Genomic DNA, 288,358 nt, shown 5'->3' on the forward strand with positions numbered 1-288,358 from the left:
AATGGTGATAGGAATTTTGAAAATAGTGATGGACAGTGGAGAAATAATAACCAGTCCCCCCCCCCCCCCCCACACACACACACACATGTGAAAGATAATGATAATAGAGGTGATGCGTTAAACTGAAACCCTCTCGGTTGGCGGAAACATTGGTGAACAGTCATTTTTGGCAGTAAACAGAAACATAAAACGTATACAACCTAATCATTTAAAATTCAGAGAGTTAACACCTATTTGATTATTTTCTGAGTACAAAAGTAATGCAGGAGGATTTTTTTCTGTTTGCAATGAAAAACAAGTTTTTAGATTATATGAAAAAGGTAAGGGAATGGAATTTTACAAAATGTACAAGTATATAAAATTTTGTTGAAAACCCTAAGTAACCATTAAACATGGAAGTGTAAAAGGTTCTATAGTTGCAGGAGTAATGAGATTAGTACACAGTGTATACACAATTTTTGGTAAATTTTTGAGGAAGTATATGATATATATAGCTATTAGTAGAAGAGTACACCTGAGATATTTTGTGTCATGCATTAGTTTTCAAAGTGATTGTATGATGTAACAAGTGAAAGTACAGTTGCCTTGTGAAGCGTATCTGAAAGTAATGAAATGATTGTAAGGAGTGTTACCTCTCTGACCCATAAGTTGAAGTAATATGATTGTATACAGTAATGAGTTGTGCAAGCAATGCAATGATTACATACAGTAAAGTAATAAAACATGTAAATAGTGTATGTCTGTTTCTATTGTTAGAGGAAAAGCTATACCAGTTGTGAAGTCTGCTACTACATGACGATATTTTGTGAGGTTGATCTACAGTGTAATATGAAGAAGGTGATTTTTCTTAGGTCGTTATTATTATGGCATATTCAGTGGAGTAATGAGGTGATATTATGAGGATATGAGGTGAAGTTATTACATTGATGCAATGAAGAGATATTTGATGTATTTAATTAAGTGTTGATGTATTACTGATGAAATGAGGAGAATGATGTGAGGTAGGGACTGGTTAGGGAACCTGTCTTTTCTTACTGTGGAGAAAGTTTATGAAAGACACTCATAGTCAGCAAGGTTTGTAATGCAAGTCGTTTTTTATTTGAAGTAACAGATGCCAATAAATACTCAGTTATATTTAGGCAGAAAGGTTGATTCTATGTGAAGTGTGACGTCTTTTGTAATTAGGCTACATGTCAGTAATCTGTACACTGAAAAGTGACTAAGCATCTTGTTGGTATTTAACATGAAGAACATGACACTTGCAAATAGGAAGTAAACTGAAGAATGTTTTTAGTGAATTAACAACTGCACCTATATGCCACTACATACTTGTACACTGTTGAAAAGTAGTGAGAAGTGAAAACTGTTTATTTCTGAAACTTATGAAATTTTTATACTTACACTAAACCATATAAGGTAAGTCAGGATGACACACCTGAGTACTTGATGGTTGATGTATTTAGTACTCAAAAGGCTATATGAATTGAACTACTTACTGTATCAGACTATACACTTGAGACATATAGCTGTTTCGTTACTGTTTCTGAAAATCGGATGAGAGGTGGGGGTTATTTTGTTACTTTTCTGAAAACATGATAAGATATGTACTAAGTTTTGAAACATTTTACTCTATATGTGAGACTTTATATTGAACTTGTCTTGTGCTTGATGTGCACCAAGTGTTACAACCATTGGGTGACTCATTGAAATATGTAATAATCAACATTTATCTGTACAGAAATTCTAATTTTTAAGTGTTTCAATACAACCATATCCCACACAATGACTTTTAAATATCTTAGTGCTCATTTTTTACTTGATGATTTGTTATTTATGTAACCAACTATGAGTATGGGGGTGATTCTTGAATGATACTAACAGGTACAAGACTACTTTGCCATTGAATACTATACCCATACCCCATAAATACTGCATAATATTTTATCATTTTTATAAATACCTTGAAGATACTGTCTGACAACTAGTAATATATGTATACTATTCTTTGTCTTTGAACTACTTGTAAACAGTGCAGAAGTCACCATGCAATTTTACATAGATGTCTATGACACAGTATTCTGAAACAAACAAATCCTATATTCACCGAAGTATGTAAAAGGTATCAGGAGAGTTATTGAAATTTGTGGGCACTTGCTTCCCACAATTTGATACATAATATCATCGGTGTACAGTATATAATTTTGTGTATTACATAAGTGGACATTTTCCAACTCTATCTAGCTTTAAGTGAATTTTCTACAGGAAATGGTATGTAAATTTCAGACAACCCCATGATCTGAGGAGGACATTTTCTTTTTTGTGCTTTAAGTGTTAGTTACATGCCGTTTTCTATGGACACTCACCATAGTGCTTATAAATATAAGTTATTTCACTGATGTTGTATAGTATCCTCAGCCATGAGTTGAACCAAATTGATAGTGAACTTATTTGTATGTTTAAACACACTACATGGTATTCCCAATTGAAGTTGTGCCATGTTAGCACACCGGACTTATATTTAAACTACTATTCTACAGTTATGATGAAAGTAACGGAAAAGACTATTTTCAAAATAGTACTAACTTTTCAAAAATTGAGTAAGTTTAGAACTTTAGGAAGTCAAGTGTACAAGAGAACAAATCAGTTATCTTATTATTTTCTGCATCCAAGTTAAAATTTACTGATTGTTGAGTGTTAGTTTTAGTCTTGCTACCCCTAATGCATTAATATTTGCTTTACAGTTTTGTCTTAGTATAAGTGTTTTCTTTAATATTGCTACTTAGTATTTGTACAAAATTCAACAGCTTAATGACATCTGAGAAAATCTAAAAAATTTTTGTGAAAAGTAACCCTTCTCAAATTTGTTTTAGATGAGATAGTATTTGCTTTTGCCTAAGGGTTTGCTGATATTACTTTCATTTAACTTCAAATCAATAAAAAAGTAATTTTGATGTTTCTCTCTCTCTCTCTTTTTTTTAAAATTCGGATTCTGAGAGCCTCGTTTATCTTGTAATTTTCTCGTGAAATATTTCATATATGTGATTAGGGAACGTTGGTTTCTGAAGCTGTTACATTGCAAAATGTAGGAAATACCCTGGGAGCTGTGTCCACTCATAAAAAAAAAATCATCAAGACCATCAGCAGTATAAAGAACCATCAGACACCACCCTCCAATTCAGCGTACACCAGACACCTCTTTTTACCAGCCTTCAACTATTCAGACCACAGAAACCTATGATTTCATAAACACTTGTGTTACTGCATGTTCTACTTTTCGAATCTGTAAACATCATGCACACCTGCGAGACTTTCTCTCACAGTGGAATAAGCCGTATGGACCATGTATATTCTCAAATTTATGACCTTATCCTTCCTTTGATCTTATTTGTAATGTTTTAAACTCTGACTGTATAGTAGTATATGTCGTGCTAGCATAATTAGCCCCTGGGGTAAAAATCATAAAATTATTGTACTGCAAAAAGACGAATTTTTGTTTATGTGAATATATGTTATCGTAATTGTTCTATTGTACTGCTGAGTGAACTTCATTTCCTGTAAATTATTTTTGATTTAATGTTCTACATTTCTGTCTTAGTATCACTATATCTTTACTGATGTACTTTGGAACAATGTTAACTGGGCGCCAGTTGGTTGTATGTTGTCTGGTGGGAAGAAAGGAAGGAGAAATGTAAAGTTTTCTGGAGTTGCATACAAATGGAATGTATTTCTCTGAGTGAATATTGTAATGGATGGCAGCAAGGTATCTAGAATTATTAAAATATGAAAATTATGTGCGAATCAATATGTTATTTCAAAAAACACGTCAACCTATAGGTTTGCCAGACTTACAAGAGAACCTGGCTTCCAGACAGAAGAAATTCAGAAATTCAAGCAATGGATTTAAAGAGGACCCTCCCAAAAAAAAGAGGGATGAGTATTTTTTCTTTATAACTACCACTAGACCTGTCCAACAATATTTAATTACTCCATGAACAATTATTACAATAAATGTTATCCAATGTGCATAACAAAGGAGGTAATTAAAGTTTCTTACATCAACACCACCTTCTGCCTATTCATATTAACTCTGTGATATTCATCATCGTTAGATTTATGCATGACACAGTGCCCTTGATGAATTTCATGACGTTGTGAAATTAAATAGATATGCTTCGTTTGCCAAGCAGCTTGTAACGCCGGAAATGCATATCCTCCTATTTCCATCTATTGTACTATAAATTTTTTTCCTTTATTTGTTACCTGAAGATACGACATTTCTGTGTCTTTATATATTGTAATTGTTTTACTATTTATGCATTTATGTCGATGTATAATTGGTTTGTTTTGTAAATATTATTTGTATTTTTTACGCTGGGTCTGGCCTAGGGAAAACTATGCTATCGAACGACTACATCGATAGGTCGTGTGGAGAACCAAAGTGTTTAGGATCTTTGGTAGTGTTAACTCTGCTGCATGGAGCATGGGCAGAGAGAGTCTGGCTGGAGTAGGGCGGTGGAGCAGTTGTGTTGTGTGACGCTCCCGCGAGTTGCCGCGCTTTCCGGGTTTGGCAGCATGTAATTGCGCTTGACTTGCTATGATAGTTTCTGACACAGTGTTACGGACGGGAAGCATTAGCTGGCGCACATCAAGAGCCCGTTTCGCCTGGTAACTGTGTCGAGAAGAAGGCGCGCCAACATCCAGCTTCTGCAACAGGGACGGCCGACAATGAGTGACTGTCGCCACCTCCTCGATCGACGACTTCAAACCTTCAATCAACCAGCAAGGAAGACTGGAAGCACATAAAGTTTTAGAACTGTATGGCAGACCTCAGCTTTTAAAATTGTTCCATTTGCCTCTTTCAATTAGAGCAACGTAGCATGAACCTTTGTTGCTCATTGTTCCAATTGCATTACCAAGCAGGGTCCCTTCCTTTTCCGGAATGAACCCAAGTGTCGTTGAAATTCAAACACCAGCATTAAAGTAATATCATTCGATTTCACTACTTTAGTTTCAAAGTTCAGTTAAGGTATTCATAGCTGGCTACAATATTTAGATTACACATGCACAAATTAAGAGTGCGAGTTTTGTTACCATATTTTAGCTTACCTGTGACAGCAGCTCAGCTTGGTACATACTAAATTTTACTATTGTTAATTGTTCAGAATCATTTAATTCAGGTTCAAAGTTAAATCTCTTATTACTAAATCGTGTAGATTCAAGTAGCTTTTGAAATGATCGTTGAGGTAGCCCAAGACTAACCTTATTTTACTGAATTTTGTAGTGCTTCAGAAACAAGCTCACTATTAATTTCAGTCACTAAATTAACTTTCAGTTTTCTGGTTTTATTAATTCTTCTGCTAAATTAAGTCAGAGTGTAGCGAAATTTATTACTTCTGAACAAATATTCAGTTTTCACACATGTGTCAACCTTCAGTTGCCACACTTTTAGTGCTAATTATATGTGCAATAACCTTTCTTTTTCAGTTATTATAGTAGTTGCCCATAGGACTGGCAACCGTAATTTTCCCCAAATCTCAAATATCTAATTAACGCCAGTTAACTGTTAATGTAATGACCGCACATTTACTTTCTTTATTAACTGTACCCCTTTTCAAAATTAATTTCCACCAGTTTCATTTGCATTTTTCCTTTCATTTAGATGTAACCCTTTCCTCCCTCTTTACCGACAGATTAACTTCGGTGACGATTGCTTTTCCCAAATTTCCATTAGGTACACGTGGTTTAATTTTTCACTGTCATTAAGGTCGATAAGTGAGGGGGAGGTTACAAGCTTCACCTTTAGCAAGTGAATGTCTTACACAGGAATAGATATACATAGAAGAAGTGCCCCATTTCTAAGTTGCTTCACTGATTTAAAGGTTCCTGCTAAACACGGAAAGGCTTTTTGAAAGCAAAAAGATGAGACCATTTCTAGTCACTTCAGCATATTTGAACGCCATGAAAACAATCTTTGATACACACAAGCTCTGCTACAGTTCTCTCATTTATTAAGTGTGGTCATTCCTGCAGGGCTGTTCTTCAAAGATTTCGGTTGGTGTTCACTCACACAAGAGCACTGATTGCCTGGGTAAGTGTTACACAACTAGGGTGCATTAGATGCCTCAGGCGTTGCCCACTAATGACAGTTTTGCCTCAACAGCCACTTACCACACAGGAACATGCCACACCTTCATGATGAGAATTCGTTATAGAGGTTTGTACCCTCTTCACAATCTGAGGAGTTAAGCCAAGATCTTCGTTCCCTGTGTCATATGTTTCCCTGATGCATGCACAGAGCTTACACTTAAAAAGGACTAGAGGAACCTACCACTCAGCTTGTGAAATATAGCCAGTAGTGATAGGTAAATTTTGGTATCCCTTTTTCCTTCCTTTCTTTTGCTTTCGTAGACTAAGTATTCATATCTTTGGTAATGTATTTTTTGTTTGTTTATTTTATCTGCATTTGGAATATTAACTGTGATGTGAACAACTGCAGTGCAAATCGCAGACATGAAAGCACAGATAGTGATATCAAAAGTGCAGTGGAGCAGTGACATACAGTGAGAGAGAGTCAGTGTGTGTGTTTATGTGGTAACATGGTAAGACAGTTGGATTCCTTAGTTTAGCATAGCAAAATGACACAGAAAAATTGTTCAGGAACAAAGTAAAAACTTATATTTTAATAACACATAACACATTTTACACATGGGATATGCCACTCAAACACTATAGAATACCATTTCATGGAGGTCCAATGCAAATGGCACACTGTATCCTATGCACAACTGTACACACTTGACAAATAATTTGTTCACGTATCTCCAACACTACCCCTTAAACAAATATTTTTCTCATACTGAACACTACACATCATAGGTTGGAACATAATGTTTCACCAACGTCTGAAACTTATCTTTGTTGAGAAGCTTGGTTAGGAAATCAGATAACATTTCTTCTGTGTATAGATAATTGACATTATATTTCCCTGCACCAAGTGATCTCTTATAAAGTGATGCTTTATGTCAGTATGTATCCGTCATTGCAAAACCTGCTTATAGCATTTGAGGCAAATGCAATGTCTGGTCTGGAAGTCTGTTCTAACTACAGTAGACTTCCTACAGCTTTGAAATATATTTCCCTTTTTTTTCCCTTGGAGTAGAAATCGGCTTACAGTTTTCCATGCTGAAATTTTCTAAGATTTTTCTTGTATAAAGAGACTGATCAATTCATAATTCTTCTCTGTTGGTACTTCTTAGAATCTTCATGCCTTAGAATTGATTAACTTTTCATGAGTTGTTTCTTAAAAAGGTCCATTTTATTTTCACTATCGGTCAAAACAATCATCTATCCATACAGCCATGATTGTAATTTCTCCCTTGCCTTTTATAATATATACTTGGATCTGTTTTCAACTGTGGCATTCCCAGTTTTATCAAAGTTTTATGTAAACATTTATTCCAGCAATGGCCACCCTGCTTTAATCCGTACGCGTCTTTCTTCAAACACCAACTTTTCCTTTTCCCTTGATAAGGTTTTTTAACTTCATCAGGTGAAATCACATTTATTTCCTCTTCCAGCTTTCCATTCAGATATGCTTTTTTCACATCCAATTGATGAATTAATAGGTCTTCTCTTACTGCAAGAGCTAAAAGGTATTTTAATGATGAATATTTAATCACTGCTGAGAAAGTCTTATTATAATGTTTTCCTTCTTTCTGACAATATCCCTTAACTAACTACCAGGCTTTGAATTTTGGTACTGTTTATCAAAAATTGGTTGTAATTATTTTCCAATAGCCTCTTTCCAACCCTAAGCATTGGTACTTGCGAAGGCTTCATTGACTGTGATGGGTTCATTGTTGACAATTTGGGCAACACATATTTCATACTCTGAAAATCTTTTTGGTTTTGCTATAGGTATAGAATACCTTAAACTGACTTCTTATATTAAATCTTCTTCCTCAGTCTCAGTCTTAGGAGCATATCAATTTGCTCTTTACCTTCATCTTCCTTGGCTTCAGTTTCCATCTCTTTTTCAGCACTAATCACATCTTATATTTGGTTGAATTACTGTATTATTTTTACTATTTTCCTTTATTTTATGTTTAGATTCCTCTAAAAATATTACATCTCTAATACTTATTATCTTCTCATTCACAGGATTTCAAACTCCGTATCTATTTGAATCCTTACAGTAGCCAACAAAAATATATTTCTAAGATTTTACATCCCATTTACCTTTTATTGGTGATTGCACTCAATTGTTTCTTAAACTGTCTGTTTACTTATTGTGATCCATTGTCTGATCTAATACTTTTAATTTTCTTTCCAATTTGTTTTTCAGCCATTTCACAATAAACAACAAATACATCATTCACTTGATCTTTGGTTTTTATAAAATAAACATGAATGTATCTAGAAAAATCGTCCATGATGGAGAGCTATACAGCAGCCTCGACAAACATTGGATGCTGCCATGCATGAAACATCATCACACGCTACAACCTGCAGCTAGAAGAACACACTGATCCCATGAAGAAGACCATCGGTTTCCAGAAAGGTGTGATGATGCCATCTGGACAGCATGTCAAACTTAATGATAAGTATTGCTGTTACTGGGGTGGGTGGGGGTGGGTGGGGGGGGAATTGTGTAGTGGCTCCCACTATATACGTCACACAGTACAGTGGCACAGACTGTACAAGAGTCCTATGGTTCTGTGTTGCATTGTGTTTATTCTTTGTTTTTGATTATATGGTTATTTCTTGTTTTGTCTCGTTGATACAGAATTTCACCCAACCTGCATACTACTGTGAAATCAATTTATATGTGGAAATAAATCTTTACAGAAGTTAACCACATACAAATGGTGCTACTCGACATGATCAAGCATAACAGCACTTACATGATGTGTTAGACGTCCTATGCCATATCAAAACTACAACTGTTACTCCCACACCAACTGCATCAGTTTTACATTCAGCACAAATATGATTTCCTTGCCAGTGTCTAAAAAGTCAGCATCAAGTAATGGAGAAGTGCTATGATCAAACTACTGCCCTTTTGCAATATAATTCCTTGCTCTGTTTTGGCAATTAGAGAGCCAATTCATCTCAGCACCAGTTATGGCGGATGAAACAAAATATAGTTAACATGGTAGTTGCGTCAGTGGAAGATATTGCCACAAAAGTTCAAGACATTCTTGCTACACCTCCGGAAACCAAATTATATGCTGCATAAAGAATGTATTGATTGTGCGACTGTCCCAGTCTGAAGCTAAACATTTGGAAAAGCTTTTACAAACAGAGAGATCAGGCAACAGAACTCCATCGTAGCTGCTTCATTACCTGTGTACTCTTACAAGTAATACTGTCAGTTATGATGGTTAGCCCAACTACAGTCGGATGCACAGAAGATTTTAACGGAATGTCCCAGAGATTCTAATGCATTAGCCAAACAGCAGTGGAAATGTATGAGACGTCAAGAGTTGTGACGTCGTCACTGCAGTCTCAACTAGCTGAGCTTACAATACAAATGACTGTGCTACAAAAAGCACATAAAAGTCAGTGCACACATTGATGATCAAGAAGTCAGAATTGTTTACCAGTGACACACAATGTATGTTGGTACCACAGAAAATTTGGTGAAGATGCACTGAAGCGTATACCACCATGTAAAGTGAATTGTGATGCCATTACAGTAGCAGTTAAATGTTCACTAGCAACACACAACGTTTGTTTATTATGGACCACAACACAGAAGTGCAGTACCTGATGGACACTGAAGCAGAAATATCAGTGTATCTTGTGACCAATTTACCACATCACAGTTTGGACAATGCTTGCCTGTATGCTGCTATGATACAAAGATTATGACATATGGACACTTCACTTTATTACTATACCTCCTCAACATCGGGCTGTGTCATACCTTTTAGTGGCAGTTCACTGTGGCTATTATATCACCCCATATGAGAAGCAGACTTCCTGAAATTTTACAATCTGGTACCGGACCTATGTTGTCAGTGATTAAGTGATGCAAAAACAAACATGACTACACAAGGTAAGGTGAACTTTACTGGGGACACAAAATATACACGACTACTAAAATATTTCCCCAGATTATGAGGCAGACATTACCGTTAGCACCTGTCAAGCACTCAAAGGTTCATCATACTCTCACTACCTCAGGGCCACCAATGTATGTATGCCCTCAATGTTTAGCACTGCATAAATTACAAATTATCAAACAAGTGTTTCATAGCATGTCAGCTCCCGGTATTTGTTACTCTTCAAGTAGCAGCTGGGCAGCCCCTCTTCACATGGTATCCAGAGAGAAGACCAATTGGCGCTCCTGCAGTGTTTACCAGCGATTGAATGCAAGAAGCATTCCAGACAGATATCCCATGCTGCATATAGAAGATTTATCTGCCAGGATGCAAAGAAAAACAATTTTTTCAACAAGGGATTTGGTCAGAGCATACTACCGGAATCTGGTTGCTCCTGAAGATGTTCCTAAGACAGCTGTCACCATGCTGTTTGGCTTATTTGAGTTCGTTCAGACTCTGTAATGCACCACAGGCTTTTTAGCAATTCACTGATGAGATAATGCATGAACAAAAATTTTGTTATGTAAATGTGGACAATGTGCTCATTATAACTGCATCTGAAGAGAAACTTATACAGCATTTGGCAAAGTTGTTTGAACGTTTCCATGCACAATAGTGAACCCATCAAAATGTATTTTTGGCACTTAGGAAGTAGAGTTTCTTGGCTACACAATGGATGCATGTGGCATCCGAACACCGCTAGGCAAGTTGAAAGCCATATGAGCATACCCACAGCCAATTACAATTCGGCAGTTGTGGTGTTATCTTGATGAATAAATTTCTACCAGCAGTTTGTGTTGCATCATGAACCATTGAATGAACTCTTGAAGGGTGCTCAAAGGCCAATCACAGATTGCAATGGACACATGAGGAAGACTCCACTTTCAATGCTATCAAAACAACAACAATGAATGCAGCTCTATTAGCACACCTGTAGCAAATGCGCCATTAGCATTAATGGTCATCACTTCCGCTAATGTGGTATTAGCAGTGTTGCAGCAGAGGATAAACCAGTGCTGGCAGCTGCTTGCATTCTTTAGCCAAAAGCTGCCACTTTCAAAACAGAAGTGGCTGATGTATGATCCCGAGCTGTATGCAGCCTATGCTGCAGCGAAAAAATTCAAGCATTCTTTGGAACATCTGCACTGAAAAACGAAATCAGCACTTCAACATCATGCAACATGCAAGTGGACAGAAACTCCACCGATTGTTTTACTAAGACTGTGAACAGCCTTCAAGCCTAACCTCCAAGCCACTGGTACAGTGTACAGCCAATCATTACATCTGCCCGGAGAGTTCATCCATGACAAGGGAGATGAAACCATAGCAGCATCACACTTCGCTACCAAGTTGCAATCCCACATAAACCAGTTTCATCCAGTACAGCCTCGGAAACAAACTGCATGCTGCACATTTGTCTTTGTGGATTTAGACGTGTTCGCATGTGCTATTACATAATGACACAGTATACAGACCACTTCAATCCTCTTATGAAGATCCATAAACAGTAATTAGTTTAAATGATAACAATTTCAAGATTGACATCGATGAATTATCTACCATGGTGCTCTTGAATGTATCAAATCAGCATCTCAAGATTCACAGCCAACAGAAAAAGAACTGACACTGAGGAAAATGAAAAAGGGGGAGGCAGCAACTAAAGATCCTCCCAACTGGCAAGCTACAGAGGAGCCTCGACAAATATCGGATGCTGTGACACAGGAAACATAAGCAGTTGCTACAAGCCCACAGCTAAAAGAAAACACTGATCCTAAAGAGAAATCCTCGGGTTTCAAGAAGGACATGATGACGCAATCTGTATGGTGTGTCAGATTTAATAAGTATTGTTGACACTGTAGTGTCGCGTGGGGGGTTGAATATGATAGAGGGGGGCACAGGGTGGGGGAAGAGGGGGAGGGGATTGTGGAATGACTGCCACTATATAAAATTTATGGTACATTGTTGTAGACTGTACGAGAGTTCCAATGTTATGTACTGCATTATATTAATTCTTTGTTTTTGACTATTTTGTTATTCCTTGTTTTGTCTCATGGACACTAAATGTCACACAAACTGCATACTTCTGTACAATTAATTTATATGTGAAAATAAATCTTTCCATGAGTTAACCATAAATTTATTCCCCATAGGTCCACAGAGATCTTATAAATCAGTTGCAAAACTTTTGTGCATCTGCTTGGACTCGATTTAAATGGCAGTCTGGCCTTTTTCCCTTGCAAACACACCTCACATTGCACCTTATTCTTTCCATAATTTTCCACCCCAGTTGTCATATTCTTCAACAAGGGCACACTTTTTCTATTCAAATATCCAAGTCTCCTGTGCCACAAGAAAACTTTTGCAGCACAAACAGGGTGATTTCCTGTTTCAGCAATATCTTGAACTGTATTTAATTTGTACATACCTCTACATTAGTAGCTGTCACTACAGTATCACCAAAAGAGTAAATTACTTTGGCTCCCTCTATATCAAGGATGACCTTGTTACCCTTCCTTACTATTTCACTTGCTGACAGTGCAGCAAAATTACAAGGAAATATTGTTTAGGGATCAAATAAAGCTTGTATTTTATTAACACATAACACCCTTTAGATTCAGGCTACAGACCACATTCGTTGGCAATCAAAAACCATAGAATACCATTTCATGGAGGTCTAATGCACTTGGCACAATGTATCCTATGCACGGTTATAAACGATGGAAAAATACAGTGTCCACACATTTCCAACACAGAGGTGCGTTGTTGATTTGAGATGCAAAAACTTTTGTTGATTTCAGCTGCAAAAACTTTTGTTGATTTCAGCTGCAAAAACTTGCAGTGACAATGAATTGTGGAACTTTATGACTGACAACAGTGCGTAATGAAAGTTAAAGTGATCTTTACGAACAGAATGATTGTATACTTTGTGTATTACTAAGTCAACTGTGACTCAACCAGTACTGGCAATGCTTTAGGCATTATAGCTACTACTACCAACATGTAACTGAAGCTTTTTACATTTAACCACATTGTGCAAGCCAAGGCTCCATAAAACCATATATTGTATTTGTCTTCTAAATGATCAGCTGAGTGTTTGAAGCCGTAACTGTTGCTGAGAAAATAATTACAATTGTGCATTGGGTGCAAGAACGGTTTTACTGACTAAATTTGCAATTGTAGTAGTCATATGCAAACAAGACAAACAGTTGTATTGTGGTCGGAAATTATCACAAACAGTGTATAAGGTACTGAAATGGGAAATAGGTGTGTTTAACAAGCAATAAACGTGTACATGCTAAACCTGTGGCCTCACCAACAGCTGCATTTCTTCAGCCACTAGCCTGTTGAATGCGACTGCAGGTGACTTTGCAACATAACCAGAAGAGACCTGTGGAAATAAAACAAATAGAATTACTGTAATAACTTCATCTGCAACATCACAAGCCGCTGATGTCATCTCAAGATGCTGCCACACCTCCTCAACAACAAACAGATAAGCTGCATTGCTGTGCACTCTCCCCAGTTGAAGACTAACAGTATTCAGCAGTTCAAATTGTAAATTGTTTGTTTCATTTTTTCTTTTACCTAAATAAAATTGCTGGAAACAAACTATTAACTTTCAATGTAGCTTTATTGACCCACCATTAGTTGCAAGTATTTTTCTTTTACTTACACTCTCTTTTTCTTTTAAATTAATGCAGCTGCAGTTGCATATTTTTTGTGTGCCTTCTGAGGGGATGTGTTATAAATGCATGTGCAGTGTTAATTTCAAAGTGAGTTTGCATACTTTTAATGTCTGATGTGGTTGTGCATAAAACACAGTGTCCACCATTAGTTTCTGGGTACCAACCAATAGAATTAAAGCTGCTTGTTTGCTATCAGTCTAAGCTTTGTGGCAAGGGCAAACTGAATGTGACAGCTGTTACATTTACATTGTACTTACAAGGGAACCTCCCCATCGCACCCCCCCTCAGATTTAGTTATAAGTTGGCACAGTGGATAGGCCTTGAAAAACTGAACACAGATCGAGAAAACAGGAAGAAGTTGTGTGGAACTATGAAAAAAATAAGCAAAAAATATATAGTCCATGTGCAAGATAGGCAACGTCTAGGACAACCTGCATTCAGGAGCGCCGTGGTTAGCGTGAGCAACTGCGGAATGAGAGGTTCCTGGTTTAAATCTTCCCAAGAGTGAAAATTTTTCTTTCTTTATTTTCGCAAAGTTGTGATCTGTCCGTTCGTTCATTGATGTCTCTGTTCACTGTAATAAGTTTAGTGTCTGTGTTTTGCGACCACACCGCAAACCCGTGCGATTAGTAGCCGAAAGGACGTGCCTGTCCAATGGAAACCGAAAACATTTGATTGCAAGGTCATAGGTCAACCAATTCCTCCACAGGAAAACACGTCTGATATATTCTATATGACACTGGTGATGGCATGTGCTTCACATGACAGGAATATGTTGTCGATCCACCTAACTTGTACACTTGGTGAATGGGTAAAAAGATTCTTCTACCTTGCCCAATTTAGGTTTTCTTGTGGATGTGATAATCACTTCCAAAAAAGTGTGAAAACATAAGAGTTTGTCACATAAACTGCAACAAATGAATGCAACAGTTTCACAGTCGCACAGTTTTGTCTGTGCTCTGTCAAAACATGTTTTTAACGTTTTCAAATTTTTCCGTGTGTAAACCGTCAAATCCTGCATATGTCCAAGCAAATCTGAACATGTCCTGGAATTTTGGAGAGCGAAGATGATTATATGTGAGTGCCTGAACTTTGATAATTGTCTGAAAATAAAAATTAAAATTTTCTCCCGAGGGAAGACTTGAACCAACGACCTATCGCTCCGCAGCTGCACACGTTAACCACGGGACCACGGCGCTCATGTGTTTACACCTGCCTGGATGTTGCCTATCTTACACATGGACTACTCAGTTTGTATATTTTGCTTATTTTTTCATAGTTCCATACAACTTCTTCCTGTTTTCTCGATTGATGTGTGTTCAGTTTTTCAAGGCCTATCCGCTGTGCCAACTTATAACTAATTCTGAGGGGGGTGCGATGGGGCGGTTCCCTTGTTAGAATCATGTTACACACTTTCACAAGCAATCACTTTGTTGTTGATGATTACAGGGTAAATGAACAGATGTTTAGTCTAATCTTTCAGTGCTTACAGGATTAGTAACAGAATTTTATGTGATTTACATACTTTGTGACTATGCTGAATCACATTCTCCACATCTACACAAGTGGGAAGAAAAACAAGTTCTTCTGGGGGGTTAATCAGTTGTTAACACAGTTAGGTTATTGCAAACAAAATCTCATATAAATACACAGTCTGTAATCTTGCGACGTACACCACTGTGAACTGTTTACCCCACCAGCTCAGAAATCCTATGACGGCAAACCTATATACTGCTAAAAGTAGTGTTCCCTGAGCTACACACCATTTGACAGGACCAAGAGGCATCTGCCACTTGAGTGTGCCACAGACGTGGTGAGCATTATTCCTCATATGTGAAGTGCCACAAGTAAGGCACAGAGAACCAGCAACTGATTTTGATACCCAGCAAGCAAAAGCTAATCATCAATGTGCAGGGATGCGATTGTCCTAGATGTGCTCAATGGAATTACGAGGGGGTACCCAAGAAAAAACCCGGGGTAACTTTGCTGTGGGTGGAGCTTGTGTTGCATGCATTTCTGCCACTAGGCGTATATAGCGTAACCATTGCCAGTTCAGTGCTGCCTGTGTTGTCAACCTGGCTTGTTCTGTCCATCTGCAGTGATTGTTTTTGCTAGAGCTGTTTTATTCTTCTTTCATTTTTTACGGTGGCAAGTTTAAGTGAACAAGGTGCAGCTGTGAAATTTTGTTTTCTACTCAGTAAAAATGCTGCTGAAACTGTTTTAATGTTGAAAACAGCTTACCAAGATTGTGTGTTGGGAAAAACTCAAAGTGTATGACTGGTTTCTTTGATTTACAAACAGCAACATGTCAATTGATGACAAACCTCATTCTGGACATCCATCAACTGCCCAAATCGACAAAAACATTGAAAAAATTCGAGAGCTTCTGCTCACAGACCACTGACAGACAACTGATCAACTGTCAGTGATTAGTGAGATATCTTGGAGCTTGGCTCAGGAAATTGTAATGGAACATTTGGGAATGAAAAGCATTGCTGAAAAATTTGTTCCTCCAGTTCTGACTGACAATAAAAAGGAGCATCAAGTCGAAAAATGTCGTGCTTTGAAACAACAGTTTGAAACTGATCTAGATTTCCTGTCACAGGTCATTACTGGTGATGAGTCATGGTGCTATGGTTACAACCCAGAAAAAAAAAACAACAGTCAAAAGCCAGTGGAAGACATCATCATCACTCTGTCCAACAAAGTTTCAAGTCAAATCAACATCAAAACAGTGCTGATTTGCTTTTTTGATGCCAAGGGCTTAGTTCATCAGAGTTTGATCCTCTAGGTCAGACTGTTAAACAAACCTTTTGTTTGGAATCTTTAAGAAGATTGTGCAACAGTGTTTGTGAAAAAGACCCTATTTGTGGCAGACAGGAGACTGGTTCTTCCACTATGACAACACACCTGCACACACGGACATATCTGTTGGACAGTTTCTGGCTGAAAATGGCATGTTGCCACTGTCCCACACACCTTACTCGCCTGACCTGGCTTCATGCGACTTTTTCTTATTTGCTTGCATGAAAAGCAGCTTGAAAGGACATCGATGTGACAAAACTGAAGGAGTCAAGGGAAAAAAACGAGAGAGCAGCTGTCAACCATTTCTAAAGATTACTATAAAAATGTTTTGAACAGTGGAAGCACTGGTGGGACAAATGTATTAGTTGTAATGGAGAGTATTTTGTAGGGGATAAGGTTGTTTTGTAAACAGTTTGAATATGTACAGCTTTTAAAAAATAACTCTGTGTTTTCTTGGGTACCCCCTCCTACATTCTGGCAAGATTTGTGGGCACTCTGTTGTTCAAATATTCTACTTCTTGAAGTAAAGATCATTTGCATATTGTTTGTATGTACAGGCATTATTATATTTGTCCTTTATCTTTCCTCCTTGTTCTTGTGCAAGTTTTATAATATGAATATTCAAAACAGCATTCTTGTGCCTCTGAGTAGGTGTGGACCCATGTTTGTAGATGAACTTAAAGAGCTTTTTATATCTTTTATGTGAGATACTGCCTCAAAGTTCTTCTGAACCTCCTCGTTGGTCACATGTGTCCAATACCTCAAAAACAGCATGGACTAATACTCACAACTTAGATCACATTGGGACACATTTTTGACAGAGATTGACTGCAGATTCATATGGGTTCACACATTCTGTTTTTCGAGAATCCAGTTCATGTACTACTGATCAACGGCATACTTTACATGGACCAGCTTCCACTTAGTTTTTCACTGCTCTCTTTCCATTTGTTGAATTGCTCATTAGGAGAAGTTATTAGCAAAATGTTTTCTCCTTCCAATTGTTGCTCAAAAATTTGTTACGCAACGACATGGACACAACTGTTCAGTAACTCTGAGTGGAAAACTAATGATACATTTATTATTAAGAGTTCAGTGGCACAGGCATAGGAATGCTGTAACATCTGAATTATACTATAGGCCTTTGAACTGCAATCATCATCATCATCGTCATCATCATCATCATCATCATTATTTGCAATCAGGACTCTACAATGACTGCATTTCCACTTTTTTCATCTTTATGCAGCTTTTTCTTTATAACGAACAGAATCCTGATATGATGCAACAAAGTTTTATGCTTTTTATAATAATGTTTTATTTCTTTAAAACTTTTCCGACAAATCATTAAATACACAATTAAAAATATAACAATTTGTACAAATATATTTGCTCTTCAGGCATGTTTCTTACAGTAATAATAACAAACTTAAATATAGTGTTCTGTTTAATTCATTCTTATATTTTGAAATTACATAAATGCTATTACTTGTTTACATACATGTTGTTCAACAATTACTTCCAGAAGATGTGCTCCTTGATTTTATATGCTCTGCGTATGTTCAAAATTTTGATTGCTAACTCTTTACTCAATGTAGTAAATATATTATAATGACTCTATCATTATAGAAATGAGACAAAACTGCATTAAACTTTTTAGTCAAATTTTTGAGTGGAGTGAAAACAAAATTCCCTAGAAATTACACATTATATTTTTTTTCGAAGTTTCAGAGCCCAATGAAGAGTCGGAAATGGACAAATGGGCCATCAAATAGACCAGTGCGAAGTCTAATTCCACATTTCGCAAAAAAAAAAAAAAAAAAAAAGGTCTCTTCAAGGCCTAGCTATTTTGCATATAACAAGTTACACTGTGTACAAACCATGGAATTATTTCTTTCATTTGAAGAAATACAATAAATATAAAAGTATAATGCAAACTAAACTCATCTGCTCTCTGTTCATCTGTACACTCTTAATAATAACAATAAAAATAGAAAACCAACAGATTTTTTAAAAATATTATATTCCATGCTTTCAGAACAAAACATGGGAAACAAATTGGAAAAAAATATAAATGGCCAAATGTTTTGTGAAATGAATGTCTAAAAATAAGAAGTAAAACAGATCAGCAAAATATTTGACATGCCTCATTTGTTGTACTTCATTTGAAGTCTCATTCAAAGGCATGTTACATGTTTCTCTAAACTGTTTTACGTCTTACTTTTAGGCAAATCATTTCACAAATATTTTGACTGCATTAATACTATGAATGAGGTAGGTGTACATTATATGAAGAATTAGGTATACACTCTTGGGATCAAATACAGTCAATCTTGATGTTGCGTTATTCCCACACAATTTAAAAACAATATTTCATATCCACATCTTGCAGAACTCTGGCAAATGAAGAATCATGAAAGCACCATCAACAAGAAGTGTACAAATATTACAAAACATAAGAGTATGATAACGATAAATTGTGAATGTCAAGGTTCCTTTAAAAATATAAAGGAAGGAAAAGCAGAAAAAATTTACATGAAATTCTCGGGAACTCTATTCTAATGTGTACATCGGCATAAAATAGGACTGACAGCGAGATCTGAAGAAGTTTAAGAAAAATATGTTCTGATTTTCTATTGATTTGTTTAGTCCATGTAAGACATCCATTACGAATGATCTGTGAAAATGGTAATGACAAGGTATAAAAAATACACGACAGTCTACAAAATTACTTATAAAATCTTCAGATGGTATTTTCATTACAGATGTAAAAAAAAAGATTATTGTCACCCATATATTTACTTCATGCCTGAAAAAATACAGTAAGAAATATTACAGTACTCGGCAAATAACCAAACAGTTATTTTACCCACTTTCCTCTAAAAAATAGAATATCACAGATATATGATAAACAAGGACAGTGATACTGTCCATTAAATGCTTAGCCTAGGAATGTGAGAGCAAATATTAAAAAAAGAACCATGAATAAACTGTTCCATTCAGCAGTGGGCTGATTATTGAAATCAAATGAACCTGTGAATAAACAAAAAATGTGAACATAACCAAGATATGAACCCAATGGATCCATGATAATTAAGTTATGCTTACTGAGGGCAGAGACTGGGTCTGAAGTTTTATTCAACACATGCACTTAGGCTGTGCTAAGGCTTTGCAGAAATTGAAAGCAAAATGAAACCGATTCACAGAAAATGTATGGGTTAGAAACAACCAGACAACTGTTCAATTTGCAGTACGCCTCTTCAAAATAATGTGGCAATTTTGAACTTATAAAAAAGTCTACACAAGCACACAACATTGCTTTGTACAATACATTCATTAGACATCTTTCTTCTCTCTCCTTTCTCTTTGAACCTTCAATGTATCAGAACTAGACTCTTAACAACTTTGAGACAAAAATATAAATACTTTATCTACTGTCACAACAGGCTTTAAATATATCTATTCAACCAACATAACTTTTTAAGACAGTCTTAGTCATCAGTGTTCAACATGTTTCCAATGAAATATTTATGCAGTATGTCATTGACTTTTGATCCTATATAAAAGCTATGTAACAATACGCTTCATCAGAAAGAAAGTTAAGAACTTGCATAAACCAGTGCGAAATGTTTACTGCTAGACGTTAAAAACAGGTTCACAGATTATCAAAACAACACTTATTAGTACCATAAGTCAGAAACATCTAAATAAATATTTTAATGAAACTAATCAATTTTTGAAAATAAAATTTAAATGGAGAGAGAAAAAAATCTATTCACCAACTGGCAACAGGAGAAAACAAATATAAAGGTTAAGTAAATGTGAAGACTTTCAGAGCAAGTGGCTACTACTTCTCGCAGAAGGTTGAAGGGGAAGGGATGAAAGGAAAAGACTGTTGAGGTTTAGAAAACAGAGAAAGTTCAGAAAAATCATCCCAAACTCCAGGTCAAAGGAGACTTACTGGGCAGGATGAGAAGGAAAGATTGATTATTGAGGACTGCACCAAATGAGATTTGGAAAAGAGAGCCTAAAGGCGAAGATAGGGTAATAAGCAAGACACAGATTACCGGCAAGGAGTTAATAAGAGCAGAATACTAAGTGCTATGTATGTGGTGGAGGTGGAGGATGGGGAAAAACAGTCAGGTCAGAAAATAAAGGATATAGAAAACTAAAAGGGATGAAGAAAGAAATAGTTACTGAGAAGAAATGCTGAGACTGAAGAAATTGACATAAATTAAGCACAGGTAGGTGGCAAGACCCAAGGACACAGCGGAACATCAGTTCCCACCTGTGGAGTTCTGAGGAGCTGGTGCCTGGGGGCAGAATCCAGATGGCACATGTGTTGAAACAGGCACCGAGGTCATGACTGTCACGTTCTAGATCATGCTATGCAATAGGATATTGCGTGTTGCCAATACACGTCCTCTAAGTCCATTCATCGTAACTGAATAACTTGGTGGTAGTTATACCCATGTAAATGGCCGAACAGTGTTTTTGTAACAGCCAGTACATGACATGTCTCAGGCTGCTATAGGTGATGGTAGGAGGGCGCATAAGGCAAGTCTTACAGTGGAAACAATCATATGGGTAGGAGCCATAGGGCAGGGAAATGGGTTCAGAAGGAGCATGGGTCTGGCCAAGAAGAATTCTTAACATCCAGAATGTTCCACAATCCTTTCTTGTGCCCCTATAACATGATCCTAACCTGTACTCTGCAGGATTCCAGGCTCTTTGTTCCCTGGAAACGACAACTCCATCATTATCCTCCTAGTAACTGATGGGAGTACCGTATTTACTCGAATCTAAGCCGCACTTTTTTTCCGGTTTTTGTAATCCAAAAAACCGCCTGCGGCTTAGAATCGAGTGCAAAGCAAGCAGAAGTTATGAAAAATGTTGATAGGTGCCGCCACAACTAACTTCTGCCGTCGAATATATGTAGCGCTACACAAGCATGCTTTGTGGGCACAAAGATAAATACTGGCGCCAAAACCTCTGCATCAGTAAATAAATTAAAAAAAAGGTAGAAGACGAGCTTTTTTTTTCTCCGCCCCGAGTTTCGAATACTGCATTTTCATACATTATCCAACGAAGTAAATACAAATTCCGTAATGTTCATCTTCGAATGTAGCAGAATTTCAATGGCAAGACTGTTAGGGATGTTTGTCAATATGGCCAACTCTACGTTCTGAGTTTTTTCCTACCTGTGAGAAGAGATGGTTGCTAATAGGAACCTGATGAAATGTGAATCGCATGCAGTATTCTCTTCACCATAAGAATAATACGAATATAAACATTTTGCCATGTATTCTTTCGTGTTTGTTGCTATCTCATTTAAATCCTGTCTGCGTAATAAACAACGAAACTAGAGTGAGACAACAGCAAACGCGGAAGAATATACGTATCGTGTCATGTTTATATTCGTATTATTCTTATGCCTAATAGTGATACAGTCAGAAATGAAGCACGGTAACTGACTAGATTTTAAATGTAAGATGACTAATTTCTGTGCAGAATTTGATGTACTAAAGAAGCGGCCGCAAAGATTTTCAAACGGAGGAAAATTTTCGCAAAACTCTCGTTCAGAACATGTTCTACCATACGCATGTTGTATCATACGCATTTGGTTCGTGTTGATCATTATCAAAGAAAGCAGCAGTGTAAGTAACAACAAATAGCAGTCTCTTGCCATTGTTTCGCTAATGAGACGATTCCTCTTTTTTTTTAAGCGGCGGTAGCGCGCACAAAAGCAAGTCATGCCGCGAGCGGCGACAGGCCGTAAACACGCACTATCAAAATGCGACAAACAATGCATGACACAGTACAGTAATGCATTTTCAGCTTAGAGTGACGTAAACACCTATAACAAAGAAAACGGCACTTATCAGATCAAAGCAAAATAAGCAATCGATTCAAACCAGACGAAGCACGTGAAAAAGGAAGGGTACCCGTATAAATACGGACGGAGCGCCTGACGCTTAGCAATGGCTACCTGGTAAAGCTTAACTGCTAAGCTTACGACTCGAACCAAACTACTGTAGCTGTATCGTCCTTCATTCGACCTAAATTGTGTCTCATATTACAATGGACCAACTTTGTTTCGATTTGGAGGTGCGGCCTAAAACTTTTCTCTTCCGTTGAATTTCGAGTCTCAAATTTCAGGTGCGGCTTAGATTCGGGAATTTTTTTTTTCCTTTATTTCGAGTCTCATTTTTCAGGTGCGGCTTAGATTCGAGTGCGGCTTAGATTCGAGTAAATACGGTATGTAAGCAAGAATGTACACCAGCTGTCTGATAGCTCTATATACGGCTTCTGCCATTAAGATTCCACCCCTGTGATACAGACAGCCCTACAATCTCTTCTTAAAACCTCATGCCCCACACAAAGACCAGCACCTCAATCCATAGACCTTCTTACCCCACCCAAAGCATGCCCCCCCCCCCCCCCCCCACACTTTTTACCTTTCTCTTAAGACCCACAAACCCAATCACCCTGGCTATTTCACAGTTGCTGGCTTCAAAGCACCCATCAAATGTATATCTGCCTTACAGGGTGCCCATATGACAGTTTATGGAGGGGGCCAGACCTGGAGTATTTTTACCATTTTGCAAGACGAATGGCAACCTATAAGTAGCCATAAAAGAAGTTCCAGTTCCAAACCTGCTAAAAACTCACACAATACCTACTTTTAAATTATTTTCTTGAAAGGAAAACATCTGACTATGCTATGTACTTTCCTTTCTCTGAGAGCTAGTGGTGGAGGGGGCAGCAGCCTGCCCCCTTACCCGCCGAGTATGGGTGCCCTTGTCTATCTTAGTTGAACGACACCTGCAAATACTTTCCTCCTATATTAAAAACATCAACCATTTCCTAGATCATCTAAAATCTGTCTGTCCCAATCCCATCATACACCTTGCCACCACCACTGATGTCGCCTCACTCTATACCAACATCCCCCATATACATGTTCTGTCTACTGCTGAAAACTTCCTCAGTCTGTGCCCAACTGATTCCAAACCTATGAAATCCTTCCTGCTCACCTTAATCAATTAGGTACTTATCAACTACTATTTCATCTTTGAGGGGCAAACAAACAAACAGATCAGGAATACAGCCATGGGAGCCTGGATAGCTCCTTCCTATGCCAGCTTTTTCATGGGTCAGTTGGTGGGGGCTTTCCTGGGCTCCATAATCCTTCATCCCCTGGTTTGGTTTGTATGAAATGAGGACGTCTTTGCCATATGGACTCACAATGAGGCTGACCTGTTGAAATTTGTAAATCTCTAAATACATTTTCCCAGTTACATTTCATATGGTCCTATTCCAAATCCTATGCCGTGTGATGTTGACCTTATCCTCACCAAGGGTCAGCTACACACTTCTGCTCACATGAAAACTACAAACAAACAACAGCACTTGCATTCTGCAATTGCCATCCCCCACACCAGGATGTAATTACTCCAACAGGCTAGTTCAAAAGCAGATTTCCCAGGCCATTACATACAATCATGGTACGCTCATCTCTGCAGAAACAACTTAGGAATACATCTCTTCTTGTCCCTCAGTATCTCAATCAACTATTTTGAGAATGCTATGCCCTGAAATGAGATCCATTCCATCCAACATTTCCCTCTCAACACCTAGAATAGCTTTTTGGTGCCCCCCCCCCCCCCCCCTCCTTAAAAAAAAGTCTATGCAATATCCTTGTCACACCCTATGCTCTTTCTGCACCCATTTCCCTATCCTATGGCTCCTATTCCTGAGACCATCCCCACTGTAAGACTTGCCCTATGCTCCCTCCTGCCACCACCAATACCAGTCCTATAGCTGGCAAAATATATACTATCAAATTAAGAGCCACCTGTGCAGCAACACACTGTGTACCAGCTATTACATAAACACTGTTCAGCAATTTAGATTGGTATGACTACCACCAAGTTATCAGTTTGGATGACTGGACATACACAGAGGGTGTATACTGCCAACACACAATATCCTGTTTCAGGGTATGCTCTACAACATGACAGTCATGACCTCATTGCCTGTTTCACCACATGTGCCATCCCGATTCTTCCCCCAACATCAATTTCTCAGAACTCCACAGGTGGGAACTCACATTACAACATGTTTTTGGTTCTTGTCACCCATCCAGCCTTAATTTATACGAGGGCTATTCCGAAAGTAAGGTCCGATAGGTCGCGAAATGGAAACCACGGTAAAAATCAAAAATGTTTTATTTGCAACAGTTAGATACACCTTGCAGCTACTTATCTCCATAGTCGCCGACTCGACTTAGACGTGTATCGTAGCGTTGTACCAACTTTCCCATACCCTCGCTATAGAAGGCAGCCGCCAGTGCTCTCCGCCAATTCTCTACGCTGGCCTACGGCTCGTTGTCTTGTGCCAAAATGTTGTCTTCATAACCAGCGGTTCATGTGACCAGAGCTGAAACTCAGAGGGAGACAATTACGGGCTGTATTGTGGGTACTCTCACATTTCCATTTGAAAACGATGCAGGAGCATCTTCATTGCCCCTGCAGAATGCGGCTGAGAATTGTCTTGAAGACGAAACAGCACGACAGTTATGTAATGTTAGCTGCATAGCTTCAGGGGAAATTTCTCACCAGGCCCCCGTACTTGGCGGCAGACACTATTTTCTAGACATCTTTACGCACTCACTGCGAGCTCAGAAATGAGAAGAGCGACGTGATGCTAACTGGGGTTATACTAGAGACACTACCCAACACATCTGTGCAAAGCTTTATCGGATTTTCATAGTCGTTTCCATTTCGTGACCGATCGGACCTTACTTTCGGAATAGCCCTCGTATTAATTTCTTTGGTCTCAGCATTTCTTCTCAGTAACTATTCCTTTCTTCATCCCTTGTATTTTTTGCTATTTTTTTTATTTTCTGATCTGTTTATTTTCTCCCATCCTCCACCTCTATCACGTACAATGCAGTCAGCTTTCCTTAACTCTTTGTCAATAATCTCTGTCTATCTTACACCTTTAAGCTTTCAGGTTTTCAAATCTCTTCTGCTGCAGTCGCCAACAATCAATCTTTTCGTCTCATCTGACCTGATAAGTCTCCCCCGAATCGGGGTTCAGGGTAACTTTTCAAAACTCTGTCAATTTTCTAAACCTCACCTGTCCTTTCCTTTCATCCCTTCTTCTTCCGCTCAACCCTTCTGCCAGAAGGAGCCAGTGGCAAGCAGAGTTTTTTATCAGTCCAATTACTTTAAATAAATATTTTAGTATTAGAGGAAAACTTAAGCTCTCATACTGTTGGCACTTTCTCCTAATCAATCACTTAATGATTAACATTTTAACTCTGATTTGTCATACCATTTATCACTATTTTTCTGATTAACATAAATATAATGCTTAGAAATTAAATTTATTTTAGGAAATGTAGTACTTCACCAGTAGCATATTCCCCTTCTTTGCCTTGTTATGCATGATTATACCTTACTCCCTGAGCCTCAAAAGTAAATTATCCACTGTCACAACCCTTTATAATCTTTATAAAATTTAGCTGTTTGCTTCACAGGATTGGGTTGTAGCCATAATAGAATTATACACAATACCATTCCCAAAATATCACAAATTGACACACATTACATATTACTAACAGAGGTCTCTCAAGCTACAAAAGATGTATAAGAGAGAAAATAGAGGCATCATGAAAACATGATGTGTAATCAGTGTTCTTTCTTTTTCTTATGAACACAGTATTCGATAGATATGCCCACAAGGTACAGCACTGCAGCAATGAGATGCCCAATGAAATATATGGATTTCCAATAGTGTAAGGTCTTGTCCAAACGAAGCAGTAGGAATGCAGTTGTCATGTATCCAAATTCTTGCATCTTGAAGAACCACAGGATAATGTCCCACACTTTTGCCTCCTACATATGAAAAACATAATATCCATTAAATATGATAACAAGAAAGGCAAGGGGGAGGCAAAGAGAGAGAGAGAGAGAGAGAGAGAGAGAGAGAGAGAGAGAGAGAAAGAATAGAGAGAAATTAGAACAGGAAGAAGATTTATTAGGTACACAGCAGCTCACAGACACGTGTGTAAGAGTGTGTGAAGAAGAACTTTGTTCAAAACCATAGCCAGTTATAATCTTTTTCTATGTTCCTGCTTGTTGTTCAATATTTTTTGGTGTGTAATGATTTACATACACATTTATAAACATTATAAAGAAAACCCCAAGGTAGGTTTTGTAATCAACTTATGACTGTGTTGATTCTGTTTTAGCATGTTTTCCATCTGAATACCATCAGCTTTCTTCATACATGGAGATTCAGTTCAAAGTGTGAACACTGATGTGTCAATTACATAAGTTTTTTCACAGTAAGAGTTCCTTGTCTTTAGCAATGTACTGACAAACATAAAGTAAAAAGATAAGAAGTAAAAACTAAAGGGAATTGTTGGACCAATGGTGACTGCTAATGCTGCATTTGTATTTGCTGAGAGTACATGTTACAAAAACATCATCTTCATTTCCTTTACATAGGAACAGATGATTATAGGACCAAAGACTAATTTGGGCTGCCCCCCTCCCCTCAGTTTTCCACTGGGTCAAGGAAAAATAAATTTTGAGATAGGATGCTGCAGATGATACACACTACAGAACTATCATTTCTATGATGCAAAGGTTAAAAATTTGTGCATATAAATTACATTAGAAATGTCATCTCATATCATGTCACAGTTTGTATAATCGAGTGTAGGGTGAAACAATTATGTTCATCAGAATTATTTTGCTACTGAGGCTTACAAAAGAAATCTACATGTCAGCGACAATTGCAAATATTGTAGGTGGTTAAGGAGAACTTTGTATCATTAATTATCACAAGCAACCACATCTCATCATAAGTGTACTTGTGTAAAGACAACCAAACCACTGCAGGAAGGGCAGCTTAATGTCATCATTGAAGAATTGTGTTCCATTACCAGTACATGCAGTGCCAGGGAGGAGGCTACCACCAAACTGTCAAAGGACCTGGCCTAACAATGAACAACATTGGCAAGTGATAGCCATTCTGCACCAATTTTCAGTGCTTTCAAATTTGGAGTGAAGAAAAGACGGACCAAGTGGCCCACGGTAAAACACCATATCAACAGTTGGTATTATCCACCAATTACTCAGTGTTCATATTGAGTGCCAGCTATTGAACGATGGATAACCCAGGTGAAAGTGGAGAAGATGCTCCAAGATGATGTCAATAAACCTTCAGTGAGTCCTTGCTCCTCTCCTGTGGTCCTTGTGAAGGAGGAGGACGGCTCATGCTGTTTCTGTGTCAACTACTGACAAATGAACAAAATCACAAAGAAAGATGTTTATCCAATTCTGCACACTGATGACATCTACATACAGTATCAACATCTGGACTCATTCTTGCATTAGCCCTTGTGCTAGCTTCCTTGAGTTTATGTGTCACTTCAATTACTGTGTTCCTAGTATATGATGACTGCCTGGACATGGACTGCTCCCAAGATTAATGAAGTGAACTTAAGTGCAGAATGGGCCTATCGTCAGGGCTAGCATATTCACACATGTTGTTGCTGTTTTGTCAACAAGTATACTTCTGTAATAAAATCTATATGTGTACTCACAATTGGTGTCCTGTCTGAGGGTTCCTCATTCTTGCATTAGCCCTTGTGCTAGCTTCCTTGAGTTTATGTGTCACTTCAATTACTGTGTTCCTAGTATATGATGACTGCCTGGACATGGACTGCTCCCAAGATTAATGGAGTGAACTTAAGTGCAGAATGGGCCTATCGTCAGGGCTAGCATATTCACACATGTTGTTGCTGTTTTGTCAACAAGTATACTTCTGTAATAAAATCTATATGTGTACTCACAATTGGTGTCCTGTCTGAGGGTTCCTCTCCCACAGCAGCAGAACCACAGCACACAAAAGAATGTATGTTTGACAATCTGCTTTTAAACCTTAAATGGATAATGTGTCTTTGCTATCTGGGTAACATTGTCATTTTTTTGAAGACATCTGAAGAACACATAAGCTAAGTGTCAACTTTATGGAAGTGTGTTCAGAGTGTAGACCTCCACCTGAATTTGAATAAGTGCATATTTACAAAAAACATACACAAACACAAGGGTGTGGAGTGGCTTTTGAAGACTCTTTTGGCAGAACACAGCAGTTTGGATGAAATCTCAGTCATCACTGTATTAAATGACATTGCTGTGGAATATAAGGAAGATTCAGCACTGCTGAAAACTGCAGTAGCCTGGAAGAAATGAAGAATTCCAGGTAATAAACATAGCATTGTATAAGAGCAAAAATGATCCAGTGAAGTGGAAATGATTGTTTGTCACCCCTTCTTATCTACAACCAGGTATCCTGAAATATTTCTATGATATTCCAACATTTTGTCACCTGAGATTTGTGAAGACTCTTGACAGAAACAGATGCAGCTGTCATTGGCAGGTCTCCACTGAACTGTTAGACATCATTTGAATCACTGTAAGAAATGCCAATGACAGAAGCATATGCCACTATCACCTCTGGTGCATCTGGTACCAACCCCACTTGCAGCAGCACCACTCCATCGAACTGGAATTGACCTCTTGGGAGGTTCCCAAAGAACTGATGGATGAGAGTCTGCACTGACTGCCTCAACTGCAACACTGTCACCAAAGCTGTACCGACTGCCAAAGTTCTGGAAATTCCAAAGTTCCTTGTAGAAGACATCTTTCTGGAGCTCAGAGCACTCCATGTAATGATCTCTGATTGCGGAAAAGTTTCCTGTTGAAAGTAGCACCACAGGTAATTTCACACTGTGACATCACCTCAGGATGATAGCTATCTACCATCTGCACCATTCCATTAAATAGGAACTTACCTCTTGATGGGGTCCAAAAGAATCAATGGATGATAGTATATACTCATTACCTCAACTGCTACATTGTCACCAAAGCCGTGCCAATTGCTGAAGCTCCAGAAACTGTGAAATTCTGTGTAGAAGAGGTAATTCTGAAGCACAGAACACCCAGTGTAATGACTTGTGATTGAGGAAAAGTTGTTTCCAGTCGAGAGTAGCATCACAGGTAATATCACATTGCAACATCACCCGCAGCATGACAACTGTCTACCACCTGCAGATGAATGGCCTCACAGAACACTTTAATGAGATGTTGGCAGATATGCTCTTGATGTATATTGATGTCAAACAGAGAGACAGAGAGATTGGGGTACAATACTGCTTGTTGTGACATTTGCATACAATACAGCAAAGCAAGAAACCACAGGCTTCACATCATTCTGTCTGCTACACGGTTGTGAGGCTGAAATGACAATGGACACACTGTTCCTGTTTCACCCAGAAGATGACTACGTGAAACACCTCATCACTAGGGACAAAGAAGCAAGGCAGCTGGCTGTCATTTGGACCCTGGTTACCAGTGTGAAAGAAAGACTGAGACCACCACCATAATGTCAAGCACTGGCCTGTGAGATATAGCCTGGAGGACTGGATATGGATTTGTATGCCCGTGTGAAAAGTGGGACTATAAAAAATGTTACTAAAGAGCTACCTTGGAGTGTGTTGTATCCTTTCTCACTTGCTGGACATTACATTATTAGGTTGAGCAATGTAACACTTCATCAAGTAGACAAAAAGCATGGAGACGTCTTCCATGTCCTCTGTACAAAGCACTACTACAGTCCTGAAGTGCAGATTGATGATGGCAGGTTTAAAGAAACTGAAGACATCTTTCAACAACCAAAGCTTTGATGGAAGATGCTATGTCTTATGCTCTTCATAATGAGCAGGATGTAACAACATGACCAGGATACGCAAATTCACCAGCACTGCCATGCACAGGATTACTGAAGAGACCTTAATCCAGGGTATTGTAGTTGGCTACAATGAGGACTTCTAAAACAGTGTGTTATTGTTTCTCCAGGGGAAAGAGCAATGCCACAAGTTAGGCTGCTAGCAGTATGGCATAGTGGTTAGCATCACAGGCTGGTGTGTTGAGAGTCACTAGTTCAAAACTGACCACCAGCAATTGTTGTTGTTGTTGTGGTCTTCAGTCCAGAGATTGGTTTGATGCAGCTCTCCATGCTACTCTATCGTGTGCAAGCTTCTTCATCTCCCAGTACCTACTGCAACCTACATCCTTCTGAATCTGCTTAGTGTATTCATCTCTTGGTCTCCCTCTACGATTTTTACCCTCCACGCTGCCATCCAATACTGCATTTGTGATCCCTTGATGCCTCAGAACATGTCCTACCAACTGATCCCTTCTTCTAGTCAAGTTGTGCCACAAACTCCTCCCCAATCCTATTCAGTACCTCCTCATTCGTTATGTGATCTACCCATCTCATCTTCAGTATTCTTCTGTAACACCACATTTCGAAAGCTTCTGTTCTCTTCTTGTCTAAACTATTTATCGTCCATGTTTCACTTCCATATATGGCTACACTCCATACAAATACTTTCAGAAACGACTTCCTGACACTTAAATCTATACTTGATGTTAACAAATTTCTCTTCTTCAGAAACGCTTTCCTTGCCATTTCCAGTCTACATTTTATATCCTCTCTACTTCGACCATCATCAGTTATTTTGCTCCCCAAATAGCAAAACTCATTTACTGCTTTAAGCATCTCATTTCCTGATCTAATTCCCTCAGCATCACATGACTTAATTCTACTACATTCCATTATTGTCGTTTTGCTTTTGTCGATGTTCAGCTTATATCCTCCTTTTAAGACGCTGTCCATTCTGTTCAGCTGCTCTTCCAGGTCCTTTGCTGTCTCTGACAGAATTACAATGTCATCGGCAAACCCCAAAGTTTTTATTTCTTCTCCGTGGATTTTAATTCCTACTCCAAATTTTTCTTTTGTTTCCTTTACTGCTTTCTCAATATACAGATTGAATAACATTGGCGATGGGCTACAACCCTGTCTCACTCCCTTCCCAACCACTGCTTCCCTTTTATGCCCCTTGACTCTTATAATTGCCATCTGGTTTCTGTACAAACTGTGAATTATTTGTTATTTAGGTATTTATCATTTCTGGAGGGTTCTTGAAATATCTTACATCTGCAATGTTTGTACATTCTGGGATATTAAATGTTGGTATAAAAAGGAGCATTCTGGAATTTTCAATGCTGTATAAATAGCAGCACTTTCCATCTGGGAATTAAGTTCTGTTCTGGCTGTACATCAGTGTCAGTAACAAACATACTTTCAGTGCCAAGTGTTGTACTTCATATGATCTTGACTTCAGATTTGGACTTGATTGTGGTTCTGACATAACAATATCTTCAAATGAATATTAAATGAATATCAGCAAATTGTGATATGAGGGGTGTTTTTTTAAGCAAGTACCATTTTGAATAAAAAATAAAACAAGTAGACTTCTTAGCAATTTTATCTATTTTTCTACATAATTCCCATGAATATTAAGGCACTTATTGTATCACACAGCCAGCTGTTGAATTCCATCCTCATACAAATCTGCAGCCTGAGCATAACTTTTGATAATTTAAAAATTCTGTAACAACTGCATAAAGCACACATGTTCACACTTGAGGAAACCCATCACATAACATTGAAACACGAAAGTGTCTGTTCTCTCTCACTTTTTCACCAACTTTCTGCACTAAAAGCTCTCACCCATTTCTATACCATCCCATTCCTCATAATGTTTTCTCCACACACTACACTGATTTGACGATGAATTTCAGTCACTTTTATGCCTTTAACACTAATAAAGTTAATCACAGCATGCATTTCACAGTCAGCATAAAACTAATTTGTTATTATTTTAGAGATGTACGGAAATATGTGACGTTGCATCTCTGACAATAATAGAATTCTGATTGAGAACAAAAAGAAACAGAAGTTAACTAGTCTTCCTACAAATCACAAAGAAATCAATTCTCAAGAATCTGACTGCAAGTTTTAAAGTATTTGATAATAACTTCTGACAACTGTTCTACAATGCTCCTGTGCACAATGGACAACTTACCTTGTCTTGCCACTGCAACTGTGTGATCAGCAACAGGCTAAAAAATATTTCAAAAGCAATACTGTGATCCATGCAGCGTGCTATGCATGGTCATAATGGTTGTGACAAATACTGCCATATTTTTTTGTAGAGAAATTGAATAATCAGGAGGGTTTTGTTCAACTAGCCTTATATGGGATACAAAAAAACTGGAAGAACCAATAAAGACTTTAATTTACTATACTCTCAAAATAAATTATATAAAGACTGAATAACTTTACACAGACCTTAATTATTCCACAATGTCTATACTCAATAAATACAACTCTGGCCACAACAAAGATACGAATATACTATCTATGTATGCATACACAAATCATATGAAATCCCTCCAGTGTGCAAGGAAGCAACAACTACATGCAAAAAAATGGAAAATTACCAAAAATCCTCAACTAATACCAGTCTCCTGCAGCATTAATAGCACAATCACAGCACGCTGCAACCTCTCCTGTCACATGGCTTCTCTCCACCGCAGACTGCGGCCGATCACTCCCAACTCCTCTCAGTAACTGTTCCCTTGGTACTGCTCACAATAATAATATCTCAGACTCAGAGTTTGTGTATGCACATTACAGCAGAATCATGGTCAACTTTACAAAGAAGTATTAGCGTCCAACTTTCAGGTGGGATACTCAATCAGAGGAGGCATTTCAAATACAAACAAACATAAACAAATCAAGTGACTCTGTAATGGCATCGGTGGCTAGCCAATGAAGTGTGGTACACAGCACACATGTACTAAATGCCAACCATGGCACTTCTGCAGAAGAATTTTGAAACAGTACTTACTTTATGCAAATTCATTATGAATGGAAGAGATAGATATAATCTTTGAATTGATACCATTCCCTTGTTTGTATCTGTGCAAATGTGCCAGATTAACTAGACAAAAATTATGCTTGAATACAGTAATGAAAGTGTCCAACATTGTTATTCTGCAAAAAAAAAAAAAAAAAAAAAAAAAAAAAAAAAAAAAAAAAAAAAAAAAAAAAAAACTGTTTTAGGAAAGGTGTGTTTGTAGAATATATATCTTATAAATTGCAGGATGGAAATAAGAACTGGAATGACCTGTCCTGTTTCACAACAGAAAAATTATCTTACAATAGCCAGAGAACAACACAGTGACAACATTATGACAAATTACAGGTCATGACTACTTTGCTGAGCACTCACACAAATTATATTTAGTTCCCAAAAGAGAAATGTGTAATAATGAAAACATCATTATGAATTGCGTAACTTGTTAGTTTGTGAAAAAAACACAACAGCATAAAAAATGAACGTAGCGTTGGGATGCCCTAAAACGGAATCTCATTAAGTATCACCATTGATATCCATCACTTAACTGTCCAATAACATGACAAATGATGAAGAAAATTATTTTGAAGACAAGCATTGTTTAACATGAGTAGTACAGACAATCTGAGACTAATATCTCGTGAAAGATTTTTAATCCACGACGGCTGGAGTATGTCAATTGTGAATAGTAATTATTTACTTTCCTCTGTTTTTTTTTCTCTTTTTCTGGTTATGTGAAGCTTGATCTTTACTAGCAGGCTCAGAAGTAAGGATCAAAAGTAGGAGAGACTAGGAGAGGAAATACAGAGAGATACCAATAACATAAAAGTAAGAAATCTAAACATTTATAGAATTCAAACTGTATTAGAATCGTAGTACTCACATTTCCTTTAGCATCTTTCTGGAAAAGTCGAACATACAGGTCTTCAACAGGCAAGTAGAATGGAACTGTGCACATGCACAAATAGTAGCCTGCATGGACGCCATGCCAGTAGGCCGACACAGACATAGTTATCAGAGTCCTGAAAACAGTATCGGATGCACTTAAAACAAAGGCCTGTACTAACTTTAGCTTTACGGTCTCCCTAACCTTCCTTTTTTTGCTATAAGTCCTCTCTATTACAATATGAGAAATGCCCCCCCCCCCTCACTACACACACACACACACACACACACACACACACACACACACACTCTCTCTCTCTCTCTCTCTCTCTCTCTCTCTCTCTCTCCACAATACAGTGAAACTGTGTTGCTGAGACCATAGAGGTGTGTATATTGTACAACATATTTCCATCCATTGCTTCAACAAAGAAAATGTGTATAGTGGTCAAAACACAATTTTTTTACAAAATGCAAACACAGAAAGAAGCAGACACTTATGTGGCAGTAAACTGAATCAGAGTTTTTAAATGCTGCATCATTAAAGGAAATGGGCATCATGTGTTCAGGCAGCTGTTTTGTAACAGATTACACTGGCTGCATTCTCCATACTTTTTATAATGTGTAGCATGTCTGTTTCACAAAACTAGCTGTGATTAATGTGTTGCAGGATACCTGCTATATCTTGATTTACAGAAACCAAATCAGTCAACTGTTCACCACACACTGCATGGTATTCGTCAAACTACTTGGAAGGACGATACTGCAGAATCCAGTTTTTAAGATCTGTTTCCTCCCCCCACGAACCACAGACCTTGCCGTTGGTGGGGAGGCTTGCGTGCCTCAGCGATACAGATAGCCGTACCGTAGGTGCAACCATAACGGAGGGGTATCTGTTGAGAGGCCAGACAAACGTGTGGTTCCTGAGGAGGGGCAGCAGCCATTTCAGTAGTTGCAGGAGCAACAGTCTGGATGATTGACTGATCTGGCCTTGTAACACTAACCAAAACGGTCATGCTGTGCTGGTACTGCGAATGGCTGAAAGCAAGGGGAAACTACGGCCGTAATTTTTCCCGAGGGCATGCAGCTTTACTGTATGAATAAATGATGATGTCGTCCTCTTGGGTAAAATATTCCGGAGGTAAAATAGTCCCCCATTCAGATCTCCGCGTGGGGACTACTCAGGAGGACGTCGTTATCAGGAAAAAGAAAACTGGCATTCTACGGATCGGAACATGGAATGTCAGATCCCTTAATCGGGCAGGTAGGTTAGAAAATTTAAAAAGGGAAATGGATGGGTTAAAGTTGGATATAGTGGGAATTAGTGAAGTTCGGTGGCAGGAGGAACAAGACTTTTGGTCAGGTGAATACAGGGTTATAAATACAAAATAAAATCGGGATAATGCAGGAGTAGGTTTAATAATGAATAAAACAATAGGAATGCGGGTAAGCTACTACAAACAGCACACCGAACACATTGTTGTGGCCAAGATAGACACGAAGCCTACGCCTACGACAGTAGTACAAGTCTATATGACAACTAGCTCTGCAGATGATGAAGAAATTGAAGAAATGTATGATGAAATAAAAGAAATTATTCAGATAGTGAAGGAAGACAAAAATTTAATAGTCATGGGTGACTGGAATTCGGTAGTAGGAAAAGGGAGAGAAGGAAACGTGGTAGGTGAATATGGATTGGGGGTAAGTAATGAAAGAGGAAGCCGCCTGGTAGAATTTTGCGCAGAGCATAACTTAATCATAACTAACACTTGGTTCAAGAATCATCAAAGAAGGTTGTATACATGGAAGAACCCTGGAGATACTAAAAGGTATCAGATAGATTATATAATGGTAAGACAGAGATTTAGGAACCAGGTTTTAAATTGTAAGACATTTCCAGGGGCAGATGTGGACTCTGACCACAATCTATTGGTTATGAACTGTATATTAAAACTGAAGAAACTGCAAAAAGGTGGAATTTAAGGAGATGGGACCTGGATAAACTGACTAAACCAGAGGTTGTACAGAGTTTCAGGGAGAGCATAAGGGAACAATTGACAGGAATGGGGGAAAGAAATACAGTAGAAGAAGAATGGGTAGCTTTGAGGGATGAAGTAGTGAAGGCAGCAGAGGATCAAGTAGGTAAAAAGACGAGGGCTAATAGAAATCCTTGGGTGACAGAATAAATATTGAATTTAATGGACGAAAGGAGAAAATATAAAAATGCAGTAAATGAAGCAGGCAAAAAGGAATACAAACGTCTCAAAAATGAGATCGACCGGAAGTGCGAAATGGCTAAGCAGGCATGGCTAGAGGACAAATGTAAGGATATAGAGGCTTATCTCACTAGAGGTAAGAGCCCGCATCTCGTGGTCGTGCGGTAGCATTCTCGCTTCCCACGCCCGGGTTCCCGGGTTCGATTCCCGGCGGGGTCAGGGATTTTCTCTGCCTCGTGATGGCTGGGTGTTGTGTGCTGTCCTTAGGTTAGTTAGGTTTAAGTAGTTCTAAGTTCTAGGGGACTTATGACCACAGCAGTTGAGTCCCATAGTGCTCAGAGCCATTTGAACCATTTTTGAACTGGAGGTAAGAGAGATACTGCCTACAGGAAAATTAAAGAGACCTTTGGAGAAAAGAGAACGACTTGTATGAATATCAAGAGCTCAGATGGAAACCCAGTTCTAAGCAAAGAAGGGAAAGCAGAAAGGTGGAAAGAGTATATAGAGGGTCTATACAAGGGCGAAGTACTTGAGGACAATATTATGGAAATGGAAGAGGATGTAGATGAAGATGAAATGGGAGATATGATACTGCGTGAAGAGTTTGACAGAGCACTGAAACACCTGAGCTGAAACAAGGCCCCAGGAGTAGACAACATTCCATTAGAACTACTGACAGCATTGGGGGAGCCAGCCTGACAAAACTCTACCATATGGTGAGCAAAATGTATGAGACAGGCGAAATACCCTCAGACTTCAAGAAGAATATAATAATTCCAATCCCAAAGAAAGCAGGCATTGACAGATGTGAAAATTACCGAACTATCAGCTAATAAGTCACAGCTGCAAAATACTAACATGAATTATTTACAGACAAATGGAAAAACTGTTAGAAGCCGACCTCGGGGAAGATCAGTTTGGCTTCTGTAGAAATATGGGGACACGTGAGGCAATACTGACCCTACGACTTATTTTAGAAGCTAGATTAAGAAAAGGCAAACCTACGTTTCTAGCATTTGTAGACTTAGAGAAAGCTTTTGATAATGTTAACTGGAATACTCTCTTTCAAATTCTGAGGGTGGCAGGTGTAAAATACAGGGAGCGAAAGGCTATTTACAATTTGTACAGAAACCAGATGGCAGTCATACGAGTCGAGGGACATGAAAGGGAAGCAGTGGTTGGGAAGGGAGTGAGACAGGGTTGTAGCCTCTCCCCGATGTTATTCAATCTGTATATTGAGCAAGCAGTACAGGAAACAAAAGAAAAATTCGGAGTAGGTATTAAAATCCATTGAGAAGAAATAAAAACTTTGAGGTTCGCCGATGACATTGTAATTCTGTCAGAGACAGCAAAGGACTTGGAAGAGCAACTGAACGGAATGGACATTGTCTTGAAAGGAGGATATAAGATGAACATCAACAAAAGCAAAACGAGAGTAATGGAATGTAGTCAAATTAAGTCGGGTGATGCTGAGGGAATTAGATCAGCAAATGAGACACTTAAAGCAGTAACGGAGTTTTGCTATTTGGGGAGCAAAATAACTGATGATGGTCAAAGTAAAGAGGATATAAAATGTAGACTGGCAATGGCAAGGAAAGCGTTTCTGAAGAAGAGAAATTTGTTAACATCAGGTATAGATTTAAGTGTCAGGAAGTCGTTTCTGAAAGTATATGTATGGAGTGTAGCCATGTATGGAAGTGGAACATGGACGATAAATAGTTTGGACGAGAAGAGAATAGAAGCTTTCGAAATGTGGTGCTACAGAAGAATGCTGAAGATTAGATGGGTAGATCACATAACGAATGAGGAGGTACTGAATAGGATTGGGGAGGAGTTTGTGGCACAACTTGACTAGAAGAAGGGATCGGTTGGTAGGACATGTTCTGAGGCATCAAGGGATCACAAATTTAGTATTGGAGGGCAGCGTGGAGGGTAAAAATCCTAGAGGGAGACCAAGAGATGAATACACTAAGCAGATTCAGAAGGATGTAGGTTGCAGTACGTACTGGGAGATGAAGCTTGCACAGGATAGAGTAGCGTGGAGAGCTGCATCAAACCAGTCTCAGGACTGAAGACCACAACAACAACAACAAGATCTGTTTTCAAATTTTGTTCATCATGTGATAAACATTGTACTCAAAAAACTTTTTTATGTATTGCAACATGTAATATTGGATGTGGCTGTTTCCAGGATCTTCATAATTGCTGGAAACGAAATGTCCTAAACAGGATTTTCAGACTGGTGGTAACAGATTCGCTCAGGGCTATCATAATCTTCGACCATTTCAAAGGCAATATATTCAGGTTTTTTTCCTAAAGAAATCCTCTGTCAGTACTGTGGCGGCATTTTGACACACAGCTGTGTAGCACTTCTGAATGCTCACAACTCATTGCAGCCATCTGCTAAGGCAGAGAGTTTCAACCCTCAAGCAGTACGTCTAATCACGGCTGTCAATCTTGCCATGTGACCGGACACTTCACTGCTACGGTTGCTGGCTACCAGTGCCAAACGACAGTGTGGCTTCTGCTGGATTAGATTCACCACTCTTTGTCTGTCCCTCGTAGTGTCCATTTTGGTTGCTGCCCTGTGCCCGTGTTGTGAGGAACTGGCCATGAGGAGATGCACCTGATACTGGTATTTTTGTGACACTGCAAGTCACCCACACTGTGCTGTCTTTATGCCTGGAACACAATCACTGAGGATATTGTGTTTTCGTGTCGCACTCCTGTGCAGACTATAAATTTCGCTTCATGTGTCTATGTGTGGATATCATGCAGTGAACACTGGGATGAGATAACAATTTCTCCAACTCAGCTGTTTCTACCATGTCACACCTGGCGAGTGCATTCGCATCTTGAGTGAGTGACTAATTTACATATTTGAACCTGAGGCCTTCTGTGTTACTCCAGCCACAGGCAGACCTGTCCTTATGTTTTGTAATTTTGCATGTTACTTAGTTCAAGAAGGAAAGGAACCTTCCTACACCGTGATATTTGTTTCATTAAAGTAAGGAATCTTCCTACACTGGTGACCCAACACTGAACTCAGTCAAATTAATTTTCTATTCTGGCATGATTTTGGCCATCTTGCCCTGTTAGGCACATGCTTTGACTTCTGCACGTGTGCACCCATCAACTTCTATTTTCATGCTACGGATGCTTGTGTGCTTTGCACCATGATCTCATTCCTTTACATATTTTTCGCCACCTCTTATGCAACATGGCAACCATGGCTGCCACCAGTGGCCCAACCAATACCCCAGCACACATAACTGCCATGTCACATGCATAGTGGAATTGAAACACTGCAACACTGACCTACGCGCACAGCTTGTGGTTACATGGGCACTGGTGGCCCAGCCCTCAATAGACTCCATGCAGCCCCCTGTAATGGCCCTGATTCCCGCCACCTCCAATGCTGCTGCTCCTCCAAGCCTCAAAGCACTGTTGTCCGACCCAGTGCACACTGCCACTTCTCTGTCCAGCACATCTGCCATGCTTCATTCCTCGGGACCTGCACCTATAGTTTTCTTCAGCAGACACTATCTCCTCTGACTCAGGCATCACCCAGGATGCCACAAAGTTTACCATGGTGATCAGCCAGCACAAGCCAATGTACAGAATGGAAGTCAATGGTCTCTGATAGTTTTCTTTATAGCACCAGGCTGGCTCACCTCCCAGCCCCAGTACTGACAGCAGTGGCGTAGCATGTTGACCTCTCTTTCACCAATGACATCAGCCATGCCAACAGGGTTCATGAGACACTGGTCTCCCTGCCCACAACCACCACCACCACCAAGTGCCAACCTCACCCCCACCTGGCGCAGCCAGCTGGCAATCATTTTGCCATCCACCCTGTCACATGCTCGCCCTCACCACTCGACGCACCGCGAATGATGTCACCAGCTCAGTGCATCCCTGCCCGCCCACAGCACAGTGCTCAGCAGCCAGGAGTATATCACATGCTTGTTCATGTTGGCACGAGTGCCAACACGGCAACACTGCAAGCAACCTTGGCCCAACTTGTCTCTGACTGCTGCAGTCCACACAGCCCTAGCTACCAGCACAAAGACCGTACCAACACAGCAGCCTCAGCCACCCTACTGATGCCTCTCGTGACAGGGCTGGCTTCTGCTGGTATCACAAGCACTTCAACCTGGATGCCATGAAGTGCAGAGAACTTTGCTCTTAGCACCCAAATGCCAACAATTGTCAGGTTAGGTGTGCCCAGCTGCTGCTCGGTCTCCCAGTGCCTGTTCTTTTGTGAGCTCATTCTGCCACACCACTCCTCATAGATACTGGATACGAGTCACCCATTTTCCCATGGCAGCTCGTACGGAACACTGGCACCACCTCAGCCATTCTCCAGATGGCAGTGATTAATTCCACCATTGCTACATAACGGCATTCATCATCACATCTTCAGTTTTGGATTGCAATGGGACCTCCCTGGGCTTTCACCATTGATGACGTCACTGAGTCAATCATTGAAAAAAAGCTGCTGTTTTCTTTGTATATTAAACAAAATCCATCTATTTGCTTTTTTCATTCAGCGGCTTTCCTGATAATTTTACTAGGTTAAAATTATTCTGAGTAAACAAAAGCAGTGTACTGGAGTTAACAACAGTAATTAACTAATGTGATATTTATTTTCAAGCAATGGAAACTCCAGGTATGAATATCAACACAGCAGGAAAAGACAGATTGCTACTTACCGTAAAGATAACATGCTAAGTTGCAGACAGGCACAATTAAAAGACACTTACACATAAGCTTTTGGTCACACCCTTTGGCAGAAAAAGAGAAACACATGCCATTCATTCACACAAGCAAGCACACCTCACGTACAAGTGACCGCCGACACTGGCAGCTTGGGCCAAAATGCAACTATCACATGCAGTGCAAGCAGCAATCTGGAGGGGGCGGGGAAGGGGGAAGCGAAGAGAAAGGAGAAGATATAGCAGTGTATGGATGGGGGAAGTGAGTAGTGCTGTCTGGCGGAGTGTGCAGGGACTAGAATGTCAACAGGTGTAGTGTCAGGAGGTTTTGGAGCAGGGAGGTGGGGTAAGTGGAGCAAAAAACAGAGAGGAGCAGGGAAAGATGGGCTGGTGTGTTGGCAGAGGGTGGCAAAGAAATGGGATGCAGGACGAGAATGGGGAAGAGCTGATAGGACAGAGAGAGTGGAAACTGTTGGGTGGAAGGTGTGGGGACGGTATCTGACCATAAGTTGAGGCTGGGATGATTATGGGAGTGGAGAAGGTGTTGTAAGGATAACTCCCGCCAGTGCAGTTCAGAGAAGCTTGTGATGGCGGGGCAGATCCACAAAGCTCAGGCAGTGAAGCAGTCACTGAAATCAAGATTGTTATGTTCAGTTGCATGTGCTACAGGTTGGTCTATTTTGCTCTCGACCACTGTTTGGCGGTTTCCATTCATCCTGGTGGAAAGCTGGTTGGTAGACATACTAATATAAAAATCTGTGCAATGACTGCAGCAGAGCTGGGAAATGACATGGCTGCTACCCCTGATGGGGTAGGATAAAGTTGTGACAGGACTGGAATAGGAAGTGCTGAGTGGATGTATTGGGCAGGTCTTGCACCTGTGTCTTCCGCAGGGATATGATCCTTGTTGCAAGGGATTTGGATTGAGAGTGGCGTGGGGATGGACAAGGGTGTTGTGGAGGTTGGTGGGTGACAAAACACCTCTTTAGGAGGTGTGGGAGGGATCTCAGGTAGGATGCCCCTCATTTCGGAGCATGATGATAGGTAATCAAAGCCCTGGTGAAGGATGCGTTTCACTTGTTCTAGTCTGGGGTGGCATTGGGTGATGAAGGGAGCACTCCTCTGTAGCTGGTTCTTGTGGGTGGTGGGAGGATTGGGAGGTCTGGGGGTTGTGCCTGTCTGTGAAGACTTTGGCAGGACCCTCAGCATTAGGGGAAACGGTGCTCTTGTCACTGCAGATATGCCCTCCCCATGTGGTCAGGTTGTATGGGATGGATTTTTTAGCGTGAAATGGATGACAGCTGGGAAAATGCAGGTACTGTCTGTGGTAGGTGAGATTAATGAGGACAGAGGTATGGATGGAGTCATCAGAGAGGAGGAGGTCACTGTCTAGGAAAGTGGCATGCTGAGTTGAGGATATCAGGTGAAGCAGATGGGAGAGAAGGTGTTGAGGTTGTGATGGGACGAAGATCGTGTGTCTTGGCCCTGAGTTCAGACCATGAAGATGATATCAATAAACCAGAACTAGGCTAGAGCTTTGCCGTTTTTGGAGGCTAGGAATGTCTCCTCTTAGATGCACCATAAATGGGTTGGCACAGGAGGGCATCATGCAGATGCCCATGGCTGTACCATGAATTTTTTTTTGTATACATTCCCTTCAAAGGAGAAGTAGTTGTGGGGTAGGATGAAGTTAGTAAGGCATATGAGGACTGAATTAGTGGTTTTGGAGTCTAAAGGAAGTTGGGAAAGATGGTGTTCAATAGCAGTAGGACCATGAGAGTGAGGGATGTTGATGTACAGGGAGGTGAAGGTAACAGTGACGATTGGGGATCCACGGTGGTGATGGCAAGTAGTTGGTATCTTTGAGGTGGGAGGCTAGGTTACAGGCAATTGATTGGAGGTGTTGCTCAATAAGGTCTGAGATTCTTTCAGTGGAGGCACTATCATCAGCCACAATGGTGCATCCAGGATTGTTTGGTTTGTGGATTTTGGAGAACATGTAGAAGGTGTGTGTGTGGGGTGTCATAGGGGTGACAAGGGAAATGGATTTACAGGAGAGGTTCTGGAAAGAGCCTAAGGATATAAGCATGGATTGGAGGTTGTGTTGGACTTCTGGGGTAGGATTGCTCTGGTGGAGTTTATAGGTGGAGTAGTTAGATAATTGGCTGAGGCCTTCCACCAGGTAATCACTGCAATTCATAACAACAGTGGTGGAACTTTTGTCTCCAGGTAGGAAGATTAGGTCTGGATTAGTTTTGATGTCATGTATGGCTATTCTTTCTTCTGCTGGAAGACTGGTGTTCGCAGGAGGGGGCCTGGAGAAGGGTGTTGATGCTACGTTGGAGGTAAGGAATTTGTGGAAGGTGACTAACTGGTGGTTAAGTGGGAGGGTGGGGGAGGATCACAGTTGGATGCTGGTATGAACTGGGAGAGGCAGGATTCAGTGTTGGAATTAAGTTGACTTTGGTTGGAACGATAGGCCACAAGGAAGTGTTTCTATTGGAGGGATCAGGAAAAGGAGAGTAGGTCTTTGACAAGTCCAGCATGGTTAATTTTCAGCTTAGGGCTAAAGGTGAGGCCTTTGGATAGAACTGAAACTTCTGTGGAGACGAGGGATTTTGTAGGAATGTTAACAACAGTGTTATGAGAATGTTGTGGAGAGTTGGTAGGGAGTTTTAGGGGATGTGGCAAGTAAAGGAAATGGGGAAAAATGGGTCTTGATGGTTGTGAGAGGAATTGGATAAGAGAAAAGATATGTAAAAAATACTTCAAGACATGCAAAAACACATACAGGTTCGCAAAAATATGCACAGAGACATAAAAATACACACAAATGAATGAAATCACATAAAAATATGCACAAATACATTACAAATGTGCAGAAACTTGGGAGAAGAGGCACTGATGAGGTACAGGAGCATGCGTGTGTTTCAATAAAGAGAGAGTGAGGACAGGAGTATGGGTTAAGTTGTTGATTGAAGTTCATGGGGCTTGGCAGGTGTGGAAAATAAAATGCTAAAGCATGTCAGGATGAGGTATGAAGCAGGATCAATAGGAATAAATGTAATTACAACCATTGGAGGAAAGAATCTAGGGCATCAGTTGCCGCATCAGCAATCCGAACAGTCATGAAGCCTGTTTTGTGTGTGGATGACTGTTGACAGAGTATGGTTCGAAAGTAGATGAGGTTTTGAGGGCGGTGAAAAAACACAAGAAAGAACAAAAAGAACAGGCTCTGAGAAGAGTGATGCAATAGAGGATAATAAGAAAGGAAAACATCACAAGATTGCAGGATGGCAGAAAAGCTGTTCAGCAAAATCAAACAATGGAAACTCCAGGCAGGAATATCAACAATGTAGGATAAGATATATTCCTACTTACCGCAAAGACAAACACAATTAAAAGACACTTACATATAAACTTTCAGTCATAGCCTTTGTCAGAAAGAAAGAAACACACACCATTTATGCAAACATAACCACCAACATTGGCAGCTCAGGTAAGAATGCAACTACCACGTGGAGTGGAAACAGCAATTTGGAGGGAGTGAGGAAGGGCAAGGGGGAGGGAAGAGAGGGATGTTGTCTGGCAGAGTGCGCGAGGACTAGAATGCCAACAGGTGCAGTGTCAAGAGGTTGTGGGGCAGGGAGGAGGAGAAAATGGAGTGAAAAAGGAGAGGAGTGGGGAAATATGGCTGAATATGTTGGCAGTGGAAGGCTAAGTAGAGTGGTGGATGAGAATGGGGAGGAGGTGGTAGGACAGAAGAGGTGGAAATTGTTGGGTGGAGGTATGGGAACAGTATATCACCATAGGTTGAGGCCAAGATAATTGCGGGAGCAGAGAATGTGTTAAAAGGATAATTCCCATCTGCGTAGTTCATAAAAGTTGGTAGTGGAGGGGAGTATCCAGGGGGCTTAGGCAGTAAAACAGCCATTGAAATCAAGTACATTATGTTCAGCTGCACGGTATGCCACAGAGTGGTCTACTTTGATCTCGGCCACAGTTTGGCAGTGGTCTTTCATCCTGGAGGGCAGCTGGTTGGTGGTCATACTAATACAAAAGGCTGTGCAAGAAAGCAGCAGAGCTGGTAAATGGCATGGCAGCTTTCACAGGTGGCCCAGGCCCTGATGGGGTAGCATAAATCTGTGACATAACTGGAATATGAAGTGCTGGATGAGTGAATAAACCTGTGATAGGACTGGAATAGGAAGTGCTGAGTGGGTGGATTTGGCAGGTCTTGCACCTGGGTCTTCCACAAAGATACGATCCTTGTGGCAAGGGGTTGGGATTGGAAGTGGTATAGACGTGGACTAGGATGTTGTGGAGGTTGAGTGAGTGACAAAACACCCTTTCAGGAGGAATGGGAAGGATGTCGGGTAGGATGTTGCCCATTTCAGGGCATGATAACAGATAATCAAAGTCCTGAGAGAGGATGTGGTTCAGTAGTTCCAGTCTGGGGTGGTACTGGAAGACAAAGAGGGCACACCCAAACTTCATTGTTTCACAACCTCAACACTTTCTCTAGCATCTGCTTCACCTGGTTCTCCTCAACCCAGCATGCCACCTTCCTAGATGTTGGCCTCCTCCTCTGTGATGGCTCCATCCACACCTCTGCCCACGCTAAATCCACCAGCCACCAACAGTACCTGCATTTTGGCAGCTGTTATCCCTTCAGACCACAAAAATCCCTTCTATACAGCTTGGCCACAGAGGACCGTATGTGCAGTGACAAGAACTCTCTTGCCCATTATGCTGAGGGTCTCACCAAGGCCTTCACAGGCAGGTACTACCCCTAGACCTAGTCCAAAAACAGATCTCCCTTCCCCTCTCACTCCCAATCTTCCCACCATTTGCAAGAACCAGCCACAAAGGAATGCTCCTTTCATCATCTAATGCCACCCCAGACTAGAATAACTGAAACGCATCCTTCACCAGGGCTTTGATTACCTATCACATTGCCCTGAAATCAGGGATATCCTATCCGAGATCTTTCCCACCCCTCCAGAGTGGTGTTCCACAGCCCACCCAACCTCCACAACATCCTAGTCCATCCCTATGCCACTCCCAATGCCAACCTCTTACCACAAGGATTATATCCCTACAGAAATCCTAGGTGCTAGACCTGCCCAATCCACTCACCCAGCACTTCCTATTCCAGTCCTATCACAGCTTTATCCTACCCCATCAGGGGAGGGACCACTTTTAAAAGCAGCCATGTCATTTACCAGCTCTTCTGCAATTATTGCACAGCTATTTATACTGATATGACTTTGAACCAGCTATCCACCAGGATGAACAGCAACCACCAATCTGTGGCCTAGAGCAAAGTAGATAACCCTGTGGCACATCATGCAGCGGGACAAAACATACTTGGTTTCAGTGGCTGCTTCCCTACCCGAGCCATCTGTATCCTCCCTTCCATCACCAGCTTTTCTGAACTGCACTTACGGGAGTTATCTCTGCTCCCCATTCTTGTCTCCCACCCTCTGCCAACATACTCACCCATCTTTCCCCATACCTCTCCTTTGTCACTATATTTTCCCCACCTCCATGCCCGACAACCTCTTGACGCTGTGCCCGTTGGCATCCTGGTCCTTGCACATTCAGCTAGACAGCGCTCCTCTCTTCCCTCATCCTTAAACTTCTATCCCCCCCTCTGCCTTTGCCTTCCCACTCTCTGCCTCCTCCAGACTGCTGCTTTCACCCCACATGATAGCTGCATTCTGGCCCGAGCTGCTGGTGATGGCACTGATGTGTGCCTGAGGTGTGCTTGCTTGTGCGAATGAATGAAGATATTCATTTTGAGTTACTTCTCATTATATTGTTGCTAAACTGAGAGCAAAGAATATATTTTAATAAGACAAAATAATTTATATAGTAGAGCGTTGTTTCTAGCAATACAAACAGACCTACTTGTTATCATTATGTGATGCATTCGCAAACACAACCGATAACTTGATCAGACATGCCCATGCAAAACTTAGGGTTAGCACTTACTTCTACCAACACCTTCAATTCTAACAGTTGCGTCATTTTGATAATGTGTACAATGAATCATTTCACATCCCTGAAGATTCTCCTGCATGGTGGGATTGACAGAACACAACAAATAAATGAATGAACGAAATGATGTGTACAGAGTTTCTGGGGTAGACCATGTACCTCATTGTCATTTTTTGTTAAGCCAATTTGCCAGCAGCATCTAAGCAGTGTGACTGACTCTCAGCTACAAACTGTGAACTAGAGTTATTTATTTCATCTCTAGCAAAAAGTATCATTGCCATTAGTGGTGATTTCAAAACAATAAATATTTAAGTACTGGAACTAATTAATAAAAGCTCTTTTTCCAAGTTTCTTCACTCACTATACATTTATACATTTAGTTACTGCTAATTATGGAGTAACTAACTAGGTAATGAAAAAAATGTACACATTAATAAGTGACCTTTGCTTTGAGGATTATAGTTTCTGCATTTCTCACAATACACTGAGCTGAAAAAGTCATGGGATACCTCCTAATATTGTGTCAGGCCTCCTTCTGTCCAGTACAGTGCAGCAACTCAACGTGACATGGACTCAACAAATCTTTGCAAGTCTCTGCAAAAATAAAGAGCCATGCTGCCTCTATAGCTGTTCATAATCGCAGAAGTGTTGCCGGAGCAAGATTTTGTGCACAAACTAACCTCTCAATTATGTTTCATAAAATATGTTCAGTGGGATTCATGTCAGGCAATCTGGGTGGCCAAATCATGTGCTCAAATTGTCCGGAATGATCTTCAAACTGGATACCACAGCACATCATCATTCATAAAAATTCCATCATTGTATGGGAACATGATGTCTTAATGGCTTGCAAATGGTCTACAAGTAGCCAAACATAACCATTTCTAGTCAATGATTGGTACAATTGGACCAGAGGACCCAGTCCATTTTATGTAAACACAGCCCACACCATTATGGAGCCACCACCAGCTTGCAGAGTGCCTTGATGACAATTTGTGTCCATGGTTTTATGACTCAGTTTCCCTGTCATCTAGGTCCAACCGATATGGTCATGAGCCCAGAAGAAGTTCTGCAGGTCATGTCATGCTCTTAGCAAAGGCACTTGTGTCAATCATTTGCTGCCATAGCCCATTAATGCCAGATTTTACCTCACTGTCCTAACAGATACATTTGTCATACGTACCATACTGATTTTTATGGTTATTACACACAGTGTTGCTATTCTGTTAGCACTGACAACTTTACCAAACTCCACTGCTCTCAGTCATTAAGTGAAGTACATTGGACATTGGGTTATCTGTGGTGAGAGGCAATGCCTGAAATTTGATATTCTCGATACACTCTTGACGCTGTGGATCTCGGAATATTGAATTCCCAGAATATTGAATTCCCTAATGATTTCTGAAATGGAATGTCCCATGCATCAAGCTTTAAGTACCATTCTACATCCAAAGTCTGTTAATTCCCATTGTGTGGTGATAATACCATCAGAAACATTTTACATCTATCTGCATCTATGTGGATACTCTGCTAATCACACTGAAGTGCCTGGCAGAGGGTTCATCGAATCACCTTCACAATAATTCTCTATTATTCGTCTTGAACAGCGCATTGAAAAAACAAACATATGTATTTTTCCATGTGATGAGAAGATTCAGCCACAATGAAAAACACCTTTGTTTTAATGATGTCCATCCCACATCCCATATCATGTCAGTGACAAGGTCTCTCTCCTACTTTGTGATAATACAAAATGTGCTGCTCTTCTTTGAACTTTCTCAATGTATTCCATTAATACTATGTACTGCGCAGCAGTACTCCAAAAGACGACGGACAGATGGGCAGTCTCTTTAGTAGATCTATTAAATTTTTTAAGTGTTCTGGTGATAAAATGCAGTCTTTGGTTTGCCTTCCCCACAAAATTTTCTGTGTGTTCTTTCCAATTTAAGTTGTTCGTAATTGTAATTCCTAGGTACTTAGTTGCACTTACAGTCTTTATATTTGACTGATTTACTGTGTAAATGAAGTTTAATGGATTCGTTTTAGCACTCATGTGGATGACTCCACACCTTCAATTATTTAGGGCCAATTGCCAATTTTCAAAGCAAACAGGTATCTTTTCTAAATCATTTCGCAATTTGTTTTATCTTCTGATGACTTTATTAGATGATAAATGACAGCATCATCTGCAAAAATTGAAGACAGCTGCTCAGATTGTCTCCTAAATTGCTTATGCAGATAAGGAACAGCAGAGGGCGCATAGTACTACTTCGGGGAATGCCAGCAATCATTTCATTTTTACTCAATGACTTCCTGTCAATTACTACAAACTGTGACTTCTCTGACCGGAAATCACAAATCCAGTCACATAGCTGAGACAATATTCCATAAGCATGCAATTTCACTAAAAGTCGCTTTTGTGGCCTTCTGGAAATCTAGAAATACAGAATCAATTTGAAATCCTTTTTTAACAGCACTCAGTTCTTCATGTGAGTAAAGAGCTAGATGTGTTTCACAAGAATGATGTTTTCTAAATCTGTGTTGACTGAGTATCAATAGACCATTCATATTTTTCAAACACAATGTATGTTCCAAAATACTGCTGCATATCAGTGTTAATGATATGGGCCTGTAACTTACAGGATTACTCTTACTACCTTTCTTGACTATTGATGTGACCTGTGCAGCTTTCCAGTCTTTGGGTATAGCTCTTTCATCAAGCAAATGGCTTTATATGATTGGTAAGTATGGAGCTATTGCATCAGCACATTCTGAAAGGAACCTAATTGGTATACAGTCTGGACAAGAACACTTGCTTTTATTAAGTGATTATAGTTGCTTCACTTCTCGGAGGATATAAATTTCTAAGTTACTCATGTTGGCAGCTGTCCTTGATTTGAACTCTGGAGTATTTACTTCATCTTCTTTGGTGAAGGAATTTCAGAGGGCTGTATTTAGTAATTCTGCTTTGCAGCACTGTCATCGGTAGTATTTCCATTGCTATTGTGCAGAGAAGGTGTTGACTGTGTCTTGCTACTAGCATACTTTATGTACAACCAGAGTCTCTTTGGATTTTCTGCCAGATTTTGAGACAAAGCTTCATTGTGGAAACTATTATAAACATCTCGCATTGAAGTCTGTGCTAATTTTGAGCTTCTGTAAAAGATCGCCAATCTTGGAGATTTTGTGGTTGTTTAAATTTGGCAAGTGTTTTTTTGTTGTTTCTGCAACAGTGTTATGATCTGTTTTGTGTACCAAGTGGGATCAGCTCCATCATTTGTTAATTTATTTGGTATAAATCTTTCAATTGCTGTTGATACTACTACTTTGAATTCAAGCCACATCTGGTCTACACTTAACTGTTAGTTTGGAAGGAGTGGAGATCGTCTCTCAGTAAGATGCCAAGTGTATTTTTATCTGCTTTTTCGAATAGGTATATATTTTTTGTTTCTTTTTGGAGGATTCGGGGGTTACAATATTCAGTCTTGCTATGACAACTCTGTGTTCACTAATTCCTGTATCTGTTTTGATACTCATTACTAGCTCAGGATTACTTGTTGATACGAGATCAAGTGTGTTTTCACAACTGTTTACTATTTGCATGGGATCATGAACTAACTGCTCAAAATAATTCTCAGACAAAGTGTTAAACACAATTTTATGTGATGTTTTATGCATACCTCCTTATTTAAAGATGTATTTTTGTCAGCATACCGAAAGTAAATTAAAGCCACCACCAATTATAATTGCATGAAATGTGTTTGAAATTAAACTCAAGTTTTCTGTGAACCATTCAGCAATCGTGTCATCTGAGTTGGGAGGTCAATAAAAGGATCCAGTTGTTATTTTATTATGATTGCCAAGAAAATCTCTGCCCATATTAACTCACAGGAACTGTCTACTTCAATTTTGTACAAGAAAACCTATTTCTAACAGTAACAAACATGCTACTGCCAACTGTGTTTAGCCTAATCTTTCTGAAGACCATTAGGTTCTTCACAAAAATTTCATCTGAAATCCATACCTCTAATGATTTGAGCATCAGTACTTTCTATTAGTGCTTGGAGCTCTGATACTTTCCCAATACAGCTAGAACAATTTACAACCCTTATACTGATGGTTCCTGGATCTATATTCTTCCTGTGTTTGACCTTCACCCTTTGACACTGAAGCCCTTTTTGTGTGTCCCTGAGACCCTCTTACCTAAAAAACCACCCAGTCCAAGCCACACAGCCCCTGCTACCCGTGTAGTCACCTCCTGCATGTAGTGGACTCCTAACCCATTCAGTGGCACCCGAAACCCAGACAACCTATGGTGCAAGGCTCTAAATCTGCAGCCTATACATTTGCACCCTTTGAAACTGAAACCCTTTTTGTGCTTCCCTGAGACTCTCTTACCTAAAAAACCACCCAGTCCATGCTACCCGTGTAGCCACCTCCTGCACGTAGTGGACTCCTAACCCATTCAGCGGCACCCAAAACCCAGACAACCTATGGTGCAAGGCTCTAAATCTGCAGCCTATACATTTGCACCTTTTGAAACTGAAGCCCTTTTTGTGTTTCCCTGAGACCCTCTTACCTAAAAAAACCACCCAGTCCATGCCACACAGCCCCTGCTACCCATGTAGCCACCTCCTGCATGTAGTGGACTCCTAACCCATTCAGCGGCACTCAAAACCCAGACAACCTATGGTGCAAGTCTCCGAATCTGCAGCCTATACATTTGCAGAAAAGTCTGAGCCTATGATTCAGATCCTCCACTCAGCTCTGTACCACAGATCCACAATTGGTCCTGTTGACTATGCTGCAAATGGCGAGCTCTGCTTTCATCACACAAGCCATACTGTTAACTGCTCGAAACCAGAGAGAATCTCTTCTGATCCAAAGTGGCATACATCACTGGTATTGACATGAGCCACCACCTGCAGTTGGCTGCACCCTATGCTCTTAATGGCAACCGGAAAGACCCATTCCATGTCTGGAATGACTCCACCCAGTATGCACATGGAGTGAACATTGGCTTTTTTTCCCTCTAGGCAGACATGTCCCCAAGGGGCCCCTTAATGCGCCTAACTTGGTGCTCCCAACTACCAATAATTCCATCGTCTGTGATTGCAAAAATCTTGCAGGATGAGAGATTTTTTCTGAAACATGACAAGTGACTGCATCTGGCTGAGGGACAGAGTCAGACATAGACAGCACCTGGGACCTCTTTTTCAGACTACCCAGGGAGGCCTTAAGTGTGGCCCCAAGGGTACTCTTTCACTGCCAGCCACACCCTGAGCTGACCTCACACTCAACCAGGGTGAGAGATCGAACTCAGTGTGAGCAGTAACTGGACTAGCTGCAGGTGTGGACCGACCTGTGGACTCGGACTTGCTGGATGTCCATTGGATCACCATGGCCAGTCCACAACATTGATGCCTATCCATTGCAGCTTCAAGCTGTGTAACCAGAGCTGTCACAGCCTGGAGCTGAGAGCAAGGTGTCACCAACTTGGTTCAAATCCGCACACAGTAAACACAGTCCCTATCCATACTAAAGACCGTGGAAAACTACACTACACAGACAAACAATGACAATCAACACACGCTGCAGAAATTTGCTACAGACATGGAGGAAACCACAAGAACTGCATCTAACAAATTAGATTAACATGCAGAGATTCAGAAAATGAGCTACCAAAGCACTGAAGTGAGACCAAATAATTCACTACTGATTAGGAACTTGTAATATGTCACAAAATCGGTTTACTTTCTGATGCAAACAAAAGCGCAAGAACTGTATCTATAAAACATTAAATAAACACGTAGAAACTCGAGAAACTAAACTACCAAAGCACACAGATGAAACAATACAATTTGCTCCTAGGCAGGAACTTGTAAAATGCCACAAAATCAGTTATTTCCCTGTTGCTGCTTGTGTCTCAGCCGACGGCTGCACCTGAGAACAAATGAAAATTCCGCCGATGCACTGCCCTTTTATACCTTGTGTATGCTGCCATCTATATATGTGCATATCACTATCCTGTAACTTTTGTCAACTTTTGTCACATCTATGTACATGTGACTTCCTTGATAGCTGTCATAGAATGGACATTTGTCAATAGTGATTTAAATATGCAGCTGCCTGTGTGTGATGTTAATCTGCAATTCAGTGCTTTGTTTTATATATTCTATTTTGTATCAATATAGTTTGGCACTTCTAATGCAATCTGTGGCTAGTTCAGCTTCAACAGTCACATATGATGTTTTATGGTAGATATTAGCAACAAATGAAACTTACCGCAGCTTTTTAAATGGTAGTCTTTTGTAGACATAGACAGCCAACCAATACTGTACACAAGAATTCCAGTGCTTCATTGCAGCACGAGTAGTTGGAACAAAGTCACTTAAGAAAGGATCAACATTATGGACTGTTTCAAAATCATAGGATTCTCTCTTTCCATTTCCAGAGTTAACATACCTGCAAAAGATGAGAGCGTTAATATATACAATGTGTTCAAACTACCATACTGAGACATGAATTAAAATTTCCTAAGGACTGTGGTTTTGTAGTCAACAACTTGTTGTCATTCAGTGAGAAAACAGAATAGAAGTTGTTATATTTGTTACTTTTGATATGTACTACATCCTTGAGGATCTCCTCACTATGAATCCTCTGAATCTGTGATTCTCCTTACAACTTTAAAGTAGCAATAATCACTGATGGCATAAAATGTATTCAGCAAAGAGGAGAGTTACTGAAAAGGTTACAGAAATCTTTTAAACAAACAAAAACAGTGACAACTGAACTTGGATTCATTACTGAATGACAAAAATCACAACGAGGTGTGCATACAGGATGTTTCAGCACAGCAGTTACAAACATTCAGGAGAGATTGTGTACACCCAGATGATGGAAAATCACACAGCAATTCCTTCCTGGCATGGTAGTGATAACACAAAACACAATAAAGGAAGGACACGAAAATGGTGAGAAAACATGTTTATTATGCTTACTACAGCAGAAACCAAGAAATAAGAACAAAAACCGACAACAACTATCATCAAAGAAGGTATTCAAAATTATGACCCTGGTTCATCATTCAAGACTCACAGCTCCAGAGCGTTCCCTTTCATAAGAAGGTCAGATCATTGGCGAATAAAATGGTGGCAGAGAAATGCATATCTGTTGCGCACATCTGTAAATACTGCTGTGCAAAGGGCCACTTGTGGAGCAAAATCATCTTTGTCCAGCAAGTGGATGTGATACGAGTGCATGGAGTTGTCATGCAGGATCCGCCAGACATGGCTGTGGGAAATCCCAACATGATTGGTGGTAGCCCGTGTACTGGGCCCAGGGTTGTTCTACACTGGCCCCAGAACAGTCTCCTCATTAGCTACTGTTGTTACTGTTCACTCATATAGTTTTCTCCCCTCACTCAAAGATGTCCTTTTCGACAACACCCTGTGTAACCGTGTGAAGAATGTGTGGCAGGGAGTTTTCCTTGTGCATAAAACCTTGAGCATAAAACCACTATGTGCTTTGCCCAGTGCAACCAGCATCCCCATATGCCAGATGCCTATCAGTGGAGCTCTTAAGTCATGTAACATGCCGTCCTACTTCCAATTTGTTGGCAGGCGAAAATGAAGCTCCACAGCGAGCATGGCCTCAACAATCGCACACATTCTGCATCATCTGATGTTGTGGTGTACCTTTTCTCATGTACAACAAGCTGCCCCAACAGTTTAGCTGTACTAACAAGGGGAGGCCGCCAATTGTGAAATTCATATTCGATTCATGCTGCGCATAATAAAAGCTCATGACCAGAGGTGTAATGTGGCAAAGCACCAAGATGCACTTTTCAGCCGTTGTTGAGAAAATCAACAGTTAAAAGAAACCATTGCGGTGAAATACTCGCTACGATTAATTATTTTCTACAGCATCGTGGCGCAGCGGTAAGTGCTCGGGTTTGTAATCCGAAGGTCCCGGATCGAATCTCGGCCCATGCAATTTTTTTTATTGTTAGTTTTTTGTAATATATATACAAGTAAAAGAATAAAAAGTAGTGCTAGTCCTGAAAAGGCAGCCAATGAAATATTTGGAAAAATCAACATGTGTTTCAAAGCAAATGGATTATCATATATATATATAAAAACAAAGATGATGTGACTTACCAAACGAAAGCGCTGGCACGTCGATAGACACACAAACAAACACAAACATACACACAAAATTCAAGCTTTCGCAGCAAACTGTTGCCTCATCAGGAAAGAGGGAAGGAGAGGGAAAGACGAAAGGATGTGGGTTTTACGGGAGAGGGTAAGGAGTCATTCCAATCCCGGGAGCGGAAAGACTTACCTTAGGGGGAAAAAAGGACGGGTATACACTCGCACACACACACATATCCATCCACACATATACAGACACAAGCAGACATATTTAAAGACATATTTAAATATGTCAAACAAAGATGATGTGACTTACCAAACGAAAGCGCTGGCAGGTCGATAGACACACAAACAAACTGTTGCCTCATCAGGAAAGAGGGAAGGAGAGGGAAAGACGAAAGGATGTGGGTTTTAAGGGAGAGGGTAAGGAGTCATTCCAATCCTGGGAGCGGAAAGACTTACCTTAGGGGGAAAAAGGACAGGTATACACTCGCACACACATGCATATCCATCCGCACATACACAGACACAAGCAGACATTGTCTGCTTGTGTCTGTGTCTGTGTATGTGTGGATGGATATGTGTGTGTGTGTGCGAGTGTATACCCGTCCTTTTTTCCCCCTAAGGTAAGTCTTTCCGCTCCCGGGATTGGAATGACTCCTTACCCTCTCCCTTAAAACCCACATCCTTTCGTCTTTCCCTCTCCTTCCCTCTTTCCTGACGAAGCAACCATTGGTTGCAAAAGCTAGAATTTTGTGTGTATGTTTGTGTTTGTTTGTGTGTCTATCGACCTGCCACCGCTTTCGTTTGGTAAGTCACATCATCTTTGTTTTTAGATATATTTTTTCCATGTGGAATGTGTGTGTCTGTGTGTGTGTGTGTGTGTATGTGTGTGTATGTATACACATTTGAATTACAAAAAACAAATACTAAAAAAAAGGTTGCATGGCGTGAGATTCGATCCGGCGACCTTCAGATTACGAACCCGAGCGCTTACCGCTGCGCCACGACGCTGTAGAAAACTATTAATCGTACAGAGTATTTCACCGCAATGATTTCTTTTAACTGTCGATTTTCTCGACAACGGCTGAGAAGTGCATCTTGGTGCTTTGCCACATTACACCTCTGGCCATGAGCTTTTATTATGTGCAGTATGAATCGAATCTGAATTTCACAATTGGCGGCCTCCCCTTGTAAGCTTAATAAACATGTTTTCTCACTGTGTTTGTATCCTTCCTTTCTTGTGTTTTGTGGTGCCACTACCACATCAGGAAAGAATTTTCGACCATTCATTGCTATGTGATTTTCCATCATCTAAGTGTACTCTATCTCTCCTGAATGTTTGTAACCACAGTGCTGAAAGGCCCTGTATATTGTAGACACAGTGTATCATTAGGTTCTATTTTGAATCCACTGTTGTTTCTGATGCATATAAATGATCTTCCATTTGCACTGTGAGAAGGTGAAGATTCTGTCCTTTTTGAATGTGATACAAGTATAAGAATAAAAAGTAGTGCTAGTCCTGAAAAGGCAGCCAACGAAGTATTTGGAAAAATCAACATGTGGTTCCAAGCAAATGGATTACCATTAAATTTTGACAACAAATACAAATAATTTAGTGCTTCCCATAAAAATCTAGAAGCTATTAAAATAATCTACTCAATCAATGAAATACAATAAGTAGTAAGTGTTATGTTTCTGGGACTACAGATAGATTGAACCCATAATTGGAAAAAATGACAGCCTAGAGTTAAAGAAAGCATGTCAGTTCAGTAACATTTGCAACAAGCATGATTGCTACACATATGATTAAAAAAGAAAATCAGTGGATCTCCATTCACTGACAAGTTATGGAATAAATTTTTGGAGAAACTATACACAGCGATAATATTTTCAGCAAACAGAATTTTGTTGTAAGAATTATATCTGGTGGATTCCTTGAATGTCCTAAAGAGAACCTTTCAGAACTTGGTATTTTGGTAAGTGAAACGTTTTTTGTCTTCACGAAATATAGTGTAATCCACGAATATAACACTAAAGACCAAAAATAGCCTCTATGAGGACCTCAAAACGATTAATTTGGAATAGAAAAGAGTAAGATACATGGGTATACATGTCTTCAAAACCCTGGCAGCATATATTAAATGTCTTGTGAGAAATGTCTTGGAATTCAAGAATGAATTTTCTGTATGACAGTTCCTTCTGCTCCAGTGAAGACTCTCTTAGAATTTATGTATTTTATTACAATATAATTAATTTTATCCCTGCAATACAACAACATTTCATTATGTTACAATCAGACAATGGAAACTCCAGGCTGGATGTCAGAGCTGCTGGAGTTGGTAGTCATGCATGCACAAGATACGCTTGCTTGTGTGAATGAATGGTGTGCTATTTCTCTACCTTTTTCTGATGGAAGCTGTGGCCGAAAGTTTATATGTAAGTGTCTTTTAATTGTGCCTGTCTGCAACTTAACGTGTCAGTTTTATGGTAAATAGCAATCTACTTTTTCCTTCACTGTTATTTCACTATGTTAAGTTGTTTAATTGTACTGCACTTAAATAAAATTTATGCTTTTCTCCATATCTCAGAGGTCCCTCTTTGTAGCTTCCATGAAATAGCTGATGCAATCTGATGTGCCTTTCCACCCTACTATTTTTAATAAAGTATTTTATTTGATGAAATCTCAAATATTTTCATTTTTTCCCTCCTCTTAATCTTAACAATGATGCTGTGCTCTACTTTTTGTGTGCCGTTATTCTCGACGAGGTCCTTAATTGATTTTCATTATATGGGCTGTAGCGAAGCGGGGGTCAAGCTGGGGCCTGGTGCCAAAATTGAGGTGCTTGCCAACACCTGCTGGCTCTGCATTTACACGATGCCAGCAGCACTACATCTATGGCCCAGACACTGGATCTTGAGTACAATTGGTCTTTTGAGACACTTTGGTGGTGCTGTGCAGGCCACATACATGACCTAATCTGCAACAACATCTGCTTGTCATGTAAAAAACTGGGCTGTCAGGCCATGCTGGGTGCACTGCAATACCTGGGCTTCGAATTGGGATCTCTTGCGTGCTGGTTGCTGCTGCGTGGCTGCCAATATTCTTCCACCAGATGTGACTTTTCATGCTTTCCCGATGGATCTGTTGCAAATACGCTTCTCGGGTTTGCCACCGGATAGTATTGTGTAAATCGCACAATATTTCTTCGATGCAACTGCTTGACATCATCAGGTGGTGGTAGCTGCTGCTGTCACTGCTGCAAGGTGCGACTGATGATAATCGCGCGGCGGCGGCGGAATTTGTCATGACAGGAGCAGGCAATACGCGTGCACAGGAAGACGCTCATAGTTGGAGGAAGCGGCGCTCCTGGTGCCCCCTACTGGGAGCTGCAGAAAGGCCATCCGCACGTGCGCTATGGGCAACCAATACACAAGAAAGGAAACAAGACCTGCCGCTCAAATTACCCCGCCGAATGTAAACTATAAAATCTTCTCTAGTATTATCTACAAAAGGTTAGCACCATATGCAGAAGAGATTCTGGTGGAGTATCAGTGTGGATTTCGACGTAATGAGTCAACAATAGACCATATGAAACTTCCTGGTCAATAGACCATATATTTGTTTTGACGCAAATACATGAAAAGGCATACGAGTATAACATTGAGCTTCATAACTTCTATGTAGACTTCAAGCAGGTCTTTGAAAGTCTTGATAGAGCACAAATGATAATGATTTGCTGCTCCTTGGTATACCATCGAAGTACGTCTCACTTATTCAAGCAACATTGGCCGTTTCCAAGACTGCAATGTGAGTGGATGGAGAACTGAGCAAGTGGTTTCGTATTAGTAAAGGAGTCAGACAGGAGGGCACACACTCTACAATACTTTTCAACCTGACTCTCAAAGCAGCCATGCGGAAGCTTCAGATACCTGGTTACATGGGCACAATGTCGACTCAGATATGAGCATATGCTGATGATGTAGCAATTATTAGTACAAGGAGGGTATCAATAGAGAGGACAATATGTGAGCTGAAAGAAGCCACAGAACCTAGAGGCCTTTCTATAAATGAAACAAACACTAAGTACATGAATGTCACCAGGAAGGAAAATAATAACTTGGATAGGCTTTCAAAAGGCGGTTTCAATTTTGAACATGTGCAGAACTTTGAATATTTGGCCTCTAATATTAACAGAACAAATTCCATGTCAACTGGAATAAAACTGTGCATCCTAAGTGGTAATAAACGCTTCCAAACATTTAAGAAATTGTTGGCCTCTAGGTTATTAAAGAGCATGAAAATTAAACTATATAATGTCATGACCAGGCCAGTTGTAACCTACAGATGCGAAGCATGGATGCTAATGAGTGTTGATGAGCAGCAGCTCAGGACATTTGAATGTAGAGTGCTGTGCAAGATCTATGTGGCAGTTCAAGATAACAATGGTTTCTGGAGATCTAGAACAAATGCTGAGCTGGACCACCTCATACAAGGAGCTGACATCATAAGAATTATAAAAAGTAGAAGAGTAGCCTGGCTTGGACATGTTCTCAGGAAGGATATTGGAAGAACAACTAATAAGGTTTTTGAATGGAGGCCGACCATAAAAAGACAGAGAGGAAGGCCACGAAAATGGTGGATAGATGATGTGGAATAAGATATAAAATCTCTGAGTCCTCCGAGGATGGTGGAGAACCACGCCAGACAGGGCAGAATGGAGCAAAATTGTTGATGAGGCTAAAACCCACACAGGGTTGTCATGCCACGAGAAGAAGAAGGCTGAAGTTTGAGACTCTTCTGGAAGAATCAGTGTGCAAAGAAGTGGGATACTGGAATAATGAGATGTGTTTGAAGTTCTCCGAGACTACAGGTACTGCAATAATGAATACCACAGTAAACAGTCCAGATGAAGAGGAATGGACATCTCTAAAATGGACAATCACAGAAGATGGACAGACAGACACAGGTACAAGCAAGGTAATTGTGAAGAAACCTTGGGTAACAGGAGAACTTTGACTGATCAGCAAAGGAAGTAAGTACAAAAATGTTCAGAGAAATTCAAGAATACAGAAGTACAAGGCATTTAGGAATGAAATAAATGGCAAGAGCAGGGAAGGCAAGTTGAAATGGCTGCAGGAAAAAAGTGAGGAAATTGAGTAAGAAATCATTGTCAGAAGGAGTGACCCAGCATATAGAAAAATCAAAACAAGTTTCAGTGAAATTAAAAGGAAGGGCATTAACGTCAAGAGTGAAACAAGAATTCCACTGTTAAGTACAGATGAGATAGATAGATAGATAGATAGATAGAGAGATAGAGAGAGAGAGAGAGAGAGAGAGAGAGAGAGTGTGTGTGTGTGCAGACAGGTGAAAAGAATACAATGACGGCCTCTACGAGGTGCAAGTGCTTGTCTGATGCTGTGATTGAGGAAGATTCTGGAAGTCCTTTGATCAAACAAGACAGGAGGAATAGATTGGAGTTCCTAAAATCATTGAGGGAAGTGGCAACCAAATGCCTGTTCAAGTATGTGTGTAGACTCTATGAGCCTGGAGAAAGACTACTAGACTGCCAGAAAAATATCTTCCACACAATACTGAAGATAGCAAAGGCAGATCAGTGAAAGACCTACTACACAATCAGCTTAACAGCTCATACATCCAAGCTGGTGGCAAGAATAATATACAGAGTGATTATAATTAAAGTTCAACTTTCAAACCACTGTAGAAATAACACCAGTGGCCAGAATGATGTCAAACTGCAACGGAGTATTAGCAGAGAAGGGAGAAAACATATGGCAGAAGAAAAATAAATACTTACAAAATATAGCAATAGACAGCACTGTAAGCATCATAATTTAATAGTGGTTGACTATAAATGACAAATGAATCATACAACAATGTCTAAGGTGAAGGTTTGATGTTAAACAAACTGTACTACTCAGTGTGCATGGGTGTACAGGCATGATACTGTTAAGTTACATAAGCCCATCCACCACGGCAAGATCATATAACATCGGATGAGAAAAATTGGTTTTTAATTGTCGTGAGGCCAAAAACTGCATAAAAAGCATCAATCACATTGGTTTTTAATTGTCCTGAGGCCAAAAATCTTCCACAGCTAATCATCGTCCCCTTCCATGCGAGCAAGAAATTCTAAAGCAAAGTTCTTTCTTGCAGGCAGGTCAACAGGAAGCAACTTGTGCACAAGGGTAATTTTGAATGGCTAGCAAAGAAGGATGTTTAGTAGGATTTTACGCACCGTGCTCCCAGATATGTCCAATTTTCGGGCAATTCTCCAGGCACTACACGTTTGTACACCAACACTTGTCTCCTCCTGCATTGCTGTGGCCACTGCTTCCTCTGACGTCGAATCAATTTGTTTCCTCCCTCTACCAGGTTGCGCACCAAAAGGGCTCATCTTTTTGAATTTCCGAATCATTTTCTCCAGACCCATGAAGTCTGCACAGTCATCATTCTTGCAATACAGCTTTAGAAGCAGAGCTTGATCCTGCATTGAGACAGTCATGGTGAATGTCACAGATGCGAAAGGAGGAAAACCATGTATCCGGCATGTTTATACCAACTTTAATGGGTCGTGCACATGACAGATGTTTTCATTTACATATTCTGGTACATAAAGCACCATCTATTGATCAAATTTCACCCTAATTTTTTTTTTTTTTGCTTCTGCCATATGTTTTACCCCTTCTTCGATAATATTCCATTGCAATTTGATGTCATTCTGACCAGTGGTGTTATTTCTACAGTGTTTTGAAAGTTTAATAACTTTAATTATAATCACCCTGTATATATGTGACATAAGTAATGTTGGAGATATAAGAAGAATATATTGTGTGTGTGTGTGGGGGGGGGGGGGGGGGGGCGGAGTGCATGCATAGCAAAGTGTACTACACAGAGGGTAACAGGCCTCTTTGTCAGTGGTCTGCATACTCTGTGCTGTTGTCTTGGCAACATACTTGTATGCGCTAACTCTACATAATCATGAATGTTAAAACAGAACTTGCCTTATTCTTGTAATTCTTTGTTCAGAATTGCTTATTTTGCTGTGCTAGTTCAGACAGTTTATGGGCCCAGAGTAGGCATTTGAAATAAGTGTTCTAATATACAGAAAAAAAAGAATCATCAAAATAGTCTTGAACAAAAAGGTGTGTAGTGAAAGTTATCAGGATGAGGAAGCTGCACAGCAATTTGTGTAATTCAGTATTATCCATATTACTAATGAAGTAGGTATTAAAATCCAGGGAGAAGAAATAAAAACTTTGAGGTTCGCCGATGACATTGTAATTCTGTCAGAGACAGCAAAGGACTTGGAAGAGCAACTGAACGGAATAGACATTGTCTTGAAAGGAGGATATAAGATGAACATCAACAAAAGCAAAACGAGAGTAATGGAATGTAGTCGAATTATGTCGGGTGATGCTGAGGGAATTAGATCAGGAAATGAGACACTTAAAGCAGTAACGGAGTTTTGCTATTTGGGGAGCAAAATAACTGATGATGGTCAAAGTAAAGAGGATATAAAATGTAGACTGGCAATGACAAGGAAAGCGTTTCTGAAGAAGAGAAATTTGTTAACATCAGGTATAGATTTAAGTGTCAGGAAGTCGTTTCTGAAAGTATATGTATGGAGTGTAGCCATGTATGGAAGTGGAACATGGACGATAAATAGTTTGGACGAGAAGAGAATAGAAGCTTTCGAAATGTGGTGCTACAGAAGAATGCTGAAGATTAGATGGGTAGATCACATAACGAATGAGGAGGTACTGAATAGGATTGGGGAGGAGTTTGTGGCACAACTTGACTAGAAGAAGGGATCGGTTGGTAGGACATGTTCTGAGGCATCAAGGGATCACAAATTTAGTATTGGAGGGCAGCGTGGAGGGTAAAAATCCTAGAGGGAGACCAAGAGATGAATACACTAAGCAGATTCAGAAGGATGTAGGTTGCAGTAGGTACTGGGAGATGAAAGAGCTTGCACAGGATAGATTGGCATGGAGAGCTGCATCAAACCAGTCTCAGGACTGAAGACAACAACAACAACAACAACAACAACAACAACTAATGAAGGTAACTGTGCAAATGAGGGCAGCATAAATAGCACAAATAGAGTGAGTTGTGGGTCACAAGAACTATACTATATGGAAATCTGCTGTGGAAGTAATCTTACTCGGGGCATAATGAATTCTACAGTGAAACCCACTGAGCAAAATTATGCACGTAAGGAACTGAAGACAAGATCAAAGTTGATATTATTGATTGATCCAGAGAACTATACACACACAGAGAAAATAATCTTTTGCAAACCGTATTCTTTCCAACGAGAGTGCAAGGGAACAGTAGAACAACCATAGACAACATTTTTATTCATTCCTCATTACTAGAAGGGCATTCTGTTAGCAAAAAGGTGAATGGCCTTTCAGATCATGATGCACAAATTTTAACTGTAAAATATTTTTTGTGCTGCAACACGTTATATATAGTTATCAACTGTTTAGGAAAGCTGATCCAGTTGCTGTAGAGACTTTTATAAACCTTATCAAGGAACAAGAGTGGTTCAGGAGCATCAGTGTGTATTCTTAGAGGTGAAACAGCTCTTTATGATGTTAGTAATAAAACACATTTAGCTATATGTACAGTGGATGGTTACAAGTTAAAATGTCAACTTGCTGGGAAAGTTGATCTTAATATAATTGTAAACACAGAATCAAAGTGATTATGGCACATGATGTCTACTATGTAAAAGACATTTAACAATTTGTTATTTTTGAGTGAAATAGTGGAGAAGGGCAACAGAGTCATCTTCAACAGAAATGAAGGAAAAATAGTTAACCAATATGGAGAAATTATAGCAACAGTAATTGATAAAACACAGATTAAGATGTAAACCATTCTGTGTACTCTGCAAAGGGTATCTTACAGCATAAAAGATTTGGGCACCAAAACAGAAAGCCCCAGAAGTCTTGAAGATAATACGTATGGATATTCACCGAGTGATAGGGTGGGAGTCTATAGGAGGAAGCCATAAGTTTCTTACCTCAAGATATAATCATGTTTATTCTTTAAGTTCTAAAGATCACATGAGTGGTATTTTTGAGAACTTTCACTAATATGATAATGAGATGTGTATGCCAATCAAAAATTCACTGAACTTGTGAAGGAAGTAGGAATAAGATAGAAACCACCATCAGGTAGAGTCCATCATATGTGTTTCAGAGAGGGCAAAACGTATTGTTGATATTGTTGAAAAGGCAAGAAGTATGTTAACTGATTCTGTGTTACCTCACTGCTTTTGGGCAAAGGCATTGTCGACAGGTGTGTACTTGATCAATCGATCACCTACGACAGCAGTAAAAAATAGAGCCCTCTAGGAAGTACAAACAGAGAAGAAGGTGCATATAAGCACCCTAAAAGTTTTTGGATTTGAGGCTATAGTGTAGATTTTGATGAAGGAAAATGGGACCCAAACTCCAAGAAACACATTTTTGTACGCTACAGTGAAGGTTCAAAGGGTTAACGATTCATAAATCTTATAAATAAGATAATACCAGTAAAGACATGTATTCCTTGAGAATTACAAAAATGAAATGAAAGAGAATCATTAAGGGCAAACAGTCACTTCATTTATGTCACAGGAAAAGAAACAGAAACTGAAAAAGAGGAGGCAGAAGAATAAGAAGATGGTAAGGAATATAATAGATTTGTCCTATGAAGGTTTAGAAGATGAAAAACAGGAAGAAAATATTTTAAGACTTCTTCTCATGGAACTTAAACAAAAAATACCTTTGCTCTGAAATGCATGTATCCCAATATGTTAATGGTGAACCCACAACAATTCAAGAGGCTATAAGTGGTCTGAATTCTCAACAATGAAGACAAGCTGTGGAAAGATATTTAGAATCATTTTCTCAAAATGAAACTTTCGAATGGGTTAAAATGCTAGAAAGGAAAAAAGCCGTTCAAGTCATGATACATAAAAACATAAAAAAAATCCTGAGAGAGCTTCACCAACATGAAAACCAAGACTTGCAGTCAAGGGACATTCACAAAAAGAAGGGGCAGACTACACAGAAATGTTTTCACTAGTGGTAAAATATAAAGATTAGATTAGATTCAGTTTTCGTTCCATATACCCAAAAAATGAGATGATTCTTGTGGGTGTGGAACACGTCAGAAAGTATAACGTAAAAACAGAAAACTTTTGAATATTATACCTGATCATTTGTCAGGAGATTGTCGAACTGGGTGAATACAATGTGGTAAACTGGAACAGCTAATATTTACAGAATTAATGCGCTGTCAGAATGAAACATTGTTATGCACTATTAATAAATTTATCATACACAAAATACCTAATCTTGACTGTTCTAACCAAGTGCTGTCAAAACTGAAATCTAACAGACATTTTCACTTAAGCTGGCTTAACAGCCTCTATTAAGATACTCATCTATAGAGTAGAAGGAGTTGCCCAACGAAAAGTCTTTCAAACTCTATTTAAACAGTGCTTTATCTGAAACCAAGTTTTTAATGGTTGGTGGCAATTTATTGAAAATGTGTGTTCCTAAATATTGGATCCCTTTTTGGACCAACATCTTTATGTAAATTGTTCTTATTCCTAGTATTGAGCTATTGGTTTGAAATACACATAAATTACTTGCAACAAATTTTATTAAGGAATAAATATACTGAGAAGTAGTGGTTAGAATGAGAAGTTCCTTGAACAAGTTTCTACATGATGTTTTTGAATTTACACCACAAATGATTCTTATCACATGCTCACTGCAAATACAGACCAGTTTAGGCACTTAAGCAATTCTGTGGTATGCCATTCCCAACTGAATTTATTATCGCGTTGCAATCCAGGAATTTAACACTGTCAACCTCTTCAATCTGCACGCCTTCATAAGTTATACACATGCTGGAAGGAAATCTCTTACAGGTTCTGAACTGCATATAGTGGGTCTTCTCAAAGTTTAATCACAGTGAATTAGCTTTAAACCATTTATTAATGTCAGTTAAAATTTGATTAGTAGCTATTTCTAAATCTGTACTTGACTTGCTACTTATTGCAATGTTTGTATCATCTACAAACAAAACAAACTTAGCATCTGGCAATGTAACAGATGAGAGGTCATTAATGTACACAAGAAAAAGCAATGGACCCAAGATGGAACCTTGGGGAACACCACATGTAATTAATTCCCAGTCAGATGAAGACTGACTGCTTACTGCACGAGTATTTCACAATGACACCCTTTGTTTCCAGTTACATATATAAGACTCAAACCATTTCACAGCATTGCCGGCGACACCATAATATTCTAATTTACTTAAGAGAATGCCATGGTTCACACAGTCAAAGGCTTTTGACAGGTCACAGAAAATGCCAGTAGCCTCTAATTTATTATCTAATGAATTGAGTACATTCTCACTGTAAGTGTAAACAGCTTTCCCTATATCAGAACCCTTAAGGAATCGTAACTGTGACTACACTGAACTTAATAGACCTCTCTGAAAATGTTCTGCATACTCCATGTTCTTGTCTGGGCAACATACTCTTATGCACTAATTCTATGTAAGTATGAATGTTAAAATATAGTTTGCTTTATTCCTGCAACTTTGTGTTCAGCACTACTTTACTCACTGTGCTATATCCAAAACAGAAGAATGGGAAAGAAAACTGAGGATCTGTTAAATGACGATCAGTTTGGCTTTTGGGATGGTAAGGGCACCAGAGAGGCAATTCCACTGTTGCGATTAATGATGGATGCACGACTTACAAAAGATGAAGACACGTTCCTAGGATTTGACAATCCAGAAAAAGCATTTCACAATGTAAAATGATGCAGGTTGTTTAAAAAAAATTGGTGTAATAAGCTATAGGGAATGATTAGAAATCTCCGCTACTATGTAAAGACAAGTCAGTGTTTAAAGTTGTAATCCAAAATTTTGAAACATTCTTGAGCGATTTAGTTCATATTTTTACACGTTACTCTAATAAAGGCTCAGAGGAACATATATGTTATTTATTTTTATAACATATATGGTACATAAATATACATGTACCATATAAAGGAGAAATGTTGGTAGCAAAAAAAAATCAAAAAATTCATGACTGATTTACTTCAAATTTTTCCATGATATTGTAATAAATGTTTGGACAGGCATAGGCTATATACTTTTTTAATATTTATGGTAGACAAACATATAAATAAAATCTATATTACTATATAAAGACATATCATTCTTTAAGGTTGTTACTGAAAATCTTGAAAAGGTCTTGACCAATTTACTTCAAATTTTTACACAGAACTCTAAAAATGTTGGATGGAAATAGGCTACATATTTTTCAATATATTATTCTTTACTATCAAAATACTGCTATGGAATCTGAATTGTCTGAAACTTTGTAATCCTACCTATTTTCAGATTAAAACCAGGTAAAATACTATCATTAAAACAACTATCCTCACAGATCCAGCAACAGGAGAGGTCTCTTATACTCTGTATACCAACAATCCCAACTGATTTACCCATTCATTTTAAGCGCATTTCATTACCATAACTTTAAGTGGATTTCATTCCCATCAAGAATTCACTGAAATAACAATAAAGATGGCTCAAGATCAGAAAGGAGGGGGCAATAGATGGACAGAGTGAGGGGGAGGAAATGGACATAGAGAGGAGGAAGGAGGGAATGGACAGAGAGGGGAGGGTGAGGAGGTGGAGAGGAACAGTGGGGGGTGGGGTGGGGGGAAAGGAGATTGTTAGAGAGAGAGAGGGAGGTGGTGATGGATAGAGAGAGGAGGGCAGGGAGGAGGAGGTGATGGACAGAGAGAGGTGGTGGGGGGTGGAGGAGGAGGAGGAGAGGAGACTGACAAAGAGAGTGGGGAGGGGGAAATGGATACAGAGAGAGGGAAAGGAAAGTACAGAGTATATCTAATTCCCATATGTAAATAGCAACTGCAAAGCATTGCTGGTTTGCTAGTATACAATATGTACAAGTACCAAGAGGAAACACTAAGAATAGTAAAAGAGAGCTGCTTGGACTAAAAAAGATGAGATGGGGATGTAGTGTTTCATTTGTATTGTTCAATCTAAGCATTGAGAAAGCAATGATGGAAATAAAAGAAAGATTCAAGAGAGAGATAAGTTCAGGTTGAAATGATGACATTGCTATCCTGTGTAAAAGTGGAAACCTACAGGATGTGCTGAATGGAATGGACAGTCTAACTGAACAGTTTAATGAGTACAGCTAATGGATTACGAGTAAATCAAAGAAAGATAAAAGTATGAGGAGTAGCAGAAATGAAATTAGTGATAAACTAAACATCAAAATTGGGGACAAAAAAGTACATGAAGTTAAGGAATTCTGCTACCTTGGAAGCAAAATAAAACATGATAGATGAAGCAAGGAGAACATAATAAGAAAATTACCAAAGGCAAAGAGGGCATTCCTGTTTGTCATTATCAGCATTAAGCTGAGGAGGAAATTTCTGAGAATGATGTTGCAGAGCTCAGCAGTGTATGGTAGTGAATCATGGACTAAAGCTAGAAAAGAAGGGAACTGAAGTGCTTGAGATATGGTGCTAGAATGCTGAAAATTATATGGACTGATAAGATAAGGAATTTAGGAGGTTCTGTGCAGAATTGGCAAAGAAAGGAACATATGGAAGACACTGACAAGAAGAAGGGGTAGGATGGTAAGCCATCATGAAGCAACTTCCACGGCATAACAGGGAGCTGTAGAGGGTAGGGGAAGAGCTGTAGAGGAAGGCAGAGATTGGAATACATCCAACAAATAATTGAAGCTGTAGAGTACAAGTGTTCTTCTAAGATGAAGAGGTTGCCACAAGAGATGAATTTATGGTGAACAGCATCAAACCAGGCACAAGATTGCTAATGTAAAAAATAATATATGGATGGTCACATTTTCCCGAGTCTGGAAGAACTGCATACCTGAAAAGGGTGGATATAGGGTTGCAGCACATCATCTCTAAAGCTCTTTATACTGACAGTATTCCTCCATGCAACATGATGACTCTCCATACCATGGTACCACCACCAAATTGGTCATCTTCCATAATGACGGTTGTATCAACTACTCCTTTCCTTCTAGATAAGTGAGCAACCAGATAGATTCTGAAAACTGCAATTCACCTGTGAAGAGCATGTACCACGATTTATTCATTTTTCATTCTTAATTCTGCTGGTTCCATGTGTGGGTGAGGCATACTCTGAAAGATATTTCTCTGGAAGATAATCTGTACTGAGCCTCTGATACATATTTTTCTTGAAATTGCAGTTCCCAGTGCTACTGTATGCTCTGTATATGACTGTCATACAAACATAAACCAAGTACTGGAAAAGTGTTTTCATCACAGCATGCATTTGTTTTGTCCAGCTTCTGCAAATTTATAAATACTTTGGTGTCCTCTTTATGTGTGCTCTATAATCTTTTTCTAAATTATACAGAAATTTGATTTTTGGTAATATTTACCTTTAACCCTAATTTATTATTCCTTAAGATGGCATGGCTAAGTATCAGACTGGTAGCCCAAAGGCTCTGTGCTCAATTCCCAGTTAGTACTGGAATCTTTTTCTGCTACTCACTACACATCTCTGTACAAACAAAACACGCAGAGTTGTTGCTTGATTAAAAATTCATATAAAACTGCAAATTTCCAGTAACTGCCTGTTACTGCACCTACCTTTAAAAAATATGCAACAAATGGTTTGTGTTAGTTTCATTGTTCATTATGATTTTTAGTTCCAAAATTAATGTGATGTTCCTACTATTCAGATATAAACTAAGATATCCTTTTCATTATCAACTTATTTAGCTTTGGGCATAAAACATCAAACTACATTGCACAATAATACACTACACAACAAATCTGCGTCAAGTGCAACCAATATAATGCCGTGTCGTATGTTCTCCACTACTCAATAGCTGCACTATATGATGAGAATGATTGATTATCTTAATATTTACTGGATAGATAGTTGCCAATAACATCACCTATGTGCAAAGAAGTATAACAAATGTACTCACAATTAAACATGTGTATATGGTATTTTACTCACACATCTGTGTATGTTTTTGTTGGTCCATGACCTCTTCGAGATTCAGCTGAAGCAGGATAGGCCCCAAATCCAGCCATAGTACAGACACATTCAGACAGTACCATGCCAGTGTACAGTCTCATGCGAAATATGAAAAACGTAGGAGTCAGGTACCATATACGGTAGAGAATAGATCTCTCATTGTAAAATTCTTCTGACTCCATGTACTAAACAACAGAAAAATATGTCCTTTAAATTAAAAATAGAAAAATTAAACCAAAATTGCACTGAAAATAGGCACAGAAAATCATATTGAACAACACAATGTATAATGTTTATGACAAAGGAAGAATTAAATTTTAAATTTATATTGAATATTGATATGTAAAATTACAGTCATATCTAAGTTACAATGACTAACACACACACACACACACACACACACACACACACACACACACACACACATATATATATATATATATATATATATATATATATATATATATATATATAAAAGAAAGATGATGAGACTTACCAAACAAAAGTGCTGGCAGGTCGATAGACACACAAACAAACACAAATATACACACAAAATTTAAGCTTTCGCAACAAACTGTTGCCTCATCAGGAAAGAGGGAAGGAGAGGGAAAGACGAAAGGATGTGGGTTTTAAGGGAGAGGGTAAGGAGTCATTCCAATCCCGGGAGCGGAAAGACTTACCTTAGGGGGAAAAAGGACAGGTATACACTCGCACACACACACATATCCATCCACACATACAGACACAAGCAGACATATTAGGTCTTTAAATATGTCTGCTTGTGTCTGTATGTGTGGATGGATATGTGTGTGTGTGCGAGTGTATACCTGTCCTTTTTTCCCCCTAAGGTAAGTCTTTCCGCTCCCGGGATTGGAATGACTCCTTACCCTCTCCCTTAAAACCCACATCCTTTCGTCTTTCCCTCTCCTTCCCTCTTTCCTGATGAGGCAACAGTTTGTTGCGAAAGCTTGAATTTTGTGTGTATATTTGTGTTTGTTTGTGTGTCTATCGACCTGCCAGCGCTTTTGTTTGGTAAGTCTCATCATCTTTCTTTTTAGATATATTTTTTCCACGTGGAATGTTTCCCTCTTATGGCAATAGGTCACATAACAATGTAGCTTTGCTCATATGAATATAGTGTAAAATGTATTAATTCCTTTCCACATACTAGGAATAAGAAAATCATGTAAGCATGAATGATTCTGCCGTGTCTGATATAATTGAAAGGCATATTAACTACATTCCTGTGGCAAAAAAATTAATGACAAGAACTCTTCAAAGCTCTACATCTGCCATCAGACATGGCAGAATCATGTGAGTAATACCAGTTGAGAATAAAAGTCTTCCTGATCAATGTTTATCTTCAATTGCTACGTGACTATTTTTTAATGTGTAACATTACATTTGAGTCAAAGCATCGGCTCTGTGAGCTTACTTCAATAGTTCATATATTTCTGTAAATGTTTCCCAAATTTTACCTAAATTTGAATAGAATTATGTTGACCATCCATTATATTCTGAACTAACACATCAAGTTCCATTGTAAATGTTGTATTAGAATGCTGTTTGCCTCAACTGATTTCATGAACCAGGGAAAATCTAGATCTGGAAGGTCAGGTGGGGATCTGAACCTAACTTGTCTTGAATGTGAGAGCCTTAACCACTGTGCCACTTTGCATCATCCCAATGAATCCAGTGCTGTAAAAATGAAACTGTTCAGGTTACCTAAAGTAGATATTACAATGCTTAATACTCCTTTAGAGCGTAATGCTATATTTATCTGGCCACCTCTACCCATTTGTCACCTCGCCAAATTTTGCCACTTGGGTACTGGGTTGACACCTTTGAAATTTTGTATTACTCTCAGCTATGGCTTTAGCTGTCCATTTACTGGCAATCATAGAGAGCAGCTTGGAGGACAGTAGCCCATCCAAACTGTTGGAACTTTTTCAGAGAAGTTAAGATCCATACTGTGTCCCAATAATAGCTAATAAACAACACAACATGCTTGGGCAGGAATTTGAAGCTAATTACGATGTGGGAACACCTGTTAAGTAAAGACAGCAATACAACACAATATTTTTCTCATTGATTTCTCAGCATGGAAAGCACTGTACCTTCGGTTGGGAAGAAATTTTTTTTATTCGATGACACAAAGGAAGCTTTTGCAACTTAGGGATTATCAACAGTCGAGGTACTGAATGGAACTGGAGAGACAAGACATTTGTGGCAAAACTAGACTAAAAGGGATTGGTTGACAGAACACATTCTGAGACAACTGCAATTTAATACTGCTCTGCAGTTTAGTAGTGGAAGTAAATATGGGGCATAAAAGTTGTAGAGGGATACCAAAAGATGAATATAGCAGATTCAGAACAATGTAGACTGCATTAGTAATTCAGAGATGAAGAGGCTTGCACAGGATAGAGAAGCACGCAGAGCTACTTCAAACCAGTCTTTGAAATGAAGACCACAACAACAACAACTCTTTCATTATATAGTTGCAGTGCAGGTAGACTCGTCAGAAACAAAGTTTCACAACATTTTCTTCCAAAAACATAAAAAATGACTCAGTTTAGTTGATTTTCCCAGAACATGAGAGAGGAGTATCCCACTACTGCAACCATGCGACATCAAAACTATATCTACAGCAGAGCAGTAATTTGACTGGTAAAGTGTACTGTTCTTAATTGTTTCTTTATAAAAGAGAAACAACTGCCAATTCATTAGTACTGGAAGATGATACCTCCTGAAGATACTTTTTCAGAGCAGCACAGCTGACCCTTGGAAATAACACCAACATCATCGTGTTAACTACAACAGGTTATTTTTTGATCATTTTCTATTTCATGTATGTGTCTTCCACATCATTCAAGCTAACAATGCCTTTCCTATGCTAATACTACACCAGCACAGTACAGGGACTGCCTGTAGCAGAAGCAACAAGTGTACCATGAATACAATGATACTTTTCCCTTGGAAACCAGTGAAGAGAAGATACCAAATTTGAATCTGAACATATTAATATTTAAAGGGGAAGACTGCATTCTGGTGCCCTGGTGACAGAATCCAGAATAGTCTGTGCTGGAATTTGATAAGAGTTAAGAAAGAAGTTTCATATAAAATAAAATATAAGAAGAAATTGATATTTTAATGAAACAATAAAGTAAGCAAAAGATAGATTGCTACTTACCATAAAGATGATATGTTAAGTTGCAACCAGGCACAACTAAAAGAGGCTCCGGGGTGCTATTGGGTAACACAGGACTGGAACAACTGAACCACATCCTTCACCAGGGCTTTCATTACCTATCATCATCCCCAGAAATGAGGTACATTCTACCCAAGAACATTCCCACCCCTATTAAAATGGCATTCCATCGCCCACCCAACCTTCATAACATTCTAGTCCACCTCTATGCCTCTCCCAGCTTCAACACCTTACCACAAGGATCATATTCCTGTCAAAGACGCAGGTGCAAGACCTGCCCAATCCACCCACCCAGCACTTCCTATTCCAGTCCTGTCACAGGCTTATCCTACCAATCAGAGGCCGGACCACCTGTGAAAGCAGCCATATCATATACTGGGCCTGCTGCAATCATGGCACGGCATTTTATATTGGTTTGACTAGGAATCAGCTGTCTACCAGGATGAATGGCCACCAAAAAATATGGCCAAGAGCAAGGTAGACCACCCTGTGGCACAACATGTAGCTGAACATAATATGAAACTGTGTGCCAGACTGAGACTCAAACTCAGGACCTTTGCCTTTTGTGGGCACATGCTCTACCAACTGAGCTACCCAAGCACAACTCACAACCCAACCTCACAGTTTTACTTCTGCCAGTACATAATATGCTTGATTTCAAGGGCTGCTTCACTATCCGAGCCAACTGGATCCTTCCCTCCACACAAGCCTTTCTGAACTGTGCAGATGGGAGTTATCCTTAGAACACCTTCCCCACTCCCAAAATTATCCTGGCCTCAACCTATGGAAACACTATTACCTCTTCCCCCTTCTCACCCCCTCCAGATTGCTGTTTCAGTTCTACATGACAGTTGCATTCTGGTCCGAACTGTCAGATATGGTGGTCATGTGAGTATGAGTTGTGCTTGCTTCTGTGAATGAATGTGTGTGTGTGTGTGTGTGTGTGTGTGTGCGTGTGTGTGTTTCCTTTTCTGACAAAGGCTGTAGCTGAAAGCTAATGAGCAAGTGTCTTCTAGTTGTGCCTGGCTGCAGGAGGAGGAGGAGGAAATTAGTGTTTAACGTCCCGTCGACAACGAGGTCATTAGAGACGGAGCACAAGCTCGGATTAGGGAAGGATGGGGAAGGAAATCGGCCGTGCCCTTTCAAAGGAACCATCCCGGCATTTGCCTGAAGTGATGTAGGGAAATCACGGAAAACCTAAATCAGGATGGCCGGACTTGGGATTGAACCGTCGTCCTCCCGAATGCGAGTCCAGGGTGCTAACCACTGCTCCACCTCGGTCGGTGCCTGGCTGCAATTTACTGTGTCATCTTTACCGTAAGCAGCAATCTATCTTTTCCTTACATTGCTGATATTCAAGTTGGAGTCCCCATTTTTTGATATTTTAATGAAATATTTATAGGGGGTTATTGCTTTTGTCATTAGCAAACTAGTCAACAGCACAAGATTACAACAATCCAGGTAAGTAACTGCATCCAACGGAAGTAAAGTAACTGAAGAAGTAATTTGTTGATGAATAATAACTAAATTAATCAACAATAATTATGACTATGAAGGCTGTATGATGTCTACAAGTGAGAAGTTCAGCAACTGAGGCTACAGATGGCTATGACTGTTTTTATCAGATATAAAACTATGCAACAGAGTGGCGGTATCTGCGGTAGCTGCTCATCACCAAATAGCAGTCCTGGTTCTCAAACTACAGCGATTTGGCTCATCATCAACATCGCGATGCTATGAGATATGTAAGCAACTCTGATGAGCTTTGTTGAAGCTAAATTAAATTTATTTTTCTTTTTTGGTTGAGGTAGCTAAAGTGTGTTTCTGTTCAAAAGATTTTCTTTTAACAGGTTACCTACCTACTGTGACAATGTTAATAGGAGATGATTGGTTTCAAACTGAACATTATCTCAACTGTATGCCTATGTTGACTAGGAGTATGAAGCAGCGTTTAGAAGAACTGTTTAAAACCTTTATGGAACAGTCAACCTCTAAAGTTGATATTAAATTAGATGCACATACTGGTAAAATAAATATAAAATAGATAGCAACAGTACTAATTTAGTAATGCAATTATAGTCTCAAGGTGATGAGCTAAGTACTAAACTGGACACTAAAAGCGTTACATTCTAAAAGGTTCTTATGGAGACAAAGGAACAGACAATCACTGAACTTCAAGAAAAACTAGATATCACTGGTATTGATTTAATAAGGAGAATAGATAAGTAGCTAAAAAAAATAAATAAATAAAAATAAAAAAGAAGTGCATATTACAGATTCTCACAAAGATAAGTTGGAGATAAATAGAACTTTCTCAGAATTACAATATATAATCTTAAATTAATAGAGAAGTTACATTCTGACCTATCCAAACAACCTGATTAGTTATAGATCCATCACCCACATATTTTGTCGACTTGAATAATGGAGTTAAACAAACTTCAGACATTAACATCACTTTTAATATTTCAAAACACAATATAGGTTCACTTTCCCAATTTATAACATTGGAAGAGTGTAGTGATCATTTATTTGGAAAAAAAAACATTCAACAAAATAATACCTTATCAGTTGACAGACCTCATTCATCAGCCGATATCTGCAATCAATCTGTTTGGGATAGATTAATTAAGTTAAATACTCAGCTTTGGCTGAAGTGTTGGAACACTTAAGTGACAGATTTTTATCAGCAATTTAGAAATAGTTGCTCAGATTTTCATTGTCCTGTGGCATTTGATGTCTATTTATTTGACATGTCAGATGTTTTTGTAAGATCATGTAATAACCTGGTGTTAACATTCAGCACACCCAAATTAATGAAAGTGAGGCATTGGGTAGATAGGGATCTCCAAAAATGCATACTGGAATACTCTTTTTGATGCCACCAGCCTGCAGTGGTTATTGTTATGTGTCACGTTTCCTCAGAGAATTTTTTTTATTCTAACTCCAAAGTTGTAAATTGGAGTTTGGTTACCGTGTAAAGTGGAATAATTTAGAAATTCTTAGAAAACAAAGAAAAAGATAATCAAGCATGGATTCAAAATAAATTATTAAAAATAAAAGAGTACAGAGAAAAGAAGTGAAGCAGAATGTTATAAGCAGAATGCTGTACGCCACCTACCTGAATTATAGTGGTCTGACAAGTGGCTTAAAGCAACAAAGTTGTTTTGAAATAGTAAGCTCTTATTTTTAAAGATGAGAAATGGATGCAACCAAGAGTGTTATTGTAATGAACAATATATCAGTGCTACGGATACACACGATATACAGAACTCCATACAAACAAAAGTAAAGTACAGACTGCAATAACTAATTTAGGCTGGAATATTTCATTTGATGCAATTCTTGTAATACAAATAAATAAAACTGCTGTACCATTAAGAAATGTTCAAAATAAAATATATATAATAACCAATATCTTTCTATTATTATTACTGTTGTTAATCCAATAAGGAAAGTTAAAACAATAATAAAAATTATTATTGATATAATATTTATTACATTTGATAGTGCTACAGTAATTATTTTAACCATTTCAAAATATTGGTTTTGTGGACTGAGAGTACGAGTATTTTACTATTTTACTACCCTTAACATTTTAAAAGCAGTAGTTAGTGTTTTATCCAGTTTACAGGATAGGTGTTTCTTTAAATTATTGAACTAAATGTTTATATTTTATTTTTATGGTCTATTTTTCTGGTATTTACATAATTTGTTTAAAACATTTATTAATAGTTTGACTGAGATTAGAATATATATTAATTATCATTTTTCTCACTGAGTTTGATATGCCTTTTTTGTGAATGTGCTTTAGACCTTTCTGTTTTGGTTTCTATAATTCATTCTCAAGGTAATTGTTTCTTTAATTCTTTTGGTCTGTCTTTATATTCAAGTACTTATTTATAACTATTTTCTTTATCCCCTTGTTTACTGAATAATTATTGGTGATTGGTTCATTTTATAATGTTTCAGTCTAGTTCTGTTTTTATAATTTGTGCTTATTCTTCCACTGATTTAAATACAGTTCGATATTATTTTGATGCTGAATTTTTTTTCTTTTTTTAGTTTAAGTTTATTGAGCTTCTGGATTTGTTCTTTACTGGTCACTGCTAGAGGATTAGTTTATTTATCCTCTCATCAATCTCATTCCAGTTAAATTTGGACCAATAATTATAACACATTGAAACAAACAATATTAAAACTAATAATAATAAAACAGTTTATCTTCTTTTCACCATATATACTACTATATTATCTATTACGTAATATAATTTTTGGTGTCTAGTTATCTGCTCTATGGATGAGGAAGAATACCAAACAGTATGTGCACATTATGTTCTAAGAGGTAAAGATAAAAAACTGTTATGGGGAAATGATAAAACTTAATTAAGGCTAGAAACCACTAAGATGCCCCCCTTATTGCATTGTGATAATAAACATTAAAAGCTGTGAATACAAGATTTAAAAAAAGATTAAAAGAGTACTGATTTGAAAATCAACAATAACTTGCTGACCTCGTCCATAGAGTTAAGCAGAAATGATATCTGTAATATTAGCAATAAATGCCAAAAACGAATCGAAATATATGTATTAATGAATATTTATTTATATCTAAAAAGAAAGATGATGAGACTTACCAAACAAAAGCGCTGGCAGGTCGATAGACACACAAACAAACACAAATATACACACAAAATTCAAGCTCTCGCAACAAACTGTTGCCTCATCAGGAAAGAGGGGAAGGAGAGGGAAAGACGAAAGGATGTGGGTTTTAAGGGAGAGGATAAGGAGTCATTCCAATCCCGGGAGCGGAAAGACTTACCTTAGGGGGAAAAAAGGACAGGTATACACTCGCACACACACACATATCCATCCACACATACAGACACAAGCAGACATATTAGGTCTTTAAATATGTCTGCTTGTGTCTGTATGTGTGGATGGATATGTGTGTGTGTGCGAGTGTATACCTGTCCTTTTTTCCCCCTAAGGTAAGTCTTTCCGCTCCCGGGATTGGAATGACTCCTTATCCTCTCCCTTAAAACCCACATCCTTTCGTCTTTCCCTCTCCTTCCCCTCTTTCCTGATGAGGCAACAGTTTGTTGTGAAAGCTTGAATTTTGTGTGTATATTTGTGTTTGTTTGTGTGTCTATCGACCTGCCAGCGCTTTTGTTTGGTAAGTCTCATCATCTTTCTTTTTAGATATATTTTTCCACGTGGAATGTTTCCCTCTGTTATATTCATATTTGAATATTTATTTACTTATGTTTATGTAATTCTTGCAACATCATTCATCCTAGAGAACGAATAAGTGACTTGCATAAATGATTTAGCAGTAAAGGGAACAATTCATTGAATAGTGGAAGTTTTGAGCCACTGCAAGCACAAAAAAATGGCTGATCTCACAAAGCTAGAATTGTTTTTTCTAACTATGTAAGCAAGGTATGTCACATTTGGTGTTGAGGGTTGGCTAACAGTCTTGTATATAGATGTAATCTCCTGTACAAATTTCTTCATTTGCTACAATTTCGTGGTCTTGCAGCTTCCCTATATAGAGGAGCATCATCTAAGAACAAAATCTTATGATCCTATAACAGTCCATCATAGTGCATCCAAAATTACTTTCATATCTGGTGGCTTCTTCCCACTAAGGATATCATGCTGTGTTCTATCTCCTAGAAAGTCTTCAACCAACTCATGAAGCTGGTCTGATATTCCATATGCTTGTATTATGTACGCTAGGTGACCGTGTGGCGTGTATAAAACCCCTTCTGAAAGTCAAGGAAAACCATTGTGAAAACCTGGGTTCCACTTTCTACTGCCTCCTGGTTCTGATTAATTAACAGCATGGAACTCTTTCACAAGATCACTATTTGCTGACTATACATTGATTCCTACAGAGGAGATTTTTCAACTCCAGAAAGATCATAGCATGTGAACATAAAGCATGCTCCATAATTCAACAACATATTGGCATGATAAATATATCTATAGGCATATTGTTGCATTATCTGTTCAATGGTCCTGTGGAAATGACATGTGTCTCTTTCCAATCACTTGGAACACTTTGTGCTTCAGTGATTCATAAAATACTGCTAAAAATACAGCAACTTCTTTCACTTTAGCTATAAAGAATGTTACTGGTATCCTATCATGTTCAGTTATCTTTATTCCATCATTTTAGCATTAATCTGATAGTTGAAAATCATCCAATCATGTTCAGTTATCTTTGCTCTGTTGTTTTAGCATTAATCTGATAGTTGAAAAGGAGGTCACAGAAAATCTTCCTCAGTGACACAGTTTCAGAAGAAGGAAATCACAATCTGGCCTTCTACTTCAACATCCATATACTGAAAGCCAGAATAAATGGTAGAGGGTACTTCCCAATATGCTACATATCAGGGTTTTCTTCTTGTTCCTTTTGTGTGTGGAGTGTGGGAAAAATGACTGCTTACATATGTCTGTAAACCCTGTAATTAGTCTAATCTTGTCTTCACAGTCCCCATAAGAGTGTTACATAGGAAGATGTAATATATTTCTAGAGTCTTCACTTAATATCGGTTCTTGAATCTTTGTGAGCAATCTTTCATGTAATAGATCATGTCTATCCTTCTGTATTCTGATATCTGTATTGCCCTTCTTCATATATCAAAATCTGCTGTTGATCTTTGAATAGTAACAAAAACCAATATGATTTAGGTGGTGACATGGTAAAGATAGCTACTCAAACTGGTGGCACTTATTTGCATTTCATGCAACTGTTTCAGTGTCATGATCGATCTCACCTTAATGTGGCTGTTAGGGGTGTTAACATGGGGCTGGGGAGGGCACTGATGGCAGAGGACATGGATCACATCTCAGTGGTGCCAGCTGGGTCCATCAGTAGATCAGGATTCATTAGGCATGGCATGCACCTCAATAGGTATGGGAAGGGGAGGCTGGCAAAGCTTATACGTGAAAGTTTAGTGGGTGGTGGTGGTGGTGGGATCATTCATGGAAAAAATCCTGTAGTAGTTGGTGTTAGAGCTGCACCATTTTTTTTTTTTAGATTGAAGTCAGCTGGTAGGTATATCTGCTTAAAGGAAGTCCCTCTAACTAAGGGTTCACCTTCTGATGATGTAATGTTTCCAAGTAGAGAAGGAATTAGCACATTTCATCAAAATATAAGAAGCATTAGAGATAAATTTAATGAACTGCTTATAGATGTTGACTCTGAAATTATTGGTATATCAAAGCACCACTTAAATAATTTGACAATTCAGAGGCTTCCTTTACCAGGATACAGATTAGCTGGCTGTTTTTCAAGGAGTTCCTTGTGGAGGGGGGGAGTGGCTATGTGCGTAAAAAACAGTATTCCATTAGAGTCCATAGACGTATCACGGCACTGCACTGAACAGATATTTGAATGTTGTGCAGGGGCAGTTGAATTTAGTGAAACTAAACTTCTAATTTTTGTTGATTATAGGTCCTCTAACTCTGACTTCAGAGCATTTCCGTTCAAGCTAGAGAGGGTTCTTGATTCACTTTATAGCAAGTATCAGAAATTAGTTATATGTGGTGACTTCAATATTAATTTTGTATATGATGGTGCAAGAAAAAGGATGTTGGTAGATCTCATAAATTTCATATGATCTGATGCCGATTGTGTCTTTTCTAACTAGGGTGCAGAGGAACAGTAGCACAGCCATAGAGAATATTTTTATTCATTCTTCATTACTAGATGGGTATTCTGTTAGTAAAAGGGTGAATGGCCTTTCAGACCATGATGCACGAATTTTAACACTGAAAGACTTTAGTACTCAAACAAATGTCACATTTAATTACAAACTATGTAGGAAAGTTAATCCAACAGCAATAGAGAATTAAATGTTATTAGGAGTGCAATGAGTATGTGGTTTGCAAACAGAATAGCTAATTCACATGATAAAATTAAAACCATATGATCAGTTTTGAAGGAAGTGTTTGGTCAGCAGCAACAAGGTCGGCGATATAAAGTCAGTTCACAGTAAAAATATTTCTGTTACTGATAAATCAGATATATGTACAGTATTTAACGATCATTTTCTGATCATTGCAAATGTCTGTGTGTGTGTGTGTGTGTGTGTGTGTGTGTGTGCGCGCGCGCGCGCGCTAGTGTATACCTGTCCTTTTTTTCCCCTAAGGTAAGTCTTTCCGATCCCGGGATTGGAATGACTCCTTACCCTCTCCCTTAAAACCCACATCCTTTCGTCTTTCCCTCTCCTTCCCTCTTTCCTGATGAAGCAACCATTGGTTGTGAAAGCTTGAATTTTGTGTGTATATTTGTGTTTGTTTGTGTGTGTATCAACCTGCCAGCACTTTCGTTTGGTAAGTCACATCATCTTATATATATATATATATATATATATATATATATATATATATATATATGCCCCCCATGAACCATGGACCTTGCCGTTGGTGGGGAGGCTTGCATGCCTCAGCGATACAGATGGCCGTACCGTAGGTGCAACCACAACGGAGGGCTATCTGTTGAGAGGCCAGACAAACATGTGGTTCCTGAAGAGGGGCAGCAGCCATTTCAGTAGTTGCAGGGGCAACAGTCTGGATGATTGACTGAACTGGCCTTGTAACATTAACCAAAACGGCCTTGCTGTGCTGGTACTGCGAACGGCCGAAAGCAAGGGGAAACTACAGCCGTAATTTTTCCCGAGGACATGCAGCTTTACTGTATGATTAAATCATGATGGCGTCCTCTTGGGTAAAATATTCCGGAGGTAAAATAGTCCCCCATTCGGATCTCCGGGCGGGGACTACTCAAGAGGATGTCGTTATCAGGAGAAAGAAAACTGGCATTCTACGGATCGGAGCGTGGAATGTCAGATCCCTTAATCGGGCAGGTAGGTTAGAAAATTTAAAAAGGGAAATGGATAGGTTAAAGTTAGATATAGTGGGAATTAGTGAAGTTCGGTGGCAGGAGGAACAAGACTTTTGGTCAGGTGATTACAGGGTTATAAATACAAAATCAAATAGGGGTAATGCAGGAGTAGGTTTAACCCTCCGACAGTTGCGCATGTATCTGTGAGATACACGACCTACTTTTTCTCTAATATTACCGCAATGAACAGTGGTAATGGTTTGCTGGCCCACGACATCTTGTGTCATACCTTTCTTATTGCTTGACAGGAATTTCAGTCTTATCCCGATACTGACATGGGAACGTGTACTGCCTGTATCTCTCAGATACAGCGCGCCTACTCGGGTAACGCTTTGTCGCTGCTAATGACTGCAGCTGTTGCATTGTTTGCAGCGTACGCATGTCGGCAGTTGCGTTGTTGTCTTCTAAATGAAGCAACATTTCGTTGTAGCTACGTGTACTCTCTTTCAAAATGAGTAAACGATATGATCTAGAAAATCCTAAGGATTTGGAAGAAGTACATCGCCTTCTTCTCGACGACGAGGTATCCATTGAAGATGAAGATGATCTTGCAGAAACTAATTCAGAAACCGAAGATATACTTGAAACATGATCTGTAGACTCAGACACAGATCATGAATTTGATGAAGAGGAAAATAATGAAGTGCAGGAAACTGATGAACATTACTATTTTGGTGAGTAGAAAAGACAATAAAAATGCTTTCAGATGTAATAATAACAATATCTAATAATGGTGTAATGTACTTATTTTTTATTTTAGGTAAGGATGGAACTAAATGCAGGAAAGCGCCTTGGAAAGCAACACAGACACGGCCTCATAATATACTAACCAAACTGCCTGGGGTGGTAGACGCAAAGAAAATGGTAACTGAAATTGACTGCTGGAGCCTATTCATCAGTAATGATATCCTAGACCTAATTGTGGTCAACACTAACAGGCGTTTAGCTGATCTAAAAGGAAACTTTGCTCGTGAGAGTGACTGCAAGGACACAGACGCAATCGAAATAAAAGCCTTTCTTGGCTTGTTATACCTTGCTGGTGTGTTCCGTGGTGGGCGACAGAATGTTCACGACTTCTGGACAGCAGATGACCTTGGTCTGAATATTTTTAGAATGACCATGTCCGAAAAACGTTTCGTGTTCCTAATAAGTTGTGTTTGGTTTGATGATGGAGCCACAAGACAAGAACGATGCAAGACAGACAAATTAGCAGCCATGAGGGAAATGTTCACCATGTGTTTGAATAACTGCGAGACACATTACTCCCTCGGTCAGAACATCACAGTTGGTGAGCAGCTACCAGCATTTCGAGGCCGGTGTGGATTTCGCCAGTTCATACCATCCAAACCATCTAAATATGGCATCAAAATTTTCTGCCTATGTGATGCCAAGCTTTATTATACTTACAACATGGAAATATATTGTGGATTAGAACCAGAAGAACCCTTTCAGAATAACAACTACGCCGAAGTAGTAGTTCCGAGACTTGCCGAACCAATATATGGGACGGGTAGAAACATTACAGCAGATAACTGGTTCACTAGTTTGGAGTTGGTAAGAGAACTGCATAAAAGGAGACTGTCTTTTGTAGGCACAATTAGAAAAAACAAGAAGGAACTGCCATCGAATTTCGTAGCACCAAAAAGTAGACAGCAATATGATAGCGTATTTGGCTACAGCAAGAATGAAACCATTGTGTCGTATGTCCCGAAAAAAGGGAAAACTGTAGTCCTCCTTTCGAGTATGCATGTACCATCAAGTGAGGTTTCGGAAGGTTTAGAGCAAAAACCAGCAATTATTCTATACTATAATGACACCAAATTTGGAGTTGATGTAGTTGACAAACTCTGTGCAACCTACAATGTAGCTAGGTCAACAAGAAGATGGCCTATGGTGATTTTTTTCCACCTGTTGAACATTGCAGGCATCAACTCAAGAGTAATTTTCTTGGGCAACAAGAATAAATACTCAAATCAGCACGAGTACCTCAAAACTTTGGCTCTGACTCTACTGCAAGATCATCTCAAAAGAAGAGCTCTTATTATGCCTCTACCTGATGATATAAAGTCAATGCTAGTAAAGTACAAACCTAAAGGAAAAGAGCAAGAAAATGATGAACAATCCTTGGAATCAGAAAACAAGAAAAGAAAAAGGTGCCAGTCATGCTACAGGGAGACAAAAAAGGCTTGTCTCAGCAAGTATACATGTGAAAAACGCGGTACACATCTTTGTTTGCACAAGCACGCAAAAATAATTTGTGAACAATGTCTTTGAGGGCAATCAGTAAAAAGAGACATGCTTTGATTAGTTCAATAACTTATTTGTACCTATAATAAAATCAAGTTTTAAAAAAATTTCATGTACTTCTCCATTACAAAATATCAAATATTTCTGTTAATTTGAAAGTGTAATGAGCCTGATGTTCACTTCTGTATTTGTAAAATCTGTAACAATAAAGGCAACTGCAATTTAAAACAAAAACAAAAGAAAAGAAACCTGTAAACAAACAAAAAACCACAAAAATCGTCGCATGTATCCACGAGATACATCGCGACTAGTGGCGTCATGAAAGTTGACGCGCCTGCTGGAGGGTTAATAATGAATAAAAAAATAGGAGTGCGGGTTAGCTACTACAAACAGCATAGTGAATGCATTATTGTGGCCAAGATAGACACAAAGCCCATGCCTACTACAGTAGTACAAGTTTATATGCCAACTAGCTCTGCAGATGATGAAGAAATTGATGAAATGTATGACGAGATAAAAGAAATTATTCAGGTAGTGAAGGGAGACGAAAATTTAATAGTCATGGGTGACTGGAATTCGTCAGTAGGAAAAGGGAGAGAAGGAAACATAGTAGGTGAATATGGATTGGGGGGAAGAAATGAAAGAGGAAGCCACCTTGTAGAATTTTGCACAGAGCATAACTTAATCATAGCTAACACTTGGTTCAAGAATCATAAAAGAAGGTTGTATACCTGGAAGAATCCTGGAGATACTAAAAGGTATCAGATAGATTATATAATGGTAAGACAGAGATTTAGGAACCAGGTTTTAAATTGTAAGACATTTCCAGGGGCAGATGTGGATTCTGACAACAATCTGTTGGTTATGAACTGCAGATTGAAACTGAAGAAACTACAAAAAGGTGGTAATTTAAGGAAATGGGACCTGGATAAACTGAAAGAACCAGAGGTTGTAGAGAGTTTCAGGGAGAGCATAAGGGAACAATTGACAGGAATGGGGGAAAGAAATACAGTAGAAGAAGAATGGGTAGCTCTGAGGGATGAAGTAGTGAAGGCAGCAGACGATCAAGAAGGTAAAAAGACGAGGGCTAATAGCAATCCTTGGGTAACAGAAGAAATATTGAATTTAATTGATGAAAGGAGAAAATATAAAAATGCAGTAAATGAAGCAGGCAAAAAGGAATACAAACGTCTCAAAAATGAGATTGACAGGAAGTGCAAAATGGCTAAGCAGGGATGGCTAGAGGACAAATGTAAGGATGTAGAGGCTTGTCTCACTAGGGGTAAGATAGATACTGCCTACAGGAAAATTGAAGAGACCTTTGGAGAGAAGAGAACCACTTGTATGAATATCAAGAGCTCAGATGGCAACCCAGTTCCAAGCAAAGAAGGGAAGGCAGAAAGGTGGAAGGAGTATATAGAGGGTTTATACAAGGGCGATGTACTTGAGGACAATATTATGGAAATGGAAGAGGATGTAGATGAAGACAAAATGGGAGATAAGATACTGTGTGAAGAGTTTGACAGAGCACTGAAAGACCTGAGTCGAAACAAGGCCCCGGGAGTAGACAACATTCCATTAAAACTACTGATGGCCTTGGGAGAGCCAGTCATGACAAAACTCTACCATCTGGTGAGCAAGATGTATGAGACAGGCAAAATACCCTCAGACTTCAAGAAGAATATAATGATTCCAATCCCAAAGAAAGCAGGTGTTGACACATGTGAAAATTACCGAACTATCAGTTTAATAAGTCACGGCTACAAAATACTAACGCGAATTCTTTACAGACAAATGGAAAAACTGTTAGAAGCCGACCTCGGGGAAGATCAGTTTGGATTCCGTAGAAATGTTGGAACACGTGAGGCAATACTAACCTTACGACTTATCTTAGAAGAAAGATTAAGAAAAGGCAAATCTACATTTCTAGCATTTGTAGACTTAGAGAAAGCTTTTGATAATGTTAACTGGAATACTCTTTTTCAAATTCTGAAGGTGGCAGGGGTAAAATACAGGGAGCGAAAGGCTATTTACAATTTGTACAGAAAGCAGATGGCAGTTATAAGAGTCGAGGGGCATGAAAGGGAAGCAGTGGTTGGGAAAGGAGTGAGAGAGGGTTGCAGCGTCTCCCCGATGTTATTCAATCTGTATATTGAGCAAGCAGTAAAGGAAACAAAAGAAAAATTCGGAGTAGGTATTAAAATTCATAGAGAAGAAGTAAAAACTTTGAGGTTCGCCGATGACATTGTAATTCTGTCAGAGACAGCAAAGGACTTGGAAGAGCAGTTGAACAGAATGGACAGTGTCTTGAAAGGAGGATATAAGATGATCATCAACAAAAGCAAAACGAGGATAATGGAATGTAGTCAAATTAAATCGGGTGATGCTGAGGGAATTAGATTAGGAAATGAGACACTTAAAGTTTTAAAGGAGTTTTGCTATTTAGGGAGTAAAATAACTGATGATGGTCGAAGTAGAGAGGATATAAAATGTAGACTGGCAATGGCAAGGAAATCGTTTCTGAAGAAGAGAAATTTGTTATCATCGAGTATAGATTTAAGTGTCAGGAAATCATTTCTGAAAGTATTTGTATGGAGTGTAGCCATGTATGGAAGTGAAACATGGACGATAACTAGTTTGGACAAGAAGAGAAAGAAGCTTTCGAAATGTGGTGCTACAGAAGAATGCTGAAGATTAGATGGGTAGATCACATAACTAATGAGGAGGTATTGAATAGGATTGTGGAGAAGAGAAGTTTGTGGCACAACTTGACTAGAAGAAGGGATCGGTTGTTAGGACATGTTTTGAGGCATCAAGGGATCACAAATTTAGCATTGGAGGGCAGCGTGGAGGGTAAAAATCGTAGAGAGAGGCCAAGAGATGAATACACTAAGCAGATTCAGAAGGATGTAGGTTGCAAAAGGTACTGGGAGATGAAGAAGCATGCACAGGATAGAGTAGCATGGAGAGCTGCATCAAACCAGTCTCAGACGCACACATGCATATCCATCTGCACATACACAGACACAAACACAAGCAGACAATGTCTGCTTGTGTCTGTGTATGTGCGGATGGATATGCGTGTGTGTGCGAGTGTATACCTGTCCTTTTTTCCCCCTAAGGTAAGTCTTTCCGCTCCTGGGATTGGAATGACTCCTTACCCTCTCCCTTAAAACCCACATCCTTTCGTCTTTCCCTCTTTCCTGATGAAGCAACCGTTGGTTGTGAAAGTTTGAGTTTTGTGTGTATGCTTGTGTTTGTTTGTGTGTCTATCGACCTGCCAGCGCTTTTGTTTGGTAAGTCTCATCGAACTTGCTCTTCAATATATCCTCTCTTCCCGTTACCCACCAGGCCTCAATCTCCGCTAATTTCAAGTTGCCGCCACTCATACCTCACCTGTCATTCAACATCATCTTTGCCTCTTCACTTCTGCCTCGACTGACATCTTTGCCCAAACTCTTTGTCTTTAAATATGTCTCCTTGTGAGATGTCTGCTTGTGTCTGTATATGTGTGGATGCATATGTGTGTGTGTGCGAGTGTATACCCGTCCTTTTTTCCCCCTAAGGTAAGTCTTTCCGCTCCCGGGATTGGAATGACTCCTTACCCTCTCCCCTAAAACCCACATCCTTTTGTCATTCCCTCTCCTTCCCTCTTTCCTGGCGAGGCAACAGTTTGTTGCGAAAGCCTGAATTTTGTGTGTGTGTTTGTGTTTGTTTGTGTGTCTATCGACCTGCCAGCGCTTTCGTTCTGTAAGTCACATCATCTTTGTTTTTATATATATATTTTTCCCATGTGGAATGTTTCTTAATAGAAAGAAACATTCCACATGGGAAAAATATATTAAAAACAGAGATTCCATGACTTACCAAACGGGAAAGCGCTGGTAGATAGGCACAATAAAAAACACACAAACACACACACAAAATTTCGAGCTTTTGCAACCCCCTGTTGCTTCATCAGGAAAGAGGGAAGGAGAGGGAAAGATGAAAGGATGTGGGTTTTAAGCGAGAGGGTAAGGAGTCATTCCAATCCCGGGAGCGGAAAGACTTACCTTAGGGGGGAAAAATTACGGGTATACACTCGCACACACACACATATCCATCCACACATATACAGACACAAGCAGACATATTTAAAGACAAAGAGTTTGGGCAGAGATGTCAGTCGAGGCGGAAGTGCAGAGGCAAAGATGTTGTTGTATGACAGGTATGAGTGGCGGCAACTTGAAATTAGCGGAGTTTGAGGCCTGGTGGGTAACGGGAAGAGAGGATATATTGAAAAGCAAGTTCCCATCTCCGGAGTTCGGATAGGTTGGTGTTGGTGGGAAGTATCAAGATAACCCGGACAGTGTAACACTGTGCCAAGATGTGCTGGCTGTGCACCAAGGCATGTTTAGCCACAGGGTGATCCTCATTACCAACAAACACTGTCTGCCTGTGTCCATTCATGCGAATGGACAGTTTGTTGCTGGTCATTCCCACATAGAATGCATCACAGTGTAGGCAGGTCAGTTGGTAAATCACATGGGTGCTTTCACACGTGTCTCTGCCTTTGATCGTGTACACCTTCCGGGTTACAGGACTGGAGTAGGTGGTGGTGGGAGGGTGCATGGGACAGGTTTCTCACCGGGGGTGGTTACAAGGATAGGAGCCAGAGGGTAGGGAAGGTGGTTTGGGGATTTCATAGGGATGAACTACCAGGTTACGAAGGTTAGGTGGACGGCAGAAAGACACTCTTGGTGGAGTGGGGAGGATTTCATGAAGGATGGATCTCATTTCAGGGCAGGATTTGAGGAAGTCGTATCCCTGCTGGAGAGCCACATTCAGAGTCTGATCCAGTCCCGGAAAGTATCCTGTCACAAGTGGGGCACTTTTGTGGTTCTTCTGTGGGAGGTTCTGGGTTTGAGGGGATGAGGAAGTGGCTCTGGTTATTTGCTTCTGTACCAGGTCGGGAGGGTAGTTACGGGATGCGAAAGCTGTTGTCAGGTTGTTGGTGTAATGGTTCAGGGATTCCGGGCTGGAGCAGATTCGTTTGCCACGAAGACCTAGGCTGTAGGGAAGGGACCGTTTGATGTGGAATGTGTGGCAGCTGTCATAATGCAGGTACTGTTGCTTGTTGGTGGGTTTGATGTGAAATGAGATCCATCGTTCATGAAATCCTCCCCACTCCACCAAGAGTGTCTTTCCGCCGTCCACCTAACCTTCGTAACCTGTTAGTTCATCCCTAAGAAATCCCCAAACCACTTTCCCTACCCTCTGGCTCCTATCCTTGTAACCGCCCCCGGTGTAAAACCTGTCCCATGCACCCTCCCACCACCACCTACTCCAGTCCTGTAACCCGGAAGGTGTACGCGATCAAGGGCAGAGCCACGTGTGAAAGCACCCATGTGATTTACCAACTGATCTGCCTACAGTGTGAAGCATTCTATGTGGGAATGACCAGCAACAAACTGTCCATTCGCATGAATGGACACAGGCAGACAGTGTTTGTTGGTAATGAGGATCACCCTGTTGCTAAACATGCCTTGGTGCACGGCCAGCACATCTTGGCACAGTGTTACACTGTCCGGGTTATCTGGATACTTCCCACCAACACCAACCTATCCGAACTCCGGAGATGGGAACTTGCTCTTCAATATATCCTTTCTTCCCGTTACCCACTAGGCCTCAATCACCGCTAATTTCAAGTTGCCGCTACTCATACCTGTCATACAACATCTTTGCCTCTGCACTTCCGCCTCGACTGACATCTCTGCCCAAACTCTTTGTCTTTAAATATGTCTGTTTGTGTTTGTATATGTGTGGATGGATATGTGTGTGTGTGTGCGAGTGTATACCCGTCCTTTTTTCCCCCTAAGGTAAGTCTTTCCACTCCCGGGATTGGAATGACTCCTTACCCTCTCCCTTAAAACCCAGATCCTTTCGTCTTTCCCTCTCCTTCCCTCTTTCCTGATGAGGCAACAGTTTGTTGCGAAAGCTTGAATTTTGTGTGTGTGTTTGTGTTTGTTTGTGTGTCTGTCGACCTGCCAGCACTTTCATTTGGTAAGTCACATCATCTGTGTGTGTGTCTATATATATATATATATATATATATATATATATATATATATATATATATATATATATATAACAGAGGGAAACATTCCACGTGGAAAAAATATATCTAAAAAGAAAGATGATGAGACTTACCAAACAAAAGCGCTGGCAGGTCGATAGACACACAAACAAACACAAATATACACACAAAATTCAAGCTTTCGCAACAAACTGTTGCCTCATCAGGAAAGAGGGAAGGAGAGGGAAAGACGAAAGGATGTGGGTTTTAAGGGAGAGGGTAAGGAGTCATTCCAATCCCGGGAGCGGAAAGACTTACCTTAGGGGGAAAAAAGGACAGGTATACACTCGCACACACACACATATCCATCCACACATATACAGACACAAGTAGACATATTTAAAGACAAAGAGTTTGGGCAGAGATGTCAGTCGAGGCGGAAGTAAAGAGGCAAAGATGTTGTTGAAAGACAGGTGAGGTATGAGCGGCGGCAACTTGAAATTAGCGGAGGTTGAGGCCTGGTGGATAACGAGAAGAGAGGATATACTGAAGGGAAAGTTCCCATCACCGGAGTTCTGACAGGTTGGTGTTAGTGGGAAGTATCCAGATAACCCGGACGGTGTAACACTGTGCCAAGATGTGCTGGCCGTGCACCAAGGCATGTTTAGCCACAGGGTGATCCTCATTACCAACAAACACTGTCTGCCTGTGTCCATTCATGCGAATGGACAGTTTGTTGCTGGTCATTCCCACATAGAAAGCTTCACAGTGTAGGCAGGTCAGTTGGTAAATCACGTGGGTGCTTTCACACGTGGCTCTGCCTTTGATCGTGTACACCTTCCGGGTTACAGGACTGGAGTAGGTGGTGGTGGGAGGGTGCATTGGACAGGTTTTACACCAGGGGTGGTTACAAGGGTAGGAAAGACACTCTTGGTGGAGTGGGGAGGATTTCATGAAGGATGGATCTCATTTCAGGGCAGGATCTGAGGAAGTCGTATCCCTGCTGGAGAGCCACATTCAGAGTCTGATCCAGTCCCGGAAAGTATCCTGTCACAAGTGGGGCACTTTTGTGGTTCTTCTGTGGGAGGTTCTGGGTTTGAGGGGATGAGGAAGTGGCTCTGGTTATTTGCTTCTGTACCAGGTTGGGAGGGTAGTTGCGGGATGTGAAGGCTGTTTTCAGGTTGTTGGTGTAATGGTTCAGGGATTCCGGACTGGAGCAGATTCGTTTGCCACGAAGACCTAGGCTGTAGGGAAGGGACCGTTTGATGTGGAATGGGTGGCAGCTGTCATAATGGAGGTACTGTTGCTTGTTGGTGGGTTTGATGTGGATGGACGTGTGAAGCTGGCCATTGGACAGATGGAGGTCAACGTCAAGGAAAGTGGCATGGGATTTGGAGTAGGACCAGGTGAATCTGATGGAACCAAAGGAGTTGAGGTTGGAGAGGAAATTCTGGAGTTCTTCTTCACTGTGAGTCCAGATCATGAAGATGTCATCAATAAATCTGTACCAAACTTTGGGTTGGCAGGCCTGGGTAACCAAGAAAGCTTCCTCTAAGTGACCCATGAATAGGTTGGCATATGAGGGGGCCATCCTGGTACCCATGGCTGTTCCCTTTAATTGTTGGTATGTCTGGCCTTCAAAAGTGAAGAAGTTGTGGGTCAGGATGAAGCTGGCTAAGGTAATGAGGAAAGAGATTTTAGGTAGGGTGGCAGGTGATCGGCGTGAAAGGAAGTGCTCCATCGTAGCGAGGCCCTGGACGTGTGGAATATTTGTGTATAAGGAAGTGCCATCAATGGTTACAAGGATGGTTTCTGCGGGTAATAGATTGGGTAAGGATTCCAGGCGTTCGAGAAAGTGGTTGGTGTCTTTGATGAAGGATGGGAGACTGCATGTAATGGGTTGAAGGTGTTGATCTACGTAGGCAGAGATATGTTCTGTGGGGGCTCGGTAACCAGCTACAATGGGGCAGCCGGGATGATTGGGTTTGTGAATTTTAGGAAGAAGGTAGAAGGTAGGGGTGCGGGGTGTTGGTGGGGTCAGGAGGTTGATGGAGTCAGGTGAAAGGTTTTGTAGGGGGCCTAAGGTTCTGAGGATTCCTTGGAGCTCCGCCTGGACATCAGGAATGGGATTACCTTGGCAAACTTTGTATGTGGTATTGTCTGAAAGCTGATGCAGTCCCTCAGCCACATACTCCCGACGATCAAGTACCACGGTCGTGGAACCCTTGTCCGCTGGAAGAATGACGATGGATCGGTCAGCCTTCAGATCACGGATAGCTTGGGCTTTAGCAGTGGTGATGTTGGGAGTAGGATTAAGGTTTTTTAAGAACGATTGAGAAGCAAGGCTGGAAGTCAGAAATTCCTGGAAGGTTTGGAGAGGGTGATTTTGAGGAAGAGCAGGTGGGTCCCGCTGTGACGGAGGACGGAACTGTTCCAGGCAGGGTTCAATTTGGATAGTGTCTTGGGGAGTTGGATCATTAGGAGTAGGATTAGGATCATTTTTCTTCATGGCAAAGTGATATTTCCAGCAGAGAGTACGAGTGTAGGACAGTAAATCTTTGACGAGGGCTGTTTGGTTGAATCTGGGAGTGGGGTTGAAGGTGAGGCCTTTGGATAGGACAGAGGTTTCGGATTGGGAGAGAGGTTTGGAGGAAAGGTTAACTACTGAATTAGGGTGTTGTGGTTCCAGGTTGTGTTGATTGGAATTTTGAGGTTTTGGAGGGAGTGGAGCTGGAAGTGGGAGATTGAGTAGATGGGAGAGACTGGGTTTGTGTGCAACGAGAGGAGGTTGAGGTTTGCTGGAAAGGTTATGAAGGGTGAGTGAGTTGCCTTTCCGGAGGTGGGAAACCAGGAGATTGGATAATTTTTTGAGGTGGAGGGTGGCATGCTGTTCTAATTTGCGGTTGGCCTGTAGGAGGATTATATATATATATATATATATATATATATATATATATATATATATATATATATATATATATATATATAAAAAAAATAGAGGGCTGTTCAAAGCATCCTCCTAATCCTCCTACAGGCCAACCGCAAATTAGAACAGCATGCCACCCTCCACCTCAAAAAATTATCCAATCTCCTGGTTTTCCCACCTCCGGAAAGGCAACTCACTCACCCTTCACAACCTTTCCAGCAAACCTCAACCTCCTCTCGTTGCACACAAACCCAGTCTCTCCCATCTACTCAATCTCCCACTTCCAGCTCCACTCCCTCCAAAACCTCAAAATTCCAATCAACACAACCTGGAACCACAACACCCTAATTCAGTAGTTAACCTTTCCTCCAAACCTCTCTCCCAATCCGAAACCTCTGTCCTATCCAAAGGCCTCTCCTTCAGCCCCACTCCCAGATTCAACCAAACAGCCCTCGTCAAAGATTTACTGTCCTACACTCGTACTCTCTGCTGGAAATATCACTTTGCCATGAAGAAAAATGATACTAATCCTACTCCTAATGATCCAACTCCCCAAGACACTATCCAAATTGAACCCTGCCTGGAACAGTTCCGTTACCACTCAAATTCAAAAATCTTAACAGTAATCCACATGCTTTCAAATCGAAACTGAAGAGTTTCCTCAAGGGTCACTCATCCTATTCTGTCGAGGAGTTCCTTGAAAACTTAAGCTGATTCTTGTATTACTGTTGATTGCCTTTCTTAAACTTAGGGACTGACTTTTTTTGGGTCCATAAACATTTATTTTTATCTGTTATTACTCTTACGTTGTAATTTCATGTACTGACATGTTTCATGACCTTGGAGATTTGCTCCTCAATTTGGTCCTACGGAACTTGACATGTAAATAAAAATAAATAAATAAACAAGTGTTTGTTTGGATATGCAAGTATTCTTCAAATAGTGACTTACACTGACCGTTGCTTTAATTGAACTTAGCAGTATTATAGTTTATTTCCTGAGAAACACAATGGTATAATTAGTTTTAAAGCTGGGTGTGTGTAATTAATCTAAATAACCTTCACTGGCATGGTGAGCTTCTCAAATGGTTACAGTGTACTGCTGCAGTCACAGCCAGTTGTCACAAGTGCTCATGGATCTAGGCGAGTAATTGAAATCCCCATGACTGACTCATCTGAGCCAGTACCATCTGTTCTAGAAAAATTGCAATAATCTGTATACTATGAAAATGAGATTTCACTAGAAAAGCATTTCTGGTACTAGTATTACACATTGGTCATCCATATCTTGAGGTAAAATTTGTATTTTTGCAAGTACTGTGGAAAATGTACATCAATTAATGTAAGATTATAATTACTCTGTTAAAGATTGCTCATGCATATCTTGAGGTGAAATTTGTATTTTCACAAGTATTGTGGAAAATGTAGATCAATTAATGTAAGATTATAATTACACTGTTAAAGAGGTAATGACACCTATAAGGCATTTTAAAAACGACCAGAACACACATTGTTTTCTCAAACATATTTAAACTTATTAGTAATAGCACAACAGTGCCTATAAAATGATTAAATGGGGCTGTATACCAGGACACGTACAAGAGACTCTGACTGGCTCTAAGGTGCAGGGACACTCCTGTACAAAATCATTTTACTGTACTGCACCACACAATTTGGATGATTTAAGCAAAGTATCGTTTACAATGCATATTTCCTAAGAAATGTGTAAATTACTATAAATAACATGGTATCTCAGCATAGCAACAGTATTGATCATATCAAAAAATATTGCTTAAATTTACTAACTCTTCTGAATGATGAAAACATGCTTCTTGTTCTCATAGTTAATGCTGCCACCAAAAGTCTGTTTCATCGGTACAAGAGGTAAGTCATAAGCTCTTTGCGCATCCAGATGGTCTGATAAATGTGCAACATAAATTTGATCCTTCTGCTACTGAACTAGAAAATACGTGAACATACTGCAACACGATGATCTCATTTTGATTCTTATCAAGACGGCAACTCAACCATCACAAGTATAAAACTCTTTCTGTGATCATCAGATTAAAAAACGTCCATATGAAATGGACTCAGTCCTTCAAATGGAAATTAACAACTTAAATGCACCTAGCAAGACATTACTGAAGAATTTTCTTCATTTCCAGATAATACTGGACCTCACTTCGGCTGCTGCTGACACAACATCTCCATCTGGTTCTACACAATAAAATGAAGAAACTACAGATATGAGATCCTACTGTGATAGTTCCCTTTACGAGTGACATATTACTCACAGAACAGCTCTCAAAAGAGAACCTCATGTTTTCAAAAGAATTCAGAGCATTTCTGAAATGCACAAGTAACCAGATAATTATGCTTCCATTATGTTTGTATGCAACAATTAAGTGACAAACTACTCACACAAATCAAAGTGGCTGATGAGTACCACCACCTACCACGATTGTAATGTGCTACTACAAAAGAAATGGCCACTAGGAGAGATGCACATTCATCACCTCTGCAACAGGACATGAAAACTGCAGTAGTTTTGGCATGTTTGAAACAACTAAAACACAGTATGAATGGAAGATTGATTACTAATGATGACAACACCAAATACAATCCAAACAACTCTTTCAAATGTTACTTTGTCTCTTCGAAATAAGAGCAAATGCTATCAAACAAATGTGTAGCTCAATGCGAAATATAAAACTGACACTGCTCTCATCCAAGAATCACATTGTTTGTAACAAAACATGGTTGGAATCACTGGAATCACTAGATGCTGTAAGATGTTTAACACAGGCAGCATGCAGAGAAAGGGTGGCAATATTGATAGTATATAAAGAAAGAGATTCCTTAATAATAAGTCACTTGTCTGATGGAGATTCAGTCTTAACAGTGATGGTAAAAGGCAATCTGCAATTTTTCATTTCTAGGATGCACTTTAGATGACACAAAAGCTATCAGTTTGACACTATGATAGCCTACAATAAAGGATTTGGTTAGTATTAGGGGTAGTCATAAAATTTTGTTTACCACTTCCAAAAAAATAAAGTTATGTTCAAACCCCATGCCACAGTACCACAGCAAGCTGCTAGAAGAGCCAAAACAATGTGGTGTAGCCCATCTCCACTTTATCAATGTTCTAGGCTATTTTGCTTTGACTTCTCTGGAGGTGTGCTATTGTACTGTGGCACAGGGATTTCTATGTTTAGCAACACTGCAGAAATGTATCTGCAAAAAAAAAGAAAAAAATATTTGCTTAACTGTATTTTTTTGAGGTGATAGTTAAAACTTTATGACTGCTCCTCATAATTGCTACAGATAGCAATGCAAGACTGGGTTCACGGCATGACACAGTAACAAACTTCCACTAACCTACACTTCATGAATGTGGGGAATCCAGAACCAACTTCTGAAAATAAATTACAAAAGTGCAACATCGATTTCACTATGAGCAGCTCCTATCTCTGCTAAGCCAATGTAAATCTAATGAAGATGAGAGGTGCCTCGATCACAAGGTTGTTACATTCAACATAGGAGGGTGCCACCATCATATGCTGGTAACTTATATGAACCTGCTCTCCCCCTGGATACTGACCTGTAAGCAGTTGAAATTCATTCACCTTGGAGGCTTACTGTTTGCTCCCTTTATTTACCCCCTCTGGATGCAATGACCTTAGACGCTCTCACAGATCTTATCGACTAACTCCCCCGCCCATTTCTCCTCCTGGGAGACTTCAATGCCCATCATGTCCTGTGGGGCTCCACTTCTCTTTGCGCTCGAGGTCGAATTTTGGAGAGCCTCCTAACATCTCAAGTGTTGTGCATCCTCAACACAGGTACTCCGACTCATTTCTCTACTGCTACAGGGTCATTCTCAGCCATTGACCGATCTTTCTGCTCTCCAACCCTCACCGACTCTGTTCACTGGGAGGTCATTGACGACCTTCATTCCAGCGATCACTTCCCTATCCGCATTCATCTCCTGGATGGTGTATTGCTGGAGCAGCGGCCACCATCGTGGATGATTGGCAGGGCTAACTGGCCACTGTTCACTCGGTTGGCTGTCTTTGACCGCCACAATAACGTACAGAAATGGGTGGATCACATCACGCTTGTGGTCCATCATGCTGCTGACCTGTCCATACCACAGTCTTCTGGCACTCTTAAGCGGCGCCTTGTGCCTTGGTGGACAGAAGAGTGCCATTCAGCCATCCGGGACAGGCGTGCGGCTCTTTGCCGATTTAAATGCCGCCCAACAGCAGTCAATCTTACCGCCTTTCGAATCGCGAGAGCCAGGGCACGCCGTGTCATTAAAGAGAGCAAGAAAAGGTCATGGCAGGAGTTCCTGGACTCCATCAACCGTTCCACTTGTTCCACAAGAGTATGGGAAGCCATCCGGAGGATTTCCGGTAAAAATAGCCGTTTACCAATAGCTGCTGTCCTGAACCAGGGATGCCTCCAAACGACACCCAGAGCCATTGCTCAGATGCTGGCAGAGCATTTTGCACAAAGTACTGCCACTGCAAATCAGGATCCAGCGTTTCGTCGCTACCGTGCGACTGTCGAAAGAGCGACCTTGGACTTTCGGTCGGACAGTTCTGAGGCCTACAATTCCCCTTTCTCCATGTGGGAACTTTAATCAGCACTTACTGAGACTTCTGACACTGCACCAGGTTACGACTGCATCCGGTACTCCATGCTTCGACATCTGCCAGCGGCGTCAAAGGAAATCCTCCTCAAATGTTTTAATCTCATATGGCAGACAGGAGTGTTCCCCACCTCGTGGATGGAGGCAATTCTCATCCCTCTCCTCAAACCAGGAAAGGACCGCACATGTCCCGGTAGTTATCGTAGTATCGCCTTGACAAGCTGTGTTGGAAAGACCCTGGAATGGATGGTTAACCGGCGTCTGCTCTGGCTGTTAGAGACCAGACAGCTCCTTAGCCGCTTTCAGTGTAGATTCTGAAAATTTCGGTCCATGGTCAACAACCTGACCCTCCTAGAGGCGGCTATTCAGCAGGCTTTTCTCCGTCAGCATCACTGTATCGGTATCTTCTTTGATATCAGTAAGGCATATGATACTACTTGGAGACACTGTATTCTTGCACAAATGCATCAATGGGGCTTTCGTGGCCGCCTCCCGATTTTCATTCGGTCTTTCCTGTCTCAGCGGTTTTTTCGGACCCATGTTGATAACACACTGTCTGATCGCTTTGAGCAAGACAACGGTGTCCCCCAGGGCAGTGTTTTAAGCGTTACCCTCTTTGCCATAGCCATCAACAGTATAACGTCTACAGTGAGGAGTCCAGTACAGTGCTCCTTATTTGTGGCCGACTTTGCTGCTTTCTGTTCCTCCTCCAGTGTTGCAACCGTGAGCCGTCAGTTGCAGCTAACAGTGCAGCCATTAGAGGAGTGGGCTGCAAAGACGGGTTTACGGTTTTCTGCCGATAAGTGTGTTTGTGTTCATTTTAATCGTTCTCGTCATCTTTTTACTTTGCCTGCCTTGCATATGGGGGATACTGTCATACATTTTAGAGACACAGTGCGGTTTCTGGGCCTAATTTTTGACTCCAGGTTGTCATGGCTGCCACACCTACGTGACTTGAAAGCCAGAACGCTGAAGGCACTGAACATCTTCAAGTGCCTCAGCCACAGGTCTTGGGGCGTGGACAGGGCGCGTCTCCTACAGTTTTATGGAGCTTTTGTGCGTTCACGGCTGGACTATGGGTGCACAGTATACGGGTCAGCGAGGCCATCTTATTTGCGGATCCTTGATGCTGTTCACCATGCTGGGATCGACTGGCCACGGGTGCTTATCGGACCAGTCCCGTACCCAGCCTCTGTGCTGAGTCTGGCGAACCGCCACTTACCATCCAGCGGCAGCTCCTGCTGGTGCGCCAGGCTTGTAAGTTTCTTGCAGCTCCCAGATCGCCTGCTCACCATCTTGTTGCCCATCCACCTCTGGACCGCCTTTTTTCCCGCCGTCCCTGGGCTACGTTGCCATTTGGGATCCGTGTGCAACGTGTACTAGAGTCCCTCGGTGTGGAGTCTGTATAACCCCAAATCCAAGGTTTTAACCACCTGCCACCCTGGTTACTGAAGAGGCCCGGAGTGATTTTAGATTTATTGCAGTACAAGAGAGATTGCACTCCTGCCACCGTTTTTAATGCAGCATTTTCTGCCATTTTATCTGAGCACCACGACTATGTAGCTGTTTTTACAGATGGGTCAAAACAAGGGGATTCTGTTGGTTGCTCAGTTGTTTTTCCATATCGTGTCCTCAAGGTCCGACTGCCTCAGACTTTTACTGTCTTTGATGCAGAATTGTTTGCGATCTTGGGGGCACTGGAGCACATGAGACATTCTTCCTCTCCTAAATTTCTTGTCTGTTCCGATTCACTCAGTGCCCTTCACTCATTGCAACGTTTGTATCTGGCAGACAGAATTGTCCAGACCATCCAGGATGCCCTCCTCCGACTACAGCGACTGGGGAAGGTTGTAGCTTTCTGCTGGGTTCCGGGGCATGTTGGCATTGCTGGGAATGAAAGGGCAGATCTTGCAGCCAAGGAGGCGTGTCTCGCCCCTCAAGTATCTCAGTGTGCTATCCCCTTGCACGTACTCACCTCACTGTTGAGCTCACAGGTCATGCGTCGGTGGGAGGATGAGTGGCTGGAAGTGACTGACAATAAGCTCCGTATAGTCAAGCCCACAACGCATGTGTGGTGTACTTCCTTTCAGCCCCATCGACGGGACGAGGTTCTCCTCACTCGGCTTCGAATAGGCCACAGCCCTATGATGCACGGCTTCCTGCTCCGGCGAGAGGACCCTCCAATTTGTGGTACTTGCGGCGTCCAGGTCACTGTGCACCACGTTTTATTGGATTGCATTTTATTTTCTGACCAGCGGGTCGCGGCTGACTTGCCAGCAGACCTGCCATCTCTTTTAGGCAACACTCGGACGAATGTAGTTAAAGTTTTAAAGTTCTGTGCCCTGTCAAATGTTTTTACAAAGATTTTAGGGAGAGGATTTTAATTTGCTCACTGTGTGACAAGCTCGCCCATATTTTATGTAAGTGGCCAGCCAATAACAATTTCCTGTGACATTCTTGTTGCTATGTTTCCCCTTTCCTTAGGTTTTACTTTCTTATGTAGCATTTTCCTTCTTTTCCTGCTTTCTTTGAGTGTGTGCTTTAGTTTTCTTAGGTCTGTCCACATTCGTTCCTTTTAATGTATGTCAGGGCGCTGATGACCTCGATGTTGAGCGCCCATAAGCCCCAACACACCACCACCACATCCAATAAATAAGCCTTCGAACACAATACATTGAACTGCATCAGGGAAAACCAGAAAGTTGTAACTTGATAACAATAGATTTAGCTGAAACTGCCACCCATATATTACAATATTTCATACCAGAAGACAATCAAACCCAAGTCTCTAAATAGTATAAACTAGTAAGATCTCAAACACTGTGGCCCTGTGGAAGGGTAGCTGACATAATGCTTCCAGACAGAAAAATAAGAAATAATAGCGTACTTGCCTTCAAGTAAAGCTCCTTGAGATAGTGGCATTACTAGGGTGCTACTTCAGCAGATGTATAGCATTTACCCAACAGTCTTACAGGTTTATACACCAACTGCTTCAAGAACACTTGCTTCTTGAGATTGTAAAAAAGAGTCAAAATAGTCCCCATTATTAAATGTGGTAAGAAAATGGATGGATGTAACTAAATTCTGTCCTATCACCCTATAGTGTACAGAGGGGAAAATATTGTGAAAGTAGTTTATTAATAGAATTATGTATCATGTCTTTCTGAAAAATCTCCTAATCTACTTCACAGAGAGAGAGTATAAATGCAATGTTGGCTGTTAAGGACTTCTTACAAGAAAGCAAATTCCAAGGACAGTACGGAACAATGGTGTCTTGACATTCAGAGAGCCTTTGACACAGCTTGATAGTCTACCACCCCAGACACAATACATTAAGTTCAATGGGTTAAGAACATACATAGCCTAGCTAAAAAAGTATTTCACTAACTGAACAGTAATGCTGACATTTATCATCATCAAATGAGAACAGAACTTGACAAAAGGGTGCTCAAAAGGATTGTGTGTGGTAAAGCTTTTTGGAATACCCAGTATAATTCTCTGCTGAAACTGGATTAAACAACTGACAAATAAAAAGACAATAACATTTACATAGAGCTTAATCATGTTACCAAAGCAAGCACTGATGCTTTTTCAGAAGAATATTCCAACTCACAAATTGAAAAAAAAAATCACAACTTGTGAACAACATTACAAAGTTTTATATAATAATAAAAAATCAAAAGTCATGCTAATAACATAAAACAGGAGAGTAATAATTAGTATGGTGATAATAATGTTTGGGACCAAACTGCATGATTAAAATACTTGGGTATAATGGCTGACACTAAATTAAGATTTATCAGGCTTACACAGTATGCAACTAAAGAAATGCACAGAGCTGATTCAGTCACTATCTAAAACAGAAAGGCTCAGCTGGGAACTTGGTGAGGAAGCAAAGAAGATTATTGAAAAAGCGGCTATATTACCAATATTGGCATAAACAGCTCCTATTTGGATTGAGGCAATAAGAAGAAAATGTAACTGACAATTAGAATAACACAACAATTAATCAGTATTAAGACTGTAAAGGCTAATACAGTAGTGTCTAAAGAAGCATTGTGAATTCTAACACACCTGCCACTGGTAATTTTCAGGCTCCAGGAAATAGCTGAAGAATACGAAATCGTAAAAAATTACATACTGTCTATTTCCATAGACCTTCACATATCCTGTAAACTGAGTTGTTCTGCATCATTTCAACAAAAGTATGATTCAAATGATCTATGAAGCATGTAACTATATACAGACATTCCTTTAGATCAAAAACAGTGGCCTCATCTGGCAAACATTGTAACTCCACAAGAAAGCTGCAAAGGAGTATCCAACATACATCTACACATACCGGTACATATTGATGGGAGTTATTCTCTGAATAACAGCTTCAATAGCAGCAGTAATCATTAATAGCGTAGTTACAGTACAGGTTAAAGAATGAGTGCACCAATAATCAAGCAGAACAGCTAGTCATCTACTGAGAGCTACAGATACTACATCAATTGTGAGAAATAAATGTCCAGAGGGCAGATGTACTTTGTATGGGCAGTCAAATTATACTGGCTTCATTACAAAACTCCAGAAGTCATAAGTAATTGATAGAAGAAATAAAAAAACAACAATAGGAAACTGTAGCCGAGAAAATGGCACCTTAAAATCGAATGGACAAAAGCCTATGCTGTAAACTTCTGGAAATGAATTACCAGACAAGCTTGCTAAAGCAGCAACTCAAGAAAATGCAATAGAAAACTACATCTGGATTTCTGTATCTGTGATGAAAAGAATATAAAGATGCACTGAGAAAGAAACATAAAGAGAATGGGGTGGATGGAACTACAAAAGGGGTCACCACAAAAGAATTATTTCCAAACAACTTTCCGGGGAGGGCAATTACAATGCAGAAACACATAACAATAGTAAAGACACTCAACACTCAATAACCATTCAAATTATCACAAAAAATACAACAGTTAAAGAGCCACGAGTGATGATGTGTTTACAAAAGCCTCATACTGTATGAAGGTGCTTTATTCACAACTACTGGTTTCATGTCACTATAATGCATATTTAGGTTTATCTATCAGAAATACATATCACTGTATGAAATTTTTTAAATGATAGAAATACAGAACCATAGTGTTGATATTCAATACAAAACAATGACAAATGTTCACAATGATTATATCTCCATAATGTAACTGGATAATTACGGAGTCCCAGCTTTCAGGAAGTTATCCAACTTAAAAGTCAAACCAAAATGGTGGATTGTCATAATATAATTGAGGACACCCAAAAGATGCTTGTAAAATGTACAAAACATGACCACTGAATGAGTCAGGCCTAAAAAAAAGTGGGGGGAAAACTAATAATGAATAATTCACGTTACAGTAAACATTCATTATTAGTTTTTCCCCTGTTTTTTCTAGGCCTGACCCATTCAGTAGTCATACTTTGTGCATTTTACAAGCATCTTTTGGGTGTACTCAATTTTATTATGACAACCCACCACTGTGGTTTGACTTTTAACATGTATAGCTTCCCGAAAGCTTGGACTCCATAACTGTCCACTAACATTATGGAAATATAATCACTGTGAGTACTCATCATTGTTTCTTGTTGTATGTCAACACTATGGTTCTGTATTTCCACCATCTAAAAAATTTCACAAAGTGACTTGTATTTTTGACAGATAAACCCGAAGACATGTCTACACTGATACAAAACTGGTAGTTGTGAATACAGCACCTTTATACAGCTATGCGGCTTTTGGAGAGGCCTCATTATTCTTGACTTTTTAATTGTTGTAATTTTTATGATAGTTTTAATGGTTACTGAATGTTGAGTGTTTTAATTGTTATTCAGAATTATTTTCACCTGTTCAACATCATCTACCCACAAAGATATCACTGTCACCTAATCTTATATTTCTGTTAACCAGCCACTTTTCTTAATATGATTAGCTCAGACTATATCAGATCTTTGTCTCCATTCATCCTCACAATAGGTGGGCACCACTATCGTGAGGTCTGAGTGACCTGACTTTCCTTTTTAATGTATCGCAACCTACCCCCCCCCCCCCTTTGAGAAAGGAACTAATAGTCACTAAAGCTAGACTAGTTTTTTGTAATTTTATATTGGCAATGCTAATTATTTTATGTCCTGAATCATAGGACCGGCTAAAAATTCTGTCTCAGAATTTTATAGTATTTTCGAGTGAATTTTCCTTTGATTTGATTAACACTCACATATTTGTATGAGCTGACTGATTCAAATAGTAACATACTGATCTTGAATTTATTAAATACTGCTCTGCTGCATCATCAAATACACAGTTTTATATTTTGAAACATTTAAAGTTAAGTTGCTAATTTTTTCACCACTATGAAAACTTATAAAAGATCTGACTCAATATTTGTGCAGCTTCCCCCACACAGTACTTCATTATAGATAACTGCATCATCTGCAAAAAGTCTGAGGTTGCTACTAATATTGATTACAAAGTTAGAATCCAAATACTCTTCCCAAGGGTGAAGTTACTTCTACATCTGTTGATGACTCTCCATCCAAGATAATATGCTGCCCTTCCCATCAAGAAATCCTTATTCCAGTCACAAATTCTGTTCATACACAATGTGATTGTACTATAGTTAATAAATGTTAGTATGATACGGAGTCAAACATTTTTGAAGTCGATGCATGGTTTTCAGGATGTCCAGCACGAAAAGCATGTGTTGGGTTTCACATGTCCAATGTTTTCAGAATCTATGCTGGTCAGCACGGAGGAGGTCATTAAATTTAAGTTTAGAATTCATTTTAAGATTCTGAACAGATGGATGTCACCATTATTAGACGGAAGTTTGTAGATCATTTCTGCTATTCTTTCTGTAGATGCTGTAGCAAAGCAAGCTGGACCCCACCCCCATTTTGTTTTGTTATTTGCCTCCTTAATTTTTTTTTTGCTTCCTTAATTGTCATTAGTGAGAGATGTGACACAAGATAAAGCTGTCAATCTATAATTCCGAGTATAAGACCAGACACAACTTTGCTAAATTACGAACAATTTCCAAATTAATTTGAACCATTTCAAGTAGCTATTTTTGCTAAAGCTCAATTCAGTTAACTAACAGTAATTATTTCCTATTCCTGTCATACTACTGACATGTAAACACATGATTACTGATAAAGTTATGAAAATAACCCGTAGAAATCTTTAAAGTATTTATGTAGCTGATTTCCAAAACATGGTACGAACATAAACATTTAATTAGTTTCTGGGTAATTAATACTTTTATGTAGGATATTGTTTATTTAGCCATTTCTGCAGTTTCATCATCAAGAAGGTTTATTTCAGTCAAAACTCTTACCGTAACACAAAGTTCAGACCAAAACCAATTTTTCTGCACTATTCAATTAATTTGAGATGTACAACTCTAGTTGTAAATTATCAAAATTATGTATTCAACACTGTGAAACTGTCATAGCTATTGGTGCAAAGCAACATAAGCAGTGGGCCTGAAGCCATTTTTAAGTCAGTCTGTTCCAAGATTTCGAGAGTGGAACCTGTTTCAATCAAAACCATAATAATGTAATGGTGCAATAATGTGTTGTTGTAAATAAGAAGGCAGACAGTGAAGTAGAACAATTAACAATGATTACTGATTAACTTAAATACAAAGGTGCCACATGTATTGTTCATCTGAGTCAGATTGTTTGTTGATTGGTTAGGTTACACTGCACAGTGACTATTATCGTATAATTAGAAGATGCAGTAGGTGCATACCTGATAAATGAGACTTAGCTACTTAATTAATACACAGACTGGCTGTAATTAATTTGGTGAGGGGGGGGGGGGGGTCTGACGTTTATACACTCCTGGAAATGGAAAAAAGAACACATTGACACCGGTGTGTCAGACCCACCATACTTGCTCCGGACACAGCGAGAGGGCTGTACAAGCAATGATCACACGCACGGCACAGCGGACACACCAGGAACCGCGGTGTTGGCCGTCGAATGGCGCTAGCTGCGCAGCATTTGTGCACCGCCGCCGTCAGTGTCAGCCAGTTTGCCGTGGCATACGGAGCTCCATCGCAGTCTTTAACACTGGTAGCATGCCGCGACAGCGTGGACGTGAACCGTATGTGCAGTTGACGGACTTTGAGCGAGGGCGTATAGTGGGCATGCGGGAGGCCGGGTGGACGTACCGCCGAATTGCTCAACACGTGGGGCGTGAGGTCTCCACAGTACATCGATGTTGTCGCCAGTGGTCGGCGGAAGGTGCACGTGCCCGTCGACCTGGGACCGGACCGCAGCGACGCACGGATGCACGCCAAGACCGTAGGATCCTACGCAGTGCCGTAGTGGACCGCACCGCCACTTCCCAGCAAATTAGGGACACTGTTGCTCCTGGGGTATCGGCGAGGACCATTCGCAACCGTCTCCATGAAGCTGGGCTACGGTCCCGCACACCGTTAGGCCGTCTTCCGCTCACGCCCCAACATCGTGCAGCCCGCCTCCAGTGGTGTCAAAATGGCTCTGAGCACTATGGGACTCAACTGCTGAGGTCATTAGTCCCCTAGAACTTAGAACTAGTTAAACCGAACTAACCTAAGGACATCACAAACATCCATGCCCGAGGCAGGATTCGAACCTGCGACCGTAGCGGTCTTGCGGTTCCAGACTGCAGCGCCTTTAACCGCACGGCCACTTCGGCCGGCTCAGTGGTGTCGCGACAGGCGTGAATGGAGGGACGAATGGAGACGTGTCGTCTTCAGCGATGAGAGTCGCTTCTGCCTTGGTGCCAATGATGGTCGTATGCGTGTTTGGCGCCGTGCAGGTGAGCGCCACAATCAGGACTGCATACGACCGAGGCACACAGGGCCAACACCCGGCATCATGGTGTGGGGAGCGATCTCCTACACTGGCCGTACACCACTGGTGATCGTCGAGGGGACACTGAATAGTGCACGGTACATCCAAACCGTCATCGAACCCATCGTTCTACCATTCCTAGACCGGCAAGGGAACTTGCTGTTCCAACAGGACAATGCACGTCCGCATGTATCCCGTGCCACCCAACGTGCTCTAGAAGGTGTAAGTCAACTACCCTGGCCAGCAAGATCTCCGGATCTGTCCCCCATTGAGCATGTTTGGGACTGGATGAAGCGTCGTCTCACGCGGTCTGCACGTCCAGCACGAACGCTGGTCCAACTGAGGCGCCAGGTGGAAATGGCATGGCAAGCCGTTCCACAGGACTACATCCAGCATCTCTACGATCGTCTCCATGGGAGAATAGCAGCCTGCATTGTTGCGAAAGGTGGATATAAACTGTACTAGTGCCGACATTGTGCATGCTCTGTTGCCTGTGTCTATGTGCCTGTGGTTCTGTCAGTGTGATCATGTGATGTATCTGACCCCAGGAATGTGTCAATAAAGTTTCCCCTTCCTGGGACAATGAATTCACGGTGTTCTTATTTCAATTTCCAGGAGTGTAGAAGTAAAACTTGTGAAACCAAATGTGTGTGTGGACCACATGATTGAATGTAGATAGTTTTGTACCCACCTGCCTTACAGCCAATTTTTCGCCTTGATCATTGCTACAGTTTTACAGATTTAATGCATGTGTTCTAAGAGATGTTCCAGTGATCAAATACAATGAGAGCCAATCAAGTGTGATATTGCTGGTCACTCCTGGAGTTCCTTCGGTCAATAAAAATCACTATTTTTGGATATCAAGTGGGCTTACAGAGTAAGCAAGGCTACAGCGCTGCATCAGAAGAGTAAAGCTTTCTTTTTCTATTTTTTTCATTTGTTGATTGTGTAAGGATGAACAGTTTCTCTTGAACTCCTGTATGGATTCTTAAATTACACGAGTATTTCATCTCCAATGCAAATATAATATGTTTCACACCCCTTCCCACAGTAGCACTGCATAATGGTTACAAAACTTAAGATTTTACAGAAATTATAAAAATTCTCTGATGGTATTTACTACAGATGTTTATAAAAATAAGCAAACATTTTCACAAGTTAATGTAAGTCTTTGCAAGAGCATCATCCACTTGCTATAAGAAAGATATATGTTGTTGTTGTTGTGGTCTTCAGTCCTGAGACTGGTTTGATGCAGCTCTCCATGTCAATCTATCCTGTGCAAGTTTCTTCATCTCCCAGTACCTATTGCAACCTACATCCTTCTGAATCTGCTTAGTGTATTCATCTCTTGGTCTTCCCCAACGATATTTACCCTCCACGCTGCCCTCCAATACTAAATTGGTGATCCCTTGATGCCTCAGAACATGTCCTACCAACCGATCCCTTCTTCTGGTCAAGTTGTGCCACAAACTTCTCTTCTCCCCAATCCTATTCAATACTTCCTCATTAGTTATGTGATCTACCCATCTAATCTTCAGCATTCTTCTGTAGCACCACATTTCGAAAGCTTCTATTCTCTTCTTGTCCATACTATTAACCGTCCATGTTTCACTTCCATACATGGCTACACTCCATACAAATACTTTCAGAAACGACTTCCTGACACTTAAATCTATACTCGATGTTAACAAATTTTTCTTCTTCAGAAACGATTTCCTTGCCATTGCCAGTCTACATTTTATATCCTCTCTACTTCGACCATCGTCAGTTATTTTGCTCCCCAAATAGCAAAACTCCTTTACTACTTTAAGTGTCTCATTTCCTAATCTAATACCCTCAACATCACCCGACTTAATTCGACTACATTCCATTATCCTCGTTTTGCTTTTGTTGATGTTCATCTTATATCCTCCCTTCAAGACACCATCCATTCCGTTAAACTGCTCTTCCAAGTCCTTTGCTGTCTCTGACAGAATTACAATGTCATCGGCGAAGATATATATATATATATATAACAAAGATGATGTGACTTACCGAACGAAAGTGCTGGCAGGTCGATAGACACACAAACAAACACAAACACACACACAAAATTCAAGCTTTCGCAACAAACTGTTGCCTCATCAGGAAAGAGGGGAAGGAGAGGGAAAGACGAAAGGATGTGGGTTTTAAGGGAGAGGGTAAGGAGTCATTCCAATCCCGGGAGCGGAAAGACTTACCTTAGGGGGAAAAAAGGACAGTCTGCTTGTGTCTGTATATGTGTGGATGGATATGTGCGTGTGTGCGAGTGTATACCTGTCCTTTTTTCCCCCTAAGGTAAGTCTTTCCGCTCCCGGGATTGGAATGACTCCTTACCCTCTCCCTTAAAACCCACATCCTTTCGTCTTTCCCTCTCCTTCCCCTCTTTCCTGATGAGGCAACAGTTTGTTGCGAAAGCTTGAATTTTGTGTGTGTGTTTGTGTTTGTTTGTGTGTCTATCGTGTCTGCTTGTGTCTGTATATGTGTGGATGGATATTTGTGTGTGTGCGAGTGTATACCCGTCCTTTTTTCCCCCTAAGGTAAGTCTTTCCGCTCCCAGGATTGGAATGACTCCTTACCTTCTCCCTTAAAACCCACATCCTTTCGTCTTTCCCTCTCCTTCCCTCTTTCCTGATGAGGCAACAGTTTGTTGCGAAAGCTTGAATTTTGTGTGTATGTTTGTGTTCGTTTGTGTGTCTGTCGACCTGTCAGCACTTTCATTTGGTAAGTCATTCCACGTGGGAAAAATATATCTAAAAACAAAGATGATGTGACTTACCAAACGAAACCGCTGGCACGTCGATAGAAACACAAACAAACACAAACATACACACAAAATTCAAGCTTTCGCAACAAACTGTTGCCTCATCAGGAAAGAGGGAAGGAGAGGGAAAGACGAAAGGATGTGGGTTTTAAGGGAGAGGGTAAGGAGTCATTCCAATCTCGGGAGCGGAAAGACTTACCTTAGGGGGAAAAAAGGACGGGTATACACTCGCACACACACACATATCCATCCACACATATTGATATCCATCCACACATATTGATATGTGTGGATGGATATGTGTGTGTGTGCGAGTGTATACCCGTCCTTTTTTCCCCCTAAGGTAAGTCTTTCCGCTCCCGGGATTGGAATGACTCCTTACCCTCTCCCTTAAAACCCACATCCTTTCGTCTTTCCCTCTCCTTCCCTCTTTCCTGATAAGGCAACAGTTTGTTGCGAAAGCTTGAATTTTGTGTGTATGTTTGTGTTTGTTTGTGTTTCTATCGACGTGCCAGCGGTTTCGTTTGGTAAGTCACATCATCTTTGTTTTTTTTATATCTCTTTCTATCTTCCAATGTGACTCACACAAAACAAAATATGCAACTGAGGAACCATTACAAAATTTATGAAACAGAAACTGAGCGTTTGCAATAAATAAGCTACTGACATAATCGACATTTCCATATTAAGCACACATGAGTAAGCAATAAAAATCAGTTTCCAAGTCAGAAAATAAACTTGACATCAATGTTACTCATCACTAGCAGCACTTACAATGAGAACCACAGTGCTGTGCCGTGTGCCCCAAAACACAAATAATTTTTTTTGTTATGAAATTTACATTCCGAGTTAAACATACACACTATATAATACCTCCAATAAATTAAATGATTGAAAATTCAAGATTGAATTTGATACATATATGAGAATAGATCACCAGAGCCTACACAATTTTTCATGCCTATTTGTTATGCATCTCCTCTATTTGGTGAGTAATGACCTATCCTCATATACATACTCTAATAAGTTCAGTAATTAAATTGAGACAGACACAGTCACATCCTGCTAGATACACACAGCATTCTCTAAATCATTTCACAGAGATAAAATAGTTTAAGTGTTCTTTGTTGCACTTACAATCTCAATGACTTCAAAACTTCATCCAAATATACATATGATTTACACAGTAAGATAATCAAAAGTTGTTGTGTTTACTACACCTGAATTGGATACAGGTATGAGGCAAGAAGAAATAAGCCTGCATACAATGGCACATATTTAAGCTTTTGGATTGTTGCCTGAATGCAAGGTGCAAACTCAGCAAAAGGACACTGTACCCAGTCCCGATATGTACGATATCTGTAATAAGGACCTGTAATGAGGAAATCTTCTGTATGTAAGCTCATATCAGTGCAATATTAGAGCACAACAAGAAGTGATTAATTAAACATGCAAACCACTGAACACTACAAAACTACTAGAATGTTATAAACTACAGTTACTTATCACATAACAGTAGTATAGCATGCACCAAAAACTTTGCAGCAGTGCAACTAACTGGCATGCATGAAAAATCAGTGTTTTGTAAGACTGTCTAAGAATTAAACATATTCCAGGGTTTTCAAAAAGTTTCACTGTCCAGGTTTCCTTACAAAAGGTACTCACTTATAAAGGTAGTAAGGAATTGTATGCAATACAGACAATTTTGTTGTTGTTGTTTTTTTTTTTTTTTGTTTGCAGGTCAGAAAAAATACTTCATAACATTTCAGTTCCTAAATTTTTTTTCCACTTCCATTTTTCAACCTGACTTCCATTCTTAAAAGAAAAAAATAAAACTGCTGCATAAAGATTATTAGTTACTGATCACATCATTAACTGCAGTAAATCATTAATTTTTTAACTTTGAATCAATATGTCATTACCACTTCTTCACCACATGACATCATTTACAGGATACTAATTCTGGAGCTATGTGATGTTAACTTTTTGACTACCCTATAAGAACTTGACAGCTGCTTTCTTTTATTGTAGCTTATTATGAATGTATAACAAAGTGAAACAAAAAACTTTCAGCATAACAGAACAGGAGACCACTGAAAGCTTGTTTCATGACATAGATGGTAACAAAATCCCTACTGAACATCCAGTTTTCAAAAGCAATGATTACAGGCAATGATACAAGAAAAGAGGAATGAGCAGATAGTTTCTACTACAGATAGGATAAGGACTGATTGTGAATCACAAGATGTACTCAGTGTAAGAACTAACAAGAGAAGACAGAAAGTAAAAGAGGAATTTAATCAAATGCACAAGCATTATTGCTACCATCTGTTTTATGATGGTTCCAGCAGACTCAGACTAGGTTAAACTATATTTAAATAGTCATACTTACCAAAGTTACATGCAGAAACAGAGTAAAACAGCTTGTAAAATTTCATAAAATCTTTTCTTGTTTACCTCTCATAAGGAAATTTGTTTCTGGAGCTGAGGAGGAGAGTGGAACAAAGGGAAAGGCGAAGAAAGTTGTTAAATGCTCAGTTTGTTTCATATTATATTATTCATGATCACTGATGAAACATTTAGTAAACAAATTTGGGATAAATGCATAGAGCCCACTAAGGATACAACTGTTAGATCATAGTTCTTATAATGGTTAAAAAGGTAACAAAATTGGTATATTACAAAGGCTACAACTGTGATTACCATTTTTTTTACCCAGCTGTAAAGTACAGCAAAAGAAGCAAAGACTCATAAAAACAGAAAATTAAATAAGCAAAAGGTATGATGTTTTCTGAAGGACAGAGCACATGAGATCAAGCAACAGTAAGATGCAGAAATGATTGTAGAACTAAAGTTGAGACATGGAGAGGAAGAGAACCAAAGAAAACACAGGGTAAAATGACAACACAGAAGTTGCCAGTTTATTTCATCAGATATTAGCATTCTGTTGAAAGCATTACAAACAAAGGGTCAGGTCAGCTTTAACAAGTAAAAGGAAATCAAAAGTGACGTTGCAGAAGAAACCACACAACTCCAAGTTAATTAAAAAATTTCTTCTAATTATTTGGGCAATATTTTCCATTGTGTCACTTTGGTTAGAAAATACGAGAGGAATTGATGACAAACAATGAAAAAAAAATAGTTTTTGGTGGATTAATACCTTAATTATTTTAGTTACAAATAGTAAAGTAAGAAACTATAAAATTTAGGATTTGGTCCTGCAAGACACAAGAAGAAATAAAAAAAAAAACACAGCAGATGATAGGGTAGCTATAAGAAATGCAGGAGAGATTGGGAAGTCTAGGAAGAAGAAAATCAGGTTGAAAAATATAAGTTATGTAAAAAAATAACTGCACAATCAAAAAATTAACTGAAAGTGAGCAATTGTTCCATGCATGATTTCTGAATATAGAGACTGGAATGTGAAATTATCACAGTATCTGAGACATAACAAATCTTTAAAAACTATTAGACAATAAGAAATATTTGGGTACAACAATAATTTTTAAATGAGTACACCACCATTTGACTGTAGTGTTGTTCAGTTAATTACAACCTAGGTCTCAGCCTTTTATGCCATTGTCAAGTGATTGCTAAAAGCATAAACTGCATACAGTAAGAACACGTAAACTTTCAAAAGATGGAAAAATGTTAAACAATGAATGTAAACTGGTGTATAATTACAAAATATGTACTTACAGTTTATGCCATATATTGCAGGACATCAAGCTCAAAATTGGCAATAAATGAAGAAAAATATTGACCCCCACCACAAAATGTCAGATGTAAAATCATCTTGTAGAAAGAGCAGTAAATAAAAGTGGGAGCACACCATATTTAGTAAAAACAGATGTACCTAGTATATAAATGATGAACACATGTCCCTGAGTTGTAATGATAGTGAAATCAAAGAGTATGAGTAATAGAACAACTGGAAACTGAAATGACAAAATGTCAAAGATATATGACTATTAATGTTAAATATCTTCAGACTGTATATAATAATCTCCGTAGCGGCACTGCATACCATCATCTTTGCAATAAACATGTATACAACAAATCATCAGCAACTGGAAGTGAATCCAAATTTAATTGGATGAGGAATTAAAGTCTAAAAGAAACAAAATGAAATAAAATTCAAAGACAATTAATTACAATAAGAATGTAGTAAGTGCCAGTGATAACAAACATACAAAAGTTAATATCAGAAGTTAAAAACACGAGTGGTGGTGGGAGGGTGGGAAGGGGTAAATGGATGCTGGATAGGTGGGTATATGTAGGTATGTAAGGGATATGGATGGGGGGGCGCTAGATAAAATGACAGTGGAGATATGAGTATATATTTGATTAAATGTTAATGCAGGAAAAATCAAAATGAGAGTGTAGATGTGGGGTGAATGGTTGAAGGCCCAAAATGGGAGGGGCAAAACAATGAACAAAGCATTAAGGAACAAGGAAGGGGGAGGGGCCTGGGTGGGGAAGAATGGTAATCCATTAGATTAGGTTGGTATAGTAATTCTGGCACAGTGGAGAGCTGGGGATAAGGAAATAGGAGAGATATCAGAAGACACAGAGGGGAGGGGGGGGAGGGGGTGTATTTGAACAAGGAAGGGGGAGGGGCCTGGGTGGGGAAGAATGGTAATCCATTAGATTAGGTTGGTATAGTAATTCTGGCACAGTGGAGAGCTGGGGATAAGGAAATAGGAGAGATATCAGAAGACACAGAGGGGAGGGGGGGGGGGGGGAGGGGGTGTATTTGGGAGGGAATAGAGGTGTGGGATGGGTAAGGGGGTCCAAGGTGGATAGAAAACATGAGACTACAGTCACAGTGCACTATTTATGAAATACAGTAAAAGTAAGAAAATATATATTAATCATACTATGCTTATGGAAATGTAAATACTATGCTCAAGGAAATTCTGTCATCATACTGTCCTTAGTTAACATCCTTGCAATAAATATGATCTGTATTTATTGTGATTAAGGTCAACTGTACATGTACATGAATCTATTTATGGTATGTAACACCAAAGTAGCTTTCATTAGGGTTTTTCTTACTAAGGGGCAACTACACCACTTTATAAAAGTGTAATGTATTTTTACATTTCCATAAGCATAGTATCATTACTATATATTTTCCTACTTTTACTATATTTCATAAATGTTGCATTTTAATTGCAGTCTCATGTTTTCCATTCGTTGTGAACCCCTGTACCCATCCAACATGACTACCCCCTCCCAAATACGAATCCCCCCCGTGTCTTTTTGTCTCTCTTCCATTCCCTTATTCCCAGCTCTCCGCTCTGCCAGCATCACTATACATATCGACCTAAACTAATGGATTACCATTCTTCCACAACCAGCTACCCCCCCTCCCCAAGCCCAGTTCCTCAATGCTTTGTTCATCGGTAAACATTACAGTCTCTTGTTCCCCCCCCCCCCCCCCCCCCATTTTGAGCCTTCAACCACTCACCTATTGGTAGGTCCTTTGAAATTTCTTGCCCCCCTCCCCATCCACCACCCCAACTTTATCCCACATTTACACTCTCATTTTGAATTTTTCTGCTTTAACATTTAATCAAATATACACACATAACCCTACTGTCATTTTATCCCGGCCCCGGTCCATATCCTCTACATATACCCACCTCTCTAACATTCATTTACTCACCCCCCCCCCTCCCACCACCCTCCACCACCCCTCCCCTCACATTTCTAACTCTCACTGCTAACTTTTGCATTTTTATTATCGATAGCACTTATTATGTTCTTATTGTGATTAACTGTATTTGAAATTTATTTCATTTCATTTCTTTTAGACTTTAGCTCCTCATCCAACTTAATATGGGTTCAGTTACAGTTGTTAACTATTTGTTGTATACATGTTTATTGCAAAGATGATGGTGCATGGTGCCGCTAAAAAATTATTGTATACAGTCTGAAGATATTTAACATTAATAGTCATATATCTTTGACATTTTGATATTTCAGTTTTCAGTTGTTGTATTACCTGTACGCTTTGATTTCACTATCATTACAACTCAAGCACATGTGTTCATGTTTTACATACCAAGTAAACCTGTATTTACTTAATATGCCATGCCCCCACTTTTATTTAATGATCTTTTTTCAAGATGATGATTTTACATCTGGCATTTTGTGGGGAGCCAATATTTTTCTTAATTTATTGCCAAATTTGAGCTTGATGTCCTGCAATATATGTTAATGACATAAACTGTAAGTACATATTTTGTAATTATACACCAATTTACATTAACTTTTTAACACATTTTATATCTTTTGAAAAGTTTACATGGTCTTACTGTGTGCAGTTCCTGCTTTTAGCAACCACTTGAAAATGGCATACAAGGGCGAAACCTAGGTCTTGATTAAATAAACAATAACACAGTCAAATGGCAGGGGTCTAGTGAAGCAGGGGATACAACCCGTCGGCTTTGACCAGTGACGTCATACATTACTCATAGATAATAATGTCTTTAATGTCTTTACTTTCAGCCATAGATAATAAAACAGTTCTGTGTTCCGGATAAGCGCGATCATTGTACATTAAAAGAACTTAATGTGATTTTAAAAGAGATTGCTACATATTGCTCAAAATATTCTTCGTGTGCCTTTATTCAAATAATTGAATCAAACAATGGAAAATACAGGATGGACTCTAACAATACGAGAGAAGGAAAATTGCTACTCACCATATAGCGGAGGTGTCGAGTCGTGATAGGCACAATAAAAAGATTCACACAATCATAGCTTTCGGCCATTAAGGCCTTTGTCAGCAGTACAAACACACACACACACACACACACACACACACACACACACACACACACACAAAAACACACTCACGCAAGCGCAACTTGCACACACATCTGCAGTCTCAGAGAGCAGTGTAGTTTCAGCTCTCTGAGACTGCAGATGCGTTTGCAAGTTGTGCTTGCGTGTGTGTGTGTGTGTGTGTGTGTGTGTGTGTGTGTGTGTGTGTCTGCTGCTGACAAAGGCCTTAATGGCCGAAAGCTATGATTGTGTGAATCTTTTTATTGTGCCTATCTCAACTCAGCACCTCCGCTATATGGTGAGTAGCAACTTTCCTTCTCTCGTATAATTCAAATAATTGGTTGTTTGCAATTCATTCAGTACTCAATTTCATTCTTAGTGATATTGAGGTAATTTGGACTATTAGTTTCTTATTTTAGGACAATTTTTAGTATCTCATTATTGTTTGTATGTATGGATTTATCTGTTCCGATGAAATTGGATGATTTGAAAGAGGCTATGGGCGTAGACATGTTGGCCAAGATTTGTTTTTTACAAATGTGTGGTCTCATTGCCGAGTATGTTTGATGTCACAAGTGCGACGAACATATGCGCCTCACAAGTGTATCTCGTCGCTGTACACACGACTTATTTGTATGGCGCTGCGGCAAAGATCGGTTGTGGCGGTCCATTACACGGGACGTGGTTTGAAAAATCTAAGCTCGCCTTGAGAGACATTATGAAAATCACGTACTGTTGGTGTTTGTTGTGTGGATGTGTGTCCATGAATGTCGTGTCAGTAAGCATACAGTTGTGGATTGGTACTCTTTTTGTAGGGAAGTTCATGGCAAATACATGAAACACAGGGGGCCGGGTGTTATGGTCAAAATTGACGATTCGCATTTTGGCAAAAGGAAGTACAACAGGGAGGGGGGGGGGGGAACTCCGGTGGAATTATGGGTTAGGGCGGCTGTAGTTTCAAGCCAAGAGTGTGACGATGTAGTGTTTAAAGTAGTATCCAATCGAAGAAAGGTAGTTTTGATCAGCTTAATTGAAGCTCATGTTGCTTAGGGTTCCATTGTAATTTCAGATGGTTTTTCTTCATATAGGGATTTAAGGGAAAGGTGTTATCAGCATCTTGTAGTTAATCACAATACTGAGTTCAGATCATTATCCACAGGGGCTTGCACAAATAGCATAGAGGGTTATTGGTCAGCTGTGAAATCTTTGTAGGGAAGGGGAAACGCCGGATTTCTACACTTCAAAGTCACTTATACGAATATTCATGGAGGCGTAGTATTCCCCAAACATATTGCCCGTTTAAATGTTTTGTTATACGTGTTGGGCAAATGTACCGTCTGAAATATGTTAGCTAATTTCACATTAGGACGGGGGTTGGGGGTGAATATATATATATATATGTGTGTGTGTGTGTGTGTGTGTGTGTGTGTGTGTGTGTGTGTGTGTGTGTGTGTCTGTGTCTGTGTGTGTGTGTTATTTTTGTTGGATGTCTTTCTAGGCAAGCTTCAGTTCTTTTAAGAAGTACCCGTGTGGTAAGTTCAGTTTTCCATTTTTTTCTTTTACTGCATTTGACTATTTTGACGTATTTCATTGTTGTATTACACCATTACATATGTTTTCATGTACTCCACTATGTAGTAATACTAAAGGCGAAACGCCCAACACAACTAAAATTTGTATCCCGCCTTCATTTGATCTTTACACTGACACTGTCTATTCGAAAAGAACGACATACGTAGCACTGATGAGATTTACCTATATATGTGAAATGGAGAGCAGGATACAAATGTTGTGTATAGCTATATAGCTCAACTAAAGAATGGGATACTATTGTCACTGCTGCAATCAAAACTATAACTTTCAGCCGATATTATTAGCATCGAAGGCGAAAAAAAAAAAAAAAAAAAAAAAAAAAAAAAACTGTACCCCATGGTGAAGTACAGGATACAAATTGTATATGTGTCATCTTATCGCCTCTTTGTGTAGTTCAACTGAGGTACAGGTTGCAAATGTAACGTACATCAATTTCCAAGTTTTCATTAGCAGTATACATCTATATAGGTCAACAGAAGTATGGGATACAAATATTATGTACGTAACTCCTTCTGCAGCGGTAGTACTACTATCTATGTAAGAACAGACTATTAGTGGTAGCGGAGGCGGAAGAAACAACACATGTAAAATTTGTATCCCACACTTCAGTTGACCTATATAGTTCAACTGAGCAACAGCATATTAATGCTAACAAAAATGAAGAAATCGACGCACGCTAAACTTGTATCCTGTACTGCAGTTAACCAATACAGTTTGAATGAGGTTCGAGATACAAGTCACATATATGTGACGTGAGGTGGTTCTATGCTACCAATATATCCATCCATTTTTCCCCTTCATTTTCCACAGAAATAATATGATGCAAATGTGAAAATACTACTTGCCTTGACATATGTCAACTATATTTTTCGTCTCTCGTATTTCTTTTTTCTGAACAGTCTTGTCAGCTGTTTCATCTGTGTAATAAATGCTCTCTGGCCAATTCTGACGTTACATCTACATCTACATCTACATCTACATCCATACTCCGCAAGCCATCTGACGGTGTGTGACGTTACTGGTCAAAGCCGACGGGTTGTATCCCCTGCTTCAGTAGACCCAATGGCAGTGTGGTCATTTAAAAATTATTGTATGACTGTTGCTCAGCAACATCAAAAACTGTTTAAAACAAGAATGTTGTAGGCACAAGACAAGAGCATGTGAAGAAACAGGTTATTTTGAAATACTATTCTATTCACAAAAATAGTAATCATCTTGTAAGAGTTAAGCAATAAATAAGCAAATAAATTTTTTGATAACAGACAGAAATGATCTTGCTTGCTGATGGTGCAAAGAAATAGTCTGCCATGGGGGAAGTATATAATGAAAGTAACAATCATAGAGTATGGGCCAGGAAACTTGGATGCTGAAAACATTCTAAGTAAGAAGGAGAGAGGCAGCAGACTGGAGAAAGAAATGAGAAAAAAATAACAAAAGAAATGCCTGAAGGGCTGAAAAAAGGAGGCAAAACAAGAGATCAGATTGTATGGAAATGATTGAACATGTAGAAAATGGCCCTCAAACAAGAGATATGGCACCTGTGGCATGCTGGAAGTTTTTGTGTTAGAACATAGCACACAGAACATATGATGCAAGTATTATGTTTGATAAAAATTAATTGAAAGTGAGCATTTATTAGCAGATATAGCACAGCAAGGGAGAAATTTATAAAATGTTAATTCAGAAGAAAAATGTAATTGCTTAGAAATGTGAGTCATTAGCCAGGCTAATCAACTGTCAGAATGCACACAGAAAATGTAAATAAAGAACACTATCAGACACCTCAGCATTGTATATTCTTAGGCACACGGAAACATAGGCTGCATTTTGCTGAAATAGCAACAATCCCACAATCATCAGCTGGGAGGAAAAAATCTTGTAATTTATACAATATTCAGAAAAATACAATTATTAACTGTCTTTTACAAGAACTGCATTGAGATGAGACAGAGAGAAATATGTTTCTACGGATTGCACTGGGAGTTTGCCTACTGAGTTAATGTACTGGCCAGCTCTTCTGTACCTCTTTGGATTTAAAAATTTTCTTAATCAAACTGTCCTTTTGTATATAAATATTATTAATAGATCATTTTAGATAGGAATATTCCATACTGATGAAAAACAATCAATAATGAAACTTCTCTTTAAAAAATATGACATTTATTATAACAAAACACATATCAGTCTGATTATTGTCTGGATTATTGAAAAAATTCTGAAATAACATTGTTTGAAAAACTATCCAATTTGCTGGGGAATAAAAACACTGAAACTGCAGTATACGATTTTCTAAAGCCTAAAGCTGATTCTTACTGTTCGTTTACTTATAAGACACAGTACTTGTGGTAGGTGATACCAGCATTTGTACTGCAGGACTAAGTGAAACTGATTAAAATGAAAGAAGAAGGAAGATAAAAGTTTACCATTGATGCTGCGGTCATTGGACGTACATCACTAGTTTTGACTGGGGAATGGTAGGGAGGGAAATCAGCCATACTCTCTCAAAGTAACTATCCTGGCAATCACCTTAAGCAGTTATGAGAAAGTACAGGAAACATACAGGGATTTGAATCACTGAGCACTGTGTTACCAATGTGGCCCCTTGCATGGTAACTATACACGAAATCAGGCAATGGATTAGTGAGAAACATATGGTAGTGAACAATACACAGTAGTGTGGACAGGCTTCAATCACACAAAAAGCAGAGAAGTATTCTGACATAGTGGTTGGAATTTGGGAGCCATATGCTTAAGAAGGTGTCTCGTACAAAATACATAGGAGTATGGGTTAACAGCATTTAAGGTAGGAAAACCATCTGTAAATACTAAGTAAATGTTGATACATTTTGAGAATACTGAAAGTATGGCAAGGAAAAAATATGTATTTATTATTCTTTATAATACAGCTTATTAAAAATGGGGGAGGGGGGTTCTGTTATGAAATATGTAAATATTACAATACTACATTACATTAGTCATATTCATGGACCCCACAGACAGTGAGCTCTGGGATACGGAAAAAAGTCAAGGATGTAAATTAAAGTACAATACAGTGACATGGCATTACATTACATTTTACAGCACTAATTATAACTGAATCAGTGAGCTGGAAAAGGGGTCATGTCCCACAAAGTACATTTTTCAGGATACACAAAAAACTAGTTTACTACACACCAGGTTTAAGCATGGTGTTGTGATGGAGCATTGTAGCAGTTGACTCCAGGAAGAAAACTATGTATCATTACAATATACCTTGGCCATTAACTGTGATCAGTAACCAAGTTTTAACATAATAGGGATGACTCTTTCCAAACATGATGATGTTGATGAGGCAACTCACATTCTGTTTGCAGCAGAAGGGTTGTGTTAGGCAAGTTAATATTATTCATATTCATAATAGCAATAAAAAAGTCTGTTATGATTATACAGATTTATTCATAATGTACTCAAAATACAACCATAAGCAAAATACAGCAAAGCAGACAATGATAGGTATGTTTCATTTTTATCTTGTTCATCCTTTGCTGGTCACTGCCAGATACTGTTATAAAATGGTCTGTGCCTGTCAGGAATGCACTGTAGAATATTCTTTACATCATCTAGTTTCTTCTCTTTATTGGAACAGGTCCATTATAAGCTTGTTTATATGGGCAAGGCACCTTCTGTGATTAAATACCCTTCTAACAAACACTTCTGTTGATGGGACATGATCCCTTACTACACCAAATGATTCATACTGATATAAAGATCAGTTATCTCCAGTAAACATAATTTGGAAAAAAAGTGACATGACTCCCTTTTTAATTCATTGATTCAATTATACATTAACCTAAGGTATTGAAGTTAAGATATTCTGTGAAGATACTCTTCAATGGAGTGGAAGGAGTTATTACTCAACAGAAAGTTCTCTATGTGACTTTGTAGGCTTTCCTGGCATAATAAGTCTTGAAAGTCTCTTCAGGTATGCTACCAGATCCTAAAATCAACTCGATTCAATATTTCAGTTATCCAACTGTTCGCCATCTCCAGGAGAACTCTGTTGCTGCTGAGCCCTGCTGAGAATATCAGTTCTCAGCGGGACTCAGAAGCAGCGGCAGCAGCGTTCTCCTGAAGATGGCGAACAGCTGGATTGCTGAAATATTAAATCAAGTTGATTTTAGGATCCGATAGCAAACTTGAAGGGACTTTCAAGAAAGTTTTCTAATTCAGTCTTACAACTTGACTACATTATATACCTGACATTTAATGTGTTCTGGTGTGTTGCTGAATACAACTGCACCCAACTCGTTTCTGTACTAATGTCACTCCCTTCAGGCTTTTGTAGAAGTCGTTTTTGGTCCCGACATTGTATTCATACTTTTCTCTATTTAAATTGGAAAAGAAATATTGGTAATGATAAAGGACATTAATCAATATATGTATTGTGACATAGTTGTCAAAATACCCAGTTTTTTGAAGAAGTATCTGCAGGATGTTCTCAAATTAACATAAGATATAATTAATATAACATGCTTACATATTTTGAAATTGTTAGCCATGTAATTCAAATTTCCTCAGAAAATGATTCAATTACTCATTAGTGAGTGGCAATATTCAGAATAAACTAGTTTCTTAATTTTTAAATGACCTACAGGAGTAATCATGCATAGTGTAAACATAGCTGAACCAAGGTGCTTCATTAATTCTAGGCAGGGGTTTTCCAATAGAGGTTGTGATGTATCTGTAGTCCTCCAAATCTAACACTTTCCACTTCTTTTATTTCATTGGTTGAGAAACTTATTTTATGGCTTGTGGAGTCCTGCAAAGAGTACTGAACTCTAAATATTAAGTCTTATAACATTTAATGATGATCAATTTGCCTTGAGCCATCTGTTGATGTTTTTGAAAATATTTTCAGCTGACTTTTTCAATAAGGATAAAGGCAGCATTATTTATTCCTAGACTTGGATCATTTGCAAAAATTAGTAATTTGTATATTCTGCATCTATATACCGGGTGATCAAAAAGTCAGTTGTTGTTGTTGTTGTGGTCTTCAGTCCTGAGACTGGTTTGATGCAGCTCTCCATGCTACTCTATCCTGTGCAAGCTTCTTCATCTCCCAGTACCTACTGCAGCCTACATCCTTCTGAATATGCTTAGTGTATTCATCTCTTGGTCTCCCTCTACGATTTCTACCCTCCACGCTGCCCTCCAATACTAAATTGGTGATCCCTCGATGTCTCAGAACATGTCCTACCAACCGATCCCTTCTTCTAGTCAAGTTGTGCCACAAACTTCTCTTCTCCCCAATTCTGTTCAATATCTCCTCATTAGTTATGTGATCTACCCATCTAATCTTCAGCATTCTTCTGTAGCACCACATTTCGAAAGCTTCTATTCTCTTCTTGTCCAAACTATTTATCATCCACGTTTCACTTCCATACATGGCTACACTCCATACAAATACTTTCAGAAACGACTTCCTGACATTTAAATCTATACTCGATGTTAACAAATTTTTCTTCTTCAGAAACGCTTTCCTTGCCATTGCCTGTCTACATTTTATATCCTCTCTACTTCGACCATCGTCAGTTATTTTGCTCCCCAAATAGCAAAACTCCTTTACTACTTTAAGTGTCTCATTTCCTAATCTAATTCCATCAGCATCACCCGACTTAATTCGACTACATTCCATTAAATTTGAAAACTTAATATATCGTGGAATAATGTAGATAGAGAGGTAAAAAATGACACACATGCTTGGAATGACATGGGGTTTTATTACGAAAAAAAATTTCACAAAATGTCCGACAGATGGCGCTGGACAGCAACTGCTACCGTGATGGGTGAGAGGTACGCCGATATGTTACAGAATCGCATCAACCCCAGCCTGGCTGATAAACACCTGCTGGAACGTACAATGTTTATGCAGGATGGCGCTCCACCCCATATTGCTAGATGCGTGAAAGATCTCTTGCGTGCATCGTTTGGTGATGATCGTGTGCTCAGCTGCCACTTTCGTCATGCTTGGCCTCCCAGGTCCCCAGACCTCAGCCTGTGCAATTATTGGCTTTGGGGTTATCTGAAGTCGCAAGTGTATCGTGATCGACTGACATCTCTAGGGATGCTGAAAGACAACACCCGACGCCAATGCCTCACCATAACTCCAGACATGCTTTACAGTGCTGTTCACAACATTATTCCTCGACTACAGCTATTGTTGAGGAATGATGTGTGGATATATTGAGCATTTCCTGTAAAGAACATCATCTTTGCTTTGTCTTACTTTGTTATGCTAATTATTGCTATTCTGATCAGATGAAGTGCCATCTGTTGGTCATTTTTTGAACTTTTGTATTTTTTGGTTCTAATAAAACCCCATGTCATTCCAAGCATGTGTGTCAATTTTTACCTCTCTATCTACATTATTCCATGATTTATTAAGTTTTCAAATTTATACTGACTTTTTGATCACCCGGTATATCAGAAAAAACAGAGGATACAAAACTCAAATTTGTGGTATACCATGTCTGATTCCTTCAAATTCTGACTGCCTTTTGTATAAAATACTTTACACTCTTGACCTTGTCAGTTGTCTACATCTACGAATGCACATTTGTCATGAAGTCTTTTGGGCACTCTTTTTTTTTTATTAAAAAGGAAAATCAATAACAATGAGATAAGAAGCAAGGATGATTGTCACAGGCAAATATATATGACATCTGTCTATCAGAAAAGTGTGATCTATTAACCTAAAGCTTAATTCATTGCTTCAGCTCAGTTCACAGATGCAAAGATCCATTGATCCCCAGTCCATAGAATACGTAAAGACAAAATCAAACAATGGAAAATTCAGAATGGAATAATGACAATATTATGAAAAGGATAGTTGCTACTCACCATATAGCACAGTTGCTGAGTCACATACAGACGCAACAAAAAGACTGTCAAACAAAACTTTCAGCCAAACAGGTCTTCATCAGAATACACACACACACACACACACACACACACACACACACACACACACACACACACACACACACACACACACGAAGCAAACTGGGTAGTGAGGGTAAGGAAGATGCTGGGGCAGGATGGCAGGGTAGGGGTGGTGGATGGTAGAGTGCTGCTTGTGGGAGGACATAGGGATGAGGTGGGGAGAGGGTAGGGCAAGTAGGTGCAGTCAGGAGGTTAGATGGAAGGTGGGGGCAGGGCGGTGGACGGGGGCAGAAGGAGAGAAGCAAAAAGGCTGTGGGTGCGTTGGTGGAATAAAGGGCTGTTTAGTGCTGGAATGGGAACAGGGAAACAGATAGCTGGGTAAAGGACAATGACTAACAATGATTGAGGCCAGAAGGGTTACGGTAACATAGAATATATTGTAGGGAGAGTTCCCACCTGTGCAATCAAGAAAATCTAGTGTGGGAAGGATCCAGATGGCACAGGCTGTGAAGCAGTCACTGAAATGAAGAATGTCATATTGGGCAGCATGCTCAGCAACAGGGTGGTCCAGCTGTTTCTTTTCTGCAGTTTGTTCTATGCCATTCATGTGTACAGACAGCTTGTTGGTTGTCAGGCCCACGTAGAATGCAGCACAGTGGTTCCAGCTTAGCTTGTAGATCACTTGACTGGTTTCAGAGGTAGGTTGATGGTATAGATGATGGTTGTGACTGGACTGGAGTAGTTAGTGGTGCAGGTATGTATGTTCTGTGGAAGAGTGTGTGTAACTATCCAAGTTTTAGTAAGTTGTACTTTCACAGTTATGAAAAAGCCATCTCGGTAGTAGCCATCTAGCACAGATGAACTGTGACCTCTGTGAATCTAAAATACACAAGATTATGAAGGTGTAGTAAAACAATCACACCCACAAACCTAACTGAGATGCTGAAACAGTTTGCCAAACTAAGATTCACAGTTGAATTTCTAGATTTCATTTTCAGAGCTATATTGTGTCTTGTCCAGGAAGAAACCTTGGTCTGAAAAAGATTCAATATGTCACTGTCTTCCACCTCCATCAAAAAATTTTACTGTACTGATCTAATACAGAATGAGAATTTTGAATTTTCAGGACCTGCACAGAAACAGGAAACGGAGGAAGGAAGGAGTAGAGGGTGCAGTGTTACAAATGACATAAAGTGACTCACTCATGTAAATGATACTTTAAGGTGACATAACTGGCAGTGTATTAATATATGGTACCATGAGAAATACTGTAACATTTCAATACAATACTGGAAAACAATTTGTTAATTTTTCTATTGGGAAAATCTAGAACCTGATTAAAAATGGATCTGAAGCTTGTCAAGTTACAGGTCATCTAATTTTTACTCCAAAATCTAGAATTGAAGGCTGTCTTTATATAACCTATAACATTCTCATCAGTAAGAGTTTTTCAAGTTTTAAAAACAGGATAGACTCATAACATTATTTTGTGCACCATGAAACAAACTCAGCTGCTTACAAATTAGCATTAAAACATGAGTGTCATTATTAATACAAAGCTTAATGATTGAAGTAGCAAGAAGCATACAAGCGATATTTTTTTCAGAACTAAAGTATCACTGAAATGACAGCAAAATTAAAAACAAAGTACTGTTACTAAAATTGCGACTTGCAGTTATATAAATATTGTGCATGACTTAAAACATACCTGTGAGAACACCAACATAACAAAAAGCATAATGAAATATTTCCAATCCATCATAATTAATTTCTTCTTGCTGTTGGAGTTCTAGCTTATCGCTGGACTTTTCTGACACATTCTTACTTTCGGAATCATTCTTTTCAAAAGCCAAGCCAGAAAGCTGAAATAAATGGTAATATTATTTCCCTTTGAGTTTTGTTGTACCCAGTAATAATCCCAGTATTCGGAACTAAATCGGGGTACAGTCTGGATTTAGAAATGGTTGGATTAACTGGGTAAAAACATATGTTCAATACAAATAAAGTTACTAGATAGGACTACCAGCCACAAACCAACGTAGTGTAGCAATGTGAAAAAGTGGCAATGTAGTGACATGAGGAAGTGGTAATGCTGCGAATACCATGCAAAATCCTCCACAACAATACAACTACACTTTGTGATCAAAAGTACCCAGACACATGACTGAAAATGACTTAATAGTTCATGGCGCCCTCAATCGGTAATGCTGGAATTCAATATGGTGTTGGCCCACCCTTAGCCTTGATGACAGCTTCCATTCTTGCAGGCATACGTTCAGTCAGGTGCTGGAAGTTCTCTTGGGGAATGGCAGCCCATTTTTCACTGAGTGCTGCACTGAGGAGAGGTATCGATGTCGGTCGGTGAGGCCTGGCAGGAAATCGGCATTCCAAAACATCCCAAAGGCGTTCTATAGGATTAAGGTCAGGACTCTGTGCAGGCCAGTCCATTACAGGGACATTATTGTCATGTAACCACTCTAACGCAGGCCGTACATTATGAACAGAAAGATGTAATTACCATCCTCGAATTGCTCTTCAACAGTGGGAAGCAAGAAGGTGCTTAAAAAATCAATGTAGGCCTGTGCTGAGACAGTGCCACACAAAACAACAAAGGGTGCCCACACCATAATACCACAGGCTTTGAATTTTACTGTTGTCACTACACACACTTGCAGATGACATTCATTGGGCATTCACCATACCCACACCCTACCATTGGATCACCACATTGTGTACTGTGATCCGTCACTCCACACAATGTTTTTCCACTGTTCAATCGTCCAACGTTTACACTCCTTACACCAAGTGAGGCATTGTTTGACATTTACCGGCATGATGTGTGGCTTATGAGCTCACCTCCTGTCTAACTGTCATAGCACTTGCAGTGGATCCTGATGCAGTTTGGAATTCCTGTGTAATGGTCTGGATAGATGTCTGCCTATTACACATTACAACCCTCTTCAACTGTCGGCGGTCTCTGTCAGTCAACAGAAGAGGTCGGCCTGTACACTTTTGTGCTGCACTTGTCCCTTCACGTTTCCACTTCACTATCACATCTGAAATATTGGACCTAGGGATGTCTGTGGAAATCTCATGTACAGACGTATGACACAAGTGACACCCAATCACCTGAACACATCCAAAGCTGTGAGTTACGCGGAGTGCCCCATTCTGCTCTCTCACGACTTCTAACGACTACTGAGGTCACTGATATGGAGTACCTGGCAATAGGTGGTAGCACAATGCACCTAATATGAAAAAGGTATGTTTTTGTGGGTTTCCGGATACTTTTGATCACATAGTGTACATAGCCAATCACATGTGGTAGTGTCATTATCTTGTTCAGAGGAGTTATTAAAGCACAGCTTACTTGGCTGCTGTCAACAGATGTTTTTTTTTACAGTATACAGAATAAGCACAGCTTACTTGGCTGCTGCTAACAGATATTTTTCTTACAGTACACAGAATAAATTGGGTTGATTTATACAGCACTGTGTTCACACATTTTGTTTATAAATAAAGATAATATTGTACGTATAAAACAGGTGTTGTACTGTACAGTACATGTCAAGCAAACAGAAAAATATTTTCTGTGTTTTAAAAGGAAAACTGAAGTGCTTAGGTGGCTTGACAATAGGGAAGGTGCTACAAAATTGGTTATTGAACTTGGTGTCAGTTTGTTTTGTTTTGCTTTAGTGTGCAAAAACAACTACAGTCATATGCACCCATGTCAGGACTGTAGAGCAGGAAGACAAAGAGAGAATTTAAAAATGACTACACATTAATTACAATCGATGGAAGAGAAGACAGTTAAAAATAGGAATGTCGAGTAAGGTCTATAAAGTACGCCATACAGAAACAGAGGTACTGAACTAAAGATTAAATGTCCTTTGCCATCGGAGCAGATGACGCAATTGAAATGCTTTGTTGCTGGATGTATTGCGTGGCCTAATACAGGGTGAAAAATTCTGCTGTAAATACTGAGCAGAGTTCTGGAAGCTCATACTGGAAAACTTTGGTACCACTGATGAAGGCATACTTGACACCATGCTCAGTCCGAGAGCCATCAGTGTACACAAAGATACTATCGCAAAGTTCCATGCGAAGGTCATGAAACCGAAGGCAATAGAGCAAGGCAAGAGTAGTTTCCTTAGGTAGCGAATGAAGGCCAAGGTGAACATGGGCTGCTGCATGAAGCCAAGGTGGTGAAGAGTTCACACCCATCAGGAAAGTGGCAGGTAGTGTGAAGTTAAGCTGCCAGAGCAAGAGCCAAAAGCAAACTCCAGGAAGTAACAGAGAAAAGAGACGCACCCTATACTGGCAATCAAAGGAGTCATCGAAGGAGGAGGCACAGAATGGGTGGACATGCTTGCCAGACAAAAAGCATATCTGCTGAGGAAAAAGTCATGGCAGTAGGACAGCAATAGTTCGGCAGCTTCTGCCTACAGACTCTCAAGCGTGCTGGAGTAAAAGGTGCCCGTGGCCAAACAGATGCTACGTTGGTGGATAGTATTGAGACAGCGAGAGAGAGACGGAATTGCAGATGAGTAAATGAAACACCCATAGTCTAGTTTCGAACGGACAAGGGACCAGTACAAATGGAGGAGGGTGGTTCGACCTGCTCCCCAGGAAGTACCATTTAGGACACATAGGATACTGAGGGACTGCATACAGCGGGCTGCCAGGTAAGACACGTGGGATGACCAAGAAAATTTCCTAACGAGCATAAGCACCAGGAAATTTGTAGTTTCAATGTACGGAAGAGCAACAGACCCAAGATGTACAGACAGTGGAAGAAACCAACTGTGCTGCAAGAAATTCACACAAACGGTTTTGTCAGTGGAAAAACAAAAGCCACTGTTGATGCTCCATGAGTAAGGATGATCAAGACATTACTGAAGATGCTGCTCAATGAGACAAGTCCACGGAGAACTGCAATAGATGGCAAAACCATCAACGAAAAGGGAGCCGGAGATGCTCAGCTGGATACAGGCCATTATAGTGTTAATGGCAATAGCAAAGAGGACGACGCTCTGGGTGGAATAATGAGGCACAACGTTTTCCTGGATAAAGGCGTCTGACATGGCAGAACCCACATGTATCTCAAAAACTTGATCCTTTAAAAACTCATGAAGGAAATGAGGCATACGGCCTCAGAAGCCTCACATCTACAGAGTACGGAGGATATCAGTCCTCCAGTAGGTGTCATAAGCTTTCTCACTCGTGACATGGGTGGACAAAGTGATGAGATGGTCAACTGCAGAATGGTACACTCGAAATCCACACTGTGCAGTGGTTAATAAATTGTGAGATTTGAGCCACCATGTCAGCCGGGCATGAATCATATGTTCCATCACCTTGCAAACACAGCTGGTGAGAGAAATGGGGTGGTAGATAGAAGGAAGGTGTTTATCCTAACCGGGGGTTAGGTATAGGTATGACAGTGGCTTCACGCCAGTGTCTGGGAAACGTGCCCTCTGCCCAGATGTGGTTGTACCTATGAAGGAGAAAGTCTTTGCCCTCAAGGGAAAGGTGCTCAAACATCTAAATGTAAACATCATCTGGCCCTGGGGCGGAGGATCGGGATAAAGTTAGAGCATGATCTAACTCCCTCATAGTAAAGGCAGCATTTAGCACTCACGTTTCTGAGAAGAGAAGGGCATCACATGAGCCTCCTCCACTCGTTTCTGATGGAGGAAAGCAGGGTGATAGTGGAAGGAGCACGAAATCTCAACAAAATGGCGGCCCAAGGTGTTGAAGATAACAAAAAGGTCCACTAGGACATCGACTGCTACTGTCAGGCCAGAAACTGGAGAATGGACCTTGGTCCCAGAGAGCCATCTGAGGTTGACCCACATGATGCAAGAGGGAGTGGAACTGTTAAAAGAACTAGTAAATGAATTCCAGCACATCTCTGCATGCGAACTGTGTAGCGACATGCCTCAGTCCACCAAGGGACCAGGACATGGTGCAGTAAAGAGGAAGAGCGAGGAATGGAACATTCTGCGGTGGTATGGATAATGTTCGTAAGATATTCTACCTGGTCATCACAACTGGAGAAATGTTGTTCATCAAAGGTCGCCAGGGAGGAGTAAAGCCTCCAGTTGCCCTTAGAATGCTGCCATTTGGGTGTGCACAGAGGTGGGGTAGGAGTCAGCAAACGGGTTGCACATGGGAAATGGTCACTCAAGTATGTGTCAGAGAGAATGGACCACTCAAGGTGATGGGCAAGCTGGGCAGTGCAGAAGGATAGGTCCAAACTGGAATAGGTGAGTGTGGATTCTGAACGGAATGTGGGTGCCCCTATGTCAAGGCAGATAATATTAAGTTGATTGAGAAGGTCAGCCAAGAGGGCATGTTCTGGGAGAACCCCAAAGAGGATGGCGCGCATTACAGTCACCGAGACACAGAAAGGGATGAGGTAGCTGTCCAATAAGCTGGAGGAAGTCTGCCCTGATACATTGAATGGTGGAGGGATGTAAATGGTAAAAAGGAAAAAATGTCAAATGAGGAAGAAAAATGCTTGGAGCCAGGTAGTCAGGGACTATGAACATCATCCTGGATGAGTAGCACGACTCCCCCATGAGATGAAATGCCATCCTCGGGGGGAAGGTCAAAGCGGACTGGGTAGAAATGCGAGAGCTAAAAGTGGCCATGAGGATGCAATTTTGTTTTCCAGAGGCAGAGTTCAAGTAAGTCCTATTTCTCAGATCGAAGGCCGCAACCGTACCACTGAAGGAGAGTCATGACGAGGAAAAAATGAAGGGTTGTCACCTCGGCATCTGCCGAGTGCCAGCCTTCGAAGACTCACTGCTACAGGGTGCAGAGGCTGGAGTTTCCTGCTCCATGAGGTCAGAGGCATCGGCATTCTCTTTCTATCAATCTGCGGAGCCCAGGACAGAAAAATGGTTGGTAGTGTGCACCAGCGACATGGAGGTCAGCCGGGCGAGGGTATTATGTGGTGACACCATCAAAGAGGATCTCCAAATCACTGAAGGAGAAAACCATTTCCCTTTGTTGGACTTCCTGGAGCCTTTCCGGTTGGCAGAGGAGGACTCAGATGTTTGTTGGCTGGAGGGATGTAGGAAGTCTTCGCGGGAGCATTCCTGCTGTCCTTTCTGGTCTGCCTGTTGTGTAGCAGGTGACTTCATTTCATGAGGCAGAAGTTCCGTGGCTTGTTGCACAGCTGAAGGAAAAGACGGGGACACTACCATGATGCTGTGCAATTTCACAACCATAGTGCTAAATTTGAGGTTGTATATCTGCATGGCCCTGTCCTTTGTGGAGCAAGATGTAGCAAGAACAGTACTGTAGGTGCCAAATGATAGAATGCAGGGTTTCCAACTACTCAACAACGTGCGAGCGACCGGGTAAGGTACTTTTTCCTTCACCCTGATTTCCGGGACAGCCTGCTAATCGAGATACACAGGACAATCTCTGGAGGATGCGGTATGGTTGCCATTCCAGTTAATACTGTGGGGAGAAGGAGATGGGTGATCACCCTTGTGAGCATCCCTACAACAAGTTACACATTTCATAAGAATTCCCAATTGTGAATAATGACTACCATTAGCCATAGAATGTAATGACAACAATGAAAATTTGTGCCAGACTGGGACTAGAATCTAGATTTTCTGCTTATTGCGAGCAGTCCCCTAATCATTTGGCTATCCATGCACAACTCATGGCCAGACCCAAATGTCCATATGTCGTCAACCGTACATCTACGATCTGTACTTGCACATCCATTATGTGTATTCCCGTACAGATCAGACATTGTGCTTGAAAGTTCCATGCCCCGTATCGGCAGATAAATATGATAACACAATTGAGAATAATGACGACCATCAACTGTACAATGGAATGACAACAATGAAAATTTGTGCTAGACTGGGACTCGAACCTGGATTTCCCGCTTATCAAGAGCAGTTGCCTTACCATTTGGCTATCTGTGCACGACTCATGGCCTGACCCAAACACCTATATGTCACCAACTGTACATCTATGATCTGTACTCGCACATCCATTATGTGTATTCACATACAGATCAGATGCACAGTTGATGACATATGGAAGTTTGGGTCTGGCCGCGAGTTGTGCATGGATAGCCAAATGGTAAGGCGACTGCTCACGATAAGCAGGAAATCCAGGTTTGAGTCTCGGTCTAGCACAAATTTTCATTGTCATCATTCCTTTCTACAGCTGATGGTAGGCATTATTCACAATTGCAAATATATATGATGTGGTCACCACAGTGCATCGTCATCAGAACAATACTGGCATTGTATTATCGTGGTTACCCATTTGGCCGGGTGTCGACACGACTCTCGAGAGTGGTTGTTACGATGACACTGGTAGCAGTGCATCAAGTTTGGAATGTATGGTCGTACTATGATAACTTCACAGCCTGCTTTGATCTTTGACAGAAGCACTACTCTATCAGAGGTGAGAAAAAGGGCACATGTGGGCAATAAGGATGTATCTACTCTTCTAATCACCCAATGGACTGCACTGACACCCTGATCGGAAGGTACATTTGGATTTCTGCATCAGTCAGACCATCGAGCAGCCTAGTGTAAGTAACACCGCGGGAAGAATTCAGCATTCAATGGGCCTTGACAAGAACAGGATAGCTGTGGAGGAGTGAAGCTGCAAGCAGTTGTTGTGCTTGAGAATCAGAAGTAGCCTCCAAAAGCAAAGTGCCATTTCATAAACAAGAGCAGGATTTCACAGGGCCAGCAATTGCATCAACACATTTCTGAATAATAAACAGATTTATCACAGTGAAGGACTGACTGTATCAGTACATGAAATCAAGAGGAACCGTGGTGCAGCTGGTAGGGTCTTTGAATCATTAGCCTCATTCTGTTTACATTTGGTAGAGGATGACAGTGAAAAAGATGATTGGCTCATTGTGAGAAAATCCCCCATGATAGCCAGCATTTCCAACGGCATGCTCCTTCCAATTGGGGGACCCCCCTCAGAAGGCGGCGCACCTGCCTTAGGTGATTTTACACACCTCAGGTCACACCTCCCGAACACCTGACTGAGGGATTAATTGGCAATTTAGGAAGGTAACAGTTCAGGCAATCACCCCTCCCTGGGCCTGGCCCTTATCAGGGGTATGTGAGAACCCTATCTGTCAACCTGGGGCTGGGAATTATACGTTACCCAGTAATCTGTTATGAGTCAGATGCGTGGGCTGGTCTTCAGGAACATATATGGAGGAAGAAGGAAAATAGGAACCTCAAATGCCGAAGCGGAGGAAGGATAGGAGAAGGGGAACAAAAAAAGAAAGAAGGAATGACAGACAGTGGAGAGACTATTCTAATATCAGTGACTGAATATGCAGAACACGTTTCCAGCAACATCCCAGATTCCCCAAGGGGGATGAAGAGGAATATCAAGAGGACAGACATGCAGCATGGAAGGGAAAAAAAGCTGCAAAGGCTGGGGCCCTGTCGTCACCAAGCACGAATCCGCCAAAGGGTAGGGAGCCCCCATGGGGTATATTTGGTGCTGGGAAAGCCACTATCAGTGTCTGGGGAAGGATGGGGAATCGGAGGGAAATTGAAAGCTTTTGCAACACAACTAGTGAAGAAACTTTGCAACAAGGTCACAACTCCACTGTATCATTGTATGATAAAACTAATGACTAAAATTTCTCTTGGGTTACTCAGAGAACAAAAAGGTGTTCCTATTAAAAGTACCTTGATTCAAGAAAAGGGATTGCAACTGAAGAAACTTATGAATGATGATCCAACAAAACTGCCAGCAATGTCATACGACAATTAACAATAAGTGGAGAAAAATTATCAGCCACTGTTGCTGCCACAGATGCATTCTTAGATGAGTTTGCAGACTTGATACCATCAGAAAAATCACTTGCTTCAGTACCTAGTTTATAATGCTGACAAAACACCTGAATTTCAAAGCACTCCCTACAAAACATCTCGTTTCAAAAGAAGAGTTGTGTACAACATGTTTTAAAATGAATAAATAATGCCTTCCTGTTTTAGCCTGTAGCAATGTTGTGGTAACTAACAAATTACCTCTCATGGTAACTAGAAAGCCTGCGAAACCATGAGCCCTCAAAGCCATAATTATCAAAGCTCTTCCTGTTTATTACAAAAAAAATCAAAGTAAAGCTTGGATGACTGGTGTTTTGTTTAGTGAATGGCTTTAGATACAATTTGTCCCCTGTGTTAGAAGATTCAATACAGAAAATGGACTGCCATCTCGAGCTCTACTACTTTTAACTGACAATTACTGGCAATGCTCCAGCTCATCCTTCAGAAATGCAGCTACTCAATGAGTACATCAAAGCTCTTTTTATTTTTGCCGACAAATGTAACCTCTATTTTGCAACCAATGGATCAAGGCGTGTTACAAAACCTTTAAGTTCAATAACAATAAAGAAGCTCCTACAATTTCTAAATGAAGGACGTAACTGTTCCACCTCAGAACATCTATCTACTGGCTAGCTGAGGCTTGTGACAAAATGAACAAACATTTACAACAAACATTGTGGAAGAAATTGTGGCCAAGTCTCATGTTTGAAGAAATCCCATCCATTCCATGCCCAGACAATAGTAATATCCTTCAACTTGTTCAAGAAATCCCAGTGTTCAAGAACACAGTGGAAAATTGCCTTCAAGAATGAATATGAGTCTATGACAACAATCATCAAGAAATCAGTGATGAAGCCACTGTCTCTGCAGTACAGAATCTACTGATGACAACTTTGAAGATGAAGACAGTGAAGAAGAAGACACCCCTAAACATATTGTGCAACATTCTGATGCTGCAGATGCTCTTGAATTGACATTACACTAAGTAGAACAGCACATTATTGCAGCACCAACAAATGTGATGTTTATGCGGCACTGGCTCAACATTGCATCATCATGCAGACTCACTTCTTTATGACAAAAGGAGATTACAGATTTTGCAAGTTACTATAAGTGAAAATTACAGTACTACTTCATAAACTTGTGATACAGTACTATAGTTACCACTGGAATGAACATTTCTTTTCAATAAATTGTGTTTCAATAACTGAGTTGTTCAGTGCTATATCATAATAAAATCCTTTCCTTACACTAAAAACAAGCTTTTTATTTATTTTTTCCTTCTTCTCAGTTTTTTTTCATATTCTCCAAAATTTCAGATATGCAGGGTTTGGATTATTGGGGCTCTACTGCATTATAACATACGTCTTAATGAAACAGAGAAAAATAAATAGAGACACTATGAGAATATTACTAACTGTATTACAAATGTATTAAACCACATAACACAAACAGAATTTATATTGTTGATAAATGTGTCAGACAGCTGCATTGTGCAGATAAACTAGTTGAATTTAGTACATTACCCATGGCAAATGCGCTTAGGAGTTAAACATACAGCACTAGGCCAATAAAATTTGATAAATGTTGTAAGATTATCAGCAACATTCATGCTGAAGGAAGATACATTGTCTACCACATTAATGTGATCACTTGCCAAAGGCCTGAATAATTACCTTTTGCTGTGCAAACAGCTGGGAGACAAGCAGGAATAAAGGCAGTGAGGTTCTGGAAGGTACTGGCATGGATGTAGAGCCATGCTGACTCCAGTGTTGTGACCAGCTGTGCTAGGTTTATCAGTTGAGGATTAATGGCATGAACAGTCCAACTCAGGTGATCCTACAGATTCTCGATTGAGCTTAAACGTGGGGAGTTTGATGGCCAGGGGAGTATGATAACTCATCTGTACTCTTTGAACCATGCAACATACACTGTGAGCTGTGTGACATGTTGCACTGTTCTACTGATAGGTGCCATCATGCTGAGCAAAAAAGAAACTGTTTGTAGGGGTGAACATGGTCCCCAAGGATACAAGTATGCTTGTGTTGATACATTGCGCCTTCCAGAATGATGAGATCACCCAGGGATTACCCTGCGGCCTTGACTCTTTGGACTATTCTTGCAGGCGGTTTACTTCCAGATGTTTTATGCCATGTCACCAACAGACATCTGACAAATGGAGCATAAAATGTGATTTATTTAAAAAGGTCATCACCACCACTCAGTTGCAGTATTGGCATGTAAATTCCAGCCTTTGTCGCTGATGAACAACAGTCAGCATGGGTGCACGAACCAGGTGCTTGCTGTGGATGCCCATACACAGCAACATTCCCTGAACAGTTGTTGAGGAGACACTGTTGGTGGCTCCTTGGTTTGTCTGGGTGGTCAGCTGCTCAACAGTTGCATGTCTATCTGCCCATACACATCTCCACAGTTGTTATTCACTCCTGTAATCTAAGGCCCATGGTGCACCACAGTTGCCTCAGTGCCAGTTTGGATAGTGCCATTTTGGTATGCAGGGTATACTGTAATCATGGCAGTTTACAAACTTAGCCATTTTGGAAATACTTCCATCCAGGACTAAAAGCCAATGGTCATCAGGCAAATCACCCCCTCCCAAATTCATGTCCCTATGTAACCTTCAGCTTGTGGTGCTCACCTTCGGCTTTGACAACCATGTATCACATTCCTAGCCCATGCACTGCCACCCCTCCTTCTCACACCCCCAGCTGCCAAACTGGCTGCCTCCCACCCAGGCACTAGTCACCCAACTCTGACCCCTCTCCCTGCCTGCTGCCTCTCTCACTCTATTACTCAAATCCTCCACAACCTTATCAACCTGCTGAAATGCAGCATTGTGCATCCAGCTGGTGCAATGTAGAGACATAGGTGCAGTCTGTGTGAAAAATCGACACATGGTTGTGTGTGCAGGCTGGAAAGGAGTCACAAGCATAAGGTAGACGCGATGGTCGAACGGCATCGACAAGTGTTTACCGCTCGCGCCACGTAAATCGTATTGGAAGAACAAGGAGTATTTATGTATCTTACAGTGTTTTATATCGTTGATTATTGTAACGAGAAAAAAGAAGAACAGTTGAAAAATTGTTAATTGTAATTCATGTATTGGACTTCAGAGAAGTAGGACATGTGCATAACTGATGGTGGTTATTAAGCCAACTATATTGTAAATATTATAAAATATGACCTATAAATACAGTAGCAGGTGTCATCCCTATTACTTAAAGATATGGTAACAGCTGTTATTTCATGATGTATTGAACGAGGGATGTACAGAAACTGAAAATGGAACAGTTTAATCCTTAATGATACAGATGTTTGTGCAATGAAATTCCAAACAAATAAAAACAATGTACATGTATGAAATTCTGAAGCATCCAGATAGACAATAAAACGAAGAGGCACCATCTGGTAGATTTATCTAACCCCCCCCCCCCTCCCCCCCGCTCCAGCTCTCTCACTGTTTCTGTGTGAGTCCATGGTGGCTGTTGTTGAACACTTCTGCATTCAGTAAAAGTCGACAGACTCCCAACAGATCCTCCTTAGTTACTCATAAGTTAACAACTGTACTAAAGGAGTAATCCAACAACTTGAATATAAATACAGACTTTAATCTTATGATATAGTGACTGACTTGTATTGAGTCTAATATACGAGGGCTATCCACAAAGTACATTACGTTTTAGAATTAAAAATAAATAAAGTATTGGAAATTTTTTTTATTATATACAGATGAAAGCCACACTTAAATACTACTTTTCTACATAGTTGCCATTTAAATTAAGGCACTTATCCTAGCGATGGACGAGCTTGGAAATTCCTTCGTCATAAAATTCGGCCGCCTGCGCCTTCAACCACATAATGACTGTCTTTTGGGACAGAAAAGGTGTGATTTTTGTGGATTTCCTGGAAAGAGGCACTACAATAAACTCTCAAAGGTATTGCCAAACTCTGCACAACCTCAGAAGAGCAATACAAAACAAGCGCAGGGGAAAGTTGGGCTCAAAGATCTTGCCGATTCACGACAACGCCCGGGCCCACACGGCAAATGCCACTCGTGAAGTTCTCGAATCTTTTAAGTGGGAGTTGTTTCCTCATCCGCCGTACAGTCCCAACCTGGCACCGAGCGACTTCCACTTATTCCCAGCAATGAAGAAGTGGTTGGCTATGCAGCGTTTTGACGACGATGCACAGCTTCAAGAAGAGGTAACCACGTGGTTGAAGGTGCAGGCGGCCGAATTTTACGACGAAGGAATTTCTAAGCTCGTCCATCACTACGATAAGTGCCTTAATTTAAATGGCAACTATGGAGAAAAGTAGTATTTAAGTGTGGCTTTCATCTGTATATAATAAAAAAAATTTCCAATACTTTATTTATTTTTAATTCCAAAACGTAATGTACTTTGTGGATAGCCCTCGTATTAGTGACCCAATGAGCATCCTTACAATGTACATCAATGCAGTTGACATTATTGTCCTTCAGATGTTCAGATCATCAACATTCCTTGGAGCAGCATACAGCATGGAGGTCTCTTTGCTGCACTTGTGACGATGCCAGGTGCAGCCTGACTAACCTCAGCACTGCATGAAGCCCAAAAGGAATACCTCAGACAAACACACAGAACAATAACAGAACATAATATAATGAATCAAGGATTGTAAATAGAGATAACTTTAATTCTTGAGATGATGATATCCCATTTCCCACTAACGCAAAATTTGTCACACTTGTTCATTTATTTTCTACTAAAGTACAGAAGTTTATGAGTAGTCCACTAACTTTAATGAGAATCATTACTGATAAAACCATGCAAAATTTCATATCCTCTCAACAAACACACACGTGTACTGTTACACTGAGCCAGCTGAGTGAACAATGCCTGGTCTGCAACTCTGCAGCCTGACTGGGGTGTAGGGTTTCACTGGGTGGAGTGGGAGAGGGGACAAAGAAGGCAAGGAGTGAGAGGGAGACCTGGGGAAGGGTAGCTGATGATAGATGCTTGGGACAGGAATGTGGGAGGGAGAAGCAGCATGGGAATGGGACAGGAATGTATCATTTGCACCAGTGAGGTTTTTGCAGCAGCAGCAGATGATGATGATGTGGAATAGAGGACTCGGACGGTGTGATAGAAAAAGGAAGGGAAGATTGCATTGAAGAGGTTATGGGTGCAGGATGAGTGAAGTTGGCAGAGTCAATATGAGTATTGGGCACGGGGCTACAAGAAATTGCGGCCAGGAGGCTTACGGGGATGAAATGGTATGTATCCCACGGAAGCATGGAATGAGAATGTTATGTAAAGAAATCTCTCCTGAGACCTTGGAATTTGCATACTTATGTGTCAATACATTTGCTTCCTAATCATTTTTACAATAAATAATAAGACTGAATTTAGGGTGAATTGTGAATTTCATAATCACAATACTAGAAGTAGACATAACTTCCACAGATACTATAGATCCCTGTGTAGGGTTCATAATGAAGTTTTACATTCTGCAGCAAAAGTCTACAAAAATCGCCAGCAGACATCAGGCAGGAAATTGGAAATCCTCAGTTATTAATTAAACACAGAGTGTATTATTAGTCACCCCCACAATTTATTAGAATATTTGTAGTTGAGGATGTAATTTCTGGTTACACTAATGTTAATATTGTATGGGTTTCCAACTTTTCCAGAATATAGGCAGCTGATAGTGGTCTCTGAAGTTAATAATGTTACAGAAACACGTTGTGTGAAGTGATAGATAAAAACAGCAGTTGGGTATATAAGAGTAAGAGCAGTAGTTTTCTCTTAAAAGCAATTTATTTTCTCAGTTTAAGTTATATAGAAATAATTTCCACAATTATGAGCAAGAGTAGATTAGCACTTCGTTATTTTCTGGTAGTTTCCTTTACAGAAGTAGCCCTCAGTGGCTGCTTCTGCTCTGATCCCACTGTGAGACACGATGATCAGTTCCTTCATGGAAAACGTTTGTGACTGCCTATGGAACCACAGTTGTACCCAGGTGTGCACCTCTTCATCTGAAGCAAATCAATGGCCATTGGCTCCAAAAATAAAGAAATAGCATGAGGAGAGATTGGGATTATATGTAGGATGTGTAAGGGCTTCCCAGCCACACTTCTGCAGTGTATGTGAAACAACCTAGGCAACATGTGGGTGGGCATTATCCTGCCACCAGTCAACATTCCTAAACATTGGATTTGATAGTGTGCTTGAATGTCTGCAAAGTGTCTGTGTATCAAGGTGAATGAACTGTGATGCCATGTCCCACAAAGTCAATGAACAGTAGGCCCTTAAAGTTAATGAAAAAGGTCATCATGGCTTTCCCAGAGCTGGCTTGCCTGCTGTTTGAACTATGTTGCAGAAGTTTCGCTGGGAAGCCATTACACATCCTCCATACAGTCTCAATCTCTACTCATGTGGTTTCCCTATTTCTGGAGCCCTGAAAAAAGACATTCATGGCCATCGATTTGCTTCAGATGAAGAACTGCATGCGTGGATGCAAACACTGATATTTTTCCGTGGAGGCACTGATTTGTATTTTCTCAGTGGGATAAATGTATTAACAAATATGGTGAATGGTGATTACTTCTGAAAAATAAACAGTTTATTGCTTTTTTCCATATCTCTTATTTTCATTTGACTAGTACTTATATAACTTACATCATTCTGCATTCCTAAGCTTATCCTTCATGACAGGATTTTCAGAACATCATGTGTATATGGATGGATGAATGAATACAACATTATGAAAAGGATAGATTGCTACTCACCATATAGCAGAAATGTTGAGTTGCAGATGGGCACATCAAAAAGGCTGTCAAACAAGTAAGCTTTTGGTGAAACAGGTATTCATCAGAATTACATGACGTAATTGCCTAATGCCGATGAAGGTCTTTTTTGCCAAAAGCTTACTTGTTTGACAGCCTTTCTGATTTGCCTGCCTGTGACTCAACGTCTCCGCTACATGGTAAGTAGTAATCTGTCCTTTTCTAATATTGCCTATTCCATCCTGAATTTTCCATTGGATGGATGAATGACTATTTAAAGCAGAAGTTTTGTATTATGGAAGCATAGGAGACCGAGATGATTTTCTGGCAATATAATAACTTATTGTGTTCACATATGCTGTCCTACTAATAAAATTGTGTTGAATTTGATCAGAGAGGTAGATTTCTTTATAAGAAAGGATATGACAATCTCTCTCTCTCTCTCTCTCTCTCTCTCTCTCTCTCTCTCTCTCCATTATCTTTTAATACAGGGTGATTCAAAATTCCTATTACATGTTTCTTGGGGTTGTAGAGGGGACTTAGTAAATGAAGTATAGAAGTTATGATATGGAACCCATGTCCACAAATGTAACATTTGGATGTAACGTCTATCTGAGCATTGGACCACTGCAAATCTCCCACTTCACAGTATGCACACAGTGGAGACAATGAGCTTTTACCTGTGTGCCGAAGGAGCACATGGCAAGAGCAGTGCTTCAAGTACTTGCTCTTGGGTTCCCTTCTATGTGACAAAGGATGCCATCTTCCAAGTTGAGAGCACTGTGCAACTGTGTAGCATCACAGCCAACCCTCCTACTTCCAAACATACAAATTTCTTGCAGCTGCTGTTGTGGTCAGACGAAGGCTATTATGTCATGTCATAATTACAACAGGAGCTGAAGACGGCATCCTCTTCTCAGCTTGTTTGTGTACTGTGAAGTGGGAGATTTGAAAGTGATCCAATATGCAAACTTATTTTATATCCAAACAGTACATTTACGGACATGGGTTCCTTGTCAAAACTTCATTTACTAAGTCCTCTGTATTTTTATTTTGATGATTAGTCATAGGCAATTATTAAAAGCAATTATCATTTAAATGTAATTTTGAAACATGTGAAAAGAAATCTTACCTTGAGTGTAAGAATCATCTGTACAAGGTTTGCATGTGGTGGTGGGTATGGTATTCCAAAATAAATGGTATTTCGAAAAAACAACAGGTAGCCAAATAAAAATGCGAGATTGATTAAATGGCTTGACCTATAACAAAGACAACACAAATTAATCACTAAACATTTAATATTCAAGCACTGATGACACTGTAATAACAGGGATGACAAATATAGAAAAGAAGTTAGTTACCAAAAATACGTAATATGGTTAAATAAAACCAGTGTAACAAAATGTGTAACATTATAACGCACACCTGAACGTGCCAAGTATTAGGTGCTACATGAATCACTATAAGGCAAAACAAAAACAGTGAGACAATCAACACTGAATTACTGATTATTATAAACTGCTAAAAAACAATTTTGTACCACCCTCATGACTTTGGTAGTTTGTGTGTTTTCTGGCAGAAACACCTTTTTCAATGTGTTTTTGACCACAGGAGCTTGCTCCACACATTCATCTGCACATTGGAGGAAAAAGTAAAACTGCATCCTCACCACAGTTCAGCAGAGCATACAGTATTTCCAGTCACGAAAGGAACAACATAGTGTGTGCACATTGTTCAGTCTGTCAACATCCTTGAAGGTCCATTTTAAGCTTCAACTATGTTCAAATTGCTGCTTTATGACAAGAGCAGTTGTCAATGTGCAAAGTTTTCCACAGAACTGATGTACATCACAGCAAAGTAATTTGAGCACAATAACTGAAAGTCTACACTCAACCACATGATGCCCTATTCCTACAAAATTACACTGCATGAGTACCCCTCCAGAAAATCCAGCAAACCCCGTGTGCTGCCTTTTTGGAGCCAAACAGTATGCAACTATTTCCATTAAAAACAACAGTATAGCACCTGCCTTCTCCCCAGGCACTGTACTGTGTAAAGTAGGTGGACTGGAATCTGTGACAATGGTGTCTTAACAGAAAACTGCAGAATCAGCCTGATACCTAAGAGAAATGCATGGAGGTGGTCAGCTACCAATGCATGTTTTATGCACACAGTCCCAAGATCTCAGCAAGGAGGCAGGTTAGTCATATTTGGGCCAGTATCATGGATGAATGTTGGACACCTCTCATTGGTGTCAAGAGTAAATTGAGGCTCTGCTCCACGCACGGGCCTCCAATCTATTGTCCTCCTCTACAGTCAACATTTTAGCAACGAGTTTTGTCTTCCATGATGATAATATGTAAGCATACTGTGCTCACTACATGTAACTTGCTGTGTCAACACAAGAACCTTCCTCAAACACTGGATGCTATCAGCAATACCTCCAGCACATTGAGGACAGTGAGCCAAGGGACATTCAAGCATGTTGCGATGAACGGCGTGGAGTAACACAATATCACATTGTTATTATTCTAAAGTTAAGTAACACGGCCCCCTTCCCTACTTTATCCGCTTTTCTTATGTAAACCACCAAAGTTCACTACTTTGTTACTTCTTTTACCATGGTATATCATGAGTAATCTGCTACTAAAGTAATGCAACACATATTCTCCCAACACACACTCTTGCCAGTAGTGACTGATAGGGGGACAAAAGGTTCAATGCTTTGAGAACCCAACATAATCACAGGCTATCATTATTCCAAGCAGTTTGCAGAGCACACTGGTGAGGCGAATAGCCAGTAGCAGTCTGTGTGAGACAACCATATTAACTCATCAATGTGAAGTGAAAACAGCCTCTAGCCACATATCATTGAACAACATGAGTACATGGAGTCCAAGCAACATTCAGACTTTGTATCATCTGATTATTAATTGAATAAGGGCCTGGGACTATACTGTGTGGCAAATCAATGGCCCGACAATTTCCGAACAGTGAAAGGTTCATTATATAATTTGGCATGAAGGGGATAAAGAGTACGGAGATGCCTTGAACTTGTCTTTTATGTATTCAAAAGGTGGCCAGGTAAGAAGAGGATGCTGATGCTGTTGCAAAGTGTGTTGCAAAATGTTCAGCAAAGAACTGACACATCGGTAGACGTATCACCATGATGAAAGAAACAAGTTGACATTTGGCAGCCCAAAAGACTACAGAAATTGGCTCATACATTAGCAAAGCTGCATAAACATGAGGGCGATCTGTAAAGCATGTCTCTTCAGACATAGCAGAACCCATCAGTGATCTTGAGTAACTGTTGCAATGTCTTTGATCCAATATAGCACAGGCCCATGGGGAAGGGGGCTGATAGAAAGGAGAATAACAGCTCCAATGGCATGGGTGATGGCATCGGAGAAATCTCTCACACCTTCATCGCACTTTGACAAAGAGGAGGCGAAGGAAACTCCAGAAGTATAGAATTGCCAGTTGGTTCTTTGAAGAGCCCAATGTGGTGACTGGTCTTTTGGGAGGTGACAATAAAGTGACAGGATCACCAGAAAGTGGTCTCCATCACAAAGACTGTCATGTGGCAACCACCGTAGCAAAGCCATATGATTGGAAGAAGAGATCATAAGGTAAATAGCTGAACAGGTGCCATCAGTGGTACTAAAATAAGTATGAGGAATGTCATTGAGGAGATACACATCAAGATCGAAAAGAAGCTGGTCAATCAGAAGGCTCCTACAAGATGATGTGGTACTTCCCCACAGGGGGTGGTGTGCTTTGAAATCCCTAAGTAGGAGAAAAAGGGGGGAGAGTTTGTGGATTAAGGTAGTCATCTTGAGGTATCTTACATGCCCTGCCTTGAGGTAAATAAATATTACAAATGATTATTGCTGGGGTTATTCATAATTGCACTGCTATTGGTTCCTTTGCGGTATGGAGGGGAACCCACTCACTGACTACATCTGTGCGAACCAATGCACAGACCCCTCCAAATGTTCTCTCAGGGCCAATCTGGGTTTGACACAATGAAATAACAGTGGCAGCAGCAGCAGCAGCAGGAGGAGGAGGAGGAGGAGGAGAAGTAGTAGTAGAAGAAGTAGTAGTAGCAATAGCAGTAGCAGGAATAGTAGTAGTTTTATTCACCTTTGGATCACTTTTACAAGAATATCGGACATGTCTTGGTATTCCAATTAAGAACAACAAAAATAATGTAATATATATATACACTAAGGTTTAGAATGACAAGGATGGGTCAGACTATTGGCCATGGCCTTATAATAGGAACCATCCTGCCATTTGCCTGAAATAATTTAGGGAGAACATTGAAACCACTCTGTTTAAAACAGTGCTACCTCGTTCAGTTTATCCCTGGTGTACAACAATGTTTTACAAAGAAGTTATTTAACAGTGTAAAAGGCTAATGCTACATTGTTCATTCATTTACTATTCACTGCTCACACTATACACACACTGTTTCATAACACTTCACCCACTATCAACTGATGCCAGGACCATTTTGTGTACTGCAACTTCCCATTTGCTAGCCTGGAAAACTGTGTCTGCATCCCTCTATAATGAGAGAGATCTTGAGCACAGAAAGAGTATAAGATGTTAGTATTACACATTGCATAGCTTTTGGAGTAACTTTTTCCAAAAAAGAAAATAAGGAAAAATATAGTGTGAAGGTGTTAAGTGGAATGATAAATCTCTCATTATCATTATTTGAGTTTTATATTTATTCTTTCTTGGTAAATGTACATTCAGTTGCATGGTCATGGACAGAGCTGTTTGTGTAGTAATTATCGATGTTATTTTTGGTGTGCACAGAGGGTAAACGAACTCAAATGATGTAGTTAAAATCCCCACTGTTTTGAACAGATCTTTACAATGAGGCTGACTACTATTTTGGTTATTATTCTTCTGATGTTTTCATGGAGTTTGAAAACTGTTCAGATTTTGTGCATTTGTTCTCCACAAAAGAATTCCACATATAAGAATAGTATGTAACTAAAAGACACTGACTGTTACACACTGGTGACAGAACTCCAAAGGCATAAAATGCTAATGAAATTCTATTTGCAGATATCTTCGTGTGTTCACACCACTTTACTGCAAATCATTGTTCATTCCTAGCAATTCTGTATTTGTTACACTGTTTATAGAGGTGCCATTTACATTTAATTTAACAATGTGATTTTCCTTCTTCAAATTGAAATTCATGGCATTAGCTTTCTTTACACTCTGTATAAATTTATTGCTCATTGACTACTGTAAACTGCCTTTGAGTCATTCATCTGCTTCCTCTGGCAAGGTGTTTTCCTTTTCTGTGACTATAATATTATTATCACAGAAAAGAGAAATTTTTCCCCATGGGAAAGTCACTTTTGTATATCAGGAAAATTATTGGTCCTAAACTCCTACATTAATATATTTTGGTTCTTAACATTTTACTAAAAGTTTGGACTTATTTGAGGTACTTGTTACCTCTAAGTAATCTGCTAGGTACATGCAGAACCAGTCATTAGTTACCTCTCTTATTCCTTGTGCTTCTTGTTTGTTCAACAGTACCTAAAGCCTTAGACAGATCTAAAAACATGCCTATGACACACTCCTCTTTGTCAAGTACAACTTTTGTGAATTCTGTTACGGCTGATTCTATACGTCTACAACTTTGAAAACCAAACTGTGATTCATTTAAAAGATCATGTTTATTCAAGTAACTCATTAACCTGTCATTCATAATGGATTCTATTACATTTAAGAATGGTGGCAGTAGTTGTGGACTGGTAATTTCTCTGTCTTCTGCATTACCTTTTTATAGTGGAGGTAAAACTCTTGCCTATTTTAAATACTCTGGACATTTCCCTGATGTGTACAATTTATCTAATATGTTTGTAAGGGAACTTGTACACTCTCTATGCACTGTTTTAGTTCACACATTGGTACTTCATCTACGTCTACTGACTCCAAGACTCCAATTTTTTTTAGATTTTGTACAGTTCTACTGATTTCATTCTCTGTGGTTGGTAATAACATCATTGTACTTAATGTACAATTATTTACATATGTTATATTTATTTTTGGGAATTTTTTTTTTATAACCTCTCTGCTGTACTTGAAACGTGGCCATTCACATTGTTAAATGATGTAGAGCATTTATTACTTTATCACCTTCACTTATTAGTGTTTGTTGTGCACAGAAACCTTTTGATATTTGGAGAATAGTTAACAGTGAAATGTGTTTCTTTGACAGTAACATAGATCGCAGAACAGGAGTAAACTATTTGTTGTGGTTATGGCAGGTGACATTAGTATCCATTGCAGATCCATTGAATCGTCACGTTAAGAGTGTCCGGGGTAGATGTGAAGTGTCCAGGATGACAGATCACACCCCAAGATTGTTGTTTGTTACTGGTGGGATTTAAAGAACAACAGTGAACTCTGGTTCAGAGTCTGATGGTGTGGGGGCAACAAGCACCTGGTACCAACAATCCATGGCTCCCTGTCACCACTGCACATCGGATGAGGATGCAGCTTCTCCAGCTGAGTAAACAGAGTTGAGGTTCCTGCAGGAACCATGAGGGGTGAAGACCAATTCGTCCCATGGTCTAAGTCACTTGCGTGCCTACCAGAGGTTGACGTCAAAAGAGGAATTATTCCAGGGTACTGCTGACAACCTGATTACAGTAATACGAAAGATTGATATCACCAAGACAGGATACAAATAATCAGACTTTTTCCAGGTATCAAACTATGAGAGGCTATCAGAGACCACCAGTTACTAGATTTTGCATTCTTTAGTTAGAGTAACACACTTCAGGAATTGGGGAGGATGTCAATTTCTGCAATTGACTCAGGAAGGTGGACATGCACAAGGTGAGTTTTTGTGATGTTGCCGACTACAGTCTCCACAAACTGGGTTGTATGTACACTGGGAAGAAATACACTAGATCCATTGGCATTTAAAGCACTGCATCAAGGGTGGGTAAAATATGACTGCACATCACAGCAATAAACCATGGTTTTGACTTTCTCTAGAAGCAAATTCTACTCAAACGCAAGGATGAATACCCCACTGTCAAACTTGTTCCAGGCAGGCCACGCTGTACACTATATTCAAAATGGATCCCATGCCTCTCCAAGGTTCACATAGTTCTTCATCCAACTGTAGTGTTAAGTCCTGGTGAGAAATGATACCATGTACCACTTTTAGACTATTATGGGGTATTACAGAAACAGTTACATCATTGAATTTTTTATAAGACAGTAAAGCCTAGGGCTGGGCAGGATTCGCCACTGTAATTGAAATGGAACCACTTTGTTTTTACTAAGGAAAGAGATTTCTCCAAATACATTTTTAGTCCAGAATGAGATTTTCACTCTGCAGCGGAGTGTGCGCTGATATGAAACTTCCTGGCAGATTAAAACTGTGTGCCCGACCGAGACTCGAACTCGGGACCTTTGCCTTTCGCGGGCAAGTGCTCTACCAACTGAGCTACCGAAGCACGACTCACGCCCGGTCCTCACAGCTTTACTTCTGCCAGTATCTCGTCTCCTACCTTCCAAACTTTACATAAGCTCTCCTGCGAACCATGCAGAACTAGCACTCCTGAAAGAAAGGATATTGCGGAGACATGGCTTAGCCACAGCCTGGAGGATGTTTCCAGAATGAGATTTTCACTCTGCAGCGGAGTGTGCGCTGATATGAAACTTCCTGGCAGATTAAAACTGTGTGCCCGACCGAGACTCGAACTCGGGACCTTTGCCTTTCGCGGGCAAGTGCTCTATTAACTGAGCTACCGAAGCACGACTCACGCCCGGTCCTCACAGCTTTACTTCTGTCAGTATCTCGTCTCCTACCTTCCAAACTTTACAGAAGCTCTCCTGCGAGTCTCGGTCGGGCACACAGTTTTAACTACTTAAACCTAACTAACCTAAGGACGTCACACACATCCATGCCCGAGGCAGGATTCGAACCTGCGACCGTAGTAGTCGCATGGTTCCGGACTGCGCGCCTAGAACCGCACACAGTTTTAATCTGCCAGGAAGTTTCATATCAGCGCACACTCCACTGCAGGGTGAAAATCTCATTCTGGAAACATCCCACAGGCTGTGGCTAAGCCATGTCTCCGCAATATCCTTTCTTTCAGGAGTGCTAGTTCTGCATGGTTCGCAGGAGAGCTTCTGTAAAGTTTGGAAGGTAGGAGACGAGATACTGACAGAAGTAAAGCTGTGAGGACCGGGCGTGAGTCGTGCTTCGGTAGCTCAGTTGGTAGAGCACTTGCCCGCGAAAGACAAAGGTCCCGAGTTCGAGTCTCGGTCGGGCACACAGTTTTAATCTGCCAGGAAGTTTCACATTTTTAGTATTCTCCACAAAGAATATTATTGACTTAGCAGAGAGACGAGGCTTTCTGTCTGTCCAGGTGCAGACCAGGAACTCAGGGGAGGAAGTTTCTGCAAACTACTTCATTTTGCTTTGCTACCATGGTGTGGCCATGTAGGGAAAGTTGCTAGGGACATAACAATCCACACTGAAGAATTCTGGTCTGTCTGAAGAGACTGCCAGAGCCTCACACATACAGCTATTAGTTTAGGTCCTTTTAGGGTGCCAGACATCTGACTATACTAAATGGGGGCTCTCCCCATGGTTGCCATCCAGCCATCTGGCTTGATGGCCCTGTGCCCCCAGTGGACAGTGGACTTGATCTGTTGGTGGTGGGGAGAAAACAGCTCAGGTGTAAACAATGCATTCCCTGCTTAGTCAATGGGTTACAAGCGTATGGGTGCCTGACAACCACACTGGGTACTGGATACCTTTCCCTGCACGATCCACATTTCTGTAATTTTTTTTTTTTTTTGATGAGTTGGAGTTCAAATCCAGACGTGGAAACCAAACATAAGTTAACCAAAGTAGGTGGTATAAAATAACAAAACAAAGTGGGAAAAGTCATACTTGATGTTATACAAGCAAGCTATGTTGTCAGCAAGGAATCTGTCATAGAGACAAAGTCTAAGGAAAGATATAATCAGAAAAGGTTGCAGCACAGAAAAGAAGCAGTACTGCAATGGGTTGGAGGCCATAGAGACAAAGTCTAAGGAAAGATATAATCAGAAAAGGTTGCAGCACAGAAAAGAAGCAGTACTGCAATGGGTTGGAGGCCAATGCTCACCACACGAGTGCACACAATAGAAGTGTGAGCCCTGTCAGTTGATAAGGTCCTGATGCACCATCCTGTGAAAACAACGGGTCGTCATTAATGTCTGAGATGAGATTATGCATCACTATTTCATGTCACTATGCAAATCGATAGAAATACAGACCAGCATTGTCTGTAACTTCAGAAGGTAAAGAAATGGTTGTTTGCAACAAATTAAACGTAAAATTGATTAACTCAACTCTTTTTTATCTTAACATTCAATAATTCTCGCAGTTAATGAGGGTTTTCCCAAATAATGTATTTCCTTAATTAATACTGTAAGTCTATTAAAATACTATAATAATACAACAGTGTTAAATATAGCACTGCATTATTTTGTTATGTAGTCATTACTGTTGTATGAGCCTTAGCAGAGTTGTAGTAATACAATAAGCACAACCACTTATTTGAAATAATTATTAGTCTGACAATGACATCACACTTCCCAAAAGTACAAGTCTCAACAGCTTCAAGTTGTTCACTAGCTAAGAGAAATCTCCACAACAGAGTCCTGACTGACACCTAACCTAACACTGAACTATTGTGAATTTCTCAAGTCCAGCCACAGGTTACCATGACCACACCAGTTACCATCACAATCCCAAGACATTGTTGTTGTTTTTGTTGCTGTAGTCTTCAGGCCAGAGACTGATTTGATGCAGCTCTCCATGCTACTCTATTCTGTGCAAGCTTCTTCATCTCCAAGAACCTACTGCAACCTACATCTTTCTGAGTCTGCTTAGTGTATTCATCTCTTGGTCTCTCTCTATGATTTTTACTCTCCACACTGCCCTCTAATACTAAATTGGTGATCCCTTGAGACCTCAGAACATGTACTACCAACCGATCCCTTCTTCTAGCCAAGTTGTGCCACAAATTTCTCTTCTCCCCAATTCTATTCAGTACCTCCTCATGCAATGGCAAGATGGCGTCGCGTGTAGAAGTGTGTATAAATAGTTCCACGGTAAACAGTTACATATCGAGTATAAATTGTATAAAGTGTAATAACTACATCGTGAAAGGTATCAGGTTATGTGCAGTGTCGCAAAAATGGATTCATGCAAAGTGTTTCGCGGGAACGGAAGAATGGGACGCGAAATGTGACTGTGGCATGGAATGCTGCGATCTGCTAACGCTAGCTTTGTCAAGATACGATAACTGCATAGAAGAAAGTGTTACTGCATCGCTTCAGCAAGACCTTGTGCTTGCAAATCGTTACGTAAATAAGTTAGAGGAACTGATAAAGCAACGGAATTATGACGATTTAAAAAACGAGTGTAATGAAAACATATCGGCAATTTTCATTTCGAACAAAACTTCTGCTAGTAGTAAACGAAATCTTTCTGACTGACGGTATGAAATCGTCAGTAAATAGAGTGCAAAGAAAAACAGGTAATAAAGACACGACAGGACGAAATGTGAACTCAAAAAATAAGACAAGTGAAAGTGAATCTAGATCGTCTGTGTGTTCTAACGAGAGAAATGTTTCTTCAAAGTGTACTATAAAAACGACGGAAGAAGGGCACCTGGAGAACAACAAATATCAAGTCTGTGTATTAGGTGATAGTCATGCAAAGGGTGTGGCACAAATAATAAATGATCGGCAATCCCAATTCAGAGTAACAGCCATTGTCAAACCTGGTGCTCCCCTTAATTAAATAGTAAATAATTGTGAAAACTTACTTAAGACTGGAACATGCTGTGTACTAATAGGTGGAGCAAATGAGATATACAAAAATGAAAGCCAACTAGCGACAAGGGCACTTCAAACAACTCTAAAAAAGCTGTCAGATCTAAATTTAAAGGTTCTCGTTGTAAGTGTGCCACATAGACATGATCTAATGGAGGAATAATGTGTAAACAAAGAAATAAAGTCAACAAATAATAAATTCAGGAAGATCTGCTGTGCTTTTAAGTGTGCAACATTTGTGGATGCAAACAGCTCAGTGAGAAATCATTTCACGAGGCATGGACAGCACAGGAACTATTATGGAAAAAAGATGATGGGTGAAAAGATACTAGAACAAATAAACCGTATAACAGTAGAAAAGTTCCCTAAAATCCCACTCCAAATGAGGGCAGAAGCAGAAGAAATGAAAACCTTAACAAGAGCAACATTTGCTGAAGCACTAAAAACATCAACATCTGCTGTAGTAAATATTAAAATGTCATCAGCTGTCACAGCTAGTATAAACAATCAATCAGCATCATCCACTTCAAGTAGGAAAAGAAACAGAAACAAGAAAACCTGTGGTACAACAGGATTTTTGGTATCCAGCCATAATGAAAACTCCAAGATAACAGTGTTAAACGAAAGGAAAAATACCATCGGTGCTCACTCCCCTGTTCTAAAGATTATGACTCTAAATGTGCAGTGCCTCAAGAACAAATATTGTGAACTTGAAATATTAGTAAGTAACACCAAACCTGATGTCTTGTGTATTACTGAACATTGGTGTAAGGACCAAGAAATAAGTAGTATTCATATTAATCCATTTAAACTGGCAAATCATTATAGTAGGAAAATTGCAAAAGGTGGTGGAGTTGGTATTTACCTTAGACAAGAGTTAGAATTTAAAAAGAGATGTGAAGCAGAGAACTTAAGTATTGAAAAGTTTTTTGAAGCAGGTGCAGTCCAGCTATATGGTCTGATGAAAAAAGTCATAGTCATAACAGTGTATAGGTCACCATGTGGAAACATAGAAGTCCTTTTTGATAAATTAGAATTTTTGCTAAATACTATTTACAAAAAAGAAACTGTGATTATTCTTTGTGGTGATTTCAATATTAATCTTCTAGTTGAAAGTCAACAAAAAAGGCAATTTTTGGACATATTAAAGAGTTTCAACATGTCACCACACATAAACAATTCATCTAGTATAACAAACACATCTAATAGCCTCATAGATAACATTTTCTCAAATATGTCAGCAACTGACATAGAGGTAACAAACATAGATGTAGGATTGTCTGACCACAATGATCTCACAATTGAAATCCCTTTAAACTCAAAGGAAGATAAAAGTGTAAATAATATTTACAAAAGAAACTTCTCTGTGGACAGCTGCTATCAGTTCATAAGTATCTTACAAAATGAAAATTGGTTAGATGTTATGAAACAGTCAAGTACAGATGAAGCATATAGTATATTTGCATCGATTTATATGATGAACTTTGAAATGTGGTTTCCAAAGAAACTGACCAGAATCAAGTCTACTGGACACATAAAGTCAAGTTCTTGGATGACTCTTGGCATTAAGAAATCATGTGAAAACATGAAAAAACTGAATTCAGAGTTGAGGGAATGTACAGATACCGATTTTATCGAATATGTAAAGAGGTATAGGAAAATATATCGCAGAGAAATTGCAAATGCAAAGTTATTAAGTAATAATATGGAAATAAAACAGTCCAGAAATAAAACTAAAATAGCATGGGAAATTGTGAGAAAAGAAACCGGGGTACCTATCAAAGACAAGGAAATTATTCTAAAAGATGAGGAGAATAAAATGGTAGATAAATATGCCATTCCTAATTATATAAATAATTACTTTTTAAATGTACCCCAGACATTAAGCAGGAATTTTGGGGAGCAGATTAAGATGGAAGCAACCAAGGCAGCCAGCAGTATGATGGCAGTTCCAACAAATGAAAAGGAAGTTTTAAGTGATTAAAAGTCTCAAGTCCAAGATGTCAGCTGGAGTAGATGAGGTGCCAATAACATTAGTAAAGAAAACAGCTAATCAGATAGCGAAACCATTAGCGCACATAGCAAACTTGTCAATGGCTGAGGGCGTGTTTCCACAAAAACTGAAAATTTCTAAAGTCATTCTCCTGTTGAAAAAGAGTGATAAACTTAAAATAGAAAACTAAAGACCTGTCTCACTCCTCCCAACTTTCTCTAAAGTTTTAGAGATACTACTGCCGGCCGCGGTGGTCTCGCGGTTCTAGGCACGCAGTCCGGAACCGTGCGACTGCTACGGTCGCAGGTTCGAATCCTGCCTCGGGCATGGATGTGTGTGATGTCCTTAGGTTAGTTAGGTTTAAGTAGTTCTAAGTTCTAGGGGACTGATGACCACAGCAGTTGAGTCCCATAGTGCTCAGAGCCATTTGAACCATTAGATACTAATGAAATATAGAGTCACACATTATCTTAATATGCACAATCTGATAAACAGTAATCAGCATGGATTTCAAGCTGGAAGAAGTACCGAAACAGCTGTACTAGAATACATAAAAGAAATACTCACTAAATTGGAAGAGGGAAAAAGTGTAGTTGGGATAAATCTAGATTTGTCAAAAGCCTTTGACACTGTTGACTACAGCGTATTTTTGAAAAAGCCTGAAGCTATAGGTATCAGAGGACCGGTAAAAAAGTGGTTTGAGTCTTATCTGGAAAAGAGGATGCAGGTGGTTGAAATTACAGCACCAAATATTAATCAAAAAATTAAACTAAGATCAGATCCAAGGGAGGTCACAGTAGGAGTACCCCAAGGAAATGTATTAGGCCCCTTGCTGTTCCTCATTTACATTAATGATATTCAGGTGTCAGAGAGAAAAGCTAGAATCATGTTATTTGCTGATGATACTAGTTTAATAGTTAGTGATATGAAGCAGTCATTGCACAGTACTGTGGACCATGTCCTACAAGATATACAAAAATGGTTTAGTGCTAACAAGCTAACACTGAATGCAAAAAAAAAAAAAAAAAAAAAAACTAATTATGTGCAATATGGAAAAATAAGTGAACAGGACGACCTAAATCCCACCATGGAGGGCAAACAACTTGAAAGAGTACAGTGTGCAAAATTCCTGGGTATGCACATTGATGAGAAGATTAATTGGAAGGACCATGTGGTGAGCTTAGCACTAAAACTAAATTCAGCATGTTTTGTGCTTAGAATAATTTCAAGAGTTTGTAGTAATGACTGTACCAGATTAGTATATTTTGGCTATTTTCAGTCTATTGCATCCTATGGGATAGTATTCTGGGGAAAAACAAATTGTCGTCTAAATGAGATTTTCAAATTACAAAAACGTGCTATTCGGATAATGACCCACAGCCCACCTCAAACACATTGTAGGCCCCTTTTTAAAGCATTGAAAATTTTAACAATTCCATCATTATCCATTCTGAAATGTCTGTTGGTGATCAAAAGAAATCAGGACAAAATGAAAACCAATACAAACTTCAATAATTACGATACACGGCAATGTAAAGATCTCCACATACAAGCTGTAACAAGGACCCGAAGCCAGAAACATGTATGTACTCAAGGCATCAAACTTTTTAATGCACTACCAAAACATATCAAAAAGCTGGAAAATGAGGATAAATTTAGAACTGTTATAAAGAACCACATGCTTGACAAATGTTATTACAGCATAAGTGAATATCTCTGCGCAACTGTATAACAATATATGTTTAAGTTAATGTGACAAATGAAATTACATCAGTGCATAAGAAATTATGTTATAAAAACACTTATTAGTTGTATATTGTATTAAAAATAAGATAGATTAATATGAATTCAGCACAGATACAAATTTTGTAAAAATATTATATAGTTGTTAAAATGTACTCTGACAAATCCTATATCGCAAATGTGATCATTGGGATGATAATAAATAAATTGTGTGATCTACGCATCTGATCTTCAGCATTCTTCTGTAGCACCACAGTTTGAAAGTTTCTATTCTCTTCCTGTCTAAACTATTAATTGTCCATGTTTCACTTCCATACATGGCTACACCTCACACGAATACTTTCAGAAAAGACTTCCTGACACTTAAATCTATACTCAATGTTAACAAATTTCTCTTCTTCAGGAACACTTTCCTCGCCATTGTCAGTCTGCATTTTATATCCTTTCTACTTCGCCATCACCAGTTATTTTGCTCCCCAAATAGCAAAACTGATCTACTACTTTAAGCGTCTCATTTCCTAACATAATTCCCTCAGCATTACCTGATTTAATTCTACTACATTCCATTATCCTTGTTTTACTGTTGTTGATGTTCATCTTATTATCTACCTTTTAAGACATTGTCCATTCCATTCAACTGCTCTTTCAGGTCCTTTACTGTCTCTGACAGAATTATAATGTCATCGGCAAACCTCAAAGTTTTTATTCCTTCTCCAGGGATTTTAATTCCTACTCCAAATTTTTCTTTTGTATCCTTTACTGCTTGCTCAATATATAGATTGAATAACATCGTAACATCGGGGATAGGCTACAAACCTGTCTCACTCCCTTCCCAGCCACTGCTTCCCTTTCATGCCTCTTGACTCTTATAACTGCCATATGATTTCTGTACAAATTGTAAATAGCCTTTCGCTCCCTGTTTTTTACCCGTCACCTTCAGAATTCGAAAGAGAGTATTCCAGTCAACATTGTCCAAAGCTTTCTTTAAGTCTACAAATGCTAGAAACATAGGTTCGCCTTTCCTTAATCTATCTTCTAAGATAAGTCATAGGGTCAGTATTGCCTCATGTGTTCCAACATTTCTACGGAATCCAAACTGATATTCTCCGAGGCTGGCTTCTATCAGTTTTTCCATTGGTCTGTAAAGAATTCGCATTAGTATTTTGCACCTGTGACTTATTAAACTGATAGCTTGGTAATTTTCACACCTGTCAGCACCTGCTTTCTTTGGGACTGGAATTATTATCTTCTTCTTGAAGTTGGAGGGTATTTTGACTGTCTCATACACCTTGCTCACCGGATGGTAGTTTTGTCATGGATGGCTGTTCCAAGGCTATTAGTAGTTATAAAGGAATGTTGTCTACTCCTGGGGCCTTGTTTTGTCTTTGGTCTCTCAGTGCTCTATCAAACTCCTCGCGCAAAATCATATCTCCCATTTCATCTTCATCTACGTCCTCTTCCATCTTCATAATATTGCCCTTAACTACATCGCCCTTGCATAAACCCTCTATATACTCCTTCCCACCTTTCTGCCTTCCCTTCTTTGCTTAGAACTGGTTATCCACCTGAGATCTTGATATTCACACAAGCAGTTGTCTTTTCTCCAAAGGTCTCTTTAATTTTCCTGTAGGCAGTATCTATCTTATCCCTAGTGATATATGCTCTACATCCTTACATTTGTCCTCTAGCCATTCCCGTTTAGCCATTTTATCCTTCCTCTCAATCTCATTTTTAAGACTTTTGTGTTCCTTTTTGCCTGCTTCATTTATTGTATTTTTATTATTCTCCTTTTATCAATAAAATTAAATATCTCTTCTGTTACCCAAGGATTTCTACTAGCCCTTGTTTTTTTATCTACTTTATCCTCTTCTGCCTTCACTATTTCATCTCTCAAAGCTACCCACTCTTCTTCTACTTATTTCTTTCCCCCATTCTTGTCAATTGTTCCCTAATGCTCTCTCTGAAACTCTCTACAACCTCTGGTTCTTTCAGTTTATCCAGGTCCCATCTCCTTAAATTCCCACCTTTTTGCATTTTCTTCAGTTTTAGTCTACAGTTCATAACCAATAGATTGTGGCCACAGTCCATATCTGCTCCTGGAAATGTCTTACAATTTAAAACCTGGTTTTCAATCTCTGTCTTACCGTTATATAATCTATCTGAAACCTTCCAGTGTCCCCAGGCCTCTTCCAAGACACAGTAGCCTCAGAATCAAACAAATGTAGGTGCAGTGTGTCACGTGAATGACAAGACCCCAGTACTTGCGTGGAGTTTCTTAAATAACTAAGTAGTCCAACCACTTAGCAAATTATAAAAATTGTCCATCATTCAAAATTAGCAAACAATTAATATACATTATATATACCAAAAAATGTGGATTTAATCCAGTCATTCTTAGACAACACATATGCTTGTATGCCTCCTGTAGTCCTTGTTAACAATAAAAATCGTGAATGGCATTTACACATGAGATAGTTTACACAAAGAAAACACATACAAACATAAAAATATATTTATATGAGTAACATACAAGTGTTTGCAGTTGCCTTTTATGATGATGTTGTTATTAATTACATTACCCACATCAATCCTTAATGGTTATTCACTTATATTATTGCTGTTTTAATTAAACTGCATTTTTCACTAAACATAAGTTAACATAAGGTATTCTACATGCATGGGATACAGAAATATGTGGGTTTGCATTTTCCAGTCACATTAATGTGATCACTTGTCAAAAGCTTGAAGAATCACCTTTTACAGAGTGGACACTGCCACACATGCAGGAAGTGTTACTCAGATTCTGGAAGGTACTGACAGATATGTGGAGCCATGCCAGCTCCAGCACTGTCATCAGCTGTGCTAGATTTCTCAGCTGAAGATCCATGGCGCAAATGCCTGAGGTGGTCACGCAGATTTTCAATTGGGTTTAAATGTATGGAGTTTGGTGTAAAAAGGAGCACTGTAAACTTATCCTGGCATTCCTCGCACCATGTACCTACACTGTGAATTGAGAGACATGTTGCACTGTTCTGTTGGTACGTAACACCATGACGAGGGAAAAAAAAAAGCTGCATGTAGGGTCGGACAAGGTCCCTAAACTTGTGTTTATCCATTGTGCCTTCCAGAATGATGAGATCATCCATGGACTGCTATGAAAACATTCTCCAGCCCACAATGCTCCCTCCTCCAGCTTGGATCCTTCTGACAACTGTTGCAGGACCGTACCACCAACAGCCATCTGTCCAATGGAACATAAGACGTGAGGCACCTGAAAAGGCCACCTGTTGCCAATCAGTGAACATCCAGTTGCAGTACTGGCATGCAAATTTCAGCCTTTGTTGTCGATGAACAACAGTCAGCAGGAGTGCGTGAAACAGGCGCCTGCTACGGAGGCCCATATGCAGCAACATTCGCTGAATGGTTGCTGAGAAGACACTGTTAATAGGCCTCTTGGTCCACATACACAGTCAGTTGCTCAAAAGTTGTAGAGCTATTTGGCCACACAGATCTCTACAGCCTTCGTTCACCCATCATCTACTACCCGTGGTCCACCATAGTCGCCTCGGCGCTGGTTTTGGACAGCGTTATTTTGCCATGCATGGTATACCTTAACCACAGCAGCTTGTGAACAGTTTAGCAACTTAAACGTTTCAAAAATGCTTCCACACTTAGCCAGAAAGCCAATTACCATGCCCTTTTGGATGTCACATAAATAGCTCCATTTCTGCATAATGCCCATTGAAAAAATGTGGAATTTGTTGTGGGACACTGTGGAATATTCCTGCTTCTGCCTCTACATTTTCATGAAGTTCTGATAGGTGGCAGCGCTATATGCAGCCTTCAAAATAGCATCTGTAATGGAGGTGCATTTCAAGCAGAGAGCTCTAACCTGTAGTATCTCCTACGTGCCGGCCGTTCGCACATAGCTGTGATTCCTACAAAGTTCGAAAATGCAGACACTCTCATTCAAGGCGACTGACACATCACAATCAAACGCCTCACAGCACAACTGCACATCTCTGTTGGTATTGCAGAAAATGTAGTCCACCAGTTGGGGTGCTCAAAGGTTTGTGACTGCCAAGTTCCTTGTTGCCTCACAGATGAAAATGGCAATACATGGTGTGGCGCCACACTACCTCTCTTCCAAAGAGAAAGTTGAAAGCCTCACCCTCAGCCGGTAAAGTCATCCTGAAGATCTTCTGGGGCTCTGAAGGGGTTACTCTGTTTGAAGCTCCATTTTCTGGATTAACATATACTAAGCACTGTCATTCTGCCTAATCTTAAGCTTTTGTAACATCCAATCACTTTATTATTGAATGAGATTTGCCATTAATTTTACAGGACCTGTTTAGAAATGACTTAAATTTATACATTATCGTTTACTAACCCTTTTCTAATAGGTAAATAAATCAGTGAAGATTACTCATTTGAATACACAACATAGATTTAAGTGGTAAGAGATGTGTACAGCGAGCAGTAGTCGATGGAAGCACAGAAAGATAGGAGAAAGCTAGCTTTCCAAACCACAATTTCTTCTTATAAAAGAGAGAAAAAAGTTGGAGGAAAAGACTTAAGAAAATAGGAATAGTATCCCGAATCTGTGTGTTAAGGGAGAATGCACATAGCATCTCCATCTCCCTAAACTGAAGATCTTGAGTAATTACCATCAGGATGGGTAACATTGGCCCACATTTTCATGGTCTTTGATACAGTAAGCTGTGACTAGTTGATACAGTGCTGGTAAACCGTTGTGTAGTAATTTTTTTAGTATACATGTGTGACTGCTTATGCACGCAATATTTTTTCAAAATATTGTGATCTTCTCCAGGCAGCTTGATACTATGCACAGATATACAGGATGGTTATAATTAAATTTTGATACTTGAGAGGTCCCGTAAAAAATGAGTGATCGTACGACTACAAAGCTCTGTGAAAACATTTGTAAGGACATGCGAAAGAGAAATAATGAATAAACCATTGAAAGAAATGCATTTTAATGACCACACGAGAGAGTAACATTTGTTAATTGCGTACATGTTTACATTTTAGATTACAAACGTTCCTCCATGTGACATCCATGACAGCCCGGAAACACACTATAGATACCGTCTCACAACTGTTCGCAGCACTTTTTGAATGGTGGACCAAGGAATGTTCATGACAGTTTGTGCACTGCTTGAAGATCGCACACTGCATCCAGCATTCTCACCCACGGCAAGAATAACTTTTTCAACAATTTGTAGCACAATTGGCCATCGACCTCCCCAGGAGCAATTCCCAAATCGCCAGTTAATTCAAACTTCTGAATCATGTTTTTCAACACTGGTGCAGAAAGAGGACCTCTCTTGTATACCTTTAATGTGTCGACACTCACAAACAGTAACACCACTACCGCTGTTGTTTTGATAAAACAGTTTTATGAGTAAGGCCCTGCTTATTTTGTCCAGACCCATGTTGCAACCGTAATGCACACTGATGCTTGTTTTTCAGCCATACCGGTAGCAGCACCTAATGGCAAGTGATGACATCGACACTAATAACAATGCAAATCCTGCAGCGCACATTCTGAACATCATTCCTATAAGGTAGGGTACCCATATGGTAAATAGTTTTCTGCCCGCACTGCCTCAAGTAGTGAAACTTTAATCATACCCAACCTGTATATTACTTGAAGAGCAGAAGGTAATAAAAGCACAATATAAATCCTCAGAAAATGAGAAATTTACATTACATTTTCAAAACTATCAACAACTCTTGTTTTGTGCTGTGGCAAACAGAGGCACTTAATAAAGGTCCCAGTATTCTGCTATTGCACTTATTCGTTCGTTATAAGCCTTAAAGATTCTTCTTTATGGCGGGATCTATGGGAAACAATGCACAAATGTGTGATATTTCACAGGTATTGCAATGATGTAGTTACCATCAGGTTTAAAGCAAATAAGTTTAGCTTAGCTTAACATATGTCCCCCCTTTATCTATCACTAGATCTGAAGTCATTTGCCTCCTGTAACACTACAGTTTTACTGAAAGTAAGATGAAGTAACCAGTGCTTCAAAAATTTGGAAGGAAATGACAACAAGAAGTGACTTGGCATGTTGTTGTATAAGTATGTCTACAGAAACATGCAATTAAGCAGGGTACTTGGGTTTGCAGATGTTCCATCCAGGTAAGTGTAAGACCATGTGAGTCGTGTCATAATAGGTAGCTGAGAGAACTCATTTACCACAGAATGTGAATTTTCTTACCAATGCAAAAATTTGTGGGGCAGACTGAAACAAGGAAAAATATTGGGAGAGAAGAGAGGGACTTAGACAGGAGAAGGAAAGTAGAACTGTCTAATGTGTGGTGACAGAAAGCATTGTAGAACCACAAATGAGTGCAGGCTTGGACATACATTATCCATCCTATACACAAAGGTACAATACTAGACCATTTCATTTGTATCAATCGAGTACGATCAGAAGGAAAATACTGAGGCAACTTTTTTAGATTTCCAGTACTGTTTTGGTATCTTATGCATAGTGAAAACTTGATATAATTTTCCAAGTGGACACGGGATGTAGTTGCATTGATATTATTTTGTAGGTCTATTTCTATTCATGTATTTCCTCAGAGTAGTTAGTCTACTCTTTACATGTTTCTGTACTCCAACTTGCCCAGTAAATAATATCACTGGATTTCTCCGATATAATGAAGAAGCTGCAGAGCTTTAAGGCTGAAGTAGTCAGAACAGAAAATAATCAAATAGGTCTTAGAGGTAATGTGAAGATGGAGACTCTTAATATAAAATCTATGAGGTTCGGAGAGGCAAAAGTCCGTAGCTTGATCTGCTTGTTTAGTGAGGCCTATAAACTGTGTCTCAAGGGAATGCGACACTGTTTATAAAGATTACAACCCTGTGGTGCATGATTTGCACTTCAATGCACAGCTTTTAAAGGTAGCTTGTATGGCATCTTCAGTCAGTCATGCAGCTATAAATGCATGCAGGGCACAACACAATAGGCAGTGGCCACTGCAGTGGACGGTGTGCATTTACAGCCTCAAGACTGAATGGGAATGCCATAAGAGAGTCCATTAATAGCTATCCACTTTAGTGGATGTTATGCACCACAGGGTTAAGGTGGGGAACAGAAATATTACACTCCAGTTACAGATATGGTCTCACTTGACCACAATATTATTGCATTTGGAAATGAGCGCACTTTAGTCGGCTTCTCGTGAGCTTTTATTGTGATATTTTACCAAGAGATGCTGAACCACTTGATAGTAAATGCACAGCTGTCTGAAATCATTCACAATGTGATGTGTATTTCTTAGTTACCACTGTAGTTGTTTACTGTAAAGTCACAGTGTATATTCAATAACAGCCACAGCAGGCCAAGTACAACAATATTATGGTACAGTAGTATTTTAGAACTAAAGTTTGGTTTTGTAGGATATATCTGTCACAGTATACCACTCTGTGACTTTTTTTTATGATGTCATTTTTTCCTCTTGTCATTTCTACAAGTGAACTGTCTGCTACACACCTGTTTTGTGTTTTTATGTGTTGATTTGCTTTCTGAATTCGTTGTTCAGCTTCGTAAGTTACTTTTACTTTCACTGTTCATACTAAGGTAGTTAATTATTTTCAGTAGCTGCCCATGCTAAATGGCATAGAATTCTGGCTGACTGGCAAGTACATTACAATTATTAAAGGTTGAAACAGCACACAGATGGTACACAATTTAGTAGACATTCAGAGCGAAGTATGCCGCACAAACAGAATGATATAGTAATGCCATGTAATGACTTCTCAGGGATATTGTTGCATGTTCACATAAATAGCTGTAGATGACTGATGAGTGTTGCGTATCATTGGCTGTGAGAAATAAATAATACTTGAAAGATCACTATACCTTGTCAACAATGTCATGAAGAGTCAGCTTCCAGTTAAATAGTAAGCCATATCAGCTCCCTTCCATTTTACAAATTGCCTGCCCAGTCTGCATGAGTTCGCAGCCGTGCTATAGAGTGCACTGTTTATCCAGGGGGCGTGGTGGTGGTGTCAGCATCAGAGAAGTTGCCATGGGTAGTTCTAAGCTGGGACTGGCGGTGCTTCAGGACCGATGTCCCTCCTCTCTCGGTGTCAGAGGTTATATGGCTGAAATTTATGGTGAGGCATGCTGACTTTGGGCACTGGGTAGTACATGTATGTACAACAGCTTTCGTAGTCCAGAGTTCACTCAAGTTTTCTGGAACTGATTAATTTGCTATGTGGTAATCTAGCTGCACTTGGTATCTCAATCGAGGCTGCAGAATTAAGCCCCCTTGTTGTTTGTTTGCCTAGTGCAAATTTTCACTTTGAGAAACCCACTTCTTCTCTGAAAGGATAGATCAAACCTTTACAAAATGAGTGTGATTGTTCTGCCCGTGTAATCTTCTCACTGCCCTGCCTGTCTCATAACTGGTGCCTTTGTAAACTGATGAGGAACCAAGTTGAGTTGCAAATTCCTGGCTGATTAGGTTTCTTAGTCCATGCTCACTATTTATTTTTATATTCTACAATCTTCTCTGATACCTAAAGCGCTGAGCACTGTAACTGCAGCAGTGTTGAGCGTGTAGTGGTGGCCTGGACTTGGACCCACATTTAGCCTGTTCCAGCTCACAGACAGTGCAGTATGCAGCCTTATGGGACTCTTGGACCGTAGTCTTCACAGTTGTGCTTCTACACGCCACACCAGCCTGCACCAACTTCACCAAGGAGGTTGCCACTCGCCAAGGAATTTAATTGCAATCAGTTAACTGTTTCATGTAACTGTGGTTTTCCTCATTCTAAAGGCCTAAGTGGTCAGCAGAGGTTGCCACTTGCTAACTTTTGTAATTGTAGTCTAGTAGCTCTTTTATGTAACCATTGTTTTTTCTCAATTCTAAGGGCCTAAGTAGCCAGTTATTCATGCAAGTTTGGTGCCCATTGTTTTAACAGTGTATTTTTTTTAACTTAGTGAAGTTTTTTAAATTACCATGGGAAGCTACTCCTGTTTAAACTGCTCATTCTTTTGGTTTAGTAGTTTTTATATATTTAATGTGGCAGCACCCCGCGCCCCTTTCCTTTTAATTTCGGGGATTGCAATGGCACTGGCTTTAGGGATCTCGTGTTGGGTTGGTCACAGTTCACTGTTTTTTGTAGGAGCATTTTGAGAGACTGTTTTTAATTATTCCTTATTCCTTAAATCTCATGCTCGAGGTACTTATTTCATCCAAACATTTTGGGCTTGCGTTGTTAACTGTGACCGATCTTGCTCAGAGGTTCCTTGGTACTGAATGTTTTCTTTCATATAAAGAAAATACTGATAATAATGACAGTAATAATAATAATAATTATTATTATTATAATTATAATAATAATTGCACCTTAGCTTCATGGTTGTTTAGTGTTGAGTCATCCCAGTGGGCCAGTCTGTAATGTTCTTGTCAAAAAGTAATGGATAAATGTATTTAACTCATTTGTGTCTGTTACTGTTTTCCTGAGCTGTGCCCTTTGTTAGAATATATATAGTCTGAGGTTCAAATAATCATAATCTTTGGCCATGATCTGGCTTTAAAGATTTCCGGTTTATGAACTTGTCTATAAAAAGTTGTAATTTGATAAAAGAGCCTGTTTAATTTTAAAACTGTTGCTGGTATCCAAACAGTTGTTCCCTTTTTACTTGCTGTTTATAGTGAATGCTGCCGATCTAAGATATTGTTTCTGTTAGTACACATATAATGTCCTTTTAATGGTAGTAAAGTTCGTCAAATGGTTAATGTTGTGTACTTAAAAACCCTGCCTCAGTCCTTTCACAGGTTTGATTTTGGTTAAGTCACATTCTGCAAAGTGGTATTTCAAAGGTAGAGAATTTTCCCTACTGGATCATCCACTGTTTCCTGTCTCATCTTTAGTCCTTGCTGTTTGTTTTATTGTATTTGCTTTCTGTAAATCATTGTTGAAGTTAATTGTCCTATTTGTAGTAGTACTGCCAAACATGGCATCATGCATTGTTCTATTAATTCCTTTCTTCCGAAAGATAATTTGGCTTATGAGGCTACGAGGCCAGGATACGACACCTCCCTTTTGATCGAAGCGTCATTGAGTTAGTGGATCATTTGTGTACAGCCTTAGACAGCCCGTTGATCATAACTATTCACGCCAGAGCCGAGGTAGTTGCTTCAGTACCTCACTGCATCGCTGCTGTATCACCCTTATGCCAAAATGTAGACTTTTCAGAAACTAGTCAACCAACCTGTAAAAAAAATTTACTGAATCCAAGTCTAACTAATCATTTGAGCGATGTTCAGCAATTTAAACTTTATTTCAAACAGGTTAAACTCGGTCAAGATTTGCATGCGCAGGTGTGGGATTTACAAGCTGGCGTAATCCGTTTTGGTTTGGAAGACTTCGGAATGGTGAGAGGGAAGCAGGAATGCTCAAAATCAGTGTTCAGGTGGTAGGTGGGATTGAGCAATCAGCTGGGAGGATCTTGGGCAAATTGCATCACTCTATGGGTCTTTGGCTCCAAGGTATAAAGCAACTCTCAGTAGAGAATCTGAGTGAGGTAGAATTAATTTTGTTGCTTACTGTTAAGTTTGAATTCCATACTAATGCTTTGGGGATATAACTTGATATTTTACTTCAAGAGAATGGGGGACTGAAAGGTGTACAGAAGGGTATTACTGAGTTTTTATCTTTCACCCTATGTTAAAAATTAATTTGAGTGAAAGCACTTTTCGCAGGTTCAGGCCACCAATGAAACTTTGGCAAGGTTTACTGAGCAAATTTGGACCACATTCTCAACCTTGGAGCAGCAGGTCACTGAAACCCAAATACTTTGGAGGGTACAAGGCCAGCTGGCCATTCATGTATTACCTTCAATCAAAGATCTTCCACCTTCCTTGAATTGGAAGCCTTCGTTTCCGTGGTTGAGATGTTAAGTTGTGAAGACCGACAGCGAGGTGGTATGAAGTGTTACTGTCAGGACGTCCATGTGAATGCTAAACAATATCAAAGTGATTCCTTAAAAAGGGACAGGACTAGGGTACATTTTCAGTGCCATGAAACTGGGCATTTGGTATGTGGATGTTCTGGGAGGTGGGATGCCCATGCTCAAAATGCTAAGCCATATTAAAACTGTGGTAGGGGAGTTGTTACCTTACATCTGCACTCAGATTAATCAAAAGCCTATTTGCCCACTTATTGATTCTGGCAGCTCAGTTTTCCTTCTTGACTACCAGTGGCATTTTGAATACTGTGCTATCTGTAAGTTACCTTTCTTGCTCCCTTGCTCACGGAGATGTTGGCCTGGTGTTGCCTCTGATTGTGAGCCAAATAAAGCACTGGTAACTTTTTATGGCCAATCAATTTGCTGGTGGTCGAGAACTTGTCTGTCAATTTAATTTTGGTCTGTGATTTTATCCAGAATACCGGGTAAATGTTGGCTTATCAGGAGAGGGTTGTTTACTTCAAGTCATCCTGTTAAGAAGCTTGCCTTATGTTCCTGTCATAGTTCTTTGGGCACTAGGGATTTGCACAGATTCCCTGTGCCCAAGAATAAGAAGGCTGTGGCTAGTTTTACTGGCATAGCATCCCCCCCCCCCCCCCCCCCCCCCCAGAAGTTTAATTTTGCTTAGTTAGCTGGGCTGCCTGGTTGTTTTCCATTGGGACAAGAGTGAACAGGCATCCTTTGAGGCAATTATGGAGGCATTAGTAATGTCCCTGTCTTGGTTATTCCCCATTCCGAGTGTCCACATAAATGCTTCTACTTGTGGAATAGCAGCCATTCTTCTGCAAGAACAAAACAGGGAACGGTGTGCCATAGCTTAAGCCTCTAGGAAGTTCTTACCTCCTGAAACTAAATTTTCCATTTATGAATGAGAAGCACTGGCAGTTCTCTTTGCCCTTGAGAAATTTAAGTTTTATCTTGAGCACACAGAGTTTCTTCTAGAAATGGATAACCAGGCCCTGAGTTGGGTCCTGGCATGTCACCGGAAGACTGGGCAAATAAAGCGCTGGGCAATTTGGATTTCCACCTTTCCCTTTTAAGGTCAGGAGTATTAGGGGTTCCAACAAAACCAGGTGGCAGATACCTTAAGCTGCATGATCGATGATGAGGTCCAGGATCACCAGCAGCAGGGGTGGGCTTCCAAGGATTGGACAACAGGCACGATGACAGAGGTCCCCGTATTCTTTACTAATTTGATGGGGAAGCAAGATTTTGACCCTAGAATTACCAGGGGGGAACAAGTCTCTGAGTATAACCTGCACAAAGGCCTACATTGTTATAGTCATCGCGGTGAGCATGAACCTATGATTTGTTTGCCCATGGAGCTTGTCAGTCCCGTAATCCATTACTTTTACAATACCGTTGTGGATGGCCACTTGGGCATCCATAAAACCACTGCTGTGGTTAAGAAACATGTTACTTGGCCTACACTTTACAGCAACATAAGGATATCATAACATAAGAATATTCGGAGATTGATGGGTGTAGCGTGAAAGCTTGATTACATAGTATCCCTCCCTCATACTTGTGCTGGCAACATGTATGTCCTGGTGGTTGTTGATGCCTTTCACCATTTCTGCTGGTTGATTCCAATGAGCGAGGTTATGACCACCTTCTAAGTATTTTTTTCCACCTTTGGACTCTTGTGAATGATAACGCACTAGCCTTCACTTCTAAAGTGTTCAGAGCATGCTGTTAACTATATCACCGTACCATCCTGTGGAGTGAGACAATTTTAATTTTTCATGGGAGTGCTCACAGGCAGTGCGATCTTTTAATAACCTAGTTCAATATAACATGAGTTTCTTAAGGCTCCCTGGGCTCGCTCACATTTGCTTATCAGGTGAATTCCCATTTAGCTAACTTCTTCCAGAGCAGGTTAGCAAGATATTATTCAGTGGAATTCGAGGAGGGCAAGATGCAACAACTGGCACTTCCATTAGAAGTTAGTGAGGAGTTACAATCGTGGTCGTAAGGATTTTTCTGGTAGAGTACAGGAACGAGTTTCTGTTGGAACTCCAATGTCGCCTTAAAAGGGGAAGTGGGTTATGCTAGTAAATTAGCTCTGTGGTTCCTCAGTCCCTTTGAGACTGTGCAGAAATTACGTCTTGTTGATATTCTTTTACAGAATCTCTGTACAGGCAGATTGTTGTGACTCACATGAGCCAAGTCAAGGAGAATTACTTAATCCCACACAAAAAGAGGAGCAGCCCCTCTCCCCCTTTTTCTAGTTTCTGTGGGAGAGGTTGAATTGTCTTGGCTCCCTTACCTCTTACAAATTGTCTGCTTGAGTTCACAACCATGCTATAGAGAGCGCTGTTTATCTAGGGGGCGTGGTGGCGATGTGATTAGTGAAGCGAAGAGATGCCATAGGTAATAGTGAGCTGGAACCGATGGTGCTTGGGTGTCAATGTCCTCCTCTCTTGGTGTAAGGGGTTGCACAGCTTACATTTATCGTGAAAACTGCTGACCTCAGGCACTGGGTAGTTTGTGTGGATACAACAGCTTTCCTAGTCTAGTTTAATCAAGTCTTCCAGAACTGATTAATTTGACATGTGGTAATCTAGTTGCACTTGGTAGGTGATTCATGGCCACGGAATTAAGCAACCTTGTTGCTTGTTCACCTAGTGTGAATTTTGGCTCTGAGAAACACACTTTGTCTTTGGAAGGATTGATTGAACCTTTATAAGTGAGTGAGATGGTTCCGGAAGTGCGAGAATCTCACTGCTCCACCTGTCTCATTCCCGGTGTCTTTGTAAATCGGAGAGGAATCCAGCTGAGCTGCAAATTTCTGGTTGATTAGATTTCTTAGTTCATGCTCAGCATTTATTTTTCTATTCTACCATTTTCTCTGATACCCAAAGCGCTGAGCACTGTAACTGCAGCAGTGTTGAGTGTGTAGTGGTGGCCTGGACTTAGACATGCCTGTTCCAGCATCACACAGTGTGTGGTATTCTGCCTTATGGGGCTCTCAGACCATAGTGCCTTCGCCATGGCAGCCTGTGCCATCTTTGCTGAGGAGAGTCCCACCTGCCAAGTTACATACTTGTAAACTGTTAACTGTTTTACATAACTGTGGTTTTCCTTATTTTACAGACCTAAGTGTTCAATGGAGGCTGCCACTCGCTAACGTTTGTAATTGTCGTCTAGTAGCTCTTTTACCTAACTGCTGTTTTCCTTATTCTAAGGGCCTAAGTGGCCAGTTATTCTATGCAAGTTTGGTACCCCTTGTTTTAACAGTGTACATGTTTTTAAATTGGTCAAGTTTCTTTAAATTACTCTCGGAAGCTAATCCTATTGTAAATGGCTCGTTCTTTGATGTAGTAGTTTATTTAATGTGGTAACCTCACTCCCCCTTCTGTGTCAATGTATGGGGCTGCAATGGCACTGGCTTTAGGGATCTCTTGTTTGATTCGGCCACAGTTAACTGTATCTCATAGGTGCCATGCATAGATGCAAACAGACTGTATTTTGTCAAGTCCTCGCCCTGCTGGGTTCTATTTATTGTTTAGCGCTACCAGTCAATCCTGTAGGAGAAAAAGTATTTAGTGTGCATCGCGTGGCTTACATCTGGTGCTTAAGATGTTTATTCCTGCTCAAAATTTTAGCCATGCATTGTTGACTGACCGATTTTAACGGGGTACATTTTCTTGGTCCTGAACATTTTCTTTTTTTTTTTAAAAAAAAGGGAAACAATAAACTGTCAGATATCAAATTTGTTTCTTCACTCACTGAATTCCTCAGCTTCATGGCTGTTTCGATGTTGAGTCTGCCCAGTGGGGCATATTTGTAACGTTCTTGTCAAAAAGTGGTGGAAAATTGTATTTACCTGATTTGCCTGTTACTGTTTTCCCAAGCTCCACCCTTTGTTAGTGCATATATACAGTTTGTGGTTTAAATGATCATAACATTTGGTCATGACTTGACACTAAAGATTTCCAGTTAATCAACTTGTATGGAAAAAGTTATAATTCGATAAAAGGCCCTGTCTCATTTCAAAACAGTTGTCGGAATCCAAACTGTTGTTCCCGTTTTACTTGTTGAAGGCGAGTTAGAAGGGCAAATAATTTTTTTCACATTTTCGGACTTTTATCTCATAAAATTTGCAATTTTGCAATTAAAATGATATATCTATCATTTATAAACTCATATTGGAAGTATTTTTTATTTTCTTTTACATATAATCTACACTGGTTGAAAATGTTAAAATTTTTATGTGCATTACTTCAAGATCTAACAAAATCAGTAATTTTTTTTATATAGAAGGCTGTGGATTGCTGTGTTATAAAGGTTAATTACATTTTTGTATTGGTAGCACTGTCAAAAACAGTATTGTAATGTTTCATAGTATAAACACGTGTTGTATGTCGAAGCGCTAATGTTTTTCCATGGATAAGTGACGAATAGATTGGTAAATCTCTTAAAAAGTCAAGTACGATGCCAGAACGAAGTGTTTTTAAGAAACGCGTGTTTCATGGTAATAGATTTTCGAATAAAGGGAAACAATGTGTTCAAATGATGAAAAGCCAGTACACACCTTTGCCCTCCTGGACCTGATTCGTGGTGCAATTGCCGCAATGCCCAGTACTCAAGCAGTACATACAGCCATAAACATTCCATCCCAGCAGCAATCATGGATATCATAAAACCTATTTACAGAGACCTGGCAAATCTTGAATTACTGAAGAAGTGTCTGCATGGTCAGACTCAAAATCCCAATGAGTTGTTCAATAATCTTATATGGACTCACTTACCAAAAAAGGTTTTTATTTGAATGAAGAAACTGAAGTTGCCGGGGGGGGGGGGGGGGTGTCAGTGATGCTGTTATTGCTTTCAATGATGGCAACACTGGTACGGTGAAAGTGCTACAGCATATGGGAATTAATCCTGGAGCAAACTGCATCAGAGAACTTGAACAGATGGACAAGGTTCGCATTGATGAAGCAGGGTATGCAGCAGTTAGCCACTAAGGAGTCCAGAAAAAAGAAAAAACAAGGAAAAAGATCAAGAGGATGATATACAGCATGGTGCAGGGTGCTTCTGAGTTACTAAAAATATAAAATTAAGCATATATTAAGTGAGTTACAGTCTTTTGAAACTTTAGAAGCCGTTCCTGAAAATTTACATTTTCCATAAATCTCAGAAAACACTTCGAGTAAAGTATTTAAATTTTCAGGGAGTAATAAGATACATATCCTGAGTCTACTGAACTAAAAGAATAACATAATGTTATGTATAATTATTTAGGATAACATGTAAAAAAAGTACACAGAATTTTAACCGTGTAGTTAAAAAATTGTATTCCTGAAAGCAGTGGCTGAAAATGCAATTACTGTAGTTTAATGGATTCCAAACAAACAGTTTAATGTCCTGTAAAAGTTTCATGTCAATGGCTACAGTGGTTCCTGGGGCATTCCAAATCCCCTTAAAGTGAATGTTGCTGATCTCGAAAAATATTTCTTTTAGAGAGTGGTATGAAGTTTTAAAACCCTGGCTCTGTCGTTTCCCAGTTTACTTTGGTTAAGCCTTACACTGCAAGGTGGCATTTCAGTCCTTTCTAAGCGACATCTCTTATACTAAATCTGCTACACCTCTTCCTACGATGCCTCATCAATGTGGCTAATAGCATACTGGATGTTGACAAATTCTCTTCCTCTATAAATCACAATTCAATCTGGACTAGAGTGGTGAGCATTCATTCCATACCAAAGAAATGATCCACAACTCCTATATTTTACAGACATAATTATCTGATTTCCCATTTGGTATACACAGCAAACACAGTCGCTCCAAACTGTGATCATTTTCAACAGCTACATAAACAAGACTTTAGAGCTTCAAGAGATGTCTTTCTTTCAAAGAATTTCAAAAGATGTTTTTAAAGAGGACAATCATTATTACCATATTACAAGAAATGTTTAAAGACTAATTTAATGCCCAAGGGATAGCATCATACTGACAAGATCGTCAGAGATATTTCTCAAACTAAGGATGGACAAGAATGTGGAAGGGAAATTTTCTGTGTCTTTTTTTTAAAAGAACCATCCTATATTTACCTTCAGTGATTTAGGGAAACTACAGAAAACCTAGATACAGATGATTGGCTGTGGATTTTTACCCTGCCTCCCTGAATGAGAGGCCAATTACTTAAATAGTGTGCCACCTCCCTTAAAGAAATTCTGGTCAGTTCAAACTGTAGAAAACTGCAGGGTGAGGATTTTTCACCAAGTAATGGTTTTTAACATGTGGTACTGCCTTATTATTCTGTACTGCTGTTAATTCTTAATACAGGACACCCCCAAGTATCCACATTATCGTGGATCTGAGACTGAATGGACAACTGAAAAAAACCATGTGTTGTTTTACTGTACAAACTACTTACTACATTTACAAAACTTGCTGTTTCTCGCACTTGAAATCCTGCTCCGTTACTTACACATTACATGCCACAATAAATGGAAATGCTGTGTGGCTATGGCTAGGGTGACCAGATGCAATTGTTCAAAAAGAAGGACAAACAGCTTCAACAAGGAGGACAAAGGAAGAAAAAAAGAGAACACATCAAACGGGTCAACTGCAGATGAGGATACCACCGTCAGCTTTGGATAAGTAACATGACTGCCAGGAATTACCAGTAAAACTAGTAGTTAATTGTTACTGGTGGTCAGGTGGTGATTCCCAGAGCAATATATTTTTTTTAATTTTAAATTAAAAACATTAATTGTGGTGACAGTGTAGCATCAATTGTTTTTATATTTACGCATAGTTTTAACATTTAACAAAGACGGTTGCCTATACACCACTCCTGATTGGCTACTTTCATGTGACTTGTCCAAAGCTGACAGGTGGTACCCTCATTTGCAGTATTCCCCATCAAACATACGTTCAATTTTAATAACTGAGTTTATTATTTATAGACATAACATACATACATTCCTTAACAATTATTGATACTTTAAGAAAAGAGCAACAGAACGGGACGAATTGTAAATTTAACTGTATTACGCTCAACTTCGTGAAAAAGCCGGACACTGTAAAAATCCACCTGGACCCCGGACAAAGAGCTAAAAAGGAGGACATGTCCGGATTAACCCGGACGTCTGGTCACCCTAGCTATGGCCTCCTGTAGGGGTAGACTGTTCGCCTGGTGCAAGTCTTTCGAGTTGACACCACTTCACAACTTCCATGTCGATGGGGATGAAATGATGGTAAAGACAACACAACACCCAGTCCCTGAGCAGAGAAAATCTCCGACCTAGTCGGGAATCGAACCCAGACTGTTAGGTATGACATTCTGTCGCACTGACCACTCAGCTACCAGGGGCGGACATTACATGCCACAGACAGACAGTCTTACATATGCTTGAAACACACTGTGTGAAATACCATTTGCTTTCAATTCACTTTTGTGAAATAATTTGTTTCTGTTTTGCACTCACTTCTTTCCTGACAATACAGTCCTCACTTTCTGGAAGGACAAATGAATTTTGTTTTGCATGTCCTGACAACAGATGTAGAAGAATAGATCAACAGACTTCAGTATCTTGAAGTACATGATAAAACACGAGTTATATGCCTAATAGTGTATTTTACACAAAATATTCATTCTAATTATAACTTCATCGTTAGTTTTATTTTTTCAAAAATTGCCCAACCATGCATGGATAATTTGGTCTTTGCTGTATTAGTGTAGGCAACAATGTTGGCTAAATTTAATTCACTTGAGACAATTCAGTTTCTACAACAATACTGCATCTTCATTACTTGCAAGTGGAAGAATCACCAATAAGAGGTTTTGTCTAATTGTCATGCGAAATATGTGGACTTCTGGTAAATATGACACGTTGCTTTATAAACATTTATTTGATTATCCTAGTCTGTCTCCATTGCGACTTTTACTTTGCACTGGACTATGGCAAGGAATAGTTAACTCCCTTGTGCATTAGGTAATTGGTATTATCTTAACGAACACACTATTGTCTTCCTTCACCACTACTTTATGAAATTTGACCCGGTCTTCATTATTCTTAAAAATGATTGCATTTATTAATCCATCTTTTGGTTAACTGAACCTACCACTACCAGTTGTCGGCTCTGGCCCATACCGCAATGATGTCATGTTATATGAGTGTGCAGACAAAGCGAACAGAACCCTGACAATATTTCTTTTGTGTGTATCTTATTTTTTTGGGATGTAGGTCGTGATGACAGACTAATCTGCAGTGTTGGCCGAAGTCTGGTTCAGGCGGTGACAGTTTTGTTGAGAGTTGACGAAGCCAAGGAATGTGCATAAGAAATCTTAGATGTGGTGACATATTAATCTGTAGAGTGAACACTTCAGTTAATACCATCTCTCAAATGAAGGTTACCAAGTTTTGAGTTTTTCCTTCTACAGGCCTAATACCATCTTGATTACCAGTAAGTACCAGTACATATATCCAGCACAGGCTGAGAGGAGAGCAACAGTTTTATGCCAGTCATGTGCTATATTAGCTCTGTATTACAGATACTGGAAGGTGTAGATCTGTGACATAAACTTCATATGTTTCTGGAAACTTGTTTCAGACATTTTGTTGGCACTTTTGTTCTATGCTGCTCGTTTTGGTGGCTGTGCATTTTGTGTGTCTGAGCATGTTTTAACAGTGCCCTCTTAATGTTTGTTATCTTACCTTTAATTTTTTAAAGGAAATTTCCCTTCTGATCATCATCTTCACTCATTCACTTATTGTGTGGCAGAGGATGTGTGATCCCAAACCATGGTAATTTAATGAGAAGGAATACCAGTCTGCCTAATATCAGCTAGTTGTATTTGTGTTTCATAATATCTGTTTCAGATTTTTGGAGCAAAGTGAAAGAATAAGGATATGATATCACAGGAAAAGCTTGCCAATATTTTGAGTACACCTGCAGTTCTAAGAAAATGACTGGGATAAGTAACACACAATGCCAGGTGACTACTTACCATAATCAAAAAACAATGGTAGAGAAGCAGAAAACACTTAATGATAATTGTGTAAATGTGCACTCATGAAGATAATTACACAAACAATGTACTGCCACTTGATGTTACAACTACTATTACTGGTATGCAAACAGGGTCATCTCAGTCCCATTTGACTGCTTACTGAGAAACAAAAGCTCAAGCAATCATATGCAATTACAAATATTCAACGCTATTCCTGAGAAAGCTTTTTGGTGGAGCCAATTCTTCAAACGCCCATGGAACATAAAAAAAAATGGATGTAGTTCAGCTACCACTAGCGAGGTGCAAAGAGTTGCACATATTCAAGACTGCAATTCATATTTTGTATATTTGCTTAGATATCAGTCTCCTATATACCATGATGTCACTGTTGTGTTTCTCTGTAGGGATTTATTTATTTATCTATTTACACATCAAGTTCCATAGGACCAAATTGAGGAGCTAATCTTCAAGGTCATGGAACATGTCAGTACATGAAATTACAACATAAAAGTAATAACAGATAAAAATAAATGTTCATGAACCTGAAAAAGGTCAGTCCATAAGTTTAAGCAAATGCTATCAGCAATACAATAAGAATCAGCTTAATTTTTCAAGGAACTCCTCGACAGAATAGAAGGAGTGACCCATGAGGAAACTCTTCAGTTTCGATTTGAAAGCGCGTGGATTACTGCAAAGATTTTTGAATTCGAGTGGCAGCTTATTGAAAATGGATGCAGCAGTATACTGCACACCTTTTTGCACAAGAGTTAAGGAAGTCCGATCCAAATGCAGGTTTGATTTCTGCCGAGTATTAACCGAGTGAAAGCTGCTTATTCTTGGGAATAAACTAATATTGGTAACAAGAAACGACAGTAAGGAATATACATATTGAGAGGCCAATGTCAAAATACCCAGACTCCTGAACAGAGGTTGACAAAAGGTTCGTGAACACACACCGCTTATTGCGCGAACCGCCCGTTTCCGAGCCAAAAATATCCTTGTAGAATGGGAAGTCACCCCAAAATATAATACCATAAGACATAAGTGAATGAAAATAAGGAAAGTAGACTAATTTTCGTGTCGAAGTATCACTCACTTTTGATACTGATCGAATAGTAAAAATGGCAGTATTAAGTCTTTGAACAAGATCGTGAACATGGGCTTTCCACAACAGCTTACTATCTATCTGAACACCTAATCATATGCCTGTTCTGTGAAATTACAACGTCAGGTTTTGTTGAATTGTGTGTTAGAAACTGTAAAAACTGAGTCTTACTGTGATTTAACATTAGTTTACTTTCTACAAGCCATGAACTGAGGTCATGTACTGCACTATTTGAAACTGAGTCAATGTTGCACACAACATCCTTTACTACCAAGCTAATGTCATCAGCAAACAGAGATATTTTAGAGTTACCCGTAATACTAGAGGGCATATCATTTATATAAATAAGGAACAGGAGCAGCCCCAACACTGATCCCTGGGGCACCCCGCCACATCATGACAGTACCCCACTCAGATCCCACATCACAGCCGTTATCAACATTGGGAACAATGACCTTTTGCTGCCTGTTGCGAAAGTAAGTGGTGAACCAACTGTGAGCTACTCCGCGTATTCCGTAATGGTCCAACTTCTGGAGCAATATTTTGTGATCAACACAAACAAATGTGTTAGTTAAATCAAAAAATATGCCAAGCGTTTGAAACTTTTTGTTTAGCCCATCCAGTACCTCACAGAGAAAGGAGACTATAGCATTTTCAGTTGTTAAACGACTTCTAAAGCCAAACTGTACATTTCATAGCAAATCGTATGATATAAAATGATCAATTATCCTTACACACAGTCTTTTCAATAACTTCTGCAAACACTGATGGCATAGAAATAGGTCTAAAATTATCTACATTATCCCCTTCTCCCTTTTTATAATGCGGCTTTACTACTGAGTACTTTAATCGCCCAGGAAACTGACCATTCCTAAAGAAAAAATAACAAATATGGCTAAATACAGGGCTAACATGTGCAACACAGTACTTTGATATTCTGCTAGACACTCCATCACAACCATGAGAGTCCTTAGTCTTCAGTGATTTAATTATTGACTCAATTTCCCCCTTGTCTGTATCACAGAGGAGTAGTTCCGACATCAATCTCAGAAAGGCATTTGCCAAGAGAGTTATACGATTTCCTGTAGAAACTAAATTTTTATTTAATTCATCAGCAATGCTCAGAAAATGATTGTTAAATAATGCACATATATCTGATTTATCAGTAACAGAAATATTTTTACTGTGAACTGACTTTATATTGTCGACCTTGTGCTGCTGACCAGACACTTCCTCCACAACTAACCATATAGTTTTAACTTTATCCTGTGAATTAGCTATTCTATTTGCATACCACATACTCTTTCCTTTCCTAATAACATTTTTAAGTACCTTACAATACTGTTTGTAATGGGCTACTGTAGCTTGATTGTGACTACTTCTAACATCTTGATATAATTTTTGTTTTGGACCAAGAAAGCAAGTTTCATTCTTTTGCATACTATGCAACGCATGTGATTCCTCAGGGACAGATTAAAAGTTTCTTGTGGCAGCCGCTACATCCTCTTAAAGCGTATTTCCCAACGTGAGATCAAAATCGTACCGACATTAGGAGTATTTAAAAAACATTTCATGACAGTCTCCCGTGTAGTTTGTAAACTCATGGGGTATTCTAGCAAAAATTGTTAGCTATTATGACAGTACTCGTTGTCACATCATGTTTAAGGTCATTACCTACGATTTCCACGAGTGATAATCATCGTACTGACCAACGTAGAAAACAGAGGGTGCAAAATATGTACGCCGGCTACGGCGTAAACGACAAGTAGTCCAACAAATGTGGCGATGTATTTCTTTCTTTCTCTGCTCCTAATAGTCCGAATTACGTAACCAAATAAAATACTGAATAAAAGAAACGATACGTATAAAACATCATCCCATTCCATTTTTGTTTCACACAATAACAAAAACACAAAATACCAAACACCGTAAACACTGCACTATCTGCACATGCACACTCAGTCTCATATTTGACGGTTTGACGCCCTTAATCGATCTCTGCATATCACACCTGAGAGAGGTAAAGATGTATCGAAACTCTCTGGTACAATCGATAGCTTTAAGAAATTTAAATTTAAACATTGATTTATTGATCCATTTTCATCTACAGCTGCACAATGTGCAAGAGATATTTGGATTTTTATGTTAATATTAACAGTTTTACGTATAATATACCTCTGTACGTAATAACACACATTAATATACTAATAAATGATGAATACTTAAATAAATGTTGTTATGCTATATAAAGAGAGATAAAATATTTTCAAGTATAAATATGCAAGGAAGTGGCAGGATCATCCTTTTTTGATACAATGATCTACATGATTTACGATTATCTGCCCCTTCCATTATTCTTATAATTTTTTTCATTTTGAATGTTTTGATGGCATCTCCAGAATTTCCCCAGAACATAATCCTGTACTGGATGTGAGAGTGTACAATTGCATAATATACACACTGAAGAAGGTTGTAGCTGGTACAGTTTTAATGTATGTAACACAAAACAAGAAGTACTTAATTTTTTGTTCATTTGCACAATATGTGCATTCCATTTCAAGTTATCTTGTAGATGAAGTCCAAGAAATTTGGTATAGGCTGTTTTGGCAATTGTCTGTCCATATAGCTCTAGATTGGGTGATATCAGATTTTTTGTTTGTGCTGTGTGTATATCCATAGCTACAGTTTTTCCAGTGTTTGTTATTAAGTCATTGTCATCAAAGTAACATGTTAGCCTGTCACTGACTTCTCTTATGTTTTTTACAAGAGTTTCTTCTGAGTTTCCTGTAATTAGAACACTCGTATCATCAGCAAATTGAAATATTTTACTGCTGTCATTGCTTATGTTTAGGTCATTTACATAGAGTACGAACAGAACAGGACCCATTACTGATCCTTGTGGAACTCCATATTGAACAGTCAGTAGCTTGGAATTATATTTCCTAATGATATTTTCCCTTCCCTGATCTATTTTCACATATTGTTCCCTGTTCTTAAGATAAGAGCTGAGCCAGTTGTTAGCTGTTCCCCTAACACCAAGATTTTCTAGCTTGTGTAGCAATTTGTCATGATTTATGGTGTCAAATGCCTTTTGCAAATCTAAAAATATGCCCATGGTAAGTCTTCTGTTGTCTAATGCTATCAGTGCCTCTAATAGATAGGTGTGAACTGCTGATTTGGTTGAACAGTTCGCTCTAAATCCATGTTGAGATTCTGACAGAATGACATTATACTCTAAGAAATCTGTTAGTCTCTTATTGAAGAGCCTTTCTAATATTTTTGAGAAAACAGACAAAAGTGTCAATGGTCTGTACTTGGAAATATCATCTTTGTTACATTTCTTGTATAATGGCTTTACTTTTGCTATTTTCAAGCATGAAGGAAAAGTTCCTGTAGAAAAACATAGGTTACATAGGTGATTAAGTTCCCACATTTCTTTGTAATGAAATATATTATATCATCTACACCTGCCGAGTGTTTCATTTTGAGACTTTTTATTGTAACCTGTATTTCTTCTACATTTGTTGGGTACAGAAACATTGATTTGCTTGAGACTTTTTTAGCTGTTTCTGTATGCTGTTTTCTATTAGAGGTCTGTTGTAGTAGTTTCTCTGTTACATTTATAAAATAGTTATTAAACATATTAGCTACTTTCTGTGGGTTATCAATGTTTTCAAGCCAGCCTTTAATGCTATATTATTAACTCTATTTTTGTAACATTTGGTTTCTTTCTTTACAACTTGCCATATTGCTTTGGTTCTCTTTGAAGTATCTTTTATGTATTTAATAAAATTATAAACAACTGACCAGTTGCAGTGGATAAAGAATTCTTTACCTAGGTTTCAAAAAATATAAATTTGTCTTCTTCAGAAGGTGGCCTAAGGACAATGAACATCATAGCTTACATTAGAAAAGTATGAAACTTAAGCCAAGAATAAATTTTAACACACATTAGAGAGCTCTTGCATTACAGAAATATGAGAACGCCGACTGGTACTTACAATTTTACATTAGTAAGAACTAATGTACCATCGCCGTTTTTACAAATGACGGCATAGATCCATTTGTCAAAAATGAAATATAGCCCTAGAATTAGGGTTTGTCACGTAAATATAAACTAGTACATGGATCTTGCAGAGCTCACAACCGACAGAGTGTAATCGGCGAGCGTAGTTACTCTGAGACGAGGGCAGGTGGCGCTCATGGCGAGGACCATGTGCCAATTGGCATACAAAGGCAACATGTAAATTATCAGTATTAATAACATCCTTAGATAAAGTAACAATAAAAAAGAAGGAAGGCGTTTAATACTCCTGTTATAACAGTATGGGAGTATTGGTACAAATAATGTAGTTATACATCAAAAAAGCAGGTGGCGCTTACACATCTCACGATGTATGTTTGCCACTACATCGGCCCTTATGTGATTTTGTATGGCTCTAAAACTTTCGTTCCCTGTGAATGTGTATTAACTGGATTGTGTACCAGTGTTCGTAATTTTGTCTTGACAAGAGCCATTATTGTCAATTTTAAAGTTCTGACATATATACCGTTTGTGGGCATCACAAATATAGTAATGTAATTTTTATATTTTCGCTCTATATTCCACTAGGCGTAATTCTCTCGGCGTAAGCGCCACCTGCTTTTTTGATGTATAACTACATTATTTGTATCAATACTCCCATACTGTTATAACGGGAGCGTTAAACGCCTTCCTTCTTTTTTATTGTTACTTTATCTAAGGACGTTATTAATACTGATAATTTACACGTTGCCTTTATACGCTAATTGGCACATGGTTCTCGCCATGAGTGCCACCTGCCCTCGTCTCAGAGTAACTACGCTCGCTGATTACACACAGTCGGTTGTGAGCTCTGCAAGATCCATGTACTAGTTTATATTTACGTGACAAACCCTAATTCTAGGGCTATATTTCATTTTTGACAAATGGATCTATGCCGTCATTTGTAAAAACGCCGATGGTACATTAGTTCTTACTAATGTAAAATTGTAAGTACCAGTCGGCGTTCTCATACTTCTGTAATGCAAGAGCTCTCTAATTTGTGTTAAAATTTATTCTTGGCTTAAGTTTCATACTTTTCTAATGTAAGCTATGATGTTCATTGTCCTTAGGCCACCTTCTGAAGAAGACAAATTTATATTTGTCGAAACCTAGGTAAAGAATTCTTTATCCATTGCAACTGGTCGGCTGTTTATAATTTTATTACGTGGAAGCGTTGCTGTTGTGCAGCTATGTTTAAAATTTTCGATGTATTTGTCATTGTCTCGTTTCTTTGCCTCCTTTATTATTTTATTTAAGATAGATTTATATTTTTTAAAGTAACTATCGAACTCCTGAGTTGAGTTGAGTTGTAGCTTCTTGCAATATTGTGAACTTACCGTTTTCTAGCACAAGATTTCCTTATACCACTGGTAATACACTTGTTGCTTTTAGAGGTTTGGCTTTCAATGGAAAAGCAAGATCAAAATAATATTTAAAAAATTCACAAATTTCTGAAACTTATCAGAAATATTTTCTGTACTTCGAGATAATTCTGGGATGTTTGTACTGCAGTATTACTGAAAGTTCTGCCCATGTGTGTAGTCTTCCTCATATAATTATAGCATGGATTAGTGTTGACACAAAAGCTTATAGCCTGTGCATGAAGGTCTGCCAGTCCAGCTTTAATTACAACTGATTTATATTTTGTTTTGGAGCTAATTATTATTTGATCTATAGTAGTACTAGAATGATTCGTTTCACGTGCAGGGGAGTGGATTATAATCTCCTAATTATTGGCTGTTAATATGCTCAACAGCACAGATTTTGAATTGCTTTGCTTATTAAAGCACAAACTGCATAAAACAATAGAATATCTCGTTAGCAACAGAGGTTACATGCAAAATGATAATAGGATGGACTGCCTCCCATCTCTAATTAAGTTCGCATAGGAGTGGCATGTCGCAGACGCCTGGCGGTGGAGAGATGGTACTTGAACAATGCACACGGAAGTAGCTCTGTCAGAGAGACACAGAACCGTCGTTAATCACTTTCAAACCACAAAATTGTTTGTTGCGAGTAGCAACAAGTGGAGAACAAAAGAGCTTGAATAAAGTAAGCAACCATCAAGTTAATATTTTTGAGTGGAAGGACAATAAATGCAAGGCTCTATGGGATAGTGGACGCCATTATCTACATGTATATTCTACAAACGACTGTGTAGTGCTTGGCAGAGAGTATGTCCCATTGTACCAGTCATAAGGATCTTTCCCCGTTCCATTCACGTTTGGAGCACAGGAAAAATGATTGTTTAAATGCCTCTGTGCTTGCTGTAACTGATCTAATCTTGTCCTCGTGTCCCCTGTGGGAGCGATAAGTAGGAAAATGTAGTGTATTCCCAGAGTCGTCATTTCAAGCGGATTCTTGAAATTTGTATGTAGGCTTTAGTGGAATAGTTTACGCCTATTATCAAGTGCCTGCCAGTTCAATTCTTTCATCTCTGTGACACGTTCCCTAAGATCAAACAAACCTGTGACCATTCTTGCTGCTCTTCTCGGCAGGCTTTCAATATCCCCAGTTAGTCCTATTTGGTAGGGGTCCCACACACTTGATCAGTTTTCTAAGATGGGTCGCACAAATGATTTGTAAGCAATATCCTTCGTCGACTGATTATATTTTCCTAGTACTCTACCAACAAACCATTGTCTGTTCCTGGCTTACCCATGACTGAGCCTGTGTAATCGTTCCATTTCATGTCCCTACTAAGTGTTATATCCATTTTACCAATTCCAACCGTGGATCATCGATACTGTAGTCATTACGTTTTTTATTTTTGTGAAATAGATAATTACAAATTTCTGAACATTTAAAGCAAGTTGACAATCAGTGTACCATTTTGAAAACTTAGCAAGATCTGACTGAATGTTTGTACAACTTCTTTCACACTGTACTTCATTACAGACAACTGCATCCTCTTCGAAAATACTGAGGTTGCTATCAGTATTGTCTGCAAGTACGATATGAACATACCTGGGGTATACCGACGTTACGTCTACACCTGTCTATGACTCTCCATCCAAGACAGCTTCCTGCGTCGTCCTTACCAAAAAATTATCACTTCAATCACAGATTTCTGTTGATACCCCATATGATCGTACTTTTGATGAAATGAAAAGAAATGTCGGCGGGCTAGGGCCTCCCGTTGGGTAGACCGGTTGACTGGTGCAAGTATTTTTAGTTGACGCTACTTCGGCGACTTGCTTGTCTGTGGGGATGAGATGATAGTGATGAGGACAACACAACACTAGTTCCTGAGCGGAGAAAATCTCCAACCCAGCTGGGAATCGAACCTCAATCCCTTTGCGCAGCATTCTGTCACGCTGATCATTTTTTTAAATCTCATTTTTGTTCGTTCTGTTTGTTCAGGACGGACGTCCCATGACGCTTGTTCAAATTCATCATTGATCCATTAACTCAGTTTTTTTATTACAGAGGGCAGCTAACTCTGCCAGAAAACTCTGAGCTACCATTCTGGCTAATAACTTCTACACATTTCTCAGACACTAACTTGATGCTTACGAACACGAATTTAAATCTATAAGAAACTTTCAAGCCCAGCGAATGTACCGCGATCGTTTCCCTGCACGCAGTTGCCTACATTATCGCACATTTACTGCAGTGTACACTCGACTGGGAGATACCGGCATATTGATGGGCAAATGTTTAAATGTGTGTGAATTCCTATGGGACCAAACTGCCGAGGTCATCATCGGTCCCTAGACTTACACACTACTTAGACTAGCTTATGCTATGAACAACACACACACCCATGCCCGAGCGAGGACTCGAATCTCCAGCGGGAGGGGCTGCGTAATCAATGACATGATGCCTCTAACCGCGAGGCCACTCCGTGCGGCAACCACTCAGCTATCGGACTGGACACACTTTTGATGGTAAGCATAGATGTGGTACTGAGTCAAATGCTGTTCGGAAATTGATAAATACTGCATCTACTGCCTTGATCCATGCCTTTCAGCATGTAATGTGAGCAAAGTGCTAGTTGGGTTTCACATGATCTGTGTTTCGAAATCAGTACTGGAGGAGGCCATTTTCTTCGAAATATCCCATTATATTTAGTTTAAGAACATGTTCTAAGACTCGCCAACAAATGGATGTAAAGGATATTGGACGGTACTTTCATGGACCACTTCCCCTACTCTTCTTGTAGATGGATGTAACCTGTGATTTTTTTCAACTAGTGGGCAAGGTGCTTTGTTCGAGGGATCTACGATAAATTATAGTTAACAGAGAGACTAACTGAGGCTGAAATTGGTCATATACAGTCTAGTGGAAAGTCTTCATCATAATTCCCCTTTTTTTTTTTAAATGTAAGCCCAAATATCGCAGGTTTTGTAAGAGGTGCTAAAACATGAGGACCCTTTTTCAAAATCTGATAGTCCCCTAAATTTTTCACTGCTGTAGACCAGAAATTCCTTGTTATAGGGCATAGTTTCCTACCATGCGATAGAGATTTTGTCTTAGGACAGAGGAAGAAAAGACCTTTTCAATTATATCACCCAGACAACTGGATTTCAGTCATTGCCAATTCCAACGACAATGGAGTCTTTGTCTGCAAGATGGAACCAGAAGATTTCAGGGTTCTTAGTCTGCTAGACCAAGGGTTGCACAGAGGATCAGACAGAGTAGCTGAGAATAAATCGCTACAAATTTGAGCTAACGATTCTACTATACTAACAAGGAATCTTGTGAGCGCAAGGTCGCAAGTTCAGTCTTCAGTAAGGCTCATTTGAAAGTGTTAGTTAAAAATTATGAGAGGAAAAATATCAGCTGCTAGTGACTCACCACATGCATAAGGATGGCGACAGAAAATGAGTGTCGAGCAGGTGCAGAGATCAACCTCCTATGGGATGTATGTATTACACTCACAAAATGAACATCATCAACATTCAATAAATTACAAAACAAGCCAGCAGCTGAACACCACATGAAAAATGGTACAGCACAGTGATCACAAAGGTTCCCGACATCAAGGACGAAGGCTAACTACTTGGGGGTTGTAAACTGTGCAGGACGATCAGCCAGCCAGCCAGACTGGCCATGTGGTTCTGGGTGCTACAGTCTGGAGCCGAGCGACCACTACGGTCGCAGGTTCGAATCCTGCCTTGGGCATGGATGTGTGTGATGTCCTTAGGTTAGTTAGGTTTCATTAGTTCTAAGTTCTAGGTGACTGATGACCTCAGAAGTTAAGTCGCACAGTGCTCCGAGCCATTTGAACGATTAGCCAGGTATTTAAAGAATGCATATGGAATGATATTGGCAAGAAGGGTGAAGAGAAGTAAAATGTGATGGCATGAGGAACAGTGTGCCATGGAGCTTATCGTGAAACTGGGTATCCTTCAAGCCTTTGGTCCAGATAGTGTGATAATATGTTTTACAGGCATGGAAAAGAAACAAAGATCTAGTTGCTGGATTTGTCCAATGGTTCCAGGTAGTATGAATTACAATGTCACACACTTTTCAGGTGATCAGTTTCGATTCCGTAGAAATGTTGGAACATGAGGGGCAATACTGACTCTATGACTTATCTTAGAAGATAGACTAAGAAAAGGCAAACCTACCTTTCTAGCATTTGTAGACTTAGAGAAAGCTTTTGACAATGTTGACTGGTATACTCTCTTTCAAATTTTGAAGGTGACGGGTAAAAAACAGGGAGCGAAAGGCTATGTACAATTTGTACAGAAACCAGATGGCAGTTGTAAGAGTCGAGGGGCACAAAAGGGAAGCAGTGGTTGAGAAGGAAGTGAGATAGGGTTGTAGCCTATCCCGATGTTATTCAATCTATATATTGGGCAAGCAGTAAAGGAAACAAAAGAAAAATTTGGAGTAGAAATTAAATTCCCTGGAGAAGAAATAAAAACTTTGAGGTTTGCCGACGACATTGTAATTCTGTCAGAGACAGCAAAGGACCTGAAAGAGCAGTTGAATAGAATGGACAGTGTCTTAAATGGTAGATAATAAGATGAACATCAACAAAAGCAAAATGAGGATAATGGAGTATAGTAGAATTATATCAGGTGATGCTGAGGGAATAGATTAGGAAATGAGACAAAGTAGTAGATGAGTTTTGCTATTTGGGGTCCAAAATAACTGATGATGCCCGAAGCAGAGAGGATATAAAATGTAGAGTGGTAATGGCAAGGAAAATGGTTCTGAAGAAGAGAAATTTCTTAACATCGAGTATAGATTTAAGTGTCTGGAAGACTTTTCTAAAAGTATTTGTATGGAGTGTAGCCATGTATGGAAGTGAAACATGGACGATAACTAGTTTAGACAAGAAGAGAATAGAAGCTTTCGAAATGTGGTACTACAGAAGAATGCTGAAGATTAGATGGGTAGATCATGTAACTAATGAGGAGGCACTGAACAGAACTGAGGACAAGAGTAATTTGTGGCACTACTTAACTAGAAGAAGGGATCGGTTGGTAGGACGTGTTCTGAGGCATCAAGGGTTCATCAGTTTAGTATTGGAGGGTCGCGGAGAGTGCAAAAATCGTACAGGAAGACCAAGGCATGAATACACTAAGCAGATTCAGAAAGATGGGGGTTGGTAGTTACTCAGAGATGAAGAAGCCTGCACAGGATAGAGTAGCATGGAGAGCTGCATTAAGCCAGTCTCTGGACTGAAGACCACAACAACAACAACAACAAAAACGACAACAACGATTTGCTCTAAAGGAGTATGAGTTTTATATGCAGACCAGGAATCGAGCAAAAATAAGTTATTTTGACCAGCTACTGGCCAAAAGCAGTAGTTGTAGTTCTCTTACGCCTATTTCCCACTTTTGCTTGCTGTGACATAAATAATCACTACTACCCTTGCAAGATCACGCACACGAGAAAGAACCATAGGGAGCAGAGCACCTCAAACTTCTCGCAGAACAATAAATAACTTTCCAGCCGATTTACTATTCTGGTTAAAGCTGTCATAATTGGTTCCTTTCATATGCATTTCCCCTTCAAATCCAGATTGGTCCGAGTTAAAAAACAAATTCCTTACTGAACGAAAGGATAAGTTTGTTTATCTTAAATACAAATTTTTAGGCCGATTCCGCAATTTGCTGGGCATTGTGAAGTTGACGCTTTGTTTGAAATTTCTTTATCTTATGTCTTCCAATTGCATAGCGCTGTTTGAAGTCATAAACTATCCACTGTTTCCCTTAAAATCACTGTAATCTATGCCTTGTGCAATCTGATTCGCGTAACGTAGTAGGCCTCTACCATGCACATCCTGTAAACTGTATCGAGCATCCTCGAAACGCGCAGCACCAGCTTTTGTAACAAGTGTGTGTTGTCCTCTCCTGAATATCTGTATTTTTTTATACACTGCATGGTCATATTGCTGCAGAATTGCTCTAAATCTCAAGTGTTTTTTTTACTATGCTGCGGTTGATCTTCCATGTACATGATTATGTTTAGTACCTACTCCTTGGACAACGATTGTCCTTTACTACTCTTCACTGGAGATGGATCTGTGGGTCCCTGTCCGACAAGGCTGATCAACTAGAGGGCTCGACATCTGTTTCAGTATCACTTTCACTTGTTAAGCATCTGTCATCATCATTGTAATCCTCAGTTGAAGTGGTGTGAACATACAAAGGTACTTGCAAACAGTATGTCACCAGCATGTTACGCGCTTAGAATCCTATCATCAGTGTGTAACATGCAGTGTCTTTTAATTGCATATTATTCTTATGTACACTCAGTTCTTAGCTATGGCATTCTTTTTTGGGGAACAAATGCACAAAATATGAACGCAATTTTCAAAAATATGAATGCAGTTTTCAAACTCCAGAAAAGAGCCATAAGAATAATAACCAAAAGTACTAGTCGAGCTCATTGTAAAAATCTGTTCAGAACACTGCGGATTTTAACTACTCCATGTGAATACATTTGCCAGTCAGTTGTACACATCAAAAATAACATTGGTAATTACTGCACAAACAGCTCTGTCCATGACCATGCAACAAGAGATAGACTCAACATAAATTTGCCAAGAAAAATTAAGCATAAAACTTAAAACAGCATTTTCCACCTAGGAATAAAACTGCACAAAAAATTGCAAAAATACACTTATTTAAAAAGGCAGCTAAGACAGATTAGAGGTTTGATAAAAAATGTTATACAAATAAATAATAATAATAATGATCATAAAATATTCCACATTCCACATAACACCTTCATTTTATATTTTTTCCTTCTTTTTTCCTTTCTAGAAATACTTACCCCTAAGCTATGCATAGCACTATATTAACACCTCTTCCCCTTTCTGAGCTCAACATCTCACTCATTATGGAGGGATGCTGACTCAGTTTTTCACCATACCAAATGGGAAGCTGCAGTACAGAAAATGGCCCAGAGATCACCAGTGTGTGTGTGTGTGTGTGTGTGTGTGTGTGTGTGTGTGTGTGTGTGTGAAGTGTTATGAAACAATGTGTGTATAGTGTGTGTGCAGTGACTGATAGTGAGATAATGAGCGAACAATGTTATTTAATTTAAGTTATTTAATTTAAGTTATTTAATAAGTTATTTGTAAAAAATGTATTATATACCAGGAGTAAATCTAATGATTGTCTCTAACTAGAAGTCTGTAAATATATGTGTACACGAATTAGCTTATTTTAAATTGATAAAATTTGTAAATACTTTGACATGTCCTATACCCTTGTAAAAAGAGATCTACGGGTGAATAAAGCTACTACTAATACTACATGTACGAGGGTCGTTTGAAAAGTCCTCTGAATTACCACGAGAGGTCAACGATAGTGCAACGAGTTGTACACATGATATCCATTGGACTGGTGACTGTAAACGGGTGCCACGACAGTTTTCTTGGAAGAGAGCTGTGACAGAGACGCGACTGTATTGTTGTTCCCAATTAGTGCTTTGTGAAGGTGGGAAAAAATCGAGATTCGAATAGTGCTTAAGTACTTCATAAAGAAAACTATGAAAGCAAAGGACATTCATGCTGATTTACAGAATACACTGAGGGACTCTGCTCCTTCATATCTAACTGTTGCCAAGTGGACAAATGAATTTAAATTTGGTCGGGAGAGCTTAGATGATGATTCGTACAGAGGTCGGTAAAGATGTGTCACTACTCCAGAAATCATTGCAAAAGTGCACAAAATGGTTGTGGAGGATCGCTGATTGAAAGTGCGTGAAATTGCTCACGCTTGCCAGATGTCATCTGAAAGGATAGATCACATTTTAACTGAAGAATGAGAAATGAATCAATTTTCTGCAAGATGGGTGCCGCGACTCTTGACGTTGGATCAAAAACGCATGGGAATGGACATATCGGATCGAAGTTTGGCCAGTTTTAGGAGAAATGAACAACATTTTTTTGCGCCGGTTTGTGACCACAGATAAAACTTGCGTGTACTACTATACCCCAGAGACAAAACAACAGTCAAAGCTGTGGAAACATGCTGATTCTCCGCCACCAAAGAAAGCGAAAACAATTCCTTTGGCAGGAGATTAGATTAGATTAGTACTTGTTCCATAGATCATGAATACGACACTTCGTAATGATGTGGAATGTGTCAGGTTAATAAAAGGTGTCTATACAGGATATTACATTAGACAAAATATTACATGACACTCAATATTTTTAATTTTTTATTTTTTTTTAAATTTTTTGTGGGTTTGGGAAATTACCCACTTACTATATCCAAAAATTCACCTAATGAGTAGAAGGAGTTGCCATTAAGAAATTCTTTTAATTTCCTTTTAAATGCTATATGGCTACCTGTCAGACTTTTGATGCTATTAGGTAAGTGACAAAGATCACGGCATCAGTGTTCTGGGATGCGAAGGGGATTCTGGTTGTAGATTATCTCCCCACTGGACAAATAATTATGGAGAACACTATGCTAACCTCCTAGACAAATTGCAACAAAGGATATGCGAAAAAGGCCATGTTTAGCAAGGAAGAAAGTCATCTTCCATCAAGACACATGTGCCATCGCCATGGAAAAATTACACAAACTAATGTATGAACTGTTGCCACACTGGCCTTATTCACCTGATATGACTCCGTGAGACTTCCACCTCTTCCCAAAACTGAAAATTATTCTTGGTGAACGGAGAACACTCCAAACGAGAAACTGATAGCCAGAGTTGACAACTATTTTGCAGGCCTGGAGGAAACTCATTTTCGAGATGGGATCAAGGTGCTGGAACATCGTTGGACCAAGTGCATTAATCTACAAGGAGACCACACTGAAAAATAAAAAAGTTTCAGTGATGTAAGTACTTTTTTTCTATTCCATTCGGAGAATTTTTCAAGCCACCCTTGTACATCGTTCACAGAGTCGAGTGTATACGACGCCATGCATACCACTGACTCGTCTTATAGAATCGCTAATATTTCATCTGCCACTTCTTTCTCGCGCTGGGAAATGCCTTTGGATCCTTTCTGACGAAATGTCAACTTCGGCAGCTGTTGTGTTAGATATAATGCAATGTTCGCTTTGTTCCTCCCTGTCAGATGTCTGTGTCACGTCACTAGTGACACCCAAGCGTCTAGCAATGTATATGCAATGCAGAAGATGACATAGGCAGCGCCATGAAGTCATCAGATGATTAGTGAATTTTGTTTTATGAGCATCTGGCTGTGGCCCAAGACATTGTTGTGTGACTAACGTTTCATCCCCTAATACTATCATGGCATCATTGGCTTTAAGGACACAGATGGCAGTTTTAAACTTAAACTAGCGCAGCAAGCTGAACTATCTATATACATACCTATGCAAGTCAGTTCGTGGCATCATCAGAAAAATACCTCAAGGGCAGTTTCCACAGAGCGTGATTAGGCACATGTAAGTACCCCCACTACCACTCACATAAAGCCGAGTTTGCACAGGCATGAATTTCATGCATGGTGTCGCTTCCCCCACTATCGCCTGCAAGCTTCAGCAACTGCCGGTATTTGGATCTACTCTCATTCTACTGCGGTTCGATCGACAGTACAAGCTTGGAATCGTTTGTTTACTAGTCCATGGAAAGTTAGTACCATGCCAAAATGAAGGGCTTAATCTTTAGCAAAGTAAAGAAATGCTTCCTAAAGTGGCAAAATATTATTAAACAGTGTGATAGAAACATCTTTCTAGCATTCAGAAATTCTTTAAAATTCTTTATATATTTGTAACAGAATCACCCAACATCGTTTGAAGTGATGAGACTGATTAAGAAGCATTGTGGCTGAGAGTGTTAACTTGTTAAGAATCATATTACTACAGAACAGTCAATACTGTGAAGGTATTTCTTATTTCAGTAGAATGAAAATTTTTTGCTTTAGTTATTCAACATAAATATTACAGTGAAATGGAAATTTTTTGTGGCTTTAGAGATTTAAACTACTCTTGACCCCCATTATCATCCTATACAAATATAGCAGTGTTCGTATTGGCGCTATCAAAGAGTAATGACAGTTCTGCACAGTAGTACGAAGTTTGGATACAAAATTAAGTACCACCGGTAAAACAAACGTATATTTACAGCAGCTGCGACCTATCAGAACCGTGACTAACAGTGGAAATAAAAGCAAAACTGAATTGTTGACCTTACATTCCGATCTACCTTCAGTACATTGTAGACAACGCAAAAATTTAGAATCAGTACTCTTCGGAATGAACGATTCCAGTTGCCAGATATTTCAACGCCACCTGTAATTTATATGAGCTAGCACGGCATCTCACATATGTGTGTTAGACTTTTGTACACAGCCACAAATATGGTTAAAAATTTCAAAATTGGTTTTACTTATTCGAATATGAATTTCGAATGAAATGTCGTCCTCCTCAGGTAAATCCATTGCCAGCGTACTGGACGTCTGCACTGTCACGTCAACTTACGAGTAAGTTATAAAAATTAAATGACATTTAACTTTCTTGAACAGTGTAACTTCCCCAACCATCTTCAGCAACTGCCGCTATGTGGATCTGCTCTCATTGTGCTCTCATTCACTGGACAGCACATATCTTGGATAGTTTGTTTCTTTGGGCTTCGTCTTCCACTAAGTAAGTAAATGCTGCGTAAAGTGACAAAATGTTCTTAAACCGATCAATAGGAATCTTATTCTAGCATTCAGTATTTCTTGTAATCAATTACTTTTCATAAAGTAACACAGCATAGTCTGAAGTGACGAAACTAGTGCTAAAAGTATTGTAACAGAGAGCGAGGGCTTTCTGAGGTTCATATTACTGCAGAACTAATAATATTCAGAAGGTATTTTTTGCTTAAGTATAATGATAATAATTTTTTGCTCTCCCCGTCATTGTGTATACTGTAATTGTGGAGCAGAAATACAAAATTTATTAATGCCTTTAGAGGTTTAAAGCTACTACTGACCCTAATTAAATTCCTATGTAAAAAAACAGTTTTTGTGTTGGAACAACCATCGAGTAATGGCTGTTGTGCAGTGTAGTACAAAGTTTGTTTACAAAATTAAGTACTGTACCAGTGAAAGAAACGCTATATTTACTGCATCTGGGACCTACCGTCTCAGAGACTAAAAATAAAAACAAAGCAGGACTGTTGAGACAAAAACCTTCTGTGTATTATGAATAGAATCCAGTACTCAACACACAAATTTAGAAATAGTTTTCTTCGGAATGTGATACATGTATTGCAGTGACAAAGTGTCTCCAGCAGTCATATATACTAATGTTACTTGTAATTTAATTGAACTGGCAAGCCATCAGTCATACTTACTAATGTTACTTGTAATTTAATTGAAGTGGTATGCCATCAGTCATACTTGAATTAGAGTTTGGTATAGATACAGAAATGTGGTTCAAAGGACAGGAAAAAGGAAAATCTGCCATCAAACCCTGAAGACTGACCACCATGACATTCTCAGTATGGAGGAGCATAGGGTTAGCATAGCGCAGTCCCGGCCGTTGACGACGTTCCATGGCTCAAAAGTAATGCAAAACTAATTTTACTCATTCGAAAATGATTCTCAAACGAAACTTCGTCATAGGCAGAGAGCTTCCATATTAGTGTATTGTAAGTCCCGAATGATTCTTACAAGCTATCCATTTCCGCATCCAGCATTTGTGGATCCATTTTTCTTCGTCAACATCACCATGAGCTCTTTGGCTAAAAGTTACGGAACCATATTGACTATCACATGAATAAATTCAGTTGCTTGCCTCTTGAAAGTCGCCTAAGTAGCATTTCCAACTTCGACTTGTGGAAACCTGACTTACACATAAGCTGATTGGGGGAGTGGCGGGGTTGGGGGTAGGGGGGTTTGGGGAGTGGGAGGAGAGGGATGCATGTGTGAGTAGCTCACCCCTATGGAATCCCAGTTTAAGATCACAGAGTCACCCCAACATCTGTTATGGAGCTCGTACAAAGCTGCTGAGCATGAGGTGCGAGAGGAATCGCTGCTCTCCCTCTACTTCCTCTCAAATCAATTACAAACACACAACATTATTTGATGTAAAAATACATTTATTCTCATAAATGCTTTACGAAATCCACAAGACACCGCACTACCTGGACCTGCCTCCGGAACAAAAGAGACTGGAATGTTCCCTCCAGTAGATGCAGTTACAAATCTCCCTACAGGGAGCAGGTTAAACAAGGCAGATGCTGCTAGGAGAGGCAAACATAAGTGCAAGAATAAAATACCTAGCTACAGCGGATGTAAATAGAGCTTCAGAGATGCTGCACTTCGCTTCAACAACTGCAACCGGTGTGCCACAAAGGGCAGAACCTCTGTGTCGTGTGAATCGGACTTCACTCATGGGACTAGGGCAGTCACGCAGCCAGTTATGTATTGACATGCTGTATCTAGTACCCAGCCTTTCATCATACTGCTGTGATTACAACGCCCCTGCTAATTATGTAAACTGAAGGTGGAGCGAGGGGGAAGAAAGGAATGGCAAAGGAAGGAACTAATGATATCAACAGTATCGGGACTTGATGAATAATCAGCAGGTACAAGTGAAAATATATGCCATGCCGGACTTCGACTCAAGCCGCCATCTCCTGTTAACTAGGCAGTTGCTTTAACCACTGCGCCACCCAGACACAATGCTTATAGCAAAGGTGTGGACTATCTGGGCACGTCCTCTAGCCGACACACATTCCCACTAGTGTCAACTATCCGCATTCCCCAGCCATGTCCTCTGTGCTCGCTAATTTTAGATTTCCAAAATGGCTCAAATGGCTCTGAGCACTATGGGACTCAACTGCTGTGGTTATCAGTCCCCTAGAACTTAGAACTACTTAAACCTAACTAACCTAAGGACATCACACACATCCATGCCCGAGGCAGGATTCGAACCTGCGACCGTAGCAGTCGCACGGCTCCGGACTGCGCGCCTAGAATCGCGAGACCACCGCGGCCGGCCACCGCGGCCGGCTTTTAGATTTCCAACTGGAGGTCGAATGTAAATATGTATCTCTACTGAAGGTTGTGGAGCCACTGGCAATCGAGGTGAATCAATTATACGAATGCGTGGTGTCTGTTCTTTCTGACAAGTCTGAAAGAACAGACACCATACATTCATATATCTGATTCGCCTTGATAGGCAATGAATCTATGAGACTACATTGTGGTTGTAGCTGAGGCGCGCGGATGTCAGAAGTCTGTTGCTGATGGGCACACTCTTGTATATTAAGCTCCTGAGGATAAGTAATTAATTCTATAATGACTGTCAATTAAGTTAATATTACACCTTAAGGAAGTTAATTAGAGTCTGTTTCACATCATCTACTGGAGGTTTCACTGGTTTCAAGGTATTACTCGAAAAAACCAAAAACATAATCTACAGCCGGTTTTTGCTTACTGTAGACATGCAAATTTAAGACACCTCTTTAAGTATTGAGTGAAGAATTTAGGTTGTTTTCATTACACATATATTTAGTAGTGCCATATCCACTCAGGGAATTAAATGTTGTAAGTTCTATCTTTTATTTCCATTCAAAACGCGTTAAGTACCTATCGCACATTTACGATCTTTGGCCTCATTTTTCGGGTATACTAGTTTCTTTAAAGTTAGTTGAAGTGCATTACTTTACTACATTAATAGTATACACGTATGTTAGTGTTCCACATAACTGTAGTGACTTGTGATCTGTAGTTAACAGAATATTACCGTTACTGCCTAGATAAATTTTGTTAAAATGTTGTAAACAACCATGAGCGAAAAGTGTTTGAGCTGCCGTTGGAAAGTCATTTTTGGGGATCTTTGCAGCTGTTGTGGCAGATGGTTACATTGGGGTGAATGTAATGGCATGGGAATCGGCAAAGCAAATGGGTCTCTTTCATGGTATTGCAGAGTATGTTCAAGGAATAGGAAAATAGCGGATCAAGAAAGGAAGATTAGAGCTCTTAAGGCAGAACTGGATAGTGCTAGAGAGGAACTGAGGAGGTTAAGGGGGCAGAAGGGTGAAGACAGGTGGGAAGTAGTAGCAAAGAACAGGGGCCACAGAGAAAGAACAGTATCTGACAGTTTCATCATTGACACAAACAATAGATTTGCCTTGCTACCTCAGTCAACAAAGGAAGAGGCTAAAGTAGATGTAAGTGTAGTCAGCACTCAACAGAATTTAATTAGGAAACCATCTGTTTTAAAAAAAATAGAAAGTAGGAGGAAAGTTCTGTTGTTGGGTAGTAGCCACGGAAGAGATTTGAGCCAGATCTTGCAGGAAATTAGGTGACAGGTACCAGGTCACAAGTATTTTCAAGCCCAGTCCATATCTTAGCCAGGTGATAGACGATGTAGGATCATTGTGCAAGAGTTTTACAAAGCAGGTTCATGTTGTGGTAGTGGATGGAGTGGGAAACATTATTGATAGGGATCAGGGCTACAATACTGAGTGTGACCTGGTAAAAATAGCATCTGCAATGAACCATACAAATGTTGGCTTGTTTCCTGCTTTCATGCAGTATGATCAGCACCCACTGAACTGCTCTGTCAGGAGGGTCAATATGGAGCTACATCAGCTGCTTCAAATGGCCACTTTGTTAGGTATAGGTTTGGTTCCTGTTGATGCTACTAGTAGGTGGGACTTCACAAGACATGGCCTGTATCTCAATAGGAAAGGGAAGGGTAAGCTGGCTGGGATGATCGCAGAATATTTACAGGGGGGGGGGGGGGGGGGCACTGAAACTCAGAGGAGTACTTCTTTTTTTGGCTAAGATCAGTGCCCAATCAGCCAGCATTGATTGAAATTAAGCTGAATGAGAAGCTCAGGCAGGCAGGCACCAGAGATGTTAAAACATCACAAGATTCTCATAAGAGTACAGTGAAAAATAATGTTAGTATGTCACAGGATTCTCATAAAAGCTCAGTGAAAAATAATGTTAGTATATAGCATCAGAATATCGGGGGATTAATAAACAAAGTAGATGAGCTTCTTGTTTATTTAGAAGATTTACAAACTGAGGGTCGAATAGCTGTACTACACCTGTCTGAACATCATGTAGTCACAGGCATGAGAATGGTAAATGTATGTTGATATAAGCTGTCAGCACATGTAAGTAGAGGCACTATGCAGTGAGGAGGAGTTACCATATATGTTAAAATCTGTCCAAGTGTGAAAAATTTGGAAACTAAAAAAATTTATGTAGAGGAACATATAGAAGCATTTGTGTGTGAGCTTAAACTAAATAATGGCATTTTTATAATTGTAGCCATGTATAGGTCCCCATTGGGAAATTTCCTTCTGTTTTTGAAAAACCTTGGAATCTTTGTTGTGCTATCTGTCAGACAGAGGGAACAAAATTATTGTATGTGGGGATTTCAAAGTAGATTTTCTGAAAGAGTCTGATAGAAAGCTTGACCTTGAAGTATTACTTGGTTCTTTCAATTTGACGTCAGTTATTAATTATCCTACTCAGGAGGTACAGGAAAGCAACTCACTTACAGATAATATTTTCATACACCATGATAAATTTAATCAAATATAATCTTTTCCTGTTAAGAATGGTCTGTCTGATCTTGATGCACAGCTAGTTACAGTATATGACATAGCTCCACACAGTAATGCAAAACAGTCCTCCGAAATAGTGCATTGAATTAACGATTTAATTATTGAAAATGTCAGGGAGAGCTTGCAACAGTTAGACTGAGATGAGGTGTACAGGGAACCTGATGCTAATTTAAATTGTAACCTACTTCATCATACCCTTGTGAGTATATTTGAAAACAGTTTCCCTAAGAAAACAGTGACATATAATTGTAAGAAACCATGTAAAAAGCCATGGTTTACTAAAGGGATAAAAATATCTTGTAAACAGAGGAGGAGTGATGATCCTGAAACAGTGAAACATTATAAAAACTATTGCACTGTATTAAAAAAAGTTATTAAAAAGTCCATAAGTATGTGCATTATGTCTGAGGTGAGCACTTCTGATAATAAAAGTAAAACAATTTGGAAAGTTGTTAAAAGGGAAACAGGGCAACTGAGAGCACAGGAAGAGCGTATTTCTATCAAACTCAATGAAAAGTTTGTCAACAATAGGTCAGAAGTAGAAAACATTTGTAATAATCATTTTTAAGTGTTTTAGAGAAAACAGGATCCAGCTATTCATTAGAAAATGCAAGGTGGCGTGTGGAAGAGGTAATACCTATGCCATTTGATAAAATTGAAATTCAACCCACCTCTCACACTGAAATTATGAAAAAAAATAAAGTCACTCAAAAGCAAAAGCTCACATGGAATTGATGGCATTTACAACAGAGTACTAAAAGCTTGTTCCAGACAAATAAGTCGGATTTTCAGCCAAATATGTAGTAGCTCACTGAAGCAGGGCATTTTTCCAGAAAGACTGAAATACGCTTTTGTTAAAGCAGTGCATAAAAAAGGGGATAGTTCTGATGGTAACATCTACTGCCCAATCTCACTTCTGACAGCTTTACCCAAAATAGTTGAAAAAGTAATGTATTCAAGAGTAGCATCCTATATTTGTAAAAATGAAGTACTAACAAAATGTCAGTTTGGTTTTTAGAAAGGTTTTATACCAGAAACTGCTATATACCCCTTTACTGATCAAATATTAAATGCATTGAACAACCAAATATTTTGTGATTTCTCGAAGGCTTTTGACTGTGTGAATCATGAAATTCTTCTAGATAAGCTTAAGTATTGTGGTATGAGTAGGACAGTGCTCAAATGGTTTAATTCATATTTAACTGGAAGACTGCAGAAGTCTGAAATTAACAGTGCAGATAGTCTGCAAAAATCAGCAGAGTCCTTTAACTAGGGAGGTATCAAGAATGGTGTCCCATACGGTTCAGCCTTGGGTCCGTTATTGTCCTTAATATATAATCATGAAGGAGGAAAGCTAGTTATTTTTGCTAATGATACAAGTATATTAATCACATCCAACAAACAAGAATCAGCTTAGGAAATTTTAATTTCTCTGCAAATGGACTCTCACTGAATTTTGAGAAAATACAGTTTATACAATTCAGTACAGTAAATGGCATAACACCATTGATAACTATGGACTATGAACAGAAGTCTGTTGCTAAGGCAGAATATTCAAAATTTCTAGGTGTTTGAATAGACGAGAAGTTGAATTGTAAGAAACACATGGACGATCTGCTGAAACAGCTAGGGTCAGCTACTTATACTATTAGGGTTATTGCAAATTTGGTGATAAATGTGTCTGTAAATTAGCCTACTACGCCTGGTTTCATTCACTGCTTTCATACGACGTCATATTTTGGGGCAATTCGTCTTTGAGAGAGGAAGTATACATTGCACAGAAGCTGGTAATCAGAATAATAGCTGGAGCCCCCGCAAGATCGTCTTGTAGACATTTATTTAAGGAACTTGGGACAGTCACAGTACCTTTGCAATACATATATTCACTTATGAAATTTGTTATTAATAACCCATTCCAATTCAAGGATAACGGTGAAGTGCAGAGCTACAATACTAGAAGAAAGATTGATCTTCACTATTCTGGATTAAATCTGACTTTGGCACAGAAAGCTGCGAATTATGCTGCTACAAAAATCTTTGGTCATTTGCCAGATAGCATTAAAAGTCTGACAGATAGCCAATCAACATTTAACAGCATTACAAGAATTTTTAGATATGAAGTAGTAACTGTAAAAAAAATATTATTTTGTGTAAAGGAAACTTATGTTAAAGTTACACATTCTATATCATTACGAAGTGCTGTATTCATGATCTGTGTAACAAGTATGTATGTAATGCACAACTTTCATCAAAAGAACAGACCCACACATTCATATTTGATTCGTGTTGAAGGATAATGAATCCACAACCTTCAGTGTGGATGCATATTTACACTTGACCTCCAATGGGAATCTAAAATCAGTGTGCATGGAGGATATGGATAGGGATTGCAGACAGGTGGCATCCAAGTGGTGTTGGTGTTAATGCAACTGCTTAGTAAGCAGGAGACATCAGGTTAGAGTCCCAGTATGGCACACATTTTCACTCCTTGCTACTGATTCCGCATGAAGTCTCGATAGAGCTGATGTCATTAGCGCCCTCCCACTCGCTCGCTTTCTCCCCTTCCGCTTTCAGTTTATGTTATATGTGCCACTACACATCCAAAATAACAGACACCAAGTATTTGTATAAACCCTGCTTAGTTTCTGGACGGAATTGATTTTGCTATAGATATATGCTCAGTTTGCAGCTTATGAACTATTGCTCTGTCTGCAGCTTGTGCTTTCACACCGGAAATGGGCAGAAAAGAGACGGTGAGGGCTATCATGCAGCCTGCGAAACATTTGCACCAAGTGCTACTACTACGGATCCAAAGTTTCTTGAGTTTTGGCAGCTACAGTTGTCATTACAGCAGCAACAAAGGCATCAGGTGCAACAAAAATTACAACAGGAGCAGTATGCCGCTATCCTGCAGCTCTTATATCGACAGCAGGAACAACATTAGCCAGTGATCACGGCTACATACCCACTGCCATTTGTCTGCTTTGATGAGGTTTCAGAAAGCTGGGAAGTATATCTCCAACGCTTAGAACTGCATTATTTTGCTTGTAGCATTTTCAGTAAGTCTCAAAGTGTCTTCTAGCAGTTGTTTCTACTAAGTGTGCAAAAGTTACAACCACTCTCGAACCCTAGTGATTTGTAACAGGTGTGATGTAGTCACTGTTTTGAATTTCAGGTTACTTGTCTAAGGCAATGGCGTTGCCGTACTGGATACACCAGCTCCCGTCAGATCACCGAAGTTAAGCGCTGTCGGTCGTGGCTGGCACTTGGATGGGAGACCATCCAGGCCGCAATGCGCTGTTGCCATTTTTTGGGGTGCACTCAGCCTCGTGATGACAATTGAGGGGCGGCTGAATAGTAGCGGCTCCGGTCAAAGAAAACCATCATAACGACCAGGAGAGTGATGTGCTGACCACATGCCTCTCGTATCTGCATCCTCAGCTGAGTATGACAAGGCGGTGGGATGGCCCCGATGGGCCACTTGTGGCCTGAAGACGGAGTGCTTTACTTGTCTAACCATGTATAAAAAAATCCTGCACCTTATGTTGTATACAGGCGGCTACTGTAGGCGTGTTTTACTATATCTATTTTAATCGTGTTTTATAATAAAAAGTTTATTCATTGTGTCGACCCTGGTGCTTCCCTCTCCATCAACATGAGATTTGATTTTATGTGTACTAAAGTTTCCATTTTTTGGTGTTTCGTATGATATACATTTGTTTTGTAAACATACACGACCCTTAGGTCGTATCTTCATCTTTTTCATCGGATTATAGTAACTTTATTTAAGTCTTAAATGTTTATGTTCACCAATACTGCCACCTGGTGACCTAGTTGTCTTCCTGAACGGCGCAACTTCCGTAACGATTCAATTTTGCACTGTCTTATGGATAAGATGTACGACACCATATCTATACACGACATGTTCACCCAAACTTTGGTATGTTTTGACATTGCACTTTGATACATTTCTTGTCGTTTTTATGCACTATGTATTATTTGTGGTTCTTTACGTATTCTTTTCAGATTAATCTGATGGTGATATATAAACCGAAATGTCTAATTAAAGAAAGTAGTCACTACACGATTGTGACTTCAATGTATTTCTTATAGCGTCCATACCAGCACTCATACAACTTCAAACTGATGATTTGTCTTTCACTGAACTATGTGGTCTGTTAATCGAATACTACAGTCATCAGATGCATCTCACTGCAGCTGTGCTACAATTTCATCAGTGTCATAAACAACATGGACAATCTTACACAACAAGGACTGTTGACTTGTATGGTCTTGCACACCAATTTCACTTGTCAGAATTGTAAAGTTACCTATGTGAACTCATTGATTGGTGATGTGGTTGTGCCTTTAGCCCCCAACAAAGAAGTCATGACTTAAGCACTAGCTACATCCTATCCCAGTCTTAGTGAAGTTCTTAAGATTCTTAAATTTTTTGAGGTTGCTTCCGATGCACAGTAAACTTTCACTAACGAAATTCAAGTATGAAGAGTAGTTAGCCGCCATTGCAAGCGACAGTCAACTGATGATCCTGATTCATCATCTTTTTATGCCCCTAACTTTCATCCTAATTCACAGTCATCTGGATCACTGGGGTCTCTAGAGACGGAAGTAATTCAGTATTAATAATCATCCCTCAGCATCGAATAACAGTTTTTTAAAACATTAAATGGGTGGGTCAGAGATATCGTCCCCTAATCAATGTTTGAAACATTCACTACCGCAAGCCAACGAAGTCATGGCCCGCCTGTGGCATACGCCATTCACGAAACTGTTTCCCGCAACTCGCCGGAAACCCGGCTGTTGTGTGTCAACAAGGTGCTTGCCTTTATCCCATACAAACATGACCCAGTGACTGCACGTTGTTCCACACACTCATGGCAGCTGAACAGGCAGTTCCACCAGCATTGCAGAAACTTGACACTGGCTTTTACTATTTCCAGCTAGTCAGTTGAGTTCCAGCTGGACACTGGAAAAGCCACATCATTAAACAATGAAGAACATATCAGCAGCTCAGCTCACCTTTGCTGCGAAGGACTCAACAACAAGTCGTGTCTTACTGACAAAAGACAGTGAGACCTGGTACCAAGGAAGGCAGGATTGGGTTACGTTTGTGGCCAGGGTTGTAATCAATTACTGTTGGTTAGTTTATTTTTCAATGACATAAACTTTAGTTGGAAACAACAACAAATAAAAGGTGACAATAAATTAAGAAGTGTTCCACGGCGGAAGGCCTTAATGACAACAAATTCAAAATTATTTCTCGACTGAAGGCACCAATAGTGATAATTTAAAAACTGTTTCACAGCTGAAGGCCTGAATAGCAGTCTTAAGAACCAGTTGAACTACTTCAACCTGCAATTATACTTATTAAAATATTTTTTTAAAAGAACAATCATCAAAATCTCACTGCTAGAATACAGTTATCTAATTAAAATTGTAAGACAAGTAACACCCACGGTTGAAGGTCTTAATGACAACAAATTCAATTTATTTCTTGGCTGAAGGCCCCAATAGTAATAATTTTAAAACTGTTTCACGGCTGAAGCCCTGACTAGCAATCATTTAAGAACCAGTTAAACATCTTCAAACTTGAAATTACAGTTATTGGAATACTTTTTTTTTTAAAAAAAATCATCAAATCTGACCAAACCAAGAGGGAAGAGGGAGGGGCTGCAGACGTTGCTCCAAGGATCGACCTGGGAAAGTCTCTCAAAACTTCACAAGCGATGAGACAGGAAGCCAAGAGTTGTATTCACTTCATGAGATGGTAACTCAGACTAGTAGCAGTTTAAACGCATGACCAATAATCATTTGCCAAATGTACCTACCGTCCGATGGCCAATGCAACGATGGAATAACATACCCAAGCCAGCACCGACTGTCAGCACTATGTCTTCAGACTCCGGTGTTTAGAGCATCTGGAAGCAGAAAGGAACCACTACTACCAGAGTAGGAGGGGGAAAAAGAAAAACATCGCCACCCGGCCCACAAATCAAGGAAGCTGTCGAACTATATGCCTTACTGGACAGCAGCAGCAAGAGGAGATTTTGTACACTGCCGTAACATACACGAAGATCCAGGGGAGGTAACTGGGGCATTAGCGGCCACTAGGCAGGAAAAATACCATTGATTGAACTTCACCAAAAATAACATATAGCATGCAACAACTAATAGTAAGAAGTGGAGGAAGGCTAACTAGGTTCGCCTTCCCCAAATGCTCCAATCGCTGCTCTTTGTCTCGGCGAGACTACGAACAGCAACCTGCAAGCAAATGGCGAGATCTTACAATGGTGGAGGCTTCACTATTTGAATTAAGGTCCACTCAACTTAAACTTCCTGGGTCCGGTTGACAAGGTTGTACCCCTTGCGACTCCAGCCCTTCCATCCAACAGTGCATGCGTGCCGCCAGTGATCCCAGCGTATTCGCGAGCTGCGCAGACCTGGCTGCTCGTCCGTCCCCAACCGAACTGCCGACTCTCACGACGCGGAAACACCACAACGTCGCCCCAAAGATAGTACCACCGTTACTAGATATCGATAACCGCCGCTGCTGACACTAACAGACAGACAACGCTTGCAAACGGAGTGGCGCCAATGAACACAAGAAGAAGACGACAACCATAACTATAGCAACTAAATGATGCCAAGCTAGCAACGGCACCAACGCGAGCTGTAGCACGCCTCATACAGTTCCTCTCCTTGGAGAATTATTGCCTACAGCCAAGTACAGAAACGTCGAAGGCCTATTAACATTCTTAGTAGTGAAGTCGTTTAATGCTGCTAAAGTTTTTGGCTAATTGTCTTTACAGCATTTGGTCTCAGAATAATGGACCACATAAATTTAGTGCCTGAAGCAAGACCATTTTTGATCTAGAGTCTCTTTGCTGTACCTTCCCAGAGATTTTCGAACTATCGCCAGCTGGTGCAAAAATATTTGCTCATATCTCTATGAAACCGTCGGCAGGGCCAAAATTTTTTAGACTTTGGCCGCTACTGTTTGCTGTTAGAGATGACATTCAGGGCGACCTCGTACAGCTTCAGGAACTAGGCGTCATTACAACGGTCTCAACAAGTCAATACGCGACGCCATTGGTTGCCATTAAAAAGCGTTACCGGTCTTTGTGCATTTGTGATGATTTCTTGGCAATTATCAACGCTAAGTGCAACAATGATCTCTGTCCTATGTCTCACCCAGAGGATTTGTTAACGAAACTAGATGGAGGCCAACTGACACAGAAAAGCTCCTCTACAAATTCTGTAAGATGGCCAATCGAAACAATTACTGGTTCTGGGTACACCGTTCTACTTGTACCAACATAATCGTTTACCGGTTGGGGTTGCTAGCGCCCTGCCATGCAGTTGATTTAGGGTATTCCACATTTAGACGATATAATCGCAGAACTCCACATGAACCTTGGATTCCTGTTCAAGCAACTCTTGGAAAACGGCTTACATAGCCAATTAAACAAATGAAGTTGTTTGGTCTCTTAGGTACATTCTATGATGAAAAACGTCAATTTTCCTGATAGTTGAATGGGCTACTTTTGTAATTGATACAATTAGGTCTGAAGATGGTTCATGTTGAACAGAAACAGGTCATTTTAAAAAAATACTGCCGTCAAGACATAAAATAAAAAAAATCTGTTTTGCAATCAGTGATTGCCGATTTCTCCAAGAACAGTAATTCAGTTTTTGCCGTAATGATTGTCTAGAAACAGTGCAATGCTTCATGCTTATACCCTGGGCTTGTGGCAGATGTCCGCAACGGATGCATCCCAGCATGAGATTATGGCAGTTTCGTCCCATAAATTCTCGGATGACTCTTTAAGAGCAAGCGCCTTTGCCTCCAAAATATCAATAGCGGTGCAGCTAAAATATTCGCGAGTCGAGGCTTTAGCAATAATTTATGGCCTCAACAAGTTTCATGTGTATTTTTAAGGCAGTAAATTCCACCTGTTCACTGACCACAACCCTTTTATATCGATTTTTGGGCATCAACCTAAGCTGCTGGAAGAGACAGCACAACTTCTGCAGTGGTGGGAGCTGTTTTCAAGCGGATGTAGCATCGAAATTCAGATTCGCTCCACCGCCGAACATGCCAATGCAGACGCTCTGTCACGCCTTCCCGTTGGCCTCGAAGCAGAGTTCGATCGCCAGGAAATGCTCTGCTTTGCGTTCAGTCAGCACCTGCAACAAATCCTGGACGAAATCCTGCTGACAGCATACGAGGCGGTATAAGCTTTCTATAAAAAAAAGTCTTTATGTGAGAAAACTGAATATGTCAATTTCATAAACTTTCTCTTCATATAACGTGTACTACAAGATATCGTATTCAATTGCTGAGCAAAACTGACTGTTGGTTGGCCCTAGGTTGCGCATATGAACAGTGTTGTGGAATAAAACTCTAAATTTCATGAAATGCAAAATCAGAAATAAAGAAAATGAATCTTATTAAATGCCAAAAGAAACAAATTGCCTGACCACTGAAAACTATGTAACTAAAACTCAGTACTGAAGTACATTGTGAACGTTGCGTGATATGAAGTGAAAATATTTGACTTGGAATATCCACAAAAATATATTACTTTTCTACTCGGGAGAAAATAAGTGTTTGAAATTACCAACACTGTTCACTTAAAAGTAAGCACGACACCTGGCAATCACGACTACACATTGTTTTCTCAAGAATGCGAAGTGAGATCTGCCCCGAAATAAAAAACACGTATCTCTTGCTGAGCATGTTGTTTCTGTGTCTTGAGTACCGACGTTCTCGAACGAAAATGCAAATCAGCAGATGCAGCAGCGAAAGGAAAATAAACTCACTACTAATTTCTTTAAAGACTGCACAACACAAGAAGGCTCTAACAATTAAAAAATTCTCTTATTACAAAAAAAAAAATACCAGTATTTCAACCGAGTATTTGTGACATAATGAAAAACAAAGAGATAAAATTAACACTAAACATGGAAATTATTGGGTATCTGAGGGACAAAGATTTCCTTTAATTAATAGTTCTAACAAACAAACATTTTATTCTTGCTTGTGCAGTCGTTGCCCTGAAAAATTCCTGTAAAAAGTCTTCTCCATGAAAAGAAACAATCATGTATGTTTACAAACAAGTTTTCATCTCTATAGTAAAGTACTCAGATAATTTCTCTCAGATTCTCATATATCAAATTTCCTACTCTAAAAACTCGACTGCTCGCAACTATGCCTCAAATAAGAAAGCCCTAGCGCTGCACAACTGTCTCTCTAGCAATTCAGCTACGGATGAAACTAAATCCAGCGTCAAGGGCCTTATTGCTTACTCACGCAGTCTGCTCATTCATCTTTGTCCAGTACAGTAAAGGTGAATTATTTACAGTAGCAGAAAACTTTTGAGAACTTTTCATTATCCCCTACTCAGTAGAAAAAATTTCATATGGATGTCTTAGCTATGGTAAGGGAAGGAGAATGATTTTTAAAAAATTACAATTACAAATAATATTACAAATGTTAGAATTCAGGTTACAACATGTACAAGAGAATGCTCTGATCTGAGTTTTACATATGAAGATTGTCCTTGCACAGTGAGGATCCACACACACACACACACACACGCACACACACACACACACACACACACACACACACACATGCACAATTTGTCGAGTGTTATAGATTGTAGGAAAATATTGCATCATTCATAACCATCGAAGATTTGCTTTAATGTCTCATATCATTAATCTTGAGACTACTATGTGAATACAAATGAAGGTAAATTGTTGCATCACTTAACATCAACGAAGACATTGTTAACGTCTATTGTCATTAATCCTGTGACTAGGAAAAGGAATGGAACTAGAACAATATTGGCAAATATCTTGAAGCACTGATGAAGTTACATCAGTGACAGACTCAGTAAGGCAACTGATCGTACATCACCGACATTGCTCTGAAGATTGGTAGTAAATGCAGAATCGAACACGATCAGACTCAGCGAAGTAGTTCTCCACTGACAACTATGTCCAGTTGAAGTCCCGTAGATAACTTTGCAATCACTACTACAATTTCCTTTTAGTGTGGGCAAAACTTAATTAAATCTCTGGAAACTTCATTGAAACTGTTATTGTATAATGCATTACAAATACCTGAACCGCACATGCAGGCCGGCCGCGGTGGCCGAGCGGTTCTAGGCGCTTCAGTCCGGAACCGCGCGACTGCTATGATCGCAGGTTCGAATCCTGCCTCGGGCATGGATGTGTGTGATGTCCTTAGGTTAGTTAAGTTTAAGTAGTTCTAAGTATAGGGGACTGATGACGTCAGATGTTAAGTCCCATAGTGCTCATAGCCACCTGAAGGCACATGCAGTATTCTCTCGAGGAAATGACTTTGTTCCTAGCAAGTATCTGAAACAGTACAAGAGCACTGCTTGAAAATGTAAGACGAAGCCTATGAACAAAACATGAATATTTGTAGATTAATATAATCATCTACATTTACATATAAATCTACATCTATACTGTGCAAACCACCGTGAGGTGCACGGCAAAGGGTACGTCACACTGTACCAGTTATTAGGATTTCTTCCTGTTCCATTCCCGTCCGGAAGGAAGGAAGAATGATTGAATGCCTGTGTGCGTGCAGTATTTAAATCTTATCCTCAAGATTCATATGTGAGCGATACGTAGGGGGTTCTCGTATATCCCTATATACAGGGTGAGTCACCTAACGTTACCGCTGGATGTATTTCGTAAACCACATCAAATACTGACGAACCGGTTCCACAGACCGAACGTGAGGAGAGGGGCTAGTGTAATTGTTTAATACAATCCATACAAAAATGCACGGAAGTATGTTTTTTAACACAAACCTACGTTTTTTTAAATGGAACCACGTTAGTTTTGTTAGCACATCTGAACATATAAACAAATACGTAATAAGTGCCGTTTTTTGCATTGTAAAATGTTAATTACATCCGGAGATATTGTAACCTAAAGTTGACGCTTGAGTACCACCCACTCCTCCGCTGTTCGATCGTGTGTATCGGAGAGCACTGCAACATACATCGCGTTTCTACAGAATGATCTGCCAACGTTGCTCGAAAATGTCCCACTGGAAACGCGTCGACGTATGTGGTATCAGCATGATGGTGCACCTGCACATTCCGCAATTAACACTAGGCTGACCCTTGACAGGATGTTCGACGGGCGTTTCATAGGACGTGGAGGACGCATAAATTGGCCAGCCCGTTCTCCTGATCTTACACCTCTGGACTTCTTTCTGTGGGGTACGTTAAAGGATAATGTGTACCGTGATGTGCCTACAACCCCAGAGGATATGAAACAACGTATTGTGGCAGACTGCGGCGACATTACACCAGATGTACTGCGGCGTGTACGACATTCATTACGCCAGAGATTGCAATTGTGTGCAGCAAATGATGGCCACCACATTGAACATCTATTGGCCTGACATGTCGGGACACACTCTATTCCACTCCGTAATTGAAAACGGAAACCACGTGTGTACGTGTACCTCACCCCTCATGGTAATGTACATGTGCGTCAGTGAAAAAGACCAATAAAAAGGTGTTAGCATGTGTACGTAATGTGCTGTTCCAGTCTCTTCTGTACCTAAGGTCCATCACCGTTCCCTTTGGATCCCTACGTAATTCGGTGCTCTCCGATACACACGATCGAACAGCGGAGGAGTGGTACTCAAGCGTCAACTTTAGGTTACAATATCTCCGGATGTAATTAACATTTTACAATGCAACAAACGGCACTTATTACGTATTTGTTTATATGTTCAGATGTGCTAACAAAACTAACGGGGTTCCATTTTAAAAAACGTAGGTTTGTGTTAATAAACATACTTCCGTGCATTTTTGTATGGTTTGTATTAACCAATTACACTAGCCCCTCTCCTCACCTTCGGTCTGTGGAATCGGTTCGTCAGTATTTGAAGTGGTTTATGAAATATATCCAGCGGTAACGTTAGGTGACTCACCCTGTATACCTACTGAAATCATTTACGCCAAGTCTTGAAACTTTGTTAGCAGACTTTCTTGGGATAGTTTACGTCTGCCAGTTCAGTTCTTTCACTGTCTCTGTGACACTCTCCCACGGATAAAACAAACATGTGATGTGACCACTAGTGCTGCCCCTCTCTGTAATGTTAAATATCTTCTATTCGTCCCATCTTTGGCAAACTGATTACATTTCCCAGTTTTCTACCTGTGCTCTAGGGGAGCCGGCACAGTAGCTCAGCGTGCTCGGTCAGAGGGTTAGCTGCACCCTGCAATTAAAAAAAAAGTGAGTGAATGGATCAATGAAGAACTTAAACGGACGTCATAGGACGTCCGCCCCGAACACATGAAACAAACTGTTACGAACAAAATGAGATAAAAAAATAAGAAAGGGGGTTGCGTCTTTGATTAGTAATCAAAGCTTCCTATGTCCTTTGTTCGAAACCTGCCACCACTTAAATTTTTATGAATAACCAGCATTGGCGGCCGAAGACTTCTGGCACCCTCATTCTGCCAACGGCCTTGTCAAAGAGGACAGAGGAGTGCACAGAGGTTCAGGGCACTCTCTTCTCCTTGGGGTGGGAAACTGCCCCTAAGGGCAGAAGAATCATCAATGATCATCGGCGCGAGGGTGCAGAAGGTAACAGAAACCATTGTATTAAATACACATAACGTGTAACCACCGACATGTGGCCTGTAATTGGAAAAGTGTCATGATGATCTCCCCATTAGCAAAAGCTTCTGGAATAGGGGACTGCCAAGCGAGAGGTGACCATGAGAAAAAGATTCAATAACCAATGAAAGGATAACGTTTTACGAGTCAGGATGTGGTACGTCAGAAGCTTGGGGGCTAGTAGGAAAGTTAGAAAATCTGAAAATGGAAATACAAAGGCTCACTCTAGATATAGTAGGCGTCAGCGAAGTGAAATGGAAAGAAGACAAGGATTGCTGGTGAGATGAGTATAGGATAATAGCAACTGCAGCAGAAAGTGGTATAATGGGAGTAGGACTCGCTATAAAAAGGAAGGTAGGACAGTTCAGGGATAGGATTGTTCTTATCATAATCGATAGAAAACCAACACCGACAACGGTAGTTTAGGTATACATTGCGACGTCGCAAGCTGAAGATGAGGAGATAGAGGAATTATCTGTGGATGTTGAAAGGGTAATACAGCAATGGGACTGGAATACAGTTGTAGGGGAAGGAGTAGAAGAAAAGGTTACAGGAGAATATGGGCTTGGGACAAGGAATGAGAAAGACTAATAGAGTTCTGTAACAAATTTCAGCTAGTAATAGCGAATACTCTGTTCAAGAATCACGAGGGGAGGAAGCATACTTGGAAAAGGCCGGGTGATACGGGAAGATTTCAGTTAAATTAGATCATGGTCAGACAGAAATTCCAAAATCAGACACTGAATTGTAAGGCGACTCAGGAGCAGATATAGTCTCAGATCACAATGTAGTAATGATGAAGAGTTGGCTGAAGTTTAAGAGATTAGTTAGGAAGAATCAGTATACAAAGAAGTGGGATACGGAAGTACTAAGGAATGATGAGATGTGCTTGAAGTTTTCTAGGGCTATAGATACAGCAATAACAGCAATAAGGAATAGCTCAGTAGACAGTACAGTTGAAGAGGAATGGCCATCTCTAAAAAGAGCACTCACAGAAGTTGGAAGGAAAAACGTAGGTACAAAAAAGGTAACTGCTAAGAAACCATGGGTAACAGATGAAATACACTCCTGGAAATGGAAAAAAGAACACATTGACACCGGTGTGTCAGACCCACCATACTTGCTCCGGACACTGCGAGAGGGCTGTACAAGCAATGATCACACGCACGGCACAGCGGACACACCAGGAACCGCGGTGTTGGCCGTCGAATGGCGCTAGCTGCGCAGCATTTGTGCACCGCCGCCGTCAGTGTCAGCCAGTTTGCCGTGGCATACGGAGCTCCATCGCAGTCTTTAACACTGGTAGCATGCCGCGACAGCGTGGACGTGAACCGTATGTGCAGTTGACGGACTTTGAGCGAGGGCGTATAGTGGGCATGCGGGAGGCCGGGTGGACGTACCGCCGAATTGCTCAACACGTGGGGCGTGAGGTCTCCACAGTACATCGATGTTGTCGCCAGTGGTCGGCGGAAGGTGCACGTGCCCGTCGACCTGGGACCGGACCGCAGCGACGCACGGATGCACGCCAAGACCGTAGGATCCTACGCAGTGCCGTAGGGGACCGCACCGCCACTTCCCAGCAAATTAGGGACACTGTTGCTCCTGGGATATCGGCGAGGACCATTCGCAACCGTCTCCATGAAGCTGGGCTACGGTCCCGCACACCGTTAGGCCGTCTTCCGCTCACGCCCCAACATCGTGCAGCCCGCCTCCAGTGGTGTCGCGACAGGCGTGAATGGAGGGACGAATGGAGACGTGTCGTCTTCAGCGATGAGAGTCGCTTCTGCCTTGGCGCCAATGATGGTCGTATGCGTATTTGGCGCCGTGCAGGTGAGCGCCACAATCAGGACTGCATACGACCGAGGCACACAGGGCCAACACCCGGCATCATGGTGCGGGGAGCGATCTCCTACACTGGCCGTACACCACTGGTGATCGTCGAGGGGACACTGAATAGTGCACGGTACATCCAAACCGTCATCGAACCCATCGTTCTACCATTCCTAGACCAGCAAGGGAACTTGCTGTTCCAACAGGACAATGCACGTCCGCATGTATCCCGTGCCACCCAACGTGCTCTAGAAGGTGTAAGTCAACTACCCTGGCCAGCAAGATCTCCGGATCTGTCCCCCATTGAGCATGTTTGGGACTGGATGAAGCGCCGTCTCACGCGGTCTGCACGTCCAGCACGAACGCTGGTCCAACTGAGGCGCCAGGTGGAAATGGCATGGCAAGCCGTTCCACAGGGCTACATCCAGCATCTCTACGATCGTCTCCATGGGAGAATAGCAGCCTGCATTGCTGCGAAAGGTGGATATACACTGTACTAGTACCGACATTGTGCATGCTCTGTTGCCTGTGTCTATGTGCCTGTGGTTCTGTCAGTGTGATCATGTGATGTATCTGACCCCAGGAATGTGTCAATAAAGTTTCCCCTTCCTGGGACAATGAATTCACGGTGTTCTTATTTCAATTTCCAGGAGTGTACTTCAGTTGATCGATGAAAGAAGAAAAATGCTCAGGGAGATTCAGGAATACAGAAACACAAGTCGCTGAACAATGAAATAAACGGAAGGTCGCAGGGAAGCTAAGACGAAATGGCTGAAGGAAAAATGTGAAGAAACTGAAAAAGAAATGATTCTCGGGAGGATTAACTCAGCATATAGGAAAGTCAAAACAACCTTCGGCGAAATTAAAAGCGAGGATTGTAGCATTAAGAGTACAACGGGAAATCCACTGTTAAATGCAGAGAGAGCGGACAGGTGGAAAGAGTACATATATGAGGCCCCTACGAGGAGCAAGATTTGTCTGATGTGATAAAGAAGAAACAGGAGGTGATTTAGAAGAGACAGAGGATCCAGTATTAGAATCAGATTTTAAGAGAGCTTTGAAGGACTTAAGATCAAATAAGACAGAAGGGATGGGTAACAACCCATCAGTATTTCTAAAATTCATTGGGGTAAGTGGCAACAAAACGACTGTTCACGGTGGTGTGTAGAATGTATGAGTCTGGCAACATACCATGTAACTTTTGGAAAAATATGATCCACACAATTCCGAAGACTTCAAGAGCTGACAAATGCGAGAATTATCGTGCAATCAACTTAACAGCTCATGCCTCCAAGTTCCTGACAAGAATAACATACAGAAGAATGGAAAAGAAAATTCAGGATGTATTAGACAGCTATCGGTTTGGCTTTAGGAAATGTAAAGGCACCAGAGAGGCAGTTCCCACGTTGCAGTTGATAATGAAAGCAAGACTAAGGAAAAATCAAGACACGTTCATAGGATTTGTCGATTTGGGAAAAGCGTTGGACAATGTAGAAGGGTGGAAGATGTTCTAAATTCTGATAAAAATAGGGGTAAGCTATAAGGAGAGATGGGTAATATGCAATATCTACAAGAGCCAAAAGGGAATAATAATAGTGGACGACCAAGAACGAAGTGCTCGGATTAAAAAGGGTGTAAGAGAGGGATGTAATCTTCCGCCGCTACTCTTCAATCTGTACATCCAAGGAGCAATGATGGAAATAAAAGAAAGGTTCAGGAGTGGAATTAAAATTCAAGGTGAAAAGATATCAATGATACGATTCGCTGATGACATTGTTGTACTGAGTGAAAGTGAAGAAGAATGACATGATCTGCTGAATGGAATTGACTATCTAATGAATACAGAATATGAAGTGAGAGTAAATCGGAGGAAGATGAAAGTAATGAGAAATAGCAGAAATGAGAACAGCGAGAAACTTAGTATCAGGATTGATGGACACGAAGCAGATGAAGTTAATGAATTCTGCTACCTAGCAGCAAAATAGCCAATGACGGGCAGAGCAAGGACATCAAAAGCAGACTAACACTGGCAAAAAAGGCATTCGTGACCAAGAGAAGTCTACTAGTTTCAAACACAGGCGTTAATTTGAGGAAGAAATTTCTGAGAATGTACATTTGGAGCACAGCATTGTATGGCAGCGAAATATGGACTGTGGGAAAAACGGAACAGAGAAGAATCGAAGCATTTGAGATATGGTGCTACAGACGAATGTAGAAAATTAGATAGACTAATACGGTAAGGAATGAGGAGGTTCTGTGCAGAATCGGGGAGGAAAGGAATATCTGGAAAACACTGACAAGGAGAAGGTATAGGATGACAGGACATCTGTTAAGACATCAGAGAATAACTTCCACGGTATTATAGGGAGCTATAGAGGGAAAAAACTGTAGAGGAAAACAGAGATTGAAATACATCCAGCGAGTAAATGATTCAAATGGCTCTGAGCGCTATGGAACTCAACTTCTGAGGTCATCAGTTCCCTAGAACTTAGAACTACTTAAACCTAACTAACCTAAGGGCATCACACACATCCATGCCCGGGGCAGGATTCGAACCTGCGACCGTAGCGGTCAAGCGGTTCCAGACTGCAGCGCCTAGAACCGCTCGGCCACCACGGCCGGCCATCCAGCAAGTAATTGAGGACGTAGGCTGCAAGTGCTACTCTGAGATGAAGAGTTTGACACAGGAGCGGAGTTTGTAGGCGGCCGCATCAAATCAGTCAGAAGATTTACGACCCCCTTCCCCCCCTCCCCCCCCCCCAAAAGAGAAATGAACGAAGTCTGAAACCTGATTTACCCACGACTAAACCTATGTGATCATTCCATTTTATTTCCCTACAAAGTGTTAGATCTAGGTATTTGTAAGAGTTGGCTGATTCCAACAGTGACTCAATGATATTATAGGCATAGAGTACTATGGTTTTTCGTTTTGTGAAGTGCAAAATTTTACATTTCTGAACATTTAGAACAAGTTGCCAATATTTGAACTACGTTGAAATCTTATCAAGATCTGACGGAATATTTATGCAGTTTCTCTCAGATAGTACTTCATTATAGATAATTGCATCATGTGCAAAGCTTTATTTTATTATCAATATTGTCTGTAAGATCATTAATAATCTACATGATCAGCAAGGGTCCCAATACACTTCCATAGGGCACACCCGAAGTTATTTATACATCTGATGATGACTCTCCATCCAAGATAATATGTGGTGTCCTCCCTACCAAAAAGTCCTCAGTCCAGTCACTAATATCTCTAACGTCGATCAGTTGTAGAATTTTGGAACACGTATTGTGTTCGAGTATAATGACTTTTCTGGAGACTAGAAATCTACTCTGTAGGAATCAGCATGGGTTTCGAAAAAGACGGTCATGTGAAACCCAGCTCGCGCTATTCGTCCACGAGACGCAGAGGGCCATAGACACGGGTTCACAGGTAGATGCCATGTTTCTTGACTTCCCCAAGGCGTTCGATACAGTTCCCCACAGTCGTTTAATGAACAAAGTAAGAGCATATGGACTATCAGACTAATTGTGTGATTGGATTTAGGAGTTCCTAGATAACAGGACGCAGGATGTCATTCTCAATGGAGAGAACTCTTCCGAAGTAAGAGTGATTTCAGGTGTGCCGCAGGGGAGTGTCATAGGACCGTTGCTATTCACAATATACATAAATGACCTGGTGGATGACATCGGAAGTTCACTGAGGCTTTTTGCAGATGATGCTGTGGTGTATCGAGAGGTTGTAACAATGGAAAATTGTACTGAAATGCAGGAGGATCTGCAGCGAATTGACGCATGGTGCAGGGAATGGCAATTGAATCTCAATGTAGACAAGTGTATGTAATGTCCTGCGAATACACAGAAAGACAGATCCTTTATTATTTAGCTACAAAATAGCAGGTCAGCAACTGGAAGCAGTCAATACCATAAATTATCTGGGAGTACGCATTAGGAGTGATTTAAAATGGAATGATCATATACTGTTGATCGCCGGTAAAGCAGATGCCAGACTGAGATTCATTGGAAGAATCCTAAGGAAATGCAATCAGCCGGCCGAAGTGGCCGCGCGGTTCTGGCGCTGCAGTCTGGAACCGCGAGACCGCTACGGTCGCAGGTTCGAATCCTGCCTCGGGCATGGATGTGTGTGATGTCCTTAGGTTAGTTAGGTTTAACTAGTTCTAAGTTCTAGGGGACTAATGACCTCAGCAGTTGAGTCCCATAGTGCTCAGAGCCATTTGAACCATTTGGAAATGCAATCCGAAAACAAAGGAAGTAGGTTACAGTACGCTTGTTCGCCCACTGCTTGAATACTGCTCAGCAGTGTGGGATCCGTACCAGATAGGGTTGATAGAAGATATAGAGAAGATCCAACGGAGAGCAGCGCGCTTCGTTACAGGATCATTTAGTAATCGCGAAAGCGTCACGGAGATGATAGATAAACTCCAGTGGAAGACTCTGCAGGAGAGACACTCAGTAGCTCGGTACGGGTTTTTGTCAAAATTTCGAGAACATACCTTCACCGAAGAGTCAAGCAGTATATTGCTCCCTCCTACGTATATCTCGCGAAGAGACCATGAGGATAAAATCAGAGATTAGAGCCCACACAGAGGCATACCGACAATCCTTCTTTCCACGAACAACACGAGACTGGAATAGAAGGGAGAACCGATAGAGGTACTCAAGGTACCCTCCGCCACACACCGTCAGGTGGCTTGCGGAGTATGGATGTAGATGTAGATGTAATTTCGCTTGATACGCACACGATCGTACTTTTGACAATTGTCATAGGCGCGGTATGGAGTCAAATGGTTTACGGAAATGGAGAAATTCTGCATCTATCCGGTTGCTTTCAGTATGTCATGTGAGAAAAGTGTGAGTTGGGTTTCACATGGTCGATGTTTTCAAAAACCATGCTGGTTGGCTTTGAGGAGGACATTATGTTCAAGATACCTCATCATGTTTGTGCTTAGAATATGTTCTAAGATTCTACAACAAATCGATGACAAGGATGTTGGATGGTAGTTTTGTGGAACACTTCTACTACCCTTCTTGTAGATGGGTGTGGCGTGCGACATTTTCCAAGAACTGGGCAGCTTTTTGTTCAAGGGATCTACGATAGATTATACTGAGAGGAGGGGGCTAACCCATCCGCAAATTCCGTGTAGAATCTGGCAGGGATTCCATCAGGGCGTAGAACTTTGTTCAGTTTAAACAATTTCAGCTGTTTCTCAACAACACTGACGCTAATATTAGTTTCATTCATCTTTTCAGTGGTGTGAGGATTAAATTGGGGCAATTATCCTGGGTTTTCCTTTGTAAAGGAACATTCGAAAACAGAGTTAAGCATTACAGCGTTTGCTGTGCTACCCTCAATTTCAGCTCCTGTCCCATTCGCTAGGAACTGGACACTAGCTTTGATGCCACTAACAGCCTTACCATACGACCACAATTTCCTTGGATTTTGTGAAACGTCACTCGACAATGTTCTGCTGCGGTAGTTATTGAAGGCATCATGCATTGCTCTCTTGGCAGCCAAACGCATTTCATTCGGCATCTCTCTATTATAGAGCTACGCTTTGTTTTACACCTATTATGCAATAATATCTCTTTGTTTGGAAGTTTTCTTACAGTGACTGTATACCATGGTGGTTCCCTTCCATTATGAACTGTTCTACTGGGCGGGTCAACTATTCTTTTAAACTTGAGCCAGAGTTGCTCTACACGTTTCTGACCTGTGCTAAAAGTTTCAAATTCCTCATTGACATATGACACTATCGTTTTTTTTTTCTAATTCACTGAACGTGTGTATCCATCTGCTTGTTTTAGTTGTCCTTTGTACTTTGATAATCATTCCTGCCACAACCGTGTCAGGGTCACTGATATCAGTTTCGATGTGGACATCTTCAAAGACGTCAGGTCTATTTGTTGCCGTTAGATCCTATGTATTTCCATCATGAGTGGGGTTCCTAACTACTAATTTCAGGGAAGGTATTTAGTATAGTTTCACAGGATGTCTTCTCACGGCCGGCCGCGGTGGTCTAGTGGTTCTGGCGCTGCAGTCCGGAACCGCGGGACTTCTACGGTCGCAGGTTCGAATCCTGCCTCGGGCATGGGTGTGTGTAATGTCCTTAGGTTAGTTAGGTTTAAGTAGTTCTAAGTTCTAGGGGACTTATGACCTAAGATGTTGAGTCCCATAGTGCTCAGAGCCATTTGAACCATTTGTCTTCTCACGCTCACCACTAAAAAAACTGTAATTTTCTCAACTAATTTTTGGATGATAAAGTCTCGACCTATGATTATAGTACGTTTGGGGAACTTATGTACAAGTGAATTGAGGTTTTCTATAAAGTTTTCGGTTACATGATGTTGGAGGCTATGTAATGATGTGGGGAGAGTGCAGCTGGTGTGATATGGGACCCCTGATACGTCTAGATATGACTCTGACACGTGACACGTACGTAAGCATCCTGTCTGATCACCCGCCATCCGTTCATGTCCATTGTGCATTCCGAAGGACTTGGGCAATTTCAGCAGGACAAGGCGACATCCCCACGTCCATGATTGCTACAGAGTGGCTCCAGGAACACTCTTCTGAGTTTAAACACTCCTGCTGGCCACCAAACTCCTCAGACATGAACATTATTGAGCATATCCGAGATGCCTTGCAAAATACTGTTCATAAGAAAGCTCCAACCTCTTGTACTCTCATGGATTTATGGAGAGCCCTGTAGAACTCGTGGTGTCAATTCCCTCCAGCACTAATTCAGACATTAGTCGAGACAATGCCACGTCGCGTTGCAGCACTTCTGCGTGCTTGCGGCGGCCCTACACGATATTAGGCAGGTGTACCCGTTTCTTTGGCTCTTCATTGCATAAATGCATACAAATACCGAAAGCGCAAAAATGTAAATAACCATGACGAAAATCACCGCACTTGCACTTTCTTTCGCTACGTGTAAACTGTTGTTCCGTTATTCTTACATGATTATGTTGTTTCAAAGCTTTACGTGCCTTTGTACGTTAAGAACAAACCAATAAAAAGTTATCTGAGTGTCTGCTTGTGCTAGTCGAAATGATAGCTGTTTGTTCCTATTCCATAGGGCTTCGAATAGCAAGATGTCCGATTTGTTGTTTTCCGTGAATTGTAGTGGTACAGGATATTACATTGTTTTCTTTAGAAGGTTATTCTACTTTGTCATTGTGCTGATTTGTTTCACTGTTTAAACTAGTGTTGGCTAATATTGTGTTAATAGTTACTTTCCGTTTCTGTTGCACAGTTTTTAAATTATTTTGTTCACTTTCAAGGCTGCATAGCCTGACCTCTAGCTTCCTAATACTTGGTTGTAAGTAATTTCTGATCTCTTGTCAGGTGTCTACAGAAAAGTTTAGCTGTTTTTCCTCAAGTTTCCGAATGTATGAGTCCATCTTTCGTATTTGTGATAGTTTTACTTATTTATTCTTGTTCTAGTGTCTTATATGTGTCTTTCAAGGCTTTAGTCATGTTTTGTAGCAACTCTAACAAAGTTGGGTTACTGATTTCCGTATTCATGTTTACTGGATTCGCGGTGACTGAGTGGTTATTGCCAGTAATAGACGTTGGCTCGAGTTCTGTTACACTGAAAGAAACCCAAGCAAAACCCGAATCGACTGACTCCGTAAACTGCGAAATTTCTCATAGCTGAGGCGACCTTTCGTCTGCCGATACGCCTTCTGAAACTTCTTGTTCACTGTGTTGGAAAATTATTTGCATTCTCTTAAATCTCAAGTAAATTAATTATGTGTAACGACTGTTGTGTGTTCTGTTTCATTACTAACTGAGTCATTACTTTGTGAAGTTGTTTGCGATCAAGTTGCACTACAGAATACCCTGTTGCTAGCCATAATGTCAAATGTAAAAGCTGAATTACGAAACAAAACTTCTATTAGTAATTAACGAGCCGAAAGTAATAAATTCGTTTTCGCAACAGAAATATCTACAAAGAATCTAGGCAACACCGATATATTTCGCACAGCTTGTACTATTGTCTGCCTACGCAGCTAAGACCTCCACACCCAATATTTTTTGCAAAAAGAGAAAAAATCACACAAAAGTGAGTAAACTGGGCCGGCCGCGGTGGCCGTGCGGTTCTGGCGCTGCAGTTCGGAACCGCGGGACTGCTACGGTCGCAGGTTCGAATCCTGCCTCGGGCATGGGTGTGTGTGATGTCCTTAGGTTAGTTAGGTTTAAGTAGTTCTAAGTTCTAGGGGACTTATGACCTAAGATGTTGAGTCCCATAGTGCTCAGAGCCATTTGAGTAAACTGACTGCTGATAGGCTCTGCGTTGCGCATATGTACAGTGTCGTGAAATAAAACTTCAAATTTCATGAAATGCAAAATTACACACACCAAAAAAAGTTTTGCATACCCCTGTCCCCGGAACTCCTGAAGATAACGTTGACTGTGGATATTGTATCACAGACACAGTCCCTTTGACTGTTCAGAGATGTCACTAAACCCTCCCAAAGATGTAAACAACCATGCATGAGCAGGGCCTTTTAGACGGAGGGGGTCGGACAGCCGATCAGTTCCAGTCATTCCACCAGGAAAGAGGAACACGGCTCGTGTTGTTTGTAGTTCAACCATGCCTAGACGGTCAATAAGGCGGTTCAATCGCGTCCGCATCGTTACTTTGTGTCGGGAAGGGCTCTCAGAAAGGGTGATGATGTCCAGTAGTCTCGGAGTGAACCAAAGCGATGTTATTCAGACACGGAGGAGATACAGGGACAGGAACTGTCGATGACATGCCTCATTCATGCCGCCCAAGGGCTACTACTGCAGTGGATGACCGCTACCTACGGATTATGGCTTGGATGAACCCTGACAGCAACGCCACCATGTTGAATAATCCTTTTCGTGCAGCCACAGGACGTCATATTACAACTCAAACTGTGTGCAACAGGCAGCATGATGCACAACTTCACTCCCGACGTCCATGGCCAGGTCCAGCTTCGCAACCACGACGCCATGCACCGCGCCGGCCGGGGTGGCCGAGCGGTTCTAGGCGCTACGGTCTGGAACCGCGCGACCGCTACGGTCGCAGGTTCGAATCCTGCCTCGGGCATGGATTTGTGTGACGTCCTTAGGTTAGTTAGGTTTAAGTAGTTCTAAGTTCTAGGGGACTGATTACCTCAGAAGGTAAGTCCTATAGTGCTCAGAGCCATTTGAACCATGCAGCGCGGTACAGATGGGCACAACAACATGCCGAATACACCGCTCAGGAGTAGCATCACGTTCTCTTCACCAATGAGTGTCGCATATGCCTTCAGCCAGGCAATCGTCGGAGACGTGTTTGGAGGTAACCCGGTCAGGCTGAAGGTCTTAGACACACTGTCCAGCGACTGCAGCAAGGTGGAGGTTCCCTGCTGTTTTGGGGTGGCATTATGTGGGGCCGACGTACGCCACTGGTGGTCATGGAAGGGGCCATAATGGCTGTATGATACATGAATGCCATCCTCCGACCGATAGTGCAACAATATCGGCAGCATATTGGCGAAGAATTCGTCTTCATGGACAACAATTCGCGTCCCTATCGTGCACATCTTGTGACTGGCATCCTTCAGGATAACGGCATCGTCCGACTAGAGTGGCCAGCATGTTCTCCGGACATGAACCCTATAGAACATGCCGGGGATAGATTGAAAATAACTGTTTATGGACGACGTGACCCACCAATCACTCTGAGGGATCTACGCCGAATCGCCTTTGAGGAGTGGGACAATTTGGACCAGCAGTGCCTTGATGAACTTGTGAATATTATGCCACGGCGAATACAGGCATGCATCAATGCAAGAGGACATGCTACTGGGTATTAGAGGTACCGATGTGTACAGCAATCTGGACCACCATATCTGAACGTCTCGCTGTATGGTGGTACAACAAGCAATGTGCAGTTTTCATGGGCAATAAAAAGGGCGGAAATGATGTTTATGTTGATCTCTATTCCAATTTTCTGTAGAGGTTCCGGAACTCTCGGAACCGAGGTGATGCAAGACTTTTTTTGATGAGTGTAAAAATAAAGAAAATGAAGCTAATCAAATGCCAAAAGATAGTAATTGGCTGCTCAATGAAAACTATGTAACTAAAACTCAGTACCTAAGTACATTATGAACTCTGCGTGATAAGAAGTGCAAGTTTTGACTTAAAATATCCACAAAAATTAATTAATGCTCTACTCGGAAGAAAATAACTGTTGGAAAATACCAAAATTGTTCACTCAAAATTAATCTGCTTGCTAGCGCGACACCTGCAAATCCCTACAACAAACCGTTGGCCTAAGAATGCAAGGTAAGATCTGCCCAGAAATAAATGTAAATTGCGTCTTGCTGACCGCGCTGTTTTTGTGTCTTGGGTACTGATGTTCTCGAAAGAAAACAGAAATCAGCAGATGCAGCAGCAAACAGAAAATAAACTTCACTACTAATTCCTTTCTTTTCGCTTGTCAGAAAAAATCTGTGACTCCATGTGGCGTAAGGTGCAATGCGCACACGACAAAATATTCAAAACTGTACCATGAGTCATGGACGTGGGCTTTATCCAAAAGCAACTGTTCTTGGGTAATCAAACACTGCTTATTGACAAAAAGACTGCACAACATAGGAAGACTAACAAGTACAAAATAATAAAAAACTACAAACATTTCAACCATTTGAGTAATTTCAAAAAATGGCTCTAAGCACTATGGGACTCAACATCTTAGGTCATAAGTCCCCTAGAACTTAGAACTACTTAAACCTAACTAACCTAAGGACATCACACACACCCATGCCCGAGGCGGGATTCGAACCCGCGACCGTAGCAGTCCCGCGGCTCCGGACTGCAGCGCCAGAACCACTAGACCACCGCGGCCGGCTTTGAGTAATTTGTGACATAATGAAAAACAAAGACATCACATTAACACTAAACATGAAAGTTATTAGTTATCTGAGGGACAAAGGTATTCTTCAATTAACAGTTCTAACAAACAAACATTTCACTCTTGTATATGCAGTGTTTACCTTGAAAAATTCCTCCAAAAATCCTCCCCATCAAAGGATTTTCATCTCTACAATAAAGTATTTCCGACAATTTCCTCAGATTCACATATATCAAATCTACTTCTCTAAAACTCGACGGCTCGTTATTATGCCCCAAATAAGAATGCCCTAGTGCTGTGCAACCGACTGACTGGCAAGTCAGCCAAAAACAAAACTAAATCCAGACTCAAGAATCTTATTGACTACTCATACCGTGCACTAGTTCATCTTTGTCCCAGTACAGTAAAGCTGAATTATTTACAATAGCAGGAAACAGCGACTAAGTTTTGCTCAGTTTTGTCAGTGGTACAGTCGGGGGGGGGGGGGGGGGTCAATAGACACTAGTAATTGCTTTACAGCTGTCCACGACAGAAATACATACAGATCAATTTTACATTTCACACTTAGTATCATTGTTACCCGCCAGGTTAGCCGAGAGCGCTAATGCGCTGCTCTCGGGACTCAGGTAGGAGCGCCAGCCCCGGATCGTATCCGCCCAGTGGATTAACGACGAGGGCTGGTGTGCTGGCCAGCCTGGATGTGTTTTTAGGCGGTTTTCCACATCCTGCTATGCGAATATTGGGCTGGTGCCCAGGTCCCGCCACAGTTACACAACTCGCAGACATTTGAAACACATTCGCTCTATTTCATGCTTTACACTAGACACAGACAGCTGGGGTACACTGATTCCGTTCCTGAGGGGACTCCTTCAAATTAACCATGTCACATCCGATTGTAACCCTACCGACTCTGCGAAAACTGAGGGACACAGGCAGAAGCAAACAAAAAAGCCTTAATGTCATTGTTACATATTCTGATACCTGGAAGAAGATACACTTTATTTTACAATATGAAACATATTGTGTTATCCTACCACTTCTCTTTTCTGGTAGGATGGGTATGTAAGCTATTTTACAGTCAACTTTACAATGAAGTGTAGTTGATACATTGATGTACACTTCATAACTCAACTAGAATTTGAGTACTTGAAAGAGAAGACACTTTACATTTGTTTTTCACACTTTCTACCAGTGTTTTCATTTTTCAGCATTTATCCATTTTTGTCTTAACAATTTGATAAACACCTCTTCGAACTTCACTTCTAACGTGTCTAGCAGGCACTAGAGACCTGTTAAAAATTATATCTTCACTGTCTCTAGATGTGCTTCTCGTACACTCTCGGCAACATTTACAATATCTACATAGACACCATTATATTACTATGATTACTTCAGCAGCACCCACGTAACTCCAGAAATAGAAATGACTTTAAGAAAAGTTGCTGAAGGCACTTCTCTCCTGGTATTCAGTCTCATTTTTTAGCTCATCCAACTTATGTCCTGCAGTTGTCAGGTCATCTAACTGCCTAATGGCAGGCGGTATTGGCAGTTATGGCTTAATTTCACTTGAATTCACCTTCTCGTTATTCATCATGCAGCAATCTATTTCCATTTTTAAGGTCGGCACAATATCACTACGGGGGATATTTGTTCGTATTATATGTTCAGATTGTACCACCATCTGAGTTGTATGCCAATGACATTTAACTAAAATTTTTATCTTCCCTTTGCCTCGGAATCTGATCTCTGTGGGACTTCAGGCATGACAGATGACATTAATGAACTCGTCTGGACGGGCAACAAACAGCCATTCATTATTATTTAATGATGTACACAGACATTCGTTTAACACTATTAGTTTCTGCACCCAACCCTTTGGAACTTCTCGCACTGGTTTGCAGCATCTTAACCTCACCCTTATCATGATTATTCGTGGACAAAAGTACAAATTCATGCTCGCATATTCTGAGGCTCTGATCTACCTCCCTACACTGTAACTCCTTGCTATTTAACTTCTCATACTAATGTTTCGTTCATCAATTAGCAGTAGCTCTTTCTCTGGGCAATAAATGTAAATAAATGTCTTGTTCCGCCCGCTTCTGACGGGAACGGAAGTATTTTGTAGATGTTATACATGTCGTTAACAGATAACTTAAGATGTTTCCAGCAATGAAAACATCCAGATCAATGATTCTGGTTAATAAGTGTCCTTTGTCTACCGTCAGGTCGACAGGGAACCGCTTGCCATCTTTTATTAGTTCTAGATACTCTACGATCTGAAGTGGATTGTTCAGCTGCAGTATACATTATGTATACACCGAAATTCCCTATTTTAAATGTGTTTCACACACAAAAATAAATGAAATAACTTTATTTTTTCACAAAAATAGGTCTTATGTGAAGATAAGTCTTGAAAAAAAAATTACAATTACAAATAAAAACACTTCCACGTGAACCCCTACGGTGACACGAACAATGTCGAGTCTGTTTTCAGTTTCCATCTAGGTCCGCTGCAACACGTCCGAAGGAATGACTTCCACAATCCGAATGTCCCGCAATGCAGTGGCGGATACCCTGTCCTTGACGTAGCCCCATAGAAAAAATGCAACGGTGTGATGTCAGGGGAACGTGGAGGGCAATTCATGGGTGCACCTCGTCCAATCCAGCGTCGTGGAAATGTTACATTTACAGCTTTCCGAACAACCAGTGACCAGTGAGGTGGAGCACATCTAGCTGAAACCAAAGGTTTGGTTGCAAGGCTTCAATCTGAGGGACGACAAAGATCTCCAGCGTGTCTAGGTACGTGGTCCCCGTGACAGTTGTTCCAGCAAAGAAGAATGGTCCATTTATCTTGCCACACATGAGCCCACACAAAACTTTCACTTTCGGGCTATCTCGTACCTTTTTCCTGACGCTGTGTGGATTCTGCGACCCCAAAATTCGAACGTTATGCTTGTTCACAGTTCCAGAGACATGGAATGTGGCTTCGTCAGAAAACATTACACTTGACAGGAACGCAGGATTCCGGTCGATTCGGTTACGCATTTCACATGCAAATTCGCGTCGTCGCTGCTTGTCATCAGGCTTTATGGCCTGCAGTATCTACATCTTGTATGAATACAGACGCAACCGATTTCTAATGAATTTATTAACAGTTGCATGAGCCATCCGAAGATCTCGCGAAGCTTGACGAATTGATTTTCGTGGCCTTCGTTGGAACGTTTGGCAGATATTCTCAACTTATGCTTCAGAAACCCGCCGACTTCCTCCATGCCCCTTTGCAATGTTGCCAGATTCCAGAAACCAGCTGTTACACGCTTTTAGGCTCGTGGCGTCTGGTGCTGCTTTCCTGTAAACACCACGAAACTGCCTTTGCACCATAACAATGGATATAAACTCTGCGTACCAAAGTACAGTTTGTGCCTTCGCCTGAACTGTCGCCATTTCCGCTTCTACGGACGACGATTCAACAATGAAAGTGCGCCTTATGTTGCAAAAATGTAGACAGCAACTTTAAGTCCTTCTGCATCCAACGGACAAGTAGACCTGAAACAAAGAAAGACTTACTTTTTTTAAAGTGCCTCACAGAGAATTTCGTTGTAGACACCCTGTACTTTCCTGAGCTTTGAAAATCGCTGATATTAACGTATTTATTCCTGTTCTAGCTCATCGAAAATGCCCGTCAATTGTATCAGCTGTTCATTAATGGTGATAAAAATTACGGTTCTCTGTAACCGTTTGTCAGCACCGTTCTCAAATTCTACTATGTGCCTGCTTAATTGCTTCATTCCATGCGTGATAATTCTTTCATTTTCCTCTATGGAGCTTACCGTTTGATTAAAGCTAGTCAAGATTGCTTTAACTATTGTCACTGGCTCTTCCAAAAGTAGGACTAGCTGTTTCTATTCCCCTTCTATGACATCTATCTTCTCCTTGAAGTACGTGGCGTCATCTTGGTCTAGTCATCCGGACAGAATCTTACTGATCTCGCCCACCAATTTAAAGCTTCCTTGTTTCTTTATACGAGAGTCATGATGTGCCAATTGCCAAATCAAACCCAGTGCCTTTTCTGTTTTTCCTACGTGCCACTATAATGTAAGCTCCGCACTATTACACTGTGTTGCACTCATACTCAATAATGACAACTAGAAAAAGTCCTTAGTCTGTTTGCATGAAATGTATCTATTTCGTTTCAGAGAGATTACAGCATTATGCCCCTTTGTTCGTACCAGAACTTTCCATTGTGTATCTAATTTACATGATCTGCCTCGTCGTACGCTCTCATCAAACAACAGAACCTTATACCCACAACGGAATTCCTTTGCATTCTAGGTTCTATCACAGTATTCCTTATTTTTTATCTCACATTGTGCATTCTGTGTTGTTGCACATCCGATCATTTCTAGCATGTGCTCCTTTAGCTCTGCTACTTAATCATCAAACTTATACCTCACTCCAGCCGGATCTTTCTGTAGTATCCCTGGAATGTTACGTGTTCTTCCAAAGGACAATTCACGTGGAGTATAACCTTTCCCACTATATGGTATTGTATTATACACAAAAACAGCGAAAGGAACCCAGCTGTCCCAATTTATCTGTGCTCTATTTACGTAGTCCCAATTAATCTGTGCTCTATTTACGTAGTGTCGTAACATCTCCGTTAATGATCGATGCGATCACTCTAACGCTCCGTTTATTTGAGGATAGTAACTTGTCTGTGTCTTCTCGATACGCAGTAGTTTATATGTTCCATTGAAGTCTCATTTATGAAACTACTTTCCATTTCATTTAACAACACTGACGGTATGCCATATCGCAGTACAAACTTCTCAACTAGCACGCTCGCTATTGTATCACCATCTTGCCTTTCAATTGGTTCAGCTGCCATAAACTTTGTCAGTGTATCCTGAAAAGTACGGATATACTTGTTCCCTCTGTCCGTCTGGTTTAATGGACCTACTACATCAGTGTTACACTTTTCGAAAACGTGCCCAGGCGTCTTCACGATATCTAGAGGCATTTTTATGTGTCTCCTAGTGAGCTTATTCTTTTGACAATTTTCGCATTTCTATATCTTTCTTCATACCACTCCATACTCGGTACTTCTTTATTCGCTGACAGGCTCTTCCTATGCACTGGTGTCCTCCAGTGGGAGAATTGTAAAACTGTTTTAGCGTTGCATGTTTTCCAGTTGCACTTATTTCTTCCATCATTTCCGACTCAGCTGCTTCTTGTTTCCGGAAATACTTTACTATATCCTTGATGCAGTTTTTCGCATTCTGATTAATATCTTTCATTGTCTTCGGTTCAACTGTTTTGTGCCCTTTGCAACTGTCGGCCACGCCTGTCATCTGCTCGCCTGTGCCAACAGTCTCGCTGTCGTCGCCTGCTGGTGGGTCCCTGATCCGCGCCACGGCTTCCATTTCTGTCGTGTCGTGACCTCGGCTACTGTCTGTCATCTTCCGGTCGCCCACCAGCTCTCCTGACCTCTGTCACTCGCGAGAGTGCTTCGGCGACTTGATTTTGTTTGCCACTCTTGTACAGGAACTGATAGTCATATTCCTCCAGCTTTAACCTAAATTTCATCAATCTGGAAGATGGATCTGATGTACTACCTACCTATCTTAAGTGTTTGTGCTCAGTACATATCAGGGACTTTCTTCCTAATACATACAGTTTAAAATATTTCACTGCCCAACAAATGCCTAAAATCAATCGTACCGTAGCCGGCCGCGGTGGTCTCGCGGTTCTAGGCGCGCAGTCCGGAACCGTGCGACTGCTACGGTCGCAGGTTCGAATCCTGCCTCGGGCATGGATGTGTGTGATGTCCTTAGGTTAGTTAGGTTTAAGTAGTTCTAAGTTCTAGGGGACTAATGACCACAGCAGTTGAGTCCCATAGTGCTCAGAGCCGTTTGAACCATTTTTGAATCGTACCGTACCCTCTTTCTGCCTTTTTCAACGTCCTCGAGGCGTACACGACTCGTAAGTCGCTTCCAATTTTTCCCTGATATAAAGTCTCTCCAATACTTTACTAGCTAGCGTCCGTGGTAATTGTGAAATCCTCTTCAAAGTCAGGCTGCTGTAGTACAGGAGGACTAATTAGCCTCCCTTTCAAATGCTGAAAAGCGTTTTCTTGCTCGACAGCCCAGGTGTAAGGTACTTCTTTCTTTAATAATTCATGTAGCGGCTTCGTTATCTTGTTGAAGTTGCAAATAAAATTTCGGTAGGGTCCCACAAGGCCTAAATACGCATTTTATTGCTTCGTTGTTTTGGGTTGTGGATACTCCTGTATCTGGCCTCAAGCCCCGGGCCGAAAATGTTTCGCAAAAACTCGTAATTTTCTACTTCCAGCTTTAAACTGTGGAGTCTAAGCATTTCTAATATTATGCTCCTCTAAGGAGGAGCCAATATTACCACGTCACCCAAATAGATGAACGATTTGTCACCGTGTAGCCCAGCCAAAACGGAGTTCATTAACTTCTGAAATGTACTAGGAGCTGTTTTAAGACACATGGGCATTCGTTTGTACTCGTGATGCCCATATGGTATACTAAACACCGTCTTTCCTCTATCCTGTTCCTCTATGAATATTTGATAATATCCCTTCGCTAAGTCAAGGGTTTAGAAGTACTTTGCATTTCCTAGACCGTCAGGTATTTCGACTATTCTTAGCAGCGGATACACTGAATCTAGGGAGATCTCATTAAGTCGCCTATAGTCCGCGACTATTCACGACTTTTGATTTTCACTGGAACTCAACTTTTTCGGGATTAAAACCAAGGCAAAATTCCAACCACTTTTACTTGGTACCATAATTCATCCTCTAACATCTTTTAAATTTCGTGCTAGAGCACTTCCTTTTGCGCTTGCAGTATTCTGTAGGATCGTGAACATATCACCCTACCTTCTGCGTCCGGTAGAAGTTTGATTTTGTGTCCGATACTATCTGTGTAAGATAAGGTCTACAGGGAAAATGGGAAACGTCGCTGTATATGGTGCATAATCCTATGATTGCTGCCTTCTCTGCCGGCCGCTGTGGCCGAGCGGTTCTAGGCGCTTCAGTCCGGAACCGCGTTGCTGCTACGGTCACAGGTTCGAATCCTGCCTCGGACATGGATGTGTGTGCTGTCCTTAGGTTAGTTAGGTTTAAGTAGTTCTAAGTCTAGGGGACTGATGACCTCAGATGTTAAGTCACATAGTGCTCAGAGCCATTTAAACCATTTAGCTGCCTTATCTTCCGTTTTCAAATGACTCATGCGGATGTTCTCTTTTAGTACACATACTCTTGATTTCAGCTGTGGCTTATTTTTCCTGACACGGTTCACACTGAACGTCTGTCGCAACAATGTCCGCTCCAGAACTGCGTCTGCTACCATCCGTGAACAGTCTACTGACACATTCTCATCTGTAGTATTCAGCACACTCGTTAGGCATTCTCCTGATTCTACTTTTAGTAATGCCTCAGGTAACTGCATGCCGTTGGCGATTTCCTGTTTTGGAATGATAGCCTCTCTCACTCAATTTGCCTCCATTTTTATTCGACATACCCGTTTCTCCCGGAGTGCTATTGTTAATGCTGAAACAATTTGATTGCGCTCTTTTTGCTTCTCTTCGGCATTACCTGTTCCCTGTGTCTGTTGCATTCTGAAGGTTAATGAGTCACTGTCACTATTCGCTTTCGCCTTTGCACATGTTTCTCGCTTTGCCCTTGAGCGTTTTTCGTTTGAGCCTTCTATTTTCTTTGAATGTACTACGTCGAGCTCACCCTGTGACCCCCTTTTCATGTCATTACATGCCTTTCGCTTCGTGCTTGACGTTTCTCTGAAGGAGCATTCTCTTTCTTGTATCTGCACAACCGTATTAGCAAGTATCTGAGTTCTAATACCAATCTGCTGCCGGCCGGAGTGGCCGAGCGGTTCCAGGCGCTACAGTCTGGAGCCGCGCGACCGCTACGGTCGCAGGTTCGAATCCTGCCTCGGGCATGGATGTGTGTGATCTCCTTAGGTTGGTTAGGTTTAAGTAGTTCTAAGTTCTAGGGGACTGATGACCTCAGAAGTTAAGTCCCATAGTGCTCAGAGCCATTTGAACCATTTGAACCAATCTGCTCAAATTCTTGCTGCGGCTTCAGTCTGATCCGTTCCACAAGGATCCGCAGGCTTCCGGTGGCATGACTGATTACGACTCCATGTTCTCTGAAAAGGTCTCGGCCCACCAGCCTGTCAAATGGAAGATCAACACCTTCCCCAGTTACGTGGAAATGACACCTCAGTTGCATTCCGTTTCTTGTTCGTAATTCGAGGATTACAGTTCCCTCTGCCCTTCGGCTGTATTATACTTTCTGCCATTTCTCAAACTACTTCTCCTAATTAGGCTTATCTGCGAACCGCTATCCATGAGAAATCTCAGGCAATTGGTAATGTAATCGTGACATTCCAGTTGTATAAACTCATTTTTACTTTCGCAGTCGACTGTTAATATCTTTCCAGGTAAGGCGTAAGGCTACTGCTTGTTTACACCATTACTTAGTTTTACTGGCTTTAGCTTCTCCTGTGCGGATTCGTTGCAGGGTAAACGCTTTCTGGACAGTCTCTCGCGTAATGATCGTTTCGTTTGCATTTAAAACACGTTACGGACTTCATAGGGACAGATGGGCCTCTACGACTTGGCGAATTACGTTGTGAGCTCTGTTGTGATTTCTCTGCCTTTTCTTCATACAACCGGCCCCACCTTCCTTACTATTTTATCTGCACGACACTCTCTCGCCATATGGTGTGGTTCCCCAAAAGTGAAACACCTGTCGGCTTTGTTGTCGGTCCGCGGCCCTGCACCACCACCACCTCGGGAGATCACCTTTCCTCGAGCCGAGGCTGTCGCGCTCCCCTATGTCAGAGGTATCTCTTTAGCCTCTGCTAACGTTCGATGATCACCTTGCGTATGCGCTATTGTCTTTAACGTGTCATAGTAAACCCCTTAGATTGTAAGTAGGCTGTTTAGGTTTTTTTATTGGTAACGCCACCTCTATATGAAAAATCGCTGGCTGTGCTGTGTGCAGTCTGTGGCTGGTTTGCATTGTTGTCTGCCATTGTAGTGTTGGGCAGCGGCAGCTGGATGTGAACAGCGCGTAGCGTTGCGCAGTTGGAGGTGAGCCGCCAGCAGTGGTGGATGCGGGGAGAGAGATGGCGGAGTTTTGAAATTTGTCATGAACTGCTATATTTATATATGATGATATCAAGGTAAATACATTGTTTGTTCTCTGTTAATATCTTTCATTTGCTAACTATCCCTATCAGTAGTTAGTGCCTTCCATAGTTTGAATCTTTTATTTAGCTGGCAGTAGTGGCGCTTGCTGTATTGCAGTAGTGGGAGAAACGAAGATTATTGTGAGGTAAGTGATTTAGTGATTTGTGAAAGGTATAGTTTAATGTTAGTCAGGGCTATTCTTTTGTAGAGATTTTTGAAAGTCAGATTGCGTTGCGCTAAAAAAATATTGTGTGTCAGTTTAAGCACAGTCATGTATAATTGTCCAAAGGGGACGTTTCATATGTCGACCCTTAGCCGAGGATACGTCACTGGAATCTTCTGATTTTTTTCTTGTAGTTTGTGTAATTAGTGTAGCTTTTGTTTATTGCTAGCGCGTAATCATAGAGGGAATTTCCTTTGTAGTTGTAGTTTTTCATTGTTGTACAGTAAAACAGTTGTGGCATGCATGTAGATTAGCACCAAGTATTTCGCAGCTGCAATTAACTAGATATTATTTTGAGTGCTATGTTAATGTGTTCTCTTGTTTTTGCTCTTCAAATTGTGTTTTTCTGTGTTATCGTGTGAAATATTGTGACAATAATGGCGTGTGAAGAACGTAACACTGGGCTACAAAGTAAACTGAGAAATAATAGTGACGACGAGCGTAGCTTATCGGCACCACTGTGTAATGAATTAACAAACATTCAAAGTAGTAATTTGGTAACTGTGCATAGGGAAATGGAGCGGGCGTCAAATAATGGTGCAGACAGTGAAATAGGTAGTGAACGGGGAAGCATTATCGATCGATCGGTCGGCAACAGCTCGCCTCAGGAATCGGGAATGACAGAACACAATATTGCAAATACTGTAGACTTAGGTTTTGGGTCCTCACCGTTTTCTCAAATGAGTCAAGACACATTTTCTGCTTGTCAAAATGTGAATGTTGCCGGTGAAAATGCACTGCCAAAAAGCATAGAGAAACAGATTCCAGACACTAATACATTATTATTGCAATTAATGCAACAAATGGAACAAAATCAGAGACAAATGGGACAAAGGCTTCAAAAGTTAGACACAATGGAACAACACCAGAGACAAACACAGCAACAGTTAGACACAGTGGAACAAAATCTTAAAAAGTTAGACACAATGGAACAACACCAGAGACAAACACAGCAACAGTTAGACGCAATGGGACAAAATCTTCAAAAGTTAGACACCATGCTTGAACAAACACGTGAAGATTTAACTACTGAGTTACATAACATTGAATCGAAATGTCAAAAAGTCTGTAATGACGTAAAAACACAAATTTGTGAGCATTTTCAACCTATTTTTTCGCGGCATGAAAATGCATTACAGAATCACGAAGCAGCCATAAAAGAACTGCAAATTATTGTTCATGAAAATCATGAGACCTTGCAAGCTAAAATTGACTCAGTTGCATCTACCGATACGGTTACGCAACTTGCAAAAACTCAGGAAAACTTGAAGGACACAGTAGATTCGATTTCAACACAAATGGACACTCTGAAACTTGGTTCAGAAAAACACACTGAGGAAATGTGTTCACTATCGGAGAAAGTAGCCGAACTTTCGGATCAGGTCACTAACTTATCTACAAAGGTAGATGATGATCTGAATGACAAAAGATCTGTAGCCTTCACTGACACAGAAGAGTATGAACAAATTAGAAAATTCAAACAAAATCAAAATCAAATCAATACACAGTACAAAAGAGAAATCCGGGAAGTACAAGATCAGTTGGCACAAGTAGTACAAGAATTACGTATTTCAGAGGACACTCGCGCTCCAGCACGGGAAGAGGGACATAGAAATACGGAACAGCCACAAAATAACAACACAGGGCACTTCGGAAATTATGAAAGAAATTGGAAAGGTACACCGAATTTTGAGATGGAACCGCCGACACGACGTAACAATGACCGATATGCGACTCGCCGACATAATGATTTTGACTATAAGCTGTTCATTACTACACGTAAATTTAAAACATTTAAGAATTCTGGCAACGACATTCATCCACAAGCGTGGCTCCATCAATTCTCTCATTGTTTTCCTCCCAACTGGTCATTGGAGCACAGGTTAGAATTTATGTGTGGCTACTTAGAGAATGAACCAGCTGTAAGAATGCGGTCGGTCATTCACGATTGCCACAATGAAGGAGATTTTTATCACGCCTTCCTCTCAGCATATTGGTCTCAAGCTACACAAGACCGAGTAAAACATAGCATCCTAATGATAAAACATTTCGAACAATCTGAATTTTCCAGTCTTGTGAAATATTTTGAATACATGTTGCACAAGAATCAGTACCTGTCAAACCCATATAGCCCCTCAGAACTCATCCGCATTTGTTTAATCAAATTACCTGAACATTTACGACATATTATTTTGGCAGGACGTTGCAAAGACGACATTGAAGCTTTTCAGGGACTGTTACAAGAACTGGAAATTGACACTGACAATCGCGGAACGCAGGAGCACAACAATTACAGATCACATCCGTCGCAATTCCGCGATGAAAGAAATAATAACTGGATGCGACAAGGCTATTCTCACAACACAAATCGTGACCGAAACAGACACCACCCGTATAACAACCGTTGGCAGAGTAGTAATAATTACAGGGAAAGATCACCTCTCTGCGGAAATGACTATCACAGAGACAATCAGAGAAACAGACAATATGGGAACCAAAACAATTATTATTACGAGAGACAGAATAACTTTAGACGCAACGGTCCAGCGCGCAGTTACGATTCAGGGAGAAATTCTCCACCACTTAACCGACAAGAAAGAAACTACAGGAACTACCGACATGACGACAGACGATGTGATCGTAACGACAGACCTGAATTGTATCAGAACTGGCGGGATTTAAATAGGGCAGGGCCCTCTCGTCACGGTGAATTTGTAGAAGTTAGGTCTCCTAATCCCAATAACGGCGCGCGCCAACAAAGAGACAGACAATGACTCGCACAGCAGGCAGCCGCGTGCGCCCGCTGGCTCCAACAAAAATAACATAAGACGCTAGCCTTGAGAAAAATTTTAGCATTCTTTACCGATGTATACAACATGATAATTTCTTTGAAGTTGAAACTCTGCGTACTAGGAAGAGTAAAGGTTTACACCACATTTCACATGTAAAACCGTTTATTGAAAGATAATCTGCTTTTTAACTTTGTCTTTGCCATAAAACTTTTCACTTCACATTTCTAGTATGCTTTGTCAGACTTAAGAAACTGTTAACATGCAACAGTGTTTGAAGTTAAATATTCAGTCAAGAACCAAGAGAACTTATTTAAACAGAAATTACGAATGCATTGTTATTGTGAACAGACGACACAGTGTTATTGTGTGTGTGCATTCTTGCTTGTTTGTTGCACGATTACATAACGACTATAAGGCTCACATACTTTGAACATTTACCAGTACTGCTAATGAGATTTTAATGCAACATTTTGATTTATTTGAAAATACATTCTGAATTTAAAGTGCTTTCTGAGAGATACCAGATGACACAGAGGTTAGTTTATGTGACAGCTACACGATTTTTATCACGACGCTACTAATGAGTGACAATTTACAATGTTGCTTTTGCGGTGTATCTGTTTTATATCTGCACAGTTTTTCTGAATTCTTCTGTAAAGTAAAACATGTTTTAGTAGTAACTTTTGTGGTATAGCTACAATGAGACAGCCTTTTCTGTAGCACAACAATACGTTACAGCACAGTACTTTCTTCATCACGGCAATAAGCGTAATAACTAAGATATCTATTCGCAAAGCATTTCATTTTTGTGTATCGTGAGGTAAGTACATTGACTTCTGCAGAACTTAGCTTTCGGAGGACGATAACTACGACACTTCCACAGAGATTATCTTACAACAAGACGCACAGTTTAGCGCTACAGTACACGCATTTGAGTGATTAATTTTGTACTTAAAACATTTATTTTTAAAGATATTTGAAGTACAACGATACAAAGGTATTTCGTTATACATTTCATTCCATTGCTGTAATCTGTAACACCTGAGGGTATTATTCATTTATCCTCAGGGGGGTACACGCTTACTTTGTGTACCATGTGTGTGGCAACCACAAGGAACCCTAGCTAATATGGTATTTGCTTATACAACTTTACACATCGGTACCATATTTCTCTAACACACAAATTACACAGCTATCTGATCATGTAACTGAGAGATAGACATTTTTTTTACTACATTAGTGATTGATGTTTACGTAATTACACAGTTGAATAACTTCACACGTATGAAATTGCATTTTGTCAGTACTTTGTGAACTGTTCATATTTTTTTGGAACCATTGTGATACTATGAGAGCTTTGAATGGTGTATTTGGTATGGGATCATGATTTTTGAAGTGCGTTTGAGGCGGATGACACTTTTGACATGAGCAGAGAATTTTTTTAGGTTTTGAAATTATTGGAGGAAGCTACGACGATTTTGAGAGTTGACTGAGGTATTATGATGTTATTTTTACGACGACGCCGGCCGAAGTGGCTGTGCGGTTAAAGGCGCTGCAGTCTGGAACCGCAAGACCGGTACGGTTGCAGGTTCGAATCCTGCCTCGGGCATGGATGTTTGTGATGTCCTTAGGTTAGTTAGGTTTAACTAGTTCTAAGTTCTAGGGGACTAATGACCTCAGCAGTTGAGTCCCATAGTGCTCAGAGCCATTTTTACGACGACGATGTGTATTATGCTGTTGAGGTATGTTTATGATGAACAATTTGATGCTATATGGGGAATTTGATTATGCTATGTATTTATTACGATGAAATAGTGAAGTGTCGTCGCAAGATTGACGTGTCGACGAATATGTATATGTGTAATAAGGTAAGGAGTAATGAAAAGTGATTAGGGACTCTGACTTGTGGAAAAGGTTGTTGGAAACCAAGAATCGTACTTCAAGGTTATGAAATGTGTGTAAATGTGTGACTGTATCACAATGCTGACGAATATTTTTTTTGGACACTTATATTTATAGCATTTTGTTTCTACAGATTTGCAACGCTAATTCTTGACCTGTGAAATATTTTTATATAAGACTGCCACTGTAGCGGAAACTGCTGTCGTAAATATTTCCGTAAGAAAGTTAAGTGACCACCTGCACGTAATACGTCGTGGGCACCCAGATGGGCGACAGCCGCCCGAGAAAAAAAGCCATTAGGTAAAAAAAAAAGGGGAGGCCATTATCCTCGCTGTTGACATTCCTTTGTAGAAAGCATCGCAAATACGACACACTAATAATAACTTAGAAACATTCTTACATCTGCACACCTGATTAGGACAAGTGTCTATCTACGAGAATTGAGAGAATTTCTACAAACTTATGAAATGCCTCATGACTACTGAATGATTATTTTATGCTTTACTTTGTACATAGTTGCTTATTTCATTTGATATCTGGTTTCCAGCTGTCTTGCAGCATTGGTTTCATAAAATAAAATTAAATGCATTTGCTAATGTGAACACTTTCTGTCAACAGATCTATTAAATAATAATTTTGTGATCCACATTCTTCAAAAAAGGAGCACTTGGAAAGGAAAGAACAATAAGAAGGGACTAGTAACAGTAACTGCATACATAATATTCTTTTCAAGTACATGGTAATATTTTTTTACAATAAGTTGTTGTGGTGCACCACTTTAATCACATAGACATTAAGATGTGAATATACATTTCCCTTGTCTGCATTGTTGTCTTTACTGTAATATTTTTCTGCTTGATCTATGTCATGTTTAGGTATAAGATATTTCATTTTCTGCTGTTTGCCAGGCATAGTGCTACTAAATTTCACTTTGTATTACTCTGTTAAGCTAGTTTTACTACTGATTTATTTTTCTTGTTGCTGCACATTGGCTCATATTAGTTGTAATGTTGCATTGCTTGGTAATTTAGATTTAACGTAGCTTGCTTTGACAATTTCCATTTTTTTTCATTGCTGTTGGCGTTAATTGTTTTGTGCTGCTGCATTGACTCGTCCCTTAGTTTAGCATCTGAACTCAGTAGATTTAAGTTAGTTTAAGAGGGGGTAGACTATAGAAGAGAATGAGTTGCGATGAACTGGAAGAAATGCATTGAGAAGTTATACGAAAAAAGTACAGAAAGCAGGTATAGGTAGGATTTTCTTGGAAATAAATAATGAGGTAAGAAATATGTGAAATAAATACAGAAAGCATGCTTGGATAGGATTTTTTTGGTGGAAGCAAAGGTTGAAATAAGACGAAAGATCTATGGAATGAAGTTTTGGGTTGGACTGCAGTACCAAATGTTACACTGAAAACAAACCCTGTCCTTTCCTTTTGTGTTATCCCACTATGTGTTTGTGTACCCTTGTGTATTTGTTTTTTCCTGTCTCTGTGTAGTTTCATAGAATATTTTTCTAATACTAAGCTACATTCACTATGATGAGGAATACTGTTATCCTCAAATATAATTGGCATTAATAATATGTTATTTACCTTATAAATATGCTTAGACATTATTTATTCTGTTTTGTTTTAATGCTCATGTGTGAAGTTGATGTTTCGAAAGTTATTCTGATCTTTTATGTATGTACTCATGTCATAATTCCTGTAACACTGACGTATATGTTATTTCGATTCTTTTCTAAAGCCTGTATTACAAATGTTCTCTGTATTGTTATGTTCTTTAATGATGTATTTTGTACCTTTGTATTCTTATGTTATAAAATTGTAATTGACACCAGTTCATCATATTATTAACTTGTAAGTTACATTTCACTGCACACGTTTCTGTTGGTCATAGTATATGGACACTATGTGAGAAGTAGGGACTGTTAGTGTTTGCACGTGTGTTGATAATTCAGCAAGGGACTGGTTAACACCATTGCTGGTTCTAAGGACAATTCCAAAAACTTTGTGAGTGCACAAGTGGTGGTTTATGGACTTGCTATATTGTCCGCAAGACTCTTCGATGGTGATTGTGTACCTGCACAGTCGCAACAGATGGCTGCTGGCCATCTCTACAAGGACTACAGTGGGTCTGCATCTTTGATGACCCACCAGTACCATTATTTCTACAAGGACTGCAGTGGGTCTGCACCTCTGGTGGCCCACCAATACCGTAATCTCTACCAGGACTGCAGTGGGTCTGCTCTGTGATGACCTACCAAACGATATTCTTCAAAACTTTGAATGACTCTGCTGTGGGTTTGCTCTGTTGTGGCCCATTACCTGTCTGCATGTCAAGAGTCATCACTGTCTTTCCGTTGGAAGGACACCACTACTTCTTCAAGACTGCATGGAAATCCACTACTTCTGTGTGCAATTTCTTTTACTAATGAGACTTTGTGAAAAAAAACTGTAATTTCTATTATGATGAATGATCAGGACTATCTTTATGGACTGTGAGAAATCTTAGCTTTTGACCAACATTGTATCAATAAGTGTGTGCATTTGATTTCTTTGTTATTGTAATTACAATTATGAAAAATTTTTTCAAATCTGTATTGGCCAGTGCCCAAAACAATTTGTAAAATTTTTTTGTGGGGAGCATGGGGGCTATGTAAGTAGGCTGTTTAGGTTTTTTTATTGGTAACGCCACCTCTATATGAAAAATCACTGGCTGTGCTGTGTGCAGTCTGTGGCTGGTTTGCATTGTTGTCTGCCATTTTAGTGTTGGGCAGCGGCAGCTGGATGTGAACAGCGCGTAGCGTTGCGCAGTTGGAGGTGAGCCGCCAGCAGTGGTGGATGTGGGAAGAGAGATGGCGGAGTTTTGAAATTTGTCATGAACTGCTATATTTATATATGATGATATCAAGGTAAATACATTGTTTGTTCTCTATTAATATCTTTCATTTGCTAACTATCCCTATCAGTAGTTAGTGCCTTCCATAGTTTGAATCTTTTATTTAGCTGGCAGTAGTGGCGCTTGCTGTATTGCAGTAGTGGGAGAAACGAAGATTATTGTGAGGTAAGTGATTTAGTGATTTGTGAAAGGTATAGTTTAATGTTAGTCAGGGCTATTCTTTTGTAGAGATTTTTGAAAGTCAGATTGCGTTGCGCTAAAAAAATATTGTGTGTCAGTTTAAGGACAGTCGAGTATAAGTGTTCAAAGGGGACGTTTCAAGATAAACACTGCTTGGCTTAATCTCAAAATGGGAGCAAGGCCGGTTTCTAGCTCCGATTCTTAAATGATACCTCTGCTTTCCTGAAATGGTGCTGCATGGTTTCCAACCTCGAGCCCCACTGCGCTACACTTTTCTCACGTTCTTACAAACTTGCCAACGGCTGGCATGCGTAGAAGTCAAGTGTCCTTTTACTAGCATAATTTTCTACTAATATGCCACGCCCATCTCGCCAAGTTGCGCTTGATTTCTGACTAATAACTTGCTACGTGCTGATCCCACTTCTTTAGTTTTAACAAACAACTATTTCTACAACTCTCGGCGTGATAACTGCACGCTAATTCCACCACCTATCCACTCATCTGACACCAGAAAAAAATATATCTCTACGTCGTGTCCAGGGAACGGTTTAGAGGCTCAGTGACATTGGAGAGTGGAGAAGGTCCGTCCAGTGCTGCTCTGGGTCTGTAAGTTCAATCGCAAAATCAAAATTGTCAAGGAAATCATTTAGAGTGTTCTTAGTGGCATCAAGCGATTTCAGTATTATATTTTGCATATTTGGCGAACTACAGAATTGCCTACTTTGTGACTCAGGCACATTAGAGCCTGTGCCGAAAACATTATCTCCGTCTCGTGACAAGCCTACTAGTCTTTGGAATTCTCATTGCTGCCATTACTCTTGTGCTCCATCTGCTGCGAAGCATTGCCCTTGTGCCGCCGCTGCCGCTGTCTGCCTTCCGATGTCCCACGGCTGCTACTTGCGACCTGGTGCGTCTCTCCGTGCTGCTGCCGCTGCTGGCTGCCCCCACACTGTGTGTTACCCGCGCCGCTCACTGTCGTCGATGGCGCCGGTGCACCGTCTTTGTGGCCTGTGCGACCCCGCACCGCCCGCTGCTACTGGGCCTACTCCGCTACCTGCAACTGTCGCTGCCACTGCACTGGCTCTGCGCTCCAGCCAACGACCCCGCGCTGCCCCCAGTGGCTGCTGGCTGCCCTCGCGCCATCGTCCGCGCCCTCGCGCTGCCATCGGCCACCCCTGGCCGCTTTTCGGGATGTCCTCCCCGTCTCCGGGCGCCGTCCGTTCTCTGCTACTGAGGCTGCACAGGCCCTAGCCTCCGTGCGAGATGTCCTCCTTGTGCCCAGGCGCCGTCTGTTGCTGGGCCCGGCCTCTTCTTCCTTCTTCGGGCGCCCCCTTCTTCTTCTTCCTCTCGAAAGTGAGAGAGGAACCCTCTTTCCGTCTTGTCTCTGGCGCTGACCTGCTTACGGATTATTCAAGTAATGCAGAAGGGGTTCTCAGAGCCGTTTCGTCGTTTTACGTGACATCGGGCTCAGCAGGTCAATATTCCAAAGGGTGATAACTGCACACTAATTCCACCACCTATCACCACATCTGACACCAGGAAAAAATACAGGGTGGTCCATTGATCTCACGAAGCAAGCGTCAAACGAAAAAACTACAAAGAACGAAACTTGTCTAGCTTGAAGGGGGAAACCAGATGGCGCTATGGCTCGCCCGATAGATGGCACTGCCATAGGTCAAACGGATATCAACTTTTTTTTTTTTTAAATAGGGACCCCCATTTTTATTACGTTTTCGTGTAGCACGTAAAGAAATATGAATGTTTTAGTTAGACCACTTTTTTCGCTTTCTGATAGATGGCGCTGTAATAGTTACAAACATATGGCTCACGATTTTAGACGAACAGTTGGTAACAGGTAGCTTTTTTAAATTAAAATACAGAACGTAGGTACGTTTGAACATTTTATTTCGGTTGTTCCAATGTGATAAATGATCCTTTGTGAACTTATCGTTTCTAAGAATGCATGCTGTTACAGCGTGATTACCTGTAAATACCACATTAATGCAATAAATGCTCAAAATGATGTCCGTCAACATCAATGCATTTGGCAATACATGTAACGACATTCCTCTCAACAGCGAGTAGTTCGCCTTCCGTAATGATCGCACGTGCATTGACAATGCGCTGATGCATGTTGTCAGGCGTTGTCGGTGGATCACGATGGCAAATATCCTTCAATTTTCCCACAGAAAGAAATCCGGTGACGTCAGATCCGGTGAACGTGCGGGCCATGGTATAGTGCTTCGACGACCAATCCATCTGTCATGAAATATGCTACTCAATACCGCTTCAAACGCACGCGAGCTATGTGCCGGACATCCATCATGTTGGATGTACATCACCATGCTGTCACGCAGTGAAACATCTTGTAGTAACATCGGTAGAACATTACGTAGGAACGAGCGAGGTGGTGCAGTGGTTAGCACACTGGAGTCGCATTCGGGAGGACGATGGTTCAATCCCGCGTCCGGCCATCCTGATTTAGTTTTTCCGTGATTTTCCTAAATCGCTCCAGGCAGATGCCGGGATGGTTCCTTTGAAAGGGCACGCCCGACTTCCTTCCCCATCCTTCCATAATGCGATGAGACCAATGACCTCGCTGTTTGCTCTCCCCCCAAACAACCCCATTACGTAGGAAATCAGGATACATTGCATCATTTAGATTGCCATCGATAAAATGGGGGCCAATTATCCTTCCTCCCATAATGTCGCACCATACATTAACCCGCCAAAGTCTCTGATGTTCCACTTGTCGCAGCCATCGTGGATTTTCCATTGCCCAATAGTGCATATTATGCCGGTTTACGTTACCGCTGTTGGTGAATGACGCTTCGTCGCTAAATAGACCGCGTGCAAAAAATCTGTCATCGTTCCGTAATTTCTCATGTGCCCAGTGACAGAACTGTACACGACGTTCAAAGTCATCGCCATGCAATTCCTGGTGTATAGAAATATGGTACGGGTGCAATCGATGTTAATGTAGCATTCTCAACACCGACGTTTTCGAGATTCCCGATTCTCCAGCAATTTGTCTGCTACTGATGTGCGGATTAGCCGCGACAGCAGCTAAAACACCTACTTGGGCATCATCATTTGTTGCAGGTCGTGGTTGACCTTTCACATGTGGCTGAACACTTCCTGTTTCCTTAAATAACGTAACTATCTGGCGAATGGTCTGGACACTTGGATGATGTCGTTCAGGATACCGAGCAGCATACAGAGCACACGCCCGTTGGGCATTTGGATCACAATAGCCATACATCAACACGATATCGACCTTTTCCGCAATTGGTAAACGGTCCATTTTAACACGGGTAATGTATCACGAAGCAAATACCGTCCGCACTGGCAGAATGTTACGTGATACTACGTACTTATACGTTTGTGACTATTACAGCGCCATCTATCACAAAGCGAAAAAAGTGATCTAACTAAAACATTCATATTTCTTTACGTACTACACGAATATGTAATAAAAAATGGGGGTTCCTATTTTAAAAAACGCAGTTGATATCCGTTTGACCTATGGCAGCGCCATCTACAGGGCCAACCATAGCGCCTACTCGTTTCCCCCTTCAAGCTAGACGAATTTCGTTCTTTGCAGTTTTTTCGTTTGATGCTTGTTTCGTGAGATATTTGGCCCGGTCACTATCAATGGACCACCCTGTATATCTTTATGTCGTGTCCAGGGAGCGGTCTAGAAGCTCAGTGACATTGAGAAGGTCCGTCCAGTCAGCTAACGTGGATATGAAAGTCTTACAGAACTCGATTGGACAATAATTTAACAAAGACAATTACAATATTTAATTTCTCGTTTTAGAAAGAATTGAATAATGACTTGAATACAAGTACATTACTCCTGATAGCAAAATCTCATGGAGGGAGGTACGCGGCTAATTATGGTCTTGAGCAGAGCCAGAGCGAATAGTACAAGTCCAGGCTCCAGACCTGACCTACATAGACGTCTCTCCTGGACTACTGTCTGTAATGAACTCTCCTTTTCGGACGCCGCCACATCCGCCTTTGTACTGTGCGGTAGTCCACGCCGCCCCTGGCGCTTTCTGACTCCGACCTTCGGGGTCTCGTGTGACCGCCAATGCCCAACCACGCCTCGTGGCCCTCCACGTGAGCTCACGTGATACCTTCTGAGTCTACGTAACATTTTCGGCCAATGCCCAAACCAACGCCCTTCCTGTGGCGTCTCCTTTGTGCTCTAAGTAAGTTCTAGAAAATTTATTCGTTCTGACTGCTGTTCTGTTGCTTTTCAGGAACTGCATTTTTTTAAATATGCGAGTCACACCCAGTATGAGCCTAGGTTCGATGAGACGGTTCCTCATGGGATCGTTGAGAAGATCTTGGAGTTTCTAGTCGTTATATTGGTCCTGTGCCACTTGCTCGTAATAGATGTGTAAGGAAACGTTTTCAGCACCTCTTACATGCAGGTCAGTGGTTGTGTATTTTGAATTGTACTCTAAGTGTCTGTATCGTCTATGGCATTGACCCTTGGGGGTTGGGAATAGTGTCCTTGAGCGGTCGGTAATCAGTGTACACGACATGGGAACGTCCTTCAATGTTCTCTCTAAAACAACGCACGGCTTCATAGACTGGTAAGAGTTCTCTGCCGAAAGTGGATAATTTGCATTGCGATTGTGTATGCTTGTGGGAAATGAAGTGCAGGGGCTGCTGAGGGCCATTTTCTACCTGTTGTGTTGCAGTGTTAACGGGCATGATCGCTAGACCTGTGATAATTGAGAGTTGCGAGTCGTGGAGAGGACGTGCCACGGTAAAGCATGCACAACGGCGTCCTTGTTGCGTTCGAAGGCCCGCTGCATATCTGGCGTCCGCGTAAGTTTGCCTCGGCCAGAGGTGTTCTTGTCTTTTAGCGCTTGGGTCATGAGGACCTGGAGGCAGGCTTCATGGAGTAGGTTGCGATACATTTTTGGGTTTTTGATATCATCAAATGGTTCAAATGGCCCTGAGCACTATGGGACTCAACTGCTGTGGTCATAAGCCCCCTAGAACTTAGAACTACTTAAACCTAACTAACCTAAGGACAGCACACAACACCCAGCCATCACGAGGCAGAGAAAATCCCTGACCCCGCCGGGAATCGAACCCGGGAACCCGGGCGTGGGAAGCGAGAACGCTACCGCACGACCACGAGATGCGGGCTTAATATCATCCTCCAATATGTCTAAAGTAGGTTGTGATAAGAGCTTACAAGGCTAGCTTAAGGGCTAGAGACAGCAGATGTTTACCAGCAGCTCCACATAAACTAGCCAAAATTTTGAGAACTAAGTAGAACTTTGCATGGAGTTCACGGGTTCGAGGAGTGTATAACATCCACGATATATATATATTATTACGAGTGGAATATGAACGTGTGGAAAATTACGTAACTCAATAATATTCATTCAATTATGTAATTATTTCTTAAAAAGATGATAATTATGTGAAGCAGAGACAATATTTGTCTCACATTCTTTGTTAATCTACGTCATTCTTTTCTTTTGTTTTGTACCCTTTTGTCGTCTTCTTCTGATGTACGTCGCCGACGCAAGACGCGAATCGATTTGAGGTCTGTTGAATGAAAAACATTTAATGTAAAATTATTGTACTGTTATGTTCATTTGCTGGTAAAAACAAATAGAGCCAAATGCGTTAAAACTATTTACGATTAATTATTGAAAATTCACTTCCTCTTTTAATTATAATTTTGTATTAATTGTTTTATCATAGCTGCAAGAAGCGCAGCCATTGTTAGTTGCGATTATATAGCAACTTCGTCTGTACTTCTAGTTGGAAATAGCATGGGTTTGTGTTAAACTAATTTGCAAAACAGTTCAATAATTTATTTTATTGGTGGCATCAATTTAAATGATTAATTATTTATTGAGCAAAGGAAAATCTTAATTAAAAAAGAAATACTCTATCTTTTGTTGGCCGCCATCTTAACTTTCATCACAGCGGCAGATTTAAATTACTTGAAACTGCAAACAATATTGCGATGTGTAAGAAATAAACGTGCACTGGTGGTGCTGAGCTCTATTTATAAAAGAAAAAATTAATCGAATCAGACTGCATTTTCTAAGAACAGTGCTGATGGTACTTATTGTTGAACAAGATTTCATTGCTGATGTATGAGGCCAAAATTAAACTACGCACGAGTCACGGAGAAAAATATTTCTGGTAGCATACGTCAGTGTTGAGTGCGGGTGATATTCTGTGGTTCCTTTTCATGATCAATTTGCTAATAATAATTAAATCCATCGAAGACAAAATTATAAAAGCTTGATGTACGATCTGTAATTTTAATGATATGAACACAACTTACAGTCAACATTATTACACTACGTCAGGTGCAATTCTTGTGCTATTTGAACAAAATAGTTATCCGGGAGACGTTGTAGTATGAATAGTGCATTATACATGTGTATAATATTGTCAGTATCATTTACAAAATCAAATCAATGCAACTGCTAAAAAAACAGAGTGAATTCAAACCGCAGAATACCATAGAGTATCGTATCATCCATATTCATTGCATTTGTCCATGTTCGTCCGCAGCTCGTGGCTGTGCGGTAGCGTTCTCGCTTCCCACGCCCGGGATCCCGGGTTCGATTCCCGGCGGAGTCGGGGATTTTCTCTCTGCCTCGTGATGACTGGGTGTTGTGTGATGTCCTTAGGTTAGTTAGGTTTAAGTAGTTCTAAATTCTAGGGGACTGATGACCATAGATGTTAAGTCCCATAGTGCTCAGAGCCATTTGAACCATTTTTTTGTCCATGTTGACGATACGCAAAAACCGCCACAAGTCGACCAGCAGCACTCCCAGGTATGAGAGGCAAGTTGTGGTTCCTCTCAGGTGGAGGTGTTGTTTAGAAGTGTTTAACATTTCCGATGTTAGTAATTAGTGATGCTTTGTGATCCACGAACCTTTTGATTCAACACTGAAAGCCAACAAGAACTAACAACTGTATTTCGGTGTGCAGGCGTGTAATTCTAATTGCTCACTTTCAGATTTTCTAGATGACTGTTATGGTTTAATGAGCATGCACTTGCCTGTTTGCAAGAGACCTAGTAGCAGAGCGCGAAGCCATTTACTACTTTTAGGTGGTGTTTAATATAAGAGACGCCATGATCAAAGATATAAAATATTTCCATATCGAAAAAATTCTTCACTGTTACTTGAAAATCACATCATAGTGCCTTGTTAAAAAAAAACTTACATTCGCGTAATTTTAACTGCGTAAACACGAAATGAGTAAACTGGCTTAATTCAAAACACACACACACACACACACACACACACACACACACACACACACACACACACCTCTGTATTTCATGCTTCTCTTAAAAAATGTTTATGTCAGATACTGTGCTCATACTGTCTCTCTCTCTCTTTTACAAAGTAATCCAGGAATTGTGTGAATTTTTATCAAAAACTTGCCAGCTCCATCTGGAAAAACCCCTTTTCCATCAGACTCTGGTCTATAACGAACAAGAGATCTTACAAGGTACCCCTTGAGTGCGAGGTCGCATAAGACTAGGTCATTAGAAGTCTTCATATTGTCTGCCATTCAGCCACAACATTGGCTGCTAATGGCAATAGGGCGCTGAACTGCAGATATCCAATAGTGAGAACAGTATGGCGCTACGGAGGTTAGCTGAACTGCTTTTGCGACGAGTAACTCACAACAGTGCTACTGTGTTGGTGGTGCTGATACAAAGCAGAGCAATGTTAACGATAAACAAACAAACATTTGGTTACATCTAAAAGAAAATAGTTTCCGAAGGTGACTTTTGTCGGAATGGAACTCAAGAAATTTCACAGAGTGAGAAAGAAGCGACGGATGAAATATTAGCGTTTCTGCAAGATGAGTCAGTGGAATGTGTCGTGTCGTATAAGCTCGACTGTGCGGACAGTGTACATAAAGAGTACAGTGATGAAGATACGTGCTTAACAAGTGGAAGTGATATTGAAACAGCTGTCGAGCTACGTAGTTCATCATCCCTGTCGGACAGAGAGCAACGAATCCCGTGCCCAGTGAAATGTAATAAAGGACAATTGTTGTCGAAAGATTGGGAGCTAAACATAATAACGTACATGGGAGATCATCCGTAGCATAGTAAAAAAAACCAACTACGAACAGACTCCTAACTTGTCCGCGGCAATATGACCCTGTAGTGTACCAGAAAAAATAAGTATATTCAAGAGAGGACAAGGCACCCTTGTTACAAAGACTGGTGTTTGCCCGTTTCAAGAACGCTCGAATCAATTACAGGGTGTACAGTCGTGCTCAAAAGTATCAGAACGACCTGAATTGCATTTCGCCTGATTCGCATGCAACCGGCATAACGCAGCTGTCTAGCAGGTCCTCTAATAGCTCCTTGGTACAGTCGTAAAGTAATACCACGATACTACAAATATCAGGGAATACCTTATCACAGATAAGACTGTCCTTAAGGCCAGTAAGCTCACATTTATTACAATAAATGACATACCTGAAACTTTCCCACTCTCATTATTACGTCAGATAGGTAATGCACGTAGTAGGTTCGTCGTATTCATGATTTACTCTTGGAAGTAACATACCGTACTTATTATTTAAAAATTTAAGTTATTCACGAGCAGCTAGTTGAGAATATGTATGAACTTCAAATGACACGATGAACCGTCTCGTTCTGCATATGGACTCAAACCCAGGTCATGCAGACTAAGCAATGATTTCGTGACTGACGGAAACTAACAGTCATTCCTGATTAGGCATACAGAGAGTGATATACCTCGATTTTAGACAGTATCAGTTAACAAATATCAACTTTAAATTACATAACGCAGACATTTTTAACGGACACGAATTCCTACCCAGCATCTACTGTCCCTGTTAACGAACTACGAGAGATGTTAAATATTGCTTCTTCACAAGTAACCTACTTGAAATACCGTGAGGTAAAGCTTTGTGTTGGACAGAGATTCGAACCCAGAACCTAATCGGATTGATATCGAAGCACAATCAACTGTGACATATCGGATTTTCTCGGCAGTAGCTAGATGTTTTAATTGAAATGATGAGACGAAACATTAATTTTTTCCTTCCCAGGACTCGAACCCGGCACCTATCGCTGTTATATTCTAGAGAAAACGAACGTTAAATATGGGTTTGTTGCAAGAGCAGCGACATGTGAGCATGTTTGAACTAGAAATAATATGATGAAGAGTTCAGTGCTGACTGGGAATAGAGCCCCATACATTTCGTTGTTGACTACACACGAAGAGACGTCAGCTACCGAATTTTTCTCCACCAGCAGCTCGGAATAACATCTTGAACTCGCAAATAGGTCTGTGTCTCGCTGGGAGTCAAAAACGTCAAATATCGTTTGTGTTGACAACTGTAACAGTTGTGTTACTAAATGTGACACTTCTGTCACTAAATGTAACTGGGTTTCCTCTTTTGATGCTGTCAATTGTCAGGATGAGCATTCTAAAGCATTCTGTCAGGGTGAAAATATTAAATAAATTAACTTTTCTCTCTTAACAACATGTGGGCATGGTGGGTTCTTCCTTGGCTCGGGTATGAGGTCGAATGAAACATCATTTTTACATAAGATAACTTTCATTGAAGATTTGTACAACTGTATCTTACTGAATGTTCTGGTTCGGAGAGCGGCAGCTGTGTCGTTTGTGAAGTCTTCTGCTGCGGCAGCGGCGGCGGCGGCGGCGGCGGCGTCTGATTACGCGTAGCGGTGTGTATCTCGTGTCGCCGTCTCGCCCAGCTGACTGGAGACGCGCAGCGCGAGGTGGCCCGTTTAATTATTGCGAGCGAAGTCGTGCATCGGATGGTGATACCTTGAATGTGGCGTCCCACTGTTTCTCTTCTCTAAGCGGCCGCGTGTGTTGTGCGTCAGCCAGCGGAGCGGCGCGGCGGGGGAAGGCCAGTGTCCCGGACTCGAACCACGGACTCCCGCTTGCCAGTCTTCGGCTGTCAGGTCTTCATCCCAGCTCACAGGTGACTGCTGAGGTGAGGCCGTCTCCTTCCCGTCCTCACGAGTCACCCGGGTATGTAAAAATCAGACTTCGAATACCTTTTAACATCTGTCTTCTGGCGCCGAGGCTGCTGCTTGCTATTCCATTACAGCGACGGACTTGGTGCGTCTGTGCATGATGCAGACTCTTCTTGCATGACTGTCTTCAGCACCGAAACTGACTGAAAACTACTGCTACTCTTCTTTTCTTCCTTCGTCTCTCGTCTTCGTCTCCGTACCCGTCTCCGTCTCCGTCTTCGTCTCCGTACCCGTCTCCGTCTCCGTCTTCATCTGTCTGGCCCACTGCGTCTCGCGTATTTATTCACTTCAATTTACTGGAGGTGAACGACTTTACGGTCATTGCCTCTTCTGTCACGTTGAGAAGCTCCTCGAAGAATCTTCTTAACGTCGGTCATTGGCTCTTGGAATGTAGCCTAGGGCTTTTGATCCCATGTGACGACTGAGAAACACATGAGCCGGTCACTGCCTCTTCTGTCACGTTGAAAAGCTTCTCGAAGAATCTTCTTAACGTCGGTCATTGGCTCTTGGGATGTAGGCGAGGGCCTTTGCTCACATACGACAACTGAGAAACACGTGAGCCGGTCGGCGATGCCCTGACGGCTGAATCGACAGCGCCCACTTATGTGGAACTTGCTGACTTCATGGTCATTGTCTCTTCTGTTCTGCTGTTCTGCCCGCTGTTTGCGAGTATGTAACTCACTAAACTAAAACAAGTTTTTTCATTTATATTCTAATTTCTAGTTCACTTTGATTTCACTAATTTATTTTCTTAAGTACCACTCAACACAACGAATGAAAATACATTAAACATCAAAATTAATATCCACCAGCAGATAGGTGTTCTCATGCTAGAGCTTGATAATACATAATGAAATCTTTAGTGCCGGACCAGGATTCGAACCCATTCACGCGCAACATGTGGAGATGTTGAGGAATCTGCAGTTTTGAACAAACAACAAATTGCAACCGACCTGTATTGACACGAAGGGATCAAATTCCGCGTTAAGGGCGGCCTGAGTTGCATTCACAGTTCAGAACCAGTTTTATCGACATACAGAAGCTCAAATAAAAGATGGAATAAGTGTCCTGAGACCCTACATAACGTTTGTTTCGTCACTAGAAATAAATAACTAGTATAAGAAAGGTTACTGGTGATAGAGTTTCTACATGTCGCCACTCCAGACTTTATTGAGGTTCAAACTAACGTGTACTTGGTAGAGAAGGAATATCATTTTTAATGTGAATTTCAGACCACAGTGCCATTATATCTTCTTCACTTGGTGTAGCCAGAAGAGAAAGGAATCGGTCTCTTCCTATATAAAGCCATTGACAGGAGTTGGAATTGAACCCACACCGTAGGTATATGAACCTATCATCAGTCCAACAGACCACCAAATGCTCTTCTCTGTGACTCATTTTTCTATCGTAACGGCGTTGCGCCACACTGGATGAGAATTCTTACACACCGGCTCCCTGTAGTGATTTGCAGCATGTTCAATAAATTCATTTACTTGGTTGACCGAATCACCATGAACTAGCTGCCTCGGCTACTCAGTGCATACATTCGACTCCATTGTGTAATCACCGAAATAAAATCACGTAACTGCCACCTTCACAGAACAGCCAACAGTGTAGTATGCAGAAATCTAAATAGGAAGTGTTCCTTTCCACTTGAGCTACTCTATTGCGCTTTCTCTTTGTTGAAAACGTCTTGCAGTGCAAAAGAAAAGCTGTAACTCTTTGTCTCTCAGAAGCCTAGACCCGGCCATATGCATTATCTCACAGCGCAGTGGAATGCAGAAGATCTGGAGGAATTGTTGAGTTCATGGTAAGTGTCGCGCGCTGTATATAACATGTCGCGAGTTCGAGTAAATTCACTGCAACGTTTTTTAAAACTCAATTCTGTTGTCTGCTTAAGTTATCAATCTAATGGAACTTTGAACATAATTCCCTTCATTTCTCAACCCAAAATAGTCGCATGTAAAAAAGAGCTAACTTCTGCGACATATTGTTCTTTTCAGGTTTAATAGACAGCCAGGCAGCAGATGCATCTCGAAACTTTTGTATTATGTACGGGGAGAGCGCATCGTGCCAAAATACGTCAGAAAAGTATTTTCCACATTAGCTGTAGTGTGGTAGTGGCATTTTATTCTTCTTCAAACCTTGTTTGAGAGCTTTAACTCAGAACAAGTTTTCTACATGATGTGCTTTATCAGACTGTTATAGATAACATCAGAGAATTCGCATATATCCTTGATGATTAATATCTCTCTCATGTTTTCTATTGTTTTAACAACACTAAAGGAAAACTTTCGAGAATTGTGCACTGTATTATAAGAAATGAAATAAAACTACCCACGATAACCTTAAGACGAAAGACGTTTTAATGAAACTGAGTATCTGTACACAAGCGCGCCTATATAGACAGGAATTAGTAAAATACTACTCATTTAGATTGGGTCTGTGTTTAATTGGTATGCTGTGACATACTCAAGGGGTATAGAAATGTGGCATTTCATAGATAAAGTTACATATTCCTAGAATCCAAAATTTGCTTGCCAGCAGCGGAAACAGGCGTTACCTGTTGTGCAGCATTGTAAGTTTTTCACCATTGCACTATTAGCCGAAAGTATTTCCTTGCGATTTCCTTATCAATGTTTGACCTGACTGCTTGAAGCTCTTCCACAGAAGGGGTAAAAACGTTACAGTTAGTGAGACTGTAACTGCGAACCATAACGGACGCTTTTTCATAGGTCAGCACGTTACCAAACAGCTGGCGAAGAGGTATGTGCCTTAGCTTCGTCTAACGAGGGCAATGGTTACTAGAACTCGTAAACCGCTACTTAAAGGACGAGATTAGTTGCGATTTCCACGTGCAATGACTTTTCTGGGCTGAAAGCCGTAAATTTTCAATTTTTTATTACACCTCAAGCGATAATAACTCAGATTATTCAATGGAAATGACAGGTAAAATCAAGTGAAGTTTGAGGCTTATTTCCGTGCACATCAGGAAGTAACTCGTCGATCACAGAGTTGCCAAACATACCCTGCCTTGTAGCCAAATCTCAGTTACAGTACCAGCAGGAAGAAGACGAACCGATGTGATCCTACAGCGGGCTGGGAAGTGACCATAGCTGGCGTCTCCAAGTCGCGGCCGCTACGGCCTGGAATACGTAATGCGTCTGATTCGCATTTCTGTAACCAGGTTTAGGGACTGGAGCGTAGTTACTAATAATACTCAGATCTGACTGCAAACTAAGCATCATAAATCAGTAACCCTCAAAGTTGTTTTTATATTTCTGTCGTAAAAAAAAAAAAGCTCCGTCTTTAGGCCACAAGTGGCCCTTCCGGGACCGTCCGGCCGCCGTGTCATCTTCCGAGGAGGATGCGGATAAGGAGGGGCGTGTGGTCAGCACACCGCACTCCCGACCGTTAGGACGGTATGCTTTGACCGAAGCCGCTACTAATCGGTCGAGTAGCTCCTCAATTGGCATCACGAGGCTGAGTGCACCCCGAAAAATGGCAACAGCACATGGCGGCGGGATGGTGACCCATCCAAGCGCCGGCCACGCCCGACAGCGCTTAACTTCGGTGATCTCACGGGAACCGGTGTAGCCACTGCGGCAAGGCCGTTGCTTTCTGTCGTAAGTGTACTCAAAACTAAGAACTCATTCACAGAAATTTTCGTGCCTAGCTGATAGTCGAGCACAACAAACAAATAAAAAAAAGGTGTGTATGTGTGTGTGTGTGTGTGTGTGTGTGTGTGTGCGTGTGTGTGACAGAGAGAGAGAGAGAGAGAGAGAGAGAGAGAGAGAGAGAGTGAAAATCGTTGTAAAGAAATTAAATCGTGGTATGTAAAGAAATCTTTCATTAAAATAACACGTTCCACATCATTACGAAATGTATTCATGATCTATGAAACAAGAATTGGTCGTAATCTAATCTAATCATATCATACTGAGAAATAGCAATGAAGACTCATGAATTACCGAAACTTTTTCCAATTCCAGTAACCAAATCTAAAGTTGACAATAAAAGACGACAATTTTTGTAATAAACCGGGACTCCTATCAACACCCTTCGTCCCTGTTAACTAACCACGAAAGATGTCTGATACACCTCCATTCTGAAGTAACAAAGTGTGATTGCATTTAAAGATGAAGTGCATGATGTGGAGTTCTGTGACGGAGATACGAACCCAAAACATAATCGGATTGTTAACTAAGTAAAATCAAATGTTACTTATAGGTTTTTCTTACCAGCTGATAGGTGTTTGAATCTAAAATAAGGATACAAACTTTCGTGCCTAAGCGATAATCGAACTGCACACCTACCGTGCATCCACGATATAGCTTAAGTATCAGCTGCTTACTCACCAACAGTAAGATGTGTGCGTGTTTGACCAGAAATAACGGCACCTAATGCGATTGTTGGCAACACATAAACAGACATTAAAAATGCACGTTAATTTTCACTGGCAGGCCGGAAAGTACGTGATAGGGCTTGAAATGATATTATGAATATTTTTGTATTGGATCAGTATTCGGACCCATATACTTACCTTTGGAGGAGACCTAGAGAAGATTGCAGTCTTGGGAAAAGGAACGAAATGATTGAACTATACTATTCCGAGAGATTCAGATGCTTGAAAGAGGAGATAAGAATTCGAATCACAGTCCAGCACCAAATTTTCAACGTCTCTAATTCAATCAAGTATCAGTAAAATAATAGCCCTGTTCCTTTAAATGGCTATCGGTTCACCAAATAAAATAAAAGTTTCTAATGTAAGTAAGCTTACTGGCGACTGTATTTCTGTTTACCATGACTTCCGCTATGTCATTTCCCAACGTAAACCGGCTCTGCCCAGTTGGTAATGAAGGAACGTGATGTTTAATGCGGATTCTGGATTACAACGTCTTTCTCTTGAGGTTACCAGAGGTAAAACAAATCGGTTTGTGCCTCTTAAAAGTAAATGCCTGAACCCACGCCTTGCACCTGTGACAGTTCATTCCACCAGACAACTGTGGCCACATTTCCCAGCCCCAGGAGTGTGCTGTAACGGATGATGTGCTTAGCTTACAAAATTAGTCACGGTGGAAAAAATGCGAGTCTATTCAATGGTTAAGTAGAAGCAAGCTTCTGACGCGGAGATTATGCTATTCTCATGTCAGTAGGATGTGAAGACTCTTCTAGGCATCATAGGCTACCCATTTTGAAATTTTCACAAAGTCAACAAATTTCTTAGTTCGAGAAAGTCCACTGTGAATTGTGACGTTACCGGATAATTCGATTATTACCGTCATTATTACTATCATTTTCTTCATACCGCTGCTGGAACACATGTGCTTGAAGATCATTAAAAGCCTTTTGGTCATTATAGAAGTAGTTTCTCAAGAACAGGTTCTTTCCCTGTCTGCGGAATCCTTTTCATGTTAATATCAAACATCAGCAATTACTCGAAGATTACATTAAAACTAAAGTAATTGATGAAGACGTTACTTGATAACAAAAATGCGCTGCCTTTCTTCATTTACTTGCGCCTAGAAATGGCTATCGAGTACTGCCCAACCAAAAAGCAAGAGATCTTACTGCCTTCGGATATTCGTCGCTGTCTGAACTTCCATATGATTTGGTCGACATGACCTGCTTCAAGTTGTGTATGACAGACAATGCTTTAGAAAATCAGTTGTCTTCCTTTGCAATGAACAGAAAATTTTTTATTCTAAGCTATCCAAGTACAAAATTTTCGCAATATTAGTTCAAATTTAATATTCGCTTCTATAATATAGGAAAGTATTTCACAGTTGCAAAACTCGCATCCAACTCATTGACCTTACACTTAGACGCTGACCATAAATTATAGTTCAGAGTAACCTAATGTAGCGAAGACTGTTTGCCAGTCCTCTCTCTGACTGGAACATACGCAATTCATTCATTTGGATCCATAAGTACACTGTAACAGTAATTTCTGTGTGTATGCAATGCGTACAGGTTGTAGAATTTAGTGGTGCTCTCTCTTCCACTTCTGTATACAATATGCCTGACCTAAACGGGCCCTTTATCATTACAGGCCCTGGGAAGTGCAACGTCATACTGACAATAGTAATGTGCTTATATTGACAACCTCACTGTTCATTTTACCTGATCTTGTAATCATTTAAATAAAATAATATGACCTTCCAGTGGGAGACATTTCGTCCCCCTTTTCCTTCTGTGAAATTTGTCAGTAAGCGTTTTGCCTTCCAACCAGCGAAATGCGGCAGAGTACGGCCGGTAAACGATCCACAAACCACGATTTAGTGCCGTTAAGACGATTTCCATAAACATTGTCGTAGCTGAAGCAATTTAGTTTCTTCTTAAATCGTCTTACGCAGCAACGTTCACAGATATCTCAAATAGGAAAAGCGCTTTATCCAGGTACGGAGGTTATAAAACAAACTTCCCACAGTTTGTGTCAGGTTGATGTTTTCGTCTGATAGCACTGCGTAAGTATTTTGTCTAAGAGCTATCACAATTAAGTGTTCCTGTAGCTGTGGGAATCATTGGTTGAATACGAGTTTAACACCAATGGGTACAGTACTGCTAAATATTCAAAATTATGATCAACTTAAGTCTGAGTTCATCCACAAACTGAGGCGTATTTATGTTATTGAAGCTAGACTGTGTATCCTTTTCTTCCCTGGTTGGACATTGGAAGGCGTTTACACGCACGTAAACAATACTTTGAATACTTCGAACGCTATAGTTAACGTTCCTCTCATAAACTACTATTGTTTTTTTTTTTTAATTCTTATGGGTCCTCAACGTGCAATATGAGTTGCAGATACAGTCTTAGGCCAAAAAATTGACCACCGAGTCGTTCACGTGAGGTGGACAATACAGTCGTGCTCCTCTCAGAATCGTGTCTGGCAATATGCTCGATGTGGCAACATTGTAGATTGCGGCACTTCCCAGAGTAAGTCTTGACTGCAAGTCTTAGTACATGAATCTTGACTACGACTGTAGTCTTGAGGTAAAACGCGAGACTAGCTAATATGACGTCTGGCGACCGAAAGCACACGTCAACAAAATTTTTATCGCTCCTTTCCTCTGAGTGCTGAAGCTATGAGTGTAATTCAAGCGAATCAACAATATATTTCGCTTTCTGTCACATTGGTAATGACAGTTTGGTTCAACAATGTTTTAGCGAGAGATTTATTGGCCGATCATCTGCCTCTGAAAACCGCATGCGTCTGAGTTCTCTGGGACACGTTTGCTGCCTACCGGCAGACGAAAAGATGAACCTGACACGAACTGTGGGAAGTTTGTTTTACAACCTTCGTACCTGGATATGAGCTTTTTCCTGTTTGAGATATCTGTGAACGTTGCTGCTTAAGACGATTTAAGAAGAAACTAAATTACTTCAGCTACGACAATGTTCAAGGAAATCGTCTTAACGGCACTAAATTGTGGTTTGTGAATCGTTTACCGGCCGTACTCTGCCGCATTTCGCTGGTTGTAAAGCAAAAAGCTTACTGACAAATTTCGCAGAAGGATAAGGGGGACGAAATGTCGCCCATTGGAAGGTCATGTTGTTTTATTTAAATGATTACAAGATCAGCTAAAACGAACAGTGAGGTTGTCAGTATAAGCACATTACTATTGTCAGTATGACGTTGCACTTCCCAGGGCCTGTAATGATAAATGGCCCGTTTAGGTCAGGCATATTGTATACAGAAGTGGAAGAGAGAGCACCACTAAATTCTACAACCTGTACGCATTGCATACACACAGAAATTACTGTTACAGTGTACTTATGGAGCCAAATCAATGAATTGAGTATGTTCCAGTCAGAGAGAGCACAGGAAAACAGTCTTCGCTACATTAGGTTACTTAAACCGGTGTCACTCTGAGCTAGAATTTATGGTCAGCGTCTAAGTGTAAGGTCAAGGAGTTGGATGCGAGTTTTGCAACTGTGAAATACTTTCCTACATTATAGAAGAGAATATTAAATTTAATGTAATCTTCGAGTAATTGTAATTTAATGTAATCTTCGAGTAATTGCTAATGTTTGATATTAACATGAAAAGGATTCCGCAGACAGGGAAAGAACCTGTTCTTGAGAAACTACTTCTATAATGACCAAAAGGCGTTTAATGATCTTCAAGCACATGTGTTCCAGCAGCGGTATGAAGAAAATGATAGTAATAATGACGGTAATAATCGAATTATCCGGTAACTTCACAATTCACAGTGGACTTTCTCGAACTAAGAAATTTGTTGAATTTGTGAAAATTTCAAAATGGCTAGCCTATGATGCCTAGAAGAATTTAGGGTTGAGAAATGAAGGGAATTATGTTCAAAGTTCCATTAGATTGATAACTTAAGCAGACAGCAGAATTGAGTTTTAAAAAACGTTGTAGTGAATGTACTCGAACTCGCGACATGTTATATACAGCGCGCGACACTTACCATGAACTCAACAATTCCTCCAGATCTTCTGCATTCCACTGCGCTGTGAGATAATGCATATGGCCGGGTCTAGGCTTCTGAGAGACAAAGAGTTACAGCTTTTCTTTTGCACTGCAAGACGTTTTCAACAAAGAGAAAGCGCAATAGAGTAGCTCAAGTGGAAAGGAACACTTCCTATTTAGATTTCTGCATACTACACTGTTGGCTGTTCTGTGAAGGTGGCAGTTACGTGATTTTATTTCGGTGATTACACAATGGAGTCGAATGTATGCACTGAGTAGCCGAGGCAGCTAGTTCATGGTGATTCGGTCAACCAAGTAAATGAATTTATTGAACATGCTGCAAATCACTACAGGGAGCCGGTGTGTAAGAATTCTCATCCAGTGTGGCGCAACGCCGTTACGATAGAAAAATGAGTCACAGAGAAGAGCATTTGGTGGTCTGTTGGACTGATGATAGGTTCATATACCTACGGTGTGGGTTCAATTCCAACTCCTGTCAATGGCTTTATATAGGAAGAGACCGATTCCTTTCTCTTCTGGCTACACCAAGTGAAGAAGATATAATGGCACTGTGGTCTGAAATTCACATAAAAAATGATATTCCTTCTCTACCAAGTACACGTTAGTTTGAACCTCAATAAAGTCTGGAGTGGCGACATGTAGAAACTCTATCACCAGTAACCTTTCTTATACTAGTTATTTATTTCTAGTGACGAAACAAACGTTATGTAGGGTCACAGGACACTTATTCCATCTTTTATTTGGGCTTCTGTATGTCGATAAAATTGGTTCTGAACTGTGAATGCAACTCAGGCCGCCCTTAACGCGGAATTTGATCCCTTCGTGTCAATACAGGTCGGTTGCAATTTGTTGTTTGTTCAACACTGCAGATTCCTCAACATCTCCACATGTTGCGCGTGAATGGGTTCGAATCCTGGTCCGGCACTAAAGATTTCATTATGTATTATCAAACTCTAGCATGAGAACACCTATCTGCTGGTGGATATTAATTTTGATGTTTAATGTATTTTCATTCGTTGTCAACACAAACGATATTTGACGTTTTTGACTCCCAGCGAGACACAGACCTATTTGCGAGTTCAAGATGTTATTCCGAGCTGCTGGTGGAGAAAAATTCGGTAGCTGACGTCTCTTCGTGTGTAGTCAACAACGAAATGTGTGGGGCTCTATTCCCAGTCAGCACTGAACTCTTCATCATATTATTTCTAGTTCAAACATGCTCACATGTCGCTGCTCTTGCAACAAACCCATATTTAACGTTCGTTTTCTCTAGAATATAACAGCGATAGGTGCCGGGTTCGAGTCCTGGGAAGGAAAAAATTAATGTTTCGTCTCATCATTTCAATTAAAACATCTAGCTACTGCCGAGAAAATCCGATATGTCACAGTTGATTGTGCTTCGATATCAATCCGATTAGGTTCTGGGTTCGAATCTCTGTCCAACACAAAGCTTTACCTCACGGTATTTCAAGTAGGGTACTTGTGAAGTAGCAGTATTTAACATCTCTCGTAGTTCGTTAACAGGGACAGTAGATGCTGGGTAGGAATTCGTGTCCGTTAAAAATGTCTGCGTTATGTAATTTAAAGTTGATATTTGTTAACTGATACTGTCTAAAATCGAGGTATATCACTCTCTGTATGCCTAATCAGGAATGACTGTTAGTTTCCGTCAGTCACGAAATCATTGCTTAGTCTGCATGACCTGGGTTTGAGTCCATATGCAGAACGAGACGGTTCATCGTGTCATTTGAAGTTCATACATATTCTCAACTAGCTGCTCGTGAATAACTTAAATTTTTAAATAATAAGTACGGTATGTTACTTCCAAGAGTAAATCATGAATACGACGAACCTACTACGTGCATTACCTATCTGACGTAATAATGAGAGTGGGAAAGTTTCAGGTATGTCATTTATTGTAATAAATGTGAGCTTACTGGCCTTAAGGACAGTCTTATCTGTGATAAGGTGTTCCCTGATATTTGTAGTATCGTGGTATTACTTTACATCTTGAGTTATTGCGATACAGGGCAGTGTTTTCTAGTGGTGACTTGTTGGAACCATTTTCAATAGTCAAACGACTGTACCAAGGAGCGATTTGAGGACCTGCTAGACAGCTGCGTTATGCCGGTTGCATGCGAATCAGGCGAAATGCAATTCAGGTCGTTCGTATTCTTTTGAGCACGACTGTACATGATAGTGACCTACTACGTAAAGCACATCAAACTGCGTGCTACATGGGTTAAAGTGATTTCAAGGAAAACAGAGGATGGTTGCATAGCTTCAAAAAATGGTTCAAATGGCTCTGAGCACTATTGGACTTAACATCTGAGGTCATCAGTCCCCTAGAACTTAGAACTACTTAAACCTAACTAACCTAAGGCCATCACACACATCCATACCCGAGGCAGGATTCGAACCTGCGACCGTAACGGTCGCGCGGTTCCAGAGTGAAGCGCCTAGAATCGCTCTGCCACACCGGCCGGCGCATAGTTTCAAGTAGTGCTACGGAGTTGGAAAACGTAAGATAACGAAATTTCAAACATAGCATCAACTTGATGATGCACGGAAAATTTGTAGACGAGGTAAGTAAACTTAGCCCATCGTTTAGTAAGGAATTTGTTTTGAACACAGACCGGTTGGGATTTGAAGAGGAAATGCATATGAAAGGAACTCTGGAAATTAGAGGTATCAAGAGAGTTGTATCAAGATCAACTAACATCTATTCCTTAACGCATTCGTATACAATTATGCCGACTGGTAAGCTGGATGGTAAATCGGCCGGAAAGATATTTATTGTAGTACAAGAAGTTGGATGTGCTCTGCCCCCTACGATTCTTTCTCTTGGTCGTTATCTTGCAAGAGCAGTAGGGAATATTTACGTCACAGCAAGCAAGGGCGGGAAAATGGGCGTAAGAGAACTAAAACTATGGTATGAGCACTGCTTTTAGCCAATAGGTGGTCAAAATAACTTGCTTTTGCTTGATTCCTGGTCTGCATATAAAAATCATACTCCTTTAGAGCAATTTAGCTTCTGAATGTTTTTTGCATGATTATGAAACATTTTAGTGCACTATCTGCAGATACTCCTTAAAGGGTAGCAGGTTTCACGATGCGCTCCACGACAGACTGTTTCGCATTCGATTGCATGCCATCACATTCCATCATTTCTCTTCACCGCGTTACATCGATTCGATCCTATATTCAATCTTTAAGGGTGGTCACCTAGCTGAACGTCCCGCGCGGTTTGAAATTCCCCAAGGGGGTCGTCTTCGATCTTGATGATGCAAACATTTGTGATCTCTATGGTGCGCCATTTTTCATTCGGTGTTAATGGTTCAAGTTTATAGTTTGTTTTGAAATTTCTTGAATGTCGACAACGTCCATTTCGTGAAGTGTAATACATACATCCCGTGGAAGGTTGATCTCTGGAACTCCCAGGCATTCATTTCCTATCGCCCTCCTGATGCAGATGGTGAGTCATTAGCAGCTAATATTTTTCCTGAAGTAACCGTTAACACTGCACTTTCAAATGAGCCTTAGTAATGACTGAACTTGCAGCCTCGCACTCAAGAGGTTCCTTCTTAGGGAACGCGATTTCCCTCACTCGTTACACGAACGGAACAGGACAGAAAATCGATAATATTGGTACTAAGTACCCTCCACCATGAACACTACAGTAGCTTTCGTGGTGTATGTTTAGCGTAGGGAAAGAAACCTGTCATACCACAGTTCACGTTATTAGCATCAAAACTGCAATATCTAAAAAAATTAAATAAGTTTCACCTGAATTGCTTACGTTGGCACTATTTCCTCTCTCCCCTGCCTCTCTGTCCCCCTCCCCTCTCTCTCTTTCTCTCTGTCTCTCTCTCTCACACACACAAGAAACATTTATGGGCTTCAGTGTAGGTGGAGTGCTGAAGAGAGTGGAGAGAGAGCTCCTGGGCCCGTGTCGAAGAAAGACCTCTTCACGTCAGTGGTGTGGTGTTTGACAACACAGTCAACCAGCTGCTGAAATGAAACTCATATCAATTCTACTAATTAAAATTCATCTCTCTCTCTCTCTCTCTCTCTGCAATCATTACTTGCATGAAGCATAAACAGCACTTGTTCAAGTGGGACTCAGGATATGCTGATTGTGTACAAGGATCCAAGGGTAGAGTGTCATGGAGACGCTGAAAAACCAGAAGTGGCAGACGCTTGACGATAGACGCCAACTGTCTTGCGAAAGGCCACTTACAAAGTTTCAAGGAGTTGTATCGACGAACGTAGGAATACCCTAAACCCCTTATGTTTCGCCCCATATGGATCGAGAAGACAAGATTAGACCAATTAGAGCCTACACAGAGGCACTGAAGTAAACATTATTTTCGCTCTGTATAGGCTAATGGAACCGGACGAAATCCTAATACATAGTGGAATGGGAAGTACCCTCTGTCACACATTTTGCAGTAGCTTGCAGAGTACAGGTATAGATATAGAAAGGTGCAGATTGATTATGTAAGCTTACTGCAGGGAGTTTTTTGCTTGAAATGACGCTGCAAATCCACAGTGCCTTTAGGAAAAGAGCTGCGGGAAGTTGTAACTGTCGCCGCGTGGCACGCTATATCCGCATAGGTTGAGAACTTAAGGAATTTGAAAGTTCTGTTGCGCTTGTTGTCAGCACGGAACGAAGAGGAGACTGCGTTGAATGTTTATGCTGTCATTTATATTTACACTGCAGTAGTTATGTTGTAATTTATGAGGCAAAAGAGAAGATATTATGAAATAATAGTATATCTTTCTTTTTTATGCACTAGCTAGCACGGTTTGCCATAATCACTAGACGGCAAATTTTACATATGATGGCAAATAAATGGACTGAAGAACAGGCAAGTGAAGAAACTACCCAGAAGACGATTCAACAATTCTGTTCTCTTATATTCTAGATTTTTTCGTTAACTGCGTTCCATGTACGCCAGTTCTGCTGCAAAACGATCGTGTATCTGAACGCCGGGGAAGTAACGTTGGACCAGCTTCCAGTAGTCTAGGCAGTTCATAGTTGGATTGCACTGTAGGGCGACTTGCCGCCTCCCGAGCTCTGTGGTCAGCGTGTCTGACCGCTTTGGGGAATCCCAGGATTTAATTACTGGTACTGCCAAGGACTTTTCCTTGGTCAAAATACTGAAATGGGTTGCACTGAGCCTCCTGATGCCAACTGAGGAGCCACTGAAAGGAGAAGTAGCGTGGCTCCAAGGTTTGGGAAACTGGCAACGACCGAGAGAGAGATGTACTGCCCCCCCTCCCATCCCCCCCCCCCTACCGCATCCGAATGACGTTGTATGGTAGAGGACGACAGGGCGATTGGTCGGCGTCGCGTCGTACTCATGGTCAGTACGCGTAGCTGATGGTAGAGTGGTTCTTATGCGGCACTTTTAACATGTTTCTTACCCTATCTTAAATCTGATTACATTCCGGGTAAAGAGCATCAGTGCGTATTTTGGGGTTCAGCTTGATAAGAGAAACATATGGCCAGGGGTCATCAAAATCTGTAAGTCGAGAAGAAAACGAGAACCATCAACATCAACATCACGAAATATGACTTCTCTTTGATACGTGATCACCTGACGCAGGCAGATTGTTTACTTCAGTCTCCTTTATCGAATGCATTCTTATTTCACAGATCACATTGTTCAAGTGGCGCGCGCCATCGGTGGCCTTAAGACAGAGAGAGAGAGAGAATGCAGCGCGAGCTGAGTTTTTCCTTTTCTCGGTCCAATCAAAACCATTTCAGTAGTCTTTCGCTTTAGACGGAAGTTAGCTAATCTTCGTATATTCCGTTTCAACGGAAATATCACACGAAAATATATCAGACGCACCATGAAAAGCCGCGCGGGATTAGCCGAGCGGTCTAAGGCGCTGCAGTCATGGACTGTGCGGCTGGTCCCGGAGGAGGTTCGAGTCCTCCCTCGGGCATTAGGATAATTTAGGTTAAGTAGTGTGTAAGCTTAGGGACTGATGACCTTAGCAGTTAAGTCCCATAAGATTTCACACACACATTTAAACACACCATGAAAAAGTTCTATTGTAAACAACAGTAATCCTTTCAGCCGGCGATATTCTCCAAGTGCAGCTGCATCATTACTGTTGTTTTGATAATAGAGCTTCACCAATAATGCCCTGCTCCTTTTGTCCAAGCTCACGTTGACACATCAATAAGTGCACTGTGACTGGTCAGGTATGTGAGACAATCAATCGCGATAACTGATCACGGGACCTGGTGGTCATAGTTGGAACTGGAGAGTGGCGCTATGACGTTTGGAAATCATGCACCATGTAATCCGAATATTAATGCTACCATGTTTGGTACTCGTACGGTAATTAGTTGTGTTATAACGTGTTAAATAGGGAAAGTTTAATTGTAACCACGCGGTATATGCCACACAGGCAAAGCCACCATCTCTAACGTAATACGATCAGTAACTTACAAAGAAACAAACTTGGGTCTTCTTGAAGCGAAAACAATTTCACACTTTCACAAATAAAAAGTTCATAAATCTGACAAGTCTTAAGTGTAACGTAAAATTTCCCAATTGCTTGAAAAAATTAAGTTCTGAAATAGGAAACAAAAGTTAAAGTCCGGAGTGCTGGGCAGGCGTTAAAGTACAAAAGCTATAACGGAATCAAAACACTTGGAATTTTTTTTGGTCATACCTCGATGATGAAGTGCCGGCGAGAGAACTAGAGATATTGTCCCAGTTTGTGCAAACTACACTCCTGGAAATTGAAATAAGAACACCGTGAATTCATTGTCCCAGGAAGGGGAAACTTTATTGACACATTCCTGGGGTCAGATACATCACATGATCACACTGACAGAACCACAGGCACATAGACACAGGCAACAGAGCATGCACAATGTCGGCACTAGTACAGTGTATATCCACCTTTCGCAGCAATGCAGGCTGCTATTCTCCCATGGAGACGATCGTAGAGATGCTGGATGTAGTCCTGTGGAACGGCTTGCCATGCCATTTCCACCTGGCGCCTCAGTTGGACCAGCGTTCGTGCTGGACGTGCAGACCGCGTGAGACGACGCTTCATCCAGTCCCAAACATGCTCAATGGGGGACAGATCCGGAGATCTTGCTGGCCAGGGTAGTTGACTTACACCTTCTAGAGCACGTTGGGTGGCACGGGATACATGTGGACGTGCATTGTCCTGTTGGAACAGCAAGTTCCCTTGCCGGTCTGGGAATGGTAGAACGATGGGTTCGATGACGGTTTGGATGTACCGTGCACTATTCAGTGTCCCCTCGACGATCACCAGTGGTGTACGGCCAATGTAGGAGATCGCTCCCCACACCATGATGCCGGGTGTTGGCCCTGTGTGCCTCGGTCGTATGCAGTCCTGATTGTGGCGCTCACCTGCACGGCGCCAAACACGCATACGACCATCATTGGCACCAAGGCAGAAGCGACTCTCATCGCTGAAGACGACACGTCTCCATTCGTCCCTCCATTCACGCCTGTCGCGACACCACTGGAGGCGGGCTGCACGATGTTGGGGCGTGAGCGGAAGACGGCCTAACGGTGTGCGGGACCGTAGCCCAGCTTCATGGAGACGGTTGCGAATGGTCCTCGCCGATACCCCAGGAGCAACAGTGTCCCTAATTTGCTGGGAAGTGGCGGTGCGGTCCCCTACGGCACTGCGTAGGATCCTACGGTCTTGGCGTGCATCCGTGCGTCGCTGCGGTCCGGTCCCAGGTCGACGGGCACGTGCACCTTCCGCCGACCACTGGCGACAACATCGATGTACTGTGGAGACCTCACGCCCCACGTGTTGAGCAATTCGGCGGTACGTCCACCCGGCCTCCCGCATGCCCACTATACGCCCTCGCTCAAAGTCCGTCAACTGCACATACGGTTCACGTGCACGCTGTCGCGGCATGCTACCAGTGTTAAAGACTGCGATGGAGCTCCGTATGCCACGGCAAACTGGCTGACACTGACGGCGGCGGTGCACAAATGCTGCGCAGCTAGCGCCATTCGACGGCCAACACCGCGGTTCCTGGTGTGTCCGCTGTGCCGTGCGTGTGATCATTGCTTGTACAGCCCTCTCGCAGTGTCCGGAGCAAGTATGGTGGGTCTGACACACCGGTGTCAATGTGTTCTTTTTTCCATTTCCAGGAGTGTATTATAAGCACTGTCCCTCACTGTCAAAGTGCTGAAGAAGTAACGAGCCAGAATATACCGGGGCCTCCCAGCACGTCGCGGTTACATCGACGAAGTACGGTCCTTCGGTGGCATGCAGAGTGGACAGCCGTCCACGTTGTAGCGAGTGATGTCCTGGAGAAGTCTTTCCGAGGTCGCTCGCTGCGCTGGAACTGAATTCTGAAGCCGGAGCACGAGCCTAAATTTCTATGATTTCCTCGCGGAGTGATAACATGTGCGTGATTGGCTCAAAGATATAGGAAATAGTTCGACCTGCGCGCGCCGTTCGTAGCTGCGCGCTTGTTTCAGTGTGTTGATTCGGTCGCAGGTGTCGCTCTCTGTTAATTCGTCGGTGTGGCTCGCAGGTTTGAGTTTTTTGCGGCCTCTGGTACATCGACGCGCAGGCCGTGGCATCACCGCCGTAATACATGCTGTGCGGGTCGCTGTAGGCGCCTGCTGTTCGTGTAGCCACAGCAGTAGCAGTCATAGAAAGTAAAACGTTTTTGTCTTCAGTTCGTTACTAGGAGAAAATTCATTTGACAACTCGCATGAAATAACCCGAAGCAAACTTACGTTTCAGACATGTGCTAACGGTTTTCTTTTACAATTTTCAAGTACATAAATTAGCTGTCCCTCACACTGAACACCCCCAAATAACCTACATTTTCCATAAAGTCGATTCCAGCAATGCTAGTGTGTCCCCTCTCCTCTCCAGTCCTACTGTGCTGCAGCGCCTCTAGCTACTTATACCACCAACCCTCCACCTGCACACCCTCCACGTCCTCTCCCAAACAAATTTCAACCGTCTCCCTCTCCCGGACCACAACCTCAACCCCGACATATATCCATCCCAACAACTATGAATCCACCCCACCCTATCCATCGCCATCCCACAAGGGGCGAGGAAAAATGAAATAACAGTAAAGGAAAATGCATCACTACCTTTGTAGGAAGTGTTGATTTATTTAAAAACAAATACGAATTACGTCTCTGGAGCTCAGAAACTATATACCAAAATTAGAAGCTTTGTATCAACGCTGGAGGCAGCTACGTGTTGGAAAGTTGTCGGAGGTTCATAGGCGGAAGGAAACTATTTTGTTCAAAAATATTTTTAATAACCACTTTCTAATCGTTTGAATGTCAGTACTAATGAGGAAGTTAAGGGAAAAGGGTGCTCTTAGACTACTAAAGGTAGCCCTGAATGGTTGAAAGCCCAGCTCTAGGGTTCATATTTTTAATCGATCACCAATTATTACAGAAAGAGAGAAGAGCTTCTCAAGGTGCACAGAGAGTCGTGAAAGAGGCGAGAGTAAAGCGTATCTGAAATTTATCGTAACCCGACGTGGGTCACGACATACTCACTAAAAAGCTCACACTCAGATCAGAGCTGATGCGGGAGTTAGGGCCATCCGTTTCTTGGTACACGAGCGGCTGTGTACAGGAGTGAAACAGCGAATTCAGCTGTGGCTGGAAACAGTTTAAATCTTCAGATGTGTGTATTCCGAAGGGACCAAACTGCTTAGCTCATCGGTGCCTAGACTTACACACTGCATAATCTAACTTATGCTAAGAACAACATACACACCCATGATCGAGGAAGGACTCCAACCTCTTGCGGGAGTGGCCGCGTAATCCGTGACATGGCCCCTCTAACCGCGCGGTTAATTCCACACGGCTTGGATACAGTACGGAAACATTTGGTTGTTAGGTTAAGGAGGTAATTATGGTGATGATAGGGAAATGAGACTCTGGATTGGCTTACAGGTTTGCCTTTTGCTGCTTCTTCACATGTTCTCAATATTAGTGCAGAAGAGCATAGACACTAGTTTATAATTACATTAAGTGGAAAAGTAGATGAGACTTATTACATTCTCCAAGAATGTTGTTTGGGGTTGTTTGCTTACAGATAGAACGTGACTGCGTCGCTGTTTACCCCTAATTCGCAATCAGTGATCGTGAAGTCAGATGTTTCTCAATGTGTGTGACCTCTTAATGATAGACGAAAACGGCTAGCACTGTAATCCTCTACCTACGTTACAAGGCTTATAGCTAATATTCATACTTAAATGACTTGTCTTCTTTTCTCTGGCACTCGATCGTGATTCTGTCACTAGATGTTCAGCAGTTCACTAAGTTATGTATTTATAAAAAAGAATTTACATGTATAAACGCACTTTTAAATCCTACAAAAATTCACTCCTCTCTTACAGCTGACAGTTCGACATATTTCGGTCGTTCAACATAATGTGGGAAAAGAAGACAACGGTAGAATGTAAAACTCTCGCTGAACGGGGTGTTCGTCCCTGTGTCAAGGCATTAGTTTTTTTATAAAACAGCATTAAAGACAGACACTATTAGAAATGCGTGTCTTTTTATTCAAACTATTTTGGAAACATTCCTGTTGTACTTACGTTAACATACAGGGTGATTTAAAAAGAATACCACAACTTTAAAAATGTGTATTTAATGAAAGAAACATAATATAACCTTCTGTTGTACATCATTACAAAGAGTATTTAAAAAGGTTTTTTTTTCACTCAAAAACAAGTTCAGAGATGTTCAATATGGCCCCCTCCAGACACTCGAGCAATATCAACCCGATACTCCAACTCGTTCCACACTCTCTGTAGCATATCAGGCGTAACAGTTTGGATAGCTGCTGTTATTTCTCGTTTCAAATCATCAATGGTGGCTGGGAGAGGTGGCCGAAACACCATATCCTTAACATACCCCCATAAGAAAAAATCGCAGGGGGTAAGATCAGGGCTTCTTGGAGGCCAGTGATGAAGTGCTCTGTCACGGGCTGCCTGGCGGTCGATCCATCGCCTCGGGTAGTTGACGTTCAGGTAGTTACGGACAGATAAGTGCCAATGTGGTGGCGCTCCATCCTGCTGAAATATGAATTGTTGTGCTTCTTGTTCGAGCTGAGGGAACAGCCAATTCTCTAACATCTTCAGATACTGTAGTCCAGTTACAGTAGCACCTTCGAAGAAAAAGGGACCAAAAACTTTATTGGCTGAAATGGCACAGAAAACGTTCACCTTAGGCGAGTCACGTTCATACTGAGTTGTTTCCCGCGGATTCTCAGTGCCCCATATACAGACATTGTGACGGTTGACTTTCCCGTTAGTGTGGAAAGTTGCTTCATCACTAAACACAATCTTTGAAACGAAAGATTCATCTGTTTCCATTTGAGCAAGGATAAAATCACAGAAATCGATTCTTTTAATCTTATCAGCTGCAGACAGTGCTTGAACCAATTTCAGACGATAAGGTTTCATAACTAACCTTTTTCGTAGGACTCTCCATACAGTTGATTGTGGAATTTGCAGCTCTCTGCTAGCTCTGCGAGTCGATTTTCCTGGGCTGCGAACAAATGCTTGCTTGATGCGTGCTACATTTTCATCACTCGTTCTCGGCCGTCCAGAACTTTTCCCTTTGCACAAACACCCATTCTCTGTAAACTGTTTATACTAACGTTTAATACACCACCTATCAGGAGGTGTAACACCATACTTCGTTCTAAATGCACGCTGAACAACTGTCGTCGATTCACTTCTGCCGTACTCAATAACACAAAAAGCTTTCTGTTGAGCGGTCGCCATCTTAGCATCAACTGATGCTGACGCCTAGTCAACAGCGCCTCAAGCGAAGAAATGTACAACTAAATGAAACTTTATAGCTCCCTTAATTCGCCGACAGATAGTGCTTAGCTCTGCCTTTTGTCGTTGCAGAGTTTTAAATTCCTAAAGTTGTGGTATTCTTTTTGAATCACCCTGTACATCAAATAGCCTACATGCAGTCACTCTCAGAACATTGGTACCATCCACCATGCACTGTACACTGGCTTGCGGAGTATTTATGTAGATGTAGAAGCGTTGTTCAAAAAACGATGAGCTATAGAAACTCAGGTCCCACTATAACAACTTTGAAAAATTTAGAAATGTTTGGTCTGGAATCGATTTTAATAGCTAACACATCAAACAGGAATTCAGCACGAGAAGATCAAGGAACACTTAGGGCAAATCGATGTGTCTAGGCACCTCGACTTTGTTTGATATGCTTCTTGACAACAGCACCGCAGACAGGATTATATTTATGTGACTATGTAGGATTTCCCGGCGTAATAAGTCACGAAAGTCTCTTCGGGTTTGCTGCCGGATCCTAAAATCAACTTGACTCGATATTTCGGCGATCCAAGTGGTCGCCATCTGCTGAGGATCCGGCAGCAAACCCGAAGAGACTTTCAGGATTATATTTAATTTCTAGAATCATTGAGATCTCTCTTGTTGTACAATTTCATACAAAGTGGACGACGAAAGCTAGTTATTGCTTGAAAATGTTTATTTTACGTCTTGAGTTTGAATTATCGCCACAAGTAGGTAATGCAACTTGTAATATTTTTACTTTTATTTTCCTTTTTATTGTGTATATGTAAGTATAATTCAGTCTTTCTTCTGAAACCAAAGCACCTCGATTAGTTTCAAGTATTCTTTCAAAATTTTACAAATATCAGGTAGTCGACCGTGTGGTTTTATAAAGACTGAAAAATAATTTGTGGCACCAGCCGTTCTATTACCTTGGTCATCTTGTATCCTAATTTGCCTCCTGAAGTAAAAATTGAAATGGCCAGTGCAATGAATCCATTTCAAAGTAATTAAGTCATTAGTTAATTAATTACTTCAGAACAAAACTTCTTGAAGTAAGAAAATAAAGAAGATTCCCATGCGATTTTTCGTTTTTTTCAATGTAAGGCCCAAGCCATAACCTTTTCCCGCATCCTATTGCGCCTATATTACACACAGGTAATTGTTGCCCGCAGCACAAAGAAAACTACCTTGAGAAGTATAAGTCACCCTATTGTAACGGTCACCCCTCGGGTTAGGAGGTCAGTGGGCGTCGAGGTTGGACAGGTGAGGTGGTGACGTAAGAATGTGTCGGAGGCCGAGCTCCAAGGGCTGGTGAGTCAATATTACGCTCGAAGATGCCAGAGAAACAGTGTTTTCTGAAATAGCATTTTATTAACGTGTTTGCTACAATGAATATTGTCTTCCCCGGTGCTCAGGAAACGAGTCGGGCTGCCTGCGCTGGCGTCGGTCAGTAATGCTGAACACAGCACCCACACAGCTTGCGTTGTGTACCCGGCGGGTCAGGCATCCTGCCTGACTGTGAAGAAGCGTGGGGGCGGCAGCGGCAGCGGCAGCGCGTGTGGTGGCCGGCGGACCCACCGCCGTGAACTCTAAGGCCTCAGCGCACTCGAGGAGAGACGCGCGCTTAGGCCTTCCAGATAGAGGCGGAAGCCCAGGCAGGAAGGCAGTGCACTTACAGTATGGGAGACGGCACTAACGTACCCACGCAGCAAGTGGAAGATGGCAGCTTCCAGTCAGTCGGCTAGGCCATTCACTAGAGGAAGGCCCCGCAGGTCTGTATATTCTATCAGTGACGACTGCGATCCATCAGGAACGATGGCATGGAGCGACGAAGTTTTCCTACAGCCGGCAGGCTGTAATCTCGTAGTTGAGGTCTTCAGACAGGCGGCAAGCAGAACAACATGGTTCAGCGCTAACCTGTAAGTAGCGAAACTGTCATAAAGCAGGCGGAATAAACAGACACACTGAGCACGAGCTGTCCGAAATGGGGTATTTAAAGCCAGATATCACGTCGTTGTACCAGCTTAGGTGGCCATTTGCTCTCGTTTGAATAGAGGTTTAAAGTGGCTCTGAGCACTATGGGACTTAACTTCTGAGGTCATCAGTCTCCTAGAACTTAGTACTACTTAAACCTAACTAACCTAAGGACATCACACACACCCATGCCCGAGGCAGGATTCAAACATGCGACCGTAGTGGTCGCGCAGTTCCAGATTGTAGCGCCTAGAACCGTTTGGCCACTCCTGCCGGCATTTTGAATAGAGGTGCGAGCAATCTTGTCCGCGCCGTGGTGTCTCAGGTACGGACGGTTTTTCCTGTCTCTGCATTTCTCCTCAGAACTAGCACGCCTTGGAGCGGTGGAACTCGAATGTTGCATGTTATTACTCCGTATTATAGAGTTTGCAGAATGACGCCCTGGGTGCCGTCATATTGCACTGTTTGCTTTCTGTATAGCAATGAGGTTCGGGCGTTGTCCTGCTTTTGCAATACTGGCACTCTTCGCATGCTCTAGATTACAGTTGAAACACATGGTTTGAGATGGACTTTGCTCTTTTACCGTCAGTGTCGAGCAACAGATTCCATAATATACTAGTGCACCCAGAAACCGGGTTGCTGTGCAACACTATTGTGCTGGTTCACAGCCATTCACAGACAATGTTTGCAGTACTGCAACTCTTACGACATGCTTCAAGCAGCGGCGCAGTGAATGGTGTGTAGAGACTAAAAACAGTATGGAATTGGAAAGAAAATCAGCATTGGCCGTATTTTGTTGTTTTATTGTCAGCACAATCGATTTTCGGTCACTTAGTGACCATCCTCAGTGCTGTAATATACAATTAAAATTGGTAGGCGCTGGTATCGAGCTATAACCACAAGCTTAGAGTGATCACATAAAGTTTATGTGATTTTGCTGACAATAAAACAACAAAATACGGTCAATGCTGATTTTCCTTCCAATTCTATCCACTATTTGGTCGTGGTGCACACAACACGCCATGGAGTCGCCAATCAAAAAACAGTATGTCTACCAACCGACTGGACACGGTATGTCCTAAAGTCATTGCCTGGTGTAGGAATACTATTGATCACTGTTTTTGCAGAGATCAACACCAGTCCCAAATTCTTTGTTAATTTACATTAATTATTTCAATATTATAACATGTTTCAAGATATGACCACACCTTCAAGCAAAAAATATCAATACAAGGACATCTAAAACGAATACGCTTAGATTTTAATGTAGGACTTTTCTATGTCAGAATGTACAATACAGTGGACTACTCTCTTCACCGTTCTACAATGCATTTCAGGACCGAAAACTACTACGTTAAGTTATATGTACATTCATGGATAAATCTGTATTCGTGCTGAATGTTTTTGAATTATAATTTTTTATCATTTTTGCGCGATAATTGGTCATACGTCGAAATATATTGCAATATGTAAAATAATTTTAGCAAGTTAACGAAGGATTTATGACTTGCACCGATTTCCAAATAACCTATTTATACATTAAAAAACAATTACGATTAAGTAATAGCCAGTCTTTATCTACATCTGAAAGGCTAAAGCGCCTACCGTTCCGCTCCAGAATAGTGCGCGGCCAAACGGAACTCTTAAATCGTTCCGTGCGAGCTCTGATTTCTCTTACTTTATTACGATGATCATTTCCTCCTGTGTAGATGGACGTCAGCAAAATATTTTCACATTCAGAGAAGAAAGGCGGTGACTGAAGTTTCGTAAAAAGATTGTGCTACAACGAAAAGTGCCTTTCTTTTAATGATACCACCTCAACAGTCTCTCCCCTATTTCGCAATAATACGAAACGGGCTACTCATCTTTGAATTTTTTCGATTTTCTCCGTCTACGCAATACGGCTTTCAGTTGTTTTCTACCGTCACGCCGCAATGGGATTATTCGAGAGTGAGATTTTGCGAATACTGTGAAGGAATAAATTACGGTAGATGTAATACGTATCAGTGCAGTTCAGTGCTCTTTGACACAGCGCTCATTTTCTCACTCGTTCATTTATTCATTCATCTACTGTGTAGCGTGGAGCCGGCCGCTGTGGCCGAGTGGTTATAGGCGCTTGAGTCTGGAACCGCTTGACCGCTACGGTCGCAGGTTCGAATCCTGCCTCGGGCATGGATGTGTGTGATGTCCTTAGGCTAGTTAGGTTTCAGTAGTTCTAAGTTCTAGGGGACTGATGACCTCAGATGTTAAGTCCCATAGTGCTCAGAGTGATTTGAACCATTTGTTGCGTGGATGCCATGAGGAAGGAGGACCTTCAGGGTTGTAGAGCGAGACAAAGTCTACACGACAAAAGACAAGTAAGTTACAGAATCTTAATATGTGCAGTATATTAGAATACGCAATCGCTATATTGCTTAACGCAATTCTTCTTCATATCAGCTAAATATAAGAAAGTAAACTAGAAACAAAGCTGTGACTTTGAAAAAAGAAAGGAATTTGCTGCCTCCTTACTTGTACACATATTATTCTTTACATTTTTTTGACAGATTAATATTTACTTGATTACACTCGTATTTTTTTCTCAAAGAAAATAGTTAAGTACATTTGCGGATGTTGAGTCATTTTTACAGTACCTAACTGCTTATCTTGCAGCTATACAACGTACACTGGTACTTGCCGAGTAGCTAACAAAACTTTTAATTCCCTGAATCTAGACATTCAGATAATTTGCAGAAAGCTTGGCAGATAACGTACGTTTTTCATTTTCCTTTGAGATAACTATAAATTTCATGCTTTAAGTTAGAAAGCAGCCTGCTGAATAACGTTGCACCACAATACACAACTCCTCTCCGAACCCTAGACAAGGAGACAAAACCGGCATGAATACTATTTTCATGTCCTTTATTGAGATTTAGTAGCTAAAAGTTTTTCCGATTGTCTGCTATGAAAACTATTGTTTCATAAAAGTATCGGGAAGTGGGAATAAGAATTCCAAGATCTTTAAAAACGTTTCTGTGAGCTGCACGCATCTCTGATTTACATAATATTCTTAATCATAATATTCCACTAAACACTTTATTTACTTTACGCCACTGCTCTAGAAAATAAATCGATACAACAATAGGAAGTAAAAACACAGTACGGAAAATAAGACAACTCTTGTGGTCAAATACTGAGAGATACTTCTAAGCACAAGACATACTGAGGTGAGATTCTTGATTAGCTTGTCTATGCGTTGCCTCTTTATGCAGCTGGTCCCAAAAAAATTTTGCACTGTTTTGATTTAGTACCTGGTCGTCTACACCTGGTGCTAATATATCATTATTCTTGGTTTGAAAGCGTATATACTATTGTTTGTGACATTAAACTTACTCGTAAACTGTTTGCTGTGGGTCGGTTGTAGGCCCGCTCAGCTGTACCTGAGCTGTTTCTGGTAAGGCAGAGTTTACATCTTTCATTAATGTGCTTGTCTCATCGTGTCTTGTAATGAGCACAAAGTAGTGAATTTTGTATAAATGGGCAGTTGTATTCTTTTGGACTACACTTGACTGCAGCAACCGTTCAGTAGGTACTTGTTACTTTCATCCAGAAAACTCACATTTTAGTCATTGTTGAGTATGTGCTATGTCTTACGCACATTTTCCCCCTGCAAATCACTCGTAATCTACTGCTTCGATAAAATAAATTCATTAGCTTTTCTTTTGTTTGTTATAATGTGTCAAGATTGTGGCAGTGAAATTTCACAATGACTGTACACGTGTAATTAACTCCATCTACTAAAGTAGGGTGAACTGCAATTAATCAACTTCATAGAGATTCCTAGTGCTAGGGACAGTTGATTTAACTACGCTGAGGCTTTCTCATACACGTCGCTTTATTAATAACAACATTAAATATCGAGGAGGGAGACAGGATAATGTACAAAAAGCGCTTTCAGTAGACTGTAAATTTAAAAGTAATTAAAAAAAAATGTAACCCGAAGTACAAATCAGTGGTCTAGGAACTGGATTCATCCACGAAGTTACAGAAATAGTAAAACTTCTGGTAAGAGAGGAGGTTGTCCAAGATGTCTTACGTTCAGACTGGTTCACTACTGACCTGAATAGATCATGAGATGTTTAAGAGGAAGGATGGTAGATTATTAAAACATAAAGTAATAAATAAAATTATTTTAATTATTTTTTACTGTCAGTTATAAGATCAATAGACCTATTTTATTTTTACTTGCGCTTTTGACTTATATTGATTAATAAGTTGAACATTGTGAACTATTACAGAGGAAAACGTATGAGGCGAAAGACTGACAAAGTAGGAATTAACATACCATTTTCTAAACAAAAACGTATAATCGTTGGAAAAACTCTGCTTTTAAATGAAAGTTGATCTCGTATTGACTGTTTACCTCCTGGTTAGGACACTGGACTTGCATTCGGGAGGACGACGGTTCGAATTCGCGTCCGGCCGTCCTGATTTAAGTTTTCCGTGATTTCCCTAAATCGCTTAAGGCAAATGCTAGGATAATTCCTTCGAAGGGAAATGGCCGCTTTCCTTCACAATCCTTCCCTGATCCGAGCTTGTGCTCCGTCTCTAATGACCTAGTTGTCGACGGGACGTCAAACACTTATCTCCTCATCCTCTAAAAATGATAAAAATGGCATAAGTAACTTCGGTGATTACCTGGGAGTATTGCAAAATGTATAAATATCTATAAATAATTGTTCGTTTAAGTGGTAATGCCAGGGAAGATGGTGTCCACTAAATCAGTCATGCAAATAATTGGCAGAGGTATTGTAAACATGGTGACGGGATGCTAACCAGAGACTTTACAGCTAAAAACTGAGTGGTGTGCAAGTTGTTAGCAAACATGATACCTCAAAGAAATATAGATACAAGGGTGAAAACTGAAAAGATTCTATTTTAAAGAACTGAGTTGAACAGAACGAACTCTACAAAACAGAGTAGCGATGATATCTGAGGAATAGTTATTGTTCTCTGTGGGCACGGATAGAAAAAAACATTTGTTATACTTTTGCAAGTGTAATTGCATGATAAATACGAAGAAAAAACGTGGATCATTGATATTTGCAGAAGAGTACGTAATATTTCAGTAGGATTCGAAGCAGGAGAATGGGCCGCAGCAGAGCAAAAGATTGTTGCCTTTACTTTTGAGATGAACATTTACATCCATGATCGGAGGAAAACTCGAGAATGACAGCAGTTAAAAAAAGAAAAAAAACACCGAATAGCGTGACAAACATTCATTCAGCTATTAATGAACAACAAAAAAGTAGATTTAGGTAAGAAGAAGTTGTGTCACTCTTGTATTTATGACACACTGCAATAAAAGACATCTGAAAAAATGAAAGTACTGTTGCCTGTAATCGAAGCAATGTTATGCACTGCACAGTTTCGTCTAGCAACAACATGTGAAAACAACACGCAACTAGTTTTTCCAGTGCTACACGTGTATTTCCCGTATCCCAGATAAGGCAGAGAGAAGCGATCTCTGCTGCCGCCTTTCTAAAGAGCTAAATATAAGCTGTCAGGCGCAAGGGTGAGCCCGTACTGGTGCAAACCACGGAGGGGATCGCTGGCCCCTGCAGATAAGAGTGTTATTTAAACTCGCCCGGGAATTCGATATCCGCTTTGCAAAAAACTTTTTGGCATAAATATGGAAGTTTCCAAAATTAGATTCTGTTCTTGCAGCAGGGTGAGCACGGGCACAGTGAAGCAAATGAGAACGACACAGTAGCCCGAGTCGTATTCAGCCCTTTTTTGCAGAAGCTGCCGCAAGTTACACAAGCACTATTGATTTATCGGGGCAGGCAATTACATGCAACTTTGAATACAAAAAAAAGACCTACTCTTTTTTCTCGGGATCTGCTCGTTATTGCTCCGCAAAATCTGAACCATCAATTTAGACCAAAAGTAATAAAACTTTACAGAAGAAGAATGGCAGGATATCACACACGTCAATATGCCATGTCACACTAGAATTTCTTGCCGTCGTAATTGAAAAGTGTATGCCAGAGAAAAGATTTAGGTGACAAGTGGTATCTATATCGATGCCCCACAAACTGTTATATCGATGTATGAATATGTGGTGTCTGTTCTTTCGAACGTGTTCGAAAGAACAGACATTACGCGGCAACCGCAGCTGTGATACATTATGTGCAGCTGACATCACTAGTCCCTTCCCTTTCCTTTCCTTTCTCTCCCCTCCACTTGCAATTTTCATACCATGTACTTGTATTAGTTTGATTCTAGTAGTAACAAACTGTAGTCATGGATACCAGGTTACTTCGTTTTGTGAAGTGCACAATTTTATGTTTCTCAATATTTAAATCAGGTTGCCGTTTTTTGTGTCACATGAAAATTTATCAAGACATGCTGACGGAAAAAAATAATTACACAAAAAAGTAATTAATGTACAGTAATGAAATTTAGGGAGTACATTTGTCTATGTAACATATGTAAGTGATTACCATGGCAAGATCACAGTTTAAATCAGGTTGCCGTGCATGCATTATGTTGTACATTAAATAGTGTTATATGAGTGGGGGGGACGAATAATGGAAACTGATTAATAATTGCTGCTTGATTAATTAAAAAATAATTGGAAAGAATAATTGAAAGAAGTTGGAAGGTACACATATCCTGGGTGAACTTTAACTGGTACTAATATCAACAGACCTTCAATGTCAATACATTTAAGCTCAATATTCATCATTTAAACTTACGTACTGCTTCACATTAATTCCATTGTGCGTAGTGTTGCTTACGGCAATGCCGATACAGGATCGCCTCTCCGCTGCTCGCGCAAATTCCTGTCTGCTTCTAACCTCATGATGCGGATTCTCGGAGCGGGCGAAATCATGAACAGACTGGTGTTATTGACGTAAATGTATATATGAATAAACTTGCCTTCCTAATAACTTTCATAACACTTTTTAATATACGGTTGTAATCCACATTTCTAAACAATACTCGCACGGCAGAGCTAGTCATACGCCCGCCCGCTACCACTTATAAAAACAGACAGGTGAAGATACAGAACTTAATCAGTTGCAGAGCGTATCTCCCCTCTATTTTTTTTATCAAAAGATTGTCTCTGTCACAAAATAATTTGTTACTTTACCGTTGGTTATATATATTGTTGTTGTGGTCTTCAGTCCTGAGACTGGTTTGATGCAGCTCTCCATGCTACTCTATCCTGTGCAAGCTTCTTCATCTCCCAGTACCTTCTGCAGCCTACATCCTTCTGAATCTGCTTAGTGTATTCATCTCTTGGTCTCCCTCTATGATTTTTACCCTCCACTCTGCCCTCCAATACTAAATTGGTGATCCCTTGATGCCTCAAAACATGTCCTACCAACTGATCCCTTCCTCTAGTCAAGTTGTGCCACAAACTCCTCTTCTCCCCAATCCTATTCAGTACCTCCTCATTAGTTATGTGATCTACCCATCTAATCTTCAGCATTCTTATGTAGCACCACATTTCGAAAGCTTCTCTTCTCTTCTTGTACAAACTATTTATCGTCCATGTTTCACTTCCATACATGGCTACACTCCATACAAATACTTTCAGAAACGACTTCCTGACACTTAAATCTATACTTGATGTTAACAAATTTCTCTTCTTCAGAAACGCTTTCCTTGCCATTGCCAGTCTACATTTTATATCCTCTCTACTTCGACCATCATCAGTTATTTTGCTCCCCAAAGAGCAAAACTCCTTTACTACTTTAAGTGTCTCATTTCCCAATCTAATTCCCTCAGCATCACCTGACTTAATTCGACTACATTCCATTATCCTCGTTTTGCTTTTGTTGATGATCATCTTATATCCTCCTTTCAAGACACTGTCCATTCCGTTCAACTGCTCTTCCAAGTCCTTTGCTGTCTCTGACAGAATTACAATGTCATCGGCGAACCTTAAAGTTTTTATTTCTTCTCCATGGATTTTAATACCTACTTCGAATTGTTCTTTTGTTTCTTTTACTGCTTGCTCAATGTACAGATTGAACAACATCGGGGAGAGGCTACAAACCTGTCTCACTCCCTTCCCAACCACTGCTTCCCTTTCATGTCCCTCGACTCTTATAACTGCCATGTGGTTTCTGTACAAATTGTAAATAGCCTTTCGATCCCTGTATTTTACACCTATACTACTGGCCATTAAAATTGCTACACTATGAAGAAATGCAGATGATAAACAGGTGTCATTGGACAAATATATTATACTAGAACTGACATGTGATTACATTTTCACGCAATTTGGGTGCATAGATTCTGAGAAATCAGTACCCAGAACAACCACCTCTGGCCGTAATAAATGCCTTGATACGCATGGGCATTGAGTCAAACAGAGCTTGGATGGCGTTTACAGGTACAGCTGCCCATGCAGCTTCAACACGACACCACAGTTCATCAAGAGTAGTGACTGGCGTATTGTGACGAGCCAGTTTCTCGGCCACCATTGACCAGACGTTTTCAGTTGGTGAGAGATCTGGAGAATGTGCTGGCCAGGGCAGCAGTCTAACGTTTTCTGTAGCCAGAAAGGCCCGTACAGGACCTGCAACATACGGTCGTGCATTATCCTGCTGAAATGTAGGGTTTCGCAGGGATCGAATGAAGGGTAGAGCCACGGGCCGTAACACGCCTGAAATGTAACGTCCACTGTTCAAAGTGCCGTCAGTGCGAACAAGAGCTGACCGAGACGTGTAACCAATGGCACCTCATACCATCTCGCCGGGTGATACGTCAGTATGGCGATGACGAATACACGCTTCCAATGTGCGTTCACCGCCAAACACGGATGCGACCATCATGATGCTGTAAACAGAACCTGGATTCATCCGAAAAAATGACGTTTTGCCTTTCGTGCACCCAGGTTCGTCCTTGAGTACACCATCGCAGGCGCTCCTGTCTGTGATGCAGCGTGAAGGGTAACAGCAGCCATGGTCTCCGAGATGATAGTCCATGCTGCTCTAAACGTCGTCGAACTGTTCGTGCAGATGGTTGTTATCTTGCAAATGGCCCCCTCTGTTGACTCAGGTATCGAGACGTGGCTGCACGATCCGTGACAGCCATGCGGATAAGATGCCTGTCATCTCGACTGCTAGTGATACGAGGCCGTTGCGATCCAGCACGGCGTTCCGCATTACCCTCCTGAGCCCACGGATTCCATATTCTACTAGAAGTCATTGGATCTCGACCAACGCGAGCAGCAATGTTGCGATACGATAAACCATAATCGCGATAGGCTACAATCTGACCTTTATCAAAGTCGGAAACGTGATGGTAAGCATTTCTCCTCCTTACACGAGGCATCACAAAAATGTTTCACCTGGCAACGCCGGTCAACTGCTGTTTGTATATGAGAAATCGGTTGGAAACTTTCCTCATGTCAGCGCGTTGTAGGTGTCGCCACCGGCGCCAGCCTTGTGTGAATGCTCTGAAAAGCTAATCATTTGCATATCACAGCATTTTCTTCCTTATCACCGCTGCCAGCAATCGTGTACAGTGACTACATTCCTGCCATGTCTTTCTGAAATATCACAGAAGGAACATCCAGCTTCTCGTAGCCCTGTTAAAAATGGTTCAAATGGCTCTGAGCACTATGGGACTTAACAGCTGAGGTCATCAGTCCCCTAGAAAATGGTTCAAATGGCTCTGAGCACTATGCGACTTAACTTCACACACATCCATGCCCTAGGCAGGATTCGAACCTGCGACCGTAGCGGTCGCTCGGTTCCAGACTGCAGCGCCTAGAATCGCAGGCCACTCCGGCCGGCAGTCCCCTGGAACTTGGAACTACTTAAACTTAACTAACCTAAGCGCATCACACACATCCGTGCCCGAGGCAGGATTCGAACCTTCGAGCGTAGGGCCTAGAACCGCTCGCCCACACCGGCCGGCGTAGCCCTGTTACATGACTTCGTTCAAACTCAGTGAGATGCTGATAATGGTATCTTCGTCGCCTTAAAAGCTTCATGATCAACTCACCACGTCCAATCTCAAAGGCAACGAACACTCACGGCCTTAAAGTGTGTATTAAAGTAAGTATGATGTGCACGTGTATCCTACTAGCATGCTATTACTAGCACCATTCTTATGCGACTGGCGCGAAATTTGAATAGCTGTAGAAACACGCGTACCAACGTTCGTTTATGTCACATAACATCTTCTTGGTGTTGCGAATTTTTCTCATCAGTGCGTTTATTATACGAGTCTGCAACCATAACAGATTTTTTCGAACAGTGCTACATTATAAATAATTGCAACACCTCAAAGTCTGCCAGGTCAGAGTCCCAATAAACTTCCCTGAGGCATACCTGAAGTTACCTCTACGTCTCATGATCTGTAATCTTCGTCCCAATCACACACTTCATTTGATACCATATATGCTCTTACTTTCGTTGATATAGTACTCAGTCAGATGCTTTTCGGAAACCGAGGAACATTGCATCTGCCTGATTGTTCTGATCCATGACTATTAAGGTGAAATGTGATAAAAAAACGAGAGTTGAGTTTAGCACGACATGTTTTCGAAATATTTACTGGTTGGCACGCTTGGGCTCAGAATAAGTTTGAAGATTCTACAACAGATGACTGTCAATGAAATTCTACGGTAGTTTTATGGATCATTTCGACTACCCTTCTTGCTGACGGATGTGACCTGTGGTTTCTTGCAAAATACTGGGCGCAGTATTTTTGTCTGAGGGATTTTTGCCGTATTACGGTTAAAAGATGGGAAAACTCAGCCAAAAAGTTGCTATAGAACATGATAGGGATTTCATCAAGTCCTAAAATGTAACCGATATGAGTGTTACTAAACATCACTGACGCTAGTGGCTACATCACCCATCTTTGTACTGATACGAGAGGTAAACTAGAGCAGCACTCCTAGATTTTCCTTTCCGAAGGAACATTTGACAGCGGAGTTAAACGTTTCTGCTTTTGCTTTTCTGTCATCGGTTTCAGTTCTAGTGTCATCCATGAGTTATGGACAGTAACTGACAGCCTTTACATATGAAAAGAATTGGGTTTCGTGAACGGTCTTTTGATAAGATTCTGCTATGATAGTCGTTGGAGGCTTCATACATTGCCGTTTTGACGGCCAAACGCTTGTACTTTGAGATTTCTCTATCCATAGTCCTATGCTTTGTTTTGCAGCTATTGTACAGTGGCCACTGTTTCTTTATAGAGACTTGGAATGTAGCTCATACCACCAATAGTTATTATTGGTACAGTATTTGACATATTACCTGGCTGTCAGCCTCGCTGCAGCAGACTGAAGTCTGAGTCGTTTACTTAAGGTACCAACAAAACTGGCTACCCTCACAATTCAAGGTCTGGCCATCTGCACAACTCAGCAACACGGTATGTTGTCGAAGTTGCTACAGGAAATACTCTCTTCCACTCCAGCTAATGTTGTGCTGTATCTACTCGTGGTTTAGTGATCGTCCTGCTTAAGACGCGCTAGTGTGAAGACGTACTGCGTACGCCGAATTTCTAGGGTTCTGGACAAGTCTCGTGTCATTTACGTTTGTGTTTCGTTATCGTATGATTAGTTTTCGTCTGTCTACTGTGTTATTGAGTGTTCTTTAGCTGTTAAACCCCTTGGGTTCATTAGCAAAATGTCTGTCACGTTTCCAAGGAACAGTTCCCTGCAATCTGAACTCGACAAGTCTACACGTGATGTGCAACCAGGTTCGATGCAAGGCATGACTGGATTGTGGATGTAGTAGCAATCACAAATGAGGAACTTCACACAGTTTATTTTGATTTGTAACAGGACTACCTTTTTGTTAAACTGCTGAATCCTGTGTTATTGGTCCGGTTACTGATGAAGCATGGAGACGGAATTGAATTTCATCACCCCGTCGGAATTGTAAGTACTGCTTCTGTTTCCAGTCCAGACGCTGATTATAAAGTTGTTTCTGTCTTTAACCGCCCTCGTGAAGTAGAAAGCTTCTATCTGAAGTACTAAAAATGTATGGTGAAGGGGAATATTAGAAATGAACGATTGTCCATTCAAAATAAAATGAAGTTTTTGAATGGCGTGAGACCGGTAGAAAAGCAAATAAAAGACAATATTCCGATACATGTCATGCTTGCAGGATACAAGATGTAGGTTTCATAATCAGGGCAACTTTTTATGTGCTTTGTGTGTCATAGAAAGCGGCCGCATGTGTCAAAACTGTCCGAATCGGATTTGCTTTTCAAAAAACTCTTTGCAGACAGGGAAGAAATTAACCTCAGCAGAGATCGAAACGGAAAATCACGCACCTGATGTTCAGACACGTCCATTGCGGATTGAGCAAAAATCTGACGTATTACATGACTAAGATTTTCCGCAGCTAGTAAGCTACCCCGACGTAGAAGACTGTATCTCTAAAAAACGTTGCCTCTGTGCCAACTAGAGACAAAGAACAGTGGCGGTGACGGCATTGCCGAAAAGTTGCAGTCGTCTAAAAAGGACACCCGAGAACCTGCTGTAATACGAGGGTCATTTAAAAATTTCTGCACACTGTAAGATAGGGCCTTCAGTATAGTCTTCATGCTTGTATGTGACAGCTTTCCAACTTTTCCGGACAGGGGCACCTTCATTGTTGAGCTATCTGATTACTCTGGTCGTCTCATTGGAAGCTTCATCAACTGTATCAAAATGTTTTCCGCGAAGTTGTTTCTTCAATGTCGGAAACAAAGTCTGGTGGGCTCAAATCACGACTGTATGGTGAGTGGGGAAGTACTTCCCATCCATATATGTGGAGCGTATCTGTCACTGGCAGGGCAATATGTGCATTATCGTGCAATATGAGGACGCCAGCTGCAAGCATGCCAGGCCTTCTTTGACGAATTTTCGTGAGCAAAAGAATTTGCAACAGCTTGTAGTACGCATCTGTTGAATACGTCCCCTGGGTCACTCTGTTTATAGCTATGATTTCATTCACGTCGTACGCAAAGATCACCGTCCGTGGCTTCTCCGGCTGTCGGCGAGGCAATTTTTTCGGACGTAGGGAGTCGGAACTTTTCCACTGTGACGACAGAGACTTTAATTCTCGCTCAAAACCTAGTATCCAAGTTTCACCAAGTGCAACAATCTTTTACAGAAACTGTTCTCCTCTTGTTCTGCTATTCTTTTGTGACCTGCTTTCTACTCTTTGCTCGGATCATGCGAAACCCATCTGCTAGTAACTTTTCTCACCTTTTCAGTTATGATTCTGTAAACTGAAGTGACAGACATTCTGGACTCATATGCAGTTTTCTGACACGATTTCCGTCGATACTCTATCAAAACGTCGTTGACAATAAGCTGGGATGCGTAGTTCGTTAAAATCGATAGCCTTCCACTTTATGGGTTTCTTTAAGACTTACCCGACTTGCACAGAAAGGATCAGACCACTGTGATACTGTGCTACGGTCTACTACACTACTTCCACACACCTCTCTCAAAGCATTGTAAATTCCCGTCGGGTTGTTTCCACATAGGGATTCCGTTTTTATGTAGGAACGCTGCTCACTACGTGTAATCCGATCTGATTCGGTTTCAGCTTCCATTTCAAAATTGAATAACTCACGACCCAGTCACGTGAACCAGCAAACATATACGACCGCCACACGTATAGTCTCGTTCACAACCGCTAATAATTTCAACTTGATCACGCCATCATGACGGTCACCCATGCGCAGTGTGCAGGACTTTTGGAATGACCGTTGTATATCGTGACAATAAATGTGTGAGTTATGTAGACGGTATCACAGGCACAGAGCGCGCGTATTTTGTGTTATAACTACACTTCAACTATTCCACTGCTTCTTGCACTGGAATATCGAAATAATTAGCGCTCTGATATTGTAGTTTGATGAGAAAGATAGTATCGTTATAGGACAAGCTATGTTATTTGATTCGAACCTTTTGTAATCACTTTGACTGGAGAAAATAAGTGTTGACTGGGTGTGTGTGTGTTGGGGGGGGGGGGGGGGGGCTGGCTTCTATGCCGAAGATGGAGTGCAGGCGTGCAGCCGAGGAACGTCTTGGAAAGGATACAACAACTTCTCTGTCAATCCATGCAACTTGGCCTCCACCATACAACTGGTCGGTAAGGGCCTATGGACAGATATGAGGATTAAGACAACAAGTCTTTAATTAATCCAGCCAACTCACACAGCTGTTCAGGTGCTATTTCGTCTTCACGTAATATTCTGGCGCTGTAGAGTCAGGCAAGGTAGCGCTGTATACCGTGGATCTGCGCTGCTGAGCTGGTTTCTCTGGTATGCCGGCGCTCAATTGACAGCAGCGGTCAAACAGCGCTTGTGGCTCCCTGCAGAGCAGGGTTGCGGTTAGCAGCGACCGGCATAGTGAAAGGTCGCATTGTCTCAGCAGCATGGCGTTGGAGTTGCCCGATGTCGAAGTCAGGACCGGCGCTGAAGAGCAGG

The 288,358-nt window shown here is 40.5% G+C and overlaps 1 protein-coding gene across 1 annotated transcript; it reads right to left on the minus strand.

Moving 5' to 3' along the window:
- Window positions 1-33,022: 33,022 nt before the first annotated feature.
- Window positions 33,023-179,823, minus strand: LOC126236307 (lysophospholipid acyltransferase 7). The gene is made up of 8 exons (XM_049945517.1): window positions 179,543-179,823; window positions 143,284-143,410; window positions 127,222-127,375; window positions 111,425-111,576; window positions 70,525-70,730; window positions 53,551-53,730; window positions 34,330-34,468; window positions 33,023-33,171 (listed from the first exon to the last, which is right to left on the minus strand). The coding sequence occupies exons 1-8, from the start codon at window positions 179,752-179,754 to the stop codon at window positions 33,151-33,153; spliced, it is 1,191 nt and encodes a 396-aa protein (XP_049801474.1). The 5' UTR covers window positions 179,755-179,823; the 3' UTR covers window positions 33,023-33,150.
- Between the last annotated feature and the right edge of the window lie 108,535 nt (window positions 179,824-288,358).

This window comes from Schistocerca nitens, chromosome 2 (genome assembly GCF_023898315.1).
Source record: "Schistocerca nitens isolate TAMUIC-IGC-003100 chromosome 2, iqSchNite1.1, whole genome shotgun sequence".
NCBI classification, from domain to species: domain Eukaryota; kingdom Metazoa; phylum Arthropoda; class Insecta; order Orthoptera; family Acrididae; genus Schistocerca; species Schistocerca nitens.

Bases quoted from the DNA above. Each gene is read 5' to 3' on its own strand.
- LOC126236307 (XM_049945517.1), bottom strand. From the start codon at position 179,754: ATGGAATGGGATGATGTTTTATACGTATCGTTTCTTTTATTCAGTATT. The intron at 111,577-127,221 runs GTATGTTTTAAG...TCCTCATTACAG, and splicing joins TTATGTTGGTGTTCTCACAG to GTCCTTATTACAGATATCGT. The intron at 70,731-111,424 runs GTGTAGTAAACA...TCTGTTGTTTAG, and splicing joins CATACCTGTATCCAATTCAG to TACATGGAGTCAGAAGAATT.